Source organism: Tachypleus tridentatus, chromosome 8 (assembly GCF_004210375.1).
Source record: "Tachypleus tridentatus isolate NWPU-2018 chromosome 8, ASM421037v1, whole genome shotgun sequence".
NCBI classification, from domain to species: Eukaryota; Metazoa; Arthropoda; class Merostomata; order Xiphosura; family Limulidae; genus Tachypleus; species Tachypleus tridentatus.
In genome coordinates, this window is record NC_134832.1 from 103,861,480 (window position 1) to 104,149,837 (window position 288,358).

At 33.6% G+C, this 288,358-nt stretch overlaps 2 protein-coding genes across 31 annotated transcripts; one reads left to right on the top strand and one right to left on the bottom strand.

The window, feature by feature from the left end:
- Positions 1–621: 621 nt before the first annotated feature.
- LOC143223107 (uncharacterized) lies at positions 622–59,718 on the top strand. 27 transcript variants are annotated; one of them, XR_013012662.1, is made up of 11 exons: positions 622–1,225; positions 4,184–4,371; positions 15,318–15,460; positions 20,507–21,163; positions 22,031–22,101; positions 36,847–36,907; positions 49,949–50,013; positions 53,056–56,611; positions 57,142–57,263; positions 57,388–57,526; positions 57,684–59,718. XR_013012662.1 is itself a non-coding variant. In XM_076450566.1 (9 exons), exons 7-8 carry the CDS (start codon positions 36,880–36,882, stop codon positions 47,307–47,309), a joined length of 4,158 nt encoding a protein of 1,385 aa, XP_076306681.1. In that variant the 5' UTR covers positions 650–1,225; positions 4,184–4,371; positions 15,318–15,460; positions 20,507–21,163; positions 22,031–22,101; positions 33,522–33,603; positions 36,847–36,879; the 3' UTR covers positions 47,310–48,221; positions 49,949–52,979. The 27 variants fall into 27 exon arrangements, 19 of the variants coding, with proteins under 19 accessions (XP_076306681.1, XP_076306687.1, XP_076306693.1 ...); XM_076450566.1 differs by lacking the exons at positions 53,056–56,611; positions 57,142–57,263; positions 57,388–57,526; positions 57,684–59,718 and adding exons at positions 33,522–33,603; positions 43,180–48,221 and having other exon boundaries at positions 650–1,225; positions 49,949–52,979; XM_076450568.1 differs by lacking the exons at positions 53,056–56,611; positions 57,142–57,263; positions 57,388–57,526; positions 57,684–59,718 and adding exons at positions 43,180–48,221; positions 51,352–52,979 and having other exon boundaries at positions 651–1,225.
- Positions 59,719–67,588: 7,870 nt separating this feature from the next.
- LOC143223109 (ephrin type-A receptor 4-A-like) lies at positions 67,589–202,373 on the bottom strand. Of its 4 annotated transcripts, none has more exons than XM_076450582.1 (17): positions 202,111–202,373; positions 120,126–120,205; positions 101,784–102,444; positions 86,705–86,860; positions 85,639–85,941; positions 83,775–84,010; positions 83,128–83,209; positions 81,287–81,401; positions 80,575–80,651; positions 79,381–79,425; positions 78,902–79,045; positions 77,508–77,755; positions 76,926–77,024; positions 73,844–73,954; positions 73,009–73,203; positions 70,770–70,912; positions 68,874–69,274 (listed from the first exon to the last, which is right to left on the bottom strand). In XM_076450582.1, exons 1-17 carry the CDS (start codon positions 202,196–202,198, stop codon positions 69,019–69,021), a joined length of 3,039 nt encoding a protein of 1,012 aa, XP_076306697.1. In that variant the 5' UTR covers positions 202,199–202,373; the 3' UTR covers positions 68,874–69,018. The 4 variants fall into 4 exon arrangements, with proteins under 4 accessions (XP_076306699.1, XP_076306697.1, XP_076306696.1 ...); XM_076450581.1 differs by having other exon boundaries at positions 68,874–69,292; XM_076450584.1 differs by lacking the exon at positions 79,381–79,425 and having other exon boundaries at positions 67,589–69,274.
- Between the last annotated feature and the right edge of the window lie 85,985 nt (positions 202,374–288,358).

Genomic DNA, 288,358 nt, shown 5'->3' on the forward strand with positions numbered 1-288,358 from the left:
AGGTTTGCTCGTATTGTTAATGTTATCATTCTCACCAAACACTGGTGAGAACAATATGGTTTTACCTCCTTTTTATTAATGCCCACTTCTTAGCGTAAAAGCAGTGTTACAAATAATGTATTTAAAGCTTCCTGTATTATTATTACTTTGCCAAAGTTAAATTAATATAATAAAAAAAACTATTATTACTAGCATTAGGTAATGCCTAGTCAAAATTTTTGATTACCAGAAAGAAATACAATCATAAAAGCCTGTTCCACTTTATTAGCTTGCTATTTTATTACAAAATTAATTTTATGTCAGAATTGCCAAATAATTAATAATCAAATTGATCCAACAATTTCATAAATCATAAAATGTAATTTTTCTTTTCCGATACTTACGTGAGCTATTTCTAATGAATCAAATTATTATCAGAAAATATGTTTAAAATATTTTTCATACGAACTTCAAGGCAGAGAAGAAAAAGTTAGTCATACTTCATAGGCACACTAAGTTTCGTTTTTGTATTTCCAGAAAAAGAGAGGCAGAACGAAGCTTTGATAACTGTCCCCTTTAAGAGTAGGTTTTCCTGTAATACTTCTCGGAACAAAGGAATACGTGTGGGGCTCTTATAGCATATTTCGTGCGTTACGAGTGAAATATTGATCAAAACGAGCTAGTTCAATAAGTGAAAATATATATGTTTAAGTGTATTATAAAACATACTTTAAAAAAACAACTTGAGTAATATATTCTTTAAAAAGTATAGACGTTTTACTCGATTTTTGAATGATTGTATATAATGGCTAAAGTCTCTAATAGTTGCTTTTACTTCAATAGATGGCGTAGAAACAAAATAAGTTTAACTTAATCATTCTTTCAAAGACAACTGCGTAAATACAACGGGTATAAAAGCCATGCTCATAAAATATTTGATAAATAAATCTCGTGACGAATATACGTTAGGATAAGAATAACCCTAATTATTATACTTTTTTAAAAATTTGCCACGTCCCTCTTGGCATTTCACGTTGATCACCGGTCCCTACCCCAAACAGCTGCAAGTGGTATCACCCGCGTCAGGACGAGACGCTTCTGGTTTGAGTGTGTAAGCAACAAGTATAGGATGGTGAAATTAAAGAACTATTTCTACTAGTTCCTGATTTTTTGAAAGTGTAAAACGTACACTCGAAGTTCATAATTTTTTCAATTTGAAGAATATAAAAGAAAGCATTCAAAAGTCGTAAGTACAAAACATATCTATTTAGATTATATTAGGCAGGAAAAGTTCATTTCATTTCACAGACCTGTTTCATTTCTTAGACCAGTTGGTTATAATGTGGGCGAGGACTAAGGCTTAAGCTCCTATGCTCCACTAGGCCTATCCCGTTCAAATGTTAGGCCTAATAACATTATAATAGTTGGCAAACATGGAATTCGCTGTATTGTTGGAATGCCGAACTGTCGAAGGGTTTTAAACACGTCTGTTGTACTAGGTCTGTTAGAATGCGCAGTTGAAAGTAAAATTCGTTCAGTTTTTTATATTATTTTAATGTTTAAGTTTGCTAAATTAAATTTATATATGTAATGTATGTTTTTATTTATTTAAGTTAAACATGTTAAGAAATCAGTGTTTTTATATTTACAGTTTTCAAACTCGGGCATTATTTACTACTAGTTGTATTCATTTTAGAATCAAATTAGTCATATCACACCACAGTGTTCATTGTTTGTAAATTTTGTTTGAAAATATTTATATAAATCATTTATTAAAGTTTACTTGATTTAAGATAAATTTAAAAGCTTGTATGAAGTGTTAAGGTTATAAGATCAAAAAAACAATTTATATCAAGAATTGAAAATAGCTCATTGTAGCAGAATATTTTCTGATTAAATGCTTCATTGGTTTTAAAATTTGCAAAGTTTCCAGAGCAAACATTTTTTACCTAGTTAGATTATATGCTCTCAAGTTCCACTAAATTGAAGAAACAATCATAATCTTTAAAAGTAAGAATTTGAGGAAAAGATTTAATTAACTTTAGTCAAAGCTCATTATTGGGTTAATATATTTTTGATCTAAGGAAAGGGAAGAAGATTGTTTGCAACATCTTGGTAAATTACAGTGCAGTGTAATTAAATTTTGTGTACTGCTTATTGACTAATTCAAGAACTTCAAAATTTATATAGTTGCAATTTCTTGGCAGTATATATTTTTTAACTGTGTTTATGTTGAGCATCTGAAAATACGAATACAAAGAATTAATCTGGCATTCAGTTCAAGATAGAATTCTGGTGAGGAAAAGAGTAGAACAGTGAAGTTACAAACTTGCATTAAAATTTTTTTACTGTTATAATCTTTATTACAGTTAATATCTTAAATGTGTATGACTTTTTTTTTTTTTACTGTATATAATGGCTAAAGTCTCTTTTTTATTTGTTCATTTCTTTGTTGTAAGGAACTTCAATTCAATAGTTGAGAATAGTGTAGGGAGCAGAAATTTAGTTTGCAGTATTACCATACATTATTTTTTGTTTTGAATTTATGTTTTTATATATGAAAATTTCTTTAGTGCCTTTTATTGTTAATTTTGCACGTGGAAAGTGGATATGATTTTTCTGTGGTTTATGAAGTTAAAATCAACATTACATTAAGATTAATATATTTATCTTGATTATATTTCATTATTTTTTGTGATTTTAAATTAGTACAACATTTTAATTTTGTTTCCTTGTGTTATAATGTTATTCACTTACTATGAAATGTGCATTTTAATAAGTAAAATTTTATAATTTCATGTTGTCTTTATGAATTAATGAAGCTACTAATAATGTACATAACCTATTTAATTTATGCTATTAAAGTATTTTGTTAATACTCAGTGTTCAACAAAATTATTATTGTACTGATGTGAAGTCTCAATATGATTCAAATATCATATGGTTTTGCTTTACTCAGTACATTTATTTGCTGGTTGAATAACTTGAGAATTTTAGGACTAATTTGCTTTTACAGATATTTTTGATTTTCGTGTTTTATCTGAACATGTGAAATTTGGTTGGAATTCAGTACGTAATCGATAATTTTCTGTATAAGAAACTTGTCTACTACATATTTCTTAATTGTTTTTTAATAATATTAATAGTTGGGTTGTGTTTTAGTGACTTCCTGATTCCTAGTGTTTCATAGGCACATGAATCATCTATGTTTTGACTGGTGATAAACTACTGGAATGCCTACTGACATTTCATTGTGCTTAGCATGGTGTACTGTGTATTTGGCAGTTGTGATTGAGAACATTTAAACAGATTCATTATGGCAGTGATCTGAAAATAGCTAGATATAATAAACAAAAAAAATGTGCTCTTTATTTTTGGTCAAATCAGATTTTAAGTTTCTCTGGCTTCAGAAAAAATTTTTTTTTGTTAACATTTATTGACAACAAGGACCTGTTGGTCTGTCAAAGCTGTCTCTTCCATAAAAACTAAACATCAAAAAAAAAAAAAACTTAAAAGATAATAATTATAATTGAAATATTTATTACTTTTTTTCATTTGAACTCCTCTAAATTTTTTGCATGTGCCATATACGAATACAACCCATTCTGAGGTTGACCACCTGGTCAGAAAATGTCTTAGTTAGTAATGGCACTTGTCAGGACTGCCAAAATGTATTTTTGTTTCTCATTATTATTGTGTTATCATGTAAAGGATTTTCATTCCTCTCTTTTATGTTTAAATTGTGTACATGAATTCTTCAGTTCATATTGTAATTTCAAACATTTGTAAAATATTCCATGTAATTGCCTTACATTATGAAAATATCTTTAAGTGAGAATCATTTTTAGTTTTCCTTTTGTTGTTTTTGCTGTTCATAGAATTGATTGATTGATTGTTCATTGATTTAATGAATATTTAAATATTAGATTCTTTTATAATACTATAACAAATGTGTTAGATTAATTATTCAATAATGTATAGTTACTTTCCCATTTTTTATAGTTTTTTTTAATCATATTTAAATATTTGGCTGTTTGCAGTGAGGAATGACATGACCAAGTGGTTAACAGAGTGAGGGACTCTCATTAATTAAGTTTACTAATAAAGTTATTTGTATAGTAGAGACATAAGATACAGGACATTATAGAGCATCTTGATAGTTTAGTTACTTGTACCAAGGAACATTGTCCTTTTGTACTTCTAGGAGAAAACAGCATTGAAAATTATAAGTCGTAAAAGCTGCTTAAAAAGGACAACAACTTCAGAAGTTTAGAGACAGAAATATACGTGGCCTTTTTTGGGAGTATTCCCTTGGACTGGATGCCAAAATGAATTACTTAGTATGATTCAAGGCTTAAATGAAAATTATCAAGGACATGCTTAGTACAACAGGTGAACTGTATGAATGTGTGGGATGATATTTTGGATGAGAGAGAATTTTATGGCAAAAGTTTGCACAAGCAGATGTTTGAACAACACTCTTTAAGATAGTTTAAATGAAACTAGCATAGTTTCCTATAACTATAACCATTTCCTATGGTTATAGGAGGTTTAATATAAGCAATGGGGTAAATAGTAGTTATAAAGTTAGTTGCCAGATTTAAAATGGAAGATTCAAGTACAAGTTTAATTGCTATTGTTCTAATGTTTGAAATACTGAGAATAAAATTTATGAGTTCATAGCACTAATTGAAGTGGAAGAGTGTTATATAATGGTGAGAAAAATAATTTCAAAACACCAGATTGTAAATTATATAATGGTGAGGGATGAACTACAACCTGCTACAATTAAAGACAAAAAAAAAAAGATAGTGAAGAGGTGGAATCTATGTGGGTTAGAATTGGAGGTTTCAAGGACAGAAAGTTTAGATTTTAAGTCAGTTAATGAGAGAGAAAAGGTCTGTAAGAAGTTGTAAATTAAATATGGGTTGTTACTTGTGAGAATACTTACAAAATAATGTGAAATGAATTCTGAATGCATCATTTTATGGGACTGTACGGAGTCAAGTAGAAATGGGTAGAGAGAACTCTTGAAGTGAGTGATTTGGGATGGGTTTTTGTTTTGTTTTCCAGTGGACAGAAAAACCAACCCATATGGATGCCATTTTGCATTTGCCATTACTGCAAATATGGTTATAAAAATTGAAGTGGGAGGTCTTTTATGGAGAGAAAACACTGTATAATTAGGTTTAATGAGTTGTTTCATCTTGATATAAGAACAAAAATTCTAGTTCATAATTTTCAGAAAGCCTGTTTTAGGACTGACTTGTATAAGTCAAGTGTTGGTCTGTTACTGCTCAGTTTCTCAGAAATTTCTTAGTTACACAACTCTACTTCCACTTTTTGTTGTATGATACTTCCTCTTTTGATTGCCCATTTCCACTTTAGTTGAATTTGGCCATTAATATAAATGTAAATAGCTCCTAAAGTTCAGCACCTTTTCTGCTATATAAAAGCCTGTCAAAGAAGGAGTTCCAAGGACCAAATCAGGCATGGTATTAAATGTGTGACACAACATTATTATAACATAAAGTTAGATAGGATTTTAATAAGAAACCTGGAAAGACATGGCAGTTCATTTGTACCCTATAAATGCTTGTGAAAACTAAGTCAGAAGTTAGCACAAATCTATGCTTGGGAATTATTAAGAAACATCTGTTGGTAAAACAAAGTGAAGATGCCAGTTATCTGTTGAGAAGAGGATGGACTTTTCTAAGAACGAGCGTTTTAATAATTATCATTTTCAGGGTTACTCTTTATTATCCCCTTTGAAAATAGGATTAATATCAGAAACTCATTATGTTGTAATATGTGATATTTGGTCTTTGCTCACTTTTAAAGCCATGGAGAAGACCTGTCTGTCTCTAATGCTTTATCTACTTTTTGATTTCTGAATATTTCTACTTACCACCAATGGTTTAATATCTACATGATTTGGGTCAATTCCATTGTTTCATATAGAATGGTTGGGATAAGAAATATTGTTAATATATTTAATTGTAATAACAGAATAAAAGGACACAACTTTTAAGTTTTAGAAATGATAGTCTTCACTCCATTTAAAATATATTTTTAAAGGGTAGCTTAAGAATGTCTCTGTATCTGATGTTTTATATCAAAAACATATCAATAGTACTATAATCTTTATTTTCAAGTATCTGTGTGCATGTGTTATGTGTAATGAAAATTAATCTTAGCAAGATCCCTACAGCATCGTTTCAATTGAAAAGTGCTATGTGATAAGGCTATTGTATACAAAGGAAATCACTTTTCTGTACACTTTCCATAATCCATCTACTATACAAAGACAACCATTTCCCAATGACTGTTTGAACAGTCTAATTGTTAGAACTAGACAATTTGTGGAGTTTATTAATTAATTAAATTAAACTAATCATTATTTTTGCATGAGACTAATCTTCCTCATTTAAACTTGGATACTTTCAAAGGCATTTTTTGAACTATCATTTATTTAATGTGACAGACATCTTTAGGTAAAACAGTTTAGGATTAAAGCTATTTTTTAATCCTAGACTGCAGTACATGTAAATGTATTATGTACATGACATAGAATGAAGCCTCAAAACATTAATACCTTAATACCATTCCACAACTTCCCCTCTATTGATTTTTTGAAATCTACTAAAAATTATAGAATTATTGTTTATGGAAATAAACATTACTTTTTGGCATTGGTTGTGAATGAGAAAAATACTAAACATAACAGGGACTAGTAAAATATAAAGTTCAGCTCAACATAAATTACATATAATTTGGTCTGGGGATTAAGTATGGGATTTTATATGAATATAGCTGTAGAGGTGGTGAAGCACAGAATAAATCTGTTTGTAGGTGATCAAGCCTAGATAGTGTTGATCAAACATATGGGTACTTATAGGTGCAATTTCACTGTGCAAAAGAACTAACTTAACAGCATGTGTCATTTCACCTGAAATAGAGGAAAAGAAGATCATCATGGATAGAAAAAAAAAGATCCACAAATTATTATTTTGAATAAGCAAAGTGATTTTTAGTTGCATCACCATCCTAATTGCATGGTTATTTATCATTATGAATGGTGTGTTCTAATTGCAGCCTATTCATATGTGATTAGACTTTTGGTTTTCATTTTTCATTGCTTCTTATCTAACTGGAACTAGGTGTAATTAAACAGGGGTCCTATTCATGTAAGTATTTCTAAAGACTTAACAGTGTTAAACATTCCAAGAAAATACAAGTGAAAACAAAGGAAAATATGTTGTAATATGTCAACAGTGTTATATTTACCACATCCAGAACCAGGAAAGCCTTTTGTCCAATACCATGGTTCATCAAGCCATCTGGGATATGATAAACATAACTGTAGTCTCAGAAACATATATATTTGTCAACAAATTTCATAATTAACTGTTATGGTGTGAACTAGATTTATTTCATATGGAGTTGTGTTTTTGCCAATTTCTCTGTCTAATGCTAACCAGCTTTTAACAATTTGGTTTTGTAATCAGTAAAACACCTTTCTGGGCACATTCACCCTCTTAATTGAGTGCAACACAGGAAAACCTTGTCAGTTGTCATTTCTCAGCTGCTGAAGTAGTGGATGATGAAGAATCTGCACCAAATGAGACCTAACTGCTGGGATCAAAACAAGGTGTTTCTCTGTCTAATGCTAACCAGCTTTTAACAATTTGGTTTTGTAATCAGTAAAATACCTTTCTGGGCACATTCACCCTCTTAATTGAGTGCAACACAGGAAAACCTTGTCAGTTGTCATTTCTCAGCTGCTGAAGTAGTGGATGATGAAGAATCTGCACCAAATGAGACCTAACTGCTGGGATCAAAACAAGGTGCTTCTTTATGGTGAGAAGTAGGGCTGAAGTGACACTTGCGTGTGATGTGGGTCACCTCACATGTAAAACTGTCATACATCACCATCTTTAGGTGGAACAGTGTATGTATGTATGTGTATATATATATATTGTGAGTTGTAAGCAACATTGTTCCACCTAAAGACAAAGCCTGTTCAGTAGTCAAAGGGATCACATACTTTTAAGTTAATTCCACATAATACTGGAAAGAAATAAAAACATCTCACTCCCACAGCTTATGAATAGCCCATAGCAACTAATTTTTTGAGTGAAGGTGTATTTACTATTATGCTCTCTTCTTATAGCTGGCATGTTACCCATAGAAATTGATTGTAGAGTTGAGATGACCATTCTATATACATCAGTGATGTATCACTCTCATACCCTATTCCCACAGCAGGCAAGGGAGCCTGTAGTTACTGATGGCTGAGTAGTGGTGTTTATATATAAACATAAATGCACACAGTATCCTCCTTCCACAGCTAGCATGGGGTCTGTAGTGTCTGACAGTTGAATAGATGAGCATGCATACTCATCACTTACACTGCTTTGAACTCATCAGTTTTATTTCTTCTACTCCTAGCATTACAGTAGTAACAATTAATCATAGATTTGAAATTTTGTTTGTTTTGTGCCTGTTGTACATGTTTTCCTATCAGTTATATTTCCTATGTTATTAATATCATAGCTCTCACCTTTGTCTAGTCCTAGTTTTAAATCTACCATTATAGCAGAATTAGTAGCCCTTGCTACCCTCTGCCTTGTTTAAGTGTAAGCCATCCATTCCAAAAAGATTAATTTTCCCATTAAAATTATCCACAAATTCAACTAGCCTATTTTCTCATCTCTAAATATTGATCAAAGTATGGCATTTAATCCTAGTGATGTTCCTAGTGCCTCATTCCCAGAATTGACTATATTTTTTGTTTTGTTTTTCTAGTAACTAAAACATAAGAATGACAACCTATTGGGTGAGATAAGTTATATTAGGTGAGATAATGAATAATAAGATAAATATGTTTGTGAACAGTTCAGTATGGTAATTTGAATTACATGTTTGCCTGTGGGGTTTTCAGTGGATAATCCTATCTTTATCTTTTTTGTATTGGCACATTCTTCTTCATTGTTTCCCCTTCCAACTTGATTGCTTTATTACTGGGATTTATTGAGAAGGTATGCTGTTATTTCAAAGGTACATTTGCTTCCATCCCATCTGATCTTGGAGATCTTAAGCTTTTTTCTCTTGGCTAAGCTCTCTTTGGTGGAGTACATTATTCTCTGCAGTCACAAGTTGAAGCTGCACAAAAAAATTCTTTCTTGTCTTTCCTTAGATTCTTCTTTTCCAGGAGTCTAATGCTGGTTCTGGACTTTGTTTGAATTTTTTGCACTCATATTAGCAAAGCATCTATTCTTTGAATAGATTGAAATTGATTGAACAATCAGCATAGATGGAATCGACTACACTAGGATGGTGTGTTGCACTCTTATTGGTGGAGGGTTGTCACATGGTAATTTGAATGAAACAGTGCAGTAGTAACACATGGAAACAAGAGTTTAGATGGGAGTCTGGAAACGAGTGGCTAGCAAAAGGTTTCATAGTGGATAGCACTGAAGTTGGAAGCTGTATCTGAATAGACGTGTCTGTCAGAAGTACATTTAAGTATTGAAAAATTTTATCTTTGTGGTGTGTATCTTTTTCTATTTGTGGTAGTATTTTGAATCTAGGATTTAGGGCATTTGCTTCAAGCAAAAAATTGTTAATGCCAGTTTATTCATATCCATTCTTAATATCTTCTAATATGGCATTATTGACATTTTTGACATGTGAAGTATCTGTGTCCTATACTTGCATTAATGACAAAATTTAACATTCCATTGAATAGATAAATGAGATGGTGGAATGCTGTTTGTCACACCAGTGATTATCTATATTAGGTCCAAAACTGCTGTAATATCCTCCATATTATGAACATATTGGTCTGACAAAGTCACAAAATCTTTTGCATGTTTTTTTTTTTTTCATTTTGTTGTCATAAGGTTAATTATTACAATAGTCTGTTGTTCATAGTATTTTTCATCATAACTACTATTCTTATTTGTGACAGCATACAATAATGAAACTCTTACCTGTATGTATGACACTGGAAAAACTTTATTACACAATGTGAAATCCCCAACTTCACAAAATATTTATCATGTGCATGTAGGTTTGCATTAGGGGTCACAATTTTCCTGTTTTGCCTTTATTTTGCATCATGGAGAACTTTATTTTTATCCATTTGAATGTTGCAATTTAAATCTTTGCTAGATGGAAGTGTATATTATTAAGATAGGCCTAAAATACAAAACAAAGTTCTAAAAATGTGATGTAATGTTTTCTTATATAAATATAATATTACTGTCTATTATATGGCCATGTAACTACTTTGGAGGGTTTTGGTGGATCTTCACCCATGTTGGTATGGAGGCTCATTAGAACCATGCGGGGGTTCATACATTTTTCAGTTTTGCATTTTACATTTTGCTTTTTTTGATGCAAGTTTTTTTAACACCAACCCCCCTGTGAATGGATTTTCACCAAATGTGGTATGAATGATCATCGGGTTCAAGACAAGATACATAAAAATTTTAAGTTATGTGTTTTGCTGTTTTTATGGGCAATTTGTTGTTTTTTTCCAATTACATATAATGGAGCAACTTTGTCTTAAGATAACCTTTCGCTAATCATGAATTTACACATCTTCCATCCAAGTGATGGGTACTCCAGCTAGTCTATTAGAAAACAGTATTCAGGAATTTTCAGTAGCTTTTGTTATGATTTGAGCATGTGGATAATAATAGTACTCTTGTGAAAATATGCAATAATGTTATGGACCTTGCCTAATAGTCTATATATCTGGTTTACTTTAAGTCCTGTCTGTATAGTTAAGTTTAATGTATGGGCAAAGCAGCCTACATAACATTACATATAATGTTTAGGGGCAACAAGGGACCTATTGGACCATTTCAACTCTCCCATCCTATAAACTAATTTTAAAAAAAATCTTAATCATCCCTTCTTTCACATAACTATCAAGCTTTCTCTTGAACTCACTTTACTATCTTCACAGCATCTGAAGGCAGTCTATTCCAGAGGCATCTTGTATGTCGTAATCTGTGTTAGCTGAAGATGACTCATAGTTAGTCAAAATTCATATTTGTTTTTATGAGAGAAAATAATTTCAGACATTTTAATCTCTCCTCATATGACAACTTTTCCATATCAGGTATCATTCTAGTTACCCTTCTCTGTACCATTTACAACAATTTAGTGTCCATCCATTGGGAGTTATGGTCATTACTGAAGCTGTACTTAATTCCTTCGGTACATTTGATTTGGTATCAACATAAATGTTTGGTATCAGTGTTTAACTGATAATATTCACATTGATCATCTTTGTAAATTTAAGATTTCAGCAATAGTAACAAATGTCAGACCCTTTAAAATAAAATTTTCATAATTTTTTACAGTTAGCTGAGCTCTGGAAGTGTTCAAGCTAAGAGTCGATTTGAAAGTTGCACATAAATCAGTTTGACTTGCTTTTTGGTTTCTTTCCTTAACATCTTTTAACATTTTGGATACAAAAAAATCCTTCATTTATTCTTCATCTTATGTATTTACTTGCTTCACAGTGTTTCTTGTAAATATGTGTAAGCATGTTTCTCTACTTATGATTCTCACTTGAAAGTGAGATGATGATAAGTGTTCAGAATAGCACAAGAAATCATGGGAAACAAATGTGGATACATTCACATTTAGGTTTTGGACTGCTTTGAACATGTTATTGAAGCTTAAAATGGTGATTTTGTGTGTTTGTGTGTATGTCCATATATATCATATGAAATTGAGTTAATATGCTATTGAATTATAAATCGTACCATAACAAAAAAACAAAACAAAAAACAACTGCTGTGATATACAAAGCATCAGTTAACTGTTTTATCCCAACCATTGAGGTTAGACATCTTGAACAATTTATAAAAACATTCTACCGGACTTTATCATTTGTGGCTTTGTGGTGTTTTTCTCCTAAAATTTTTAAGTAATTGTTCATATTAAAGTCTTATTTAATGGTTAAATAATAATGGTTAATAATAAAATCAATAAATTTTTTATTCTGATGATCTTTTTGACATTTCAAACTACAGTGGAATTATTTTGCTAACAGGAAATTTAATAGATAATCCATATATTCACTTTCCACATCTAAACTGCTATTTTTTATAACAAACATGCATTTTATGTAGACGTGTTATTTAGTAATCTGTAAATCACTTCATGGGTGTCAAGTAGGGTCAGTCAGAATATGAAAAAAGGTAATAATTACTGATCTTGGAACACCACTAACTAGTGGGTATTAGCTTACAACAACTTTTTCTGAGAATGACATTACAGTAGGACTAGACATATAACCTAATATCCAAAGGTCATCAAGACTAATTTATGTTAGTCATGTCAAGTCACAGTGCATTGCAACAAAGACGTGGAAATATAAGCATCATAAAAACACATTATTCGTGTATTCAAGAAAGAAAATTCTGTTGTAATCCTTAACACAACTTGAATAGTACATTGGAATAACAAAGTTTGAACGATGGCTGCAAAGTTTCAGAGGATCTCTTTTAATAAATAAGACAGAGTTGAAAGGCAAAACAGTAAGTACTGACCAAAACATGATTGCTGCAAGTAGCTAGGATGCTATATCAGCTGCTTAATGACTCATAATTGACCCGGCAGAATCAACTGGTTAGTTGTATAATAAGATGCCATATCCATCATGACTGTACAAGGGTGTGTGATGATTTATGACTTCTGACAAGAAAATTGATCCATCAGTCAAGTCAGAAATCTGAATAAAGTACAGATAATGTATTTTTAGGGCTGTAAGTCATTTACAGCTTTAAATGATTAGAAAAACAATACTGTGTGAAGATCTTGATGCAGTATGTTACTTGCTTTGCTGCTGAGAAACTTCACAAGCACACTGTGATTGCATCCTTCATTTAGAAATTGACTTGTACATTTGACCAATACTGTGTATTTTGTATTCTTTATGAAGTCATTGGTTTAAAATATTGATGTTTTATATTGAAGATAATGAAATGCAACTTTGATTAAGCAACTTCTATAGCTACTGAAGATGTTTGAAATAATAAATTGATAAACTTATTGTACTTAGAGCTGTTTTGTGTTTACCAGTTACTTACATACTTTTACTACTTTGCATCATTACATATATTGATAATTCATAATATTAACCTTTATGCTATTGGCTCAGTATAGTATACACAAGTTTGTCCATACATATTAGGTATTTGCACTATAGCTTTTGATACAGCATGTGTATTTTTACAAAATGTGATAGACTATTAGTAAAAATTACAAGTATCATGCATACTAAAAAGATTTTTTAATGAAATATTTTTACTACTAAACATTTGTTTGTGAGAATAGGCTGTTTCATTACTAGTCTAGTAATGCAAATTGATATGTTATTATTAAAAACTATTTTATGTCCCAAACATCTCAAATATTATTTACATAATATCTAAAACCTCCTAAATACATTTCAAATACATTTGTTTTCAGAAAGCTTTTATATTTTATTATTTTCTATACTCTGTTGGGTCTCACTTGACCAACCTTGTAAATATTGTAAAAAATTATGAAATAAATATATATTATGTTTTTTTTCATGCTAGAATGATTACATATTATAACACAATACAATTAGTATAAGCAGCTTAAGTCTCCTAATGCTTTATATTTACACACACACATACATACACGTTTTATTATACTGGCCTTCAAGTCATGCATAGCTAACATATTATAACTAGGATTGATGCAGTGCACATGCACTCATGTTACATATCTAGTAATACAAAACTGATATTTAATCTTTCCTGTCTTGGTTGTATTTTAGTGGACTAGTATTTTGTAATATAGTCATATTTCATATTTAGAAATAAATTATTTAACTTAAAATATAGAACAACAAATCAAGAAGTAAAACAAAGAATTAACTCTGCTCACTATGACCTTTGTACTCTGGACATAGGATGCTAAGGTTTTTAAAAACTTTGCACATAAAGGATATCAAACAAAATTGTTTTTTAGATTTAATATGTACGAGTGAATAACCAAAAAAATCATAAATAACTATACTGATACCATAGAATTCCACTATAATTTGTTATGTTAGTAACTAAGATGTATTTAGATTTTAAAAAGTATGAAACTTTTGAGCAGACTAAAGACAACCTACCACATTGAAATCTTGGATGAAAAGAATATGGTAACCTTTTCAAATATTAAAATGACTGAGAAAACCACTCTAGGAACATTCTAAGCTGTTGTGTTTGGTTATTCGTATGTAATATATTGAAATAAGTGTGTATAAAGAACTGTTTCAAAAAATGGATAGAGGTGAACAGGGCTACTGTGTTTGATTCAGTACACAAGCTATGTCTCAGCAAAATAAAAAGATATGAAGTTCTTATTTTATATTCTAGCTTGATAATGTTAGTAATTTGAGTTCCTGATTTGTAAGAAACTATGCTTAGTATTTTGACATCATTAACATATAATTTTTAAACTGTGCTGCATTCAACATGCCATGTGATTCACTAAAATCCATATTTGGACGTGTTCTTTCAATACTTTTAAATTAAGAAATTAACACATATATAACATTAAACTTTGAATCATAATCTATAATTTGATTTCAGACTTATTTACATGAACTTGTAAGATAGTTCAATAAATTTTGAATGCAAGTCAACAAACAGTGACATAGCCTCTGATCCTGTGACCTGTCATGAAATGGTTAATAGTATCCATTGTATTTAAAATGTCTCAATAATTCAAACAAATTAGTTTGTTACAAATTTGGATCAACAAGGTGTCATTGCATATGTTTGTTAATGTTGTATAGATATTAAAGATAATCATCCCTGACAAATTTCCAATGCTTAACAGAATTAGAGCTGGGCAGGTAGTGGAAGTTGCTAATTGACTAATCATTTGGCTCGTAAGTTGATTATATTCAACTGATCCTTTATGCTGAATAACTTTAAATTAATGGAGAGTATTGATTCATATTGGCAGTGTTTTCACCACTGATTTCATATTGCAGTGATTTTATCATGGCTACGAAGTTCTTAGTTATTCCTGTTGATTATGACTCAGCTGTTCCTGTCTTGATCTCCTTTGTATTTTCTTCTTTGACTAGTGCTTAAACAATAGCCTAACTACAGGTTTGGTGACAATCAGAAATGGTTGTTTGAATGATGAGTTTTGTTACATTATTTTTTTTTTTTTTCTACATGAAATAATAAATTTTTTTACTCATGTTAATTGCCATCCTATATTTTTACTTGCATATAACTTAGTTTTCATATTCTTTTTCATTTGTTTATTTTTTTCAGGTTTGTCTTTGGACAAGATTTCATCCCTTCTCTCAACCTTTCTGAGATGTCTGTTTTGCTTCTCTCTTCTGCTGCTAAATACTTCTGTTATTTGGAAATTCTTTTGTAAAAGAATATTTCTTTCCCCTTAAAAAAATCTTCAGGTACTGATTTTCATTGTGTTATATTTTTCCCTTCAGTGTTTGATAAACTCTAGTTTAAGCAAAATTTTTATCAGCAAAGGCATATATTAAAGTATGGTAGGAATACGTCACACAAACTCATGGTGGGACAGCTCAGTGTGAAATATTATCAAATACTTTTTTTTTCTTGTTTTTGACATATTGCTTTTCATCTTTCTTTGGTTTATTTATTTCTTATGAGTATTTTATATATTATGACTTGGAGTGGGTGGATTACAAATAACTCCAAATTACCTTTTTTTTCTAGATGTTTCATAATAAAAGTTCACTCACCAACTGGCTTTATTGAAAGCTTTTACTCCACTTCTAGATTAAGCTTTTAACTTTTTATTTTGTATCTGACATTCCTGCTCCACTGCAAGATTATATTTCAGTTTCTCATGTGGTTAGTTGTGTTTTGTAGTTTCTAGGATAAGGAGAGTATGACTTGTTTATCAAGAAAATCCATTTCTATTCAAAGGTCCACTATTATATTTGAAATCAACATATTTGGCATAAATGGGAATTTATTTATCTCAAAGCAGATATACACTTATTGTTAGTGATGAGGATTCTGGAGTCAAGTTTGTTTGAGAATTAGGTGTTAACAAAATACATTGTAGGAAGTTACCAAAAAATGACTTTGAATGACAGAAATTTAAAGTATTATCTTACTTGTTCACTGAGATTTTTGCTTAAAAATTTTTATTCCAAAGTGAAATAATTTTATTATTGGATTGCAAGCCTAAATGACAAGCTCAAAAGCTTGGGAGAAAGAAGCAATTATTCACAAATAATAGTTGATTAATTATGTACGAGCATTTTCATACATCTAGCTCTGAGTTTAAGGAGAATTTGAGAAAATTTGCTGGAAGTGAAACATGATGAACTTTAATGACTTGATTATTGAAAAGACCAAATGTTATGTGTAGTAAGGATATAAAATCTATGATGAATGACTTGTACTGAATCTAATTTGACTAAAAGATCTTGGAAGAGATATACATATTGCCACACTCATCAGTGATTTACCTTATGAAAAAGAACTGGGTAATTATTGTATGTGAAACACTGATTTACTAGCTCTTCACATTTACTAGAAAAACATAAATGTCTCGACATGCAAAACATTAAACATCATTACTCTATTTGTAGGATATAAGTATGTTTATAAAATAAGGCTTTAATTGAAGCATTTGTGTCTGAATGCAAGATATTCTATTGGTTTTCTTTAATCAGTTAAACATTAGACATGTTTGATAACTATTATGTCATTAATTAAAAAAGGAATATGGTTTTTATTGCATTTATGTCTTAAAATAGGAAGATCATTTTTAATTAATCTTTATAGGTAGAGAATGTCCTATCATTTAATGTCTTCAGGAGTATGTTGAGTAGTGTTCTAAGCCAAGGATAGTTAAGGAAAAAGCTTCATGTGTTAACTACATGTGAAAAAATTCTTCTAGTGGAATGACTAATCTTTTAATATAACTTTTGGATTAAAGTAAAATGTTTATCAAGACATTTTAACTGTTACATGAAATGGTTTCTCATACATTATTTGAATGACTTTGAATAGAAGAACAAGACTTGTGGATGGTGCATTATTCTAGTGGTTCCAGAATCTTAGTCTGAGGCTCCCTTGGTGAGAATAAAATGTTTGAGGCCTCTCCAACCTGTAGAAATGCCTTAAAATGTGATTTATTAATTCCAAAAAAATAATTACTAATGAACCTTGATGATAACTGTGAGGAACGTTTTGTATTAAATTCTATATTTATAATTTAATGTGATTTTACCTTACCAATTTATATGCACTATAATTAGACAATTTGGAATTTATTATCTTTGTATTAAATTTACAGACTGATGAGCAATGAAATAAACACTTAATTTTATGTACAGTTGTCTTATTCTTATTTTTATTTTAAAATATGAAGCAGTTCTGTGATTTAAGTTTTAAGATTAATAATAAATGATAACAAAAATATGAATTAAACATTTTATTTACAAATTAATATACAGTCTAACTAAAATAAAACATACCAACATCCCCTACCAGATAAAGTTTCATGACTGTCAGGGGATGCTATGACTCCCACTTTGGAAACACACTGCATTAGATGATATGACCAGTGATTCTGAAAATAAAGTGCTTTAATTGACTCCTGTTCCTCTGTTTGTTTAATAAATGTATGCTTGAATTTTTAAGGAATGACTAAAGCATTGTTGTAATTTACTTTTTACCTATTAGGCTTTAGCTTTGTGCAGTAGAAGTATTCTTTAAAAAAAAAGTAGCTTTAGCCTGTGTTGGAGATATTTGAACATATTCTCAACATCTGAGGTAAACTTTCCTCATCTGTCTTTATTGAAGAAAGTAGCTCTTTTTTTTTTCTCTGGGGTCTGAAAGCAAAGTTCTGTGTTGTTATAGCAAGAAATAATTTAAAGAGTCATCTCTTGGAAGCTTCTGCAAGAAGAATGGAATATATTAAAATTTCTGCTCAGTATGTGTCAGAATATTTGTTAAAATTTTCTATATGACTTTGATGGTTTTTAATGTTATTTTATACAACCTTAAATTTCAATTTTTGTGGTTGACTTACATGCTACTAAAAATAGGTTTCTAAGTATTCTTCAGTTACTGGCATCTCTTAATATGATACTTTTACTGTACATTTGCTTTCATGTAATTACCTATTACAGTTTCATTTTTTTGGTCGTATTATTAGCTAACAAGATGTAAACGTTTTATAAATTGCCCTATGCTGCTTGATTGTTTTTAATAGATGCTCTGTTTCTAAGAAGTCTTAATACATATGATAATTTTACATGTTTTAATGTGTTCATTTAGGCCTAGTCATTTTTTTTAAAGGTTGGATTTCTAGAATTTAGTTTTTGCCTAGTGTGTGTGTGTGTAACTGTAATCATTGCAGAGGTGTAGCTCTGCAATTTTAGCTATTTAGTGCTCCAGATAAGCTTTTGGCATAGAGTATTTTAGTCCTTGATGTAATCTGCAATACTGAAAATAAAAACTTAATGTAGAAAATATGCTTGCTTTAGTTTCAATGACTTTTCTTAATCCAGCAACTGATATTTTGCACAGTTTTGCTATGTTTGCTGCATGATTGTTCTTATTTTTGTATTTAATGCCCTCTTAAGGGGTTCTAATGATTAAAGCACTCCAACTTTCAGTCTGAAGATTACTGGTTAGAATTCCCATCACTGAACATGCTTGCCTTTTCAGCAGTGGAGGAATTTTAATGTGATGGTTAATCCCACTATTCATTGGTAAAAGAAAGCCTAAGGATTGGCATGGATGGTGTTGACCAGCTGCCTTCTCTCTAATCTATCACTGCTAAATTAGGGATACCTGGCACAGATAGCCCTTGTGTAACTTTCCATGAAATTCAAAACAAGCCAATCCTATTAAGAGCTATTTAAAGCAATTACTATGTAGATTCAATGTATAATATTAGAACTTTGTTTATTTTAATTGATAATGTCAGACTAGTATGTAATTTTTAGTGCTACAGGTTATTACCAGTTAATAATTGCTGTATGACTCATTTATGAATTTTTATTTCCCCCTGAACTAAAACTTAATTTCAATAAAGAAAGAAAAAAGAATTCATGAATGACACACATTATCTATTTTTCACTTTGTTACTCCTGTAGTGAACTACTGTTTTGCCAAATTAAAGTTTTTAAATACTGATTAGGAAAGCAGTCCAAAGAGATACAGTAGTGGTTGAATACAATTTGTAGAAATTGTTGTAGAAAACTTTACATCAAATCTTACAATGTACAAATTGCTGTTTAATCTTCAGTCAGTTTAAACTGAGAATAATTTCTCGTGTTTATTTTTGTGAGGTTTTTGTTTCTTTTGAAGTAGCAAATACAGACCTATGTGTAAATTTTATGTATATTGACAAATAGTATGCATGTTTATTTCTCAGAATTTATATTTGTAATGTGTTTTTTATGTTACAAAATGCTTATTTTTGTATAATGACTATGTTGTACTCTAGAAATTTCAGTCATTTATTGTGTTTCTCACATATTTTGAAATTTCCAAATGCAAAGAAGATTGTATTTAATGTGAATTGTGGCAGGCCACAAGAAAGGTGATTATATTGATCAAAAATAGTGTAAATATTTCTTTCAACATCATATTAAAGTCTGCATTTTCCTGGCTGTGAGGAGGGATGCTGTTTTTTAACAACATGATTTAGATTATTTGTTGAGTAAATAAATAGCAAATGACTTTTAATTAAGATGAATTATAACCATAATTTTGAGTAACCTTAACAGTATTATGAAAGAAAGGGATCGTAATATTTTTGTTGGTCAATTTCTTAATACGCTCAAGCGCTGTGATGTTGCTTGTGATGGGGAAAATAGAATTTTAGGTTTTATTAATGTAAGTACTGAATATAAAAAAAAAGTCAAGATATCTGATTATTAATGGAATAGATAGTGTTTATGTATCTTATTTCTTGTACTTAATGATGAAAATGGTAGGATTAAGAACACAGATAAAACTTTTTACAGGGTAAAAGTCATTTAGCTAAAGGTTTTCTTTTTTAACCTAGTGCATGACCCCTGGAATGGGTTACATTCTTGTATGGTGGAGATAAATATGAGGTCACTTGAGAGAAATCTTGATAAATATTTGAATGATGAGAGAAAGCTTTTGAAGTTTATGATGTCTAGTGACTGGGATAGCTCAGGGAGACTAATGTGTGATTTGTTGCTTTTGATTATTAAATTTTCTTGTATCTAATAGGCCTAAAATGAGTGATAAATATCACACAAACTGTAATGTATTTTTCTTTTTTGTGTGTTACTCTTAATTTAGCCATTTCCAATTCAAAATCAAGAGGTGTATAAAAATAACATTTCAGATCTATCTTTTGTCCCTTTTAAGTTATGAAATAAATGCTACTTTTATAAAAGATGTGTTGAGGTATCTACTTGAACAGTGTGCTACAAATAACAAGTGTACAGAGATATTTCTATTTTTACAAGTTGTAGAATGAAGTACAACACCTGGAAGCCACTTTTAAAAAACTCTGGATACCCACTAAACATTATTGAACAACAAAGAAACTGCCAATAAAACCTCGCTTCAACTTTGCTCTCCTATGCATACCAAAGCTCACCTACAGTATTCGGAAGATCTGCAAGAAATACAGACTTCATGTTTGCTTCAAATCCACCCAAATTCTTTGCAATGTACTAACAAGAAGGGCATCATTTGTGAAGTAGCATGCACCCATGAAAACAAATGCATAGTGGAGTCAGGCAAACACTTGGGTCAGTGTTAGATGGAATGTAGAGATGTTATGAGACTAATGAAAACAACTCATCCAACATTGTATAATACAACAGTAAGACATATCATAGACTTGAAGGATATGCAAAGTAATCAACAGAGAGAATAATTAGAAAACAATGAAATTAAAAATGCAATATATGTCAGAAAATCAAGAATCAACACTTAACAGACAAAGAAGAGAAATAAACAATTTGTGGATAAGACTAATGAGAAAAAGAATCGTTGTCCACACAAAAGCTCTTGACTGGGAATGTGCCTGCACTTAGCAGATCTGTCTATAAACTACCTCTCCAAACCTGAAAAAGGAACCTGCAACTCTCCTGAAATGTCATAATATAACATTCAAGGCAAGATATTCAGTAATAAAAAATTTTCTAGAATACACTGATATTTCTATCTAATTATATAGTCTTAAAGGATGTGTTTGCACATGGTACCTACCAAAGCAGTCTGTGAAAAGAAATCAGCATGTACACAGTTTTATATGCATACAGCCTAAGGAATAAGTGTTAAAGTTAAGGGTACCTTGAGATCTCTTAAGTAATTCTGTGTTAGAAACAAGTTTATACTGGAATTTCTGTCAAACATGTTACATTTAGTATATGCAACATGTTTAAACTTTCTTTGATATTGAATATAATTACATGAACACAATTTATGAGATGTTTGTTTGTTATTTTATTTTACCTTGACTCAGCAGTTCAGTTTTGACATAAGTTCACAACCTGTTTTAACATGCATGGAATTACTCTATGGTTTTCAAATAATATTAAGGAGAATTTTAGCCTACATTCATGTCAAGTGGAGTTTTAAAATAAATTATCAAACTACTGAATATTGGATAAACTAGATTTGAACCAACATTTGTAATAACTGATCAGCCTCACAAAGCTTATGAATTACTCTGCAGTTGCAAACATTCATTTTAATGCTTATGGTAATAGAGCTTTAAGAAAAGTTTTATCTTGGAATTAGTGTTATCAATGATTAGAAATTATGGAGTTAGGCATTAGAAAATCAAGTGTTAAGAAGATAAAAGTGGCTTTCTAAAATGTAGTAATAAAAATATTTACTTCTGAAATTTTTAAACATGGCAAAGTTTTTTAAAGTAATTTTGTAAATTAAACCTGATAAGAAGTTTGATTTAAGTTGCTAATTTTGGAAATTATGCAATTAGTAATTTGTTCTTAAGTATCTTTTCTTTCTTTCAAAAGATATCAAGAAACATGTAAAGATAGAGGATAATATTCTACTGTTATATCTTCAACTTCTCAGTGTTTCAGAGGTATGGATAAATTTTTTTTTTTATTAGTTTATACATAAATTTCAGCAGTCATATAAGAAATTTATTTTCCTTTTGTGTGTTGATGAAGTGTCACAATGGAAAGAATTTGAGATATTGTTAAAAGATGCTCAAATTTTTAAAGGAAACTGTATACAGAAATGACCAAAACAACAATACTCAAACAGAGGTTTTAAGGGAATGCAGTCCAGTACTTCTCTTTTAATGTGTCTGGCATATTCAAGATTTTTATTATGTACAAGTCTTTTGGAAATTACTTTATGATGTTAAGAAATATAGCTTAGGTAGAAAATAACTGTTAAGTGAAGTTAAGAATTAATTGAAAAATATACATCAAACATCCAGATAATGAACTCCTAAGTTAAAAGCTATCAAAAGTTGTTTTGAGAGCAAACAGTTTAGTGACATAGTCACCTTGAGTTGTGAGATTCAAATTCATAACAAAGTATTGAAAGTTGACACATGAATGTAAAATATTGAGTATGCAGAGATCAAATGCATACTAAGATGTTCATACCAGAATAGTCTAGGATACTAAAATAAATACTTAGAATCCTATAGGATGCTTAAAAAAGTCTGAGAACTAAAAACATCTTGTGGCTGTTTAGTTAAATTGTAAACAAAAGGCCAACTAAAAAATTTGGCATAACAGCTGCTGAGATATTCACTTATCATATCTTGTATTATATGCACTCTGGCTCTTGGCTGTGAGGAAGAGGCTGCTAAGACAAAATTTATCTTAGTTATCTAATTTAGTAAAAGTGTACGAGTGTGGTTATGGTCATTTTCTTTATTCACAAAGCTCACTATTGTGGCACTTAGAATCTGTCAGTGCTGTTATGGATTTGATCAGATAAATTACAATTATTTTGAAAAGTGAATATTCTTTAAAAGTAAGAAATCTAGACTGATTGCAGTTATTAAATTTTGTTTTGTTTTTTATATTTGCTATTTTTTTAAGCTTAAACCTATGAAATATTGCTTCAAAATTTAAAATAACAGCACAACCTTCATATAAAAGTGATAAAGAGATTAGTCATATAAATTCAACACTTTACTGATAATTATAGTTGACTTTTTTTATAAGCTCAGCTTATGTTAGCTTAAGTAAATTGGTAAAGGATACTATTACTAGTTTTGATTATTTTAACTATTCATGTCTTAAGAGAGCAATTGATTAATAGAATGTAAACAAGTAATGAGCCTGATAGTTGATTATCAAATTCCACTTATCACCTAGCTCTTTGAACATTTTCTAGTAAGTCAGTATCTATTCTTATATAAGGTTTAAACTCTACATTATACTCCAGGTAGTGTAGATAGTGATTTACATTGAGTGCCTTAGTGAGATGTAATGTATACAACTTTCTTGACTTGTAATTCTATTAACTGTACTACTAGCAACAGAGCAATTCAATGGCTTGTGTACCTTATCCTCTACTGTGCCAGGCTTCTCTAGTTCTTCTAGTGAGTGGGTTCCTTTCTATGTAAAGCAACCTTCTGCTTTCTTTCTGAGCTTGTAAATCAATTATCAGTTTCTTCTATTCACCCAGTTATAATTTGTCTTCTATTTAATCAGTTTATTGGAAGTACTTTTACACAGATTATTTCTAGTATGCTGTATCAGACAAATGTTTCTTTGCATGCTTTTGTTTGTGTGCTAGTAAAACTGCTTCTTCCAAAGTCATTCATTGTAGTATGTCAAGACGATATTATTACATGATTTTATCACAAAGGTTTTTACAATTTTTTTTTCTGATAACATACATACATACATGTATGGATAAAGTATAAATGAAACTGAATTTCTGTATGGTTCATTTTATGAATTTTTTAATCTTAAATTTAGATTCCTAGTACATTGTTCAACAAGTTAAAACCCACCAAGAGTTTTGCTAGCAATAAATAATGGCAGTGTTAGTTATTTAAAGTGAAAACAAACTTTCCAAAAAATAGCTTGCTACATCTGCACAAGCAACTTCATGTAAAATTTGCCATCATGGTTTTTTTAATCAAAATTTGCTGAATGTGAAAAACCAATGTTGGCATCTTGGTGTTGTGGAATATCAACATCTAAATAATGAAATAGAACAATAAATTTTTTTTATCTCGGAGCATATTTCATTTACAAATTAATGTTTAATCAATTTCAAGTGCCTTTTATATCATGGTATGTATTAAAAATGTCACAAAATGTTTGACTATTAATTTGATTTGTTAGCCATCAGAACTCAAAAGTTTTATCTCGCAAAAGGATATCAGTGCAGTTGATATTCTGTATATTTGCATAGTTGTAGACTGACATTTGATCATTTCTACATAAGATTGATATTCCAAAGAATTTAAGTTTGTATGTGAGGATGTGGTGTAAAAGCTGTAGACAAGTCTGCTTCCAAATCAAAGATTAATTGTGACATCTCAAAATATGAGAGTTTTAAGCACCACTTGGTTAGTGGTAGTGATAATTCTGGTCCTGTAGCTCAAGAAAACAAAATATGGTGAGCCTTGTCTCTTATATAGATGACTTGAATATTTCTGTTGATTATTACTCATCAAAGATAAGTATACTCTTCTCTAAGATCAGATAAGTTGTAATTCTCTTTGAAGTATTAAATGTTGTTTTTTTTAGTATACATATAAAAAATGAAATTTTATCACTTCATGTTAAAGCATAAAATAATAGCAAGACTATCAAAACCTACTGCCAGTTTTGGAAAAATTTCATTTGCTGCTCTCGCCATCATAAAGATCTTTTACTTTATTCTTGGATTATGTGTACATGCAGTAATAATAGAATGTTTGTCTCTCTTTCTAACTGTGTTAACTACTTCACTTTCTCCTCGCTACAAATAGCATAAAATACAATACTTGTATCTTCCCTGTAAAATGCTTTAAGATTTGTTATATATAAGTAAATATTTTGATTGTTACATTTAAGGCCATTCTTTTCTTGTAAACCTGTGTTAATATTGTTTTTATTCTCTAGTGCCTGTTTTATCAGTTCATGTGATAGAAAAGCTAAATCAGCAATGTTTTCTTCAAGTCCTAGAAAATTACTCTGTTTATGAGAAAGAGGAACATTGTTTAGTTTTTATGGCTTTTCAGATTTGTTTATATGTATGATCTTTCAGAAGATTGTTTTAGATTTCCAGCCTTATACAACTTTATAAGTGTTGGAGGATTCTTCTTCTTCTATGGATACCTCATTTTATTTCTTTCCTCTTAAATTATTTGCTAATTTACTAACCACAGATTCCTCAAGTTCTAGTTGTCATTCACTCAAATTATATTCAGTAATGGTTTCTGAATGTGTGCACAAGCAGAGTCTTTGGTTGGTGTATTTGGAAGAAGTATGTTTTGCACTTTTAATAAGATATTAAATCTCTTCAAAACATTTATAAGCTACCATCCTGAAATGTTAATTACTTCTTTACAGCACTTATAAGTTTCTTTGTGCATTTGGCTGTCTTAAACTCTGCAGGATGTGACTTTTTTCTGAAGCACAATGACACCACAAATTATATGAGAGTCTATCTACTTAAAACATTTTAATTATCTACAGAATGCTACCTTTATCTGTTTGGGTAGTCACTCCTAACTTTGGTTTAGATTCACTTAAAAATGTGTTCAGTAAGGTGACAGCTCTCAAAAAAAGTAAGTAAATGCTACTCCATTGTGAACTATTTGTGTGATCATAGTGCATAGATATTACAGAAACCATCTGAAGGAACATAGGTATAATTTCCAAATATTGTTTCACTGGCCCATGAAACATTTGAAGTTGGAATTTCTTTGTCTTTAATACATATTTTAACATGATTTTGAGACCTGAAGTGTTTCAGTCAACAATATCATACTGTATTGTTTTCCAACACCTACATTATTATGGATAGCATACCTTGAAACTAGACATCATTGTAGTTGGAATTTTAGGTTTCAGGTTTAAAATATTTTTAAATTACTAGATGAAACTATACAAAATCCTAAGCCGATGAAATTAGACTAATAATAATCTTATGGTGCAATAGATTTAGATGGGATTTGCTTCTTGGTTTTCATAGTTGTTATTAGCATTTGTATGTTGCTTGCCATCATATGATTTTTGTCAGTTGACTTTGGTATGAAATGTGCTTACCTATGCTGTATTCTATACCAATCAAAATAATTCATTTGAATTTAAATCTTAAATTCTAGGTTAAACCCACATCTAATAAACCTGAAGTGTTCAAGTGATAATCAGTTAATTTCAAGAAGTTCATTGCAATGTGCATTCTCCTCATTTGAGGTATAGCATTCTGTTTATTATGGAATATTCCATGTGATGTCTGTGACCCTGTAATAAAGAGTCTGATCAACTGTACTTACCAGTTGAGATTTGCAGAATCATGCATACATCTGTATTTAAATTGAGTATATGATATGCAGGAACTTGAATAATAGGTATATAGCCAAGCATAGTAACTACAGAATTAACTTCACTATTTTTGCTGGCTGATGACAGTTTAATTGGGTTTATTTTTAGTTTTAGAACACTGTAAATGAAATGCTACATCAGCTGCTTTTGCAATTCTTTACTTAAAAAATTACCTTTATTGTCTTGAAAACAGCCACCTTAACATCAGACAAATTGTATTGAGACAGGAGGAAGCTACATTCAAGTTCTGTTGTTAAGACCATGTACATAACTAAAACAGTGTCTATTTTTATCTCTTTTCAGCTCATAGCTTTTTATTTGACTTGTTTTGTAAAACAGCATGAGTAGTTGCTTTGATATTGTCAAATGAAGTAGTGTGGCTTCAAAAATTGTAGGTTTTGAGGCTACCTTTGTCATTCTACTAACTTTATATACAGTGGCATGTAATAATGAGAACCAGCATTTTTTAAATTGACTCTGATATTTTTTTTAACACAAGCAAATTCTCTTTCTTCCAAACAGTAAAGTCAGAAACATGTACAGACTATTAAATCTGCACTTTAAAGTGTCATTTGCACCTACATTTAATCTTTTATGGCCATCAAAAGCTTGCAAATATTCACATATCTTCAGTTCATCATTGGTATAAAGCAATTTTCATATGGTTCAAGTGTGGGCATTATTAATGTTTCATAATTTTTCTCTTCATTTTAAGAAAACTTTTAAACAGTATACTGGTGAGTGTATTTTGAATGTACAAGTATGTTTTATCTCTTTAATGAAATGTAAAAGAAGTTTAGTAAATAGGTATTCTGCCACAAAGTAACAGTGTTTTTTCTTAAAGTAGATCTGTGTCTTATCAGATTTGCTACTTGTCAAAAGCATTAAATAACTAGTATTTTATCCTTTGCTGCCATACTTGTAAGTTTATTGCATAAAAACTATTGTGATTCATTAAATCACTTTTACTTTTTTCAGTTGCTCATTTGAATGCACTGAAACTAAACTGATACTCTCTGCTACAATAATATCATTAATGTTGGCTAAACAGACTTTCATTGAACTGTTTGACAGCTAAAATTAATGACCTTATTGAATTGAGAATACATTTTTGTTCATTTATTTAACAAGTTTAACAGAGACCAGATGATGAATTCTATACTTTTCTATAAAGTTATACATAGACCCTCAGCACTTTGCAACTGTCAAAGGTTGAGATTTATATTAATACAAGATCTTTCAAATACGATGATGTTTATTTTATTTCTAAAAGCTGAATAAAATTTTCAGTGACAGTAAATTGTTTCTTTCTCTGCAATATTTTCAATTTCCTCCTTTTTTTCTTTTCTATACACTTTGCTGACACCTGTTTGAGGCGGAATAGCCTCATAGATCATTTGTTCTGGGTAGCTGTATTTTCTGTGTTCTCTTGTGTTAGGCAAAATCTGTATTTGTATATGATTACTATTATTATATCAAAAAATTCTGAAAGACATAAATCATTAGACACTTTCTGGTGTATTTGGAATAAAATTACATGATTTTTTTTTATTACAAATTCATGAATTATTTTCTGAAAAGCAAAATATATTTTGATTTTTCTCGCTATCAGTCATGACAAACTAATAATATCCATATGAAATTGTTTTTAGCAATCTCTTTAGTCAAAAATATTAAGTCATTTACTTCTTTAAAAAAATACACATAAAAACCACATTGCCAAAATCCCAAAGCAAATGATGCTATGGTGTACACATCCTACAGCCTAACCCGTACATGATCCTGCTTTAGCTAGTTTTACACATGTATGCATGTAGGAGTTTAGAGGAGTGACTTTTGGAAGAAGTTCATCCTGTCTAATAGTACCAGTAACTATGTTAGGGAACTCTAATTTACATAAAATAACAAAGGCATAATAATACTGTTGTGGATTACTTTTATTTTTGTATAATCTTTTTTTCTTACTTTACTAATCTTTTAAGCAACTATTAAAAAACTAATGATTTAAACAAATAAGATTACTCTCAGGAAGCACTAAATCACTGGCATTTTCTTTAACTGATCTTTCATTCTAACTTATTTCTTTTTCATTATTGTTAGCTGAGCCCTTCATGTTAGTGTTAGTACTCATAGTTACAGTTGCCATATTTCATGCTTCATTCTCAATACACAAGTTGCCTTTTCTCTATTGCCACTATTTATGCCATCATCTTAGAAAAAGTAGAGATTATAATGCACAGTAATAACTTCATATATTTTTATCATTCTTAAGCAGTTTATCATTTTCTATTTTCATATTATTAAACACCTTTCAATTCACAAGCAGCTGTTGTAGTCAATTTCATCACATTAAAAATGAAGTGATGCTCACTTACTATTGTCAAATTTTACTGAGTCATAATTTCTATACAGTTTTGTGTTTAACCAAAATCATTTGAGTTAACCACTGGATTCACTATAGGAATATGCTTGTTTACCCTCATGATCACATACATCTATGGTTTCAGTCTGTGTATCTTCCAGTCTTAGCTTTTATCTTATGGTCCAGGATACTAGTTTCTAGTTGAAATGGGCAAAGGGCCCAGCAACTAAAGCCCTTTCTTCAACTGCTGATAAAGATTGTTACAATAAAGGTATTTTTAGTACTGCCTCAGGTTTTTAAAATGGAGATCTCAAACAGCATTTGCTTATCTTTGAGCTTTATGAAAGCATATGAGATTGAATGTAATATGAGTGCTTTAATCCATTTGGGCATAGTAATAGAGACTTTGAAGGTTTACATAGGTCTCATTGACTTGCTTTGTCATTTATTATATTTTGTCAAAGTTTCATCATTTCTATGGCAATGTTGGCATAAGAATGATTATAAGATGTACAGTTGGAAATCTCTTCAGAAATAACTATTCATCTTTAAACACTGCTAGATCCATTGCAATGGACTGGACATTAGTTTTTTTAGACTATTCAGTAAAACCATATTGCAACAGTAAATGATTGTTTAAAAAATAATAATAATCTGGTATGTATAAATTGATCAGATATTTATATATGCTATAGATTTCTGCATTGAAAAAGTGCCATTTTTCTACATAATTCTCAATCAGTCACTTTCTGAGATATTCTGAAATGTCTATAATGGGTTGGAATAATACCCATTTTCTAGACACTGAACATTCTGTTTTCTGTTTGTTAAAGACAATGTCAAACTCCTTTTCCTGTGTTTGAAACTTCCACAATATATGAAAAACATGATAAATATTTAAAAAATAGCTACAAGTTGTTACAAGATAAAAGTGATTTTAGTTATATTCAGTAGGCTAAGGCATGGTAGTACCTTGGCTATAGTAAATTGAATCTAGAAATCCTCCAGTTTAAGAGTATAGGATTAAGTCTAAATAACAATATGAAACCAAGAAAATTGACTACATTAGACATCTTCATTGTGGAGCCCTATTAAAAATAGCTGTTGAGTAATAAGACATTTTCACTCTTTCATTATTAGGTAATAACAATGTACCAAAAAGGAGTTAATTTTAAACTTGGAGAACCAACACTAATTGGCATAGCATGCCTTGATAAGGCATTTTTACCTTTATAATTTTGAAATTTATCTTCAACCATAATTAGAAATTAGATAAAGCTATTACATATAAATTAAAAGTTATATAATTATTCATACAAAATTAAGGATTTTTGAAAAACACCTATTTTTGTAATTTTGCAAAAGCTTTTCCAACTGAGAAACATAGTTATTTTAGGGATTATATATGTAATTACATTGATTGAGAGAAAGGTGTTAATCATTAAGTATGGTAATGCTTGGTATGTGGGGAATTGGGTCAAGAAATAAATGGCCACTACATTCATTATGTTACTCTATGATACTTACAAATAACTGCTCAAATTGAGTTATTGCCATATTTGAGAACCTAATTCCCATTATCAAGTGTTTAAAAGCTTTTGCAACTTGCAGTATTATTGAAAAGTGTTGTTAAAGTGGAGAAATTAGAATTAGCTAAAAAGACAAAGTGTTCATATTTTTCTTTATTCTCCCACATTAGTCAAAAATTGAATAAGGTTTTTGTTGTTACTTTAGTGTGACAGAAAAGCATATTTATAGTACTTCAGAACAGGCTATCACAAAGCACAATGGTGCTTAGTGTGTAGGGATAGACTGAGAAAATAATGGAAATTGCATTCAGTCAGTTACTTTCTGATGCTTACAAGTAACTGCTAAAGTTGAGTAATAGCATTATTTAAGCACCTAATTACTGTTATAGTGTTTCACAGCTTGTATAACAGTATTATTGTTATTCACACACATATTTGTCAGGAAATAATAAAAAGGAAAACTATTACTTAGCATTGAGCTCAGTTTATATTCATATATAATTATCATATTTCATAAATAAAAGTTTCATTTCTGGTCATTATATTGCAGCACAAATTGTTCTTGTATAACAACCATTTGTGACTTTTTATTGCACATGCATGATATCTGCAAAACAATTTCAGTAAAAACAGGTAAAAAAAAGAATAATTCAAATTAACATTCATGGTATCAAGGAGACCAAATATTTATGCAGTTGACCGATCTGTGCACATTTTATTGATGTCTGAGTTTAAAAACACCTGTTTCTTAATTACTAAAACAATGCATTATATAGCAGTTTAAGTTTTCAGTGTGGCCAAGCCTAACAGTTGTATACATTTGCATTGTTTTCATGGCCTTGGATTTGTATTAAGTTTTCCCTTTTAATTGATACCGCCTAAGCATGTGGGGGAGTTGATTGCATGCACATAAATTGAGTTGGGCTGAAGTTGGAATGTATTGGATATGTAAATATGCCCTAAACATTGGTTTGACAACTGACTGACAGAATATTCAGATAACATATTACCATTGAATTATAAAAATTAAACAAATATCCACTTGTCATCCTACTGAAATGATTTTTAATAAAAAAAATGGGAAACTGATAATAAAAAATATAAAAATTAAGTATGATATAGGGATGGCAATGCCAAAATGTACAAAAACAAAGAAGGGATGAATACACAAAACCATATAAATATCCTTACATAATAGCTAGTAAGTACTGAATCAAGCTTATGCTTATTAGTCACTGTAAGACTGTATAGCACAATTCAGTTTAAAGGCTTTTATTCAAACTGGAATTTAACATTTGGTTTTATATAAAAGGTTTTTTTATAAAGATTTAGCTATTTATAAAGTGATTTTGGTATGGTTTAGTGTATTCATCCATGCCTTCTTTCTGTACTTCTTGACATAGTCATTCCTACATTTCACTTAATTTTTGCAATTGTTTTCTCATTACTTGGAAATTTTACATTGTTGAGAGAAAGTTATTTGATGTAAATGTTTTTTTAACTTCTTCATTTCTGTTGCAATCTTTACAGAGTTCTTCATACCTTGATAAATTTTTCATTTAGAAAGTGGTAGAAATTATTTCACCATTTTACTGCTTGATGCTATAGTGATAGAAGTGAAAGGGATGACAACATCATTGGTTTTTTCTTTATTTTGATTCTTTTCTTGAATTCTTTCACTCATGTTTGTACAGCATAAGTGGTAAATGTCATTTATAGTAACATATGCTACTTTAGTGAACAGTACTTGCACCTTGCTTTGACTGTGTTATCATGTTGATATAAGCAAAATGTCCAAAAAAGGGGGTTTGGGATCTAGTTTTTGAAAATGATATAGCTTTGTTCTGTTTTGTAGGAACCAGTTTTTAATATAAAATGTATGCTTCAAGTGTTTAAAAATTGTTACTAAATTTTTTCTGTTTCAGTGACAATAATGACTTCTGACTTTCCAATACAACAATTTTTCTTTGTCTTGAATAATATTTTAACATGCTCCCAATGAATTTCTATTCTGAAAAACTCTTAGCTATTAGCAACAGTATAAAACAGTTTGAGAATTAATTTAATGTTTTAACAAATAAGCACGCAGTTCAGAATATATCTAATTCATCAAAGTAGAGAAGACAAGTTGAAAATTGGTGTTAAAACAAATACCTGATTCTTGTTATTTGAATATTCAAAGCATCTGTTTGGTTCATACTTGAATATTATTTAGATGCTGTCATTGACATTTTGTTCATGTAAGATACACCTACTGAGAGTAAAGAAACAAAGGTATTATTATTGACATGATTTAATTGGAACATGCTTATTAATAACACTGATTCTCTTAGAATTTGTCCTTGGTGATTTTCAATTTCAAAACATATTCAAAAGACAAATCTGTCACCATGCTTGTTGGATTTTTACTGGACCACCATTATTTCATTTATGTGCATAAGTTATCATTATTCACTCAGTGCAAAACAAAGATCAGAAGCAACATTTGAATTGTCCATCTGAAAATGGAAATTTCTGATCTGAAAAATTCCTAACAGCAGCTTTGCAGCACAGTTCCAAGACTTAATATTTTAACCAACATTGAAATACATCAATCATTCTGTTTCAAGTCCACATGAAAACTGTTAGATTGTGTAGAGTAATAGAACTAGACATTAAAATTTTGCACAAATCTACCATTGTATTAGATGTATTATTACAGTGTAACAAAGTGGTGTACAAATTGTTTTAAATTGGCAGTAAAGTTTCAAGAATGACCTTGTACTAATGTTATATTTAAGTATAATCATAGAATTCTACCTTTAGAGGTTTAAAAATTTTATGACTGTCACTGATTTGTATTCAATAAGGAGTTGATTTAGAAATAATAATATAGATGTTACTGCATGAATACATGTTTGTGATTGTGGTTATACTGAAAACTTGATAGGATGTGATTCATTATTCTTAGATTAATGAGTTGCATTTAGAAAACAGTCAAATCTATTATCTTTTTCTTTCTTTTCATTGTTATGTTATTATTTCTGCTCATTTTTATTTTAGGATTTACAGAGCTTCTGTTTTAAAGTTTAACATATGTTTAACTATATTACTGCAGGTCTTCCTGTTGTTGGGTTCAAAGGACATCTTATCACATTTGTAGACTTACGTTCAAAATTTTATTGGACTATGTTATGAATGTACGTTTGTATATTTGTTATTAAACGGTAGATTATAATTCATTTTGAGATATATATTTGTTAATTTATTAAGCTAAAATAAAATTCCTAAATATCAATTCTTGTGTGTCAGGTGGTGTGGTGTGTTAAAGTTTGTGATGTCCAAATACAAAGCCTATAATTTCTTATAAACTTGCAGTTCAAATCACCAATATTTACAAGCTAGAATATAAAACAAGAACCTCATTTCTTTTCTATTTCCTGAAATATCACTATATTTAGCTAATCAAACACTGTGGCCCCACCAATCTCTTCAATTTTTAGAAATATTTACATGTACCTATTTTGCTTTATATTGTGGGTTTTCTTAGTTTATTTAAGGTTTCTGTTTCTAAAGATTAGTGTTTTTGTTTCAGTCTTCAAGGGAAGGAGAAAGAGAAAATAGTGTTCAAAGAACTTGTTTTTCAAATTCAAATACATTTTAGTTAGTAAGCCTGATAAATTATAGTGAAATTCTGTGGTATTGGTAGAATGATGTATAATTTTGGGTTATTTCACAATGCATGTATAAAAAATTTGAAATTTGGTGAGGCTTAGTATGCAAGGTATGGCAAGTGAGTACAATTCTATACAAACATAAGTTTTGGTTTGGTTTGAATGTCACACAAAACTACTAATTTTATAGTGTAAAACTAGAGGGAAGGTAACTAGTCATCACCACCCATCACCAACTCTTGGGCTACTCTTTTATGAATGAATAGTGGGATTGACCATCATATTATAACACACCCATGGGTGAAAGGGCAAGTATGTTTGGTGTGACAGGGATTCGAACCCCCAACACTCAGATTACGAGTTGAGTGCCTTAATCACATGGCCATGCCAGGCCTACAAACATGAATAGCAGAGATATTGGTTTCTATATTTCTTTATTCAGTATTCTGTGTTGTAAGAAAAGGAACTGAAATTTAAGAATTTATATGTAAATAGTGATAATATATACAAAATGTATTATGACCAAAATGTGTCATTAAAACAGAACCAAGACAGATTACTTTGTAAATGGGAGTTTTTTACTATTAGATATGGTAAGATGAGATGCACATATGATTGCAACTTCTGTAAATGTTAGTTGGACACTGTTGAAAGGTTAGCAAAATAAAAATGATAAATATAAATATATGTATACTTTTACAAGTTTTAAACTATTTAAAATAAACATTCGTAGTTTCACATTTCAATTTGTTGTAATTCTAGAATGAAAAAAGTGTACCTTCAATTGTATTTCCTAATTTTTTTGTGGAAGTTATGAATTTTGTGAAATTGACCATACCTGTACATGGCAAAGATAACAGATAAAATATAAAGTTTTTATAAAAGAACATTTGCTTTTATTTGGATTTTATTAGGAGGTTGTAAAGATTTCACAAATGAAATTTGACAATTTTCTAATGCATAAGGACATTTTTAATTTTAGAATCAAAATTACATTGCATGTAAGATAGTTAAAATTTGAAAAAAAATGCACAAGCAAATCTTTAAAACATCTTGAAACATCTTTAAAAATCTGGTATTTTGTGTACAAAAGTTTTATTATTTTTAATGATAATCTGTCAAATTTTATGAGGTTATGCAAATTATACTAAAAATAATTGTATGAAAACTATAATAAATACAAAATTGTTACGATTGTCAGTCCCTAGGAATGAGACTGTGGTGAAAGGGTTAAAGTAAAGACACAAATGACACTCAAAAATGCTAGAAATTAAATATTTTATTGGGTTTTCCATCTTAACATACATATACGTAATTCAGTGAATAAAGTGAGCATTCTTTCAATACATGAGTGTGTAAATTTTTATAAATATTCTGAATAATGTAGCTTCAGTATCTTTGCACTGCACCAGAATATTCCAGTCTATTGAGTGCTAGTTAATTATTAGATCAGTGTCACTTTATAAGCTCTAAATGTAGAATACATGACCAGCCCTTGCTCATTCAATTGTTAAATGATGAAATACAGATAGATAAGTGAAATAAAACAACTGGATATAAATGCATGTTATAATGTTCTTGACTATTTAACAATACAATGTGAATAAATTGAATCTTTAAAACAATTTTCAGCATATTTTTATGTTTTAATTCTTAGTTTCTTACATTTTAAATAAAATATTCTGATTTTTTTATTTGATTTGATTTGTTTGATTTCATATAACTGAGACAACTTTCAAAATGATTTACTGTATGAGTTACTTAGCTTGTTTTAAGGATGATTCTGATTAGTTTTATTTAAAGTGATTCAACAGGTTTAAAGTTATCTGTTGTATACAAGTAATACCACCTGATTTAATTCTGTTTTTGCCATTGTTGACAAGTTATAGTAACAGTTGTGTTTCTGATGTACTTTAGTAGGTATTTTTTCTGGTAGTTATTTAAGCATAGGTAAAAGAGCAGGACAACTTGATTTATTACATGTTTATTAAATATGTGATATTTTAGCGTGATAGACATGTACACACATGTACACATGCATGAATGTAAACACTGGAATATCATTTTTTTTAACCAATAATTATCTACCAGTTTCATGACTTCAAAGATCACTCTATAACAAAAACGTACAAATGCCACTTTTCAACTAAACGTAAATCATGTACATTGTATAATTTTTGTTACATTCTCAGTGAAACTATTTCCTGAAGAGTAACTTTTGAAGTCAGGGTCATTCTAGTAGAAGAAAGTAATAAAAAAAACAGATCTTATACTTGAGTGTTTTCTTATTTGCATCCACATTTGAGTCTTAGTAATATTTCAGTTTCATATATATTTTCTATTACCTTATTTAGCCAAACCACTCTCCTACGGATAGTGATTATCAATAACTTCCATTCAAAACAAACTTTCTACATAGATTAGAATTAAACATTAACCCAGTAATGTATAAAACTAATTCATTTGACCATTCATTTTAAGAGTTTAGTGTTATGAGACAACTTATTGTTAGAATGTATTAATTCTTCACCAGTACATGTTTTATTAATAATTCAACTGTACCAACTTGTTACTGTCAAATGTACACCCTGTAGAAATAGCTATCCTGCTTAGCTTTACTTTATCTGTATTGTACAAAAGTACCATCTTCAGGGGTTTGGGATTAAAGGGTGATTGAAATTAAAATTATTTTTTGTGCATTTTTTATTTTTGTTGACAAAATACATTTGAGTTTTTTATTTATTTCTTTTATTTTTGTTTATTATTTAGAAAGAAAAAATCGTATCTTCAAAATAAAAAAACATGCAGAATAACACAACAGAAATCCAAGGTTTGTATGAACATTTTTAATATAAATGTAAAGTAGGTACAGTTTGTACAGGTTTTTTTAAAACCTTGAATTTTGAGAATATGTCCTGAATGTAGAAAATATTTTTTGGTTGGATATATACATTTTTATAAGATATTTTATAAATGAAATAGAAAAATGAAACTTCAGCTGGTTTCTTGGTAACAAATAGAAAGTGTTTCAAATCTGCATAGATTTCAGATGTATCCATTTTCATGATTATTATATACTTGAGTCTTTTGATGTATTGACATAGTAGCTGTTACAGTTTAGCTGAGCACAAGCACTGTTGAAATGATAGGTACAAGGTCATCTACTACTGTAGCAACTAAATTACTGTAATTTCCAAGATGGATAAGAGCTCCTTGAAGTTACATACAGAAACAAAAGAGCACAAAGTGACCAAAAAAGTACCTATTACTGAAATTATGCTAACTTCACTTGAACTATAAACATAGGTTTTGAAAAACTTGAAGGGATTGTAATGCTTTGTTGTTGCTGCCATACATTGAAATGTAACTAATGATGGCAAAACATGTGGTCAGTTTGTTTGGAAAACTTATGTCCTTCAGACGGAAATTTTGTCAACATTTGAAAGCAATTTCAGCACATAGCTTATGTATATCAAATTAAACTGTAGGTAAATTGTTCCCTGACAGCAGTATTTCTTCAAGAGTAAAACAGCTTATCTGTGTGGGTTTTGTGTTGCAGAATACTTCAAAGAGCTGCTGACAGATCACATTAATCCTCTCCACACTGGTCAAAGGCCATGTCATCTCATTTGTTGACTTGCATTTAAAATATTATGGAACCACTATTTTATGCATTTATGTCAGTAAATTTCATATCAAACTGTTGATTATAATTCAAATTTCCGATACAGTACTTGCCTTCTATCACAAAATTATCTATTCATGTTCATTGCTCCTTTATATATGCATACTTTTCCTATACACATTATACGCTTTCTCTCTATAGGAACTGAAAGATTCCAATGTATGTCTCATGCATATCATCATGTCACTTCACCGTCAGGAGCGTGACATGCTCACATGACACATGTGACTCTTTATACTATTCTACTAAATTCTCTCTTCTTGTTTGGCAGCACTTGTATTCAGATGTTGTCTTGTTTGTTTCTCGATTCATGTTAGGATTAAGTTTCCTCACTGAGTGATTTTCTTTAACTTATTTAGTTTCTTTATTTTAAAATTTTTATTAGTTAGTTCCAGTTACATTATTCTTTTACACTTTTAAATTTTGATGAATTCTTCTTTTCTATAAATTTTGAAGTTCATGTTACCACTTTGGTGTCACACCAGTGTCTAATGTTATTTCTCAGGTTTCTGGTACCAGCAACTCAATGGTATATTCATCTTTTATTTACCAGGAGATTTGATATTACTTGGACCAGTCTTTGTCTACAGATCTCATTCCAGTTCCACCCAAACAGACTGAGCCTGTTCAGAGTGACGAGTACTTACAATGTCTGTTTCTGTCTCCTGATTTTGCCATCCTTTCCATCCCCCTTGTGAAGAATTAGTTGGACCTAACAAGGTCTTTTTGGATCTTGTTTTTCAGGTGTATGATGTTTTATCCATTTTCTACTATTTCTTATGAGCCTTGCCCTTCCTTACTCCATGACCAGTATTCCCATCCCTTTTTGGTTTTTCTTTCCTCCCCTAATATTTGGATTCATGCTGATCAGTATATGTCACAATTATTAAGTGATGGAGTTAGCATGTCTCGTATCCCTTGTGTTTCTCCTTTCATGCTGTTATGCTGATTGTCCCTTGTTGGTTGTTAAGTTATACATTGTCTGTTTGGAGGATGGCTCCCAAATAACCTGTCAGGCTGTCCCATGCCCAGTATTTTGCCTGTGTCTTACCCTCACATGTATTTAATGGTATCTTTATTTTCTACATCTTCTCTCTAAGGATTTCCACAGAAATTCTGAGTGTTTTCACATACACTTTATCACCTTATGTATCTTCTTTATCTGGAATATTCCTTCCTTCCATTTCTCATCTTTACACTTGACAAGAACCAGGTAAGTTTCTGTGTCCTATAAAGGTTCTTCTGTGTTATATTGCTCATATGGCTTCTTTCTGTAGTACCCATTTCCAACTCTCTTATCTCCTGGCAGTCTTCCTCCCTTTGTGATCTTTCACCTTCGGCACTTACTAATTGGGCATGACCTTTGATCTGATTAGCTTATTTCTCTTTGCATTCTTCTAAGTGTCTTTTTATCAGATTAGACACCTCACCTTTTTTCTTGTTTCTTGCCTTTGTTGTCTACTAGAGGAAATTCTACACTCAGACATGTCAACCACGGCCAGTACTTTTATTTCCATCATATTGCAATTTCTTTTTCATCTAGTTCTCATTTTCCACATTTGGCCATTCTTTAGACTTCATTGTGACTCTAACTGGTTTGTTTCTATTTATACTTTTCTTTTACGGGGTTTTCATCTCATTCATCATTATATGGATCCTGCACTGTAGTGAATAGTGACTGACCAGGTATTCTTTAACATAGTACAACCATGTTGACTTGTGCTTTCTGTTTCATGGCTTTACAATGCTTATCATTGAGATGGAGTGTTCCTCAAAGTTGCTTGTAGGTGAATAACCCTGTGATATTTTGCTTCATAATCATGCATATTTCACACCATAACATCCATGGACTTCACTGATAAAGCAGAAGGAGATTGCTGCCCATCACAGCTGTGCCTGTAGTGAATAGACTTGGTTTGAATAGTCTGCTTTTCAAAATAGTGTTTTATGGTCATCCATTGTCTTAGGGTTTTGAATTTAGAAAAGAATCAGTCAACATAAGTCCTCCTACATGTTTTGAGTTTTATATCTTCTTCCATTAATTTCCTCCATGTGTGTTGTGGGTCACAAACATAGTACATGGGATTGTTACAGGTCTGTCTTTCTGGATGTTCCTCATCATGTCTTAATACAGGGATGTTATTGCCTTTTAGTTAGTTCAGGTAAGTTCTTGGTTGGGAGTTGATTGCATGCAATATACATCCTTTCAGTATTTGATGCCAGGTACCTGATTCAATAACTCCATGCTAATACTTGTGGTATTACTTGGAGACAGTGTGATTCTCAATTCCTCAGTCTCTTTGGCTTAAGGTGAAGACGGTGTGATTCTCAATTTCTCAGTCTCTTTGGCTTAAGGTGAAGACGGTGTGATTCTCAATTCCTCAGTCTCTTTGGCTTAAGGTGAAGACGGTGTGATTCTCATTTCCTCAGTCTCTTTGGTTTAAGGTGAAGACGGTGTGATTCTCATTTCCTCAGTCTCTTTGGTTTAAGGTGAAGACGGTGTGATTCTCATTTCCTCAGTCTCTTTGGTTTAAGGTGAAGACAGTGTGAAAATCATTCCTCCCCTGTGTGAATGTTCATTCCTGGCAGCATGAGTTTTGGACAAAATTGACTTACAAAGTAAGATCCATTGCACTTTAGCCACTTTACACATGTGGACATATTATCCATTGTTTTACCCACTTTTATGTTTGGGATAGTTATGTTAATTTTATATGATTCATAAAACAATCGTGACACAGTTCTCTCTCACCTAGATGTGTTCCTCTTCTTTACTACCCTTTATTATTTCCACATTTCACAGTGAGGCAAAAAGTATACTTGGATAAGAAGTGATGCAATTCCTCTCATCGAATCTTCAGATCTGACTCTCATTTCCAGAGGTATCCTATGGATTATTTTGGGGTGTACATTTTTTTTATTTCCTTGCACTGGTCTCTCCTCTAATCAGTATGGAATTCAAGCTATTTTTGTGAGCAGAAATAAGTGCCATGTTGGAAGCTATAATTTTCCTTTACTGAAAATATATTTTCAATAAATGTTTATCCTCCTCTCCTGCTTCCCATCCTTGCTCCCCACTTTCTTTCAGTGCTTATGTCAACTGTCAAACTTTGAAGTGATAGTTCAGCAAAGGAATATAGAGGGAGACACATGAACCACACGTGCTTGTCTTGCTCCTTCTAGTGAAGTGATGCATGGGGATTTGAATGAGAGACACATAGGGATCATTGAATTCCAGTAGGGGAGAGCAGAAAGCTTGTTTCATGCATATAGAGGGCAGCATTGAGGAAGAATATCTATCTTTGTGAAAGGTGGTAAGTACCTAATGGAAATACATTTTCAGTATAGGAAAATTACAATTTTAAAATTATGATATTTAATTTTTTTAATTAAAAGTATTAAAAAATACCTAAATGTTGATTTTTGTGTGTCATGTGGCATGTTGAATTCAGCACTTGTTCACATTAGAAATTTGTGATGTCAAAATACAAAGTCTATAGTTTAGTACAAATTAGGAACTTAAATAACCAATACTGACAAGTCAGAAAGTAAAATAAGAACCTTTTTTCTTTGATGAAATGTTGCTTATGTACTGAATCAAGCACAGTGACCCTGCTCACCTCTTTCCATTTTTGAAAACATTCTCTTATATCCACTTACTTCTGTCTATGGCATGTGAATAACCAACCAAAAGTTCAGAATGTGTATTTAGTGGCTTCCTCAACCATTTTCAAGTATTGCAACATCATTTTAAGCTTTCAATACAAAATTCCAAGCTGCTAAGTTAGGCCTTCAATCTGCTTGAAGTTTTTTTATTCTTTTTAGACCCAAATACAACTTAGTTAGTAAACATGAAAAATTATAGTGGCAATCTGTGATATTGATGTAGTTTGGTTATTTCAAATGTATATATAAAACCTAAAAGTAATTTCATTTCACATTTTCCATGTGTGAAACTTTATAAGACTTGGCAACCTACATCAAGCAGCAAATTAGTACAAAGGTCATAACTAGAAGAGATAATTGTTTTTTCTTTGTTTACTGTTCTATGTTTTAAGAAAAATGTTTAATAGCTTATTTTTAATTAATAATAATGTATATTCATATATAATGTATAATAATTGATATATGACTGTATTATAGATAGACTGTAAGATAGATAACCTTGTAAAGACTGAAGGTCAATTTTATGTTATTGGATAAGGTAACATGAATGTACGTGTATTGTCATTGTAATCTTCTGTACTGTTAGCTAGACATAACTGAAAGGTCAATATAACAAAAATAATAAATATGTGTAAATGTATAATGTTATTTAATCTAAAGATTTTCGTTTTTGTGTTCCAATTTTTTATGGTGACTGCAAGATTGGTTAAATTGTCCAAACCTGTACAGAGATTCATTAGTGAAAAAAATTGATAAAATATAAATTGTTTTCTTCAGAAATGTTTAATTACTTTGATGCATTTGAAAATTTTCTAATGCATAAAACTATTTGCAATCCTAAAATGAAAATTACTTTGCATGTTGGATAGACAACATGCAGAAAAAAAAAAGGCATAAGAAAAACATTACTTAACAAACCTCGAGACATAACTGAAAACTTTGATATTTTGGATATGAAAGCTTTGTAAGGTTTGTTGATAATCTGCCAGATTTTGTGAACATACACTTTCTAATTTAAAAGTTATGACATAAAAACTATAACAATTACAAAATGGCTACTAAGTCAGTACCAGGACCAAGCCCACACTGAAAGAGTTAAAGGATATTTTATGATTTTGTTTCTCAAAATTTTGAAAAAAAAAAATCAAAGAAAGCATATAGACTTACTTACATTTTAATAATTGTTTATATTGCTTTATATGGTATTTTTAAGTTTTTTTTATTAATTTGCTTAAATTATATCAGTTTTAAGAATTCTGGAAACTTGAGTGTGGATTTTGCAAAAAGTTAAAATTTCTCGTAAAATATGTGAACTGTGCTAATAAAAGTGCAGATGGAACTCTAATATTATTTTAATTATTGTTTCTATAAACCACTCCTTTTTTAAGGTTAAAATAACTTGTATGGGAAAAATCAAAATTTTGCTAAATGAGTTTTTTTTTAAGCTATTACTATAAAATATATGATTAGATATCAATTTTTAAATATGTTTATTCCATATTTGTAAGATTATTGTTATCTGGACCTGCTATTTGTGTTTTTCAGTTTTATATGCTTTCTGGAATATGTCACTGAATGGTTAAACCATAAAATAATTTGCTGTATTTTAAGTAAAATGGTATATATGCAAAGCAGAATCATAACGAACAATGAAATTTATTTGTGTGTGTGTTATTTGTAGATTTATTTATGTTGGATTTTGTTTTGAATCATTAACTTATGAATTGTACTTTTGTTTTTTGTCTTTCTAGAAGTACATGCACTAGATCTTTCCTTAGTAGGCAAGAAAAATCTAAATGAAAATGATTCACTTGCCCTGACCAGTAAGGATCTACTCTCTTCTAAAACTTGTCAACAGAGACCTAAGTCTACTTCTAATAAACTGACTAAAGTAGAGGCATCAGGTGATGATTCCAACTCTGTCTCATTGGATGAATCTGGGGGCTCTGGCTTAGTGACTGATAATAAAACCTGCCCTGTAAAGAATGAGAAAATAGAATCACTTTCAAATATGAGTAAAGAAAGTTTCTCTGGTATCCAGAATACGTTAGACCAGGATTTGAAAAAGAAAACCATACAGGATAAAAAAAGTGAAATTCAACAAATATTTTTATATAATGAGAATGAGTGTTTCAGTATTGATAGAAATGAGACAGGACAGTTTGTTTCAGAAAGTTTAAGTGGTAATAATACCCTCGACAAGCAGATGTTAGACCAGCATGTTTCAGAGTCTTCAAATCAAGAAACTTCTCTAACTAAGAATGAATTTAATCAGTCTGTCCCAAAAATTATAGAAAAGGGTGATTTTGTTCCCCAAAATGAGTTAGAACAGCCTATTCAAGAACACAAAAATGATTCATATCCCAAAAGTGACTCAAGTGAGCCTGTACCAAAAAGTGACCAAGGTATAGTGTTTTCTGCCAAAATTAAACACCATGCTGATGTAAAGAATAAGAAAAATAATGCTTCATTTACTACATCTGGACATTCAGTTCCACAAAGTAAGAAATTATTTGTTACTCCTACTAAGACAAATCATTCTGTCACTAACAATAGCAAAGAAAATCTGACAGTCAACAAGGCAAGTGATGAAACAGCAAAAGAAACAATAGGGAAGAAAAAGGAATATCAATTCCACATGCAGCCAGAACATACAGTAGATGGTAAACAAGGAAAGAAGCAGTACAAGTGTGACATATGTGCAGGAATTTACCGACATGCTTTCAGTCTGAAAAGGCACTTCTTGAGGAACCACATCAATTATAAGTACTTGTCAGATTCAGATATTGCAAACTGTAATATAAATGTTAATTCTTTGAAAGAAGATCAAAAGACATCTGCTGAAAAATTGGTGAATCAGAAAATTGAAATGTTGGGAAGTGAAGAAAACAAGGAGAGTGTGGTTTCAACTTCAGAAGATATGGTTGGATTGTATCGTTGTCACTTATGCCGACAGTTATTCGATACTAGAGGTGACCTTAAAAGTCATGTCACTAACCACCCAGCAGTTCCTAGTCAGAAAAGTTTCTCGTGCCCTGATTGTGATATGACATTCACACACAAGCAGAACTTGGTGCGTCATTCATCTGTTCATGCTGAAGTTAAAGCTTTTGAATGTAGTTTCTGTTTCAAAAAGTTCCGTACAGCTGAAAAGTTGCAGAAACATGAGACCTTACACAAAGGAGGAAAGACAGTAATTTGTAATTATTGTAATGGTTTGTTTGCTTTGGAAAAATCATTAAAAAAACACATCATGAAGTTCCACAAAGAACATATATTTTCATGTGATAAGTGCCCAAGAAATTTCACAACCAAAATCTCACTTGAGAAACATCAAAATGTAAAACATAATGCAAACACTTCATTAGAGCAGTCTCTAAACATTGGTAGTGAAGAGATATCAGAAGGTGGAGAGAACAGAAATGTTAAAATTGATTCTGAACATAATATTGAAAACCTATTAGTGAATACTTCTATGACAGGGATTCAAGTGTCTTGCACCGTTTGTAAAAAACAGTTCAGTTCATATGTAAATATGTGTCGCCATCGACGTCTTGCTCATCAGTATATCCCAAGAGGAAAACAGTGCAAGAATAAGTATGGAAAACCTATTGTGCAGAATTCTAGTGCCTTGCAAGATAGTAATTGTGGGCTTTCTGAAGCAGAGTTTTTCTTGACAATAGCTGAAAAAATTTCAGAGAACCTAATCCATTTTGTAGATGGAAAATCTTCACAAATTCATGATGGTGCTAAGAAGTCTCCCAGCAAATATAAAATGGCTTTGAAAAACAAAGTGTTATGGACAAACTACAATTTTCCTTCGGGTTTTGACTTTAGTAGAAATGAAGAAGTTTCAGAAGAGATTGACAAATCACAACCAAGGAGAACAGAACCAGAAATACTTTCTGAAGAATGCAACATTTTAAAAGCTATTGGATTGAAACAGGAGTGTGATGAATTGGGAGAAGGAAATGAAGTATCTAGAATGGATAACTTCTCAGAAGAATCTGGGCCAATATCAGATGAGGAAGTTGTGTTAAACAAAAGTGAAACACAAGAGATAACTGAATCTTCAGTGAAAAGTAATGTTGTAGAAGGAAATATCATATACATATGTAAAACCTGTGGGGAGAGATTTGCTTCCTTGAAAATAATAGAAGATCATAAGCTAAACAACCATCCAAATGTTTTCTGCACACATATTGAAGTTGAAGGAGAGAAGGAAATTCCTCCTGAAATTTGCTATCACCTATGTAGCCCTGTAGGAAAACTGAGAAGCTGTGTAGTCCCACCCTTAACATCCACAGATAACTCCAAACTTCACTGTACTAAGTGTCAAGAGACATTTGACTCTGTTCCAGATCTTCATCTCCACATCTTAGAGTGTGGTGGAGACAAGAGTTTTATTAAGTATAGTCAAAAAATTAATAAACTATATAAAAACAAAATTAGGAAGAGGAGAAAGTATGGAAAAGGCATCCAGACATATCTTGATGAATATATTTGTACATCAAGTTATCAAAAAAAGCACAAAAAGATTGAAAAGTCCAAGAAACCTATGTGGGAACTAAGATATGCTAAAAAATCATCTCAACAACTGAAAACAATAAGCAGTGACCAGAATGATATATTTACATGTGATGGTTGTGATATAAAGTTTAATTACTTTGCAGCATTCCAGAGACATAAGCGAGGATGTCCATTAAAAATTGCACTAGAAGTAAACAGCACAGATTCAAATTTATCTTTAAGTAATACCAAAACATTAAGCCAAAGGCACAGTTGTCGTCGCTGTGGCAGAAGGTTCACCTATTTAGCTAGACTTAAAAAACATATCAAAAACAAATGTTATGGGAAGAAGAAACAGGAATCTGTTGGTCCTGCTGTTACTGAGGTTAGAACAAAGACTTCAGAAAGTGATATTGTGAACAAAACTGAAACAAGTACAGCAGACGTTTTCTTAGAGGAATGTGACCAGATAGCTTCAGAGGATAAGAACACTGCAGATAAAGAATGCAAAACTAATCAGGAAGTTAATGAACTACAACATAAAGCGAGCGAGTTAAATACAACTAAAGACCCGGGTGTTGAATCGGTAGTTTCTGAAAATGATTCTCACCAAGAAAAATGCCTGGAGTCTGTTCACCCTGAGACAGATATTTTAAAGACATCAATTGCTCTAGCTACTGATTCCTTACCTGTTTTGTCAACTTGTGAAAATATTAGAAAATCTTCACGAAGATGTAAAAAGTCTGTTCCTGTTGAGCAGCCAAAGATATCTCCAAGAAGAATTAAAGCAAAAAAGATAGAACAGGAGCAGTCTGATTCTTCTTCTTTTCAAAATAGTGAAACAAGGGACTTGGAAAGCTTTGATACCTCAAATAAGGACCCTAATCCCAAAAATATACTTGGAAATGTTGATAAATCCCATGAGAAAGAACTTGTTTCAGAGGGTTCAACTATAAATTGTGACACACTCATTTCAGAGAATTTAAATTCCACAGATCATCAAACATTCATTGAAAAATCAGTTGGGGACTCTGTTCTTTCTGTTAATGAGAAACCATATTCTGAGAAGTTGGATAATAACAATACAGCATTAGAGGTGAACTTAAAGACAGAACCTCCATCTTTACCTAGTCTAAATCCTTCACCTCCAGTGACATTGCACTCAACTCCAAAACTTTACCTGCCCATCAAACCAGCATCTGCAACCTCAATAAATCAAACGCACAAATGTTCTGTTTGTCGACACATTTTCCTACTTGGCAAACTACAGGAAACACATCAGAGATGTCTGTCCAGCTGCAAAAGAAATGGAAGAAAAGAAAGATTTGAATCTGTTGAATTTGCAAGGGAAAAAAGAAACAGAATTTGGTAGTGGCGTAAGTTCTTCAACCTTATCTGTGCGTGGGCAGATACAGAATTCTGTCCTAGGAATTCTTAGAGCACAAACAAAGCAACAGGAAATGATGAGTATATCGAAAGAAGAGCAGAAGTCAACAACTTCACCACCGCTTCCATACTTTTTCATGTAATATTTGTCACAAAATATTTTTTTCTTTCCTTAAATTACTCCAACACAGTATGTCACACAAGCTGTCTGTGGAGGCAGAGGAGGATAATAATGGCTTACCTAAAAATATACAAGATAATTTGATCAGCTCTTTGCATGATAGTGACCAAAAATCAGAAGACAGTACTCAATTAGATAGCAGTAAAATTTCCAGTCTCAGCAGTTCTGTTGAAAAAGACAGAAGGTCACAAGTAGAGTCTGTTAATGGTGAGATATCAGCAGGGACAAGTAGTGACAGTATGAGTCAGGAAAATGTTCATGATGTTCAGGATCCAACTGTAGTAGACACAACTACCTCAGAGAATACCAGTTCTCTTTCAACAGTCAGTTGTGAACCTCTTGAAGTCAAGGCACAAAACAGTGGTGAAGGTAGGTTGAGGAGAATCTCACCAGGAAGACCACCAGGGTCCAAGAAGAATAAGGGAAAAACTGTTGTTGCAAGTACTAGTAAAAGAAAACTCTCCTTGAGTAAAGATGACAAACAAGAAGAAACTGCTAGTGTTCAGGAAAGTTCTTTAACAGGACCTTCATCTAAAAGACTAAGAAAATCAGCTAGGAATAAGTAGAGCTATACCTGGTGGCAGCTTCAGTTCCCCCTACCTGGTATCACTTGGTTTCACATATAAAAATAAAAGACCCCACCAAAAGGATGTTAGTAACTAGTCAGTTTCTGATGGCTTGTGTGTGTGTAGATTGCATTCAGAGGATAAATATGTGGTGATTTATAGATTTTTCTTCCAATTTATGTATATAATTATAAATAATATTAACCACTAAACTAGGCACATCCAAGACTAGTTTTAATAGGAAATTACATTATGTGCCTTATTAAAAACTTTTTCCAAGTCTTTACCTCAAGTGTTTTATGTCTGTGGAAGAGCAGTGAAATACAAACTTGCGCTAGTGTAATGAAACATTATATATAGCAGAGTGGTAGTTTGGCACATAATATTTTTTGTCACTTATTAATTGATCTTCATAAATAAAATTCAATAAAATGGTGGGTATCATTTCCTACTCTCTAAGATAAGTACTAGAGTTTTGGAGCCACTGCTAAAATCCTAGTACTCTGGCATAATAAATTTGAAATGAAATTGTGGGCATTTCTTTGAAACTTTTTTTTTAAAAGAAAACTTGGATCTCATCTCAAAGTTCTAGTATTGTGTGTTTCAGTTTATATTGTGAAGTAAGTCACTTGTTAGTTAAATCAACATAGTGAGTCAAACTTAACATATTTAAGCCAAATCTTTAAAGTGTTGCAGAAAGAAAAGCTTAATGCATTGCATAGAAGTCAGTGTGTACACAGGAGTTAAGTTATTGTAAATTTTAGTTGTTTTTTAAATCAAAATCAAGATATTCTGATTCAATGATATATAAGAAAACTAGGTTTATTAGACAGGAACATAATGTAACTTAACTGGATTAATAAATAGACAGAAACACCAAGACAAAGAAAACACAATGGCACTAAGTACTTCAGAGAATAGTAATTTCTCTAAATTGTTCAATACATAATTAAGTGCCAGTAACTTGGATTTTAACTATGCCTTCAGGTTTATAGGGTATGTTTGTTTTCTTTACCATGAAATAATTGATAAATATATTAAAATTATGTTTATATTTTATTAAATAGAAAATCATGATATTTTAAGAAATAGTTACAAGGATGTATAATAGTCACAAGTGAATGATAAATTTAAAATCTTACTATGGTTTTAAGAAGTTGGTCAATTTTAATTTTTTGGTAAGCTAATCCAAATATGAGAATCACTTTTTTTCATTCTAAAAGTCTCAAAGACTTTATTTATTATTGATTAGAAAGATTAGCTTCACATCTCTCTCTCTCTCTCTCTGATATTCAAGTTACTCAGAGTACTAAAGAACTTGTGCTTGGAAAGTTTGCTAGTGATTCTATATACATTCAAAAATATTAACACCTTTGCTTTTGGTGTATGTCATGTTTTATGCAGGCTTTTTTTTTAATATTCATGTTGATTATTGCATCATTTATGACCATGTATTTGCATATGGAATTGGTGGCTTGTGTAGGATTCATTAAGGTGGATGTAGGTGATAGTATGTCTTCTTCATGATAGACACTGTTAGGGCAGACTACCTAAGGTAGATAGTAAGGTAGACGTGGTTTATGTAGGTTTCATAATAGTGTATATATTTATTTGTTTATATTTAATTTAGTTTGAAATGTTACTTTGTGCATAATTTACTGAGTTTAAGGTGCTGCTTTTATACCCTGTTCTAAATATTTTTGTGATTAACAATTTTCAAATAATTGTTACCATTGTAATGTTGTAGAGATGCTGTGTTTATCTGTTTAAGTTAAGCACAAGATAGCACATACATGTAATAATACTTATTGTAAACAATTGTTTAAAATAATGCTCAAGAAACTAATCATCTTAATAAATAAATGTAAATATTAATAGATACGTTTGTTGATGAAATGAGAAGAAATTAATAGGAAAATGCTGTGATGAAGTGAAAGGTAAATGTAAGTATGACAAGTTACATAAGATGTCTGCTTTATGTGTCTTTTGCATAAGATGTCTGCTTTATATCTCTTACAAATGTATCCAACAAGCAATACCAAATTTCTTTTTTCTATTAGTGTTAAATTTTTTTTTACACAGATAGTGAAAGACAATCTGTGATTAAATAACATAAAAGGCTCTTAGTCCATGCCTATAGAACCTGAATTCTTGCTGATGTGTTAAGGAAAATTTTCTAAAGTTGTTTAAAATGATCTGTGTACATATTAAAAAAAAAAAAGATTAGTGTTGGCAGTCCACAAATTAGGCTAACAAGTTGCTTTGGAAGCATTGAAAATGAATGTGGCAGACATTGCACAGTTTCATGTTTAAAAAAAGTTGCAAGTAATTTATTTCAAAACTCAACTGATACTGTTTTGGTATATAGCAAGTATAGAAAATATTATTGATACTATATTGATTTGAAACAGTATTTACAGGTATTGAAGGTCCAATAAGTTCTGTTATGAGAGTTGTAAACTGCACTTGTACTGATATATAACAGGAGTGTGAAAAGTGACAGTTGTACTAATGTAAAGCACAAGCTCCAGGTATTGGGAGATTAATAGGTGCTTTAATGTCTAACAAAATTAGTAACTGTTTATTTAGAGTTTGATTGTTACTGTAGTCTTTATCTAAAACTAATTAACCCATTGTCTTAACTTGTTATATTTTTTTGAAAAGCTATTCATAATCAATTTGAGTATTTATAAATCATTATATAAGCTTACTATCTTATAATGCAAAGATATTTTGTATTATTTACTGAGTTGCTTTCAAAAGTATATATGCAAGTTGAAATTTAAAGAAAACAATAGCAAGCAATGGGTGAGTTTGCTTATGAAAAAAGATGTTTTCACTAAACATCTGTACTCGTTAGTTTATAGAATTCTGTTCATATTTTCTGAATGGACTTCCAGTTTTATTGTGTGTTAAAAAATTTAAAATATTTAAAACAAATTGATATATGTGGAACATGTTAAGTGCATTATTCTGTACTTGTAACACTATACCATCAGAATTGGATTAGGAGTGCTTAGGATTTGAAGTGCTGTTGAAATGGTTTATTTGAACATATATATATATGTTACTAGATTGTAGAAGTACATACACGGTAATAGTAATCTTTTATTTTACAAAGTATATTCTCAAAGTTAAACATTTGTGGTAAAGTTTTAAAATATTATTTGTTTTTAATGTACGTAAATTTGGGATTTTGGTATTGGTAATGTTGCTCTGTGAAGAAAGTGTGATTCAACAGTGCAGCTGTGTTAAAATTTGTACTTTTGTGAATGTGACAGGCAGCCAGTAAAATAAGGAAGAAAATTCTTGTTCCACAGAGAAGTAAATAATAAGACAAAAAAACATTCTCCATATGATAGCCTGTTTACATAAAATGACATTTCAACTTTACCATGTCAGAAAGTTGAAATTAGTACTTTTTCAGGATTTTGGTAGATGCTTTGTAATTGTGAGTTTTTTTTTATATATATATGGATATAAATTTTAAGTTATAAACAAATTATCACATAATTCCTTAAAAATGGTTCTTAGATTAGACATTTTTCACCAGGAAAACCTTAATGTGTGTGATATCCAGATGATTATGTATGTGGATTAAATGGTACTCATCTAATTTATATATGTATTACAAACATGAAAGTTAACTGCACAATATTTAAGTGTATTATGCATAAATTTGTCCACAGTAATTTTCTAGTTAAGAATGCATGAAATCAATACATTTCCAGACATTCTTTCCGTGAAAGCAATTGTATGTCATGTGCCAGATTTTCTGTTAACTTTGCAGAGTTTGTTAAATAATGTTCATAAGTGAAAAGCAATGAAAATAAGTTCATGTTCAAACTGAAAAAACAGTATTACACTACTTTTTAAAATAGGATAGCTCATGCTTTAACTCCAAAACAAAATTTATTCCTGTTTGTAGTACAAAGCAGTAAGACATACTCTCACTTCAGATCTGTAGTTAACAAATTGTGGTTTTTATTTCAAAGCAGTATGATAGATTTCTGTGTAACCTTCAATGATTTTAAAAGCAAATCACTTGGTAACAAGATAATGTTGCTTGTACTACATATAACATGCTACTTAAGCCTCTGACAATTAATTCATTAAGACATGTACTTACAGTTAGTGCCTAACACTTCTTAAATATTCTAAGCAATACAAGTTGACCCATATAGTAACTGCAGAAGAATATATATATTTTGCAAGTTTGGATTTATAATTCATGTAATTGTGTACAACAACATTGTATTATTCAGTGAATGCAAATGAGAAATGTTTTGTACATGATATGAAGATGAATGATTACATGAAGAGTACATTAAAGGTTTGAGTACCTGAGATAGTTTTTTTTTTACCTTTTAGTTAATTTGATGCTTAAAAATTAGACAGTAAACAAGTTGAAAGAAAGCATCCAGGTTTTAAATGTAACTCTTTTATTTTTTTTAAAATATCAACATGTGATTTTTATATTATTTTCTTAAACTTGATGTACTGTGTGTTAGCTTAACTTGCCTTTCTGGTTGTTGTTGTAGACCAGTTCCATTTATATCATTTTTGTGTGTGTGTGTGTGTGTGTGTGTGAGTGTGTGCATGTGCTAACTGTATGGTATAACAAGGAAATATTAAGGGACCTTTTTCTGTATAGTAATCTTGCTTCTATATCGAAGCATATTTTAGAATTCCAGTATTTACAGTAAAGTATGCACAGGTCTGTAAAATAAATAATAAAAAGATTAGGTTTGTTTAAATAAGAATTTGAGTGTTGTAGTTATCCATAAAGAATTGTTTTGAATGTTTTATATATGGAAAAGATGTCATAAATTGTGTGTAGAGTTCTATCTTTGATTCTTTGCCATTTTTGTAATACATGGCAGCAATAAATTGTTTTATGAATTTTGAATTGCGTTTTCTGTTGAGAAGAAAGCATTCATACATAGATAACAGGTTTTTTTATTGTTTTTTTTTCTGTTGAGAAGAAAGCATTCGTACGTAGGTAACAAGATTTCTTTATCCAGAAGTGTGAACAGAAAAGGCTGTAAACAACTTTTCTTCTTGCAATATTTTTTATACTAGATTTTAAGGAACAACTCAAGATCAGTGGTCTCAGTACCTGAAGACATCCGTTGATTAAACTTTAAGGTGTATTAGGAAATAAAATCTTTTAATAAATTAATCCGCAGTAATTTCCAGTGTACCAAGCAAGTTATAATGGTAATCCTACTTGATAGTGTTTTTGTTTTATCTGTGTAAAAATCATTTAAGTTAGACTTACAGTTATTATTTTTAGCATCATAGTACAGTATAGTTATTTTTTACAGTGTTCAGTGTTTCTTGATTATGTTAATTAATAAATATGAACATAATCACAGATATTTATTTGACTAGTTGTTTAAACTGTAAAAAGCTAACTGAGACAGGCTTGCTACTTGAGTAAATTAAAGTAGGGTTTGGTTTCCGTGTGGAAATCTCCACTTGAACCTGACATTAAAAAGTAGGTTATTGTGATTTTAATATATATATTTATATATTACATAATTATTAGTAGGTGCTAGCAGATCGATTGTTTAACTTAGTGATAGAATCTGGTGTACGAGAGGTCTGGGGTTCAATCCTTATCTTAAAAAAATTTCCACAACAGTATTTTTACTCATGAATTAAAGCTTGAACACTTTGTTTTCAACTTTCTTACTAGGCTGATGCTCAGTGGTGGCTTTTATATGAGTGATTCCTTTTGGCACTCGACATGTAATCAGAGTGTTGCGGGTACAAATCCCTGTCACACCAAACATGCTCGACCGTTATAATGTGACGGTCAGCCCACTATTCGTTGGTAAAATAGTAGTTCAAGAGTTGTTGGTGGGTGGTGATAGCTATCCGCCTTCTCTTTAGTCTTATCCTACAAAATTAGGGGCAGCTAGCGCAGATAGCCCGCGAGTAGTTTTGCGCGAAATTCAAAACAAACTAAACATTGTGGAAAGGTGGTGTTTTCCAGAGCCCACCTTCTCGGTCATTACAGTTATGACAACTCAGTCTATAGGTTTGTTAAACGTAATAGATAACTACGTAATTTTTCTACATGTAGTCGAATCTATGCTGAGTTTATAAAGGAATAAATATTGAAAACCTGATTCGTTACACTTGATATTTCAAAATATTCTATCCGTAGTAACGTTCAGTATACATTATTATATCTGCTTAGTGAATACACTTTAAACATAGGAGTGTCCGCGTAAATTAAAGAGTCTGACTGAAATAAATTATTTTTGGACTTATAATTTGCGTAACTTTTTTCATTATTATTCATAAATATATTCACACACAATAATACTTTGTTTTTCATTTAAGGAATAGACTTTTTAATATCTATTTTATTGTTATGTGTAGTACTCTAAGGTAGGCAAAAATAATTTCTATATGTCTGTTATTTAATGCATGATTGTTAAAAATGTTAAAAATAAAACTATACAGATTTTTTGGTAATTAACAGTGATAGAATGGCTTGAATCTTGGGTATGATGATTTAAACTAACAAAGAGGGATATATTTTTAAGCAAAGTCAAACGCTCAAAGAAAAATGTAAAACTAGCAGGAAAGTACTCATAGCTGTTTCTTTCGCTTCTTGTTAATTTTATGTGTAATTATTTTATTACTTGGAAGAATTGCCTTAATACTTGCTTTAATTACGATGAAATCCACATACTATGTTAGTAAAATGTAACATTCCTCTGTAAAAAAAAAAAAACAAAAAAAACGCAGTGAATACGACTCATTTAGGCTGAATTTGATATGTACAACAGCAATGGTGCACTTTAAGTACTGTAGTCTTATACTGTTTCGTATTATTGCACTTCTACTTGTTTGGTGCGACATTAGAAAGTCTTCCATTTTTACTTCATTCACTCTACAATTAATATACTTAACACCAGTCTATGTTTATCTGAGTGACTCAGCATAACGTTTTACTAGACTTGTGTGTCTATTTGACGTAAAGTACTGTTTCCCAGATGCTGTCGTTTTACTGATATGGTGACTAAAGTTGACATACAACATACGTATCACGGGATCGAAACTCGTCGTCAAACATGATTGTCCTTTTAGTCGTGTGAACGTTATACTGTGACAGTTAACTTCAGTATTAGTTGATAGAAAGTTGGCGGTGGTATTGTGCTGATAGCCTTGGTCAGTGGCTCAATATTAAAGACTGCATCAAGTAACTTTGCCACAAACAAAATTTAAGTTAACTCAGTAGTGTTATTTTATTTGATTCGGGTTGAGGTTTCACACAACGTGATGGAAGATTCGTTAAATACGTTTAAGGAAAATGTACAACACAATTATAATTTTCATATAAAATGTATATCTTTTAAAACATTCCTGTGACAGAGTTCGATATGTAATGTATAAAATACCATATTGAATGGTGGTAATTATGTTAACCTTTCTATACAGGTGATGTTACAAAGAGAAAAGGGATATGCTATTTTTTGTGTTCTTTTTTTAACGAAGTATCGTATTGTCAGAAATTAAAGAATGTTGTGACCGTTGAACTGAGTTAACTAAATCTTTAGCCTGAGGAGCCCCTTAGTGACACAGCAAATAGTCTGCATCTTATTACTTTAGAAACCGGGTTTTTTTACCATTGTTAGCCCTATTAGTCATTGTTAGCACTGTTAGCCCGTTGTATAGCTTCAGGCAATTATCATATTTTTCTTTCCAATGGAAATGACTACAAGAATTCAATCATGTAGATTGGTTAGTTCTTATGAGTCACTACAAATGGTTGGGTCTGAGTTTTTAAATGTATATGTATTTAAAGGTGAATTTTCAACAAATTTAATAATTGCCTTAGAAACTGTACTTTGGTTAGGTATAATTCCTGTGTGGTTGCCATATTTTTAAACACTTTAGTTTTTGAGTAAAAAATAACAATATGCGGGTCCTCGAACTCAGGTTCCTCTCGGTCTTTCGGGTGTTTCCGTTACGTTTTACAACTATGACGTAATTGTTGCCAAACACGCTTCGTTGCGCGCCGACCATTTTGTTCCTTTCAGTGCTGGTGTTTTATGTAAATCTATCGGTGCTTTTTCCGGATTACATACTTTGTGAGACTGTTTTTTGTCTTGATATTACTACTTTGTTTGTTTTATGATAACGTGGTTTACTGCGTTGCTTGCGGTTGTAAAAACGGTTCGGCATCGGGCAAAAGCTTCTTTTCGTTTCCGTGTAAGGAGAAGGAACCGGCAAGGTGGCGACAGTGGATGCGGATGTTCAATAGGAAGAACTGGACTCCTTCACACCATGCAAAGCTTTGTCAAGATCACTTTGAACGCTCATGTTTTGTGTCGGATCCCACTGTTTTGGATTTCGTGGGTTTAAGCCAGGCAGGTTGAGACTGGAAAAAACATCGGCAGTAAACAGGATCGTCCCCACCATCTTTCCTCATGTAGAGCTAAGGACTGATCTCAGCCTGCTGCGTACAGGTCCACCCCTCTGAAGCCATCCCTTGCCATCACGAAAAGAACAACCTTAAAGGTATGTGTGCAGTATAAAGTGATAAACAAAACTAGTATAATATAATAATTTAAAAAGTACAAGTTTTTGAAGAATGTAACTAGACATACACATTTCACATTCATGAGAGTGTTTTGCATTTGCGGCACCTGAAAGTCAGTGAAACCTTGATTTCCTAGTCTAGACAGTGGACAAATCTATCCCAAATAGAGTATATTTCAAGTTTAAAAGCTGGTAGATCATTCTGTTGATGTTTTTGTATCATTTTTAAATATGGAAAAGTTTGAAGAATTTCATTTTTGAAATTTAACATTTCAAGATAAATTGAAATAAGACTATGTCTTGAACATGTTGAAGTAATCAAGTACATGGTATGGATTTATAAAAATTGTAGACTTGTAAAAAAATCAAATATAAACTCCATAACATATTTCCATAACTCATCATAATAAAATTAATCTTAACACAGTACTTTGACATTGTCATATTAAATGTAAATCTCATAAACCTCATAAAGCATGCTGTTTTAATATATAATCTTATATCTTCAGCTTTTACAGGAAGGTGCTGCTGATGACACAGTGCCTACTTCTGTAGAGGAAGTTGTGATTCAGCCCACCCCACTGCCAAGTCTCTAGAGCTAACTCATTTGAGAGTGTCTGTTCAGACTCTTGTAAGTAGATCATGATTGTTAGATTAAACATTCATAAGTTGCAATAATTGCTGTATAATTTTATTTATATTAATTTGAAAGAATGTTATTATTTCAGTACCCAAATAAAAACCTATTTTTTTAGCCTATCCCAAGTATTCCAAAAGGGACACAGACTGGATGGTATTCTGTTTCCAGAGGTGTACAGGTATTCCCATCTAGCTTGAAGACTGTAGCTACCCAGACAGAAAATCTTTCAACAATAGATTTTGCTTGTGGTACTGGTAAGTTAGTTTGAATATGACATTTTCATTCATGATTTATCAATATTCAATAGTCAGATTAGTCTTGTTAATATTATTTTGATTATTTATTATAAACTATTGCTGGTAAACAGTACATTGTTCATATCCATGTAATTCTTTCACTGATTTTTTGCAGAATCATTACCTGCTGCTAAGAAGTCCTCTGTATCACAAGTGACAGATGCTGATGATGTTCATATGAGTGATGATGAAGGTGCTGATCCTGACTAGAACTTGTCAGATCTATGTCAAAAGTAATTGTTCTAGGTTCGTTCAGAGTAGGTTCGAATTGATATGGCGCTACTCGACACTGTTCGGAACACAAAGTCAAAACAGACTCCGCCTCTGTTTCTCCGTTTGCACTGGCCATGTTTATTTACATTCAACGCGCTTGCGTTGGCAGTTTGTTTGGCAACTATTATGTCACAGTCACTTTCCTAGCGGCAAACGGAAAAACTAAAACGTTCGGATTGCCGCTCTTATATTAGCACATATTTCTTATAAAAAAAAAAAAAATGTGAACCTGCAAAATTAATCAGTATGAGTAGTTCTTTTGACTGCAAAGTTTTCTTTTTTTGTAAAATTCATCTATAATTTAAAATACTTCACTTTGTTTTTGTTTTCATACCAAAGAGGTTATTGTTGATTTTGACAACAGTTTATGCAGGATGGACATTCTTGCTTGCTTAATATACGTTTGTTTGCCTAGAATTTCGCGCAAAGCTGCACAAGGGCTACCTGTACTAGCCGTACCTTATTTAACAGTGAAAGATTAGAGAGAGAAGACAGCTAGTCATCATCACCTACGGTCAACGGTTGGGCTACTGTTTAATCAACGAATAGTGGGATCGGTCATGAAATTATAACGCCGCCACGTCTGAAAGGGCAAACACATTTGTTGTGACGGTGATTAGAACCCGCAACCCTCAGATTATGAGAAAAACCTAACAGCACAACTAATTTATTCTCTTTATTTCAAGCAACTCCTTAAGGGAGGGTGTTGTGAACAGAAATTTTCAAACTAATATTAATAAGAAATCTATATGTTCTTAGTAAATATACATAAAAATAAACCATTAAGTGTGTGAAACGTACTAACAAAAGAAAGTAGACATCGTTAAACAAAATTACCATTTGAATTGGCTATTTATGGTCAATAAATACTTTCGAAGTTAGACTAACGGAATTAATAACACATATCGATTTTTAAATCGGAAGTTTACGTACGCACATTTCATTGATAACCTATTCTGCGTTCTGACTCGATGGTAAAGCGGAATTGACAAACATACGTTTCTCGTGCAGATTTCGGTAACTTAATTAGCAGTTTCCTCTGCCTGTATGACAACGTTTTATAACCATATATCCATGGGCGTCCGCAATGGGGCATTTACTCCCCTGGATAATTAATTTTTTTGCGTTTCCCTAGTTATAGATTTGATATTATTTTGCTCCCTCTTTAATATATCCTGTGGATGCACATGCGTACATCTTTATTTTAATATATAAATCAAAAATATGAAAATAACATTTATTAAAGTTAATTAGTCTTGCACCTTTTTATACTTAAATAGTTAATGAATAGAATTTTAATGATTAGAGTTTCAAGCATAGTGTATATCATCTCATTACTAAAGCTTCTGCTGAAATTTTTATGTAATGTTATACTTGTTTTATGTTCTTTCTTAATAGCTTTAGTTTTTATACTTAATATTTTTTCTAAAGCTCTTGCGTACATAACATGTATTTTCTGCAAATAAAAAGGAGGATAGTTGGAAGTTATAATATTTTTATTGTAACAAGGGATAACGACTGTCATGAAGAAAGGTCAATCGCCTTTTATCAATCACATTTTAGTATCTGGTGTGTAATCTGAAAAGCAATTAATTTATGAATCAGAACGTTTGATAGAAGTGGTTCTCCAAAGTATTGGAAGATTATTATTTTTTAATTGATAGTGAATGCGCAACGTTTCGTGCACGTATGATTCAGTTTTCTTTATCCTACATTAACATTGCGAGTGAAATGCGCACATGTAAAAACACGTACATATATTAAGTTAATAAATAATATTACAATGTTTCGTGAGTGTATTTAGAAAATGTACAAATGTTTCATACACATTTCTGAATAAGTATTACCACTACAGAATTCCTCTTAAAGATGGTCATTAAATACTGTTACTTCTCTTATGGTGATATCCTGAACTGTTGTTGCAGTAACTCTACGAATACATTCATCGAATCGAAAGCGAGTGAAATGTTTGTTGCAGTTTTTAACTTATCGGAATAAGATTTCTTTTTCTTTTAAAAAAAATGAAGGTCGTCAGATGTCGTTACTATTTCTTTTGTGTAACTTTTCGACATGGAGCACGAAGAGGAAATGACGTCATTGTTCTACTCGCACCAAATCTGACGTTTCACTTGACAGAATGGTAGAACATACTTCTTAAAGGTTTGAAAATCTAAATGGACTGCAACTGCATGTTGATTTATTAAAACGACAATGTTTCGACTTTTATGCAGAGGCTTCTGTATAGAAAAAGAAACGTCAGTCCTTTTAACAGGTAGCTGCAGCCCATTCAAGTTCTGAAGACTATCGCGTCTACTTTGCCCAAGTTCCGCATTAAAAAAAATATAAAAAAATAAATAAATAAACCTCTTGAATCCAGAACACATTTAAGTTAGTACGTGGTCTCAAACTCCTTTTAATTTTGTAGTTGAGGCCATTATATCGGAAATAGGGCATGTCTGGATTATTCATTTGACTTATAGTTCCATGTGGTAATAGTCCAAATTAAAACAACTTTGTTCTTTGTTCATATGCTTGCAAGTGTCTTAACGTTATGGCTTCGCTACAAAATGTGTTTAATCGCATTGTATATATAAACTGAATTTGGCAGAATCAATCTGCAGGCGTTAAAAATTATTTACAGTTTTCAAATTATTTTTATAATTAATTATTTGATTAAATTTAATATTTTTTCATTTTCTAAATGCTTTTCATTCTTTTTTAGCTTAAAAATTTATTTAAGTCTCCTATTCGATCCTCTGGTGTGATAATGGTAATTTACCAACTTACAACTGTGTCCCCCAGTGGACACAGAAGATAGCCCATAATATGGGTTTGCTCTAAAACAAAATCAATAATGTGCGGATCTAATAGGGTAGTTTTTTTTATTGCCGCTTGATTTTTATTTTGTTTCAGTATTTCAATTGGTTTTAAAATATTGATTTTTTTTTTTTATCTAAGTAAATTTTGTTATAGTGGGACTGGGAATCTAAACTTGATTAATCCAACACTGCCAATGGATAATTTAGAAGTGATAGACGAATGGGAAGGCAGTTAGTCAACACCACCCATTACCATCTCTTAAGTTTTTTTTTACCAATAAAAAGCAGGATTGACCATAACTTTATAACGTCCTTACAGCTGAAAGTGCGAGTATGTTTGGTGATGAGATTTGAACACACGACCTGTATTTTGCCAGTCGAGTTATCTTATGTTTCTATTAAAAATGGTACACAGATTCAGTTTTTTTCAAATTTGCAATACATTTAGGGCAATGATTAAGAATTAGATTTTGCACACCTTCCAGTCTTGATTGACAGACTTATATATTGGTAAGAGACCACATTGATTTGCTTTCATACATTCTGACTTAATGGTGTAATAATCAAACTGTAGTAGTTAGAAGTTAATTCATCAATGAATGGTATGCCATCAGCATTTAACATCTGTACAGAATCCATATTAACAATTTTATGTGCAGTTGACATATCTCTACCTAGTGCTAGAAGATTCACCTGATTGCCTACTTTCTTATCCATGAAAGAGGGAAAAGCATACTTTTCATGCTTTTAGTGAGACTTACCACCTGAATATGCAAGGGAGTTTGATACTATCAAAAGCTCATATCTTAAGACCTCTTTAATATTGGTGTCTCTGAACTTTGCATAGATAAGAAGATGGTCAAATAAATCATGGTCAGCATAATAGCATTAAACTTCTTAACTCTTTTTTTTCTTTTTGCCAGTGTGCCAAATGTCTTGATTTTGAGGTTTGGTATAGCATTTAAAAAGTTACCCCCAGATGTCTTCACCTGTGCTATGTGTAAGTTATATGACTGGAATAGGCATTTCACAACATCTGGTGGTATTACTGCTCCAGTGCTCAATGTTTCTAAATAAAACTAATGATATTGCATTTGATCAGGGTTTATAAGTTGTTCAAAGGTTATGCCAGTTCATACCTGACTGCATGATTTACATTCTTGCAGTCATGATAAAATACAGGATATGTCTTAACTAACTCGTTCATGTGCTTCTTATGTGCACTAAGCTCTCGCATGGCCTGGCAACTTCCTTTAGATTTGATAGCTAATTTTCTCTTGGAGTTTCTGCATAGTATGTGGAGTTAGGTGCTGGATCAGATTTATCTCTTTGATAGAGGGCCAATGTAATGGCAGAAGCCATGCTCTTACAATCTAGGGGTCTCTTCATTTATGTCCTTGTTGACCCCAGCAACCAAAACAGACATTGGGTAAGATCTATGATAGCACAATTTTGCCACACAGTTCTCAAATATCTTTTGGAAGGTTTGTGTCAATAGCTCCACTTCCTTCACAAGGAGCACAATAGTCTATTTTCCTCAATATAGTGATGAGTTATTTCAGTTGTGTGAAATAGTGGACTGAAATTGTTAGGTTCACATGCCTAGGCATCTTTCTATGTGAATGAGATGTGCAATGTACAACACCTGCTTCCAACATCAAACCTAAGCTTTAACTTGTCATATTTCTGCATTCTGGATGAGTTCATCATAACCTTACTTCTCAATGTTTGCAGTGATCCAGCATAAGAGCCAATACAGAATTTTTGGTATGATGGACTTTGATTATGCCAGAGTGAGATCATTGGCATTGGTGTGCCAGAAAGATATGCATTGGCATTCATTGATATTTGCTTTGATCAGTTTTGTATGGTACAATAATCCACCTTGATTAGCAGTAAATGTTAGTTTCATTTTGGGCCAAATTTTTTACAGTAGGTGTCTGTGACTTGTTGGTAATACATTTCAACAACATTGAAGCCATATAATGGACAGCACACAAACCAGTTGTTTTAAAATAATACATTCAAAATGTCAAATGTATATACAAAGATTATTTATACTGTTGGTTATCACAGTTGTATCCAGAGCTTTAATTAATTGTCTCCTTTCCATCAAAGTCCACACAGGCGAATTTATTTACTTTAGAAATGCTTTGACAAGATGAATTATCATTCTTCATCTCTGTTGTTACAATATAATTTGAGATATTCACTTTGGAAACCGTCAATTATGGCTTAACCCACATGCAGTCTAATTTCATCTACTCGGTTATCTATATATGGATATATATATGGCACAGCTAAATCCCAGAACTTTCTGTGAAATATGAGACTTTATGATGTAACAATGCTATTTTATTTAATACTTGTCAATTACTGTGCACTACTAATTAACAGCCCTATAAGTAGTATTGTTGGCTTTTTTTAAGGAAATCATTCTTGGAGGAAACATGGTGTTTGTGCCAACTCCATCCTTCTTATCAGCAGAATTTGACAGTGACCCTTAAAAGTCTGTCATCTTTTTGTGAACAAACGAGAAAAACCTCTCACAACCTGCATTCCTGTGTGGTATTACAAGGACAGATTTCATTACAACCTCCATTCCTGTGTGTTGTTACAAGGACAGACTTCATTACAACCTCCATTCCTGTGTGTTGTTACAAGGACAGACTTCATTACAACCTCCATTCCTGTGTGTTGTTACAAGGACAGACTTCATTACAACCTCCATTCCTGTGTGTTGTTACAAGGACAGACTTCATTACAACCTCCATTCCTGTGTGGTATTACAAGGACAGACTTCATTACAACCTCCATTCGTGTGTGTTGTTACAAGGACAGACTTCATTACAACCTCCATTCCTGTGTGTTGTTACAAGGACAGACTTCATTACAACCTCCATTCCTGTGTGTGTTACAAGGACAGACTTCATTTACAAGGACAGACTTCATTACAACCTCCATTCCTGTGTGTTGTTACAAGGACAGACTTCATTACAACCTCCATTCCTGTGTGTTGTTACAAGGACAGACTTCATTACAACCTCCATTCCTGTGTGTTGTTACAAGGACAGACTTCATTACAACCTCCATTCCTGTGTGTTGTTACAAGGACAGACTTCATTACAACCTCCATTCCTGTGTGTTGTTACAAGGACAGACTTCATTACAACCTCCATTCCTGTGTGTTGTTACAAGGACAGACTTCATTACAACCTCCATTCCTGTGTGTTGTTACAAGGACAGACTTCATTACAACCTCCATTCCTGTGTGTTGTTACAAGGACAGACTTCATTACAACCTCCATTCCTGTGTGTTGTTACAAGGACAGACTTCATTACAACCTCCATTCCTGTGTGTTGTTACAAGGACAGACTTCATTACAACCTCCATTCCTGTGTGTTGTTACAAGGACAGACTTCATTACAACCTCCATTCCTGTGTGTTGTTACAAGGACAGACTTCATTACAACCTCCATTCCTGTGTGTTGTTACAAGGACAGACTTCATTACAACCTCCATTCCTGTGTGTTGTTACAAGGACAGACTTCATTACAACCTCCATTCCTGTGTGTTGTTACAAGGACAGACTTCATTACAACCTCCATTCCTGTGTGTTGTTACAAGGACAGACTTCATTACAACCTCCATTCCTGTGTGTTGTTACAAGGACAGACTTCATTACAACCTCCATTCCTGTGTGTTGTTACAAGGACAGACTTCATTACAACCTCCATTCCTGTGTGTTGTTACAAGGACAGACTTCATTACAACCTCCATTCCTGTGTGTTGTTACAAGGACAGACTTCATTACAACCTCCATTCCTGTGTGTTGTTACAAGGACAGACTTCATTACAACCTCCATTCCTGTGTGTTGTTACAAGGACAGACTTCATTACAACCTCCATTCCTGTGTGTTGTTACAAGGACAGACTTCATTACAACCTCCATTCCTGTGTGTTGTTACAAGGACAGACTTCATTACAACCTCCATTCCTGTGTGTTGTTACAAGGACAGACTTCATTACAACCTCCATTCCTGTGTGTTGTTACAAGGACAGACTTCATTACAACCTCCATTCCTGTGTGTTGTTACAAGGACAGACTTCATTACAACCTCCATTCCTGTGTGTTGTTACAAGGACAGACTTCATTACAACCTCCATTCCTGTGTGTTGTTACAAGGACAGACTTCATTACAACCTCCATTCCTGTGTGTTGTTACAAGGACAGACTTCATTACAACCTCCATTCCTGTGTGTTGTTACAAGGACAGACTTCATTACAACCTCCATTCCTGTGTGTTGTTACAAGGACAGACTTCATTACAACCTCCATTCCTGTGTGTTGTTACAAGGACAGACTTCATTACAACCTCCATTCCTGTGTGTTGTTACAAGGACAGACTTCATTACAACCTCCATTCCTGTGTGTTGTTACAAGGACAGACTTCATTACAACCTCCATTCCTGTGTGTTGTTACAAGGACAGACTTCATTACAACCTCCATTCCTGTGTGTTGTTACAAGGACAGACTTCATTACAACCTCCATTCCTGTGTGTTGTTACAAGGACAGACTTCATTACAACCTCCATTCCTGTGTGTTGTTACAAGGACAGACTTCATTACAACCTCCATTCCTGTGTGTTGTTACAAGGACAGACTTCATTACAACCTCCATTCCTGTGTGTTGTTACAAGGACAGACTTCATTACAACCTCCATTCCTGTGTGTTGTTACAAGGACAGACTTCATTACAACCTCCATTCCTGTGTGTTGTTACAAGGACAGACTTCATTACAACCTCCATTCCTGTGTGTTGTTACAAGGACAGACTTCATTACAACCTCCATTCCTGTGTGTTGTTACAAGGACAGACTTCATTACAACCTCCATTCCTGTGTGTTGTTACAAGGACAGACTTCATTACAACCTCCATTCCTGTGTGTTGTTACAAGGACAGACTTCATTACAACCTCCATTCCTGTGTGTTGTTACAAGGACAGACTTCATTACAACCTCCATTCCTGTGTGTTGTTACAAGGACAGATTTCTTTTCTTCTGAGAGTTTATCATGCTTCAAATTGCCCAGCTCATCTTTCATTTATTCAGTACTATATTGACACTTCGCTGCTGACCCAGTAAATTTACATCAGTCAATAGATCACCCTGGTGGGTGAGAAAATTCTACTGAAAATAGTTCATTATACTGGCCTAAGGTGCACCCATTGCAATGAATAGTTTGAACTTTCCAACAAAATACTCTCCCGATTCCAAAACCTTCTTTCTGACAGATACATCCAATAGTTTGAACTTTCCAACAAAATACTCTCCCGATTCCAAAACCTTCTTTCTGACAGATACATCCACTACTTCTGCATGTTTCAAAGTTGTGTCCTGAAATGAGAACTTGGCCTTCATATATTCCATTACAGTTTCATAGTATGATGCAAAACTGCATTTTCCCACCATTCTTTTCTCAAAAAAATGATCAGTGCACCGTGGATACTTACTACTTGCAAATTGTTTTAATTAACTATTTCAAGCATTTGTAAGATTGAGATGCAACTGGGAGAATAATAACGGAAAATTATTAGTAGAAAAAAAGGTTGCTGAAAAGATGCTGGAATTAACCATAAAATTGTAAAATAATACAATTCACATGGGTGTAAAAAAATCTGAACAATTATGCCTATTGTGTGATTATAACTAGACCACCTTTGATGATTCTGAAGAATCAGAGGAACAAGCATTGTTAATGCCAATATACAAATTAGAACCTGTAGCAAGACCTACCATGGCTTTCATAGTCTCACCAGCATCTGTCTAGTAAATGATGCATTTTTCAAAATTGGAACATTTCTTTCTCTTTGAAGGTGTAAGGTACTTACCTTTTTTTCATTAGACTGTTTATGTCCCAATCTCAGAAACACAACAATGATATTCAATTTATTATCATGGATAAGCTGTTAAAAATAAAGAGTTCCTTTTCACTGTACAATCAACCAAAAATAGAATAAACATATACAACTCTTGTAGGTGCATGCTTTTGGATTTCATAATAATAAATGCAACGTGTAAATTTGCTTGTTATGTGGGTACAAACATTTTTTAAAATAATTATTTTTATTTAATATGCTAAAATGTTCTAAAAAATCCACTGACACCAAAATCTTGAATATTGGCAAACATATGAGCATTTAGGTTATTTCTTCACCAGATTGTGAACAGCTCACTTGGTTATATAATTTGTCTATGAAAAAATTACACCACAATTTGAAATCGCATACACACACATGTTGGATGGTATTTTAGAAGGTTTATTCTATCATCCTACCAATTAAAACGTTGTAAATAGTGAATGCTGAAACAAACATGTTTATTTGAAGTCATATAGGGATCAAGTTCTATATTATATGAATTTTTACCACATTAATCCAAAAACTTTTTCAAGTTTCAATATCAAAAATCAGTATTAACCAAATGATCATTGGGGAGCTTTTCTACACTAATGCAACAGACACTGAGCATTTATAAAATATTTTGGTGTTTCTTGTTTGCAATTCACAATTTCTTAAGTGGCCATTTATGTGAAAAAAGTGGTGGAGGGACATTCTTCATTCTAGAAAACTTTCAGTTCTATTTTTGCATGTATTCAGTATGTTACAGTGAAAGTAGTCAAAAGGAATATATAGCAATACTTTAAAATTGGAAATGGTTTCAGCATTTAGATGTTGTAAACATATTTTGAAGTGCAAAATGTGGACACTTTTTTTTATACAACATTGGAAAAAAACAAAAAACAACCATCCCATCCCAGTTCAGGCCTCAGTTTTTTTAATTTATCACTTTTGCTCAAGTTTTGCCTTATTCTTTTATCAATGATGTGTTTTTAGTGATGAATTATCAACACAAATCAAAACAATTTTTTAAAAATTATTTTTTATTTGATTCTCAAAGGTTTGAAACAGAATTAATTAAGAGCCAGAGTAGACACTGCTACTGATACATGTGGTTGGATGGACGACAAACCTGTCACAGTAGGGGTAATTATTTCTCTAATAATTTGGTTTTCTAATAAAAGGTACCATTTAGAAAGTAACACTGATTATTTAGTTACACTCCCAATAATATTACAATCAATATTAGCCAATCTGAAGCACGTGACGTGACTAGTGAGGCTACTACCACATCTGAAGACAAAAACAACCACTTACAAAATACATCTGCCTATGTTGTCACTCATTTTCTCACAATAATGTACAATTTTATTTTACAATGTCACATTGTTTGTGACCATTTTCACAGAAAGCAAATATTAAATAAATAAACTCACAGTGGCAAAAATGTTTGATACTGTGGGAGTGAACAGATATACCTGCCTGGCATTGACACAATGTGAGACAACAACAACAGCAAATTCACGAGCGAAAACATCATATACATTTGCATATTCTCAAGGAGCTCATCTTTAAACTAGCTTGCATACATCAGAGATGCTACTCTATGTCAAGAGTAACCACCTTGCAGATGGAAAATTGTCTGAACATTTTTAAAGGTTTCAATAATTTTTATACAAGTTAAAATCTGACAGAGCACCATCACATTTTTTCCCTCATTCAGAAGTTATGCTTTATTTCTATTCACTAGCACCAGCAAGCTCTAGTCATAACTTTATTCCTGCCTCAGAAGTATCAAGACATATCTTAGTTTTCAGGTGATCAAAATAGTAGAAAGGTGATATGAGGTTCTTCAAAAGAAGGCTTGACTTGAAGACTCAGTAGCCAGTATGTCAACTACTATGTTTATGGCAGTTGTTAAAAGACACCTGTAAAGACTGTTGATGGTAGTCATTAAAAGTGTCTCCAAAACTGTAAATAGGCATGCATTAGTCATCTCTGATGGTGGTTATCAAGAGAGGCTCCAAGGGACTGTAACCAGGCATGTCCTATTCTTCTGCTGATGGTGATTAACCAAGGAAGTCTCCAGATATTCTAAACAGGCACATCCCAATTTCCTAAGACCCCCCTTAGAGAATGTAATCAAGCAGGTCCCAGTCTTCTGTCAATAATGGCCATTAAAAAATAAAGAGGTTCCAGAGACAATAAACAGGCATATCTAAAGTCTTCTTTCTGTTGATCAGTATAGTGTATTAATGCAATAATAGTCACCAAAAAAAACAACATATCTTAAGTCTTATTTTGTTCAACATATCAGAATGGTCATCAATTGGGGCCCTGCAGTCAGTGATATGTTTGATTGAACCAAGTTATTCAAATTCTTGTTGTACACAGTGGTCACAACACTATTAAATAAACCTTGTACAATAAAACAGTGCTTGCACACACATATTCACTACACAAGGAAACCTTCTGACATCTGAGCTCTGAGCATCTGAATACTATTGAGTAATTTTTTCTGATGTCCAGCTAAAGTCACACCCAAGGTTGTTAGATCCTTATGGGTTAACCTGGCCACTGCTTCCATTGTTGTTATACCAGCATGATCAAAATTCTCCAGATATCGAATCATCTTTAGACTGTCCAACCACTCTGCTATTGACTTGAACAGCATCATGTCTGATGTGTGAGGATCCAAAGGATTCTGATTCCTGAAATCAACAAAAGAACTAAAACATTATTCCACTATGTACACAGCTGTAATATATTTATATGAATATCTAAGTTTTGCATTACAAAGATGATGTCTATAAGGAGATCTAAATTTCAAAACAAGCTTATTTATTTCCATCCAAGTATGTTTTAGAAGTGATCATTATCAAGTGGGCACCACATATGTATTTTTGTTGTTGTTTAATTTAATGTGACTTTCAATTAATTAAAAACCAGAGTAATTCTCTCATTGATTTGTATTAATTTTGTACAGCCTTATATTGCACATTTCTTACATTTGCACTTTTCATTTCTTACATTTGCACTTTTGAAAATTGTATACTCCATTATGTTCTATACTTCCCACACTCAGAAGCATTCTTGACGTAGCAGATGTCCCGACTCATTTTCTGGAAGTTTTGTGTTGGCAGAATTTAGTTACTTAGCTGTGCTAGGAAAGAGTTGATATGCCATTCAGCTTTTGTATGATGATAACGAAGAATATTTTTATCATTGCTTCTATAATTCATACAGCAGATACAAAAAACACTGTCCAGGAATATCATTTATTTTTTCCATACCAACTGTCTATACAGCCAATTTAAAGAATCTTTTTTTTGTTTTCACTGTTGTCAACACCATTTATTTTTTTAAGAGATTTATTGAAGAAAACTGTGTCATCTTATGTTTCAAATAAACTGTCATGATGAAACTGTCGTAGTATGTCAAATAATGTCAGTTAAAAAAAGTTGATACATGGGGATTAACAGAAATCATTTTACCATCCACCAGTTGGTACATTATGAAACTACAACAAAAGTTTTATACAGTCTATATGCATAACAATATAAAAAAATGTCCCTCTTAGTTTTATACAGTTCCCAAAAAATTTCTAAGACAGAATATCACCTTGGGACCAAAAATTCCCACTCCTTTGTCAGTTGTAATCTAGAGTATATAGGTGATAAACAAAAGAAATTTGGTGTACAGTGTTCTATTGCTTGCAGTAAAGGTAACACTAAGTAACTCTTTAATACAAATCACAAGTTCAGCCTCGCTTAGAATACTGTGTACAGTTTTAAATATTATCCAAGAAAGGATAATGATTTACTGGAAAGAGTTCAGAGAATGGCTACTGTGATGACTTCATAGATGGATAACCTTATGGGTATAGTTTAAGATCTCTTAACTTGAATTTTCTCTAGGAAATAGAAGAGTACAAGGTGGTATTTTTGAAGTGGGTGTACAGGATTAGTGTTGAAGGACCAATTAGTCCTTTTTTTGTTCATATGTTATATTAATTAGATTAATAAATCAGACTAGCATTCTACCACCTAAACACATGTAACTATGATTATACTTTTTTGAAGCCTGTACATCATCTGTCTTTACAGGGCATTGATTCAGTAATTTTGTTTCTACTGTCATTTTAAACAGAAACCACTAAAATATTCAAGCTTTACACAGTTGTAAGATGTATAACAATGTACTTACTTATTATTAGCTATCTTTCGTAGACTGTCTGGACATCTACTTAACTTATCTAAGGTTGTGACTATGCTGGAGAAACTGGGTCTGTAGGAACGTTCATTTTGCCAGCAATCTAACATTAACTGATGAAGAGCTTCTGAACAGTCCTGAAAGATATTTTAAAAAGTAACATATAATGAAACACTAATTATGTAGTTATAAATGCCATGTGTAATGTATGGATATACTTCAGCTTATATAGTCAGGTGAAAATAAAGACATCTATCTAGTTACTCATGTTGAATTAACAATGAAACTGATTCATATCATTTGTGTACATGACAAGTAACAGTATTTTGTATTTTATTACCAACATCTTCAAGCAACGATGAAAGTGACTGTACTTTGTCTAAATGTGTATGTATGCATATGTATCTGTGTATCCAGCTAAAAAATCCAATAATATTATTTATGTATATCTCCAATAGAAAATCAAGCGATGTTGCTTCACTTATGTATACCTTCAGTTCAAAATCAAGTGATTGTTAGTCAGTTAAGTGATTGTAATTTATAGATACACGTATCTTCAAATGACAATGATGAGATTTTACTTTACTTATGTATATTTTCAGTAACGATTTAATAGACTTATCTTACTGGTGTGAATTTTTATTTAACAATCAGTTAATTTTTGCTTTACTTGTATACATCTCGGCAAGAATATAGTAGTTCTGTTTTAAAATATTAAAAATGAGCATGCACATTGAATTTTTGCACAATAAAATGAGCTTTATTTAAAAAAAAAAAAGAGTACCTTCCCACAAAGACTACATGTTTTGGCAGTGTTATACACTGACAGTTATTAAAGTGTTTTTACTTTTCTCACATGTGCCTTCAAGTGTCATTAAAATTAGTTTTTTCTTATTTATGCACACCTTCAAAAGAAAATAACGTGTTTCTACCTTACTTATCACAACTTAAAGTAGCAATGAAGCACCTTACATTGCAATATTTAACCTTATTTATGTACATCATATGAGGATTATGAAATAGATTACCTTACTAGAATCTATAAGTATCAGGAAAATTTTATTTTACTGTAGGTTTGCATAAGAATATAAATATTAGAAGCATAAATTAAAAACTTTATATCTTTCATTACTAAATGCATGTTTCATCTGTGTAATCAATGACTTTAGAAGCCACAAGATTGTATTAGCAAATCAAAGTCCAATATGTGTTGTAAAGTACATAATTTCACCTATTGTGGATCCTACTAGTTCTTTGTTATAAGTGAACATTGTTTTTATAGTTTATCTAGTATAGATTTTTACAATGAAACAATCAAGGCATGTTTAAATAGAGTGATTTTTCTCTACTATTAGTTTGAAAACCCTGAATCGGTAGGTTTTTGAAGTAGGACATTGCACACTATCCTGATTAAATGAAGTACTGTAGGCTTCTTGTAGAAACATATAAGTTACACTGTTCTCTAAGTTATTACAAAGTCATTACAAAGATAATTTTATTAATTCTAATTTTTAAAGAATAGGATGTTTAATCAGAACTTCTATTGAGTAAACACTTCTTTAGTGAAAATTACTCTCTTGATTAGTGTCAAGTTTTTAAGTCACTTAACATTTAATCATTACACATCCCCAATGCAAAGTAAATCATATTTCTAAATTATAGTTAAGACTGAAGCAATATAAAGTAAGAAGGGTAAAATTTTCCCAGCTAAACATTCCTGGTTTATTCGTGTGTAAGACTTTAGTGTGAATGAGGCTTCTTCAGATTAGTTATAAGATTACTCATTTATCAAAAAGCATAGAAATACCCAAAAGAGAATAACATTCTAAAATTTTCAACTTGTAATATGTCATGATACACAGGTACAAACTTCTTCAAAATTGTTAGTAATAAAGACGGAGAACACACATTAAGAAGAAAGTGGTATTAAACAATAACCATGTAAACTTGACTTCTGAACAGAATATATATTCATTTATGTTTTGCTTCCCAGTGGCACAGTGATACATTTGTGGACTTACAATGCTAGAATCTAGGTTTTGATACCCATAGTGGGCAGAGCACAGGTAACATATTGTGTAACTTTGTGCTTAATTACAAACAACAACATTTATGTTTCTACAACAGTGCAGCCAGACATTAAGTGATTTCATAATATTAATGATACACTTGACACTAATTGTTCAAAACTACTTATTATAGCTTACAGTTAAGTATTACAATACAAACTCACCATTGGTGCTGGAAGCCTGTACCCCTTTTCAATGCTCTTGATGACGTCTTGGTTGGACCAGTTCCAGTATGGTCGTTCTCCGTATGACATCACCTCCCAACAAACAATGCCAAAACTCCACACATCACTGGCTGATGTGAACTTTCGGAAAGCAATGGCTTCTGGTGCTGTCCATCTTACTGGAATTTTTCCTCCCTACATGTATTAAAATTAGCCTTTTCTTGTTATATTCAATACTGAAGTCATTTTTGTTTTTAATATTTAACACCTAATTTAAGGGAAATTACAAAGAATAACTTTTATTTGTGTGCAATGAAAACTTCATTTAAATACCTTTTACTTGGCAGCTTTATCATTATTACGTAAACCCACAATCTTTGCTACAAAGGGAACAAGATAATGTTTCAGTATTTATTCACTAAATAAATAAAAAAACTACTTAAATCTGTGGTATCATAAACAAAAATCTGAGTTTTTAAGTGAAAGTGTAATGGTCAAATTTATATGGAAAATCAACTGTGCTGCTGTTTTTTAAGATAAGTAAAAATTTAGACTGACAAATACAATGTTAGTCATATACTTGTGAAAATTCTATAAGCAGTGTTCTCTATCTCGCTACACACACAAAAGTCAACATTCTTAAATATTAGGTTATTATCTTCTTACTTATCCATGTTTTGTTAGAAGTGCTACCTCTCACCAAAGTCAACAATCATATAGATTAGGTTGTTTTCTTACTTACCCTATCTGTTTCAGCAACACCCTCTCTCAATACATATACATTAAAGTCAGTAATTTTGCTGATAAGATTGTTGTTGTTGTTTTTTTAACTTACCCTGGTTGTGTAAGCTCCTTCAGCAGTGCTCTCTATCTCTCTGGACAGGCCAAAATCAGCAATTTTACAAACTAGACTGTTGTTGACCAGTACATTTCTGGCTGCTAAGTCCTAAGGAAAAATTTACATATTATTCTAAGTAATTCTTTTACTGAAATAAGTTATATTAAATTTGTATTACTTTTATAAATGATTTCATAACCTACATACTACTGAAGAAAAAAGTGAACAATACCAATATTTTCTACATTTTTTTTCACAACAACTAAACAGTTCATTTATAGAATAGCAGAGTTTATTACAAGCTTTCCATTTAGTCATCTTTTATGAACCATTCCATTATTTGTTATTAAACACAGCTTATTAAATGAAACTACTACAGAAAATACAAAATTTAGTTGTATGTATACAGAAGTAATATCTAAAGCATGCATTGTTAAAAACACATGAATATTTCGTATACAGACATAATTCATCACAGGTGTATACTGTCAAGAAGACATTAATAGTCACTATGTGTATGTTGGATATATAAGACTGTTTAGTGTAGGTATTATTATTTAATGTATTTTGTGGGTAATATATAGTGATTGAATATTTTTCATAACAAGAGAGTTAATAATTAATCATTTTAAAGCCAATAATTATGAGAAGTTGGGAAATGTAACTGTACGAGTCATATGTTGTGTTTGTAATTACAATGTTGTTGAGGCTTTACTAATATGTTTGATGTCACATTACTTTAATCTTGGCTATTTTTCAAGGATTCAGTAAATAACTTATACATATATATAAATGGCTCACAAGCACAAGAACTAAAGTAGAGAAAAAGTAAACGGCAGTTCAGTCACAAAATTAGTTAGTGAAAGCAAATGTGAAGTTAGCTAATGTGTGAATCATTAGCCATAACAAGTGATATTTTAATGTGAGTTTCACAACTTAATAGATATAAGTAGAATAATTTGTCTTGTTAAAGAACGTTCTAAAATAATTGAATCCATCTGTGTAGAATTTGATAAAAAGGAGACAGTTATTTGAAGTTTAAGATACAACTATTGTATCCCATGGAGTACCATAAGTGAATTATTCACTGAAAGTATTGTGATAAAAGTAGAGAAAAATAGTTTGTCTTGTCAACTGGATTCTAAAGTAATTAAATAAACCTCAGTGGAAATTCTGACAAGAAAAATGGAACTATTTAGAGTTTGAAATACAACTGTGATGTCCACAGTGTAAAGAGTTATTGTACACAGATTGATTTGTTTGGAATATGTTATTTTAAAACAAGTGGAGTATGTGCTGTCTGTTTATCATCAAATATATCACCAACAAGTCACAGATACCTACTGTAGAAGAATTCTCAACCCACACATATACCTAAAACACAGACAGTGTACATAGTTCATATCAGGTGTGTACTGTCAAGAACACATTAATACTTATGTAAACATAGTTACTCTTACATGTATACCTTGAGTAACATATTAATTTAAGGTTATTAAATTTTTTTTCTTTATTAACAAAGATTTAAGCAATATTCCACATCTTGAACAATTAATAAATGGAAAAGAGATCAAACAAGATGACAGTATTAATTATGAGCTGGTTAAGAAAAGAATTGGGAAGTTTAAAAAATAAGGCACCTAGACCAGATAATGTTTCCCCAATGACTTTGAAGGATATTAGACTGGATATGTGAGCCACTTCCTACTATTTTTTATTAGTCCTTGAATAGTGGACAGATACCAGAGGCTTGAAAATTAGATAATGTATCTCCTCTTCTCAAGGGAGGTTACAAATTGTCCCAGTAATTACAGACCCATTAGTTTTACATAAGTTGTGGGAAAAGGTTTTGAAAGTCTGTTAACAGATGCTTTGCAAAGTTATTTAACAGAATTTAGAATTTTACTAGATAGTCAACGTAGTTTCACTAAGGGAATATCTTGCCTTATAAATCTTTTGACATTCTTTATAAAGGTTACTGCTTATGTAGATCAGGGTAAGAGTGTAGATTTGGTATATCTGGATTTTCAGAAAGCATTTGAAATGTGCCACATAAAAGGCTCATAAAAATAATTATCTCTATAGATGTGGTAGATAAGATTGAAATTGGATTGAAGAGTGACTAGATGGAAGAAAGCAGAGGACTGTTATACATGGAGTTTCATCAAACTAGATGAATGTCATAAGTGGGATACCTCATGACTCAGTCTTAAGATCTTTGCTCTTTTTGATTTACATCAGTAACATGTATGAAGAAATAATAAATACATTACTTAAATTTGCATATGATATTAAGGTCTTGGGTGTTGCTAACTGTGAAAAAGATGCTGCTGGTTTACAAAAGGATTTGAATAATTTAGTGAGTTGGACAAATAAATTCCATACAGGTTTTAATTATATTAAACGAGAGATAATGAAAGGTTATTATAATTCGGATGGGAATAACTTTAATAGTGTCATGAAGAAAAGGGATCTTCAATCAGTCTTGAAAATCATCCAAGCAGCGTGTTGATGCTTGTGGAAAAGCAAATAAGGTTTTAGGTTGTATCTACAGAAATACTGAATATAAATGTAAAGATGTTTTAATTTCATTGTACTGGTTGGGCCACATTTGGAATATCATGTTCAGTCTTGGGCTCCTTATCTCAGAAAAGATATTTAATTATTGGAAAGGGTTCAGAATGGTGCATGTGATGGAGGAGTTGTCATACAAGGAGAGGCTGAAATCTCTCAAATTATTTTCTCTTGAAAAAAGAAGAGTTAGAGAGGATCTGACTGAGGTGTTTAAGATTTTAAAGGGAATTAATAATGTTGATGCATCATATTTTTCAATATTTAACAGTGAGAATAGTAGGACTAGGAGACACATGTATACATTTTGGCAAGGTAGAAGTCATCTTCAGATATTGTAGAGGCAGTAAACTTAAATGAGTTTAATAAAAAAAACTTGATAAGTAGATGAATGATAAGGGCTGGTTTTAAGTATTGTTTTTTTTAAGTTAATTTTGCTTAGAGTGTGTAACAGTTGAGATGGACTAATGCGTCCTATGTTGTCCCTAAATGTTATGTTAATACTTACTCTATGGATGTAGTTCATTTCAGATAGATACTGCATTCCTGCTGCAATACCCCTCAGCATTCCAACCAGCTGGATAACTTGAAATTTTCCATCATTAGCCTGACAGAATAATTGACTTATTTATTTAAAAGTACAACATATGCACAAGTTTTTTTTATAGTTCTTTATAGCAATAAAAACTTTCTAAATAATGTTAACTATTCTTAAAAGGTAACACAAATAGAAGAATCATTTGGATTTGGTCAGTCTACACAGTCATCTTATGGCTTGTGAAATTACTGTTAAACACTATTATATAATGGCCTCAAAATATTCTTTATTAAATTATACTATACATTTGACTCTTAAGTTAGAAACATTTAATAGCTGTGATGAGCAGATGTGTACACAAATGAACCACAAAGAAACATGGTTATTAGTATTTTCTTGCTGAATGATAAACTATTATAGATCTCATTTATGAATGACATATCGAGCTAAGAGTCCAAAAAGTTATTTACTGAACTAGATCCACCTAAAGAAACTACATTGAGAAGCATGTCCATAACTGAACAACTCATACGATCCACATAATAAACGTACCCTGAGGAATGTATCCAGAGAACCATTCCCCATATATTCTGTGATAATCATGACTGGGTAACTTTTTGTGACCACGCCTTGCAAGTAGATGACATTTGGATGATCAAACTGTCCCATGATGCTTGCTTCAGTCAAAAAATCCATGCGGGCTTTATCAGGTGAACCAGGCTTCAATGTTTTAATGGCAACTGTTATTTCTGGCTGAGAGGGAACTTTAAGTTTTCCTTTGCATACATCTCCAAACTCTCCTGTAATAGCCAGAAACTCTACTATAACACTTATAATCTCAGTTTAACCAACACATAACAACTGTTATACATTTTATTAACTTAATTAGTCAACAAAATCAGAAACAAGCAAATACACAATTGGTACCTTTAAAATGTAAAAAAGAAAGCAAAAAAAACCTTTATATTACTACAGAAAAGATTTTGTATTTACTAGTCTTTTAAGTTTCAACAAAGACATGATCTACACAGAGTAATAAATAGGATTAGAACCAGACAAGTTAAATTTTATAAACCTAATTTTAGAAGATCACTAATTTTCATTAATTGCAACAGTAATAATTGTGATAATTTTAATAATTGTACAACTTTTGTACAGTTTCTGAAATTAGGCCTTCTTTATTTTCTAATCTAAAAAAATTGAATTTGCTTGAATTTAGAAGTATTATATTTGCTGCCATCATTTTAATATCTAGTTTTTATATCAACTAAAAAACCCAACACCAACATCACTGTACAGCATTGTTTAAGTAAAAAACAAAAAATGGATTTATTATTAAAATTATTTATTGTATGTAGTTTTATTGTCCATTATTATATCTTTCACTCAAGTACGATGACTTTTATACTTTCAGAGACATATACTTTTCTCATGAACACTTTTGTTTGTTCTTTATAATAGAAAGAATAATACTTATCTAATAGTAGTTGCTTCCCAAATAATAGTTTATAGGAGCATATCAGAATCATTTACCTCCTTAATAAACACTCAAACATTAAAATGGTGTTTTTCACAACAAGAATTTTTATAATAATTAGGAAAGCATCTGTATCATAATAAAATGTATCTCCTATCCTGATAGTTTGTTTTGTGATTTTGTGAGACTATTTGAACCAAATTAAACACTTAAATGAAATAGTATTTTTTAGGGTGATGTACAGAATATCTGTTCCCATATTAAACACTTTTCCACTCCACAGATTGCTCTTGTACTATTTGTACAAGAAAAATGTAGCTTTTAAATCTCCTACATATGGCTTCTAGATAAGTAGAAACTACTGATCTGTCCTGGTAATTATTTCAGTAACAATCTGTGAAACCTAATTTATTTACTTTATTGTGTAGCCCACTAATATACTCTACATAGTAATGCACAAAACCTTCACCTCCTCCAATGATGGCTTCTATGGTGATATGAGAAGCATCTATCTCTTTAGCGAATTCTCTAACTGCCTGGTTGGGATCTTCATAAGTATGTGGATCAATGTAACTTCTTGGACCACCACAATGAGTAAAAAGGAGAGTAGTCACTATGAAAAGTAGAGAGAGAGAGTTATTGAAATACTGATACAACCAAAAAGGTTCATTAACATAAGCAATAAAGTTTTACATAAATTATACACTGTAGTAAACATCTAAGTAATTAAATATGTCTCAATAATCCTTTAACCAATCAACATCAGATACTTTACCATTTCCAGTTGAGTGATAACAATCACTTTGTGGTTTTTGTATGTTAAAATTTCTACACAGGTAACATTATGTGATAAACTACTTTACTTTACGGTTGTAATCAGTTATATTATACTAGCTACAAGCTTAGCTGTGAAGGAGAAAGCCAGAGTTAAGAGAAGTAGATACTTACTTCCAGCAGTAGGAACGATTGGAGGATGTTCTAAACCCGGAACTACTGTCAAAGGAAGGAAAGCATGTTCTATCAGCAGCCATTAATAGAAAAGCTTCAGTTTGAAAGAGCTCAAGAAAAGAGTTTTCACAAGCAACCCTACTGACCTTTCACCTGTGTGAGTGATGCTGATGATAAATTCTGTTTTCAGTTAGGTGACTAAATTTGACTGTTAATAATTTGGATGTTTAAACTTTATTTTACAATATTGCTTTAAAGAAAAAAGAAATCTTTAATATCCAATCTTATACCAAGTCTGTTACAACCCTCAAGTTTTATATATGTATGTGCATTATTCTACTCTTCACCAGTGCCAATAAGTCACAATTTATAGTCCTAACCACCACCATTAGAATAAGCAAGCCTTTCAACTTAGTGCTATAAGAATCACTTTTATTTTATGATATATAAAACATTTCTATAGAATTCAGTTTTGCCACTCCTACTAAATTACTAAAGTACCAGCAATTTTTACAGACTTTGATCAATTTAGAACTCAAAATATTGAACTCGGAAGCCTGACAACACTTTACTAACTCACCTTGCTGTTCATTAAAAGAAATTAGAACTAATTATAATGAATTCATTGTTATTTAGTATTCATTATATATACTTTATTGTTACAGAACATACAATTTGAGGTTCTTCAAAATACACCTAGAATGATAACAACAACATTATTTGTTAACTACTGTTTAAATATAACTGAAAATTTAATTTTTAAATTTTAAACAGGCTGCACAGAGAGCTATTGCAAAAATAAAGATTATTTTATGGGTTCTCCTTCTTAAATATATTGAGTAAAATATACATAAATAATACACATTTGATTAACAATACATGGGAATTTCTATGTCCATCTGTAAAGGTTCCATGAATAAATCCATTACTTTGCATGTGATTACAGAAATTATCATACAAGTTTTAATAATACTGATAAAGAGGTCTAAGTTATTAGTCCATAAAAAGTTTTGCAAGTCTGTTATGTTTCCATGGTTCTGTATTGGATGCTTATGATAATAACAAGAACACAAAATCAAAAATAAGAGAAATAAAGGAGAAGAAAGAAAAACATTGTTTTTATAAATTTTAAAGGTTTTACTGGGAGGCCTGTGTAAATCTGAAAGATGGAAAAAATAAAAATTTAATCCTTACATTTCTTACCCTCGCCAGTACCATAGTCAAGAGTGTCACAATCACTTGGCTGTTTTTTGTTATAGTCATCAGAACTTCTGTCAAAAATAGTTTTATCAAAATTAGTAAAAGTTTACAGTAAGTTTAATGAATATCTTTAAAAACACTAAGCTGTTATCTTCTAAGCTAAACTTATAAAAGAAAACAACTTTTAAACATGTTTCCTAAATAGGAAATGAAGATAATGAAGTAAATAATTCTTTACTTTCATAAATAAAAACAAAACACATTAGCATTTGTTTTACATCTTAATAAGAATTCTTTAGCAACAGAAGAAATAATTATAATTTAATTTCATGCCCTTGTATTTCATTCCTAACACTGTATGGTTATTTTCTTGTACAACTCATTAGTAAATATGTTTCTTTGCTTTGTTTTCCACATGTCTCTCATGCTAGATCATATTTTTTAATTTAACATATAAAGATTATATATTTTAATGTCTACAACAAATATAACAGAAACATATATACTTCTGACACATTTGTCCATTAAAATGAATAATAACTCTACCTATTATAAAACACAAATTTCCTGCTACTTTATAAGGTGATAATGAAGGCTAACACTTGTTATATAAAGGTCTAGTTGTAAAAAAAAAATATTGTGTAGAAAACTACTTTCTAATATGCAATCACTTCATGATAATTAATAAATATATTTATATAAATACCTTCTAATGTACAAGACAATCATAACAACTATCACTACAACCAAGACAACCACAGCAACAGTTGCTCCAGCTATGATGCGCACCTGCACTTCATCTTCATCTTCTTCTATATAAGCTGATGATTAGAAAATATACAAAACTAATTAAGTAAGTTTATATCATACAATAAAATAGTGGTTAATCTTGTGTTGTTTTTTTTCTTCCTTAAATAAACCATAATTTATTCCTATAATGTATAACACAGATGCTAGTTGAAACATTATTCTTGTTAAGATGTAATGTATAATGAAACATATAACTATTACTAAGATTATATCTGAAGGTTAACTAACTGAAAACAGGTTATTATTAATGGCTTTTAAGTACTTAGCTCTACACTTCTTATTGAAACATTTTTTTCTCTAGAAAACAATAAAGAGAAATTTAATTTTATCTGGTAAGTAGAGACATAGATTCAAATCCCACTCTTTCTTAAGTTTTCATTTATTTAAATGATGTTTTTATCACATGACACTCTGTGATATTTCTGACATTAAAAAGAATACATAATAGTTTTTCAAGTACACACTGTCTGTTGCATGCCACACCAGGTCTGTTACAACTCCCAAGTTCTAGTTGAAATGCCTATATTACTAATATATGAGACTACCTTCCACTAATGCTTAACTAATTGCAGCCACATTTCATGCTATTTTAATAGAATATGAGGTTTACTTGATATAAACCTGTGGCAGTGATATTATAAGTGAGAGATAGCAGATCTTATTTAACTCCAATTATAAATCTGTAATAAAAATAACTGAAATTGTATGATGAAAATAACATGATATACACCATGATGCTTCATCACCTGTCTTATACCAAAACAGTCTCGATACTTTGTAAGGCTAGACATTTAGTACTATACTAGTAAATTTTTGTACTGGAAAAAAATGGCACAGTTTATTTCAGAGAAATTTTGACAATGTCATTGTCCAGCCTAACTAATGTGTCTTAGTAATGAACCAAAAATCTTATCTGAAGTAGTGCAGACAAAAGGTAGATTTAAAAATCCATATTAGGCTATCAATGAAGAAATGTAAGATAGAAATGCTCAGGAAAATGCAATGTGTAATTACATTTCTTATAATTAAACAGCTTTTTACTTTTACCAGCTTGGACTGTTCATGTAGCAATATTTCATTTTCACTAATTAAACTATATTCAATGTAATTAAGCTGATGGTAAGTTGGCATTTTAGCTCAGTTGGTAGAGCACATGCTTGTAGTACAAGAAATGTCAAGTTTAAATCCTTCCAAAAGTTGCAAAAATTACTTAAAGAAAAATTAATTCTCAACACAGTGCAATCCTACATTACCGAAAAGAGGCAAAAATATGAGCCTTGTTTTTGGAAGAAAAAACTGTGGTAGTTTTAAATGCTAATAAGGGCCTTACTAGTAAGTATTAGTGAAATAAAGCCCTTAACTTATTTGGTAGAGCACTTCCCTGGAACTGAGATCTTGAAATTGAAATAAAAAAAGTGAAACTGCACAACAACAACAGTAAAGAAATCCATGAGGTCATTATTGAAACTAGTCTTACATAACAACATGGCATTAATGCTCAGTTTCATCACCTTCAAATTACATTAATGTAATATTTTGCTTTGTTAATTATAAGTATAATCTCACAAAATCTACATGTCACAATTAATAGTAATATTTACTATGCTAACTTACTTATAATTACACAATTTCTGTCACTGTGAAATACCACTTGAGTCTTGTTTAAAACTGCATAGTTTGTTGAACTAGTATGATGTTGAAAACTCCGAGTATAAACTTAAATAAATATAAATATACCTGTGCTATCAACTAGTTGACCAGTAGTTGTATAAATAGGCTTGCTGTACTCTCCCCAGCCATGAATAGTTTTGACTCTGACCTGTGCAAGTAAGTGTCAGATAAAAGTTACATAACAAAACAACAAAACTGATGTAACACAGTACAACATGTACAAAAATGTGAAATACAACTTTAAAATGGTCAGTGATATTAAAACATGTAACACAAAACTGACAAAGTAAAAGAAAGAGCACTTTAAGTACAAACAACATATTTTCCAGCTTACTTAAACTATAGTTTTCAAGATTAACATATAAAGAATAATGAAAACATTTAAAGCATTTACAACTATTTCATATTTATAGTTGAGCTATTGTTAGTACCACTTACTGAATTAACTGTCATGCAAAGTATATTTTTATAATATATCAAAAATTAAACCTTAAAAACATTGATGAATTAAGTTAAACAGAGTAGGATAAGCAATACTTTCTAATGAACTGAAGCAAACCTAAGAGACATTTCAAAAGGTACATATATATATACAAATAAATCTTTACAAGTTATATTAATTCTAAATGAACTACAAGCAACATCAATAACATATAAAAAATTTAGAGAATAAAACAACTGATAACCATAAAACTGAACCACAAACCACACACCTGAAAGCCATACTTAGTCTTGTACATCAATCCAGTCAATGAAGACTCTGGTTTCTTAGTTAAAACTGAAGATGAATTATTCTCTTGTCCATGTACAAAGTAACGAACTTCATAAATCTCCGTCTGAATGTATGGATCTTCTGGGGGATCCCAGGCAAGGACAACAACTGCACTTTTTACAGATAACACTCTGACATTATTAACTAATGAGGATGCTTTGATAGACACATGGTAGACTGTGTAAATGAGGAAAACAAGTATTAATATCTCAAGCTTCCAATTACCTTTCAATAACCTTACAAATCAATAAAAAAGAAGAATGAGTAGTTGAAATCTTCCAGCTACTTTTCAAACAAAAACAAAATAAAACGTAATAAACCTGATCTTCCCACTTAGTTTTCACAATGCACTGGATCAAGTAAACATTTGCAAAAAAAACAGTTAATGGATTAAATCTCATAGTTACCTCTCAACATATCATGATAGGGGTAAACAATACAAACAGAAAGACAACAGTCTAAAACTTCCACTTATCTCTAAGTCTGTACTGAACTAGTTCTAGGGGTCAACTTACAAAATTGAATGCAGCTCTGAGACAAATATTGCATCATATAACACATATGTCAAAAATACATGTTAATGCACCTAACACACTTGAATACAGAATTCTACATTTACCTCTAAAGCATGAGGTACTGCATCTACACTAGTACATTAATTATTACGTATAGCAAACCTGTAACACGAGTTACTACACTGCTAGTATACTGATTATTACAAATAACAAACATTTAAAGTATTATTAGGTCCAACTTACAAAAAGATAAATAAAAAGTTGGGAATTTAAAAACCTGTAAATAAGAATCATAAAAAAGTAATGAAGGACTGATACTGTAGATATTATTTACTCAAACTAAAAACACCTATTTTGGCTTCATCCTATTACCTAGAATTACTTGTAGTGGAGTCTAAAGTATCTTACTTTTTTCTACATTATTGACAATCAATATTAAAGGTATTAAAGTGTTGTTTGAACTGAAACTTTACTGTTTAAGGTCTTTTTGCCCCAATATTCTGTCATGGTTTTGTGCACTTCCTTACAATCTCTATCACTGTCATAATAATTAATATATAACACAAATTACACCAAAGACTACAGTGCCAAATACTTTTAGAGCATAAATTACTTATCTGATGCACTTCTTTAACATAATTATTCAATGTCTCATGAAGTTCACTGCAAATGAAAGATAACACTGTATTTCTTAAACTTTATTTTTTTTTTACAGTGTCAATCAAATTATTCTATCTATAAGTTATGGCATGCTCAAGAAGGTTTAAGTGTTCCTATTTTTGTTCTAGCAATAACCTTATAAATGTTTCAACAAGCTCTAGTTTATTTAGTGAAATTTGTGTTATCAGTGTAAAAAAATGCATTTTTTATCTGCTCTGACAAAAATGATTTATAAGAAACATTAACTGTGTTTTATGCATTTTTATAATATAAGCAGAACAAGCTGTTTCTGAGAAACGTGCTAACTGTCACTAAGTGTTTAGTCTTCGTCTAAAAAATGATAACAGTAGTTCAAGCATATATTAACAGGTATACAGAAAATCTGTTGTTACTGGCCTAAAACAGTGTTTTAACACTGTGATATCAAACAAAGCTTATTATAGGTGTACATTGGACAGTTACATACTATTGTGCCTGTACGTTTGACATAGAAGCCATCAGATATATATCGACTACAAAATCACATACATAAACAGAACAAATTTTATTAGTTGGTAAGTGAAAACATGCAAGATTCTTAATTTAAAAACTGAACGAATATAATATTTAAATAATCCTAACAGAACTCACCTGAAGCAGCTGTTGTTACTGTTCTTTCAACAAACTGGCTTTCACTATAGCTAGACACGCCATTTTCAGCATATATCTGAAACCGGTAAGTTGTAACAGGGTTTAGACCTGATATTGTGACTTTAGTTTCACTAAAACCCATTTGGGAAGGTACATATGATACACCATGCCCACATACGTCACAAGTCAACCGATAAGTGGTGTCATTTCGGCCTCCAGATGTTCTGGGTGGCTGCCAAGTTAAAATGACCGTTGATTGGTCAACAAAACTCACCGAAAGATTCTGAGGAACTGATGGCGGTTCTGAGAGAGATATGAATCATATGGTTGATATAAGTTTTAATTTAAAAAATAACAAAAAACACAAGAATTTAGCAAAACTTAGCTGTTAAGCCACATTGTAATCAGATTCTAATAGTTTATCTATTAATACAAAACACGATATGTAGCTAGAGAAACAGACAAGTATATATAAGTCAACATAGCCTTGAATATAATTAGCTCTGCTCCGTGTGTATGTAGCGAAACCAAACAACACACGTCTCACTATCATAATCATAAAATTTAGTGTCGGTCGGTCACGCTCGATTTCTCAAAAGTTCATGCGTTACACGACTCCAATTCTACTTTTTCTTCTATAATACTTTCTTTTTTCATTGCCTGTTACCACTTTAGTTGAATCCAATAGCTAACATAGGCGTAAATAGCTCCTGGGGTGTATAATGTGACGGTCAATCCCACTATTCGTTGGTAAAGAGTAGCCCAAGAGTTGGCGGTGGGTGGTGATGACTAGCTGCCTTCCCTCTAGTCTTACACTGCTAAATTAGGGACGGCTAGCACAGATAGCCCTCGAGTAGCTTTGTGCGAAATTTCCAAACAAACAAACTGTATTAGGTACGTGGCACTGCCAGTTTTAATTATATATGTTAATACCTTAAATATTTTTGTAAAAAAATATTCGACACTATTGCTGTTGTTGACTAGGTCAACTAGGTTGACTCAGAGTAAATAAAAACTGATAATGATATGTGACTTAATTTTTCTTTAATGAAATATAAATACGTACGTGAGCACGGGGCGTCTTTCAAATCCGTGGGAGCTCTGTAATATCTTTCGTCACATGTACATTCGATTGAACCTTTATAGAGGGCAGAGCTGTGAAGAGGGCAGGACCTACACCTGCTGTTTCCAACTGAAGATTTGTACGTTCCAACAGAACAAACTGTAAGAAGAGAAAACATTTCGTTAAAACTAACGAATCAGTCAACGATTACTAAAATTTTAATTTTTTAAAACTACATCAATAAAATATTTATACATACATTTGTTGCTTTTGTTTGGTTGTTACAGATATTCACAAAAGCTACACACAAGGGCTAGCCGTCCCTAACTGTGAATTGATAGACTAGGGGGAATGAATCTAATCAATAGCACCAACTTTTGGGTTACGATAATCGATAAGTGCGATTTGATTGTTACTCTTGTTTCTTTGTTTTGAATTTCGTGCAAAGCCACACAAGGGCTATCTGCGCTAGCCGTCCGTAACTTAGCAGTGTAAGACTAGAGAGAAGGCAGCTAGTCATCACCACCCACCGCCAACTCTTGAGCTACTCTTTTACCAACGAATAGTAGAATTGACCGTCACATTATAAAGCCCCATGGCTGAAAGGGCGAGCATGTTTGATGTGACTGGGATTCGAACCCGTGACCCTCAGATTACGAGTCGAGAGTCTTAACCACCTGGCCATGTCGGGCCTCTTGTAACGCACCATTGGTTCTATATTGCAAGCGTGATTTTGCGTGAGCTGTGGTTTTGTTATACACAGGGTTGCACATTGTCAAGGATGTTGCACATGAATTCTAAGAACCTTTTTGTGTTGTGTTTTCTTATAGCAAAACCATATCGGGCTATCTGCTGTGTCCACCGAGGGGAAACGAACCCCTGATTTTAGCGTTGTAAATCCGAAGAGTTACCGCTATCCCAGCGGGGGACAAGAAAAACTCTTTTAATGAGACATAGTGCATTATATTAGATAATACACTGTACTTTTATATTAAGAGTTAGTTTGAAATAAAAGAAAATATAGAAACACTGATACAAATTTATTTCCAAAGTAATGAATAAGTTGATAATTTAAATAGGCCTACTTAAGCAATTTGAATAAACACTAAAATGCTAACATATATGTGTATTATATCACGGATATAATATAATCTTCATGGAAAGGCAGCTACAGATGGCGCTGTTCACCAAAGTGGGGAGATTATTTTCATTAGATCAGTAAGGTACTTATCGGCTCTTTACTTGGAGAGCAGTTATATCTTTCTTTCAACTGTTAGTCTTAACTGGGATTTTGATCATTGATTCACTTTTATCAAAACTAAACCCAAGGAACATATCTAAAGTTTCGTAGCTTATTTGAATCTTGTCTACAAATCTCATTTAGCTTTGTTTAACAATTTTTGATCACTATGATAAAAGACAATAATCTCCAATAAGCCAACCTTAAAAAGAAATAATCCGCCTTCTTTCTTAACACGATTGATTCAATTAATATTGTCCAGGTCTAATCTTACAATATTACTGAAGAACTTTCGGGTTCAGTGTTTTCATTCTAATGTGTTTAAGAGCTTGTCAACGAAGAGTGTTGATTGGCTAATTTTGTTGTTTAAGAACTTCATGTTCAATTATTTTGTAACTGCAAGTCTGCTCGTATAATCTTCATTTTCGAAAATTCCTTTACCAAAAACTACACACGTCTAGAAAACAACATGTAATCATGTATTTTTCTTTTCTGTTTCTTGTTAAACACAACGTTACACAATGGGTTATCCGTGCTCTGTTGCCCGCGGATATCGAAACCCGATTTACTGATGGGCCACTAGGAGGCGTGGGAATGACTAATAATCATCTACTGTTCATATTGTATTTAATTTGGATTTATTTAGCAAATTTCAAAACGAATTTTAAATTTTAAACTGAATGGGCCACAACATTTCTGGAACAAAATGTAAACAACGTTAAGTTAGAAACGAGGCAGAATTGAGGAATATATTAATAATATTAAAACCTTGAAGGTTTTCATGTGATTTGTTTAAGTTACAAGTGAAAGAAAACAAACAAAAACATGCAATTCACTATTAGAAAAAACAACAACTTAACTTTAGCCTCGATCACAAGTTTGACTACTTTGTAGTGTTTGCTCCATATTGCACGTTTCTAAAAATGGTTTTATATTTTTTATATTTATTTGTTCAAATCACTAAAGAGGTTTCGTGAGATTTGGAAGAAAATAAGAAACACTATGAAAATTTAAACAGACTTTCATTTCACAGAACCCATATAATTTTTTAAAGCTAAAAACGGTATTAAAAATACGCGATTTTTTAAAGAAGTTCTTGACGAGGTAATATTTTGTATTATATGAGTTCGCCATGATTTACTTTAATTACAATTTTAGATCAACAAATTACTATTTATCACCAAGACACTCAATTCTACGTATGGATTTGTACGTCAAAATAGAAAATATTTAGCAGAGTGAACGTGATTACTGTCATAATGCTTCAATAAAGATCCGAGGGTTGCGGGTTCGAATCCCCGTCGCACCAAACATGCTCACCCTTTCAGCCGTGGATGCGTTATAATGTTACAGTCAATCCCACTTTTCGTTGGTAAAACAGTAATCCAAGAGTTGACGGTGGGTGTTGATGACTAGCTGCCTTCCCTCTAGTCTTACACTGTAAAATTAGAGACGGCTAGCGCAGATATCCCTCGCGTAGCTTCGCGCGAAATTCAAAACAAAACAAACCAATCAATAAAGATTATCGAGGGCTAATCACACTTTATAAGAACGATGTTTTAAGTCTCATACTGCCTTTGCAACTACTTCCACTATTGTTAATCGTCCTCAACTTGATGGCTGTGATACTGAAGCCAGACACCGCAATTTTCATTGTAGCAAGCTTCTGCAAAGGACTTCGAGATCAATCTTAAACTACATATCTTGTCAGACTCTCTACAGACACTACACTGTAAGTGGGCGTCTGTTTCCAAGACAACAGGATAAAGGACAGAAAACCTTTGGATCTACATCAGGGGACCTCAATAATATTTTCCGATGAAGACTGCTGTGATTCCTGTTTCTTCGGCCATCTTTTTCATGAAAAATCTGTTCTTTTCGAAGTATTGCTGGAAAGTTTTTCTCATCTTCAGATCTTAATTTGTCATCATGCTTCTAGTACTAGTAGATGCAACAAGTGTCATAACAACGGAATTTTGGATACTAGGTTCATGGCTTTACTTTATTGTTAAACCCATTTCTATGTGAGTTTCTTTTCACTTTCACGCAGAAAACTGAAGGCACTATATTTTGAAATTTTGCGCCATTACCCTATACATCGTTTAACAATCTCTTCGTACGAATGTATTTACTCGGAAAGGGCAATAATATATTCACTAGTCATGAGCTACTCGTGGCGACACTGTACTGTCGAATGGTTAAGGAATTACCGTGAATCAAATATATCGACACTTAACATATCGCCCGTGGTGATCCTTCCTGAATCAGCGCATACTAATCGTTCTTTTAAAGTATGATTAGGCATGTGTATCTTGACCTAGCGGGTCTATTAAACTTGCATATAAAAACTTTATTACATTAAAGTTTGTTAGCGAAATGTGTAATGGAAATTAATTATTGTTGAATTCCAAGTTCTCTTGTTCTGGTTAACAGTAAATTAACAATCACTATAGTGTGTGTGTGTTTGTCTTATGGCAAAGGCACATCGGGCTATTTGTTGGGCTCATCGAGGGGAATAGAACACTTGATTTTAGGATTGTAAATCCGTAAACTTATCCCTGTACCAGCGGGGGACATCCCTGCAGTTCTGCATAATCTGTATGGAAATATAAACTACATAAATAATTCCTGGGTTGTTTCTAGAACTGTTACTAACAAGCAAATTATTATGGAGGGAAAAAAGGAAGAAAAAAAAAGATTAAAGATCAAACGTTTGAGTATCGATAATTTCGTTTCGATTAATCTTAAATAAAACAATCCAGACAATAGCTGGAGATTTTAAAGAGGAAACATAACTATAAAGCTGGATATGATCTGCGAAGTAGGAGAAAAGTCTTTCCAACAGAGGTAGAATGATATCTCAGAGACTAAGAAAATCATGAAAATGGAGTCCAGTCGAAAGCACGCGAGTGTACACACTGCACGGTTCATCTTTCACGATATCCAATATGATTGATTTTGCTTTGAAAGATGGGCGAGACTTAAATATCCTTACGTTCCTCCTGAGGTTACAGTATTGTATAAAGCCTGACAGTTAATGATAGGAAAAGCCAAGATTGCTACTTGTGAATCCAATACTTCATGAAGATTTATAACTTTCTTGCAAAAATTCTTTTTTGAAAAAAAAATGCAAAGAATCCTGAATTATTTTAAACGTTTTAAGAATATTGGAGTTTTACGATAAATAATTAATTATGGAGTTTTATAAACTGGAATATATTGAGCAAAATGGAGTCCGCATAGATGTTTATAAAAACAAAAGAACTATAACAATCTTTCATTTATCTTTCGTTTATTTTTTGTGGAACAGAACCCTATAGCGAGTAGTCCCTCGCTTGTACAGCGATAAGTCTACGGATTTACAACGCTAAAATCAGCGGTTCGATTCTCCTCGGTGAATTCAGCAGATAGCCCGACATGGCTTTGTTATATGAAAACACACACACTCTCTGGCGAGTATGTTTAGAACTAACCTATATTCACATGAGTTTGCGCAAACAAAATTCGTTATGTATGTTTCCATGTGTTTAAAAAAAGAAAAAACAAAATAGTTCCCGTGAATCATCAGGTCAGTAGTTCCGCATTAGTTTTACTTCAAAGGTAAGTAGATACTTCGGTCAAGAATTTGTCTTCGCGCATAACTTTAGGAGTCTGTGTTTATCTTCTTGTAAAAAGTGATAGGCCTGGAATTTTCTCTGTCTGTGAAAATCAATGGCAGCCATGCTGGTTTCTCAACAACTGTATGCTGGTAGCAATAAACGATTTATGTCGGTATTTTTCGGGACTTGAGAAAAATGGATTGCAATCAAGATCATGTTTAGACTGATAGGGTGCTCTTCTCACATGAATTTAAAGAAATAGACCACAACCTTTCAAATTACATTCTACGAAGGTTTCAAGGTCTAACCAGTTAAAAAGATCAAATATTCTGATATCTTATACCACATAAAACCTGTCATTAAGTAAGTGTGATAGGGGGTGTTAATAACATTCTAAATGGAACTGCCTCGACAGCAAAGAGATTTGCGAGAAGAGAAGAACTGTTCACTGACATTGGGGAAGGTTTGTGGGACCTTGCTCGACCACTCAACTTCTGTCATCGACCGGCCCTTGCCAAAAACATGTGTAAAACCGGTTTATAACTTGCTGCCTTTGTCTAGAAGCTACTAAAGTGTACAGAGAACTGCAGACAGGATCATTTTACTTTCTATCTCAACTATTTAATTTAGCAAGTTAATATGTAAAGATATTCAAAATATTTTTCTTCCAAATCTAGCTATGATTCTATTATTCCATTACACTTTTAGAGCTGAATTAATTACATTCGTAGTAATATGACGCATACATTAATCCATAGGAATAGCTTCAATGTAAATTATACAGTAAATACATAATATCTAACTTTAAACAGGTCTTTCAATATAACGTGAAGCATAACACACAACTTTTACTGGTGTAAAGCGACTGTGAAACGTTGAACTGGAGAAATTTTCGAATACAAAAAATAGTAACACGAACATATATTAGCTCGAATTTTGTATTTTAACTTACCGAAAGGTAAAAATAGAAACTGATAAACTGAATAATAGCCTCTTGGTCTTTTCGAAATGAAATAATAAAAGGTATGTGTGCACACACACACACACAATGAATTTATAAACTAAAAATTGTCTCCGTTTCTTTCTCAAAACAAAAGGTTTTTAACCAAAGAAAACTTGTACGAATTGAGTTTTGCCGGAGGAAAAAATGATATAAAGAGTAACAAACGCTGAGGAAACGTTTGTACCAAACTAAAATGTAATATTATCAAGGTTTGTTTCTTTTTTTTAATTTCGTACAAAGCTACTTGGAGGCTATCTACGCTAGCCGTCTCTAATTTAGCAGTGTAAGACAGAGGGAAGGCAGCTAGTCATCACCACCCACCGCCAACTCTTGGGCTACTCTTTTACCAACGAATAGTAGGATTGACCGTCACATTATAACGCCCTCACGACTGAAAGGGCGAGCATGTTTGGCGCGACGGGGATGCGAACCCGCGACCCTCAGATTACGAGTCGCACGCCTTAACACGCTTCGCTATGCTGGGCCCATTATCAAAGTAATTGTACAGTTTGGAATCTGACTGGAAAGGAAAGATAGGTGTTAGAGAGAAATGCGTAAAGGAAATTTTGTATAAACTATAGTCTGATGCTACAAAGTGTAAAGTTTGAACTTTTACAAGGATTGAAAGTTAGAGAATTAGTTGGACAAATTAACTTGGAGTTGCAAAAATGTTTGTACAAAGAAAAATTGAACAAAACTTGAATAACTTTACAAATAATCTGAACTATGGTTATGAAGAAATGCTTATTGAGATCAGTATCCTGTCTGTACAAAATAAGAACTAAAGAAAACTAGGTTTGTCTAACGCTACTAGAGTGATACAAGAGTGATCGTGCAAACGAAACGTCTCGATCAAGTGATCGCACAAACACAAAAGTCTATCAGTTGTAAAGTTATGTCTACAAGATTATATCAGTGAAGAATTGTTTACCGTTCGTATTTGAGGTTACGGAAATAAACTAACGCCAAGGAAACGTTTAACGATAGTGCTTGAAGAAAGCAATTAGTTTTATGTCTTTTTAAGTAAACTATATTCTATTCTTTCTTTAATTTTAGATTCATTAATATTATTTATTAAAATGCTATATATATCTTATATATATAATAAAAATATAAAAATAGTATACATATATATATCTATAAATTATATATATTTTATTATGTATACTTTCGTTACGCGAATTTCTTTGAATTGTTAGTTCAGTATATGGAATTAGGACCAACTTTAATAATCTAAAATGACTGACCCTGGTGAGATATTATTAAGAGAAGATGGGGTACTCTGGGCAGAAGTTATGTGAATTCATGATTAATGAAAAGTTATCTTACGACATGAAAAGTTGTTTCCTTTGTATATAATTTTAAAAACACCACCACCAAATTACCCATTAAAACAGCAAAACACAAAATGTAAAACCGTAATTTTGGATATATCTCCTCATAGACCCAACAAACATTCATGCCAAATTGGTGAAGATCCATCAACAGAGGTGAAGTAGTGGTTTAAAAAAAACACGCAAAAACACTCGTATAAACCGCAAACTGCAAAATTGAAGATTTGTGTGTATTTCTCCATGGACCCAATGAACCTCCATACCAATTTTGGTGGAGGTCTATCCATACCCTGCAAAGTATTTCAATACTGTTATATTTATATAAATGGCGCAAGTGCATTAGATCTGCATGTAAAGTATTTAAGACGTCATATCTGCACCCTGAGGATGGAGAAAAAATTCCTAATGAGAAAAAACGGAGGCGAAACGGGAAAATCATGACCCTTGTTGAGAATCTACATGCACACAGGATAAACATTTTGCGAAATTGGAGGCTCCACATCGCGTAATAAAAACGTTTTTCCAGTATCATTCAAGCAAGAGTTCTATTATTGTATGATTACGGTTGAAAATATTACTAATGTATTCTAGTGATTACAAGTTTTTGTTTTATGACATTAATATACTTAATTACACCGGTTAGTTAAACGACATTTAATATTAATATAATAATACACAAATAAAACTTTTACGAATGGAGTTTTGTCAGAGAAAAAATGCTATCAAGAGTAAAAAACGCTGAGGGAAAGTTTGTACAAACTAAATCATTGATTTCGATGACGTTTAATTGTCCTTAATTTACTTAGTTAGACCGGTTAGTTAAAATAACTATATTAATTAATGATTTAAGTTTTAGTTCTGAAGTTTGAATATAGGTTGATTTTCTTAGAGGTTCGTTGTAATATGTCTTCATTCACGGTCTGTGTAAATTAAAGTGAACGTTACGAGGTTTGGTTGTTTGTTTTTTTTTCTTTGGATAAAGTGCTTATACACATTAAATAACGCTACTCGTATGAAAGTATACAAACTAAAAACCTGCAATATGATAATACTTACCGTTAACACAAATCGATTCACCTAAACAGAGATAACATTTAGTTATTTAGGCTAATATGATAGAATGACGATTTTTCTCGTTGATGAGAAACCCACTTGAAATAAAAATGTATCTCAGAATGGCTGGTATGGGTATTAACACTTTTATTGATAAGAAGATAACAATGTTCTGAGATACAAAATGACGAGTTTTGTATGGAACGTGTCGAGCTTGAACTGATCGACAAACATACGAAAAAAATATGAAGACACAGTTTCGGCGATGTTAATCATTTCTATGTATTTTGAAAGGTAAAATACAACCTGACAACTTTCATCCGTACTTCAGTTAACAAGCGTTGTAGTTGTTTATCGTCTACTCACTTTGGTGTTTCTCCACTTCATACTTTGTGTTTTGGCCTTTACGTATTGCAGAAAACAATTTCTTTCATATTACAGCGCAAAGAGTTATGTATTATTTCATACCTCAATATGTTATCAATATATTGGTGACGTAACAGAAGTTTGGATAGTAGCTGGGCGTTGTTAGAATATAACAGTGCCGTGACATGCATCTAATTAGCGTATCTTGACAGTCACAACACTAGATATTAATTCGTCATAGTTTGATTGTCTTAGTCATCATATAGTAACATTATATCACTGTTAGAGTAAGTTATTTAATTCGTCGTCATAGAAACAATGACCGATTCCTCGATAACACTGTACTGATAAAATAGCTGGTCTCTAAAAAGAGTGATACTATGTCATCAAAAGGTAACAGAACAAGAGATATCTCAGTACCAATATCACTCTTCAACACAATATTTCATAGTACCATTAGTATCACACAGCTTCATAACATACCGCATTTGCACTTGGAAAGTTAAATGACCATAAAAACATGTATTTAAATCGTCGTGTTACCAGTTAATATCTTTAGCTCACGAATCAAAAGAAAAGTGAATAAAAACTATTTACTAAGTAATTTCAAGAAACATAATCGCCACAGTAAACGATATCTTAAACATTACCTTAAAAACCTAAGAGACGAGGTCGTGCTGATACTATTTCTGAAAAGGTGAGTAGCTTGAAATCGATTTTATCTCAACAAAACCTTTTAAACGTTTCAACCTGACTACAAAATAACAGGTTGCTATATATTAGAATTGCATCAAAGAATATCGACCTTCTGTTGCTGTGATATATCTATAAGATCATCCATTGAATGCTGGAGAGATAATTTTTGATCTTTATTCACATATCAGCTTTTGGTGTTTGGTGAGAGAGGTTAGAGATAAAGCAACGTGCTTAGCTCGCTGTTCGAGAAAGAGAACCGTGCCAGAAGTAACAAACGAGTTAGTACGATACATTAACCCGAAGCAAAAGTCAGTATTTGTGGCTGTGCAACTTCCACACTTCGTGTGTTGACACCAGTTGGTGACAGTAATCGCTTTTTACCACCAGGTGTCGCCGGTCTACTGCCTTCTCAGCATACACATGGCTTCATTAGCGCACGCGGCGTTTGTATATGGCACACCATGCTTCAGGATCAGATTGCCTTTTGTTTTACGAAGGTTTACGGGTAAAAAATAATAATAAAGTAAGAAAAAACAACGAGCTATATCAGTAGCTTTATCCAAAACGTATCTAAATAACTTACGAAACGGAAGTCACAAATCATCTGCTGTTGATTACAGAATATTCTGTAATAATTGAGATAATGGCTAATTAGTTACATAAGAAAGTATGTGTTCTTGGACTTAGTCTGTTACTTGACATAAATTTATTATACAAAAGAAAACAGGCAACAGTATTAAAAATTGGATAAATGGACTTCGTTCGAAAGTGTGGTTTGTTTGGTTTGAATTTCGCGCAAAGCTACACGAGGGCTATCTGCAATAGCCGTCCCTAATTTTGCTGTATAAGACTAGAGGGAAGGCAGCTATTCATCACCACCTATCGCTAACTCTTGGGCTACTCTTTTACCAACGAATGGTGGGATTGATCACATTATAACACTCCCACGGTTGAAAGGGCGAGCATATTTGATGTGATGGAGATTCGAATCCGTGACCATAGGATTATGAGTCGAGTGCCTTAACCACCTGGCCATGCCGGGCTTCATTCGAAGGACTCGTTGAACCATTTTTAATAAACCAAACCACAGTTAAAACTATTTGGTAGCTGTAAACTAATTCATGCACAAGAAAACAAGTCTAGCTTTTGTAAAGCGTCTCTGTTATTTAGAGCTATCATGTTTCTTAAAAAAAACACACTTGTTTCACAGTAACATCCTCTTATTTTCCCACTGGAGCCCCCCGCTAGTACAGCGGTATATCTACGGATTTACAACGCTAAAATCAGGGATTCGATTCCCCTCGGTGGGCTCAGCAGATAGCCCAACGTGGCTTTGCTATAAGAAAACACATTTTTCCCGCTGGTTTCTCCAAGTCCGTTCCCTTTACTTTTATAACCATCTTTTTCATTTAGAGCTATCATGCTTGCTTAAAAAGAAACAAAAAACATTTGTTTCACAGTAACAGCCTCTAGATGTGTGTGTTTATGATTTTCTTACCCCTCAAGTGCGTCTAAAGGGGAGAAAATGTTTGCTGTTGGAGTGAATCATCAGAAACCCAGTGATGGAGATTTTGTTACACTTGGATTTTAAATCTTGTTATTTCGCTAGACTCTAGCAACAATAATTCTAGTGGTTATTAAGTTACGATTTTGAACTTAAGGGTTCATAATTCCCATTATCTTGCCACAAAAACACACTCCGCACCTTAAAGGTCGTGAGTTCACAGTGAGTGTGATGGTGACACATACATTTGTTTGTATGATTGGACATCATACAAATAGCATATAGATATTAGGATATCTATATTATCCATATAGAGAATAATCTAATCTTAGTTAGATTAGATTTAATCTAATCAATTAAATAGTAATTGATTAACTGAAGGTAAATCCTCATTTTATATCAAAATTATTTTCCCCATGATATTTCAAGTTAAATATGCACTATTACAAAAAGTATCCCTCCCCGCTATCTTTTGGACAAATTATTACTAGTAAATTTTATAAAATAAATATTTTCCACATTTGCTGTTTCTCCGGTTGCTTCTAACAAAATAAGCGCTTTCAAATTGTGAAGTTGTTCAACACAATTTATTTTTCTGTTATACCTTAAAACAAATAATTTCCAGATATACCTGAACCATTTTTGGTAAATAACTTCTAACAGATCACCCCCCACCCCAACAGCACAGCGATATGTCTGTGGACTTGCAATGTTAGAAACCGATTCTCGATACATATGGTGGGAAGAGTACAGTTAGCCCCTCGTATACCTTCGTGTTTAATATCAAACAAACAATATAACAAATTATTTATCTCAAACAGAATATTGTTGTACTATTGTTTACGATAAATATTTTATAAAAGACGATATTAATAACAGAAAATAACCGTTGATAGATCTTCGAGTATGTTTTAATGGAAAAAGACGTGTCGTAGATCGAATTTTTTATTTTTTTTACAAATACAACGTACAATAGAGTATTTTCAATAATATTTTTGTTTCACCTAAAAATCACTCTACTATTTACAAACATTTTCCGTACTACTTGCAGTATTTTTATTAAAACAATCCAATATACAGAAATGATGTCCATGAATTATTCCGCTTTCTTGTAAATTTGCTTAAGAAAAATCAAAGATAATTTCAAACAACAGCACTGATTTGAATCTGGTAATAAGGTAGTGATAGAATTCAGATGGATACCGGAAAAACACAAGTGGAGCTAGAATGTCAAGCAAAACAAAAAGACGTCGAAAACGTGGCCACTTTCCGTGTTATTTGAAGATGCGTTGAACACAGTAGAATTCAAATTATACAAATAAGGCGCATTCTGGTGGTTTCGTTCATGATTTATTGCTCACAAATACCAAGCTGTCCAGCTGTGTGAACTCTTATATCTGCATTTAACATAACAGTTTATTTCTTATTTTCTTTGTTGTCGCTTTTCAGTAAAATCGATAGTCACAGATGGAAGAAGCAAGGAAACTCACACCTAACACCTTGATGATGTGAAAGATAAATCACACCGTGTGTCACTAATGAAAAACTGTCTAAATGCCTTTAGAGTAGATCCAAAGCATTTATTTATTAACTGTATCATAATATTATGTCTAAGTTGTTTAATTAAAGAGAGAACTCTAGCCCAAGGGCCCAGGAACTATTATCCTTTTTGAATTCGCGAGAAACTATACATTTGAAATAAGTTTGATTCAGCTAACAGAAATAAACATTTTACTCAAATAAAGGATAACCTGTTATCAAAGTGAGCACCTAGAAAGATGTGATGAAGTGAAATATTTTAATCAATTATTAATCAAGTATTAGGAATCAAGCTAAAACTATTATAGTTAAACGTAAATCATTTCAAACTCGAACGTAGGGTCGAATATGGCCTAGTCGTTAGAATGCTTGAATTGTAAATACTAGAGTACATGGTTTGCAGTCCGTGGCCGCGCAGAATATACCCTCTGCACTTTAGAGCCGTTGTTACGCTACTAAAGTGGCGGTCAAATTCCATTATTTGGTAAAACAAAAATAGTTCAAGAGCTGACGGTAGGATTGCTGGTCATGCGCAGAACGTTTGGAATGAGAATTTTTAAACACGCTAAACACCAAATTCTTCTGCCACAACCGTTTGCAAAACACCAGCCTCAAAATTGGTTGCGTTGCAGACTAATTGTATTCCTAATTCCCAATACATTTATTGCCGTTTCTGAAACTGAATAAAAACAACTTTTCTTTGCGTGGTTAAAAAAGTGAAAATACTTGGTTGTTCACATTTTAACAAAAACCTAAAGTTTGTGTGATGAAGCTCTTAATAATAACGTTTTAATCAATTCTTACTGAAGAAATAGTATTGTAATTCGCCGTTTGGCTAGTAATAACCACAAATTACACCGTTCCACTTTAATGAGTAAATATGTTCTATGATCTAATTGTTATGCATCAGGTATATTCTTATTTAATATTAATTACAATTCTATAAAATTCAAACAGTTTTGGGATTATTGTAGTTTACTAGTTTCTCTTTAGTTTTCACTTTTTTCTGTTTCTGTGTTTGAGATGCACACTGGCTATTAATGTGCTATGAGCTGTTTACAAGAAACAGAATAACATCTTCAATGATCTCTGACTGATCACTGAAGAAAAGAAGGGCTTCAACTCCGTTGTACTTAACATTTGTTGCTGTCTTACACACCCACCCGTGCGTAGTTTTCTATGTCATACTAAACGTACTCGCCCTTTCAGCCGTGGGGCCGTTATAATGTTACGGTCAGTTCCATTATTCGTTGGTAAAAGAGTAGCTCAAGAGTTGACGGTGGGTGTTGATAACTAGCTGCCTTCCTTCTGGTCTTACACTGCTAAATTAGGGACGACTAGCGCACATAGCCCTGGTGTAGCTTTGCGCGAAATTCAAAACCAAACTAAACCAAACGTACTTTTCTTTCCTAACCACTTACAGCTAGCAGTTTGTTTGTTTTCCACTATACATTTTATTTCATAGTAATGCAGACTCTTTCTAAAATAGTGTGTATACAAATAGTGGGGTCTAGATAGCTTCTACTGTCATGTCTCCTTACAGCAACATTTAAATCCCTATTAGACCTACTTCCGACTCAGCGGTTACTGACAATGATCGAAATAAACATCGTATTTCCGTTATCAAGATAACACTATTCATTCTGAGGATTTTGCCTCCTCGTTGTCAAAATGTATCTTCTGTGAAACTCAACTGAACGTGATTGTTTTCTAGATAAAAATACTTTTATTTCTAAAGAGGTTTCTGTAAGATAAAGTACAACACCAACAACAAACAGAAGCATTTTTAATGTTTTTTTCAAGTATAGGTTAAAAAAAAGAAAAAAGGTTTACGACCTGATTTCTCAGGTGAGCACTATAAAAGTCTCCATCTAGTTAGTCTGTTTCACAGGTTTAGCCATTCTCAACATTCTATTACGCTCCTACTTTTATTCATCTATTGTTTCTAAATTATGGATAAAAAATTCCAGATTACCTGTGCTAGCCGTCCCTAATTTATCAGTGTAAGACTAGATGGAAAGCAGCTAGTCATCACCACCCATTGCCAACTCTTGGGCTACTCTTTTACCAGCAATTAGTGGGACTGACCGTCACATTATAACGTCCCCAGGGCTGATAGGGTGAGCATGTTTGATGTGACGAGGATTCGAGCCCTCGACCCTTAAATTGCGGGTCGAGTGCCCTAACCACCTGGCGATGCCACGATATACGATTGAACACTTTCATCTGTGCTTGGGTGCGTTATATCCGTGAGAGCAAATCTTGATTTCAGTTAATAACTGTCGCATATAATCCTGGGGTGTTGCTGACTGGTTGCTTTCCCTCTAGTCAACAGTTCTAAATTATGGATCCCTCTGGACAACAGTTCCAAATTATAAATCCCTCTGGTTAACAGTTCTAAATTATGAATGATTATATTTGGATACTATTTAACTGATGTGCCACATAAGATATCCTTGAATTTAAAGAAAACACCAATACCAAAGTATTATAAGTAATGTTCTTCAATAACATTCTTCGCAGTTTATGTTTAAAAAGTCCTTACAACAAGTTATTCTGGTTTAGTTCAAGTGTTTATACTTATTAAGTAGAAAAACAAGAAGGTTCATATTATCATTGAGTCTGATAATTTCTAAACCAATATCCCAGTCAGCTCTTGCCTGTTAATCATCTCACTAATTTGTATGATCCTCGTGTTTATGTAGATGACACAGGTATCAATAAAACAAATATTGAAGTATTACATACCTTGACAACTGTGGTCTCTAAACTCATAACCAGCCTTGCATTTACAGCCACCAGAGGGTAGGGTCCAGTTTCCATCTCCCTTACAGAGCAACTTGGGCGGATCAACAACCTCAGAATTAATAACACACTGACCTTCAACTTCTACGATCTCTGTAACCTCTCGGCCCGTAGGGCTGTCTGGGAAGAAAGCGAGATTAAGCGTGATGTTTGGGCAAGTCATGTAATACACTTTAATTGCAATTATTGACAAGCAAGCACCCTGGTCGCGAAATGCAAAGTACATTCCTTTTTTCGTAACCGGAATGCTACGAACTTCAGTGTTGATGATGACCTCACTCGTTGAAGTGAACCGACCTTCATCTGCTGCAATACGGTCTACAAGCCTGTACGACTCGGGTTCCCAAGGAGGAGGTTCCTTCGTTGCCGCGTCGAATTCGTAGTAAAGGAGAGAGAAAGTCTCCTTACAAGACAGTGCCATTCCAGGAAACAGGTTACAGTCTCGCATACTAAACTTAATCTCAATATAAATTCGGCTAGCATCTCTTCGCTCCACGAACGGTGTCCACAACCAGTTATTTACGTTACTATAGGCCACATCACACACCACGAATGATCTCCAATTGATACCTTGCTCAAAGTTGGTGAAACTTTCCTCCACCCACTAGGAATAAAAAATAAACGATTGATACATTAACGAGGTGAAACAGATATTGTTAAATATAAAACAGATATTGTTGTATCATCACCACTGTTATCTTTCATTCCGAAGGACCAATCGTTATAACGGATAATTTATTATGAAAAACAAAGTATCTATCAAAAACATATAAACTGTGGTTAGTACTCTTGAACTTCGCCTTGAAATATAACCATATAGATAGAACTTGCAATCTTAGGTATGTCATTAATATTTCCTGCACAGTTTTGAAAATAAGACGCACCTTGAATAAAACGAACTGAATGCGCTGATTTCTACAACTTTCACCATGAGAAAAGACTCATTAATGAGATAATAAGAGAAACTAGAGAGCGATTAGATTAGAATAATTGCATCATGCTAGTTTTGTAATCAGTTCTGAAGATGTTATAAGTTAGTTACCTATTAATAATGAAAACTGATGGTATATAAACTACACACATCTAAGATCTTGTCTTGCTATAAATCTGTAAACAGTAGGATCATGCTGGTGTAATAAAAACGAAACTAAAAACACAAACGTGAATAACGATCATTTAAGAGGGGCGGTCACAAAAGTTTATGAAGATACAGCAAAAGGCGATTAATTTTGCTAATCCTAATTTGGTCGTGTATAGTCCTCGTGTGTGATAAAAAGTGTTATTTTTCAAATTATCTTGTAGTTGGTTAGAGAGAGAGATGAATTCATTGCGTTTAACACAGTAAACATATGAGATATTACACCAGCATAAGCTGAAACAAAACTTTTTAAGAACATATATGAAATTGTTATTTTGAATAAATTTGGCTATCGAATGAATAATGAACACCATTAATAGCAATACGATAAATAACTGGTAATATATATATATATATACTAAAAGATGGTTGATGTTACTAAATGATACGAAATCAATGGTGAATACAAACAAACTCAATAAATGAAGGTAAAAGATAGGACCTCACCCGTATGTATTTCGCCTACTGAGTAGAACACATTTTGTTTACGAAATCTTTATTAACAGTTAGAATTTTTCGTAACCGAAGGAACTTTTCTTGTAATTGTTGTTCTTTATCATGCACTGAGTTAAATATTCATAGGTCACGGAATCGCTCCTTCAATACCTCATTTTCACTGGTCATTAAATCTTAAAACACTCTAGACGTTACATGAAATGGACATCAGTGGTAGATTTCCCCTTTTAACTTTTTCAGAACATTGACAATAACAAGAACATGTCACGTGCTTTGCGAGGTAAGTGGTTCAGCACGTGTTAAGACATCTTTACTCTGTTAATGGTTTTGCTCTAAAGACACAGCTGAAAACTAATCAATTTCTGAAGTATATTTATATTGTTCTGAGTCAGTATTCAGTTAAAGCTCATATGGGTGTGTCGAGCATCGATCAAAAAGCGAAAACTCAAGAACTGAGTTGTGACGTGATCAGAGACACGCGCTCTGTCAAGCTTGTTTTAGTTTCCATTGAATGTAGTCGGCTGATGAAGAATAGAAATGTTATGTTAATAGGAATTTACAATACAAGTGACCTCTCTGCAGCTACTATTATGGTAAGATTTAAATTAAACACAAAACAAATGCAAACGCTACTTTCCTTCGCATTTTCGGCACACCATGAGAGCATTCGCTAAAAGTAGTTTGCTTTCATCTGGACTCAGTATAGAATCTCACGTTAAAAATCGAACATAAGACTAAGTTATCAAGTATTAGTTTAAACACTTCTGGATATCTTATAAAATAAACCTTTAGATTTATCACTGGAATTATACGACTTCTGATTGATTCAGTAGCACAGAGCATATTATGTCATCACCAGTGGTTCAAAGTGGAATTAATTATTCTTGTACACAACTTATGGTTGATGTTGTATCATTGCATCTTTACCGAACATGTTACATCCGTGATCCCGAGTACAGTTCCTCGTTTTTGTACACGACTTCTGGTTGGTTTATGTAGTATCACTTCCTTGCAAAGCACGTTACGTCATTACTAATGGCCCCGCCGAGAAATATACCTTTACCTAATTTATTATTGTTTGTCGGCGGCCACTGCCTTCTGTAAGCCCCTAACCTTAGTTGTCTGTGCTTCGAACACAATACATGACTGTATTATTAGAATATGTAAAGCCGTAATGTCCAGCAAACTAACATCTATTAAAGCTCAGGTGTCAGGATGAATTACAGGCTCATTTCGAATATCGGCACTGTCTAGTTTTTGTTGGTTTTTCTCTTTTCTAAGTCTCAAAAATAATGCTATTACCATCAGACTGACATGTGAAGAACTACAAGTTCCAGTGATTGCTCCAGAATTTAAACGAAAGTCTCAGTATTCATTTTAAAATTCCAGAACACTCGAATTCTGTCTTTTGTATTTTATTGGCAAATGTTTTCGTTCATAACACGTGCGTATAGGCAGAAATTGGAAATCTCGGATCTCGCGAGACACGATATTCACAAATGGCTGACATAAATACATACAACTGGTAATAAAATCTTTGGAGCACATTCTTCATGACTCTCCAGGATTTCATGTACCTGTTCGAACCCTGGCTTCATAACAGTCAGAAAAATTGAGACTCAAACATAAAGGACTGAAAGTCAAAGATAACATGATTTCATAGTTTTGTATGAGTCACCATTACTGCTTGTTGTGAGACTGATAAAATGAAGTTATTCATTGTTGTTTTCATTTTCTGACACCTGGTTAGCATTTTACTTTTTTTTTTTCAACGATATTATCAGATGCACCTTATCCAGGACCTGGAGTAATCATACCATACAAAGACATAAGAGCACTGATAACATTTTAGATAACATTATTACTCCAACCAGCGGCACAAGATATAACAAAAACAAACAACAAAATTGATAAATTGTAATATAGTATAGCGGCGGAAAGAATAACAAAATGGACGATCATTTTAAAAGTGTTTTTGATGGAAGTCAAGCGATAATCAAGTGAAATACTTCATCAATTCCTGCACCGACACCAATTACGGCAAGTACGAGAAGTAGCCCCACCTTAATGCATCATAGCCCAAGTCTTATCATATATGTCACGTGGTTTGGTGTTGGTGGTTTTATTAGGTAATGAGATTTGCCATTTATCATTATAAAAGGTATAGAGTTATGAGCTCGTGAAATAATTGAAATTAGGTCTGTAGCGCCAGCAGCAAAAGAAGTCGAGTTAGTAATTGAGTCATTAAAACTGATTGGATAACTAGCTTGCTGATCGATGTTTTTCTATTGGTTGCACCTGAACCAACGGAAAAATGTCTAAAGATGACTATGTACTGTACAGATTGGACATTAATAATAGCATCAAATGTTTAACGTTCCAGGAATCTCTACACCAAAAGAAAAATATTTTTTAGCATAAAGTATAAAATAATAATTTATTTTAAAATAAAAACTCATTCAACTATGATAAATTACAATATGACTTTTTGGATTAAGGATTCTTTTTCTATCAAACTGATTAGACTACACTATGTATGGAGGTTGTACAAGCAGCAATAACTCAGGATAAGAATATACTATGTATGGAGGTTATGGAAACAGCAATAACTCAGGATAAGAATACACCATGTATGGAGGTTATAGAAACAGCAATAACTCAGGATAAGAATATACTATGTATGGAGTTTATAGAAACAGCAATAACTCAGGATAAGAATACACCATGTATGGAGGTTATAGAAACAGCAATAACTCAGGATAAGAATACACCATGTATGGAGGTTGTACAAACAGCAATAACTCAGGATAAGAATACACTGTATGGAGGCTGTACAAACAGCAATAACTCAGGATAATAATACACTGTATGGAGGTTGTACAAACAGCAATAACTCAGGATAAGAATAAACCATGTATGAAGGTTGTACAAACAGCAATAACTCAGGGTAAAAATACAATGTATGGAGGCTGTACAAACAACAATAACTCAGGATAAGAATATACCATGTATGGAGGCTGTACAAACAGCAATAGCTCACGATAAGAATACACTATAGACGAAAATTGCACAAACAGCAACACCTAGGGATAAGACACAGAAAGAGTTATATAAAAATTATAATTTAAACTACAGTAATTCAAAATACGAGCCCACGGAGCATGAAAATAATATCATGAGAAACAAAATTACTATTTCGAAATAATAATTTAAGACACGAAGTAACAATACGAGAAAAACAACAACCGAATAGCAAAAAAAGAGTTTACGAGACAACAATACGAGGGCTGTTCAAAAAATACGCGGACTGTTTGAATTGCGCGGCTCCAGTTGGTTCCAGGGAAATCCGCTTGGTGTCGCTAGGTTCGCACAGATCAGCTGATTACAACGCCATTTCCCGATTGCAGATATCTTCATTTGTGTATTAGCTACGCGGTTTTAAATGAAGTGCGATTTTTTCGTTTGGCGGATTTCAGAATGAATGACCTGAAGGAGCAACGGCTTGCTGTGAAATTTTGTGTTAAACTTGGAAAATCTGCGATTGAAACTTTTGCTATGCTTAATACGGTTTACGGTGATGTTGCTATGAAGCGTACGGCATGTTTCAAGTGGCATGAACGTTTTAAGGATGGTCGACAGTCCATTGAAGATGATGAGCGTCCTGGACGTCCTTTCACGTCAACTGACGACCCACACGTCGACAAAATCAACACCCTGGTGTGGGCAAATCGACGTCTGACTGTCAGGGGAGCTTGCTGAAGAATGTGGGATATTAGTTGGATCTTGTTACGAGATTTTGACCGAAAAATTGAAGATGCACCGCGTTGCTGCGAAATTCAGCCCTCAGAACTCGTGAGTTTTTGGCCAAACACTCGATCACTGTTCTTCCCCACCCCCTCTACTCACCTGACCTTGCTCCTTGCGATTTTTTCTTGTTCCCCAAACTCAAAAAACCCTTGAAAGGAAAAAGATTTGAGACGATTCCCGAGATTAAGGCAAATGCGACGAAGGAGCTGGAGGACATTACAAAAGAAGCGTACCAGGACTGTTTCAACAAGTGGAAACACCGTTGGGATAAGTGTGTGCTTTGGGGAGGAGAGTACTTTGAAGGGGTCCCAGACCTGTAACTTCTAAATAAAGTACATTTTGTTTTATGACGCCAGTCCGCGTATTTTTTTTGAACAGACCTCGTATAATACATTTAACAATGATCACGTGAAGTAACACTATATTATGAGACAACGTTATACAAAAATAAAAGTTTTATTATGATACTGTATTAAGGTAACAATGCAGAAAATGAACACGACCATCACCATGTGATTATGCAACAAGTGGGATGAATACCGAGATCAGAGACCCCACGACTCAGGCATAGCCATTCCTAATTTGGAGTTACTGACCAGAGGGAGGGTAAACAGACATCAACACTTGACACCTAGTTACTCTAAATTGATCAGCAGGACTGACTGTCATTTTTGTAATGCATTCGCAGCTGAAACTGCGGAGTGTATTCACTAGCATATCGGGATTCGAGTCTTAGACCTTTTGACCAACAATCCGGCACACTAATCATTAGGTCAGACCCGATTGTTAAATACTGTTTGAAAATATGTTTTTTATCATACTGTATGCATACTGTATGCTTCAAAATACAGTTATCATAACACAAAAGATATTCTATAGTATTCACCAACAGATTTTCTATTATATAAGACAAGACTCTATCTGATGGTCACAAGTGTGGGAAAAGCACCTTCTATGAGGTGTGAAAAAAACAAAAACAACTAAAGTTGCAAAATAATCCTCTAATGTACTAAAAATAACGTTTTATATAGTCAAAGAGATAGAATGTCAAATAAACCATCTGTAGGTACCCAGGATAAATAGGTTTCTCCCCTAATTTTCGATGCTAAATGTATCGTTTGATATATTGCCATGTTAGTGAGTTCTTATTTTCTTCATACAAAAATGCATACGTGAAAGTAATGTATGTAACGGATTTACTGTTGTACATTTATTTTATACCTACTCTAACACTGTATTATTTTTCTTTTTTTGCCTGTGACGTATATTGTTGACTATGTATTGCGCAAGTCCTACCTGTTCTCGAAACTTGTAGGGAATTCTTGAAGGTGACAATCAACAATATTTGTTTACGAAAGCGCGCCAGAATATGCTTGAAAATCCTACAGTCTCGCATATTGGGTATATATATACAAACCGACGCGCCGAGAGAAGTAATATGTTATTGAACAGCTATAGTCAGTACGCTATAGGCCTAGGAAGCTATAACTGTGATTAACGTCTATCAATTTGTAAACTACAGAATTGAGCCAGGAATGTTATAGATTTTGAACATTACAAACCGTTCAACTTCAGTGAATTACTTCGGATATTATATTATTTTTAGGAAGACATTAAATATCTTCGGTGTAAGAAATCATCCTATTGTTGGTGTAGGGCCAACTGAACTTATTAACTTAAACGAGGTGTAACAATATAAACTCAGAATTAATTTGTTCGTCGTGGGCTTGAATCATTAATAAAATATTCAGTTCTAGACCTGATACAAGACTCAATGTTGTCTGTAAGTTTGTACAACTGTTATATGTAAACCATCATTGTGTGTGTGTGTGTGTGTGTGTTTATAGCAAAGCTACATCGGGCTATATGCTGAGTCCACCGAGGGGAATCGAACCCCCTCATTTTAGCATTGTAAATCCGCAGACTCACCGCTGTACTAGCGGGAGACTCATCATTTGTAATGACTATCAGTAATAACCGCTATTATAATTTGTATTGTTTTTATTTTTGTATGTTAAAATATATATCTGTTAAAAAAGGAAAATGTGTGTACTAATCTTGTTGGCAAATAACATAAAGTTAATGCATATTAACATTTAATTAACTACTAAGCTAAAAAATCAAAATTCTGACTATTTGATGTAATATAATAAATAGGAGATTCGTCCAAAATGAAAATAATAATACGTAAGATGTAATTTTTTTTCCGATTACGTTACGAGGAAGAAAACGGTTCATGTCCTTTCTCTTACACGTGACTAGCCCGATAATGATTAATTATTACCAACAAGTATTACAAATCTGGAGTTAAAAAATAAAATGGTTGAGGCTTTCCTGGAAGACAAACTTACGCAGTTTCAATGAGGAAAAAAAAAAAATAGCATTTCTGTTCTGCTTATGTAAATAATACAGGTATAATGGTAAAAGTGGTAAATTTTGTAAGGTGTGTAATGGAATCATATTTAATTTAGTAAGATAAAATTTACCATCCATTAAACTACCATCGGTTTAACTAGCTGGCTATACACCCATTAAAGTTTATTCTCTATGGTGACAGTGCTTATCACAAGACAACAGTACTATCAGCACATAACTAATTAATCAATGAAGAGGAACATTTCCTTCAAACTGTAATTACCTAATAAAAAGTCCATTTCTCCTGACAGGTTGGTAGGGAGGTGATGGGTTTCCAATTACGTAGATAAGAGTCAAAGTTTGAAAGACGAATTTCGATAAAACCCTTTATTACATCACGAGCATTTTTTTCTCGGTTTGAACTTCCGGTATTCTCTTCTTTTGCGTCTAATGACCAACGCTGTACCATTCTTATCAGCTTTAGTACATATATCAACAAAGTTAGTGGTGTCACCTGAGTGTTGTAGTCTTACGTTATGGATAATTTGTTCTCTGAGCCACTTTCAACCGACACTCAGTTTTTTCCAGTTTATTTCTTCCGGCTGACCACTTCCGACGGAAGGGTGAGCAGAAAAAAGTGTCGTAATCGGGAAATAAGGTTAGGTGTTCCGCGGTAGCAGCACACGACAAAAATCAGAACGCGTGATTTACAGGAATACAGTAAAGGATATCGGATTTGTGTCAGTCCACATGATTTACAGGTTGGAACTAGTTATATGATTTGTTGAAGTCGTAATGAGCGCCACCAAGTGAGGACACGAGAATTCTCTTCCTTCTTAACAAGCAAGCACAACGTAATTTTACTTCCACAGTAGTAGCTTGGACAATCGTACATTGTTGAAAACGAACACACAATACTAAATAAAACTATTAACAACACACACAGAGTTAAGACGTAAAAATAAATTAAAAATCGAACAGGAAGTTGTTTTAGAGATAAATGTACACATAGAAAAAATTAATTCGTGGCTCTTTTAAAACACTTTAGTCCAAATATGTAATTATGAAAGCGATATACATTCGAAGGTAGAATAAATCGTGAAAGAGAATTTTACGAAGAAGAGTTATTTATGCGAAAATAATAGTAACGTTTTGGTGGAGTTTCTGAACAGAAAAAGCTCAGTTTTTGTTTTCTTTTCTCTGGAAGAAACTAGCACGAGAAGAAACATTCGAAAACGTTTAGAATTTGAAGTAAAATTAAGGTGTTACAAGCTAGAGTAGAAAATCAAACACTGAAAAATAAAGAAATCAGTTCCAATGTTATTGTTAAACATTTTAGACAGCTTTCTCACTGCGAGGACATCTTTAAAGGTTTGAATAGGGATTGAGAGAAACTGTGTCAACGCAGTGAATAAGAGTTTATGTTATCCACTTACACATGCTAATTTTCCATTAAACAAATATAGCCCGGAAGTTTGATAACTAACAAACAGTTTAATAAACACATACACCAAACACAATGAAACCAAAGGAAGACACCAAGAATATTGTTTATTTTGGTTTTCACGCAAAGCTACATGAGGGCTGTCTACGTTAGCCGTCCATAATTCAGCAGTGTAATACTGTGTGTTTGTATTTTTCTTATAGCAAAGCCACATAGGGCTATCTGCTCAGCCCACCGAGGGGAATCGAACCCCTGATTTTAGCGTTGTAAATCCGGAGACATACCGCTGTACTAGCGGGGGGCCAGTGTAATACTAAAATGAAGGCAGTTAGTCATGACCACATACCGCCAATTCTTGGGCTACTTTTTAACCAACGAATAGTGGGATTGACCGTCACATTATAACGTTCCCACGGCTGAAAGGGATAGCATGTTTGATGTGACGGGGATTCGAACCCGCGACCCTCACATTACGAGTCGAGTGCCTTAACCACCTGGCCATGCAGGCCCACCGAGAGTAAGACTTCTTTTCTCTCTCTTGTTATCACAAAATCACATATCTACAGTAAATAACACTTGATGAAGAAACTTATGTCCCATCCATCGTTTCACGTAAGATTTAATTTGTTTAGTATGACAAGTCATACTAAAACTGCTCACGCTTCAAGAGAATAAAACAAATTCCATAAATATATCAACAATTTGGTAAAAGCTTGAACATATTTTTTACTTTTTGTATAACCACACGTTACAATGCGTATACTCTTCTTGATGACGAGAAACCCACTTGAAATAAAAATATATCTCAGAACGGCTGATATGGATATTAACACTTTATTGATAAGCAGATAACAAAAAAGTTAACCTGAAGATGGCCTAGGAATGTTGTTCTCTGCTTATCAATAAAAGTGTTAATACCCACACCAGCCGTTCTGAGGCACATGTTTACAGTTTTGTTTCAGACAAGATTCGGTTTTTACCTCCGCCACCGAAAGTGGACGAAAATTATGAAACACCCTAGTGTGTATTTATCAGTAAAATTTCTCAAAAATGGCTGAAAGGATTTGTACAAAAATTGTTATACATTTGAAGCATAATCCATCTTAGAAGTGATTATATTTAAGATTAAGGGTCACATAAATGTCATGAATTTTTTTTAAAATCGTACCTGTTAGCAGGGGGCTGATTTTGAACATTATCTTTTCTATGCAACTCACAAGCTCGGCATTGGCAGGTTGTTAGGGCTCTCAACTCGTAATCTGAGGGTAGCGGGTTCGAATCCACGTCATACCAAACATGCTTGCCCTTTCAGCCGTGAGGACATTATAAAGTGACGGTCAATCCCGCTATTTGTTGGTAAAAGAGTAGCTCAAGAGATGGCAGTGGGTGGTCAGGACTAGTTGCCTTCCCTCTAGTCTTAACTGCCAAATTATGGACGGCTAGCACAGATAGCTCCTGTGTAGGTTTGCGCGAAATTCAAAAACAAACAAACTATACCTCAGTTTAAAATAATCGGATTTTAATTAAACGCGGTGGACTTACGTTATGCCAAAAATGGTCTGCGTCCGTTGAAAATGATTGACACATTTTCGTTTTTTTTTTTTTGTCTGGAATATGATCAAATTGCACAGCAGAGGTATAGGTTATTTTGAGTGCCCCTTCAATTATAAGAAGTAATAATCTGTTGTCATGGTTATCAGCCTATACAATTACCTAAGTGCGATTAGTTAGTCAGTTACTACTTTGTTCAAACCTCTAACTATGACAATGAACAGATAACCATTTGCTACAGTTTCACGGTATACAAATGCTTGTGCCATATATTTTGATAGATGTTGTAAGTTACAAGGAAAAGATAACTAATTTTAATTTTTTTTGGTGTTATCGTATTGTAGTCACGAGAGAAATTTTATACCAAAACTAAAACTTAACTATAGAATACCGAAAATGTCCAATCAAACAGCAAATGAGACAATATTCCAGTGAAAGCCTTAAAAACTAGCTGAAATTTCTGTTTTAAAATTTTTTGACATTTCCCAACGAAACTTGCTGATAAATATTCCAGAAGAACAATAAATTTAAAAACTGTCATAAAATGTATTTTTTAGTATTTTCTAAACATTGAAATGAACTCAAACAAAAAAAAAAAAACAGAATGATAGATTTATCCAGAATTTAATTTGCACATGAAAGGCAAAGTTTCTTCCACGGACTAGTAGACTAAAAGTAAGTAGGGTAGTCTCGCCAGACTTGTTTATCATATATGCAAACATTTGCGTGGTTTGCATTCTAAGTATGTACAGACGCGCATGATTGTATATTCGAATTCTAAGATTTCACTGAAGCTTATAAAACCCCATGCCCGTCTTCGTTAGTACGCAATGAATAACATTGGGCAAATCCGAAGTCAGTTAATGAGCAATCCAACTTAATGTTGGAAAGAGAAATGCGTGTTGAATGAATATTTAAACAGAAATGAGGATTGCGCCAAAGAATGGACCGTGTAACAACATCGTCGTTTAAAAGTACAGAAAATATTTGTCGTCACACTGTCCTACCAACAAACAACTGATGGAACAAGTTCGTAAATTATCCTCTGCAAATGAAAAACAAATAATCTTAATGCGTGTTGAATGAATATTTAAACAGAAATGAGGATTGCGCCAAAGAATGGACCGTGTAACAACATCGTCGTTTAAAAGTACAGAAAATATTTGTCGTCACACTGTCCTACCAACAAACAACTGACGGAACAAGTTCGTAAATTATCCTCTGCAAATGAAAAACAAACAATCTTAAAATGTTACGTGCTGTTATAGTTAAGTCTTAACCTCATCATAAAAAAGAGCAAATACCAATAACTACATCAGACAGGGTACACAAGTCTGACGTGACGATCAAAATAAATATAAACAAATACTTATTGGCTTTGGCAAACGCATGTGAAAGGGGAAAAAACAAAGAACCACAACATGTAAACGAGTTGGTTCGGGTGTAAAAGCAAGGAGAAGGTACCAAAACATGTAAAGAAGTTAGTTCAGGTGTGAAAAAAAAGAGAAGGTACCACATGTAAAGAAGTTAGTTCGGGTGTGAAGAAAAAGAGAAGGTACCACAACATGTAAAGAAGTTAGTTCGGGTGTGAAGAAAAAGAGAAGGTACCACAACATGTAAAGAAGTTAGTTCGGGTGTGAAGAAAAAGAGAAGGCGCCACATCATGTAAAAGAAGTTAGTTCAGGTGTGAAAGCAAAGAGAAGGTACCACAGCATGCAAAGGAATTAGTTCGTGGGTCAGAGACTCGTCTTTGTTTCATAACTGATAGTGTTTAAAGTGGTGACTACAGCTATTCAAAAAATAAGTTATATTATTGACAAATATCGATTTTTCTTTTCTAATTGTTCTATAATATAGAAACATTTCGTAACAACAGTTTTTATCAAAATCAAATAAAATGAACGAACTTAGTGTCTATCGCGAAGGTCGGACAGTACATATTATAGGTTGTATAAATCCTTAACTCTTATTGTCTGATTAAAACAGGACTTTGGGTATAGTGACTGAGTTACACTCTTGACAACGTATAATACTACACATGTCTGAAGAGATTACTTGGGAGCGAGTGGTCCGTGCAAAGGATAGCATTACGTCTGAATAATGTAATTCCTAACTCACGATCCGACAACAGACTTTTTCCTTTTACAAGTATACTTACTATTTTCTCTTCCGACAACTTCTGTAAATAAATATGGATTCTGTTCTTATTCGATGTAAATATTTAGTAGAATAACATGGAATTTTAATTCAATATTTTAATTTTTGTATGTATATACGGTATAATTCCTATAATATCGTTGACAAACTCTTTACTACATCATATATTCTATCTTTTCTCCACAATATAGTTTCTATTTTTTCCTACCCTATGGTATAAATATTCTTTCTGTTTTAAAAATGTGCATCTTTTGTCTAGCATCTGTTACTCTAACATTTGTTTATGGATCTGATCTACCTTTAATTTCCACAGGTTATTTGTTACTACAGGTGTGGTCTTGGAACACGTTTGTTGTTCTAACTATTGGCCCACCCACGTGGAATACAGCTACAACCGGATAACGACCCCCCCGTGATTCCCCACCAATCAATTTTTAATTACGACTCTAATTACATCCACAACTGTATCATTTCCAACCCTATATGGACTTCGTTCTATTCCAAGCAGTCTAGTTAACGGCTCAAGGGTACATTTTCTAATAGATATTCAATTTAGTGCTCGTGATAGGTTTAAACATTTAGCAGACTATGCAAATCTCAAATGCAGCCACAAGTTAGGTTAAAATTGAACGGTTCAGAAAGGTTTGCTTGTCTAGTTAAACCACAGTTTTAGAAACAATCTATGTATCTATTACGCTTAAACATGTATTGTCATCTGTGGTAAAGAAATGAGCTACTGTGTTTTCACCTGCATTATGACATTAAACATATTTTACATATGATATGGTATTAAACGTGCTTTTCATGCTTTCTGTAAAAGTAGGCTCATTTCACATGAAGCACTACACACGTCTTCACCTGTGGTACGACACTGAATAAATATTTTCCGTGATGAAGATTACACACGCTTCAAATGTGTCATTAAACACATTTTTCACATGTAATATTTCATTAAATATTTAGATAGTATCTAACTTTCAATCATTTAATAAATAGTCTGAGACGTAACTAAGTGCAATATGAAATCAGAGAAACGTAAAGTAGCAATGACAAACTTCGCCTGAGGATCGCGGGTTCGAATGCCGGTCACACCAAACATACTCGCCCTTTCAGCCGTGGGGCCTTTATAATGTTACGATCAATCCCACTTTTCGTTGGTAAAGGAATAGCCCAAGAGTTGGCGGTGGGTGGTGATGACTAGCTGCCTTCCCTCTAGTCTTACACTGCTAAATTACGGAAAGCTAGAGCAGATAGCCCTCTTGTAGCTTTGCGCGAAGTTCAAAAACAAACAATCTCGCTATATACTAAGCAAGGAAATGAATATATAATGCTAGAGAGGTTAACAAATTAACAGTTAATGAACTAGTCTCGTAAAAGTTTCTTCAGTGGTTGCTCACCTTAAAGCCACTATTGTAGGAAATATTATGCTAATCACTGATTCGTGTGACAACTGACATCATAGAACGTTCTATAGTTGTAAAGTGCACACGAGAACAAAAACAGCGCACAGAAAATGTCCTGATTAATAATTAGCTAAGACCGTTACATCTCAATAAACAGTAATGCCAAGCCTCTTATTGTCAGGAGTCTTTTGTTTTTCTTAACACAAAAAATGAACAACAATACACCCTAGTTTGTCCAGAGCATATTGGGTTTATTTTCGTTAAGAAACAATTTCTCTGTACCCGCAGTTAGTATTGATTTTGATATGAGAAATCTGCAAACTGTAAGTGTATATCTAACGAATATAAATAAACTCTGAGTTTTCGGTCTTGGAGAGAAGCAATATATATATATATATATATATACTACAAACACCTAGCCTCACGTGCTCACGATTCACGTGCAAACTGTTAAAAGCACTTACATTATGCTCTTGCCAAATAATTATCATTTGAGCTTTATGTGGTCGACTGTTTGGTCAACAAGTTTCGCCCACCATCATTGGGATGTGCCTTGAGCACCGCCTAAACAAGGACAGAGTACTTATAGCGATAATTACTGTTACACCTGCAGTCTCTTAGGAAACAACCTCTAATTATTTTATTATGAGCCTTCAGTTCAACAGAGTTCAAGTTTTCTCTTAATGTATGCACGCAAGCTGAACGACAGACTGGTGATAACGTCTGTAAATTTGAAGTGATATTAAGAAAGCACCACTAAAGTAATCTAGTTGTGAAAATCTCACTTCTCAATATTTTCCCGTAGATAACATTTATCAATGAACCACATATCCGTATAACATTTCCAAGAACCTCTGTCCTGAAACCAAATATCAAAACAGTGAGATCAAATTTATTTTTCTTGATGTTCCATCAGGTCGTCCCTCATACTTTCTTAAGGTACTTTTAAAAATCTTCTTATACACATGTAGATATTGTTTTGTGTGTGTGTTTTCTTATAGTAAAAACACATCGGGCTATCTGCTGAGCCCACCGAGGGGAATCGAAACCTAATTTTAGGGTTGTAAATCCGTAGACTTACCGCTGTACTAGTAGAAGGCAGATATTGTTTTATTTCAATTTTCTTAAAATCACGTCTTCAAGTTTTTGAAAAGTTGTCATTCAAGTCACTAGTTGCGTCCTTTCTGACCATTCTTTTCTACGTGTCTATTAACAAAGGTTTCTATTTACTGTTTATACTACAAGTATTATTTTACATTCTTTCTAACCGTTTTTTTACATTTATTTCTTTATTTTTGATTTTTTTATAATGTAATTCAATCCAGTTTTTCTGGAAGTTCTCTTTCAATTTTCTTTACGATTAATCTTCATGTAAACACTTCTTCATATTATTTCTGATCCCGTCTCTTAAAATTGTTCCTTGAGCACTTCCTTATTACTGTTTCCTTACAGTTATTCCTAATTATTGTTTTGTTACAGCTCTTACTGCCTACTGCATTCTTACAGTTGTTCCTTAAGCTTTATCTTACTAATGTTTTTTTCAGTTGTTCCTTAAGCACTTCCTTATTACTGTTTCTTCACAGTTATTCCTAATTATTGTTTTGTTACAGCTCTTACTGCCTACTGCTTTCTTACAGTTGTTCCTTAAGCTTTATCTTACTAACGTTTTTTTTTCAGTTGTTCCTTAAGCTCTTCCTTACTACTGTATTCTCACAGTTGTTCCTAATTATTGTTTTGTTACAGCTCTTACTGCCTACTGCTTTCTTACAGTTGTTCCTTAAGCTATTCCTTACTATTGTTTTCTTATCTTTATCTTATTCTTCTTCAATTTCCTTCTTATCACCATTTTCTTTAAAAATATTTTTGTTCTTTCTGTATCATTGTTACCCTACTATGATAGCGTTCTCTGCATAAACATTTTCGTAAATTAAACCAGTAAATTAGAAAGTTTCATCGAAAGGTGCGTGGCATTAAAATAAATGAAGTGCCAAATTTGGCGATCAAAGTATACATACCAAGTGGGAAAAATGAGTAACATTTTACCTTACTAGTGTAAGTTTTGCCTCTTGTGGATGAACAATTTGTGTACATTTTTACGTAAGTATCATTCAACACAAAGGCAGTATCTTCGAAGTAAATTAGGAAGCCACCAATGATTAATACAACTCTAGTATAGGTGGTAAGTTATTAGCGAACATAACATGAGTGAAAATGCGAACAATATTCCATGATTAACAGATGTTTATGGCTTGCTTTCATAAAAGCTAATGAAATGAAAACTGATAGTAATGCAAATGACATTCCAATGAAAATAATAATATTTATAAAGAAGGGGTGTGTACACTTGTCTGAAGCTTTTTGAAGGTCGTGCAAATATTTATGACAAGAAATTAAAGGCGTAGATATAAATACACATAGAAATATATAACGTGATTCTTAAATAAATATTCTAGCCTGCTAACAAGAAACGTTAAATGGGAAATAGAGGTTTCTCTCGTATAATATTGGAATTAATCAACGTAAGTTCCTACAAATACAAACAATTTTGTCTCTAATTTTTGTTCTACATACACTATTCGAATATGCAAATCTGTTGCTAAATACAACAATCTGTGTATCAGTCGCTAAACACACCCTTTTGAGCATCTAATGTTAGTACACCAACTTTAAAATCTTTTGTTAAATACATATATCTGCATTCTGTTGTTTAATACATCTTTCTGTAAATCTGTCGCTAAATACATCAATCTGACCACCTGATGTCAAATAATACACCCATTTGAACATCTACTGTTTCATACAACCATCTGCATTCTGCTGCTAAATACACTCATCTGTAAATCTTGTACTAAATACAACCGTCTGAACGTCTATTCCTAAATACACACATATGAACAACTGATATTAAATAAAACGTCCATTTGAATATATATTGTTAAATACATATATCTGAGAAGACTAGCAATCCTTCATGAGGAAAGAAAATATATGTAAGTTACACATAAAATGACATGTCATATACTATCACTTAATGAACGAACAGTACGTGGAGGTCTTCTGCCAAATTTTGTTTAAAAAGAACAAAATATAGTATAATGTACCAAAATCAATCCAAAATCGAGAAATATGAACATATTTTATAAAAAATGAACAAAATCCAATAGAGTATGGGCCTAAATATTTCTTAACGACCAAAGGTAACAGGAAAGGAAGCAAAGGCGTCAGGACCTCCCAGAATCCGTGAAACAGACCCTCAGAATACAAGCAAATGCTTGAATAAATAATGTTCGGAGAATTGCATCGAACAAAACAGTTAAATAATGTTGACGCACGTAATAACTTCAGACACAAATACAGAAAGAAAAACACAAATCTGAGAATTAAAAAAATTGAAATGAGCTAAATTTGGAAAACAGCAACAAACAACGGGAAGAAAAATAGAAATCAGACAATACTGGAGAATCCGGAAAAACGGAAAAAAAATCAAATAAACTCACACAGTTAAATGAAAATTATTTGCTTTTGTAAAGTATTGAATTGAAGTAAGTTCGGAAAACGGCAAAAGACAAATCAGTTAAAGGATTGGCGGACTGGAGTAGCTATAGAAGTGTATACGCTTGACTGGTACATTGAGACCTCTGTGAATCATGATGGGACCTTAGAATCCCGCAGCGGGATATGGATATATTGTGCTAGTTGATAATAAAAGTATTATATCTACTTTTTTGGGGGTAAAGTTAATCTTCAGTTATCAGGTTGGTATATATTGCTATTTAAACAACTCATATGCAGAGTTTAAGCCAGGGCTGAGAAAAAATGTTAACAGAAAGTTCTAGCTAAACTAAAAAAAGAAAACTTAATATGAGATAAAAGTTAATTATAATTCGTATCTTATAACAAACTCATGCATGAGTAACATTATGATATTTCCAATATGTAAAAACAATTAAGCAATATTAAAAACAAGCACTTACTCCTGGGGTTCTAGCCTGTGGTCCATAGGGATATCTAGTCCAGTCCAGGGAACTTTCTGTTGTTGTGTCCAACAATACAACTGAAAAAACAAGACGAACGTGGATAAATACACAGGAGAAGTTAATCAAGTATTTTCATTATTTTCCTATTATATACGCTTACAGAATAAAGAGGCTGGCCAGGTTTATCTAAATAAATAATTGAAATCTATCCACAGATCTCTACGTATAAATTAATATACTGTACAGGAGACTCGCAAGATCTGGAGTCTAGCCATGCGTCTATAAATATAAATTAATATACTCTACAGGAGATTTGAAAGATCTGGAGTTTATCCACGGATATCTAACTACAAATTAATATACTCTACATGAGACTCGAAGGCTTTAAGGCCTAGTTATAGGTCTCCAAAGTATAAATTAATATACTGTACAGAAGACTCGCAAGATCTGGAGTCTAGCCACAGGTCTCTAAGTATAAATCAATACACTGTACAGGCGAATCGCTGGATTTGTAATCAAGCTATTCACTGTTTCCAAAATAGATGAATATACTATAAAGAAAGCTTGTACGATCCAGAAAATAATCACGCAGTTTTTTGAGTAAGTGATGACATACACAGGAGGCCCTCTGATTAAGGATAGTCTAAACACTTACTCAACTTTAAGGTTATTTTAGCCTCAAAATTTTAAAGATAGTTTTCGGACTCTGTAGTAATCCTGCCGACAACGCTGTAAGCCTTATCCATAAGTTTTCATATTTTTTCTCGACGTTTTCTGAAATATAACGTTGGTTTCATCAATAATTCATATAATGTATCCTTTTGTTAATGGCTTGGCTACTAATTTGTACAGTGTATTCCCTGTTTGATATGACTCAGGCAGTCATGAGATCGGCAAAGTTGGTTTAGTGAATATTTTATGAAAAAGACAGGGGCTGTGTTTTCTGTTAGCTGCCACGTTTACTACAAGATATTATTCTAAAAAAAATTCTTAAAATGATTGTTTCTTTCAGACCACTTGTCCTAACTTCAAAGAAAAATAATTTTTACCAAAGGCACTTTGAGAATCACAAGTTGTTTTCAAAACGGTTTTGTATACTTTACGACGCGAATCAAAAACTGTCACAGATGTTCATTGTGGTTTCCGTTGCTTTCCATTATCACATTAAGTCTTCTCTAAACGAAACTACTGCGAGCATCATCTGTTGTGGACAATGATAACTGATCTTCACAATATTCTGCGCAATTACACATTATTTATTTAAATCTTTGATTTCGTATTGTAGAAAAAAGAAATATGAACAATCTTAATTTGTAAGAAAAGTGATCGAAGTAGACAGTATGATTTTGAAATATTTTATAACTCGTCCAAACAATCCTAAATAAAACCCATGATTCTCGACGGGAAATTTGGAATTCGTGGCCACCAGCCTCGATAGTGCAGTAGGCAGCGCGTCAGTCTCATAATCTCAAGGCCATGAGTTCGAGCTTCATCCGGGATATTCATTTAGGCCCGCACAGCCAGGTGGATTAAGGCGTTCGACTCGTAATGTGAGGGTTGCGGGTTCGAATCCCCGTCGCACCAAACATACTTGCAATTTCAGTCGTGGAGGCGTTATAACGTGACGGTCAATCCCACTATTCGTTGGTAAAAGAGTAGCCTAAAAGTTGGCGGTGGGTGGTGATAACTAGCTGCCTTACCTCTGGTCTTACACTGCTAAATTAGGGATGGCTAACGCAGATAGCCCTCGTGTAAGTTTGAGCGAAATTCAAAAAACAAAACAAACCAATCCTGAACACCTATGTAGTTTTAAGACATTAACTTCTTAACTGTGATGTTTTTTAATGCTACATGGCAATGTAGCCAGCTGCTTTTGACGCCCCTGTATAACCTGAAGCTCCATTGTTGCATGGAAAGAGAAAGTACCCCAGATCATGATGGAACCTCCTCCACTGTGTCGTGTAGAAAATGTCTCCGGTGGGATATCCTTATCGTGCCAGTAACGTTGGAAGCCATCTGGACCATCCAGGTTAAATTTTTTCCCATCAGAGAACAAAACTTTCGTCCACTTTTCTACATCCCATGTTTGGTGCTTCTCAGCAAAGTTTAACCGAGCTGTTTCGTGGTGTGGAAGGAGGTGTGACCTTTGAAGACGTTTACGGATTTTAAAGCATTTCTCTCGTTAATGCCATCTTATTGTTCTTGAGCTGCATTCTGCGTCCGTAAGGGCTTTAATCTAGTTAGACGATCGGCTGGTGTCTTGCCGGATAACCCGTCGAATCCTCCTGCTCAACGCCGGCGAAATTTTCTTGGGCCGACCACTTGAAATTCCCGTTCCGTATCCCTCAGGGTCTTTTAAGAAACTTGCAATAGCAAATTACTACGTTTAATCTCACCAGTGATGGCACGTTGAGAAAGACCTTGCTTTTGCAGCTCGACAATTCTGCCAAGTTCAAACTCTGTTAACTTTTTAGCCTTTGCCATTTTTTTACCCAATGTAACACAGGAGATGTCAGTGGAAGATGCTGACAAGGCTAATGCTTGAAAACAAATGACTAAATTTCGTTACGTGTTTACCGATTAACGCTTCGTTTTAGTATGGACTTAAACTTTTCACCAGCTAGTATTTACGATAATTTCATAGTGTTCACATTTTTCCCTGTCAAATGCTAAAAATGTTTTTATTTTTATTTTCCTTTTCTTATTTACATCTTTCGAATCTCTACTCAAATAAGTGGTTGAGTCTAACAACGCAAAATGGATATTTTTCTTTATGTTCATTGGCCTTAAGATTTGGGCCAGTAGTGTATATATTGCATGATAATACATATTTTTGATATCACTTGTGATTATACATAATACATGCAAAATGTTTCTCGACATGAACACAGATAGTTTCTAAAAACTTTTGTTTTTGTTTTTTATAATATATACATATTGACGCTGTACATAAATTACCAGTGAATTTAAGAGTTCGGCTCATATTTTCTTCATAAACCACAACAAAGGAAACATATATGTTCAGAGATGCCAACCATTACGACTTGAGCGTAATCATTACGATTTTGGTGTATGCATTACGACTATACGCTCATACAGACAAATATTACGACTTGTTGCAACTCCCAAATTATTATATATTATATAGGCCTATACAATAAAGTGATAAATTGTTCCCCCGGGGCTTGAAAGGGGTGAAAGGAAAATTTCTAGTGAGATACAAATAAATTTTGATAATAAATAAAAGACATAGTCCAAATGGCTACTTGCGATAATCATGTTTGTGCTTGAAATAATAAAATATATTTGTATCTCCGATGTCAACCAATAGTTTAAGTGCTGTGCTTCTCCATACTGGGTACGTGGGGGAATCCATAATTACGCCATCAGTGCTTGTCAGCCAATCAGCGCTCGCGTAGATAGGTATTTCTCGTTTTCTAAGCGGCATAGAAACACCAATGCGATCGTTCACAAGGTGGAAAAAAAGAGGCCTCGTTCACCAAATTATCATGCTTCTGGCAAATCTAAAAGGACTAAAACTGTGAATCAAAAATTTAGGAAAGAGTATAGTGCAAAATATCCGGTCATTGCATCAAAAGTCAGTGACAGTCATGCGTTTTGTACAATTTGTCGCAAATATTTTTCTGTGACGCATGACGGAATAAAGGATTGTTCCAGACATACAAAATCGGCATCTCATCAACAAAAGGCTAAGGCGAAGACAAAAACGATGCAGGTAACGACATTTATGAGTAAGAATTCAGAATATGAAAAAGAATTTCAAAAGAATCTTTTTAAATTTTTTTATTAAATACACAAAACACAGTCATAAATGAGCAATCTATAGCAGTAATAAATAATAATAGTTATAATAATAATATAATAATAAACAGCTTAGAGACATTGGTCAGGCCTAGTAGCCGCAAAGGATAAAGGGCTCTGTCTACAATCATTACGCTAGTCATTTGAAATAGTTGGCATCTCTGTATATATATATTCAAATAACAGTTTACTGTTTTCAGTTAGTGTTACTACAACAATTTGAATTGTTAGGAATAACGTTATTGTAAAATATAAATTTCAAGATAGTTTAGATCTGACTAGGTATGACGACACTGAGTTGTGGTTTTTAATAATAAACCATATGTTTTGAAAAGTGTAAACACGAAAAATATATAGATATAGCTTAGAAGTGCTTTAATAATATGATTAAAAGCGTATCTACGTATACAGTGTCACATTTGTAGCGAAACATTTGAAATATCGTAAAAAGATTTAAAAACACAAAATGAATACAAGTTACTAGTTGATTATTTTGATTACTATAAACGTAGTATATGTTTTCAGTCAAAAAACCAACCTGAGGCATCTTTATTTTATTATTATATGCGGTTAAACATTATTCAAGTTAACATTATTACGGCATATATATAATATACGTATAGACGTACTCAAAATGTATTGCAATAACATCACGCACTCACGCTAGTTGCACGCAGATCTTATCACATTTCATAAACAGGGCTCGTAATTAACGTTTTAAGTGCCACCTGGCCACAGTTGTTTAAAGCTTTAGGTGCCAGAAAATGGTTCACCCCTCAACGAAATTGTATGTTCATTTATTCCTTACTTTCTTGACACCTTTTCTAAAAGTTCTCGTCAAACGTCCGGCATTGTCACAGCCAACTAGCTATCTGCTATAATCACCACTAGTTTGACAAGCACTGCTGTTACAGTATCTATTGTCACCCTTTTCCCTTACTTACTTTTCTTGGGGCTTTCCTGTATCCATAAACACTGGCATGTGATGGTTGTAACCTAGAGCTTAGTGGGCTTGCCTAGACTTGGGTAGATACAAATTTGAATCCAAACAATGGCAACCGCAAATATATATATGATCGAAGCCACATACGACAACGTTCTGACGTATTTAGACCTAAGTATAAATCTAGGTTTAAACACTAACGAAAAACCGATTCTTCGCTGTAGCTGTCATACTAAACATAAAGCATTATAATACTTATATTAACATCTTCTAAGAATATTTGTAAAGGACGCTGTTTTGTTTTACTGCTACTAATGTCAGTTCAGGTGTAGGCTTAGATATACAATAAGGTGAGTAATAGCAGTAGTAATAATAAACATACTTGTAGAGATTTATCTACATTGGAAAAAGACATGCATAAATTGCTGATTATTTATATTAATAAAAATATATAAATGTTGCTTCCATTTTTATATGTCAATTCATGACTAACAACTAACGCTAGCCAAGGTAGGTTACTCAGTATGTACTGGTCTATAAATTGTAATCACTTTCTGTATATGTCCAGCAAGGATTCGAATCCTGGTCGGACAATGCTTACAACCTTGAAATAATACTCATGGTACGAATACAAATAATCTTAATTTACCTTCAGATTACAGTCAAACCTATACTGACCAGAACAAAGTGCAATCCATCCTTTACTGACCAGATCAGAGTTCAATTCATCCTACATTGACCCTATCAGAGTACAATTCATCCTATAATTGCTCTATCAAAGTACAACTATTTCTACACTGACAGAGCTAAATCCACCCTATAATTGCCGGATTAGCCGGTCGGAAATGACGTTTTGATAATATACATGTCTGAAATGTGAGATGATCGCTGTGACAATTATTTCGGGTCAATCGAGGGTGCATTAATAACGAACAAAAATCGGGCACTCTTTCACATTTCTATATTCCCGACTCACTTTTTTAGGATTTGTTTTTGTTTCTTGTTAATTTCGCGCAAAGATACACGAGGACTATCTGTGCTTGCCGTCCGTAATTTAGTAGTGTTAAACTAGGAGGAAGGCAGTTATTCATCACTACCCATCACCAACACTTGGGCTACTTTTACCAACGAATAGTGGGATTGGTCGTTACATTATAACGCCCCAACAGCTGAAAGGGGCGAGCATGGTTGGTGTGACGGGGATTCAAACCCACGACCTTCAGATTGCGAGTTGAGCACCCCAACCACCTGCCCACTACTTTTTAAGAACATATAGAACTGGATATACACCAGTTTCGCTTCCATCATAACGGCTAATAACCGTACATTGAAAATACGGTTTTCTAATGTAGTTATTAGGTAAGAACAAATGCCAGAGCAATATAACTTGATTAGGTTCAGCAAGTAAGTAGGGTGTGTTGTTGCTTGTTAATGTCACAAGGTACGCTCTCAAATCACACGTACTGTTCTTCAGCGGCGGGAAATTAGTGCATTTTCCAGGCCTAACTGCCTCGAGACTTCATCTTAAAGGACGTTCATAGCTAATTCAGTTTGATATATTCAGTTTTAACTGGGACCAATAAGCACAGTTGTTCATAGGACAACGTTTAGTGAATACACTAGCTGTCTTTCGTGTTTAGCCATTATTACCTCTTTTCCGTTGCATTAAAAGTTACAACCAAGCCACAACTGGCTAGACTCTAAGCGGCTGTTTGAATGTTAGACATTATGTGCTTGCACACCCAAATAACCACACAACTTATATTAACTGCTATTCTCAATTCGTACGTGCAGCCTGCGAACTGCATTTGTTAGCTGATATTCCTACCACGTATGATACTATCAAAACATGTCATTGTAATTACAGTTTCTTCCTAAAGTTTGTATCCTGTTACTCTGTGGTTATTTCTAGTCCATATTTAAAATTATACATATATTTACATTCGTTTCGTTATTTACCTTTATTACACAGTCGCTAAAGAAAAGGATCGAATATATACAATAGGTCAATAACGATGACGAATACGGCTATCCTTTGGTCCTGAGTTATTAATTCAAGCTGTTGGAAGGGGAGCTGATAAACTGCATGCTGTGAGAGACATAAAAAGAGCAATCACATCTTGAAGAATCAATGTGTCAACAGGCAGATACTCTGTCAATAAGCAGACATGTGGCACACTCCCTCACATCCTGCTCGCTCTATCAAAACAATTTATATTCAATTGTCATAAGGTGAGAAAACTATGCGCGAGAACACGTCATTTTGAGGCCAAGTCTGTCACTTACATTCAGCCATGGTGACTGGCTGAGAGTAGCAGTGTGTATATATATACAATACATCAAGGTTTTGTAAGTTCATACCCTTGTCGCTTTCAATCACGGCTTTATAACTTCATTAGCAGGGCTCAGCCCGTTCTTGGCTTTCAATTTTATGTGTGGTTCTCTAGCTATTATCATAAGAAACACACGGGAAAACTGGTGAAAGAAAAAGGCAAGAGAGTCACAGATAGCTGACCTATCAAGTTACAACGAGAAAGAATGAAATTAAAACAAGTAAATAATATTCTGGTGAGTTTGATAATGAGACGCGCTTTATTATTTTCTAAATAAAATAAGTCACACGGTTATGCAGTTTCACCTCGTCAAATACGTCATTTCTTTATCTGTTTGTGTGTCTTTCTCTTTATCCACCAATCTGTCTATCTTTTTCAGTCTGAATACGTACAGCGAAATAAGTTTAAATAAGTATACAAACTCATTACTGAATACACTGTATTGTTTACAAGTGCAAAAGTTGGTTAAACAGGGCGCTTGAACACACTGACAAATACTAAACGTATCAAACATATTTTAATCACAAACTCATTATTGTATACACTGTACTGTTTATAAGGGCAAAAGTTGGTTAAACAATCACTTAAACACTTCCACAAGTATTAAACGTAAATTATCAAACATATCTAAACCACTGATGATTTAAAGTGTACAGTCAATCACGAACGACTACTACAAACTCTTGACCTTGTAGATTAACCTATATACAAAAAGAGACAAGTGGTATATGTGTTGGACTCAGTGTGATAATACTAAGTTTAAACTATCACATCCTTACGGATCAGATAACATCTTCTTCTTTCCTTTATCAATAAACCACTCACCAGCAGCAAACTAGAATAAATACAATCAACAAACCAGCGATATAGGATATTATTTGTTAAACAAACAGTCCCATGTTCCTAGTAGTTATATACTACCTTGGCTTTGGAATATATTTGCTTTGCTACACTGTTTTTTTTTCTGCACTATCATGGTGTATTTAGGTATACATATGTAATGTTTTATTTTACTTATGTCTTTGTTTTTTAATTTAACACAAAGCTGCTCGAGGGCTATCTGCGCTAGCCATCCCTAATTTAGCAGTGTAAGAATAGAGGGAAGGCAGCTAGTCATCACCACCCACCGCCAACTCTTGGGTTACTCTTTTACCAACGAATAGTGGGATTGACCGTCACATTATAACGCCTCCACGGCTGAAAGGGCGAGCATGTTTGGTGCGACCGGGATTCGAACCAATGACCCTCAGATTACGAGTCGAACGCCTTAACCCACCTGACCATGCCGGGCTTTCCTTAGGTCTCCACGCAAACTTGCTTATTTTGTTATGCCTATATTTTATTGTACTTTATCGTATCTATATCATCCTGTATTGCTTATATATATTTATATATTATTTTGATGTAGTTAATTCTATATACAATATTACTTTATTTATGTTAACATATTATTCGGTATACTTCCACTCAGAGGTTCTTATTAATTTAGTTACTGCCTTCTTACTATTTCAGTTTACACATACTCCTACATTATTTACGTCTCAATACATAATTCTAATGTTCTAATTTCTCTGTACGGTAGAGTTAATAATATATAATAGTAACTCTCTCAGTTACGTTTGTAAATATTATTATTTAACATACGTATCTGCCAATTGTTTGTTAATTTGTTTCTATATTAATTCCGTTTTCTTTACGCCACAAACGGCTGAATTATCGTGATTTAGTTATGATTTTAATTTAAACTGCTTTTGCATATTTATGGCCTAGCGCGTAAGGCGTGCGACTCGTAATCCGAGGGTCGCGGGTTCGCGCCCGCGTCGCGCTAAACATGCTCGCCCTCCCAGCCGTGGGGGTGTATAATGTGACGGTTAATCCCACTATTCGTTGGTAAAGAGTAGCCCAAGAGTTGGCGGTGGTGGTGATGACTACTGCCTTTCTAGTCTTACACTGCTAAATTAGGGACGGCTAGCACAGATAGCCCTCGAGTAGCTTTGTGTGAAATTTCTAAACAAACAAATTTGCATATTTACCTTATTTTGATTATGTATACATGTTGTTAATATTCATATTTGATACCTATTACTGCAGTAATAAATTAATGATATTTTGCAACCTCTGCTTCACAAATTACGCTTTTAGAATGAATTTTACATGATTTCATACATCAAAATATAAAAGTAGCCAGCCATTAACCTCCTAACTAGTACTCTCTTAAGCAGAACCCCAACTTTACAAGTACCTTGAACTCCTCGGCTCACTAGAGCTCCCGAATCAGAAGGTGCCTTGGCCACTTAAGGTACCGCCCTTCGGCCCTCCTTCTTTGAATACGTAATTACTTCAAGTATTTCAAACATCGTTTATGGCAGTGATTGGACTGTGAGCCATCAAGTTAAAATTATGTTGTATATAGTATTCAAATATCAAACTTAGCTTTATTTGAATCCATATGTTATAGCTCTGTATTTTTGATAGCTTTGCAACTATACTTTTTTATAGGCAGCTCATAATGCCATTTTTCCTGGAAACACAAACTTAATCTTTTCCGTTAGCAGACAAAAAAATAATTAATTAAATCCATATGTCTAATAATCTACCTGTGTTATCCACGGGAATCAAATGTTGAAGAATCACTTTATTTTAACACACACACATAAATTACTATTTTCCATCAACTCCGAGAAACCTACTTCGCTCAAAACAACTGCTTACAAACAGCTCTTTAAATACACTATCCCCTCCTCACCTCACATCATGAAACAATACCGTCCTTTCAGGTTTTTTGTAACAATGTGATTACTTTCGCTGACCTATAATTATGGAGCCGTTCTTGAATGATGGGCTTTATACTGAAGCTTGCTGAAAACTGTAACTGCTTATTTATAGTTTTGTCAGCTAATGTGCTGATAACATCTGCGCATTCAATGAGTGGTCAGTCTACTTCCTTTGATGGGCTGGTCGTGGCTAGTAGTTGTGGTTCACAAAAAAATGCTCTCCGAAATTTCGGGCTATAGGTGCATTATAAGAGTGACTGTCATATCCAATTATTCGATTAGAACAGCTTTAGAAATGACGGAAAGTGCTTTTGACTAGCTTCCTTCCCTCTAGTTTATGACTTCAAAAATTAGGAACTGTTAATGCAGAAAGCCCTTGTGTAATATTGTTCAAATTTGCGAAGGAAATAAGTGTATGTTTTATTTTATTGGTTGAACGACAAAAACCCTAAGTTCTGGTCTCGGTTCAGGTCAGCCATTTTAACAAAGGTGTCTGAAAGAACACCTGTAATTGCATGAAGATAAATACAGGATATCATTGACTACTCAAACCTCGAAATATCATAAAACAAGAGTGTAATGTATAACATTATTTTTGTGAAAGTTTTATACCTTGCGTATTATTATTATTATTATTTACATTTTAACCTAGTGGCATGTCTTATACGGCTTCCTTCAGCAAATCATGTCCATAGGGGACAGCAGAATAATGAGTTCTTAAAAGATGTATTAATATTGCACACAAAATCACGCATTATCACTTTCTATCATCTTTGAGGCGGTCGTGACCTAGTGCTTATTAGTGTGCCAAGCTACATATCATAAGGTCTAAGGTTCGAGAGGTTGACAGGCACTGTCATCTTAAACCGTCTGAGCATTATACAGTTATAACTCACTGTTAATCGTAGTCATTTGTGTAGAGGGCGAGTATTGCTGGCTGGTTGTCTTCCTCTATTCAACAGTTCTAAATTACGTTGGGTTATGCTTGAACCTTACAGATCTCCGAACTTGTGTTGCATAAAATGACGTACATGTTGATTAAGCTAATTCGTTTATTAATGTCGAACCAACACACGATAAAAACAATTTTTAGAACCAGAATAATACATATTAAAGGTTCGAAGTAGAGCTGAGACTACGAGATACGACATCGTTAAAACTCTACAAGCATTTTATTCATGCTCTTTATTATACTAACTAATCAACATCGTTAGGGGGAGATCAATGTTGTATAGATTAGCATGCGTGTCTAAGCTAGAATTAGACAAGTACTGTCTGAACATCAGTATGTAAAAGGTAAACATTATAGGTATTGTTCGAATTTTCTCGGACCTGACATGGCCAGGGGGTTAGGGCGCTGGACTCCCAATCTTACGGACGCGGGTTCGGATCCCCCCTACACCAAATACGCTCACCCTTTCCCCATTCGTTGGTAAAATGAGTAACCCAAAAGATGGTGGTGAGTGGTGATAACTAACTACCTTCCTTTTAGTCTTTCACTGCTAAATTAGGGACGGCTGATGTTTGTACTAATTACTTTGTTCAGAGTGCAAATCTGAGGATTTCTTATTCGCTTCCCGTTGCAACACAAAACTGTGCCTGCACTATAACTGATAGTCGGACAAGTGTAGTCCAAATATTATCGGTGGCGCTCTTCACTGGAATCCTTTATTATACTCAGTATGTTCAAAATCATGTACATCTAGGTGCAGGTAGCCTTTTGTGTAGTTTTAAGTGAAAATTCGGAAACAAACAATCGAGAATAATAGTGGGAGTATTTTTTCGTCACTTGGTTTATCCAAGTCTTGGATAAGAGCTCAATATACAAGCCAGCGAGTCAGGGTGAAATAACAGATAAAAGACTTACACTGAAATACTAAAAGATGTTAATGTATGCCATATGAAAATGACTTATTCAGTTACTTTCCTACATAAAATATAATCACACATATAAACATCAACAACTACCTGTAACATAATGAGTAATAAACTGAACTATATTTTCTTCCAGTTTAGTGTACAATAATTCTGCTTATCAAGAATACTATATAATGTACAAACCCTCCACCCGGGGTTGTAATATCACAAGACTTGTTTGTTTGTTTTTTGAATTTCGTGCAAAGCTACTCGAGGGCTATCTGTGCTAGCCGTCCCTAATTCAGCAGTGTAAGACTAGAGGGAAGACAGCTCGTCATCACCACCCACCGCCAACTCTTGGGCTACTCTTCTACCAATGAATAGTGGGATTGACCGTCACATTATAACGCCCCCACGGCTGAGAGGGCGAGCATGTTTGGTGCGATCGGGATTCGAACCCGCGACCCTCGGATTACGAGTCGAACGCCTTAACATACTTAGCCATGCCGGGCCCATCACAAGACGATCTTTTACAGTCTACAACAGACGAAACAATACAGCAAAATTCCCAGTAAATCATTGGTACTATTGACTGAGCTGATTTTGTGAAAAAAGATACAAAAAAGGTGTAGTTTATTTGATTAAAAATTAAATAAAAATGCAAAACACAGTCAACATGTGGTAAGTCTTGTAAGAATATAAGGAAAGACAGAACAATGTGTTTATATTATTTGATAGTTATCGAAACCCATAATGTCTCTTTTTTTTTTAACTATGAAATATTCAAGCGTCTTCACATTATTTTAAAGGTATGCGTCTGAAATGTTTACTGTACAACAATATCGTCTCTGCTGGCGATCTTCATTAATATAAAACATAAACGATTATATGTTTAAAAACGGCTGGTATGGACAGAGAAAGCACTAGTAGAGGAGCGAACAACGTTTCGACTTTTTTCGGTCATCATCACGGAGAACACAATCGAGAATTAGGATAGAGGAAAGTTTACGGTGATGAAAAAACAGTGAAACATTATGAAGAAATTCAGAGTGGCCATTCTTTGCATTAAAACCAGCATATAAAATAAATATTTGAAACTCAACCCTTATTCACCATATCGTGTATCTTAAGATGGTTGCTAGTCCACTTTATTTTCCTTAGCTTTCTACACTCAAAGTGTGATGTTTTCGCATTGTACTAAAACTCTTTTTAAATTCTACGTCATACTGATGCAAAATACGGTTCCATACTTTAAAGATATCACATGTAAATGTAAACTCTCACTCTTTAGATTCCACATTTTAGAACCTGATCCTGCTTCTTGTCCATTATAATTGTGAGTTCGGAGCTGTAGATAGCGATAAGGCCATGGCCAGACCACTTTTTCACGACATTTATAGCTCCAACTTATGTATTGAAATTTGTTTATTTTAATTTAGTACATTGCGTTGTATCTTTGCAGTATTTGTAGTTAAAATAGTTTCAGATTCATTCTCATAGCATTAAATTTTTAAAAAAGTTTCTGGGGGGCATGCCCCCAGACCAACTCCTAGAAATGATAATGTGAAAATGGCCTGACCTCTTTTAACAAATTCTTCCTAAGGCAATGGAGTTGGAATTTTTGGAAAAGTCTCATTCCCTGTCAGAGCTACACGTTTCTTTGTCTCATTTTACGAAAACAAAAAAAAATCTATGCGTGAGCTACCACGATTGCCATAGTAACGAGTTGAGAAATTAGGCATAACACTCTATAATGATAGAAAACCACTTCGACAAGAACGAAAAAATAGCAAAAAAAAGCGAAACAGCTCGTCACACGCTACAACAGAAAAGCGAAAAAAAAAGTTGTCAGGGGAAATTCCAAAGTGCACGGAACTCGCAGACTGTACCGACTGCAACATGTTTTTTCGGTATCCGATTTGGTTCAAATGCAGTAAATAATACAACAGTAATGACAGCCAAACTCAACAAATGATAAAGTATTGCAATTCCTCAAAATCAACAGACCAATAATCTTTGATAAACGGTCTATCCAACAGTTCACAACAAAGAGATCTGGAAATTAAGCAACTGTCGCCAACCGCCCCCTCTCCACAGACATAAACACACGACAATATATAAAATCCTTAAACAGTTTTTATTTTCATAGTGGTTTCTTGTATCTCAAACATATAAAAATCCACGAGCCAGAACTATTAACAGATTATTGTGGGAAATTTTAACAATGCTAGATTAATGACCTGATATACTATAGTATTTAAACACTGTAAGAATATATATTAACAAGCTATATTCTAGTGCGCTATTATATATTGAAATGCTACACTGTACGTTCTTATATACAAAGATTCAAACCAGGTTTACCCACAAAATACTAATAAGTTCAGATGCTCCAAGGCTACCGACAGATAACACTGTCACATTAAAATACTCCATAACTGCTGACAGACATATTTATAAGTTAACATACTCCAAGACTACCAGCAGATAACAATGATACATTATAACACTCCAAAGCTACATAATAGTGTTAAATTACGCAATGGTGTAAACCTACTGCAAAAAATTCGTCGTTAGTTAAGCTCTTATAAATTATCGACAGCTAATACCGTTAAACTCTTAAGCACGCATGACAATCGACAAGACCCAATGTTAATATTTAATACTATTAGTCTATGTTCTTAAGGTCAAACATTCTAAGATTATTGATAATTTGCATGTTTGAGTAATAACAATTCATGAGTTTTGACATGGAATCTGCAGGTTTGTGGTCAATAAGTTTTTGGTTAAAACAGTCCTGCTTCACTATAAATTTATATTGTTAACTTCAGAGCTTAGTTGGCTGATATTGATGTTAGGACATGTGTTATATCGTAACGCAACTCGATACAAACTAAAGTACAGCTATCATAACATACGTGTGCAGTGGTTGTAGGACAAGTTTCCTCCAGACAATTGTTCCCCTTCATACTGACAGTACAACAATAAGTTGCAACAAACTTATCAACAAGCTACGGTGTTACGTTTAAATAATATAATAATACTGAAGCATCCCCAGATAATTGTTAAGTATAAACAATCCAAGATTCCCTCGAGTAACTTTGTTAGATTAAATCTAAGTTTATGCAAATAACTCAAATACGTTCCGACATGATGTTACGCACTATCGTTAAGTACAAACAATCGAAGATATCCACAAGCTACATTGTCAAATCGATTGTAACTACGCAAATAGCTATAACACGTTCCAACACATGTTACGCATGACCGTTATTCAGTACAAACAGTCGAAGTCTACCGTAAGTTACTCTGTTAAATCAAATCTAACCCTGCATATAAAATTCAAAGACGTCCCAACTCAGTTACACATTATCGTTGTTAACTACATATAATCGAAGTTAAACCAATTTCAACATTGTACATATACCTCAAAGCCGCTTCTCCGCCCTCTTTACAACGGTAAGTCTGTGAATTTACAAGATTAGAAACCGAGTTTCGATATCTATAGTGGGCACAGCACAGATAGCCCATTGTACAGCTATGTGCTTAACTATAAAAAACAACAACAACAAAGAATTCGGAAACGTTCCAATTTACGTTACACATTGTTGCTGTTAAGACTATTGCACGTTACTCAGTTAAATCAGTTCTAACATTATACAAAGCATTCAGAACTATTTTATGTCATGGTATACATTGTCTTTATGAAAGGCCAAACAAGTCAAAACCACGTATCGACATTTCACAGTGTTAAATAACTTCTCATTAATAATGAGAACTCGGAGTGAAAGTAGAGTGTATGTTAACCACATTATACCTGATATACCCTAAGTAGTCCTATTCGAAATTGTTCTAAATCATGTTATTTCTAAAGTTCAAACAGTTCAAGCTTATTTCCTAACAGCTTCGTCTATTAATTTATAAAACTACAGGCTAAGCATCCCAAGTTACAAATCGGTTTTATACTGTACTTAATTATTATTACATTTCTTTGCTATTTTGAACTACATTTTTATTCAAAGATCCAGGCAGTATTCCAACTCTTGGTTTCAAGTTACTAATTTTGATAACAGGGGCACATGCAAATTAAGCGTGCCAATAAAAACCACAGACACCCTAATTAAAATTTTCATGATCTAAGTTAGACAATAGTGCCGTAATCTTCTCTTCAGTTTTCATGGGTGTAAAGGGGGGACGAAGGTTTTGCTGAGTTAAAAGTATATGCTTCAGGTAAGAAAAAGAAAACATATTTCAGGACGACTTGTCGCACAAGAAAACTGGTTTATGTCACCAATAAATCAGATAAGCTTGTGAAACTTGCCCCAAATGATTGCATTCGTAGCTTCAACGATCGTATACACATTCTAAACATGGCGACCGTGGCTGTGTTCGTTTCTACTTGTAAAGAATTTATAGGTTGTCAGATACCTGGAGGCATTCATCTGTCTAACAAACAAGTTAAAGAAACCTCTTGTTTCACTAACCACACGGTAAACATAAAGAAGCTTTATCTACGTGTAGTTAAAATAAACAAGCCTACGTAGTTTACACAATGTTATTTTCTTTTGTTTTAAGTAACTACACAAAGTATAGATCAAATTAATACTGGGTTTATCTAATCATTTCTTCAAATTTACTAGTTTATCATTGTATACAAATTAGCATTGCGTTACACACTAAAGGATTTTTAAAAGAAATACATTTAAATCTTTAAATAATTCTTAAAGGTCTTCAACACACTGCATTTTTAGTAGCTGTACATTTAGTTTGTGGTAAGTTACTGGTCGTTGGTATGCTTTCTGTATCAACAGTGACTGTACAGTTATTGTTTACATTGTGATTGTACATAACTTCAAATTTTGCCTCACGTAAGATTTCATCTATTTTAATACAACACCAGGATCTACTGAGAGGGCACGTTATCTTCATCATGTTGCAGATACACAGAAGCTGGTTTTCTGCTAATTTGGTTTCTCTAAGTGCAAGTATTAATAATCAAAAGAAATTTGTTTATGAATAATGGATTACAGTCTATGGATATAAAAGTGGTGGTTATGCTCTGTTAGTTAGTCGAAAACTCCAAAGATTAACTGTGGTACAGCACCACTGCTGGTGGTATCGTGGAGTTAATGTAGATGGTACGCGAAACAATTAATACACAAATTACAAATTTTGTGATAAATCCTATTTGAGCTTCCCGCGCACAAATACACACTGCTATCCTTACTTCCAGAATCGCTCTATGCCTGCATAGACTGGCCAATGTTTTTTACCCTTCAAACTGACAACAGTCGTGCCCCATACTCTGTTGCCAGAAACAAAACACACAATCACATCCTTCCATTAATTTGTTATTGTTAAACGTATTAACTTTTTATTAGGCGTTTTTAGTTGTTTTTGTTTTTAAATTAGGCCAGGTTTTGTACCTCAGAAAGAAAAAAAAAGGTGGCACTTGAATCTCAAAAGTTTGAGAACCACTGGTATACTCAACATCAAGACCATAAGAAACATAAGTTGCCCAACTACTGTCCTATTTAAATGCTCAATACAACTATTATTTTGTTAGAATCTACCAACAACCGACACATAAGATTGTTTATAATAAACAACTTGCTTTATCCAGTGATTTTTGTGTATTCGATTGTCAAATGAGAGCACACGGTCAGTAAGTAATATTATATATGTTACGAACAGTGACGTCTGTCCGAGCGTTCGTTTGTCTATTGCTTCAATAGCTGTGCACGCAGGTAAAACTGAATATTCGTTTTTCAAATAAGGGTAGAACAAATGTGAATAATACTGATGTTAAACTGTATTTGGCAAACAGGATATTCTACACTAAAGTATTGAGAATTAATAACACTACCATTCACGTTTCGAATTGTGACGTAAATTAAATAATAAAAAGGTAGATTTTTACTTTATGTCATCGTTGAGTATCTCTTAGCGTGAATGAAACGCTCAGCAATTACTTTTCACGGTGAGTGGTATTAGCAGCTCAGAGATTTGGTTCTAAGTGAAATCAAGAGTGCAACATAATTTTTTAAAGTTGGTCAAATAATTTAAATTGGTAGATTAGCCTAAACTTTTGCGTCGCTGGGGACTGGTACTTTTGCTTGTACCATATGATGCATCTTTAGATGATATCGGGTCTTATGGACGATTTTTAATACAAACTAGGCACACCAGCACGTTTATGTACTGAGCTAATTATAAGATGCTTTCCGATAATCTCTTCCCTTATAATCGACGATAATGAAACAATAACAACAGAGAAGACAAAGAGAAGAACAGTTAACGCTACTCCTTTCCCTTATAATCGACAATGATGATACAATACCAAGAGAGAAGACAAAGAAAAAACAGTTAACACTAGACAGGGCCGTCCAGAGATTTCATACACCCAGAGGAATGACTGGTCTCTTCAGTCATCCTTTCGAATGCCTTCATTGGCGGTAGGGGCGGTAGGGCACGCAGAATATTTCTCTCGTCCCCCCCCCCTCTGCTTTCTTGGTGAGCTTGATACTAGGCCGAGAGTGGCCTAGTGGTTAGCGTATCGAACTAAGTAGCTGACGTTATGTGATTCGTGTTTCTTTACCATGAAACACTAGATAAATACAAAATTGCATTTCTCGTTTTGGGGACGTTGGTGAGTTAGAAGAGCGAAGATCAAATCCTACTGTTTCGTCTGGCAACAGCGGTCTAACAGTTGACGACAGACGGCGTTGACTAGTTGTCTTCCGTCTACTTTATCACTTCAACATTCTGATCGACTAGTGCAGATACCCCTTGCGCAGCTAGTTTTGCGTGAAACGTACGCAACAAACAAGAACACTGCCAACATGAATTTGGCAGCGATATTTGTTTGTTTTTGAAATTCGCGCAAAACTGCACGAGAGTTTTTCCGTTAGCCGTCCCTAATTTAACAGTGGAAGACTTGAGGGACGGCAACTAGTCATCTCCGCCAACTCTTGAGTTTCCTTTTTACCAAGGAATAGTGGGATTGACTGTCATATAATAACGCCCCACAACTGAAAGAACGAGCTTATTTGGTGTGACGGAAATTCAAACCTTCAGATTACGAGACCATGCCGAAATAAGAATAGTTTTTCAAACAACAATTCAAAAACTGCGAAAGCAAAAAACAATAAATAATAAAAATACAATAATTATGAAACAATAAACAACACTATAACAACAAGAAAGATAGCACAAACAATAACGAAGAAGAGTATCAACTATTAATTATTAAAAACAATGTAAGTGAGAAATAGTAATATTTTGTATTACAAATAAGAATGTAGAAATATAATTAATATCAGCAACATAATTCACATAAAAATACTAAAACTACTTTCTCACGAAAAGCGACAATTTGTAATGTTGTTGGTTGTCCATGTTCTGCGAAGCATTTCCATCTAATCTCTAGAACATGTAATTTTGTCACCTCACTCCCCCTATGCAGCTACAAATTGCTTTTACTTTGTCCGTCCTTTTCTGTCCAGTGACTACTAAAATTGTAAGGTTGGTCCCACACTGAGCTCAGATCCTGGCAGCAGCGAAGATTTTTTGTCTTACCTTTATGTTAGGTTTCTTCATGTGTAAATTATCCAGCGACACAGCGTGGCGAAACTACGTTACAGAAAACCAGTTTTTGTTCGAGAATATTCGCAAAACAGGCGAGCAAAAAAATTCTATTCGGCAGCAGTATGGAAGGTGAGTTCTGATACGGAAAGTTTGTTTTTTGTTTGGAAAGGAGTGAAGTGATGTTAGCTCAACTAAAGTAGGAAAAGAGGAACCGAATACATGCGTAACTCTATAAAAATGAGTACACCGAAAGTGGGGATGTGACCACCTACCTCTGCCATTGTAACCAACAATGCCGGTTTGCCACTAGCGGACTCGGGTTACCATAGAAACAGATCGCTCGTAAGTTGGCTACTGCTGATGGTTGCACACAAGTTTGAATGTTTTGTTTCCCATCCGACTCAGATAAACTGTATAACTGGTATTTACGACAGACAAATATCAGTAAATCGTTTCGTGAGCTAGACCAGGAGAAATGAAAGAAAGATGTGACAATAAGAAAAACCAGTAGGTGATCAGACTAATTAACATAAGTATGTCGTGGTTAGAAGTCCGGTGTAAACCAATATTTATTTGTCTTAGCGATTTCCAGACATTTCTGACTTGACTATGAACTAGAGTCACAGCACTGACAAAATAGTTTGCTAACAGCATTTTGTTTATGGTAAATTATCATGTAATTAAAACGGAAGATCTTCTAAGAACTCGCCTGGCCTGTCTCGTGCAGAACTTATACCAGGACGCCCTTCCGTCAAGGCCGATAACCCAGCAATAAAAGACACGCACACCAAATAAGCTTTGGACCTGCAGCGCAGCGAAACACGTCTGGAGGCGGTCGTCGGACGCCCCTGTTGCTTCATTCTAAAGGGGTTTTCTCGTCAGACGCAATGCGATACACGGTCAATTAATTGTCTTCTTTTTTTGAAACTGTGTTTTCCAGGTATGTCAAGCGTGGAAGAAAGGCATCTTGTAACTCGTTTTTGAATGTTTACAGCAATGTTACTCTACACTTTATCCGGTTAATGTTACTCTATACCTTATCCGGTTAATGATTCTATAAATTCCCCTCCTGGGTACTCTTGGTTCAATGAAAGCGTGAAAGCCGGTAAGTTAGCCACTAACTACAAATAACGTTATCATCTTGAAGACTAAAGGAAATGCTTTGTTAAAAAAACAAACAGAGTGAAGCTATGTTTCTGCTGTCGAAAATATCTAACAAAGAGATATCATCTTTTATAGAATAATGTTCATGTTCATGTTAAAACAAACTAGTGTCTGGTCTTTGTAGAATATTATTTTCGTTTTAAAATAAACTAATGTCTGGTATTTATACAATACTTTTATTTTTGTTTTAAAACAAATTAATGTCTGCTCACTTCACTGTAATTTGTAACTAATTGTATTATAAAAAAATGTAAAAATAGTTTAGATATATCAAATTATTTCTGCTACAAATAATAAAACGTATTGAAACACGCAGAAGAAATTCGATGTTTTTCTTGAAGTTGATGTTTAAGATTTTAAAACGTGGCCTCCAACATCTACAACAATGGCGCTCAGATAAAGTATCAGATATTCACGTAACGAGATATTTAAACAATGGATATAACACTTCAAAAAAAAAATCATTTAGTGTTCGTCATAAAACTTGTCAACAAAATGCTCAGGAGCCGAAATCACATCCAGGGCGAATCCAAAACAAATCTTCCGTAAAGGGAAGGTTATGATCACGAAAAGGAATCCTCAAACTTAGAAAACACCTATGATGAAATCTGAAACATTTCTTGGTAGCATTAACAAAGATATGGTGTTCACAAAACTCACAAGTTTACAGTCACATAAGACCACATATATGTTAAGTTCCTTGATACAGTTACAAAGGGCTTTTGTGTCTTAAGTTCGCTCAAACGTAGTCCTAGAAGTCGATTTCCACTTATGAGTAGAGGGTATGTGAAACGTTGAAAACGGTTTTCAATTATGCTTGTTACAATACAAACTGCCATCTCGGACAACGATGATACATAATCATGGTAATCGGAATCTACGCAATCGAAAATGAATAAACAGCACGACACGTCGAACATTTTGCTTATTAAAGTGAGACCAACCTGTAACATTTCCTTATGACAACGTATACTGTATTAGCTGTAAACCAGGTTCAGGATATTTTTATATCTGTATTAGCTTTATATTGTACGAATTATGAACAGTATAAATATTCTGATAACCACCACTAATGTGTCCCAGTGGCACAGAATTATGTCTGCGGGCTTATAACGCTAGAATGCAGGTTTAGATACCCATGGTGGTAGAGCAGAGATAGCACATCGTGTAACTTTGTACTTAATAACAAAAAACGAATGAATAATACATTATTACATCTATATACTAGTCTGTTCTGATAATAATATTCTGATATTTACTTATGCTATAATACTAACAAGCTATGTTCAAGAAGAAACTTTACTTCGTACGTTAGTCACGTGTTTTTAACTCCTTGGCATCTCTCAGAAAAATCAAACTAGCCAATTAAAAATATGAAATCTGTCTTCTTAAAGAATACAGAAAACTCTTGGTCAAATACAATAACAAAAAAGCCACAACCTTAACCTCAGTATCGTATAAATTATCTATTATAATTATATCTATTATAAATTATCTACCGCATTAATTGAGGTAAAAAAAAAAAGACCACTTAGACGTTGATTAGTTGGACAAAGTTGGATATCTTAGTATCTATTGGCAGGGTCTCCTCCAGCCTAACAACCTACCTAATGATGAAATGTCATAGTACAACACTCTAATATCTTCAAGCCCTATCTACCCTGCAATAATCAATATTTGTACGATCTGATAGGTAAACTATGAACCACTGAAATGGACTAGGTACAGCACTTCGTGATTCTAAAGGTTTTCCAGCTGTGTATCCTACGAAAACCCAGAGCTTTCTTAACGTTATTTAAAAGTCTCATTGTTTAGTAACATCAACAAAACCCATTACTCAAGAGAAAAAACTAAAGATAGCACTTTCTTGTGTTACAATGCATACTTCTTTATGATTTGTGGTTCTAACCATGACATTTCAGTGCACTAAATTCTGCGTATTTGACTGAAATAGTCAAGGACATTATCAAGAAACAGATGTTTTCTACAGCACATTAACTTGCTTTATGTCAGGATCTTTGATTGTTTTGAATGTTTAGTCACTAGCCATAACTAGGCTGAAATATGATACGTTATTTACCATTTTATGTTTTATTTTTTACGTCGAGTTTAACACATTATACCAAAGTTGTCCTAAATGTTTTACAGGCTGGTGATAAATGCTAGATTAGAAATTAGAAAACCACACTTTGTTGACCATAATTCACAGAATCCACAAGAGTTAGGGTATACTAAACCACTATCGTGACAGCTAAGTTTACACTTACACGCACACACACACACATACAAAACTTACTAAAATGAATGGAAAAATCAAAAGACTGATGAAAAACGAAACTTTGTGGGCGTATTTCCATTGGTTATCGCCAGAAGATGCTTACTTCACTTTCTCTGAAAATGAACACTTTGTAACTAATAGGTACATAACTCAAGGACTATTCTTACATAATGAGGTAAATTTGCCTAAAGTATTTTTTAAAATACATAATTTATATAACAGGATTATCTTATTCCAATAATTTTGTAATATACGACGTTCTTCTCACAACTTAAAATTTTAAATCTAATTCCGAGCTCTTCAGTATCTTATTCCAACAGTTTTGAACATACCACGCTCTTTTTTGTTTAAAACATATAATTCCTTTGATAGAGTATGTTACTCCTGTAGTAATTCAAGTATAACGCCGTTACGTTCTCTTTCAACAAAAAGAATATCTAATTCCAACACCACTGTAACGAGAAATAGTGAACCTTCACAGCTAAGGCACAATTGGTATTATTAGAATATAATGTGATATTACTTCAACAGTGTTCTATATTGCACACTACATAATCTAGTCTAAATCAAGATTTAGCATACTAACTGATACAGAACAGAAAACTAAGAGATGTGTGTAATGACTTCAGAGACAACTGGTGGCTTTACTAGACCGAACGCTGCTTCTCTTATGAATGTGATCTACCTCAGAACTGACGACAGTGATTAACGTGAATTAACAGCTACGCAGAACGCTACTATAGGACTAATTATAGAGAAACTGCTGTAAGGCCGTGGAATGAATATTATTATTGTCAAACCGGAGTCTCTTACCACTGTATAACATTTCAAGCTTATCCAAGTGGGCATGATGGCTACTCATCTCTGTGTGTAGGTGCCACAAATCTAATTTTAAATTAGACTGCTACAAACATCACATTACACAAAGAATTTTTTTTTTACATTTCGGGTCGGTGCCCTCTGCGGACTTCGCCAATGCACAAGAATCGTGTTTTACGTTGTTTAGATATGGAGAGCACAAACCAAACGCAAACAAGCTGCACCTGGTCATCTCGAGGGAAATCTAAACTTATCAAGGTTCCCTTTATACATGCTCTACTGAAAATGGAAAAGTCCAGTTCTGTCATTTGTTGTAAACTTCACAACCGCGTGTACAAGTGCAATGTTTTAAACGAATAAAAATAACCTTGCAAAACACAGAACATGACGAAAAGATTGTTTATAAAAATCAATGGATTCTGTTAAATATTTCTGTGTTTGTGACATGTTTTTATTCTTAGAAATTATAATCAAGATGTTTTTACATGGTTACTGAAGTATGTCAACTTTTTCTTAAGAAGAGCACACAAAATGAATCCATTATTTTGATGATAAACAAGTTATGATAATTTTGGACTTGTTAGTTTGATATTAACCTAATAGCGGTATTATGCTTTAGATGAGTGTATTAAAAAGCTCTCTTATGATTAACTGAAACCCAATATACCGGCTAAGCTCTATATTGTTCAGAGTGATTTTTTTAATTAACTCAAAGAGTGTTTATAGCCATGCCCTTAAAAAAAAGAGCTGTTAAGATAATCACTCGCAGTACTTAGATAGATGTGCCACGTACGGTCTCACTAATTTCTGAATGGGATATGAACACATTTTCAAGTATGGCGCTTTACGAAGTTCGAAGGAAACCGTTATGTCACGTCTGGATTAAGCGATCTTAAAAAGTTATTGTTAGACCCCTATCATGCCTAGGTAACCTTCCGATTGCGTTTTAGTCTTTTTTGTTAGTGGTACTCTGAATACTTCTATATCTACCTCAAGAAAGTTCTCTACCCGAAAACAAACCTTGTTAAGGCACGTGTTCCTTGTACCTGAGACAAATATTCGGACTTGGAAACCTAGGCCATCACCACGCCTAAGTGACCTTTCGCGTGCGTTTTAGCCCTCTGATATCCGCTTAGTGGGAGGTTCCGCCATATAGTTTCTCGCCCACCTCCCAATTTTCCAGCTCTGAGTTGGCCTATTAGTTTGATCCTACTAGCTCCAAAACTATGGAAATAGTTCGTGTAAGAACAAACAAATTCACAAACACACTAAGTAAATTAATACAGAATATAGTTTTATATTTACTTGACAGTAAGAGGGTGTCATTTAAATTAGCCACATGATATCGATAGGTTATGATACTGCCTAACAACTGGTCATTTAATTCTCAAATGACCAAGTTAATTGTTCCTATACTATTCATGACTGCGAGTATCCACATATAGCATAATATTAATTAACTGCACATTTTTACTTGTTACAACACTCAGTGTAAAAAAAAGCTGACCAAAAATCGCGAAATCACTAATTTTCTTTAGTGAAATACTGAAGGGACCCAGTAGGACTAAATACAGTAATGACTGTATTTCTGTTTGCAATTTTGTTTATGGTTCATATGTTATTACAAACTCTGTAGGCCATAAAGCGCACACAGGCAAGTAAGTTGGTTCACAAATACTTTGAAAAACAATTGTTTAAGAAGTTGATGGGATATGGACCTCATCGGTAATTCTAGGGTTAAGCTAATAAAACATCTTGTTCTTGACAGCACTTTATAGTAAGCGATGTTTCAGGGTACATAAAAACAATTAAAATGAAAGACATTTAACTGCTTAAAAGGTAGAAATTTTTACATCACTCTTGAAACAGTGTTGGGTTACTCTCCAAGGTACAGCGAAGTGTATCTTCATTCTATGGAACACGTTTCTTATCTTTAAGTGTCAAACTGAACAAGACGTCATGCTGTTTACGACTTGTAGGTCCTTAATTAATCCAATTGCAGCGACAGATTTTGTGATGAGCAGATTTTGATCTGTTTAGCTTTACTAACTCAACACATTCAGTCCCCTCACGATATACTAATCCATTCATTACTTAATCACTAAACTGGTGAGGGTTTGCGGTGAACCTGAAAAAGACATTTTAATGAGCTATTTTGGCTCAAGCCAAAGAAATACCCTGCCTGAGTTCTTGTCATTCAGATTACACCGTGTCGTCGTACGTCTTTTTACTCTCATGTGAACAACACTTTCCTTGTCAGTAGCTAATTTTTATAGCACAACACTCTCTCCGCGTGTTTTCAGTAGGTTCGAGACAATATTTCACTCTTCTATTATATATGTAGTATTTGTTTGCTTTTTTTTAATTTCGCGCAAAGTTACACGAGAGATATCTGCGCTAGCTGTCCCTAATTTAGAAGCGTAAGACTAAAGGAAAGGCAACTAGTCATCACCACCCACCGCCAACTCTTGGGCTACTCTTTCACCGACGAATAGTGGTATTGACCGTCTGACCCGCGATCCTCAAATTACGAGTCGAGTGCTGTAACCACCTGCCCATGCCAGGCCTATTATATGTATATGTATATACTGTGTTCATATTTCCAATGTATAACATAATAAGAACATTAATTTATACTATAAATATTTGTTGTTGTTTTTTAATTAATTCACTTAGACTTTTATTCTCTTTTATTATATACATAAAGTGACTACATAATCGACGATTTGGTAAATATACATCACTTACTGGAAAATCCTACCCATTTAGACCAATAAAAATTCACTCGTGTTGTATGCAGTGGCTAAAACTACTTAATCATTTGTAACAAGTACTTGTTACCGAGGATTCACGGTTTACGTCTCCTCACTACAAAAAATGAGTTCCGTACTTTAGAGTCTTCAGTATCCTGTAAGAGTGACTGTCAGATCCCACTTTTGCTTAGATAAGAGTAAGTTTGTTTAGCTTCGGGTCAAATTCTGAAACAAAACAAACCAAGTACCTTGATGTTGAACCTCTGACGTTTAACGTCAGTTTCAAAATTAGTATCAAACTTGACAAGTGAAAAGTCTCGGTTAGATTGTAGTATTGGAGTGAAGAGAAGTTCTTACACGTGTAATTAAAGTAAACGTTTTTTATTACTACGACCTGTCAACTCATGACAGTTACAATCTTGATGCAGTACATGTTGTTAACTCACCAAATAATATGTTTTTATTGTGTGTATGAAAATACATTTGAAACTTTGGAATACATAGATATACTTTATAAACTAACTTTCCTTTAATATCAACATCACGGGTAGCACGAGATAAACTACACACGCGTTATCCCCTGCATCAGCTGTTGTTGGGTGACCAGGTGGTCTTACTGAACGATTTTCAGGAGGTTAGTTTACCCCTCCTCCTCCAGTAATTTTCACATCTGTGTTTTCTGATATTGATCTGCACGTACTATTTCATAAGTGATGAAAGTTTATAGTCTATCGTAGACGACAGGATTTGTAAGAAAATCTTAACTGACCTCTGGTAAGTTAACGATAGCTGCATGAAACCTATAAAGCACTGAGCTTGACAGTTTCTTTCCTCCACCAATGATTACAATATAGAAGGTCCTACAGACTCTAAAAGAAACAAGTGAAATATTTATAACCCCCCTTTTCTTGTTGTTGTTACTTTCTGATTACATTGCTATAGTTTCTGAAACTACAAATATTGTGTTGTCAAGTGTATTCATATTTATTTCTGAACGTGTAAAACATAGTTGGCACTCTAGAAAGACCAAATTATGTTACAATGGTTACCATGACAGTGCAAATCTAAGACGTCTGAACTGTGCTTGAAAAGTTAACATACATTTTCACTTTTATATACGTTATACAACTGGTAAAGACAATGAACCTGAGTAGTAGGGGTTCAAGGTTTTCTATGAAACACAAGAAAACGAGTTCATTAACATAATTTTCGTACACTCTGTACCTAACACTTCAGCAATCAAGGCTTGTGTATAGACTTTTCTGAAACTTCGGATCTTTTAAATTAGGTTGTGTAGTCATAGAAAAAAGTGGAGAAAATAATCAAAACAAGATTATTCCTGGACCACTTACTCCAAAACAGTCGAATCATCGCTAGAAAAGTAAGTAATAAACGAATTCTATATTTCTAATATGTGTTTGTTATTGTAAGTACAGATAAACGTTCAGAAAACATTAATAATATGTGCCACTCTTACCTATAATTATAAACTTTTCTCCTCAGCCACGTGTGAGTCAGGAGAAATTGTTCTCTCAACTAATTGTACGTTTGTTAGACCAACCATGTAGAAGTCAGATGAAGTTCTATTCACAATTAATTGTACGTTTTAAGCTATGTAGGAGGGTGGGTGAGGCTTTATTCTCAACTAATTGTACGTTTGTTACACCAACCATGTAGAAGTCAGATGAAGTTCTATTCACAATTAATTGTACGTTTTGTACACCAACTATGTAGGAGGGTGGGTGAGGCTTTATTCTCAAGTAATTGTACGTTTGTTACACCAACCATGTAGAAGTCAGATGAAATTCTATTCACAATTAATTGTACGTTTTGTACACCAACTATGTAGGAGGGTGGGTGAGGCTTTATTCTCAACTAATTGTACGTTTGTTACACCAAACATGTAGAAGTCACCAAAGTTCTATTCATAATTAATTCTACATTTTGAACACCAACTATGTAGGGAGATAGGTGAAGTTTATTGGACTTTTGCAAAACCAAGCATGTAGAAATTAATGAAATTCTAGTCCCAGTTATTATACACTCATAATCATGTGGAAGTCAAGCAAAATTTTATTCAAAATGAATTAAATATGAAACGTTGCCTACAATTTGAACGATATGTTAAATTAATATGTTTTATTAAAGTAAGTTTGTGTTTTCAAGTTTAAACGTTGAAACGTCGTCTATTTTCTTCTCTTGTTATAGTTATAATATTAGAATGTTGATAATGAAAGCTGTTATCCAAACAATGAGAAGCAGTCAAGGTTTATTATATCAAATTCGTGATGTCAAGAAATACTGCTCCTAATGAAAGGTTACCTTCTAAATACAAACTAGTAGAAAGTATCTTAATTCTATAAATCCATCAACCAGTATTTGAAAAAGTGTATGTTAGAATTAGCCAGATGTTCCAGCATAGTTAGACCACACGAAACTTGAAACATTTTCCAAAAAACTTGGTGTATCATCTTGCTGAACTACCACTCTGCCCCTCCCCTCCACGTGCGTTTGACACACCCTCTTTATCCTTCGGAACCCTAAGAAACGAAGCGAAGAATTCCATGAAAAGTGGAACTAATGGTTTTTGACACCCTACAATTAACTATAATTTGTCAGAGGTCAACTGTTCTGTCAGAGGTCAACTGTTCTGTCAGAGGTCAACTGTTCTGTCAGAGAGGTCAACTGTTCTGTCAGAGAGGTCAACTGTTCTGTCAGAGAGGTCTAATATTTTTTTAGTATCTGAAGTTTATTTTACCTCTAAGCTCATTTTTCATCCATGTAGAATAAACACACACATGAACGATTTGTTTTGGACCTGTAGGAGTAGTGAAGGTTTCAGATTTGACTTTAGTGTAACCCACTGTCATTACTTTTACTTTGAACTGTAATTTTGGAAAGCTTCCCCTCGTAAGAGATAATACACAAAGTTCTGAACAAATTAAATAACCAATCTTAAAACATGAGTGAAAACTGTGCTATTATTATGTCAGTAAACTGTTAGTTTTGTTAATTACACTGGTTTACAAAGAAATTGAGGCAAGCACAAAAATAGCTGTATTAACCTAATTTGGGGTGCTGAATTCAGATTTGAAATCCGTTTTTACTCATCACCTCTAGTTTTTTAGATATGCATACTGTACATTTTGTACACATACTGTACATAAAGGCGTATATGCATTCAGGGTTAATTTCTAATATTGTGTGACTTATGTCTTCTTTTTTAGTTATTATGCAATAAATGTAAGTGATAGCATTACATTATATATATATATATAGCTATATATCAAGACGGATTTTGGCAGTTAAGCGTAGCCAACACGTCTCAATCAACAGCCAGTAGTGCACTGGCAGTCAGCGCAGGAGGTTGGTGTCCCTCGACAATTGTGTTACACAATCTTTTGGGTATATATTTGTATTACAATTTCCAACGACGCACATAATTATTATTGCCTTACATATGATTTAATTTTACTTTGTTTTTTTTCAGATTCTCCAATGGCTTCAAGCTCGTCAAAACACCGAGGATGCCTCAACAAGGCCAATTCTTTCTGCTACGTGTGTGGGGACTTCACGACAGTTGCACAGCGTCGAACCATCATTTCCCTCCTCAGAACTGCCTACTTTCATTATTTTGACTGTAAAATTTGTGATCAGGACAAATCTTGGGCTCCACACATCTGTTGTAAACCCTGCTATAACGGACTAACTGCTTGGTTTAATGGCAAGAAAGCAGCTTTCAATTTTGCAGTCCCGATGGTTTGGAGAGAGCCACGAAGCCATGCAGATGATTGTTATTTTTGTCTAACAAATATAACTGGTTTCAATGCATCTTCTAGAAAAAAGATCAAATATCCCAACCTTCCATCTGCTATGAGACCCGTTCCCCATTCAGATGATCTTCCTGTCCCAACACCTCCAGTAAATAAGGATCTTCTTTCCTCATCAGATGAAGAAATGCCTCCAAGGGAAGACTCTGCCAAGTCAATCTCTTCCGAAGATATTGACTCTTCTTATTCAGGAACAAGTGGCAACGAGTCACACTGGATCACGCAAGAAAACCTGAATGACCTTGCTCGTGATTTGTATCTGTCAAAACAGCAGTCAGAGCTCTTGGCTCCTCGGCTTAAACAGTGGAACCTAGTCCTGGAAGATGTAAGGATCACCAGTTTCAGGAATCGGAACAAAGACCTTGCTTCATTTTTCGACATGGAAAACAAGTTGTGCTACTGCACAAATGTACCTGGCTTGTTCACTTTCCTTGGTTTGCCACATAATCCTTCAGACTGGCGTCTTTTCATAGACTCTTCCAAACGAAGTCTGAAGGCTGTGCTTCTGCACAACGGGAATAAATATCCCAGCATTCCCACTGCACACTCTGTCCATCTAAAGGAGTCCTATGACAATATGGAGCTTCTTTTAGAAGCTGTTAAGTACAACCAGTACCAGTGGAGTCTGTGTGGGGACCTCAAGGTCATTGGTCTTCTTATGGGCATGCAAGCGGGCTTCACAAAGTACTGTTGCTTTCTCTGTCTCTGGGATAGTCGAGCTGTATCCCAGCATTACAAGCAGAAAGACTGGGGGTCTAGAAGCACTTTCGTTCCTAGCAAACACAGCGTCAAGGAGAATCCTCTGGTTGACATGAAGAAGGTGCTTCTTCCTCCTCTTCACATCAAGCTTGGTTTGATGAAGAATTTCGTGAAGGCCATGGACAAAAAATGGTGCTGCCTTCCAACACTTGTCTACTGTGTTCCCAGGTCTCAGTGTTGCTAAGCTCAAAGAGGGCATCTTTGTCGGACCTCAAATCCGAGAAGTGCTGAAGGATACTGATTTTGAGGAGCTTATTACCTTAAAGGAACTGAGAGCATGGGAAGCATTTAAGTCAGTCTGTAGTGGCTTCCTTGGTAACACACGCGTACCAAATTACCAAGCCTGTATTGAGAAGTTGCTAAAGACTTATGAGGATATGGGATGCCGAATGTCACTAAAATTCATTTTCTCCATTCCCACCTCAACTTCTTCCCTCCAAACCTTGGAGCAGTGAGTGATGAGCACGGAGAAAGATCCCACCAAGACATTACGAAGATGGAGAGCAACTACCAAGGCAAGTGGAACCCCAGCATGATGGGAGACTTCTGCTGGATGCTCTTGCGTGACATCCCGGAGGCAAAATACACCAGATCATCTAAGAAAACACACTTCTAACTGTCTGCGGTACTATGAATTGTGTACATTGTGTCATCCAAGTATATTTATTCCGTCAATGTTCTTTATCTATCCTGTTTTATCTGTAATAAGCTGCTGCAACTGTTGAAATAAGCACGTATATACTCTGTATGTACTAAAATGAGACTATTTAAAAGCCAGAAAACTAGAAGTGATAGAGCAAAACTGTTTATAAATTTGAATTCAGCACACCCAAATTAGTAAAAAACACCTATTCACATTCTTGCCTCAGACAAAAAATATTTTTTTGTAAACCAGTGTTATAAATAATGCCAAAATGATATAGTTAGTCAATGAGGCAGGTTCCATCATGAAGTCATCTCAAAATGAAATAGTCAGATTCCATTGTTAAATAACATCAAAATGTTTGTTTGTTTGTTTTGGAATTTCGCACAAAGCTACTCGAGGGCTATCTGTGCTAGCCGTCCCTAATTTAGCAGTGTAAGACTAGAGGGAAGGCAGCTAGTCATCACCACCCACCGCCAACTCTTGGGCTACTCTTTTACCAACGAATAGTGGGATTGACCGTAACATTATACACCCCCACGGCTGGGAGGGCGAGCATGTTTAACGCGATGCGGGCGCGAACCCGCGACCCTCGGATTACGAGTCGCACGCCTTACGCGCTTGGCCATCCTGGGCCAACATCAAAATGAAAAAGTTCATTAGGTTACATCATTAAGTAATGTCAAAATGAAATAGTCACATTCCATTGTTAAATAACATCAAAATGAAAAAGTTCATTAGGTTACATCAGTAAGTAATGTCAAAATGAAATAGTCACATTCCATTGTTAAATAACATCAAAATGAAAAAGTTTATTAGGTTACATCATTAAGTAATGTCAAAATGAAATAGTCACATTCCATTGTTAAATAACATCAAAATGAAAAAGTTCATTAGGTTACATCATTAAGTAATGTCAAAATGAAATAGTCACATTCCATTGTTAAATAACATCAAAATGAAAAAGTTAATTAGGTTACATCATTAAGTAATGTCAAAATGAAATAGTCACATTCCATTGTTAAATAACATCAAAATGAAAAAGTTCATTAGGTTACATCATTAAGTAATGTCACAATGAAATAGTCACATTCCATTGTTAAGTAACGCAAAAATAAATAAGACAGATTACACCGTTAAGTGATGTAAAAATAAAATAGTCGGATTTCATGGTTATGTAGCAACAGTATGTAATCTACCCACCTAGATTTTATCAATGAAAACAACCAAAAATGATCGACCTACTTTATTATGATTCATTCTTCAGTAAGTAACCTATTACAAAACGACACCTAGTCCGCTTAGTTTAATTTCATGATTAACTAAATCTTGTCTGTACCAAAACATATATATATACACATTATCCAGTATGATGTCTCACCTCCATGATTATTGACACTCGCTTTAAAACAAACTATTTTTTGATGTTGTATTCCTATTCATAAATACAGAGTTTTGCAAATATTTGGTGCTTTGTTACAAAAATTTGAAGTCTTGAATGTGGTAATCAAATGAAGTCGTCCACCAAATTTCTCTTATTTTTACAAATATTCAAGCAGTTTTTTGAACGATGTTTTAATCGTGAGAAAGTACTTTAAGTTTTCCTTTACATAAAATTAATCGTCACATATTTTGTTTTGTGTTCAGGCAATGTTTTTGTTTCGTATGTCTTTTGTATTTTCCAATCATTTTTATCATTTTAGTCTCTCGTATTCGACTGAAAAATGTTTGACAATTGTTTTATTAAAATAGAACTATTTCTTTCTTATGAGACGCCAATTTTATGCAAAAAGTGCCTATTTTCTTGCAATAGTGTGTAATTTGTCATCTCGAAAAATACAAGCTATAATTACCAAATTGCCTGCCTAATTAGATTCGCACTTTGAAAGAAACCTGAAATTGCAAACAAAACTTCAAGATCTCTTCAAAAAAGTAATAAAAATATATAAAGGCAGACTATACAAAAAATATTTGTGTGAGACATTGTCCGTATACTATAGAAATATCATAGTTAACCAAAAACAATATAAACAGTAAACTCTGTGAGGTTTTATGGTCAAATAACAACAACAATAAAACCCACACAACTCGATCAGGTTCTATCGTTAAATGATAAAAATAAACCCAGATACAAGAATAGGTACCGTCGTTAAATTATATGAGCAAAATTAAGCATTTACACATTCAGGTTCCGGCGTTAAATAACATAATTAAATTACGTCCCACACGGTCACGTTCTGTCATTAAATGATAGAAATAAAAATAAATTATGATTTCAGGTACCGTCATCAAAAAACAAAAATAGAAAGTTTACCGTCAGGTTTGGTTTGAATTTCGCCCAAAGCTACACAAGGGCTATCTGCGCTAACCGTCCCTATTTAGCAGTGTAAGACTAGAGGGAAGGCAGCTAGTCCTCACCACCCACTGCCAACTCATGGGCTACTTTTTTACCAACAAATAATGGGATTGATTGACACATTATAACGTCCCCACGGCTGAAAGAGCGGGTATGTTTGATGTTACGGGAATTCGAAACACGCGACTCTCAGATTACGAGTCGAGTGCTTTAACCGTATGGCCATAATGGGCCTACGATCACGTTCTGTCGATGAAAAACAGAAATAAAAAAAAACAGTTTATGTGATTATGTTCCGTCGTTATAAAATAAAAAAATATTCTACATGACTATGTTAAGTCTTTTAAAACATAAACAATTTATACGGTGATGTTCCGTTGTCAAAATACAAAAATAATGACAGTATACATGGTTGTGTTACGTCGTTAAAAACAAGATAATGTTGCATCATTAAATGATAAATCCTGTCTACTCGTTCATGTTCCGTCGTTAAAAAACAAAAAGAGTTGACACGGTCACTATCTGTCTCTTTACAAAACCAACAGTTGACACAATATTGTTCCTTCTCAAAAAAACGAAAATAAAAACAGCCTACATGGTTATGTTACGTAGTTAAAAAATGAAAATAGAAAAGTTGACACTATCACGTTCCATCATTAAATGACAAAAGTGAGATCAGGAGACGACGCAGTCAGGTTCCGTTGTTAAAAGGGCCTGGTATGGATGTGTGGTCGAAGTGTTTGACTTACATTCTGCGGGTCGCAGGTTCGAATCCCCGTCACACCAAACGTGCTCGCCCTTTCAGGTGTGAGGGCTTTATAATATGACGGTCAAACCCACTATTCGTTGGTAAAAGAGTAGCTCAAGAGTTGGCGGTGGGTGATGATGACTAGCTGCCTTCCCCCTAGTGTTTCAATGCTAAATTAAAAACAGCTGGCGCAGATAGCCCTTGTGTATTTTTTTTTGCAAAATTCAAAACAAACCAAACCGTTTTTAAAAGACAAAAATAAAATCAGCACAGTTTTTGGTTCTGTCATTAAATGACAAATATACATCCAGTCTATAAGATAATTTTTGTCTTCAAAAAATTCAGTATACCAAATAAAGTCATTGAATAATAAATATAAACCCAGTCTACACAGTAAGACGTCGTTAAATAACTCAAAATAAACCCAGTCTACAGAGGGGGATTCCATCGTTAAGTGACAAAGATATACCCAGTATGCATGTATTAAAAGAATGAAGGCTTAAGTTGATTAGTAAGATAAACAGATATGTAAAGATAGAGTTATGTATTTCGTGATAACGAGAAACCCATTTGAAGTGAAAATGTATCTCAAGATGGCTGTCATGATGAGTATTAAAACTTTTATTAAAATACAGTAGAGAACAACGTCGTTCTCTACTTTATTTTAATAAAAGGTTTAATACCCTTACCAGTCGGCTTGAGATACAGTTATGCATTCATCTATGATTTCGTGCATCATACATTTTATGACTCAGCTACATAATAAACCAGAATGGGTTCATTTTTTTTTGCTACTAACATTTATATTCTTGGCTACATCAGCTCTTTGCCTTTGGTATAATGAGAACAAACAGAATGTCTCTCCCTACTTTAATTGGCTTATACAAACTAACCGACTCGGTGGTTGAAGGTAAAATTCGGTTCCTCAAACATTCAGTAAACCACAAGCATCGAGATCAAGTGTTAAACAAATCGAACTTCTGTGAATGTGACAGCTCAGCAATACGTGAAAGTTTCCCGCCATGTGCCAAATCAGGTTGTGTTTTGGTTTTTGTTCTTGAATTTAAGCTAGTTATTTCACAGATATAAATTATTCAAAGATATGAGAATGGTAAATATGGAAGAGAAAAGAAAAATTAAACAGCGTAAGTGACACTGGATATCTTTCGTGGCTTTCCTTTTTCTTCAATAATAACAATTGATATTATTATTGAAAGATAATCAAGTTAAACACATTACAGCTCCAAGGTGAAATATCGTTAAACTGGTCGCCGAAGTTATAAATGTGAAGAACATTACAGAATTAAATTGCTTGTTGTTTTTTAATTTCGCACATAGCTACACGACAGCTATCTGCATTAGCCGTCCGTAATTTTTAAATGATAGGCTAGTTAATAGGCAGTTGACACCACCTAACGGAAACTCTTGGGCTGTTCTTGTCCAATGGAATAATGGGATTTGACAGTCACTTTTATAACGCACCCATAGTCCCAAAGTACAGAGCTCCAGAGAGGGGCAATAACGAATTACTGAACCACAGCTCCACACAACTGGCTTTCCTCGGCTCTATTACAGAAAGCAAAGAAACTAAATAGCTATGAGTACTAAGATAGATAAAACGCAACGAATGTTTCATGTTCACCTGAAAACACACGACGACTCGAAATTCAAAGTTTCAAGCAACGCGTACTAGTGGAGGTTAAGAAAACTTAAACTGAAGTCTATTTTAAACATTGTAATTATCATCTTGCATCTAAATCATGACAAACACTTCAAGCAATTGAATAGAATAAACCCTGTCAAACTGTGTAACGAAAACTCGTGGTCAGAGTAAACATTCGAAGCAGTCTATAAGTAACATTGTACATAATTGAGAAAAGACAAGAATGGGACTGAACCTAACTTATATAAGAGGTTCATTTGACATTTTTTACAAGTCTTTAGATCTTCTATATAATATTACGCTTCATGTTTTCAGTTGATAGTAAGTACACAAAAATATTCCTTAAGATACAACATATGACACTCTGTAGGAGTCCATACTTGCTGGGGCGAAAGCAAGCCAGCAATCTTAACTTCCAGCTCATCGATTTATTAGCGCTTATAGAATTAGTGAAAAAGAAATTAGAAAATGGGAAAAGCAGCCTGCTCGATTTGAATACTTAGACTGAATTAGAGGTCAGAGCACAAGAAACGATATGTGTAACCGGTAGTTAGTGTTAGGTTTGTTGGGCAGTTAGTTTTTTTTACTCTGAGGACTCAAGAGACTGCTAGTTGTAATAAGCGAATAGGTATATCTATCTAAAGTGGCATGATAGATTATTTAAAAATTGACCAAGAGAGGGCAGTGTGTTTCTTCCAGTTCCCTGAAAATTAAACTAAGCACAACAAAAACAATTGAAACCCAATTCGTGAAACCTGAGACGCTAACAAGCTCTGAAATAAAAAAGCTAAAAACATTTGATATAAGCATTCTGAAATGATCTAAGCATATTATATGAATCTGTCTGGAACTAATTATATGCAGATACTGGGTAAATGTAATTAGGTCTGGTTCAGGTAAAAGAAATTATGAATATCCAAGAAAATTAGAAGAAATCTAACAAGATTAAAATTAGTTGAACACAGATGCATAATTAATATACACGAATACAAGTAATAACAATTTTGGTCAGATGATGTGTAGTTATCCCATTTATTATCAAAAAGCCATCGATAAATGAAAATTAATCCAGATTTTGTACGTTTATAGTTAATGCACCTAAAGGGAGTTTAATGGTTGGAATACATCAGCCAAAACAAAGCTGGCGCTCTAAAATCTTTTATGTTTATCAGTTTCACATTAGAATATTTATCATTCTCTTGTCTTTTTGTCTCAGAAAGTTCGCGTAAAGCTACATAAAAGATCATCTGCGCATTGTCATATTTAATTGTGGACTCTTTGAGAGATCCCGTCTGACCAAATAGCCGGTTGGATTTGACCGTCACTTTTAAAGCACAATTATGGTCCTAAAACATGAAGAGAGTTTTCGCATCATTAACAGCCCAAGTATAATTGTCACTAAGTTAAAATCAGCCTATAAGTTTTATTGGTATTTGTCGAATTATGAAGTTACTCAAGAAGGCAGACTGTACAATGTCATTAATGTAATTGATGCAGACATGGTTTACTTCTTTTTAACCAGACGACTACAAATATATTGTTTAACACACAATCTCTAGACATTTTTTTCTATTGTTGTATTATACTAAGATAGCGCAATTCTGTAACAAAATGTGAGCTATTTATTTTCTGGGAAAATTTAGCTCTCAAAATAATGCTCTGTTAGGTAACAGTTGTATGAGAGAATAAAGTTAATGTGTCTGTTTTTTACATTCAGATTTTAAGGTGTTCTTAACTAGTAAAACAGCCATCATAACAGTTATTTATATAATGATGATTTATGGGAAACAATGTTAAGTTCTTCACCTGGAGGGAATTGGGTCTCGCTAATGGAAGAAGACATGGTTGATAAGGAAAAACTGGAAGCTTTTTGTATTCGGTAGCAAACAGGAGATGTTGCTACACATCATTAAATCTCGATAGAAAGTAATAACAAAATAAAAATTCTCGGTACTATCTCAGAAATAAACCAAGAATAGCTTCTGGTGTCTACAGCCCAAGGACTAACAAGGTTCCCACACTGAAGAATTGGGAAATAATATAGTTTCGCTACGTCGTATGTCGGCAGAATATAAACAGTATTAGGTTTGCAAATAGTCCGTATATACTCCCAAATATACTCTTGACTACAACCGACGATACCGGTATCCGATGAGTTAATTAACTATACACGACAATCATCACTTTGGAACATACTAGCACTTGATGTCCATTAATCTTGGAATTAATCTCAGTGGTAAAAACGTCTATTGTTATGTGCTTTACTACCCGTCCCTGCTATAATGAATTATTGTCTAGGCCTACCTAGTAAAAACATTTGCGAAGGAAAAATCATAACAACCGGTTGTTTCTCTCCTCCTTCGTAGAAGAACCCATAATTTCAAAAGGAAAGTCTGAACAGAGTAAATCATCACTCGAGACAAGACTATGAGTATTACTGAAACCCATAGAAATAATTCAAATGTAAAAGGTTACAAGTTTCTAATATATTATTGCTTAAACGTAAGTATTAAAATATAATTTTTCTTTTATAATTCACCAAAACAGGCTCGCCTAGCAATCAAAATATAATATCTTAAATGAATAAAACTAATCGAAATTTATTGGAGTCCATTTTTAATGTAAAAAAAAAATATAATGAAACAACGTTGTGGCATTAGAGAAATAAATAAATATAAAACATATACGTAAAAGTTAAGTTACTTCAAAAATGAGTTCTGCTTTTCTTACATGCAATGGTGACTGAAAAAGATGATCTAAAAGGCGAGATGGAAAGAAAAGCGCCTTAAGGTTGTTACTGAAAACGAAATAAAACTTGTAAAAAACTTTTATGTTTTAATATACGTGTTTCACTCACGTTACGAGCGTGTATATCATTACGAACAGGAAATATTTCTAATAAAAAGATGAAATGGGAGAGAACTTTTAACAACTATGCTGAACTAAAGTTATAAATTAACCTGCATTAGACTTCTTCCATTTCTTGTACATTAGAACATAACTGTTATAACGTAGAACCAAAGAGGTTGGCAAATTATATAAAAACACATGATAACAACATCTTATCACTTCTGACAAGTGGGTGTGACTTTTTAAACGACAAGAAGAAAAATGATAACACTGTTAAGTTTTTGTTTTATTCGATTAATTAACATTCTATCACTCACATGAATAACAACGAATTTAATCAAATCTGAAATCTTAATAATTTATTGATGAAACACGTACGTAACTGGTAAGTTCCACTTTCAACGACAGGTTCAAAGTAGTCAAGGCACAGGTTTAACCGTGCGACTAAAACCAATGGCCAACACTTAGCTTTATTTAATAATGATACTCAACAGGAACAAGGACTTGCAGTTGTCTCGTTACAGCGATAAACGAAAATGTATTCCGGAACCACGACATGAACCTAAGGACTTTAGGCTAATGGGAACAGTACTCAACTACTATTCAGTTCTTCAGGAATACAAGGCGTTTTCTTTAATGTTGCTTCATAAAGTTTTCACTACGTGTATCACCACCAAACTAAGTTGTGATGGGTGTGAAAATCAAATCATGAGATGTCTATTCCAATACTTACATTTATTTTGAAATTCCGTTAGTAAACAATGAATGCCCCCCATTAGTACAGGCCTTATTTACAACGCTAAAATCAGGGGTTGGATTCCCCTCGGTGGGTTCGGCAGATGGCCCGATGTGGCTTTGCTATAAGAAACCACACAGTAAACAATGAAAGGGTAACAATTCAAAGTTATTTTCACGAAACATTTAATGATAAACACAGTTTTTATCTAAATATCGTAATAATACTTATGAGAAACAAAAACGAGCATTTGTCTCATTGCAATCGTCACCAAGCATGTGGAATTTGTTACTGCTCTGTGCTTTCTTAATAATATTATATTGGTAAAGCACACAAAAGAAAACATAGGTTTGCTTCATGTGACGACAGGCCTCAGCTTATAACGCTTAGTTACCTCCCAGTTAATGTAATTATAAAACATAAAAAAATAATATATGAATACTTGAAAGAAAGAAAACAAGCTACATATCAGTTAGTAGTGCCGCTTTCAAAGCTGATCATACAAAGACGTGCTGAACACCCTGGTTTGGAACAAAGGCCAACAATGACTTGCTGGAGGGAAAGATTTCGTTTTCGAGCACAAGTCATCCAGCACTCCGCGGGACGCCAAATTAATTTCGTGAATTGTGGCCATTCTAAAGGCCCAGGTTATCTCATCTTTTCCTACCAAAGAGCACTTGAAAGTAGAGCTGAAGTGGGCCTTTTGAAGCTCAATCCCAAATCATTAGGCAAAGAAAACCACTTCATTAATCGAAATCCACGTCGACTTAACTCGTGAGCGGTTGTTCTCCTAGTCGTTGGTACTCAGTATCTCTATTGTGTTTTTGAATATTTGTTCTAAGGTCACTGATTCTTGCTGAAGACAGCTGGATGTAAGAATGGCTCCACGCCCACTCAGGTAATATTAAAGGAAAAGTCTACTTCATGATTGCCAGACTGATGCAAAAATCGATGAGAAATCAGACAGCAGACTTCGAGTTGCGTGTGGTAAAACCCACTTTAAATGCTATAAAAAGACCAATTATTGACTGATCTTAAAGCAGTATTGTATACTACCTGAAGTCTACCGGCTAAACAGAGAAACATTTGAGGCAGTGTATATATATATATATATCTGACGGATAAATGTTTTACGTACATGAAGCGATACTACCTGTTTGTTTAGCCTTCGGTAGCTCCAGTATATTACATCAATTTGTGATTACGACAAACCATGTCGCGCTCAGAATGGTTCATGTTGAGTAAATTCCTCAAGACGATGAACACCAATCACTACGTTGAAGTGGGTTAACTAGCAAGCAGTCACAGCTTTACGAAAAACACTATAGAGACTGAACTGTTTTGACCACAGCTCAATGAATGAGATGTAGTGAGCTGCTAATGAGCGTGTAATTGCATGTGTGATCGAGAGCTTATAATCAAGGTAATGGAACTGAAGTGACCAAATACATATACTACTAAGCAACCAGGTGGTTGTGTGTTTTTTAATAGGTAAATAAGATTAAGATGACCTTGTATTGTCAAGCAACCAAATGACTGGTGTTGCCAATCGGCCATATCTAACAAAATGAGATCTGAGCCATTATACACTGTCAAGCAGCCACGAGACTTTGTGTTACCAAATAGTCATACATGACTGAATGAGATTTGGAGAACACGGTATATTTGATAGGAGGACTAAGAGTAAGATGGCCCCTGTTATGATATTGACTGAGTACTAAGGTAGAAAAACAACAACTAAATCTCATAATAAGCCTTTTTGTTTTACCCAAAGCCTGGGGTTACAGCATCAAAGCCTCCGTCTTAATCAGCTCCTCGGTATACTGCCAAGTTACCACACGATTGCAAAGGTACTAAAACCAGAGGTGCTAAAGATTAGCCCCCCCCCTTCATGATTTGAAAAACAGAGATGTTGCTCGTTACTGGTAATACTGTTCAGGTATTGCATGTTTGTCAATAGTTAATGCACAAATGTATAAGTACGAAATAATTCTTTTTAAAGATATACATTATTTACTTTTTTGCTGTTCTTGCTACAGAATATTAGTTGTAGCTTGCTATGGAAACCGGTGGCATCAGTCACTTCGAGAAAAGGTTTGTTTCTAATGTTCAGTTTTAAAAAATTGTAGCACTGTGGCGTAGCTGAATTTATCTTTGATTTGTTTACTCTTAACGCTTCAATGTAAGCCTGTTCGTTCAGTAGTTTTAGCAAGTCAGAGTCGTTATATTTAATGAACTGTGAGATTTAGGTGCCTGTAGGTGAATGGTTTGTTTGTTTGTTTTTTGAATTTCGCGCGTAGCTACTCGAGGGCTATCTGCGCTAGCCGTCCCTAATTTAGCAGTGTAAGACTAAAGGGAAGGCAGCTAGTCATCACTACCCACCGCCAACTCTTGGGCTACTCTTTTACCAACGAATAGTGAGATTGACCGTCACATTATAACGCCCTCACGGCTGAAAGGGCGAGCATGTTTGGTGTGACCGGCATTCGAACCTGCGACCCTCAGATTACGAGTCGAACGCCTTAACAGGCTTGGCCATTCCAGGCCAGGTGAATGGTTACTTGGAAAACATGCTAATATCTTTCACTTCTAAAATCAGTCCGATGGCCGTAACACAAATATCTCAGTCATCTATGGATCATTTAACTTATTACTTAACAGTTAAAAATCAACTGATTTTTATTATGAAGTTAGCTATTGTTATTTGCCTTCTAATATTTCAATAGTCTAAGTAAATAAAAAAAATTATCAGTTTTAAAAATGTTAAGAAACAAAAACTAAATGGAACTTTAACGATATTATTACTTTATTAACTTTATTATAAATATAAATATATAAATATAAATATAATAACTTTATTACTGATATTACATAGTAATCTAACTGGTTCTTGATCATTTGTAATGGTATTGAAGAGAAGCAAAATATTTAGAACAGATAAATTATAAGGGAATGTTCATACAATATCACCAAAATTCATCTGTTCCAAACGTTTTGCTTCTCTCGGTTTCAAACAAATCGGCTTTTAGGGACGTTTCCTCACCAAAGTAAATATCCCTCAGCTAAACAAATGAAATTTAACTATATTTGTGAGTGTTTGCTTATAACGACGAGGAAATTAGCTCTCGGGACATAACCTAAATGTTTGGAACTTGTCACGTATTAAAATCACAAAATTTAGCATAATAACTATTTTAAATGATCTAGGTAAAAGTTTTGATTATTTGTTATCGTCCAGGACAAGAATAACCAAGTACATATCATCTGGTATCTCATCAGTTCTGTGAAATATCAAACCACTACGAAGCAACTAGTATAGCTTTAAACAAAATGTTACAAAAAACTACTCTTGCAACATAATAGTAGTACTTACTACTCTCACTAGTTAAGTAAGTCTTACTTTACGAACTAGGAAATATTCAACACACCAAGATACCACCCACGATGAATATAGCCAAACCAACTTTTTCAAGAAGCGAAATCATAGTTATATCTGGTGACTGATATGGAACCCAGCATGATCAGGTGATTAGGGCGCTCGACTCGTAATCTGTGGGTAGCGGGTTCGAATCCCCGTCACACCAAACATGCTTTTCCTTTCAGCTGTTGGGGTGGCATAATGTGATGGTTAATCCCACTATTCGTTGGTAAAGGAGTAGTCAACAATTTGGCGGCGGGTGGTGATGACTAGGTGTCTTCTCTCTAGTCTTACACTGCTAAATTAGGGACGGCTAGCACAGCTAGCTTTCGTGTAGCTTTGCGTGAAATTCCAAAAACAAACAATCTCAGTTAAAAAAAAAGTGCTCAAAGAAACCTAAATAATGACTCTCAATGGCATTCCCTTAACCTTTCACCTGGCACAGTAAACCTTCCACTTTATGAATGGGAAAATGTTCTTGATCATATCATTTGAACAATGAAAAACGTTCAATAAATGTTCGATCTGACCGATGAAGAAATTTCAGTGATCCTTCGATTTTAATAATTACAGGATAAATTAATATTCCCACGTGAAACAACTACAACTAACTAAGGATCAGTGTAGATTACGGTTTAACCAGTTGCTGGACCAGTGGAATTTACAGTGTTGAAATAACTTTAATTAAAAAAGAAGAAAGATTAAAAATTACATTTTGATAATGAAAACATTTACAGTTAACGTTTTACGTAAGTGATGAAAACAATCACATTTTTTCTAGCTAATTAGAAACAATTAGTAAACCTTCTACCAACCTAGTGAAAAACATGTAACAATGTTTTATGGAAAAAAATAATTTAATTTTCTAATTTTCTGTCCAAAAGCATTTAATACCTTGTTAGGTCACGGTAAAAATTCCTAAAACGTCCCTTTGATGAGTTAATAAAACTATGTACACATAATGTCTGTATATAATGAAACACAGTACACTTGTTAACAAGGAACTTAACAATTAAACTTTCCCTTGAGCTAATGATATACGGTTAACACATTTGACTAAGAACTACATAGAAAGTACAGATTAAAATACTTATCAATAATTTATGAACTTATTTAATGAATAGAATAGATGGTTTATACAAAAATGTTGCCACAAGTTTTTTTAGAAGAAATTAGTACTACTAGCTTCACTAATTATAATACTAATGGAGATTACAATGTTGAAACAACTTCAGGACCAGTTGAGATTAGTGTTAAAACAACTTCAGGACTAGTTGAGATTACAATGTTGAAACAACTTCAGGACTAGTTGAGATTACAATGTTGAAACAACTTCAGGACTAGTTGAGATTACGATGCTGAAACAACTTCAGGACTAGTTAATATTACAATGTTGAAACAACTTCAGGACTAGTTGAGATTGCAATGTTCAAACAACTTCAGGACTAGCTGAGATTACAATGTTGAAACAACTTCAAAACTAGTGGGGATTACAATATTAAAACAACTTCAGGACTAGTTAAGATTACAATGCTGAAACAACTTCAGGACTAGTTGATATTACAATGTTGAAACAACTTCAGGACTAGCTGAGATTGCAATGTTGAAACAACTTCAGGACTAGTGGGGATTACAATATTAAAACAACTTCAGGACTAGTTAAGATTACAATGCTGAAACAACTTCAGGACTAGTTGAGATTGCAATGTTGAAACAACTTCAGGACTAGCTGAGATTGCAATGTTGAAACAACTTCAGGACTAGTGGGGATTACAATATTAAAACAACTTCAGGACTAGTGGGGATTACAATATTAAAACAACTTCAGGACTAGTTGAGATTACAATGTTGGAACAATTTCACGACTGATATGGAATATAGTGTCAAAACCATATTTTGTTTTAATCTTAATTAATCCGAAACAGCTACAGAAATAATGGTGCTAAGACTTTTTGAAATTCGAAATATACAACAATGGAGTATTAACCTGTTTTATCACGACAATTGATTTTGTTTTGTCTGAGAAAATTATTGTAGTAAAAAATTCTCCCATTGCTTGTGAAGAACATGTGCTTGGAAATGAGAATCCTCGTCTTCTTGGTGTTTATTGTTTACGTTTTTACAAATATACGAGTGTAAAAATGTTTTAAAGAAGAATTTATTAAGCTGAAACAGGAACATGAGCAACAGAGATAAATGTTTAACAAGCGTTTACGAAATTTATTAAAGTACTTTACTGGGACTGTGGTTTTATGAGAATCGGAAGAGACAACAAAAAGATGAGCTAATCAGTAAATCCTGGCACACATTCCAGATCTGAGAAAGGGCTGCGTAATGAGCTATTTCTAAATTGTTTCAGTGAAAAAATAAGGAAATATTTTGAAACGTTAGGTTCCACTGTTGTAAATGTGTAGGAGAGGGTGGGGTGGAAACTTCAACCCGACACAAAAATTAATACCTTAACCTGGGGTATGAGTACTCAATAGAAACGCCCAGTACAAAATGGAGAGAAGCGAAACCAAAGGTGCCGCATCACGAACAACCGAGCGTCCTCCCCCCCCCCAGACAGAGAAGTCTAGCTCTATCATTGTACTTTTCTATTTGATTTTGTTTTGTCTGAGAAAAATTATTGTAGTAAAAAAGTCCTTCATCGCTTGTGAGGGACATGTGCTTGGAACTGAGGGTCCTCGTCTTTTTGGTGTTTGTTGTTTACGATTTTACTTCCAGTTTTTTCCTTGTTTACTTACATGAAATCTCACTCTTTGTTACGACGACACCTTAGCAAACAACGTTTTTTTCATTCATAGTTTTGCTACCAATTCATTAGGTAACTTAAGGTGTATTTATCGTAAAAAAAGAAGACGAAAGGTCAAGCTGACATCAAAAGTAACTTAGTTTTCTTAGCATGAACATATCGATGTGAGTATGATTTTCTACGATAAGTGGAAAGTTGTAACTCATAGAAACTACGAATTTTTCTCTTCAAGACAGAAAAAAACAGCAAATTAATTAATCCTAAAACTTTGATCAGCGAAAACCAGCCAGGTCGACACACACACAGCACGTGATGAATGTGCACAGTTCAGTCAAAGTCACACCTATGAAAAAGTGTTCTCTACGATAACTGTGAGATCTTCGGGTTTTAATAGCACTTACGAAAAAGTGTTGCATAAAAATTATTATTAAACGTTAAAAGTCGCTACCCAAAGCAAACACCAGCCGATCCTGGCACAAAATTTGTTAACTACACAAAAGGCTAAAGAAACTTGCACGAAAACTTAATGAATAATGTTGTGTTAGAGAAAAGGGCAAATTATTGTTTTATATATACTAATAAACATAAGGTTCAAACTTAATAAAATAATAAAACAGCAACAAGTCGTCAAAAAGAAAGAAAGATTACAAAGATTTTTCAAGAGAAAAATAATGACATTTACGCAAAACTTATCAAACAAGAGTAACTAAGAGAAAAACACGAAAAAAAAAAAAACCCTGACGGCAAAAACTTCTAAAATAACCACTTTCAACCTTAAGGGGCAAATTTTGTAATTTCCTTGGTAGCATGACAACTAAAGTCTAAATGGGATTAGATGTGGGAAAGCATCATTAACGTCAAAACTTTTATTACCATAATGAGATTTACGTTTTCGTTTGACCCTAAATCTCATCCACTGATCGACCCATATTCGTTTACGCACCCTTTTGATATTAAGGGTTCCAATTCAGAAATGCAACGACACTTCCCTTTCTTTAATTTTCTGAAAATTAACTGCCTAAAACAATAGGAACTATTTTCATAAAATGCCCCCCAGTGGCACAGCGGTGTGTCTGCAGACTTATAATACTAAAAACCGGGTTTCGATTCCCGTGGCGGGCAGAACACAGATAGGCATTTGCGTAGCTTTGTGCTTAATTACAAACAAACAACAACAACAATTTTCATGAAGAACAGACATGGAAAATAGATTTTAAAGCTGTTTGTCAGACTTGTTTACACTACCACAAATGACTAAAAAACATGTTCCTCCCTTGATGAACAGGTTTCTTATCCTCGAGGCTTCTTAGTGGCTCAGCAGTAAGTCTGCAGGCTTACGACTCTAAAATTCAGGTTTTGATATCCGTAGTACACATACAGCCGGTTGTGTAGTGTTTTGCTTTAAAACAGTCAATCGAAATGTCTTCTTCGAAAATATCTACTTTAATTACATTTACTACAGCACCGTATTAGGCGTATTGAATGTTCGCAGACCTAGAAATTAAACTAAAAAATAACTGTTTCTTTACAACAACGTCGTTATATAACAACTACCAGCAAGAGAAACAATGGACAAACTAGATAATCCGGCTTACATTACAAGATTGAACAGCTTATCAGCTCCAGTGTGACTCCATCAAAATAATTGTTTGTTTTTTGTAGTTAAACATAAAGCTACACGAAGAGTTATCTGTGCACTGTCAATCACGGTTATCGAAACCCAGTTTCTAGCGTTGTAAGTTCCCAGACATACTGATGTACCACTGGAATAGCACACCCAGTATATGTTTGCATTTTTTTCTAAGCTTTTTCAGTTTTGTTAATACAATGTTTTAAAATCTAATAACTTTGTTAAGATTTCAGTTATCTATCTATATACGGGTTCTCTGACCTAGGTTTGCCTAATTTATGGACTCATAACTAGAGGGTAGGAAGGTAATCTATAGTACCACCGCCAACTCTTGAGCTACTCTTGTCTGACCGAATAACAGAACTTGACAGTCATTCCTATAACACAGTCACAGCTCCAAAATGTGGGTTTAAATTATTATTTGTGTTTGCAACAACAGAACACGAATCATAAATCTTCAAATCCACAGTCTGGCACGCTAAGCAATAATTAAAGTCTATCGTTGAATAATAATGATTCTCCATCATAATATTAAATTATTACGTGTTGTGATAATACTCCATTGCAATGTTAAACTACTCTGTGCTGTAATAACATTCCGTTACAAAATAGGTATAGCAGATGTAGAGTCGTTAACATATTATAGCATATTCTACTTTACTTTCACACATAAATTTTTAGAATGTCAAACCATTCTATATAGGAATAATACTCGACTACAATGTAAAGCAATCCATGTTGTAGCAATAATCCATTACAACGTCAAACAATTCCACGTAACAATAACACTTCATTACAATGTCAAAGTATTCTGTGTTGTAACAAAACTACATAACAATGTTAAACTAACCTGTATAATACAAATACAGTGTCAAACCATTTCTTGTAGTAATAACACTCCATTAAAAGGTTAAACTGTTACGTGTAGTAACAATGTTCTATTACAGTACCAAACCATTTAGTTTATCTTTCATGATCAGTACCTCATTAATATTACTAAAATATTTATTATCATGTCTTACGAACCTGTTAATGACGAGAAAAATACGGCAAGTCCTCATTGCAAGTTTTAGGTGTTTCAAGCGTAGTTTTTAAAACGAACTTCAGACGTTCATTATAGTTAAAACATTTTGGCGATGAAATGCCTTAGGGCTGTAATATCTCATTATAATAAAAGCACAAAAGTCTTCAGTCCTGGAGCAATATCTTGCTTAAATGTAAAATACACTATTTAAAACATTTTATCAAGTAAAAAAGCTTACAAGGATTAAAAAAACACTCATTATCTGAGACAGAAAGAACAAGGGAATACTTAGCACTATGGATAATTTGTCATTTAACAGTAACATTTATTCAGTATATCAAACGATGATAATTTAGGTGTCTTCTTCAATAATCATATTTATTGAAAACATTAGAAGTCCTTTAAGAATGCTTAAACTTAATGTTGATATATACGTACGCATTATATTTGATAATTAAGTTTTTTAGAAATATAATTAGTTTCTACTTGTTTGTGGAATCACGTTTTTAACCTGTCTTTACTGATCTTTAGTCCATAAAGATTTTATGTGACTTAGAAAACAGGAACACGAACCAGTTACATTAACTAAATGTAAAAAGTTACGTTTTCTTTGGAAGACCTACCACACATCATCATGCTTAATGATACCAGGCTTTGTGATATGTCTACACATATTGAAAGAATCAATGGTTTAGTTTTAGGCTTTCTATATACTTTAAAAACCTCAGCGCACATTAAACCCTCACACTTAATGCCACTAAGCTCTCTGTAAATATCTTCACACGTGTTATAAACACCAATGTTTTTGGTTCGGCTTTACATCCCGCCCCCAAAGAAAAGAAAAACTCTAAATTCAAGGCCAAGAATATTAGTACTTTCAGCATGTATGAACAAAGTATAGCAGTTTGTGTATTCGTTATTTTGTTAAGAGTGGATATAGAGATTTGTTAGAGTCCTTTATTTACAGCTAATCACTAAATACCAGGCATACCGATAACCTCGAGGTGCACGTGCAAGTGTTCTTCCTACTCAGCCCACTTTTCTAACGTTAAAAAACAGCGGGAAAGACGATACAGAGATTAAAGTTTTGTACTATTACTCCTTTAACTTGCCATGTTTTTGGTTCTTGTGTTGTTACTATAGCAGCGTTATGACTAGGTGTACTATAGAATACACTGCATATCTATATAAATGTTAGATACCATTAAGTTTAGTATTGTTACAACAACTTTATAATATAGGTCAATCACGATCGACAGATATGAAAGTAAAGTGACAAACATTAATTAAACAATTGTCAGTAGGTGGTTTATTTTAAAAAGGATATTGTTTAAGATGTCAGGGAGACTAGACCTTATCTAATTAATGCTGCCTTGTTATCGGGCCAAGAACTGAGGTTAACATGTTTTATCTCTGAGAGAAAGTGGTCACACCCTACTTTCACATCATCCTGGTATCGAATGGTTGCTTAAACGTTACGATAGATATACATAATACTCACAGATACTAATTGTTCTAATATGAAAACGTTTTATTGTAACATGTGATTTCCAATATAAAAAATAAAATAAAATCGGTCACTTGTCACACCCGAAGTCATACACGATGAAATAACCTAAAAACCATGGTTACACCCAATAACTTGTAAAGCTGGATTACTCTCTAATCTTGTAGCTTTATAAATACAATGATATTGACACTATGCTTTGTTATTTGGTGCCGTTATTGGTCTGTGTCTTAACCCAATAATCAAACGATAAGGTCAACATGAAACGAATCTGTTTTAAAACACTTTTTCAAACTGTTTATGAACCAAATTATTTAAAATGGCTTTGTTGGTTACAGGGTGCTCAATCATACAAAAACATAGGTAAAAACAATTACTGAATATTCTCTACCTCCCCCACCTTCTATGTACTGACTGTATTTGATGGTTAAGTAGTTTTAAAATCAGTTTACTTTCTAACAGTTTGTCAAAAATATATTTCGTCATGTTTTATTTACAGTTCATAATTGCAATACACATCATGCAGCATCAGTGCACGAAAATTTTCGTTTTCTACCACGATGCAAAAATATAAGAAAATAAAACATTGGAATCGCCAATTTTGAAATGTTAAAAATGTGAAGTTTATATCCCACAAATTAAATTATGAATAGCGTTATAGCGTAATAAAATAAAATTTTCTAGTTTTACATAAGAATGGTAATTAAACGTATTTCAGTATACGGGAGTGATAAAAACTATTCTATGGATATTTGATAACCATAAGTAAATTTGTCTAATAATTAAAGGAGTAATGACTAAATTTTCTTTAGTATTTGAGATTAAAATTAAATGTGCCAATTTATGAGCAAATGATATAGAAACTTGTCTAGATATACGGAAGTAATATCGTAATTCATTATATTTGTCTTGGAAAAATACAACACTCTTGATAAACAATATTGTTAATTAAACTTGTCTAGTATTGTTGGAACGTTTCAATTGTATTGACACATAAAAATGCAGAGATGCCAAATATTACGATTTCAGCGTAATCATTACAATTTTGGTGTATACATTACGACTATACGCTCATACAGATAAATATTACGACTTGTCGAACTCCCAAATTATTATATATTATATAGGCCTATACAATAAAGTGATAAATTGTTCCCCCCGGGGCTTGAAAGGGGTGAAAAGAAATTTCCAGTGAGATACAAATAAAGTTTGATAATAACTAAAAGACATAGTCCAAATGGCTACTTGCGATAATCATGTTTGTGCTTGAAATAATAAAAAAATATTTGTATCTCCGACGTCTATCTACCTATAGGTTCAGTGCGGTGCTTCTCCATACTGGGTACATGGGGAAATCCATAGTTACGTCATCAGTGCTTCTCAACCAACCAGCGCTCGCGTAGATGGGTATTTTTCGTTTTCTAAGCGTCATAGAAACACCAATGCGATCGTTCACCAATTTGTCTTGTTTCTGGCAAATCTAAAAGGACTAAAACTGTGAATCAAAAATTTAGGAAAGAGTATAGTGCAAAGTATCTGGTCATTGCATCAAAAGTCAGTGACAGTCAAGCGTTTTGTACAGTTTGTCACATCGATTTTTCTGTGGCACATGATGGGATAAACGATTGTTCCAGACATACAAAATCGGCATCTCACCAACAAAAGGCTGAGACGAAGACAAAAACGATGCAGATAACGACATTTATGAGTAAGAATTCAGAATATGTAACCAATAATGCAGAAGTGATGTTCACGCAATTCCTCATTGCTCATAATTTACCCTTAGATGTAGCCGATCATGCAGGACATCTGTTCAGAAAAATGTTCCCAGACTCTGATATGGCGAAAAAATATGGCTGAGTTAGAACCAAAACTATAGCCATTGTACAAATGTTGGAATGTGAAGATGACAAAATGATTTCAAGCATACTTATTAACAGTGTTTACAGTTTAGCCACAGATAAATCCACAGACATAGATGACTCAAAACTGTATCCAGTGGTTATACAATATCTGTAAGGGCTCTGTCTACAATCATTACGCTCAGTCATTTGAAATTGATGGCATCTCTGAGAATGGCAACTAATATTGTCTAGTATTGTAAGAACGATTCAGCTGTATTGAAACATAAGAATGGCAACTAAAATTGTCCACTATTGAAGAAACGTTTCAGTTGTATTGACACATAAGAATGACAACTAAACTTCTTTAGTATTGTAAGAATGTTACAGTTGTGTTGACACAGAAGAATGACAACTAAACTTGTCTAGTATTGAAAGAATGTTTCAGTTGCATTCTCATATAAGAATGGCAACTAAACTTGACAAGTATTGAATGAACGTTTCAGTTGTATTCACACATAAGAATGACAACTAAAATTGTCCACTATTGAAGAAACGTTTCAGTTGTATTGACACATAAGAATGAAAAAAAATTGTCAAATATTGTAAGAACGTTTCGGTTGTATTGACACATAAGAATGACAACTAGACTTGTCTAGTATTGTAGCAACGTCTCAGTTGTATTAACACATAAGAATAACAACTAAACTTGTCCACTATTGTAAGAACGTTTCAGTTGTATTGACACATAAGAATGACAAATAGACTTTTCTAATACTGTAAAAACGTTTCAGTTCTATTGGCACAGAAGAATGGGAACTAAATTTGTCTAGTATAGTAGGAACGTTTCAGTTGTATTGAAACATAAGAATGGCAACTAAACTTGTCAAGTATTGTAAGAATGTTTCAGTCGTATTGTCATATAAGAATGGCAACTAAACTTAACTAGTACTGTAGGAACGTTTCAGTTGTAATGACACACAAGAATGGCAACTAAAATTGTCTAGTATTGTAATAACGTTTCAGTTGTATTGTTACATAAAAATGGTAACTAATCTTCTCTAGTATTGTAGAAACGTTTCAGTTGTATTGACACATAAGAATGTCAACTAAATTTGTATACTATTGTAGGAACGTTTCAGTTGTATTGACACATAAGAATGTCAACTAAACTTGTCTAGTATTGTAGGAACGTTTCAGCTGTATTGACACATAACAATGTCAACTAAATTTGTATACTATTGTAGGAACGTTTCAGCTGTATTGACATATAAGAAAGGCAACTAAACTTGTCCACTATTGTAAGAACGTTTCAGTTGTATTCTCATACAAGAATGGCAACTAAACTTGTCTAGCATTGAAGGAACGTTTCAGTTGTATTGTTACATAAAAATGGTAACTAATCTTCTCTAGTATTGTAGAAACGTTTCAGTTGTATTGAAACATAAGAATGTCAACTAAATTTGTATACTATTGTAGGAACGTTTCAGTTGTATTGACATATAAGAATGGCAACTAAACTTGTCCACTATTGTAAGAACGTTTCAGTTGTATTGACACATAAGAATGACAACTAAACTTGTCTAGTATTGTAAGAACGTTTCAGTTGTATTGTCATATAAGAATGGCAACTAAACTTGTTTAGTACTGTAGGAACGTTTCAGTTGTATTGACAAATAAAAATGTGAACTAAACTTGTCTAGTATTCTAGGAACGTTTCAGCTGTATTGACACATAACAATGGCAACTAAATTTGTATACTATTGTAGGAGCGTTTCAGGTGTTTTGACACATAAGGATTGCAACTAAACTTCTTTAGTACTGTAGGAATGTTTCAGTTGTATTGACACATAAGAATGGCAACTAAATTTGTATACTGTTGTATGAACGTTTCAGTTGTGTTGACACATAAGAATGGACACTTAACTTCTCTGGTGTTGTCGGAGCGTTTCAGGTGTTTTGTCACATAAGGATTGCAACAAAATTTCTTTGGTACTGTAGGAACGTTTCAGTTGTATTGACAGATAAGAATGGCAACTAAACTTGTCTAGTACTGTAGGAACGTTTCAGTTGTATTGACACATAAGAAGAGCAACTAAACTTGTCCACTATTGTAAGAACGTTTCAGTTGTATTGACACATAAGAACAGCAACTAAACTTGTCTAGCATTGTAGGAACGTTTCAGCTGTATTGACACATAACAATGGCAACTAAATTTGTATACTATTGTAAGAACGTTTCAGTTGTATTGACATATAAGAATGCCAACCAAACTTGTCTGGTATTGTTGGAACGATTCAGTTGTATTGACACATAAGAATTGCAACTAAACTTGTCTAGTATTGTAGGAACGTTTCAGTTGTATTGACACATAAGAATAACAACTAAACTTGTCTAGTATTGCAGGAACGTTTCAGTTGTATTGACACATAAGAATAACAACTAAACTTGTCCACTATTGTAAGAACGTTTCAGTTGTAATGACACATAAGAAAAACAACTAAACTTGTCCACTATTGTAAGAAAATTTCAGTTGTATTAACACATATAAAAAGCAACTAAGCTTCTCTAGTATTCTAGGAACGTTTCAGTTGTATTGACACATAAGAAAGGGAACTAAAATTGTCTAGTATTGTAATAACGTTTAAGTTGTACTGACATATAACAATGGCAACAAAAATTATCTAGTATTGTAAGAACGTTTCAGCTGTATTGACACATCAGAATGGCAACTAAACTTTTATAATATTGTAGGAACGTTTCAGTTCTATTGGCACAAAAGAATGGCAACTAAATTTGTCGAGAATTGTAGGAACATTTCAATTCCATTGACACATACGAATGGCAACTAAACTTGTCTAGTATTGTAAGAACGTTTCAGTTGTACTGACACATAAGAATGGGAACTAAACTTGTCTGGTATTGTAGGAGCGTTTCAGGTGTTTTGGCACATAAGGATTGCAACTAAACTTGTTTAGTACTGTAGGAATGTTTCAGTTGTATTGACACATAAGAATGGCAACTAAATTTGTATACTGTTGTATGAACGTTTCAGTTGTATTGACACATAAGAATGGACACTTAACTTGTCTGGTATTGTCGGAGCGTTTCAGGTGTTTTGACACATAAGGATTGCAACTAAATATCTTTGGTACTGTAGGAACGTTTCAGTTGTATTGACAAATAAGAATGGGAACTAAACTTGTCTAGTATTGTAATAACGTTTCAGTTGTATTGTCGTATAGGAATAACAACTAAACTTGTCCACTATTGTAAGAACGTTTCAATTGTATTAACACATAAAAAGGCAACTAAGCTTCTCTAGTATTGTAGAAACGTTTCACTTGTATTGACAAATAAGAAAGGGAACTAAACTTCTCTGGTATTGTAAAAACGTTTCAGTTGTATTGACATATAAGAATGCCAACCAAACTTGTCTGGTATTGTTAGAACGATTCAGTTGTATTGACACATAAGAAAGAAAACTAATCTTGTCTAGTATTGCAGGAACGTTTCAGTTGAATTGACACATAAGAACAGCAACTAAACTTGTCTAGCATTGTAGGAACGTTTCAGTTGTATTGACACATAAGAAGAGCAACTAAACTTGTCCACTATTGTAAGAACGTTCAGTTGTATTGACACATAAGAATGGAAACTAAACTTGTCTAGAATTGAAGGAACGTTTCAGTTGTATTATCACATGAAAATGGTAACAAAACTTCTCTAGTATTACAGGAACATTTCAGTTCTATTGACACATAAGAATCGCAACTAAATTTGTATACTATTGTAGGAACGTTTCAGTTGTATTGACACATAAGAAAGGCAACTAAGCTTCTCTAGTATTGTAGGAACGTTTCAGTTGTATTGACACATAAGAATGGCAAGAAATCTTGTTTAGTACTGTAGGAACGTTTCAGTTGTATTGACACATAAGAATTTCAACTAAACTTGTCTAGTATTGTAGGAACGTTTCAGCTGTATTGACACATAACAATAGCAACTAAATTGTATACTATTGTAGGAACGTTTCAGCTGCATTGACATATAACAATGGCAATTAAACTTGTCCACTATTGTTACAACGTTTCAGTTGTATTGTTATATAAGAATGGCAACTAAACTTGTCTAGCATTCAAGGAACGTTTCAGTTGTATTGTTACATAAAAATGGTAACTATTCTTCTCTAGTATTGTAGAAACGTTTCAGTTGTATTGACACATAAGAATGTCAACTAAATTTGTATACTATTGTAGGAACGTTTCAGTTGTAGTGACACATAAGAATGGCAACTAAACTTGTCCACTATTGTAAGAACGTTTCAGTTGTATTGTCACATAAGAATGGCAACTAAACTTGTCTAGCATTGAAGGAACGTTTCAGTTCTATTGTTACATAAAAATGGTAACCAATCTTCTCTAGTATTGTAGAAACGTTTCAGTTGTATTGACACATAAGAATGTCAACTAAATTTGTATACTATTGTAAGAACGTTTCAGTTGTATTGACACATAAGAATGGCAACTAAACTTCTCTAGTATTGTCAGAACGTTTCAGTGGTATTGTCATATAAGAATGGCAACTAAACTTGTCTGGTATTGAAGGAACGTTTCAGTTGTATTAACACATAAGAAAAGCAACTAAACTTGTCCACTATTGTAAGAATGTTTCAGTTGTATTGACACATAAGTATGGCAACAAAACTTGTTTAGTACTGTAGAAACGTTTCAGTTGTATTGACAAATAAAAATGTGAACTAAACTTGTCTGCTATTGTAGGATCGTTTCAGGTGTTTTGACACATAAGGATTGAAACTAAACTTGTTTGGTACTGTAGGAATGTTTCAGTTGTATTGACACATAAGAATGGCAACTAAGCTTGACCACTTTTGTAAGAACGTTTCAGTTGTATTAATACATAAGAATGGAAACTAAACTTGTCTAGTATTATAATAACCTTTAAGTTGTATTGACACATAAGAATGACAACTAAACTTGTCCACTATTGTAAGAATGTTTCAGTTGTATTGACACATAAGTATGGCAACAAAACTTCTTTAGTACTGTAGAAACGTTTCTGTTGTATTGACAAATAAAAATGTGAACTAAACTTGTCTGCTATTGTAGTGTTTTGACACATAACGTTTAAAGTTGTATTGAACAGTTGTATTGACACATTAGAATGGCAACTAAACTTTTATAATATTGTAGGAGCGTTTCAGTTCTATTGGCACAAAAGAATGGCAACTAAATTTGTCGAGAATTTTAGGAACATTTCAATTCCATTGACACATACGAATGGCAACTAAACTTGTCTAGTATTGTAAGAACGTTTCAGCTGTATTGACACATAAGAATGGCAACTAAACTTGTCTAGTATTGTACGAACGTTTCAGTTGTATTGTCATATAAGAATGGCAACTAAACTTGTCTGGTATTGAAGGAACGTTTCAGTTGTATTAACACATAAGAAAAGCAACTAAACTTGTATACTATTGTAGGAGTGTTTCAGGTGTTTTGACACATAAGGATTGCAACTAAACTTGTTTAGTACTGTAGGAATGTTTCAGTTGTATTGACACACAAGAATGGCAACTAAATTTGTATACTGTTGTATGAACGTTTCAGGTGTATTGACACATAAGAATGGACACTTAACTTCTCTGGTGTTGTCGGAGCGTTTCAGGTGTTTTGACACATAAGGATTGTAACAACATTTCTTTGGTACTGTAGGAACGTTTCAGTTGTATTGACAGATAAGAATGGCAACTAAACTTGCCTAGTACTATAGGAACGTTTTAGTTGTATTGACACATAAGAAGAGCAACTATACTTGTCCACTCTTGTAAGAACGTTTCAGTTGTATTGTCATATAAGAATGGCAACTAAACTTGTCTAGCATTGAAGGAACGTTTAAGTGTTTTGACATAAGGATTGAAACTAAACTTGTTTGGTACAGTAGCAACTTTTCATTTGTATTGACACATAAGAATGGCAACTAAGCTTGACCACTATTGTAAGAATATTTCAGTTGTATTGACACATAAGAATGACAACTAAACTTGTCTAGTATTGTAGGAACGTTTCAGTTGTATTGACACATTAGAATGGCAACTAAACTTGTCTTGCATTGTAGGAACGTTTCAGTTGCATTGACATATAAGAATGCCAACTGAACTTGTCTGGTACTGTTGGAACGATTCAGTTGTATTGACACATAAGAATGGCAACTGAACTTGTCTAGTATTGTAGGACCGTTTCAGGTGTTTTGACACATAAGGATTGAAACTAAACTTGTTTGGTAATGTAGGACCTTTTCAGTTGTATTGACACATAAGAATGGCAACTAAGCTTGACAGCTTTTGTAAGAACGTTTCAGTTGTATTAATACATAAGAATGGAAACTAAACTTGTCTAGTATTGTAATAACCTTTAAGTTGTATTGACACATAAGAAGGACAACTAAACTTGTCCACTATTGTAAGAATGTTTCAGTTGTATTGGCACATAAGAAAGACAACTAAACTTGTCTAGTATTGTAGGAACGTTTCAGTTGTATTGACACATTAGAATAGCAACTAAACTTTTATAATATTGTAGGAACGTTTCAGTTCTATTGGCACAAAAGAATGGCAACTGAATTTGTCGAGAATTGTAGGAACATTTCAATTCCATTGACACATACGAATGGCAACTAAACTTGTCTAGTATTGTAAGAACGTTTCAGTTGTACTGACACATAAGAATGGCAACTAAACTTGTCTAGTATTGTAGGAGCGTTTCAGGTGTTTTGGCATATAAGGATTGCAACTAAACTTGTTTAGTACTGTACTGAATGTTTCAGTTGTATTGACACATAAGAATGGCAACTAAATTTGTATACTGTTGTATGAACGTTTCAGTTGTATTGACACATAAGAATGGACACTTAACTTGTCTGGTATTGTCGGAGCGTTTCAGGTGTTTTGACACATAAGGATTGCAACTAAATATCTTTGGTACTGTAGGAACGTTTCAGTTGTATTGACAAATAAGAATGGGAACTAAACTTGTCTAGTATTGTAATAACGTTTCAGTTGTATTGTCGTATAGGAATAACAACTAAACTTGTCCACTATTGTAATAACGTTTCAGTTGAATTGACACACTAAACTTGTAAGAACGTTTCAATTGTATTAACACATAAAAAGGCAACTAAGCTTCTCTAGTATTGTAGAAACGTTTCACTTGTATTGACAAATAAGAAAGGGAACTAAACTTCTCTGGTATTGTAAAAACGTTTCAGTTGTATTGACATATAAGAATGCCAACCAAACTTGTCTGGTATTGTTAGAACGATTCAGTTGTATTGACACATAAGAAAGAAAACTAATCTTGTCTAGTATTGCAGGAACGTTTCAGTTGAATTGACACATAAGAACAGCAACTAAACTTGTCTAGCATTGTAGGAACGTTTCAGTTGTATTGACACATAAGAAGAGAAACTAAACTTGTCCACTATTGTAAGAACGTTCAGTTGTATTGACACATAAGAATGGAAACTAAACTTGTCTAGAATTGAAGGAACGTTTCAGTTGTATTATCACATGAAAATGGTAACAAAACTTCTCTAGTATTACAGGAACATTTCAGTTCTATTGACACATAAGAATCGCAACTAAATTTGTATACTATTGTAGGAACGTTTCAGTTGTATTGACACATAAGAAAGGCAACTAAGCTTCTCTAGTATTGTAGGAACGTTTCAGTTGTATTGACACATAAGAATGGCAAGAAATCTTGTTTAGTACTGTAGGAACGTTTCAGTTGTATTGACACATAAGAATTTCAACTAAACTTGTCTAGTATTGTAGGAACGTTTCAGCTTTATTGACACATAACAATGGCAACTAAATTGTATACTATTGTAGGAACGTTTCAGCTGCATTGACATATAACAATGGCAACTAAACTTGTCCACTATTGTTAGAACGTTTCAGTTGTATTGTCATATAAGAATGGCAACTAAACTTGTCTAGCATTCAAGGAACGTTTCAGTTGTATTGTTACATAAAATGGTAACTAATCTTCTCTAGTATTGTAGAAACGTTTCAGTTGTATTGACACATAAGAATGTCAACTAAATTTGTATACTATTGTAGGAACGTTTCAGTTGTATTGACACATAAGAATGGCAACTAAACTTGTCCACTATTGTAAGAACGTTTCAGTTGTATTGTCACATAAGAATGGCAACTAAACTTGTCTAGCATTGAAGGAACGTTTCAGTTCTATTGTTACATAAAAATGGTAACCAATCTTCTCTAGTATTGTAGAAACGTTTCAGTTGTATTGACACATAAGAATGTCAACTAAATTTGTATACTATTGTAAGAACGTTTCAGTTGTATTGACACATAAGAATGGCAACTAAACTTGTCTAGTATTGTCAGAACGTTTCAGTTGTATTGTCATATAAGAATGGCAACTAAACTTGTCTGGTATTGAAGGAACGTTTCAGTTGTATTAACACATAAGAATGGCAACAAAACTTGTTTAGTATTGTAGAAACGTTTCAGTTGTATTGACAAATAAAAATGTGAACTAAACTTGTCTGCTATTGTAGGAACGTTTCAGGTGTTTTGACACATAAGGATTGAAACTAAACTTGTCTAGTATTATAATAACCTTTAAGTTGTATTGACACATAAGAATGACAACTAAACTTGTCCACTATTGTAAGAATGTTTCAGTTGTATTGACACATAAGAAAGACAACTAAACTTGTCTAGTATTGTAGGAACGTTTCAGTTGTATTGACACATTAGAATGGCAACTAAACTTTTTATAATATTGTAGGAGCGTTTCAGTTCTATTGGCACAAAAGAATGGCAACTAAATTTGTCGAGAATTTTAGGAACATTTCAATTCCATTGACACATACGAATGGCAACTAAACTTGTCTAGTATTGTAAGAACGTTTCAGTTGTATTGACACATAAGAATGGCAACTAAACTTGTCTAGTATTGTAAGAACGTTTCAGTTGTATTGTCATATAAGAATGGCAACTAAACTTGTCTGGTATTGAAGGAACGTTTCAGTTGTATTAACACATAAGAAAAGCAACTAAACTTGTATACTATTGTAGGAGTGTTTCAGGTGTTTTGACACATAAGGATTGCAACTAAACTTGTTTAGTACTGTAGGAATGTTTCAGTTGTATTGACACACAAGAATGGCAACTAAATTTGTATACTGTTGTATGAACGTTTCAGGTGTATTGACACATAAGAATGGACACTTAACTTCTCTGGTGTTGTCGGAGCGTTTCAGGTGTTTTGACACATAAGGATTGTAACAACATTTCTTTGGTACTGTAGGAACGTTTCAGTTGTATTGACAGATAAGAATGGCAACTAAACTTGCCTAGTACTATAGGAACGTTTTAGTTGTATTGACACATAAGAAGAGCAACTATACTTGTCCACTCTTGTAAGAACGTTTCAGTTGTATTGTCATATAAGAATGGCAACTAAACTTGTCTAGCATTGAAGGAACGTTTAAGTGTTTTGACACATAAGGATTGAAACTAAACTTGTTTGGTACAGTAGCAACTTTTCATTTGTATTGACACATAAGAATGACAACTAAACTTGTCAAGTATTGTAGGAACGTTTCAGTTGTATTGACACATAAGAATGGCAACTAAACTTGTCTTGCATTGTAGGAACGTTTCAGTTGCATTGACATATAAGAATGCCAACTGAACTTGTCTGGTACTGTTGGAACGATTCAGTTGTATTGACACATAAGAATGGCAACTGAACTTGTCTAGTATTGTAGGACCGTTTCAGGTGTTTTGACACATAAGGATTGAAACTAAACTTGTTTGGTAATGTAGGACCTTTTCAGTTGTATTGACACATAAGAATGGCAACTAAGCTTGACAGCTTTTGTAAGAACGTTTCAGTTGTATTAATACATAAGAATGGAAACTAAACTTGTCTAGTATTGTAATAACCTTTAAGTTGTATTGACACATAAGAAGGACAACTAAACTTGTCCACTATTGTAAGAATGTTTCAGTTGTATTGGCACATAAGAAAGACAACTAAACTTGTCTAGTATTGTAGGAACGTTTCAGTTGTATTGACACATTAGAATAGCAACTAAACTTTTATAATATTGTAGGAACGTTTCAGTTCTATTGGCACAAAAGAATGGCAACTGAATTTGTCGAGAATTGTAGGAACATTTCAATTCCATTGACACATACGAATGGCAACTAAACTTGTCTAGTATTGTAAGAACGTTTCAGTTGTACTGACACATAAGAATGGCAACTAAACTTGTCTAGTATTGTAGGAGCGTTTCAGGTGTTTTGGCATATAAGGATTGCAACTAAACTTGTTTAGTACTGTAGGAATGTTTCAGTTGTATTGACACATAAGAATGGCAACTAAATTTGTATACTGTTGTATGAACGTTTCAGTTGTATTGACACATAAGAATGGACACTTAACTTGTCTGGTATTGTCGGAGCGTTTCAGGTGTTTTGACACATAAGGATTGCAACTAAATATCTTTGGTACTGTAGGAACGTTTCAGTTGTATTGACAGATAAGAATGGGAACTAAAATTGTCTAGTATTGTAATAACGTTTCAGTTGTATTGTCGTATAGGAATAACAACTAAACTTGTCCACTATTGTAAGAACGTTTCAATTGTATTAACACATAAAAAGGCAACTAAGCTTCTCTAGTATTGTAGAAACGTTTCACTTGTATTGACAAATAAGAAAGGGAACTAAACTTCTCTGGTATTGTAAAACGTTTCAGTTGTATTGACATATAAGAATGCCAACCAAACTTGTCTGGTATTGTTAGAACGATTCAGTTGTATTGACACATAAGAAAGAAAACTAATCTTGTCTAGTATTGCAGGAACGTTTCAGTTGAATTGACACATAAGAACAGCAACTAAACTTGTCTAGCATTGTAGGAACGTTTCAGTTGTATTGACACATAAGAAGAGAAACTAAACTTGTCCACTATTGTAAGAACGTTCAGTTGTATTGACACATAAGAATGGAAACTAAACTTGTCTAGAATTGAAGGAACGTTTCAGTTGTATTATCACATGAAAATGGTAACAAAACTTCTCTAGTATTACAGGAACATTTCAGTTCTATTGACACATAAGAATCGCAACTAAATTTGTATACTATTGTAGGAACGTTTCAGTTGTATTGACACATAAGAAAGGCAACTAAGCTTCTCTAGTATTGTAGGAACGTTTCAGTTGTATTGACACATAAGAATGGCAAGAAATCTTGTTTAGTACTGTAGGAACGTTTCAGTTGTATTGACACATAAGAATTTCAACTAAACTTGTCTAGTATTGTAGGAACGTTTCAGCTTTATTGACACATAACAATAGCAACTAAATTGTATACTATTGTAGGAACGTTTCAGCTGCATTGACATATAACAATGGCAATTAAACTTGTCCACTATTGTTACAACGTTTCAGTTGTATTGTTATATAAGAATGGCAACTAAACTTGTCTAGCATTCAAGGAACGTTTCAGTTGTATTGTTACATAAAAATGGTAACTATTCTTCTCTAGTATTGTAGAAACGTTTCAGTTGTATTGACACATAAGAATGTCAACTAAATTTGTATACTATTGTAGGAACGTTTCAGTTGTAGTGACACATAAGAATGGCAACTAAACTTGTCCACTATTGTAAGAACGTTTCAGTTGTATTGTCACATAAGAATGGCAACTAAACTTGTCTAGCATTGAAGGAACGTTTCAGTTCTATTGTTACATAAAAATGGTAACCAATCTTCTCTAGTATTGTAGAAACGTTTCAGTTGTATTGACACATAAGAATGTCAACTAAATTTGTATACTATTGTAAGAACGTTTCAGTTGTATTGACACATAAGAATGGCAACTAAACTTGTCTAGTATTGTCAGAACGTTTCAGTGGTATTGTCATATAAGAATGGCAACTAAACTTGTCTGGTATTGAAGGAACGTTTCAGTTGTATTAACACATAAGTATGGCAACAAAACTTGTTTAGTACTGTAGAAACGTTTCAGTTGTATTGACAAATAAAAATGTGAACTAAACTTGTCTGCTATTGTAGGATCGTTTCAGGTGTTTTGACACATAAGGATTGAAACTAAACTTGTCTAGTATTATAATAACCTTTAAGTTGTATTGACACATAAGAATGACAACTAAACTTGTCCACTATTGTAAGAATGTTTCAGTTGTATTGACACATAAGAAAGACAACTAAACTTGTCTAGTATTGTAGGAACGTTTCAGTTGTATTGACACATTAGAATGGCAACTAAACTTTTATAATATTGTAGGAGCGTTTCAGTTCTATTGGCACAAAAGAATGGCAACTAAATTTGTCGAGAATTTTAGGAACATTTCAATTCCATTGACACATACGAATGGCAACTAAACTTGTCTAGTATTGTAAGAACGTTTCAGCTGTATTGACACATAAGAATGGCAACTAAACTTGTCTAGTATTGTAAGAACGTTTCAGTTGTATTGTCATATAAGAATGGCAACTAAACTTGTCTGGTATTGAAGGAACGTTTCAGTTGTATTAACACATAAGAAAAGCAACTAAACTTGTATACTATTGTAGGAGTGTTTCAGGTGTTTTGACACATAAGGATTGCAACTAAACTTGTTTAGTACTGTAGGAATGTTTCAGTTGTATTGACACACAAGAATGGCAACTAAATTTGTATACTGTTGTATGAACGTTTCAGGTGTATTGACACATAAGAATGGACACTTAACTTCTCTGGTGTTGTCGGAGCGTTTCAGGTGTTTTGACACATAAGGATTGTAACAACATTTCTTTGGTACTGTAGGAACGTTTCAGTTGTATTGACAGATAAGAATGGCAACTAAACTTGCCTAGTACTATAGGAACGTTTTAGTTGTATTGACACATAAGAAGAGCAACTATACTTGTCCACTCTTGTAAGAACGTTTCAGTTGTATTGTCATATAAGAATGGCAACTAAACTTGTCTAGCATTGAAGGAACGTTTAAGTGTTTTGACACATAAGGATTGAAACTAAACTTGTTTGGTACAGTAGCAACTTTTCATTTGTATTGACACATAAGAATGACAACTAAACTTGTCAAGTATTGTAGGAACGTTTCAGTTGTATTGACACATTAGAATGGCAACTAAACTTGTCTTGCATTGTAGGAACGTTTCAGTTGCATTGACATATAAGAATGCCAACTGAACTTGTCTGGTACTGTTGGAACGATTCAGTTGTATTGACACATAAGAATGGCAACTGAACTTGTCTAGTATTGTAGGACCGTTTCAGGTGTTTTGACACATAAGGATTGAAACTAAACTTGTTTGGTAATGTAGGACCTTTTCAGTTGTATTGACACATAAGAATGGCAACTAAGCTTGACAGCTTTTGTAAGAACGTTTCAGTTGTATTAATACATAAGAATGGAAACTAAACTTGTCTAGTATTGTAATAACCTTTAAGTTGTATTGACACATAAGAAGGACAACTAAACTTGTCCACTATTGTAAGAATGTTTCAGTTGTATTGGCACATAAGAAAGACAACTAAACTTGTCTAGTATTGTAGGAACGTTTCAGTTGTATTGACACATTAGAATAGCAACTAAACTTTTATAATATTGTAGGAACGTTTCAGTTCTATTGGCACAAAAGAATGGCAACTGAATTTGTCGAGAATTGTAGGAACATTTCAATTCCATTGACACATACGAATGGCAACTAAACTTGTCTAGTATTGTAAGAACGTTTCAGTTGTACTGACACATAAGAATGGCAACTAAACTTGTCTAGTATTGTAGGAGCGTTTCAGGTGTTTTGGCATATAAGGATTGCAACTAAACTTGTTTAGTACTGTAGGAATGTTTCAGTTGTATTGACACATAAGAATGGCAACTAAATTTGTATACTGTTGTATGAACGTTTCAGTTGTATTGACACATAAGAATGGACACTTAACTTGTCTGGTATTGTAGGAGCGTTTCAGGAGTTTTGACACATAAGGATTGCAACTAAATATCTTTGGTACTGTAGGAACGTTTCAGTTGTATTGACAGATAAGAATGGGAACTAAAATTGTCTAGTATTGTAATAACGTTTCAGTTGTATTGTCGTATAGGAATAACAACTAAACTTGTCCACTATTGTAAGAACGTTTCAGTTGAATTGACACATAAGAAAAGCAACTAAACTTATCAAATATTGTAAGAAAATTTCAATTGTATTAACACATAAAAAGGCAACTAAGCTTCTCTAGTATTGTAGGAACGTTTCACTTGTATTGACAAATAAGAAAGGGAACTAAACTTCTCTGGTATTGTAAAAACGTTTCAGTTGTATTGACATATAAGAATGCCAACCAAACTTGTCTGGTATTGTTAGAACGATTCAGTTGTATTGACACATAAGAAAGAAAACTAATCATGTCTAGTATTGCAGGAACGTTTCAGTTGAATTGACACATAAGAACAGCAACTAAACTTGTCTAGCATTGTAGGAACGTTTAAGTTGTATTGACACATAAGAAGAGCAACTAAACTTGTCCACTATTGTAAGAACGTTCAGTTGTATTGACACATAAGAATGGAAACTAAACTTGTCTAGAATTGAAGGAACGTTTCAGTTGTATTATCACATGAAAATGGTAACAAAACTTATCTAGTATTACAGGAACATTTCAGTTCTATTGACACATAAGAATCGCAACTAAATTTGTATACTATTGTAGGAACGTTTCAGTTGTATTGACACATAAGAAAGGCAACTAAGCTTCTCTAGTATTGTAGGAACGTTTCAGTTGTATTGACACATAAGAATGGCAACTAAGCTTCTCTAGTACTGTAGGAACGTTTCAGTTGTATTGACAAATAAGAATGTCAACTAAACTTGTCTAGTATTGTAGGAACGTTTCAGCTGTATTGACACATAACAATGGCAACTAAATTGTATACTTCTGTAGGAACGTTTCAGCTGCATTGACATATAAGATAGGCAACTAAACTTGTCCACTATTGTTAGAACGTTTCAGTTGTATTGTCATATAAGAATGGCAACTAAACTTGTCTAGCATTCAAGGAACGTTTCAGTTGTATTGTTACATAAAAATGGTAACTAATCTTCTCTAGTATTGTAGAAACGTTTCAGTTGTATTGACACATAAGAATGTCAACTAAATTTGTATACTATTATAGGAACGTTTCAGTTGTATTGACACATAAGAATGGCAACTAAACTTGTCGACTATTGTAAGAACGTTTCAGTTGTATTGTCATATAAGAATGGCAACTAAACTTTTCTAGCATTCAAGGAACGTTTCATTTGTATTGTTACATAAAAATGGTAACTAATCTTCTCTAGTATTGTAGAAACGTTTCAGTTGTATTGACACATAAGAATGTCAACTAAATTTGTATACTATTGTAGGAACGTTTCAGTTGTATTGACACATAAGAATGGCAACTAAACTTGTCTAGTATTGTAAGAACGTTTCAGTTGTATTGTCATATAAGAATGGCAACTAAACTTGTCTGGTATTGAAGGAACGTTTCAGTTGTATTAACACATAAGAAAAGCAACTAAACTTGTCCACTATTGTAAGAATGTTTCAGTTGTATTGACACATAAGAATGGCAACAAAACTTGTTTAGTACTGTAGGAACGTTTCAGTTGTATTGACAAATAAAAATGTGAAATAAACATGTCTAGTATTCTAGGAACGTTTCAGCTGTATTGACACATAACAATGGCAACTAAATTTGTATACTATTGTAGGAGTGTTTCAGGTGTTTTGACACATAAGAATTGCAACTAAACTTGTTTAGTACTGTAGGAATGTTTCAGTTGTATTGACACATAAGAATGGACACTTAACTTCTCTGGTGTTGTCGGAGCGTTTCAGGTGTTTTGACACATAAGGATTGTAACAACATTTCTTTGGTACTGTAGGAACGTTTCAGTTGTATTGACAGATAAGAATGGCAACTAAACTTGTCTAGTACTGTAGCAACGTTTGAGTTGTATTGACACATAAGAAGAGCAACTAAACTTGTCCACTATTGTAAGAACGTTTCAGTTGTATTGACACATAAGAATGACAACTAAACTTGTCCACTATTGTAAGAACGTTTCAGTTGTATTGACACATAAGAACGGCAACAAAAGTTGTCTAGTATTGTAATAACGTTTCAGTTGTATTGACACATAAGAATGGCAACTAAACTTGTCCTCCATTGTGAGAACGTTTCAGTTGTATTGACACATAAGAAAAGCAACTAAACTTGTCCACTATTGTAAGAAAATTTCAGTTGTATTAATACATAAAAAAGGGAACTAAGCTTCTCTAGTATTGTAGGAACGTTTCAGTTGTATTGACACATAAGAATGGCAACAAAACTTGTTTAGTACTGTAGGAACGTTTCAGATGTGTTGACAAATAAGAATGTGAACTAAACTTGTCTAGTATTATAGGAACGTTTCAGCTGTATTGACACATAACAATGGCAACTAAATTTGTATACTATTGTAGGAACGTTTCAGTTGTATTGACATATGAGAATGGCAACTAAACTTATTTAATATTGTAAGAACGTTTCAGTTGTATTAACACATAAGAATGGGAACTAAACTTGTCTAGTATTGTAAGAACGTTTCAGTTGTATTGTCATATAACAACGGCAACTAAACTTGTCAACCATTGTGAGAACGTTTCAGTTGTATTGTCATATAAGAATGGCAACAAAACTTGTCTAGCATTCAAGGAACGTTTCAGTTGTATTGACACATAAGAATGACAACAAAACTTGTCCACTATTGTAAGAACGTTTCAGTTGTATTGACACATAAGAAAAGCCACTAAACTTGTACGCTATTGTAAGAAATTTTCAGTTGTATTAATACATAAAAAGGCAACTAAGCTTCTCTAGTATTATAGGAACGTGTCAGTTGTATTGACACATAAGAATGGCAACTAAACTTGTCTACTATTGTAAGAACATTTCATTTGTGTTGACACATAAGAATGACAACTAAACTTGTCCACTATTGTAAGAACGTTTCAGTTGTATTGTCATATAAGAATGGCAACTAAACTTGTCTGGTATTGAAGGAACGTTTCAGTTGTATTAAAACATAAGAAAAGCAACTAAACTTGTATACTATTGTAGGAGTGTTTCAGGTGTTTTGACACATAAGGATTGCAACTAAACTTGTTTAGTACTGTAGGAATGTTTCAGTTGTATTGACACACAAGAATGGCAACTAAATTTGTATACTGTTGTATGAACGTTTCAGGTGTATTGACACATAAGAATGGACACTTAACTTCTCTGGTGTTGTCGGAGCGTTTCAGGTGTTTTGACACATAAGGATTGTAACAACATTTCTTTGGTACTGTAGGAACGTTTCAGTTGTATTGACAGATAAGAATGGCAACTAAACTTGCCTAGTACTATAGGAACGTTTTAGTTGTATTGATACATAAGAAAAGTAACTATACTTGTCCACTGTTGTAAGAACGTTTCAGTTGTATTGTCATATAAGAATGGCAACTAAACTTGTCTAGCATTGAAGGAACGTTTAAGTGTTTTGACACATAAGGATTGAAACTAAACTTGTTTGGTACAGTAGCAACTTTTCATTTGTATTGACACATAAGAATGGCAACTAAGCTTGACCACTATTGTAAGAATATTTCAGTTGTATTGACACATAAGAATGACAACTAAACTTGTCTAGTATTGTAGGAACGTTTCAGTTGTATTGACACATTAGAATGGCAACTAAACTTGTCTTGCATTGTAGGAACGTTTCAGTTGCATTGACATATAAGAATGCCAACTGAACTTGTCTGGTACTGTTGGAACGATTCAGTTGTATTGACACATAAGAATGGCAACTGAACTTGTCTAGTATTGTAGGACCGTTTCAGGTGTTTTGACACATAAGGATTGAAACTAAACTTGTTTGGTAATGTAGGACCTTTTCAGTTGTATTGACACATAAGAATGGCAACTAAGCTTGACCACTTTTGTAAGAACGTTTCAGTTGTATTAATACATAAGAATGGAAACTAAACTTGTCTAGTATTGTAATAACCTTTAAGTTGTATTGACACATAAGAAGGACAACTAAACTTGTCCACTATTGTAAGAATGTTTCAGTTGTATTGGCACATAAGAAAGACAACTAAACTTGTCTAGTATTGTAGGAACGTTTCAGTTGTATTGACACATTAGAATAGCAACTAAACTTTTATAATATTGTAGGAACGTTTCAGTTCTATTGGCACAAAAGAATGGCAACTGAATTTGTCGAGAATTGTAGGAACATTTCAATTCCATTGACACATACGAATGGCAACTAAACTTGTCTAGTATTGTAAGAACGTTTCAGTTGTACTGACACATAAGAATGGCAACTAAACTTGTCTAGTATTGTAGGAGCGTTTCAGGTGTTTTGGCATATAAGGATTGCAACTAAACTTGTTTAGTACTGTAGGAATGTTTCAGTTGTATTGACACATAAGAATGGCAACTAAATTTGTATACTGTTGTATGAACGTTTCAGTTGTATTGACACATAAGAATGGACACTTAACTTGTCTGGTATTGTCGGAGCGTTTCAGGAGTTTTGACACATAAGGATTGCAACTAAATATCTTTGGTACTGTAGGAACGTTTCAGTTGTATTGACAGATAAGAATGGGAACTAAAATTGTCTAGTATTGTAATAACGTTTCAGTTGTATTGTCGTATAAGAATAACAACTAAACTTGTCCACTATTGTAAGAACGTTTCAGTTGAATTGACACATAAGAAAAGCAACTAAACTTATCAAATATTGTAAGAAAATTTCAATTGTATTAACACATAAAAGGCAACTAAACTTGTCTAGTATTGTAGGAACGTTTCAGTTGTATTGACAAATAAGAATGGCAACTAAACTTCTCTGGTATTGTAAAACGTTTCAGTTGTATTGACATATAAGAATGCCAACCAAACTTGTCTGGTATTGTTAGAACGTTTCAGTTGTATTGACACATAAGAAAGAAAACTAAATATGTCTAGTATTGCAGGAACGTTTCAGTTGTATTGACACATAAGAATGGCAACTAAACTTGTCTAGCATTGTAGGAACGTTTCAGTTGTATTGACACATAAGAAGAGCAACTAAACTTGTCCACTATTGTAAGAACGTTTCAGTTGTATTGACACATAAGAATGGCAACTAAACTTGTCTAAATTGAAGGAACGTTTCAGTTGTATTAACACATGAAAATGGCAACTAAACTTATCTAGTATTACAGGAACGTTTCAGTTGTATTGACACATAAGAATCGCAACTAAATTTGTATACTATTGTAGGAACGTTTCAGTTGTATTGACACATAAGAAAGGCAACTAAACTTCTCTAGTATTGTAGGAACGTTTCAGTTGTATTGACACATAAGAATGGCAACTATTGTACTGTAGGAACGTTTCAGTTGTATTGACAAATAAGAATGTCAACTAAACTTGTCTAGTATTGTAGGAACGTTTCAGCTGTATTGACACATAACAATGGCAACTAAATTGTATACTTCTGTAGGAACGTTTCAGCTGCATTGACATATAAGATAGGCAACTAAACTTGTCCACTATTGTTAGAACGTTTCAGTTGTATTGTCATATAAGAATGGCAACTAAACTTGTCTAGCATTCAAGGAACGTTTCAGTTGTATTGTTACATAAAAATGGTAACTAATCTTCTCTAGTATTGTAGAAACGTTTCAGTTGTATTGACACATAAGAATGTCAACTAAATTTGTATACTATTATAGGAACGTTTCAGTTGTATTGACACATAAGAATGGCAACTAAACTTGTCGACTATTGTAAGAACGTTTCAGTTGTATTGTCATATAAGAATGGCAACTAAACTTTTCTAGCATTTAAGGAACGTTTCATTTGTATTGTTACATAAAAATGGTAACTAATCTTCTCTAGTATTGTAGAAACGTTTCAGTTGTATTGACACATAAGAATGTCAACTAAATTTGTATACTATTGTAGGAACGTTTCAGTTGTATTGACACATAAGAATGCCAACTAAACTTGTCTAGTATTGTAAGAACGTTTCAGTTGTATTGTCATATAAGAATGGCAACTAAACTTGTCTGGTATTGAAGGAACGTTTCAGTTGTATTAACACATAAGAAAAGCAACTAAACTTGTCCACTATTGTAAGAATGTTTCAGTTGTATTGACACATAAGAATGGCAACAAAACTTGTTTAGTACTGTAGGAACGTTTCAGTTGTATTGACAAATAAAATGTGAAATAAACATGTCTAGTATTCTAGGAACGTTTCAGCTGTATTGACACATAACAATGGCAACTAAATTTGTATACTATTGTAGGAGTGTTTCAGGTGTTTTGACACATAAGAATTGCAACTAAACTTGTTTAGTACTGTAGGAATGTTTCAGTTGTATTGACACATAAGAATGGACACTTAACTTCTCTGGTGTTGTCGGAGCGTTTCAGGTGTTTTGACACATAAGGATTGTAACAACATTTCTTTGGTACTGTAGGAACGTTTCAGTTGTATTGACAGATAAGAATGGCAACTAAACTTGTCTAGTACTGTAGCAACGTTTGAGTTGTATTGACACATAAGAAGAGCAACTAAACTTGTCCACTATTGTAAGAACGTTTCAGTTGTATTGACACATAAGAATGACAACTAAACTTGTCCACTATTGTAAGAACGTTTCAGTTGTATTGACACATAAGAACGGCAACAAAAGTTGTCTAGTATTGTAATAACGTTTCAGTTGTATTGACACATAAGAATGGCAACTAAACTTGTCCTCCATTGTGAGAACGTTTCAGTTGTATTGACACATAAGAAAAGCAACTAAACTTGTCCACTATTGTAAGAAAATTTCAGTTGTATTAATACATAAAAAGGGAACTAAGCTTCTCTAGTATTGTAGGAACGTTTCAGTTGTATTGACACATAAGAATGGCAACAAAACTTGTTTAGTACTGTAGGAACGTTTCAGATGTGTTGACAAATAAGAATGTGAACTAAACTTGTCTAGTATTATAGGAACGTTTCAGCTGTATTGACACATAACAATGGCAACTAAATTTGTATACTATTGTAGGAACGTTTCAGTTGTATTGAAATATGAGAATGGCAACTAAACTTATTTAATATTGTAAGAACGTTTCAGTTGTATTAACACATAAGAATGGGAACTAAACTTGTCTAGTATTGTAAGAACGTTTCAGTTGTATTGTCATATAACAACGGCAACTAAACTTGTCAACCATTGTGAGAACGTTTCAGTTGTATTGTCATATAAGAATGGCAACAAAACTTGTCTAGCATTCAAGGAACGTTTCAGTTGTATTGACACATAAGAATGACAACTAAACTTGTCCACTATTGTAAGAACGTTTCAGTTGTATTGACACATAAGAACGGCAACTAAACTTGTCTAGTATTGTAATAACGTTTCAGTTGTATTGACACATAAGAAAAGCCACTAAACTTGTACGCTATTGTAAGAAATTTTCAGTTGTATTAATACATAAAAAGGCAACTAAGCTTCTCTAGTATTATAGGAACGTGTCAGTTGTATTGACACATAAGAATGGCAACTAAACTTGTCTACTATTGTAAGAACATTTCATTTGTGTTGACACATAAGAATGACAACTAAACTTGTCCACTATTGTAAGAACGTTTCAGTTGTATTGACACATAAGAATAACAACTAAACTTGTCTAGTACTGTAAGAACGTTTCAGTTGTATTGTCATATTAGAATGGCAATTAAACTTGTTAAGTATTGAAGGAACGTTTCAGTTGCATTGACACATAAGAGAGGGAACTAAACTTGTCTAGTATTGTGGGAACGTTTCAGTTGTATTGACACAAAAGAATGGCAACTAAAATTGTCTAGTATTGTAATAACATTTCAGTTGTATTGACACATATGAATGGCAACTAAACTTGTCTAGTATTGTAGGAACGTTTCAGCTGTATTGACACATAAGAATGACAACTAAACTTGTCTAGTATTGTAGGAATGTTTCAGCTGTATTGACACATAAGAATGACAACTAAACTTTCAAGCATTGTTGGAACGTTTCAGTTGTATTGAGATATAAGAATGGCAACTAAACTTGTCTGGTATTGTAATAACGTTTCAGTTGTATTTACACATAAGAATGGCAACTGAACTTGTCCACTATTGTAAGAACTTTCAGTTGTATTGACACATAAGTTGGCAACTAAACTTGTCTAGTATTGTAGGAACGTTTCAGCTTGATTGACACATAACAATGGCAACTAACTTTTTATACTATTTTTGGAACGTTTCAGTTGTATTTACATATAAGAATGCCAACTAAACTTGTCTGGTATTGTTGGAACGATTCAGTTGTATTGACACATAAGAATGGCAACTAAACTTGTCTAGTATTGTAAGAACGTTTAGCTTTACTGACACATAAGAATGGCAACTAAACTTGTATGGTGTTGTAATAACGTTTCAGTTGTATTAACACATAAGAATGGCAACTAAACTTGTCCATTATTGTTAGAAAATTTCAGTTGTATTAAGACATAAAAAAGGCAACTAAGCTTCTCTACTATTGTAGGAACGTTTCAGTTGTATTGACACATAAGAATGACAACTAAACTTTCAAGCATTGTTGGAACGTTTCAGTTGTATTGTCATATAAAAATGGCAACTATACTTGTCTAGTATTGTAATAACGTTTCAGTTGTATTGACACATAAGAATGGCAACTAAACTAGGAACGTTTCTATTGACACATAAGAATGGCAACTAAACTTGTCTAGTATTGTAGGAACGTTTCAGTTGTATTGACACATAAGAATGGCAACTAAACTTGTCCACTATTGTAAGAACGTTTCAGTTGTATTGACACATAAGAAAAGCCACTAAACTTGTACACTATTGTAAGAAATATTCAGTTGTATTAATACATAAAAAGGCAACTAAGCTTCTCTAGTATTATAGGAACGTTTCAGTTGTATTGACACATAAGAATGGCAACTAAACTTGTCTACTATTGTAAGAACATTTCATTTGTGTTGACACATAAGAATAACAACTAAACTTGTCCACTATTGTAAGAACGTTTCAGTTGTATTGACACATAAGAATAACAACTAAACTTGTCTAGTACTGTAAGAACGTTTCAGTTGTATTGTCATATAAGAATGGCAATAAACTTGTTAATTATTGAAGGAACGTTTCAGTTGTATTGACACATAAGAATAACAACTAAACTAGTCCACTATTGTAAGAACGTTTCAGTTGTATTAACACATATAAAAAGGAACTAGGCTTCTCTAGTATTCTAGGAATGTTTCAGTTGTATTGACACATAAGAGAGGGAACTAAACTTGTCTAGTATTGTGGGAACGTTTCAGTTGTATTGACACAAAAGAATGGCAATTAAAATTGTCTAGTATTGTAATAACGTTTCAGTTGTATTGACACATATGAATGGCAACTAAACTTGTCTAGTATTGTAGGAACGTTTCAGCTGTATTGACACATAAGAATGACAACTAAACTTGTCTAGTATTGTAGGAATGTTTCAGCTGTATTGACACATAAGAATGACAACTAAACTTTCAAGCATTGTTGGAACGTTTCAGTTGTATTGAGATATAAGAATGGCAACTAAACTTGTCTGGTATTGTAATAACGTTTCAGTTGTATTTACACATAAGAATGGCAATTAAACTTGTCCACTATTGTAAGAACTTTCAGTTGTATTGACACATAAGTTGGCAACTAAACTTGTCTAGTATTGTAAGAATGTTTAGCTTTACTGACACATAAGAATGGCAACTAAACTTGTATGGTGTTGTAATAACGTTTCAGTTGTATTAACACATAAGAATGGCAACTAAACTTGTCCATTATTGTTAGAAAATTTCAGTTGTATTAAGACATAAAAAAGGCAACTAAGCTTCTCTACTATTGTAGGAACGTTTCAGTTGTATTGACACATAAGAATGACAACTAAACTTTCAAACATTGTTGGAACGTTTCAGTTGTATTGTCATATAAAAATGGCAACTATACTTGTCTAGTATTGTAATAACGTTTTAGTTGTATTGACACATTAGAATGGCAACTAAACTTGTCTTGCATTGTAGGATCGTTTCAGTTGTATTGACACATAAGAATGGCAACTAAACTTTTCTAGTATTGTAGGAACGTTTCAGTTGTATTGACACGTAAGAACGGCAACTAAACTTGTCTAGTATTGTAATAACATTTCAGTTGTATTGACACATAAGAATGGCAACTAAACTTGTCCACTATTGTAAGAACGTTTCAGTTGTATTGACACATAAGAATGGCAATTAAAATTGTCCACTATTGTAAGAACGTTTCAGTTGTATTGTCATATAAGAATAGCAACAAAACTTGTCTAGTATTGCAGGAAAGTTTCAGTTGTATTGACAATCAAGATTGTCTAGCATTATGAGAGTAATAGAAATGCTTGATAACTCAAAATAATTAAAATTGAGTTATCTGGATTGTGATGCGTGGCTATCACGGCTTTCGACAAAGCGTATTTTGTGAAAGAGCTTACATTTTTGGACCGGCAAAAAATAGTTATTCTGACCATAGAGGCTTACAGGCCAGCTGGTTTCCAAGTTCGATTGACCTTGGCTGCCGACAGAGCTGCATGCCAGTGTGAACGTTGAACCCCCCCTCCCTTCCCCCCAGGTTCTGGTGATGTGACAATAGGGTAGGTTTTTCTGACCTAGTACAACTAGTCGATAACAGAAGAATATTCTTTAGTCCGGACTCCGGTTTATGTCTAGTAGTTATATGAATGAGAAGTAATAGAAAGAGGGAGAGTTACTAAATTAAAACGAATACTTTAATAGTCGCACGATTCCAAATCATTTTTAAATTATTTTCACCCCTCTGGGAAAAACAAAATATAAATAGTGGAATAGTAATGTTTTGATAAGTCAGTATATTCTTTCTACATTGCAACCTTTGTGAAATAAAAGTCGCCCGAAGGCATAAGAAAATACAAGGATTTTTGTTGGTAAGCAGAAAGTTATAAAATGGGTTATCTACCCTGTGTCGTCCGTTAAGATCGAACTTAAAATTTTTGCGTTATTAGCCGTTACGTTTATCACTGTACCTTAATTTATTTTATTATCATGGTTACTTAAACAAAAGCCTTTCTTCGACTACACTAGTGAGTCGAAAATAACATTTTAAAATAGAATATGTATTCATTATTTTTAATCAGAGGTCGCTTGGTGCTTAAAATATTCTGGATCAAGATTATTGAAATAAAAATCATAATTATAATTTAATCTTTTCTTAAAAATGTTCTTTGGGAGGGGGACAAGTCCTCCTAACCACAACGCTTTCGCGCAAACTATCAGTGTTGTGTGTGGTCTGGTTACCGTGCTTGTTGGAGCCGGCGATATGTAAGGCAAAACAATCGAAATACATCAAAACCATAAAACAATTTATCCCTCTGAATGACTTGACGTATAAGTGAAAATACATTTTGCACAGTTTTTATTTTACCTTATTCTGTACTTTCTCTATCTCTCGTTATATATGTGAAGACTAAACCATAAACAACAAACTTTGACGAGTCAAATTGGCATGTTTGGGTTTTGTTGCGTTTGCGAAGCTCAACGGTCAGGCTTAACCTTGGAACTCACAAAGCGATGATTGGGTGGGCCGGTTCTAGGGAATGAGCTCCCTACATATAGATTTGCCTTCATAACGCAGGGTAAGGGTTAGAAATACATGTCCTTCATGCTGGAGAAAGAAAGAAAACCATGTTAAAATGTGTTGTTTTTCAGTAAAGCCGATTTGCTTTTAATTCCTCCAAATCAAGCACTACAACATATTCGCAACTCCAAGTAGGATTTGTTTCATAACGACGCTAAAGTAGTTTTGCAATACAACCTGTAAGTAAGCCCGTGAAGCCTAGTTTTCAGCATCAAACACACCCGTTTCTAATTGTGGCTAACTAACTTCTAAACCTACTATATGACCATAAGATTAAACTAAAACCGAGATATTATTACGGTCTACTGTAAATTAGCATTCCCGGCCCGATATGGCCAGGTGGTTAAGGCGCTCGACTAGTAACCTGAGGATCTCGGGTTCGAATTCCCTACTCATCAAACATGGTCGCCCTTTCAGCCGTGGGGGCGTTATAAAGTTACGATCAATCCCACTATTCGTTGGTAAAAGAGTAGCCCAAGAGTAGGCGGTGGATGGTAATGACTAGCTGCCTTCCCTCTAGTCTTATACTGCTAAATTAGGGATGGCTAGCGCAGATAGCCTTCATGTAGCTTTGCGCGAAATTCAAAAACAAACAAATAATTTAGCATTAAAAATTATACTAAACCGTTAGAAAATAGTCAAAAGTTTAGGAGACAAAAACGTTCCAAATCATATAAACCCACAAAAGCAGTTAGCAGTATTGTTATAGATCGTTCACAGAATCACATGCATACAACTAAATAACAGATATCATTAGTAAACGTATGCTTACCAAAAACAAATGGGCAAGGTAAGGTGTTTCCAATTACTGCCGCCACAACAAGTGGTTCAGTTAATGTTAAACAGGATTTGTTTCGTTTCAAAATTTCGCGCATAACCTTCCCTAATATTTAACAAGGAAGGTAATTAGTCAACACCACTAACCACCAACTCTTGGGCTACTCTTGTCTGTCGAATAGTGGGGTTTGACCGTCGCTCTTACAACAGAACCAGCCCCCTAACCCCACAATGCAACAGCGGTATTTCTGCAAAACCAGGTTTCGATACCAATGATGGGCAGAGCACAGATAGCCTACTGTGTAGCTTTGTTCTCAATTACAAACACACAAACTAACAGTAACACTACGGTCCTAAAATGCAGAGACCGAAAAATACTCGCAAACCAGGAATCTTTTGCTTTACAGTATTGGAACGCTAATCATGAGGCCATGCCTAGCTCATAGAATTACTGACTAGTTCCATATTCTATGTACCTAAGAATTATAAACTCGAATGTAAAATGTTATGAGATCTTGAGGCTGTCGGTTTTGAACAACAGTGGATAAGGATCATGTACGAACAACTAACTTCCGAACCACAAATGCCCTAATATCATACATACTTTTACATTTAGGCTTTCAAAATGTACATTCTTTCTTCTGTTAAGCTTTGGCTTCAGTCCTTGGTTCTTCTAATGTCTAAAATAACATCTCTTAAAGATTGGCATTACATCTTTATATTCCGTTAATGGCTGATATCACATCTGTGTTACGATAACGTCGGATATCACATATCCATGTTCCAATAACGTCTTATATATCTCTGTTTAACTAACGTCTGAGATAACATTTTTTTCTTTCTTCCATTTTTCAGTAACGTAGCAATAATTTCATTCTCTTTTCAAATTAAACTGATAGATTATTACGACAGGAGCTTTGAAGATTATACTGAAAAGTTAAACACTATTTAAAACCTTAAAAGCCAAAAATTAACATAATATTTTGTTAAAAGTAATTTAAATTTCAAATTCACTTAATTTACATAAAACATTATTTTAAACAATAAGTGAAGTTTTTGCATTAAAAGTATTACATTTTAACCTCCAAGTAAGCAATTCGGTTTTACGTCATAATAGTAAGAAAGCTTAAAAGTTGGGATAATAGAACCCCAAAGTAAAAACACTTTAAAATATATGAACCTGGGTTTTGAAATATGGAATACAAAATCGTTAAAGATATTTAAAACTCTGAATTTTATGTCTCAAAGTGTGAAATATTACTTTAGTAAAAAATTCTAAAGCCAGGATGCTAAGTCCAAATGTACAAAATAATGCTTTGAAAGAAACACTTTAAAATCTGAAACACTGGTTGTTTAAGTATGATCACCATTTCGTTCAAACAATGAAATCTCAATGAATTTTTCTAACTCTGAGTATGAGATAACACCTTCGTAAAAACGTTTAAGAACTGGAATTATGTAGCTTCAAGAATGAAATATGAAACACTTCCTTAAAAAAAAAAAGTTTAAAATTAATATATTTCTATTTTCCTTTGTATATGTTTTCAACATTTAAAAACAAGGATTCTAAATATTCAGCTATGAAATACGACCTTTGTCGTAAACTGTGATTTAGCAAATATGAGAAACCGCTTTGATATGGACTGCAAAACTGGAATTCAATCTATAACGTAAGTTTTGGTCTCAGTTGACCAATACCGCCTCTTTGTAGACGTTTTGGTGTTCAGGGAGAAATGAACACATGGCAAGGCTCAATATAAGGTATTTGTATTGTGGTTTACCTCAGGACGCTGCGTCCTCTACCAATAATACCGTCTTTTTTTTCATTTACAAAAGAAGTATTAGCCCCATTTCCAACTCCCTGAGTCTTATCAATAACCCAAGAAAAACAAAATAAAAGCTTTTGAGAGACACACACAATGCTTGATAGGTTGCTGTGTTAGATATCCTCCAGTACCAAGGTGTCGAGCCCAGTAATTTGAATCCCTTGTTTGCACAGATGTGGCATGATTGAGGTGAACTTTCCGGTGAGCACGGCAAAGTAACTATATGAGTTTCTGGGTGTCACAAAGCCTGACCGCTGGTTTGCATTTCATGCATTATAATGGCCATCACGCCCTCTTTTGTGCGTTTACAACACCAACTGGTACTCTATATAGTAAGTTCTAGATATAAGCTTCTACTTGGTAAGGTGAAGCTTGAACAGAGATGTAAAGAAAACAAGCGCTCAATAGTTAGTTCTAAAGATAATCTTTAACGTCTCGATAGCTCAGGTTTCCACTGCTCCACTCTAAAGTTAATAATTAAACAAGAACCAGATTCTTTGTTAAATACGAATCTGTGTTAACTGTTAAATACGAATCTCTGTTAGGCGACATAAATAAATATTCACGTAACATTTTTAAAATGACTACAAAGTTTCGATAGCAACATTTACCTTAAGGTTCTCAAGGTGCTTTTAACTTTCAAGAACTTATTCCGAGTAAATGTTAATTTTCAGGAATGTTCTGATTATACTAGAACATTTAATGTGGTTTTCTGACAGTTGATATTGGCTACAGAATACATTTTAAAGAATAATTAAGATCTTAAGACAATTTTCGTTTCCTTTTAAGAATATCGAACTTTGCTAGCGACGGATTGATAAAATTAGGATAACAGAACTAACAAACTTATCTGTATATAAATATGGTTTTAATCATCAGCTATCTGACGGCCTATGATTATTGTAATCTCATCCGTAATTTTATTCAAAGGTTTCTAAGATAAATGTATCAAGTAAGATCAATATTCATTCGATTAATATTCACTGTACATGTACATTTAACGAGTGATTACGATACTAACAGTATAAAGAAATCTCAAACGTTGATAATGGGTTTCTAGCAGCTACCAGCCACGTTTGAACTTTCTAATGGTTTCTACAGCACTGGAGTTACTAATGCTGCCAACAATGATTTCTGTTAGTTAATAAACTAGAGGACGACGTGATTAACTTAAACAAACGGAGCTTTCAAAGAAAGTTTACGATAACGATAGCGCAGTTAGTGACTTTCTGACGGCTCGCGAAAAGCCTGACTTAGGAAACGGTATGCGACGGCGTGTACAACTCACGTGAACTAGCAAGTACTTTTTAAACCTTATGAGAAAACTTTCGTACCAAGAAACTTTAGCCTATCTCAGAAAACCCTTCTAAAACGCAAACAGAGAGGATATTGTCTTACCTTGATTACTGGCAGATGGTTGGTAAAGCCACCAACACAATGTCAGGACAGCCAGCGTTCGCCAGCGTTCCTTTCCTCTAGGCGCCATCACTGCATGTGAACGAACACTATACCGACTGCTTACTCTGATCTCTCACTGATCTTCAGGTCCACCTAGCTGATTTACAATGCGTGATGTCACACCTTATAGCTCTTTGATTGGTTGGAAACTGAACGAAGGAATGAGCACTGTCGGCACGTTACCAGAGAAACTGTTACTGTCCTTGGTGACCTGTTATTGGAAGAAAGTGATGCCATAAGAAACAGATTTAACTGAGGCGTTGGAGGAGGGGTCAGATGATCAAGTCTGTTCACGCTTTCGTCTTGGAGGCAGTTGAAGTATTTTTCTTACTTCTTACTACAGTGTTAACTACATACAGTAATTCTCATCTAATGAATTTCAGTTGTCTTCTCGAATATAGTATATTTAGTAGAGAAATTTGTAATAACACATATATCGTTATTTTCTATACATATATACTTACATGTAGGAAAAACTGGCTAAAAAAATTAAACAAGGTCTCATTAAATTTTATTATGATTCCGTACCTTCTTATCTTGAATTATCACAAATCTTTCAAAAAGAATACTTCAGTAAATTTTACTAAAAACTATTTATTATAATTACTAACTCTAAGTATCAGTACCACAAGCATAATTTGATAACACTGACATAATATATTCAGTACCACAAGCATAATTTGATAACACTGACATGATATATTTAGTACCACAAGCAGAACTTGATAACACTGATATGATATACTTACTGTAAATTGTATTAAAAAGCTACAAAGAGCTGTGTTAATGTTGAAAAATAATCCTTTGTGACCTTTGGTCAAAACTCAACATCCATGACGTCACCTCCTTGATATGACAACAAAGATAACTTGGAATAGCACTGAGATTCTGGAAGTTTGTTGAGTTATATTTGAGTTATTTTCTTTAAAAAGTTAGGCAACTTTTTCTTATTCTGTAATAAATCGTAAGATGTCTAGATACTCAAGGGTAAGTGAGAAAATAATAAGTTCACTACAGATTAACTTGTCAGTATGCATGATATGAAACCAAGGATTACAATTAATTTACGTAAGAATCAAAATTACAACTCCAGTTGAATGTGGAAATTTTCTAAATGGTTAATACTGGTTCATTCTTTGTTCCACATTTAAGTTTTCAGGATTGTTTCAAAGTATGTTTCTCCAGAATTCTACATCGCAATTTTAACAGTATTAGTTAGGCTAGTAGTTTTGACTTTTGACACTGACATAGTGTCACTATTCTGAATAGCTTCGTTCAAATCCAACAATAAAAACGCTTTACAGAAATTATATGAACAATTGAGAATTTAGAAAACAATAAAACAGACAATAATGTTCGTTCTTAAAAACAAAGCAGCCAGCATCGTCTCTAGAGCGAGAGGCCATATCGAACTAAAACTCAAATATTCCAACGATCTACTTCAAGTTTTATTCATAATGGTCCTATCGTAACTTTAAACTTGGTTAGTTTCGTATTTTACAGTTTATATTTTATGGTCGTTTAAAAACTAAAGTTCCGTATATAAAGAAATACATAAAATAATACGCGCTGGAAGTACGAGTTTAATGTCTAAGTAGAAGTTGTTGTTTTTCGTATTTTTTCTTGCGTATGTTAAACTAATAAAGTTGGTCTAATTCATATTCCAGTATACAATGAAATAAATGGATACTTTTAACTAAGCATATATAAATACTTTATTATTTATCGTCTTGATATATTTCTCTTTGGATTTATTAGAAAAGCTTTTTTTAACGTATTGTATGTATTAGATCTTAATCTCTGTTGTTTAGTGAACATTATTTTATTCAATATTACGAACTGCAGGCCCGGCAGGAACACATAGTTAGGGCGCTCCACTCCCAATCTGAGGATCACAGGTTGGAATCCTCCGTCCCACCAAACATACTCGCCCTTTCAGCCCTGGAGGCGTTATAAATTTACGATCAATCCCACTGTTCATTAGCTAAAAAGTAGTCCAAGAGTTGGCGGTAAATGGTCATGACTAACTGCCTTCTCTATAATCTTACACTGTTAATTTATGGATGGTTAGCGCAGATAGCCCTGTAGCTTTGTGCGAAATTCAAACCAAACAAACGAACTGCAGACTTTAAATGCCACTGTTATTTCTACTTTTCTTTGTTTTTACATGTATAAAGGTATAGTAAGTAAATACACCTACAACACTATTGTGTTATTGATATAATTTAAATAAAAGTGAAGAATCGTTCCAAGTATGTCAGTACAACAAAAACAACAAAGAAACAATATAATACAATCATTCTTTTAATAATGTAGCTTTAGGATCACTGCATATTACATCGGTTGCGATTCATACCATAAACGTAGGGTTTAAAATGTGATATTATAAAATAGTACACGGTTTTCGATACTTGAATATGGATGTGTAATATGTTATTGTTTAAAGTTTAGCTCGGATGCTCAAAAACTGGTGGCACTGTTACTCTAAAAGTTTGCATCAATAAGAATCATCATTTTAAATGCTAATAAAGTAATTTTTTCTATACATTTTTGGGACATTTCGTATGTTGCAGTTGCAATATTCTGACTTCTGTGAGATTTTGTTGGTGGTGGTTTCGAGGTTTCAACATAAAAATAACAAAACGGAAAAAGTCTGGCCTGAGAGAGTGTGTGTGTGTGTTTTCTGATAGCAAAGCCACATCAGGTTATCTGCTGAGCCCACCAAGGGCCTGAGAGAAAAGCGTCGCTTATGCTTCTCGAATAAAAATTATTTGTTTTTGTTGCTATACTTGTCTCCGTGGAGAAGAAAGTGTATGTAAAGCGTTAAGCATCGAATTACTGTCCTTTAATTTCGTTTTTATAAACAAATAGTTTCTGGAGGATAAATTAACCCAAGCTCAGCTTTCGGTATAAACAAATCGTTTATGGAGAGGGTGGGGGAATTATATATCCAGCTCAGACCATTGGTAACTTAATTGTCGCGAGTCAAATGAAAATGTTTCAAAAATTAACACCTCTTATAAAACACGACAAAAATGAAACACTGAAAATGTCTCACTGTCTTTGGAACTGAGATATCTACTCTGAAACTTAACTGATTAATGTGTTTTGATATTAGAGACCAAATAAAACACTGTGTCTCAAATAAAGACAGAATCGTGGTTTGGTTTGAGACATCAATGTTGTTTGTCCAGAATGATTAATTTTAGCTCATACAATTTTTTTATATATTTCATTTCTAGAAAATAACTTACAAGTATATATGTTGGTGATAAAGTTCATCACTTTATTGAAATTAAGTATGTATTAGTTTATCGTTTTAGAGATAGCGTACATAAATTATATTTATAGAGTTCGTTGGAGTATCAGAAAATATACGTCTCTAAATTCTGTTTTCAACAAATTTTCTGCACGTGTATAAAATTAAAGCTGGATATGAAAGTCACTTACTGATAACAAATTACCAAAGCATTAACGTTTAACGCCTTACACATTTTTCATGTGTATTAGTTCTTATGTGGTCAGAGTTTTAATCATTTGTAAGTAACACATAATTCCATAGGGTGTTAATTATTGTACTTTCAAATTACTCCACAATAAATGAAACATAACATAATGTTATAATCGGTATTTCTAATTAAGTGAATCAAATATATTCAAAACATAAACATAATTAAACTCATAATAAATTCACACCTTAAATTTTCAGTTTCTTTTTGAAATTGTTAGTATCTCATTTTAAAAGATATAACTGTACAAAAACATCAATCTTACTTTAAAAGTGACATCATCATTCAAAGTATTAGTAAAGATTTAATTTCAGACATAGAATGCATTAGAAAAACATTTATTTGTGAAGAGAAAATATCAATGTTACAACTATAGCTGGTTTTAGGTACTGTATTTTAATGGCCCGGCATGGCCAGGGGTGTTAAGGCGTTCGACTCATAATCCGAGGGTTGCGGGTTCGAATCCCAGTCGCACCAAACATGCTCGCCCTTTCAGCCGTGGGGGCGTTATAATGTTACGGTCAATCCCACTATTCGCTGGTAAAAGAGTAGCCCAAGAGTCGGCGATGGGTGGTGAAGACTAGCTACCTTTCCTCTAGTCTTCCACAGCTAAATTAGGGACGGCTAGCGCAGATAGCCCTCGAGTAGCTTTGCGCGAAATTCAAAACAAACAAAAAAAAACTGTATTCTAATAAAAGCATTTTGATCATCTCAACTCAAAACTTATATTTTTTATAGTAAAACGTCTTTCAAAAAATAAGTTGTTAAAGTGATAGCAAACAACTGTATTTTATTTTGGTTTTCAACTTGAGACATTTCAATTCGCAAGATATTGTTACCAATAAACATTAACAAAGGCAATATTATCATATCTCAGTTGAGTGATAACTTATTTGTTTGTTGAATTCATTATAAAACTATTAACCTGATTCTGTTATATGGTAAATTTATCTGTGTTATATTTGTTAACACTAACAGAAATTCGACAGAAATGTATAATCCCCTTCTCCCAGCTTAGTGTTTATTTATGTTGTCATGTACAGTGTAATATTTGACACGTATTTTTTACCTTTACTATATCTATAGTAACTTATTAGGCCTATGGTTCTGAAACAGAACGAAAGGATTATTATTTCTATTATTAGAATAATATATAAATGAATAAATCCTTTGACGTAGTTATTCTTGACATTGTGTCCAAATCCTTATCGATACGCTAGCCAATCAGAAGCTCTCTAATTATGGTAGATGACTTGACTGGGCCGTTTATTTTCGACCTTTATCGCATTAAGAGTATTAATTAGTGTCGTGGGAAGGTTAACACTTGCTGGTGGCGAGGATATGTACAACTATCTGTGATAACAAAATCAATGTGCAGTAATCCAGAAGTGTTAGTTTCAGTCAGAATTTATATTCCTGGAAGCTCAACCACTTTCGTTTTAAGTTAATATCGCTCAGTGTATAGTATTGTACGGAACGAGAATAGAAATTTAATGTATATTAAGGATGCAATTAAAATGTAACATACGTTTTCATTTTCTTTTATAAAATCCTAACTAATAAATTAGTTATATTGCTGCTGAGGTCCTATAATAAGTAACTTGTATACGTAAAGCAATTTTCATGTCAACAAGGTTTCTGCTTGCGGAAATATCTGTTTAAAAAATTGTGATAACCAAACCATGTCCGTATCCATTAAGAAATTATCTCATTTAATCATACAAAACTAACCTTTAATTTACTGATATCTTAAATGACTTTAAAAAATGTAGACAAAATTGAAAGTTTAGAAATTATGATCTTAAAAATTATATGTTTATTTAATCATAAATTTATCTTATATCTATATTCAAGGATTAACTTTATAACTTAGTCGAAAGTTCAAGCATTTTCGTAATAAACTATTAATAAGAAACACAATCAAAATAAATATGAGATAGTATGTGATAAAATAAACAGAAATAAATTACCAACATTTTCGATCGTCGATCATTGAGGACAAATTGCAATTAAGTCTACAAGAAATCTAGTTTAGACAGACAATACTGTACAACTCCCCAGTCACTACCAGATCCACTGTCGCTTTGGAATTAATAACTGTGTAGAGTAAACAGTGTTATTTTGTCGTTATTATTTTATTAAGAAACGCATATGTGTAGGTTGCCTGTTTTAATAGCCTGTTATTTAATTAATAAGTTTTAAAACATTTATGACTATTAAATTATATATGTAAGAAACTGGAGGTTAATAGTGATAGAATAGAAATTTAAGATTTCCAATTAAGTACAATCAGAGCTTAAAATTGAATAATGTAAAGTATAACATACTAGAGAATATCTGTCAATTACAAGCGCATTGTAGACAATTTCACTGGTATACAATGCATTGTTAGAGGTTGACGTGCTACGTAATGAATAAGAAATGGTTAGCTTATCAATTGCTGCAAAGCAGAGAACGGAGTGCTAAATAATGTATTGTATATATTTGGTTTATTAAACCATACAGCACAGAGATTTATATACTAAAGTATAGTGTAGAGAAGGAGGCTGGCCTATTAAACAATACAAAATAAATACTGAAGTACTACTAGTGTAGAGAAGGAGGCTGGCCTATTAAACAATACAAAATAAAGACTGAAGTACTAATGGTGTAGAGAAGCAGGCTGGCCCATTAAATTATACAAAATAAAGACTGAAGTACTAATGGTGTAGAGAAGGAGGCTGGCCTATTAAACAATACAAAATAAAGACTGAAGTACTAATGGTGTAGAGAAGGAGGCTGGCCTATTAAACAATACAAAATAAAGACTGACGTACTAATGGTGTAGAGAAGGATGTTGGTGTATTAAATAATACAGCGTAGAGACTTACTGCTAATACTGCAGAGAATAAAACTGGCTTATATAATAATAAAAATAAAACTAATAGTGTACGAGTGTTTGGCGTATTAAACAACAGGAAATAAAGACTGATCTACTAATAATGCAGAGAAGGAGGCTAGCCTATTAAACCATACAATATGAAGACTGAAATATTAATAGTGCAGAAGAAGCTGGCCTATTGAAGAATACAACACAATGATTGTACCACTAATAGTGTAAAGAAGGAAACTGTCTTATTAAATATTATAAAACAGAGATGATTCTCTAATAAAAGCATTGTAAAATAAAAAGTTAGGTACTTAAATAATTTTGAATTAAAAGTTGAACATTTTTCTGTTACATAAAGTAGAAATCTACACTATTAAATAATGTAGGGGTTAGGCTACTAACCGATACTTATTGGAAGAATGGACTGTTTAACAAGGTCAAGTAGAATGTTAAGCTTTTGAAGAACATAAAATAGAATGCTGAACTACTAAGCAATCTATAGGTTGAAACTCTGCTATTAAATTACAAATATATAATAGAAAACTAGTATTTAAAAAAATTGAAGAATGAGCTGGCCTTATAAATAATGTAGGATCGACAGTGAGGTTATTAAATAATAAATATTAAGGACGATTATCAAATAATTTATAAACAAGATGGTAGAATAATGTAGACAATGTAGAATAGAGGCTAATATATGAGTTATCATAATAAGTAGAATAAGGGCTAGCTCACTAAGTATAGGATAGTACATGGTACCATATTAAGTAAACTAGTGTTGACATACCAACTTAGATAGAGTAATAGCTAGTTCTACAAGTAATGTAGAGTAGAGGCTAGCTCACTATGTAATGTAAGGTAGGGGGTAAAACACCAAATTAGATAGAGTAAAGGCTAGATAGTTAAGTAATGTAAATTAGATAGCTGGCTTCGGAAAGTAAAAATAAATCAAAATAAGATCCAATGATATTCAACGTGGTGAGCAATACAACCAATGAGTTTGAGTTACAATTGAAATTGTGTAATTGAATAATAACAAGAGCTAAAAACATTAAAAATAACTGCTGAATATAGATAATTAGTTTAAAAACTCAAGAATGAGGTTGGGTTTAAACGTGTCTAACGAAATTAGCTCTCAGAAATTATGCCAAAGTAAGTATACCAGTTGGTAGCCGAAACAGTAATTATCTCAATAAATTTAAAATGTAAATATGTTCCTTGCATTAATTTAGTAATTCTTCTTTAGTACCTTTCAATATAATTCCTTTTCAGTGTGTGATGAAACGGCCTATAAATTCCACGTGTCCATGACTTTTTGTATATAAGCCACATGGCTTTATCTGGTCTGATGCAGCCTAAAAGTTAAGAATTCTATGATGTGTGGTGCAGGAAAACCCCTCTCTCTCAGTTAAGGTAACAGCTTGAATGCTACTAACATTTTGTTGGGGCCTGATGTGGGCGAACTTTGGTAATCACGTGCCCATGGAAGGCAGTTATTTCCATATATATGAATATTGGACACATTATTTTAAACAAGATGTGTGCGTGCCCACGAAATGAATCATGTTTTTCCAGAGATCAGATCGTTCTCGTGTAAAACGTTAGGCCTATAGCGAGTATGGTTTATTTTCTTTCAACTAGATGTGGCTCAGGCTTTCTTAAACAATAAAACGCTTGGCTCAGCAATAAATTTACATGACGTCAACTGTGACTAGTTAACAGTTTTGTTAACTTAGATTTCGCACCAGCAACTTTTGTAAAACTTTTCTTGATGTGTTGTGCCACTAATTTTGATCTCACGTGTTCATTAACGATAAGTTGTGTTATAATATATGTCATTGTTTTTCGCAGATTATTTATTTCTCTCAGGTAATATAAATTTTCACCTTGTTCAGAAGCTATTTTCAAACAAGGCCCACATTTCAGGAACAGAAACGGACCACCGTACAGCATAACCACAGATTAATATATATATAATATTGTGTACGTTTAAATATACTGAAAGATACTTTTTTGTAAACATTTGTTTTTTTCTTTCGTTATTACAATTACATATAAATCATCATGCGAAAGTGTAACGCAGACTGAAAGTGTCCTAACACGGTCAGTTGATGAACACTAATGATCTCACAATAACTGGATCATTAATCAAGGACAGTGTCCAGTCAATAGAGAATTATATCACTGCACTATTAGCATGACTCACCACACACTGACGTCGTCAAATTAAAACCTTGAATCAAGCAATGGATGTTTGACGTCTGAACCGAAAAACGAATGTATTTAGATGTAATTTTCTTATTTCTGTTGTTTAAGGTTAGACACAAAGCTACGCTACGCTATCTGGGCCTTGACCACCACGGATATCGAAACCCTGTTTCTAACGTTGAAAGTTAGCACACATACCGCTGTGCCACTGGGGACTTTCTAATTTCTGAAAAAGCAACTGATAAAATTATACGTCTCATTTCTAGACTTGTGTGTGTGTGTTTTAAGTTCGGATTCGATGGTTTTTATTTATATTTTACTTGTATATTAATAAATACTTTCTTTTTTGTTTTAATGACTACAGTATATTATTGAAATTAGGTAACAGGTCTTCTGTCACATGTTACGGTATTTAAAGTTGGTTACAATACCCTACGTTGTAACAGGCTAGCAACGTATTGCTATATAAACAAAGTACTTATGATATTTATTATCGATACCCTGCGTTGTTTCAGATTAACTAGACTTATGTGAAATAATCAAACATGACATACAAGGATAGTTTCACTCTCCTTCTATAATATGTTCGTTCACCCGTGAAGTTAAAGTTTTATAGCGTCATGAAAAAAGGTTATTCCTTTAAACCTTTGCTAAGTTCATTAGTTTCTTGTTTCAGATATGTACTTATCTATTAAAATATTTGTCTTTTTGTTTTTCATTGTACATAAATACAGGGTGTTCGGAAAGCCACTGTGCACTTATATATTTATTAACAGACAAAACTGCACAGTGACTTTCCGAACACCCTGTATAAATCTTCCACTGGTAGAGGTATTTATGTAAGCATGGTAGTAAAAAAGAAGTTAACGTTCTTTCAGGTGAATAAGATTGGTATAATAGTCAGTCTTTTATTCTATCGCCTTACATTTAACTAGGATACAAGACAGACGTGATATCAAGAACTTAGATATGATATTTAATGACTTTTATCAGGGCACATTGTAAAAGGTTAACCGTTCTTTTGCTAAACAAAGAAAGGTATGTATAATACATACTGTCTCTCAGTTATATTCTACGAAATAAACAAGGTAAATAAAATTTATTTTTCGGTTTGCTGTCTTACAATATAACAGCTTATCTCGCATTCTGCAGTGAATCAGTGACAAATTTTTAATGTAAGTTGGTTGTTGTTTTATAATTTCGCATAAAGCTACACGAGGACTATCTGCGCTATCCATCCCTAATTTAGCAGTAAGACTAGAAGGAAGGCAGCTGGTCATCACCACCCACCGCCCACTCTTGGGCTACTCTTTTACCAATGAATAGTGGGATTGACCGTCACTTTATAATGCCCCAAGGTTGAAAGGGAGAGCAAATTTAACAAATCCAGATAATTTCCGCCCCATCAGTCTGTTAAGCTGCCTTGGCAAACTGATGGAGAGAATTATCTCCAACCGTCTCCTCCATTTTTGCGAATCAAACAACATCCTTCCAGAATCTCAAAATGCCTCCAGAAAAAATAGACAAACAACAGATCACCTCACACGACTCACCGAATCAATATACAAAGCTTACAACAACAATCAAGTAACCATCGGGGTATTCCTAGATGTCAAAAAAGCATTCGACAGCGTTTGGCACAATGCCATCATATACAAACTAAACCACCTACAAATAAATCCTACGATAGTCAAATGGATTTCAAATTTTTTTAACCAATAGAACAGCACAAGTAAAAGTCAATAAAACCATATCCAAATTGTTTAATATAACGGCAGGAGTGCCCCAAGGATCAGTCCTCTCTCCACTTCTTTACATAATTTTCGTCAGTGACATACCTTTTCCAAATCTAACATACACACACAATTGCAATACGCAGATGACATCGCAATCTGGAGCACCTCCAGAAACCCAGTAATGGCCATGTCTCGCGTACAAGAATCACTAAACATCGTCTCAACATGGAGCAACAAGTGGAGGGTCGTGTTAAATCCGACAAAAACACAAGCAATCACCTTCTATAGAAAACTAAAGAAGCAAAGAAAAAATCTAGAAAAAAATAAATCTATCACTTGGAAACACAACCATCAACATGAGCAAAAACATCACATTCCTTGGCGTCACTTTCGACACAAAACTAACATGGAAAAACACATAAACAATATACACTCATCAATAAGAAAAGGATTTCATATCTAAAGACTATAACTGGTAAACAATCAAAATGCGCACCGAACACCATTATACAAATATACAGAAGGCTTACATCCGTCCACTAATAGAGTACGGATGTCAAGTAACATACAACATGTCAAACAACACACTCCAAAAAAATCCAAGTGCAACAAAACAAAATATTAAAATCCGCATTCAGTTTACCATCTTTTACACCAACAAATTATCTACACCAAATTAGTAATTTACCAACTATAAGAGATAGAATAACAGAACTTTCTATGAAATATTATCGAAAAGCAGAAAACAGAAACAAACTAACGGCATCACTACACAAATTATCAAGTGCACCAACAAAATACATATCACCATACAACATATTTCAAGAATCACAATCCACTCAACAAAGAGTCTAAATACATAAAACTATGTTATTAACATGAATTCCTTTTTTCAGGTACAGGGCACACGACAGGCAAAACTTTCGGCGCCTGTCGTGTGAAAGTGGGTTTTCTCAGGGTACTCCCGTTTCCCCACATCAAAATCTTCAGGCATTGGATTTCTAGATCCCAGCCCAGGCAACCTTTTGCCAGACCCAGAATCAGGCCGTTTGATTTGATCTGAACTTGAATGAATTACATTCATGTTCACATCTACCCAACTTTTCTCTTTCGAGACAGGTCCCGACCTTTCCTTCTTTCCACTGCTACCTTTGCCTCCACCCAAAAGACCATTTAGTGAGACATTCCCCACCCAAAAGTCAAGAATAATAACGATAATTAATTTATTAAAATAATAATAATAAAAAAAAACCACCACTTAATCCTAATAACAATTCACGAAAGGGGACGAAGAGGAACTACAAAGTTCCTGAACACCCCAGTTGGAGAGAGAACTCTTCGGATTTCTCTCTCTCTAAACTGAACCCCTGCCACGTTAGTTTAGTTTTTTAGTTAGGGAGAGCATGTTTGGTGCCACGGGGATTCGAAACCGCGACCCTCAGATTACGAGTCGAGTGCCTTAACCACCTAGCCATGACGGGCCACAGTAAATAACGCAAGTGTTTGGGTTCGATTCTCCGCGGTGGACAAAGAGCAGATTACCATTTTTGTAACTTTGCATTAAAATAACTAGACAAGCAGACTGATAAAGTACATATATATACTTTTCTCTCCTAGTTTTCCCCATTAAACATTATATCAGCTCAATTGGTCTTCCTTCCCTGCCCCCTGCAAAATAACCATGGAAAGTATAACATTTTATGTTGATTCCATTACTCTATATTATAAGAACCAGGTAAATTTAGTATTAATGTTGGTTTCGGTTGTCGTGTGTTTTATCTAGTTTTGTACTAAAATAAATGAAGTAGATATGATACCCATTGTTTATTTAACTACTATACTATAAACTGTATAAATTAACTACCTATTTGTCTAAAACGTTAAGGTAAATTTAGCGAAGAAAACTTTTCAAAATTTAAACACGATCTCTCGAGACCCTGTGAAAAATGTTTAATTAACCATATATTGTCTTTAGGTACATTGCGCACAGCAATCAGCAGATGGCTTACCTTTTCTTCTATGTTTTGCGCAGGACTTACACACGTGTTGGCTGAGCACAGCGGTTCTCAAACTTTGGGACGCAGAAAAAGACACAGCAAAACTAAAACATAATTATTTTATCTGAAAATTAATTATAAAATAATAATCCTAAAATACTTTTAACAAAGAAACACAAAAATACAAGACTACTACTAAGCTTTACGGAAATATAAAAAGGTAACAATAATCTCCCTATCCTAAAAACTGAGTCTCGGTTCCAGAAAACTACCTGCCTACTCAGATGAGTCGTGACCTGTAGAAATTGGGAAAACCCTGGCTTAGTCAGTCTCCCTTAGATTGCAATAATTTGATCATTGACGTAAAAACTGGGACATTAAAACATGTTTTAGAGAAATTTACGAATTATTTTTCTTTTGTCTGCGAACTTCGTTAAATGTTCAGAAGCGACCATTGCTTTACCTTAGTAATGCTCTTGTAAGCTATACTTAAAACGTCGCTGTTAACCAATCGTATACATCTTGTCTATGTATGTGCACGTGTTTTGAAATAAATAAGTCTGTTGTTATTTTAGGTAAAACTGTATTCTTGTTTAGATAATTTTGCTGCTTGGAATTTTCTCTTATTATGCTCAGAAACATTTCTTTTCGAATCTCTTGTTATTGCAACTGTCTTTCGACTTCTCTGTCAGCATCGCTGTATCAGCTGTACCTATGAATATTACAGTAAATTTCTTGCCTACTGCACAATAATAATAAAAAACACGTAGTTATGGTATTTAATGTTTATTTCGCTGCGTTATGATTTCTCAAGTTAACTAGTTTTGTGACAAATGAAGAAACTAGAGATTATATCCAGTGTTAGAACAGTTGTGATATACGTAACTGGTTAATAGTTTTCTGCCCAGTGAAGAACACATTCATGAGATGCAACTGTTTAATTAAGAGACCACTGAAGTAATGCAAGACAGTTACATGTAAAATAATTGAATAAAACGTAGTAAAATACTGTTATTGATTTAGGCCTAATGTACTAAGGTTTTGCCTCTATCTTCGATCTAATCATATTTTAGAAATAGAAAAACATTAATATTTTACCAACAAATTAAATCGATTTATTTGTTAAAATCCTTACAGCATTGAGTTTCGGCCCAATAGCGATGCAACTGCCCTTCGATATAACTCATTAACTCTATTTGTCTATAAATTGACTGTAACTATATATATACAGTCATATAAAAAGTTAGGACACCCTATGAAAGCCTGTGTATTTTTGTAACATTTTTGGATATATAGATATTTAATCTCAATTTCAACAATACTGAGAGATTTTAGAAATATAACTAAACAAATAAAACTGAAGAAAAGACTTTTCAAGATCTTTTGTAAATGTCATGCTACAAAAATGCATATTCGAACTGAGGAAAAAGTTAGGACACCCTACCCCCTAATAGCTAGTGTTACCCCTTTTGGCTGAAATAACTGCAGTGAGACGCTTCTTGTAACCATCTATCAGTCTCTGACATCGGTCTGAAGAAAGTTTGCCCCACTCCTCAATGCAGAATTCTGTCAGCTGTGAGATGTTTGAGGGGTTTCTTGCATGTACAGCCCGTTTCAAGTCACCCCACAGCATCTCAATGGAATTAAGATCTGGGCTTTGACTCGGTCATTCCAGAACTCTCCATTTCTTAGTTTTCAGCCAGTCCTTGGTGGATTTACTGGTATGTTTTGGGTCATTGTCGTGTTGCAGAGTCAAGTTCCGCCTCAGCTTTAATTTTCGTACAGATGGTCGCACATGATCTTCAAGCACCCTCTGATACACAGCAGAATTCATGGTGGATTCTATGATTGTGAGCTGTCCAGGTCCTGCTGCAGCAAAGCAGCTCCAAACCATGACACTTCCACCTCCATGCTTCACAATTTGTATAAGGTTCTTTTCCTGGAATGCTGTATTTGGTTTACGCCAAACATATCCTCTGTTCTGGTGTCCAAATAATTCAATTTTGAACTCATCTGCTCAAAGAACATTATTCCAGAAGTCCTGGTCTTTGTCTACATTCTCTCTGGCAAACTTCAGTCTGGCTTTGATGTTTCTCTTAGAGAGCAAAGGTTTCCTCCTTGCACACCTTCCATACAAGTTAGACTTGTGCAGTCTCTTTCTGATTGTAGAGGCACGCACTTTCACATCAACAGTAGCCAGAGCCTGCTGTAGGTCCCGTGATGACATGTTAGGGTTTTTGGAGACCTCTTTTAGCATCTTGCGGTCTGCTCTCGGGGTAAACTTGCTTGAACGACCAGACCTGGGCATGTTGGCAGTTGTTTTGAAAGCCCTTCACTTGTCGACTATTTTCCGGACAGTGGAATTGCTTATTTCAAAATCTTTTGAGATCTTTTTAAATCCCTTATCAGACTAATAAGCTGCTACAATTTTCTTTCTAAAGGCCTCAGACAGCTCTTTTGCTCTCACCATGGTGCTCACTCTCACTTCAACAGTCAGGAGCACACCAAACTAAATGCCTGAGGTTTAAATAGGGCAAGCCTCATTCACAATGCTGAGTAACGATCTTCTAATCATGTTTACCTGGTGTGATACACCTGTGTGTGAGTTGAGCCATTTTATGTGGGTATAAATGTGAGGGTGTCCTAACTATTTCCTCAGTTAGAATATGCATTTTTGTCAAATTACATTTTATACAAGATCTTGAAAAGTCTTTTCTTCAGGTTTAATTGTTTAGTTATATTTCTTTAATCTCTCAGTATTGTTACAATTGAGATTACATATCCATTTATCTAAAATTGTTACATATATACACAGGCTTTTATAGGGTGTCCTATTTTTTTCATATGACTATATATACATCATATTCAATGGTACATAGACCCCTAAAATATCGACTTTATCTGTTCGCCATCTACCCTCGAAACTGTGGGATATTTGAAGAAAAAGTAAATTCGTTCTACATTTGAAAAGTGAAGTTTCTTATATGTTCCTAAAGAAGAAAGTTATAAGTGTTACAAAGTTTCTATAGTGTTTGGTGCTTATAACTAGAACAGTCCTTGCATGAAGCTAAACGATAAACATGGTTCACTTACTACCTGAAATATTCTTCAAGGAATATATTACCTGATTTATGTTATAAAGATATTGATGTTTCGTTCTCCTGCTATATATTGGTGTTAAATGTTCCACTGGTTCTGGGAGTTTTAAAGCTACAGGAATATCCCAGGAAATACTACAAATAGAAACTATAAACCAATGTATATCATTAAACCTCTACCCTACTTCCGGGAAAACTAACCAAAGTTCGGTCGATACTTTCAGACAATGACGCCTGTTTTCACAAATACTGCGTTCAATCACTGGGGAAGACATCACAGCTTTGGCCACGAAATGACCCAACCCACTCAGGCTGAAAATCCCCAAATACCCAGGCCAGCTTACTAAAGTAATCTTGCGACATCTGACAAACCGCTGGAAAGAGAGAGAAACAGAGACACGTGTTACAATCCTGAGACTTGAATAAATAAGTAAATCTATATTTATATTAATCAATTCCAACAGAAATATTTTATGCGGTTTTATGAATCGATAGTAGTGAGAAAACATGAATATAATCCATGGTTATTAGTTTTTATAACACACCATGCAATAATTTTGTCATGAAGCAGTCATATGGTGATTCTCTCGATTATTTCTTTGTAATTGTTTTTTACAAACAATATCTTTAAATAATTATTACTATGGTACTGTTTATACCTATACACGTATGTAAAACTATAAACTTATCTGTTAAAAACTCTTGAATTATCAGGGAAACAACAGGAAATACTGACTCTCCTAGTTCGAGAAACAATGTTTATTTTGTGATAGAGTTTCTCATGCTTTAGTGTTAAGCTTGATTTATAATATGTTCAGAATTCTTGTATTCTTAAAGGCATGCAAGTATCTTGTTCATTATTTAATATATATACCCCGATTTCCTCAGATCTTTGTTTCTTTTAAGATTTTGGTGTCAAATTCCCTTGTTTTCATACACTGTAGTCGAAATTTCGTATTTCCAACAAGTTTGTTTGTTTTTTGAATTTCGCACAAAGTTACTCGAGGGCTATCTACGTTAGCCGTCCCTAATTTAGTAGTGTAAGACCAGAGGGAAGGCACCTAGTCATCACCACCCACCGCCAACTCTTGGGCTACTCTTTTACCGACGAATAGTGAGATTGACCGTAACTTTATAACGCCTCCACGGCTGAAAGGGCGAGCATGTTTGGCGCGACGGGGATGCGAACCCGCGACCCTCAGATTACGAGTCGCACGCCTTAACGCGCTTGGTCATGCCGGGCCATTTCCAACAACATCAAACTTCTTTCTTACAACTCTCATATTTCTGTTATATCCAATCATCTAAAATTTATTTAAGAAAAACGTAATTTCCTCTGTCAGCGAGTTACATACGTTTCATTATAAACATTCTCTCGTGTTTCTATTGCTTCCATTCTTTTTTTTAAATTTAGATTTTTTTTTAATCACGTTTTTCCACTGTGTTTGATATTCTTATGTTAAGATCTATGAAAAATTTAGTATGTAACATTTTGAAGCTTTAATGAAGAAAATGTTTTTAGTCTCCTGCTTGATTTTCATTGAGTCTTTTAAATCAATATTTACGATCACTTTATTTGTATTGGAAATGTAGACTCTGTATAGCTTACGCAGTAAAACTCTATAACCGAGTTTATAAATTTTGTATTCCAACATTCAACTTTCAGGTCTGTAAATGTTCTGTACAAAATGTTTTGCTTTTGTTGTTTTAATTGCTCGGTTACATATAGGAGAGTTGAGAAAGCGCATGTCCAACATGTTTCTCTGTGTGTTTTCCTTATAGCAAAGCCACATCGGGTTATCTGCTGAGCCCACCGAGGGGAATCGAACCCCTGATTTTAGCGTTGTAAATCTGGAGACTTGCTGCTGTACTAGCGGGGGACCAACATGTTTCTAACAAGCAGTTAAGTTAAACTTATGTTTCTATGAGTTCTGAATCCTGTAGAAAGTTTGATTATTAGAAATTGGACAATGGGCATGCGCATATATCAGAGATAAGATTATCTCTACCATCGCTGAGAATCTAGAAGTAATTTATTCAGGTTTCCTACAGAAATAGTACTGATTATACAAGTGAGATGAGCTAGTATACTATTAGACCAATGTCATGTAACAAAAAACTCATCGAGGACAGGAAGGTCACTTAGTCATTGTGACGTATTTAAAGAAGAAGGGCTAATATATGTGTTAGACCAATGACGCGAGTCAATCATGTTACAAAAGAAAACTTGCCGAGAACAATAAAGTCACTTTTATTACGTTGTGACAAGCCTTGCATAAACATGAGTCAACTCTCAATAAATAAGTGTCATAAATAGTTTTACAATAACAATAAAGTGAAAATGATAAAGCAAATAGAAATATTAAAATGATGGAGGATATTTACCAACTTGTTTAGGAGCAATTCATTATCAGTGAGGTTTAGATGGTGGTACAACACTTGAAGTAAGGAATTAAACAAAAACACTCACTTGCAAGTTAATCGGAATAACTGCAAAAGTTTCGGGTTTTTACTCACTCACGTAATTTACATATCATTAATGATTGGGCAACTAGAAAGTGATGGACCTACAAGTAATCTGATGGGTAAATAGTCCAGTGAAATGAGTTTAAAAATCAGATGGTTCGGTCTGTAACTCAAGGTTAAAACTGTTTCCAGTACAGCAGTTTTGACGTTTATACATCTTTCTGGTCAAGTTCAGCACTGTCATATATCACAACTATAGAACACGACAGGTTTTACCTCCAACCTCTCCCACTGGTTCTCAAGAAATTATTTCACTATCAACAGAAGGCTGGCTTAATCAAGAAAAGCCTCCTGAAATGCAAACAGGACGTCTCCTCCTCACGCCCACAGGATTGTCGCCTGTCCAATAAATCACACTAAACCTTGAGCCGTCCAGGTCTCACGAAACAAAACTAAGAATGGTTTGGTTGTGAAATGTGCAAATTTTGTCTCGCTCGAACAAAGTCTTTGTTGTCCTTTTCAGTGGATTTAGGAAAACGTGCTCCACGCACGTGATATTTTGCTTGGGAAATTTTAGAGCCTGATATCTGCTCCATGCAAAACACAAAGTAAAAAAGATTTATCACGTGCAAGTAAATCCTGCGAAAGTTTATGTGTTGACAAAGCCTGGACCACGTGAGCACTGTGTCGCAAACATTGTGACGTTGAAACCCATGTTATAATCATTCGTTTGAGGTTCGTTAAACCGTTTAAATGATATTGAGCGAAAAGTTTGGCATTCCTAATTTCTCTGAAGGTATTTGCACCTTGCTAGCTTGCGTAATAGTTAAACAAGTAAACTTATCAACACAAGCAAGCGAGACTGAAATTCATTTTAGTTAAGAGTATACACTCGCAAATAACATTTCTCCCATTCTATAACTTTTTTGTTTATTTTCAGGCACGAAGGGTTTACAATTTGCAGAAACTAATCAACAATTTATCTATATATATATAATTACTATAGCGTGTGTATATATATGTGTGTGTGTGTGCCCCCCTGTGGCACAGTGGTATGTCTGCGGACTTACATACTAAAAACCGGGTTTCGATACCCGTGGTGGGCAGAGCACAGATAGCCCATTGTGTAGCTTTGTGCTTAATTCTAAACAAACAAACTTGTGGAGAGTTAATGTTGATAATATAAAATATAATGGACCATTTGTTTAAGAGCGTATAATTGTTTGTTTGTTTTTTGAATTTCGCGCAAAGCTACACGAGGGCTATCTGCGCTAGCCATCCCTAATTTTGCAGCGTAAGACTAGAGGGAAGGCAGCTAGTCATCACCACCCATCGCCAACTCTTGGACTACTCTTTTACCAACGAATAGTGGGATTGACCGTAACATTATAACGCTCCCACGGCTGAAAGGGCGAGCATGTTTGGTGTGACGGGAATTCGAACCCGCGACCTTCAGATTATGAATTGAACGCCTTAACCCACCTGGCCATGCCGGGCCCTCGTATAATTCAAATCACTATTTGTGTCATCAAACAGAGACACACACTGACAGTATCAGTGTTCAAAGACGATAGAAACGCTGTGCGAGACGTTTCAAACTCAAGCCTTTCTCTCTCCAAACTGGTCTGCAGCTGGTGGTGGGTGAATCGCTTTCGGAAAACAAGCTAGACTAGCATAGCCGTGGAGGGCGTCCTTCGGTTCTTTAGATGCACCTAATGTCTATACAGTCGTTTGTCATCAGAGAGTAATGCTATTGTTCCAAACAATCTCTTCAGAACAATAAAGAACTAGAGCACAGAGCGGGTTGGAGCTTAATACTCTATTCAGAATGGACGAAGAATAGCAAGGTAATGCGAATTGGTTAACGATCACTTGAACAATTAAAAAGACCCGAAACACAGTAACGGTTTTAAGCCCTAATTTTACTTAGTATTCAAGAGACTAAACTAGTCCTAATTGACGAAGTTTAGTAGTCTCTGGCTGCCAACAGACGTCCTTTTGGTGCCCTATTCCGTCTATACTCGAGGGCAGCGCCAATTAAATTATTATTAGGAACATGCTTATGTGTGCTGTATTGAACGCAGGTGTCGCTGAATTTTTACATTCGGTTTTTGTGTAGGAACTACTAGATTATAGATATTTGTATAAAATATAATGTTTTAGCCCAAACATTTAGGTCCGCTTTATCATACATCATCCAAACATAATGTTTGAATCAAAGCTACAATAATAATAGTGATAATAATTAAATCTTATTACGTTAATTTCTACATTAATTTCGTTTGTGAATTCTCTCTAACGTCTACTGTATCTTGGTACAAAAAAGGCCAGTTTATCACTGATCGCACAAGTGTCCCGTGGAAGCATGCATGCCCACTTCCCTTAATTTGTGCTTACTTTTGAAATACTTAGTTAAATTGAAGCTCGCTACCCACAAACATATGTCAGAAAAACATGTTGGTTCAAGAAGTCTTAATATAAAACGATAAAACCGTATAACCCGAGCGCTTCTTAAAGGTGGACCTTTCTTCTTAAAGGACAAACTGAAAAAGAAGGGTCAGTCCTTCAAAAGCGCTCGTATTATGTTTTTTTTATCATTTTCTATTGCCATACATAAATATATTCATTTCGTTTACGAAACGTATAATGACCATTCTATAAAACATACTGCCCAACGTACAGCTAGTGTTCGTCTATATAACGAGGAAAAATGTATATATATATTAGTTCAACTGTTTTCAGTCATATTAACAATAAATAGCAAATCGTGTTTATCGAATTGCCTATAATTGCCTGTTATATATTCAACATTTCACAAATTTAGTCGGACTGAAATTCATTCAGAAAGTTTGACTGTTACGTCATCTAGGTTAAACATTCATCCAAACATCAAAATTAGATATTTAAGTTGAAGCATGTCTGATATTAGTTAATATTATGCCATTAATAACCAAAGGGAAGCCAGAAAAGGCAATAGATCAATTACCTTTATTTTGGTATTGTGAAACAATATGGCGTCACCTTGACCAGTTTATTCATTTAGACCTATTAATTAAAGAAATAAAATAACTTTTCAGTTCGGGATGCGGATTAAGACGTTAGATCATTAAATGCTATCATATTAAATAGCTGAAAAAGCTATGGTTTTCCATTTATTTTATTTATTATTTATAGCATGTTAATACAATGTTCACATTAGCTAGTTGTGGAGTATATATAAAAAGATATCGGCACGCTAAAAATGGGTAAAAAAATTAATAAATATATAAGTTACTGAACTCGGCGCAAAACGAGCGATAAGAAGAGTTTTGGCGTGGGCAGTCTGCTTTGATGTAAACTTCAGCACCCTGAAATTATACGTTAGGGTTAACAGTGGTCACGTGGTAATTGTAGATCCAGGGAAAGAGCTACGTCCCAGCTCAGCCTATCAGTTTGTTTAGGTACTGATAAAGGAATCATGTTAAATGGGCCGTCATTAGTAGGAGAAATATGGCCAATTAACCCAACATTTTCCTAAGCTAACCATCGTATCTACCAGTGACATCACATTCTCTACAGGTCAATTAAAACACTACTCGGATGAACAGTTCATTTTGTTGGTGAAATGTTTAGGTAATCATGAAATGTAATTACTCGCTGCTATTTGAGTCAAAATTGGAGGTTAAACTCGTATCCTCATAAATAACTGAACAAGAAGATACATAGCTAACCACTATTAATCCATTTCTTGCTGACAACCAAAGTAGAATGGATCGTTATTTGACTTCAAGAAACAAAGTTAAGTTAATAAAAACTGCTCAAAGTAGGATATATATTCCATTCATCAGAAATTATGTACTAAAAGTCTGAGTTCTTATATTAAATAATACGGAAAACTTCATAGTTTGGTGCGAACACTTAAGGTTATGATATTATCAACAATGTTTAATTTCATGTGAATACCGCTGTTAAGACAGTAATTTGTATGATTATTTCAACTATCTGTTACGAATATTGCATAAAATACCATGTTAGCAATGTGCTCAAATGTGAGTCCTACAGTCATTTCTTTTTAATAATAATATATTGTTGTATAAATGTTTATAATAAATAGTTTTGTCTTGTATGCATACGTTCTAATGTTACCCACTAAAGTTTGATATGACTATTGGTGATTAATAGCATTGATGACATTGTGTAGTCACATGTAAATACTTCCATAACATGCACTTATTAGTATTGTAGTTTATTGTAATACTATAATAAGATTAGCTTGCAGGTTTCCAATTTTTCTCAATGATAATAAAATTAATTACAATAAAATAATAAATAAATAATTACTGTTCTAAATAAAATAAATAAATAATATTGTGTTATAAATTGTTGCACTAAAAATTTGATTTGCATGCTTAAAGTAAATTTTGATAATAATTACAATTCACCAACTTAGTTTAGTTCATACCATAATAGTTGTGCTTTTGAAAATATTTCTATCGCAATTCAGTCGAGCTAACATATCCAAGTATTTGGCAAAAGGCCTTGTCGATTCGAGATTTGACAAATGTAGTGTGAGGGACATAATAGAAAGTTTTTTTTTTTGCTTTCACTCGTAAAAAAATTTAAAATAATAAATGTGTATACATAAATAATGATAAATTCTATTTGAAACAGTGGTTTTAGTGTGATTGGTTTGTTATGAATTTCACACACGGCTTTTAGTAGGGAGGGAAAGCAGCTAGTCATCATTGTTTGTTTTGTTTTTAGAACTACTCGAAGGCTATCTGCGTTAGCCGTCCCTAATTTAGCAGTGTAAAACTACATGGAAGGCAGCTAGTCATCACCACCCACCGCGAACTCTTGGGCTACTCTTTTACCAACGAATAGTGGGATTGACCATCACATTATAACGCCCACACGGCTGAAAGGGTGAGCATGTTTGGTGCGACCGGGATTAGAACCTGCGAATAATGAGATTGACCATCACATTATAACGCTCCCACGCCTGAAAAGACAAAATGCTTGAAAAGTTTATACGTGGTAATACTATCATTCATCATAGCTAGTATTGTTCCAATCATTGGATTTATTGGATTTGCTTCCTTGAACCTGTTCTTAATTCTCTTCTGATTCCCACAGCATCCGTCCCATCCATTACACTGCATAAAAACTTTTATTGAAAGGTTTAATGATGCTTTAACGACTTTCGCCGGTAGCTTGTAGTGAAATACCTAACAAAATTGAACAGGCACGAATATAACGTGCAGTCAATTCTTCGGAGATATTTGAAAAAAAGAACGACATGGCCTCGTATTTGGGCAAATACGGGAATATAAATCACCATGACTACTATTTGTCCCCCACTGGCACAGCGGTAAGTCTACGGAGTTGCAACGCTAAAATCAGGGTTTCAATTCCCTTCGGTGGACTCAGCAGATATCCCGAAGTGGCTTTGAAAACATAAACACAGATACTACTATTTTAATCAATACTTTCATTACGAGCATTTGAATTGAGTTCAAATGTTAACAGAGAAGACTGCAATTCAAAACTTAAGTTATTGTTTGTCGTATTGCATGTGGATGAATATTATTATCTATGCACATTGCTAAGACTGAGTTTCTTAAGCACCATTTCAAACTGTTATTTTGTGATTTTGAAGAATCGAATTCTGCATATTTTAAATTATCTGTATACTGAATACTTTTAAATGTTTAACAAACTCTACCTTAATAAACTAGAAGCGTTTAGATATTTAAAACTTACTGCACTTATATATCGACTTCGTCGAAATATTTCTTTGGAAACATATCATACAAAGAAAAGGTAAATAACTTGAAAACGAAAGAGAGACTGTTGAGACACAGACACATAAAAAACGTCTAAAACAAAACTAAGTGGAAAAGACTAAAAAGAGAGGACAAACTGGGACGTCCCCTGATAAGATAGGATCAGACACAAACACTGCCGGAACAAGAAGAGAGTTAAAACTACAGAACATTGAAAGATAACTGAAACTAGAGAGGACTGAAGAAAGACTCAGAGATCTTGTAGTAGAAATTTAATAAAAGCGGCTTAGGTTTAGAAACGGTTTATTAGAAGGTAGCTAGTTTAGAAACAAATAATTAGGGAAGATACTGGAAAAGAAGTTTATAGATAATATACTAAAAGATGATCGTGAAAAGCAAACAACGTTTGAGACTTTAGATCAGTAGACGGATGCCAAAAGTGCGAATAGTTTAGAAATTTACGTTGCCGAGAAATAAAATTATTAGAGGGCGTATGAAAGTGACACACAGGTTAGAAACTGAGTAACAGAAAAGGATTTAGTATGAGAGAGATGACCCCGCTAGTACAGCGGTATGTCTCCGGATTTACAACGCTAAAATCACGGGTTCGATTCCCCTCGGTGGGCTGCGCAGATAGCCCGATGTGGCTTTGCTATAAGAAGAACACAAACACACACACGAGAGAGATTTATAGAGGGAGCATTAGACGGAAACTGGAAACAACTGAAATTTTTAGACATAGAAATACAGATTGACTAAGATTAACAAAGTTTAGATAATGTACGTAGTACAGACGAGATGGTTTTGTGGCAGTGCAGTACAACGTAAGGAGATTTAAAAGCTATGAATCAGGACAATATAGAAGAGAAGGAGTTTAGGCACAAGGTATGGACAAAGAATGTGTGAGATAGAGCTTTAGAGACGTTTTAGTAAAGGAAGACCGCGAAATGAATGGGACTAGAATATAGGCATGTGTGAATGGTGCGATCGCACTTGTAGAGATCACTTTTGTGTAGTGGATTATTTTATCTTAATTATTTTTTTGGGGGTTTGACTCTGGCATTTTTGTTCTTAACTGTTGATTATAGTTACCATTAGCATTAATAAGTTTAATGCTATACTAACCGAACTCAAGTAGCAACTCTTGTCCGTTGACAAGTAACTTACGTATGATTCATTGTCACATCTGACGTGCTTTACGTTTCAGTGGGCTTTTATGTGCGCTGTTTCAATTTTGCTTTTCATCCCGAAGTACCCATGGCAAAAGGTATGGCAAATATTTGTCCAGTCTGTAACTCTTCACAATGCGCCATTACACATGAAATAGCGCCAATAGAACATCAGCTGCTCTCATATAAGTAAAAACCAATAGAAACCGTGTAATCAGTGTTTGGTGTTATAGACTGTGCATGAATCGTATGTGGTATTCTTAGTACCAGTTCCCCTATTCTATAACTTTAATTCTAAAATATTTCAAAATTGTTGTACATCTCTTAGCTCTATTTATCAACTTGTGTTTGAAGTCCTTACTTACTTCTTGAAACGATTATCTAGAGTGTCACACCTCTCGTGTTGCCACCATGTTGTTTCTGTGGTCTCATAGGCCTGTTTAAACATGTTGATCAGATGAGTGACCTTTACAACTTTCATATTGCCACCATGTTGAATTTGTGGTCTCATAGGTCTATTTAGACATAATGACCAGATGGGTGACCTTCACAACTCGATATTTTTCTTGACTGATGCAACTTGGAAATGTTATTGCACTACCTATCGTTCCACCTCAGGTTAAGCTACTGTGTTCTTAAAACAAAGAAGAAATACGCTCTGCTGATTAGTGAACCAACAAAGTTTGTTGAGACTTCAGGGTCATGTCAGTTGCTACAGAAAGCAGCAGGTTAATTAGGTGGAGCCACAAATGAGCTTTAGCCTCTCTTCAAACAAACATGAAAGTTTATTGCTCTTTTTTTTAGAGGTCTGTGTGAAAATTCTCGAAGTACGTATCCTGTGCTAAAAAACACACCAAAATATCAGAGAATTTTTTATTACTAAGTAGAACCTCTAGTAGTCATCGAATGCTCTATTGCAAGTTTATTGGAATCGACGATGATCCAGTTGGTTCAAAATCAACTGAAGAGGCTATAAAGATGTTTCGCTCCAGATATTCATGTACATTGTTTCCTTCTTTCCTATGTATTTTCAAGCATATGTTTGTAGACATATATACATGTTATTTTAATCAACACCTTCCACTTTCCATCATTTTATGTTAGTTCCTGTGAGTAAATCATTTTCAACCACTTATTATTTTATTTGGTATACTGTTAAGAATAATTGTTAAGTAGACACTGCTCAATTCACTTGATTATTATGTTGCTAATTTATTTACACTGTTTTATTTTTTATTTGAAATCATCATAGCCTACACGAAACTTTCATGCATGGATGTTTTATTTCTTTAGCTTTGTATTGCATTTATTTTTAGTTCGTTCAGTTATTCATCTCAAATTTCTGTTTAACTAAACTATTACATTACTAATTATTGTTATTTGTATTTTGTTCTGTCTGTTGTATTTTGTCCCACGCTGGAAAAGCAATATGTCTTTGGATTTACGATGCTAACATGAGGGGTTCAATTCCACTCGGTAGGCACAGCAGATAGTCCTCTGTGGCTTTGCTATAAGAAAAAAAAAAACTCGCATATGTTTGTATTTTATTTTTATTCAAACTTTCAGCTTGACATTAAGTTTAAATTGTCTGTATATTCTCATGGGTATATTAAGCCTCAATGACCAGACAGGGGTTATTTTTAGGTTAAAATGCCCATATTCAAATGAGAATACAGCAATCAATGCTTTTTTTTTCTCTGACTGATGCAACATGGAAGTGTAATTACAAGCGTAATATTTATTTTATGTTAAGCCTAGTTTTAGTGTTGCTTCTGCATAGTTGACCTTTGACTTGAGGTCGGCAAAGTCAAGTTCTGTTTAGTGTCTTGTAAATATACGTATAAATGAAAACATTTTAGTACAAGAAGTTAATGTGAGTACTTTTTTTTTGTAAATTTAAGTTTCAAAGAGTTTTATTTTATGAAGCTCAGTATATTTCGACTCCTGGAGCTCTGAAGACACTTTTCACAAGAGCAAAGTATTTCAAAACTCCAACCTTATGCCCGTTAGCAGTTTTTGAACGTAATGGAATGAGCTCAATATATATCTGGTGAAAAAACGAGATATTAGACTATATAATTTAAACCATCTGTTAGGATCAGGAAAATAAATCTTTATTTATTTAACTTTTCCTCTTATATTTTTGTTGATTTCACTGTACAGACCTGACAATTATTGCGATGATAACTTACCTTCTCTTCCCAATACCACAAAGACATTAGAGGGAAAACGTAATTAAGACAGCTTCTTAGAAACTGCAAAGTGAAGTAGCAAGGAATAATTAGAAATTCAAACACAGCGAAACGGAAGAAATATTAAAGCGAACGAAATTAGAGAAGTAAGAGAGAATGATAATAAGAACGTGTGTTTTATTATAACAAAGCCTCATCAGAGGAATCGAACGTCTAATTTTAGTGTTGTAAATCTGTATACTTTCCGCTGTATTAGCGAGACACGAGAACAAGAGAAGTCCTGACAAAGAGTAGTGCAGGCGGATAAAAGAATGAAGAATATAGGCTTAGTAATTGGAGAAGTCGTAAACAGTTAGTTAGAAAACAGAGTGGAAGCATGAGAAGTTAAAACAAAACATTTTAAGTTAGAAGAATGGAATTGAGAGCAACAGGAGAATTTGGAGCCGAAGATGTGAGAGAGTAAATAAATGAAACTGGAAGTTATGGTGGATTGGAAACAAGCAGCAGGAAAAGCTGATACAGAAGAAGAAGAGATTTTGAAACAGTGAAGAAGCAGAGATTAGTAGAGAAAGTGATGAGAACATGAGAGAATAACTAGTTTACGGGAGTAAAGGACATATTTGTTAACAGAGATTTGATGACGTGTGTACTAAGTGAAGATAAAGACCATCTTTAAATGTCAATTTAACGTTACAATCTTAAATACTTGTTGGGATGTTTTTACAGTTATAGAATGAAACCATGTTTGAAACACGTGCTCGTGAATCATTCCCATTAATGGACTTTATTCACGTTTGCCACCTAGGGCATGCCCTACTGTCTATCCCTCTGTGACACTAGATATCAGGTTCATAAAATACCCCTCAGTGTGAATAAGAGCTTTGCTATATAAACAAACAGCATAGTTCCGCCTCAATCCAGATTCCTGCAAGCCAGTACAGCTCTTGTAACCAAATAAGATGGTTGTAACTCACCCGTCTCCTAGTGATAAATAATTGAATCTGCACCTATCAGTTTAACCACATAAACTGTAGACTAAACAAGTCGGCTAAGTTTACTAGTGATGGACGAAACAAATATGGCATTTTCATATGAATAAACTGAATGTTCATCATATCGATTTCTCAGATATAGAAGTTGACTTACTCCATCTGACCTTGCTTTTCATTTCAAATTTCTGAGATATTATATTGGATTTTTTTATATGCTGCTACTTTTACATTACCAATCTTAGTTTCATTTTGATATCAGGAAATTTAATATTGATCTATACGTAAGTACAAACGAAAAACTATATTTTTACGTTAGGAAAACAAAAGAAAAAAAGATAAGAAATAAGTCGTAAGATAATAAAAAACCGAAAAAGAAATTATCCAGGAAGACAAAATTGCTGGAAATTATGTTATTGTCGTATATCAAGACATTTTGCACTAAGCAGAAAACTGGACTACAGAATTTTGAAAGAAAAAGGGCTTTTTTGAATATGTAGGGAAGTCACGGTAACAAGTATGAACACTGTATATATTTTAGGAGATATAAGAATACAATGTAAGAGCAGTCCGTAAATGTTTGTTTAAAAGTATTTTATGATAAGGCGGTATGATAGTTCATGAATATCTTTTTAAGTTTTAAACATTCAGTAGGCTAAAAAAACAAAACGCTTATTTAGAAATAATATCAATATTAATCTGCCATGATTCGTAATCACTGACAGATTTACCTAGAATTCGGTGTCTGTTCCAATTCATTGAATACAGCTGTTGCCACGTGTTGAATTTTAAAACAGAGAAGTTTTAAGATAAGTTAGAGTTAATAGTAGAGTAAAGCACTGTTAGTCTCGACTCGTTTGTGTAAGATTGGTTTGGTTTGTTTGGGAATTTCGCACAAAGCTACTTGAGGGCTATCTGTGCTAGCCGTCCCTAATTTAGCAGTGCAAGACTAGAGGGAAGGCAGCTAGTCATCACCACCCACCGCCAACTCTTGGGCTACTCTTTTACCAACGAATAGTGGGATTGACCGTCACATTATACACCCCCACGGCTGGGAGGGCAAGCATGTTTAGCGCGACGCGGGCATGAACCCGCGACCCTCGGATTACGAGTCGCACGCCTTGCGCGCTAGGCCATGTTTGTGTAAGAACCAAACGTTTTCAAAATTTATAGAAATCATGAACGAAAGTTAAACCTCCAAACATATTTATTAATTTTAGTAAGCACTTATGTTATGATAACACAAATACTTTCTACATTATATCCTCCAATTGTAGGATGGACCACTGTTCCGGTTTTTATTTTATAAATATTTAAGAAAAATGAAAAAAAAACAACACTGAACGCTTTCAAAACTCATAGTAGACGAATACTGTTGATAAAAGTAACATTTTCAAAGGAACGACATTGAAATAAAAATGAGTTCATATTTAAATAACTTACTACAGTAGATACATAATACTTTCATACATATTGTACAAAAAATTAATTAAAATAAAAGCAGTAAGTTAAATATGTTTCGCATGAACAACACACGTTACTTTTGCAGAGTTACTTAACAAACATGTATCATTAAATTATTACGAATGTTGTACATACCTTCCTATCCTTAATTAATAATACAAACAGACCGCAATTTTTCTTTTTTTATAATTTACTTTGGGCATCAAGAGTAACCTCTCGTTGCCCTTTCTAGATAAACTTAAAAGAGATAGCCAATTATCGCAACACTTAGAAATTCCTGCCACCAATTTTTACTTATATTAAATTACCGCATTAATACAAATAGTATCCCAAATAATTATTAAGCTGTTTCTTAAGTAATAATAAATATTTTACAGTATAATTATAGCAAGAGCAGAAAAATATTTTTTTATTACGTTTTATTTAATTATTTTATAATTTTCTTTCACTATTGTAGCTATAAAAAGGAGCTTTTATTTAAGATTGGTATATATGTGGGCCTTCGTGCAGAAAAGACTGTTGATGACGTAATCTATGCGTCACAGAACGATAGAAACGGAACCTTGTTTACAAGCGTACATTCGCCTGGTAGGTTGTTATTCAATTTATCATACGAGATGTCAGTTTCCCATGTTTCTCACTCCTCGTGGCTTATAATCTAAATAGAAATTATCAGATCCTTGTATCCGTCATTTGCTCAATACTTCTGTTCTGGTTTGAATGCAACCATTAAAGATGACGTAAAGTACAAAACTACGATTTTTATATTAAACCAGTGAAGAAAGTTTTTTGTTCGAGCAGAAAATTAAAAGCTTGAACTTCAACGTAGTTGTTTTTAATTTGGTAAACATACATTCCACAAAAATTAATTGTCACAACTGTCAACAGAGGAGAGGACAATGGACACCGCCAGTGACCTCACATCATCCAAGGCCTAAACTACAGGATATAGTTATCATCCAAGGCCTTAACTACAGGATATAGTTAACGATTTTATTGTCCCCATTTTCCCTTGAAAATCCTCCAGTGTGTCAATTTTGAGTAATTAAAAAACAGGAAATTTCGGGATTTACAAGTTATATCACCAGTGATCGTCAATAGCACAAACCAAGAATACGTTATACAAACAAGTCGGCCCGGCATAGCCAGGTGATTAAAGCACTCGACTCGTAATCTGAGGGTCGCAGTTTTGAATCCCAGTCACACTCCACACGCAAACCCTTTCAGCCGTTGGGGCGTTATAATGTTATGTTTAATCTCAGTATTCGTTGGTAAAAGAGTAGCCCAAAAGTTAGTGGTGGGTGGTGATGACTAGCTGTCTTATCTCTGGTCTTACACTGCTAAATTAGGGATGGCGAATGCAGATAGCCCTCAAGTAGCTTTGCGCTAAATTCAAAACAAACAAGTTAGCATGACGTAAAATTTATATTTGCAAACACAACAAATAAAATCTATATAAAAGCGAACTTTGAAGGATACTGATATTCATGAACGTCTACAATAGAAACTTAATTGAATTTTTTTTATCTTGAGAATAAAGACAGCTGAAAATAATGTCATTGTTCTTTAAGTCTATGGGTTTATTACAAATAGATTAACTTTCTTTGATCAACCGTGTATGGTTTGATTAAGTCCAGGCTAGAACTTCTGTTCAAAGCTCCACGAGTTTATTAAGTCGTGTAAATGCATATGTTTTTATTTCTACACAAATTTAAGTCCGGAATTAATTACTGAAAACTCTTTACGACATTACTTCAGTACAGCGGTAAGTCTAAGGATTGACAGTGCTAATATCAGGGTTCAATCTCCCTCGGTGGGCTCAGCAGATAGCCTAATGTGGCTTTGCTATAAGAAAAGAACACACACTCTATAGATGTATCTCAGTGTTTCCTACTGAACTTTAGTTTTCATAGGAAGATAGTGTGTTTCCATAACAACAGATAAATATAGGTTCTGTTTTGAGAAACATTAAAGTGGAAATTTCTGATCAGTCATCTGTTTGCTTAACGCAAAACTGCACAAGAATTATCTGAGCTAGCCGGACCTAAATTTGAACTGACAAACCAGATGGAAGTCAGCTAGTCAAAAACACACACCAGCAATGGATTGTGTGACCGAATAGTGGAACTTCAATGTCAGTCACTCTTATACTTTCATTTATAGCAAGTATGTACACAGAAAGATAAGTTTCACCAATCAAACGTAATATTCTACATATGTACTTGCCTAAAGTTTCATAAATTTTAAAATATTACTTATTGGATCATAATCCACTTTCATTATTTTGATACATTTTGCCAGACTGGTTGTAATGGTATTTGGATTTTTTAAAACCATTTGGCAAAGCTTAATCATCCTGAAGAGTAAAGCTCGCGCGCACGTTAAGTTCTTGAAAGTCCTTGCAAGGGTAACAGAGGGATTTCAACGTGAATCACTCTTCAACGCACTTGTGGCGCTAAAGAGCAGACGACTTTGCGGCAGTGTCAAATGAGCTTTGATCCTCGGACTGAAATCAGAGAAAGAAAACTGATAATAAATATAATTCCAGCCCTAAACAACAATTCCGTTTGTTTTTATAACTGTCTTTTAGTATAAATTAAGAAAACATTGTTTTCCAGTTTTGTGTTTTAGTTCCTTTGGTGTATTTTTCATGTCTGTAACCAGCGTTAGTCACATGTTGGAATCAAAATAACTTTTATAATAATTCCTTACAGGTGACCGATTAATTTGAGACAGCTATAACATATATGCAAACTTGTATATATATATACAATACAACGTTATGTTCTTAAGTAAGTGTATTTATTGAACATCTAGCTGAGTTGTATAAAAGGAATTAATTCAAACAGGATTATTCGATTCAAGCTTTATTGCATTGTATGGTGCATTAGTTGCCATAGTAACTGATACGTTTCCAAGTGATTGTTTTTCTGACAGTGTGTTGATTTTTTGTTTGTTTTGGAAATTCGCACAAAGCTACTCGAGGGCTATCTGTGCTAGCCGTCCCTAATTTAGCAGTGTAAGACTAGAGGGAAGGCAGCTAGTCATCACCACCCACCGCCAACTCTTGGGCTACACTTTTACCAACGAATAGTGGGATTGACCGTCACATTATAACGCCCCCACGGCTAGGAGGGCGAGCATGTTTTGGCACGACTCGGGCGCGAACTCGCGACCCTCAGATTACGAAGCGCACGCCTTAACGCGCTAGGCCATGCCAGGCCTCCACAGTGTGTTGAATGAAGCACATGATGCACGTGTATTACTTGCTTGAAAAGTGTTAAATATTTTCTTATTTCCATGAATTAACAGTTCTCGTTTTCGACTTTTATTTTTGTCTTATTTGGCGAAAGTTTACAAGAACGCGCAGCTGTGTGTGAGTTTTTTGGATAGTATGGCCCCAGTAATTAAAGTTTTAACATATAAATAAACTAGCGCACAAGTGCTATTTTTAAGTATCTAGAGATCTTTTCCACACTACGTCAGAATACGTCAAGATCAACAGTTCACGTACATTCAAAGTTGCTCCAAGAACAAACAAAAACCACAAACAAAAGCAAATAGTACGCAGAAAGTTAAGTTTCACCAATCAAACGTAAACTTCTCCATACATATTCGTTTAAAGATTCATAATTTTGAGGGCCACTTTTCACTTCTGTAAAAAAAAAAAATCAAAATATGTCTCACAGGATTATATCACTTTCATTATTTCGTGGCACTCTGCTAGACTGGATGTATGAGATCTGAACTTTTAAAAACTGTTTGGCACAGCTTAATTGTCCTGAAAAATCATCTTTGCGCACACGTTAAGTCTTAGAAAACACTCGCACTCATATTTCAAGTCCTCCTAACTTCACTTATCTTTCACAAAAAAAAAATCACAAGTAAGAATAATGCCAGTATCACAAGCCAGCAATGAAAATAATCAAATGCAGTATAACCAATCATAAATGCAATGAAATCGCACCGAACAAAAACAAAATAGAAATTGTGTATCAGTTGAAGAACAGTTGGAAAAGGTATAATCTATAAAAAATAAGGATAGCTGTAGAAGTAACATTAGGGATATTTCGTTTATTCAATTTATTTTAAATTACAGGTGAAAACAATGTTATGGAAACAATAAATAACAAAAGGGGTAAGTTCTGAGTAATTAAACGTGCTACTTCCCAAGCCACCTTAACTTTCACCATCTTGAGTTGGTTGTGAATCAATTAAAAACAAATAATGCAAAAAGTACAGATATCTAGAAAAAAATATATATATATATTTTAAACCTTATCAACCATTATGACCTAAAACAGATAATAATACAGTCGCCACTCATTGGCTGAATACAAGTATAAATGTTGCAATAACATAACGGAATTATAACTCCCATTCTTTATAATACAAAAACAATCATTATAACCTATATCTCTACCCACAAGCCTAAGTAAACATGGTTTTGAAACAGTAACATGAAATTAAGTTACTCTTTATGTTCATTTGCAATGATTCTGCCTAGTAGAAGTGAAGATTGAAGTGAATTTTGCAATATTTAAGATCAAGTAAATTATTTAGTGACCAACCCTACAAATGAAAGAACTAGCTGTATTCACTTAGATCACCAACCCTAAAAAAAAGGTGAATTATTTTAAGCTTGAATACCAGCCCTGCGAGTGGGTGAACTATTTTAAATTAGATCACCAGGCCTACAAATGAGTCAATTATATTAAGTTAGATCACAAGACGTACAATTAGGTGAACTACATTAAATTATATCATTACACCCACAACTGGCTAAATTATATTAAGTTAGATCACCAGACATACAAGTGGGTGAACAGTATTAAGTTAGATCTCTAATCCTACAAATGGGTGAACAATATGAAGTTAGATCACTAGGCCTGCAAGTGGGTGAACTATATTAAGTAAGATAATTAATCTTATAAATGGGTGAACTATATATTATGTTAGGTTACTAGACCTACAAACGGGTGAGTTATATTAAGTTAGAATATTAGACTAGAAGTGGGTGAAATATATTGAGTTAGATCAGCAGCCTCAACCTATTAGTTCTCTATACCTATGATTCTAGACGCATGCCCTCAATTCTGATGAAAGTGTAGAAACACTGTTGCTTTTCACATGGCAAAGATAGGTTCAGTAACGATGTTAATAACTGTCGTATTATTGAATGTTTGTTATCCAAATATGAGCTCTTCAATTTGATATAAACGGTTTCTTCGATCCTTAAAGTTCATTTATTATAATTTAGCTCTGGTGATAAACCATGTTGCCACGAGCTTTATATAGTTTAAAAAGCCGTATGTATATACTAGCGTTTTAAACGTCTCTTTTTTGTTTTTTATGAATATTGTTCCTGTTGAACGTGATTTAACATACGGTATTATGAAACGCGTACTATATATTCACGTGTTAACAAGAACCTCACAAAGTCTACTTATAATAAGTCCGGCGTGTTAGAACAGGAATTAGAAGGTTACATGAAACCATTTAGCAGAAAACAGCTACTGAACAACAAATTTGAGACCTCATTTTCTGCGGACAAGGAACTATTGGAGGGCGGGGAAATGAAAGGGTCAGAGAAGGATGGGATGATAAGGAGGTTATAGTTATAAGTGATTCCTTGACAAGGTATGCGGGTAGTTTTAGTGTATGGGATAAATAGAGGGAAAACTTTTAGTATGCTATCCAAGGGCACAGGGGGAGATATAACTGACAGAGCAGGATATATAATAAAAGGAGCTAGAGGAGATGCAGTGTTTGTGGTACATGTAGGAGCTAGTGATGTGGGCAAAGCTAGGTCATAGGCGCTAATTAATAAGTACAAACGGTTAATAAAGGCATTTAAAGAAAAAGGCCATAACTTACTTTTGTTAGGGATATTAACTGTGAAGATGAAGTTATAAGTAGGCCACTAGGGCTAAATGCTAAGCTTAGGTTTATAGGTAAAGATGAGCAGATTGGCTTGTCGAACTTGTGGAATCGGTTCAGTGGAAGAAAGGAGATTTTTGAAATGGATGGTTTACGTTTAAATAGGATAGGGACTGACTTGTTTGCTACGGCTATTAACTTAGTTGTAAGGAAAGTTTTAAATTAGGATGAGTCAGTGGTGACTGCCATGAAACTAAATTACATGAAGAATAAGAGGCAGAGGAAAGTTCAGCTTTGGAAATGAGTATAAAATTAATTATAATGATAGGCTTAATCGTTACTATTGTAATGCTAGAAGTACAAGAAATAAAATAGATAATTTTAGGGTGTTGTTAAACATTGTTAAACGTAGGGGGTTTTATGACAGAAATTCCTTTGACATATAGGGTTACAGACTATTTAATATAGATAGAGTGTATTAAAGAGAGGAGAAGTGGCTTTATACATAAAATGTGATATACATCTTGTTGAAGTTGAAAATATCATAGATAACAGCAAGGAGATTGAATCAATTTGGGTTTATGTTAATGAACATTGAGGGAAAGGGCTTTTAGTGGGAATTTGTTACAGACTATTAAATATTATTGACAAAATTAGTGAGAAACTTTAAAATGAGGTTAAAATCCCGTCTGTTGATGAAGTCATAATTATGGGTGATTTTAATTTCAGTCATAACTTGGGGTATGCTAGAGTCAAACTATGAGAAAGAAATGTTTTTGGAACCTGTTTAGAATGGCTTTCTTCATCAGTTAGCCAAGAAACCTGCTGAAACAACGCTAGTTCACATTTTTTATTAACTTCAAATACAGAAATGATCAAGAGGGTGGAGATTGAGAAAAGACTGTGTACAAGAGATTATTGTTTCATTAGGTTCAATGTTTTGTTGCATATGGAAATAAGGAATAATTATATTTTGGTTATAAATTTCAAAAAGCAAATTTTGAACGGATGCGACAAGAATTATCTGTTGTGAATTGCACAATTGAATTATTTGGAAACGTTGATCAGATGTGGAAAAATTTTAATGATAAATTTTTAAATATTCAATGCAAATATATTCCTTACAGAAAGAAAATGGTAGCTGAAAGTAAAAAAAAAAAAAAAAATGGGTCACAAAGAATGTAATAAATAAAAATGAAGAAAAGTATAATAAAGTTAGATTGATTGGTATGACAGGAAACTTAGAAGATTAAGAAACAAGAAATTAGGACATATGAGAAGAGGTTGGCTGAAAATGTAAAACTTAAAAGTAAAGTTTTCTTTAAATACATTAATGGTACAAAAATGTCAGGACTGGGGTAGAACCCTTGAGGGATGATCAATAGTCTTGTATCCGATGATTTTGTTTGAATTTCGTGCAAAGCTACTGGAAGGCTATCTGCGTTAGCCGTCCCTAATTTTGCAGCGTAATACTAGAGGGAAGACAGCTAGTCATCACCACCCACCTCTTGGGCTACTCTTTTACCAACAAATAGTGGGATTGACCGTCACATTATAACGCCTCCACGACTGAAAGGGCGGGTATGTTTGGTGCGACTGGGATTTGAACCCGCGGCCCTCGGATTAGGAGTCAAACGCCCTAACACGCTTGGCCATGCCGGGCCTGTTTTGAGATTGTTTGGTTATTTAATTTTGTTTGTCTTCAGTTCTTATTGACGAAAATTTAAACAGTATTCCACATCTTGAACAGTTAATAGATCAAAACGAGATTTAACAATATGACTGCTTTAATTCTGAGCTGGTTAAGAAAAACATTGGGAGGTTTAAAGAACGATTGGTAAAATATTTTGACATCCTTTGAAAAAGGTTACTGCTTATGTAGATGAGAGTAAGTATGTATATTTGGTGTATTTGAATTTTCAGAAATCATTTGACAAGATGCCACATATAAGGCTTGTAAAAAACAACTTGTCTTTATAGGTGTTGGGGATAAGTTAGCAAACTGGATAGCAGAGTGGTTGGATGTGAGAAATCATAGAGTTGTTACAAAAGGAGTTCAGTCAAAGTGGATTAATGTCACAAGTGGGGCACCTTAGGGTTCTGTCTTATGACGTTTGCTCTTTTTGATTTACATCAATGATATAGATGAAATAATGGTCAATAAATTACTTAACTTTAGAAATGATATTAAGGCTTTGAGTGTTGCTAGCTGCGAAAAGGATGCTGCTTATTTACAAAAAGATTTGAATAATTTAGTGAGCTTGGCAGATAAATGACAGACAGGTTTTAATTATAATAAATGAGAAATATTGCATGTGCATTATCAAAAATTGAATTATAAGCATAATTTGGATGGGAATAACTTTAACAGTGTCATGAAAGAAGGGATCTTGGTGAAACAGTTAATCAGCCTCTAAAGCCATCCAAGCAGCGTACTAATGCTAGTGGTAGGGCAAATAGTATTATAGGTTGTATCTACAGAAATACTGAACACAAGTTTAAAAAGGTTATAATTTCATTGTTTTTAAAAGATTAAAGGAATTCATTATAGTATTATTCAGTCTCGACTATTTTGTGACTAAACTACCAATGCTTTATTTCCAAGTAATAAAATACAGATGTTGCTGTAACTGTTCGTGAATTATCCATGGATTTGCACCTGTTAGGCGTTCAAAGTTAATGACGTGTAATTATCATATTTTCAAAGACGTCTACTAGTACTTTTAATTTAATTGTGTTAACTTGTTACTAGCGCAGTTGATGAAAGGTTTGTAAAAGTTTGTCCATGTAGATACGTACACGAAAGAGTTGTTCCATAAATGCTGAGTTATTTATTTTTAATACATAGATTTATCGCACATGTCAAGCCGATAAAGAACTACATAGTCGAAGCTGTTTAATGGGTTTACATTGATCATAAGACATTGCTAGGGGATACTGTGTAAAGTTTAGTGTATATTCATGTTACATTCCTCAGAGAAAATTAGATCTACGACATTACGTAAAGTAAACTACTAGTGTTTATTTGTTCTAAGTGAATTGTACTCTTTAAACATATGTATACATACTGCACTAGTAGAAAAAACGTGTTAAGTTGTATAGTTCTGTGGTTCATTTTACTTTCCAAACGTAGAAGATAGGAGCGCCACTTAGTGCTTGGCTCTTGTAACTTCTGATAAAAAGTACCATAATATATGTATAGTTGACCAACAAACTAGTTTAAATATTTTAATATAATTCTCTGAAATGTTTTGTACTTATTAAAAAAGAGTAGATGTATTTGTATTTTCTTTTCACAGCATAGCTACTAATACTATCAGTCACAACTACTAGTTTTCAAACTACTGACTAGGCCCAGTATGGCCAGGTCGTTAGGGTGTTTTACTCGCAATCTCAAAGTCGGGGGTTCGAATTCCCGTCCCAAAAAACATGCTCGCCCTTTCAGCCTTAGGGGCATTATTATGTTTTGGTCAATCCCCTATTCGTTGGTAAAAGAGTAGCTTACGAGTGGGCGGTGGGTGGTGGTGACTTGCTACCTTCCCTAGTCTGTCACTGCTAAGCTAGGGACAGCTAGCGCAGATAACCCTCGTGTTGTTTTTCACAAAATTCAAACAAACTACTGACTAGAGGGAAGGCAGCCAGTCAATAATACTATCATAACTTATCCACGCTAAGTGATTGATTGTTATTATCATAACACTTCCACAATTTGAATTTCGAGGAATAATTTGTGGTATCGCACATTTTCGGACTAGGCCTCAGCAGGTCTAAAATAGAGAGCTCTACCACAGGGCCGCGCCCAAAGAGTAGATGAATACCACCCGTGAAGGTACTAAAAATTCCTGTTTATTCCAGAGCACTATTTCACTGATCCCGTAGAGAAGCTGAAAATGTGAAACGCATTAAACTGAACAAACTAAAATACTACACGGTACTCACCGCTAATCCAGCCTAATTAACTGCCACTATTGTAGATTCATGAATTATACATTAAATTAATAAACTGGCTCAAGAAATCAGATGACAGCTGAATTATATAGATGTAGTCTTTATTCCTCTGCCATAATTTAAAGATGCGAATAAGGGGTCGGTCAGTGTTACTAATTCAAATTCCCACAGAACCACCTTACTCATCCCCCCCCCCATCCCCTTGTAGTTGCTAAGAAAGTGTTTGATTAATGGTGACTGCCACCTATCATGGCATTTCGGTAATTTCCGTTTATAAGTAAAAAATAATATAGGTAGCTTTGGTTCTATGTTTCAGATCGCGTCATCACAGTATCTATGTTCACAAGGAAATAGCGCGTATATGCTGTTAGGTCAAGAGCTTATAAATACACCTGCGGCTGACCGACCACACAGAGAGACTTCATCCCACGCAAGCGCACTCTTTCAAGATTAATTTAATGCTCTTATAGAAGCACGAGGGTATTTCATGACGTAAAACAGTTACTTCTTGGGGGTAGTTTGTGTTATTCCCTCTTGTCTTGAAAGTTGGGTCATGTGTTAAAGTTTGAAGTAATTACGTCCTTGTAGTAATTTCTCTGTTTTGAAAATTTCTGGTTTTAAAAGACTCCCCCAATTGAAAGTTAAATAGGAATATTATTCTAAAAATTTGCTTTTATGCTTATATTAAAAGGTTTTTTCGCTTTTCTGTAAAAACGTAGTTATGCAAGTTACGGTCAATATTCAAAGGATCTAAACGTATTTAATTTTGGGAACAACGACTATTGAACACAACTGAAGTTTTAAATAATTATTTGTAAACAAATTATTGTTGGATTTAGTTTAAATGGGTTGACTATTACTATTATAACGCACCAATAGCTTAAAGTGTGCGTAATGTTTTGTGTTAATGCAAGCGTTCGAATTCGGGTTGTCAACTTTGAAGACTAAAAATCTACCACAGTGCAAACTCGAGCCTCCTATACAATTTTTAAAGTGGCTCATAAAAGGTGCTGGTATAAAATTTGTTTTTTTCTTTTAATTGGGGGAGGGAGTTTTATGTGGTTGCCGATGGTAAACGTATTTCCTTTGAATTTTAGGTGTGAGAGGAGACCCGGCATGGCCAAGCGTGTTAAGGCGTTCGACTCTCGGTCGCACCAAACATGATCGCCATTTCAGTCGTGGGGGCGTTATAATGTGACAGTTAATCCCACTATTCGTTGGTAAAAGAGTAGCCCAAGAGTTGGCGGTGAGGGGTGATGACTAGCTAGCTGCCTTCCCTCTGCCTTACACTGCTAAATTAGGGACGGCTAGCGCAGATAGCCCTCGAGTAGGTTTGCGCGAAATCCAAAACAAACCAAAGTTGTGAAAGGTCGAGGCCATTTTTTTCTTTTGTTCTTACCAAAGAATACATCTTGAATGGGAACATCAGGTACCTTCGTAGGTCTTGTTTTTTTACCAACATGTTATACTGTCAGTTTACTTGTTTTTTACCGGTATTCATACCGGCGAATATTGCTCCACTTTATTCACTGCTAGTATAGCAATAAAAATATAGCAATAAATATATAGCAATAAAAGTTTTCTTTTTATTCGAGACAAAAATATATAGTGTACTCGCGTTACTCTTTACACTGTTGCATTTCGAAATCTTAACGGGTTGAACTTTTTTGACACCTAAGGAATTACTTTAATGCAATGGTTGTCTACAGTTGTTTATATTTGTAATGTACTTGACATATATTACGTCGTAAATTTTGTTTCGCCGTGTTGTTATTAGCCCCTTTATATTATGATTACTGCATTACATGTACTTACGAGTTCAAATAACACGTCAGAGGACCTCTAGGGTTCAGGTACAGCCGTGCCTAACTATGAGTTACTGGCCAGAAGAAAGGCAGCCAATGATCAACATTCTCCGCCACGAGGGCTTTGTCCAGCTCTTTGAACCAACTAATGGGATTGACTGTTACAATCGTAACGCGCCTGATGCTGTAAGTTCAGCAGTATTATGCCTCGAATGCTTGACTCTTCGATACGCTGCTCTACACGTTTACAACTAAACCTTGCCAAGCTCACTTTGTATATGAGTATCACGGTTTGGTTCTGTCATGCCTTCTTGCATTTATAAACTTTCACATAAGTTGTACAGTTTTTTTTGGTAAAAGTAAGTGTTATTACACGTTTTAGCTAGACAACTTATTTATCACCTAGTCCTAAAAAAGTCCATGTTAAACCTGTGTTTTTTTTAATTATTGGATCAAAGACAATATAGTAAAAACATAGAAAACGAATAAATCACGTAACTCCTTAAATTAACTCTTACATAACATGTAACACTTGTATTTGAGAGAGAAAGCGAAGAGCAGAACGCGACCTAGTTGGCCATTAGTGTATTTCAGCTGTCAATCTGGAGATTCATGATTCTAATTATGTTGCCTGAAAAACACTTTCCTACTAGTTATTGTGTAACGTTGCGCAAACTTATGAAAACAAACAAACAGAAAGCGAATCACTTATGCATGCAGGTACAAACATTGATTATTTTTGTTGGTATTCTATATACATGTTTTGACCATTTCATGTGATAACTAGGTTTAACCTAATATTTACCTGGAACTATGATGAAAACATTTTACTTCCTTCTTTGATTTTTCTATAAATTCAAACACCAAATTTTAATAATTTGGTGTCCAAATATAACGATCATAAACCACGTGATTGTATTTATTTACAAATAAAATAATTCGTTTTTGTTTTCTTTTTTAAGCAAATTAACACGAAGCCAAATAGTTTTGAATCTCAAAGTTTCATTTATGTCTCAGTTAGTACATGAAAACCCATCCTACTCAGCGTCACCCTTCATTTGTCTTGCACGGAACAGAAACATGAATCCGCAGACTGACACTATGAAATTTTAAAATATCGTTTGTTCGATTAAGAGTAATGCACTCGCTGGGCTATGTGTGTTGTGAAGAGAGAGGGTCGAATCCCTAAATCCACTGTTATAAGTCCTCGTGGTTACTGTTGAGGCACCGTCCAGCATCTTAAGGAAAGATCGCTGATTGGTAATTTGTAAAAGTGCAAACAAGAATACACACATACACATACGTGTACCTTTTTAAAGACCTTATCCGTAAAAAACACACTCTTTACTTTGAAGGTCGTGGGTGAACTATAAAACAACAGTTACATCCTGCTAGCCGTCATTCAAAGGGAGCCTAAGAGTTACCATTGAGTGATGTGGACTTCCCTGTGGACTAGCTACATTCCATTTGGTTTATTTTCTCAAAATTATAGACAACTACGCGCAAAACTCTCAACCAAAACCTTTCAGTAAAGCTCTAGTGAGGGGGTTTATATTAGTGGTGTGGCCCTCAAAGTCCTCGGAAAGAACAGTAATAAATATAGTTAGTTAAGCTTATATTTGTGGTGTGGTCCTCGGAAAAAACAGTGATAACGTGAGGTAACTTACGTTTATTTTTCTTTCCTCTATGATCACGAGAACCACAGTACAGAATATAAGCCAAATAATCTCAAGTTATCACCGTTTTTTCAGAGGACATTGAAGACCACACCACAAATATAAACTTAACTAACTATAGTTATTACTGTTATTCCGAGGACTTTGAGGGCCACACCACTGATATAAACCTAATAAACGATACTTACTACTGTTTTCTTCGAGGACTTTGAGAACTACACATAGATATACGAATTTAACAAATTATTGTTGTTGCTATTCTCTTCCATTAACCTGGAGAACTACACCACGGACTGTAAACCTAATAAACTCATCTTATTATTGTTCCCTTTCAAGGACCTTAAAATCTACATCCAGAGGCATAAATTTCAGAACCCAACGTCGTTACTATACCTTCCCGAGGACTTTAAAGCTACACCGCGTAATAAATAAACATCTCGTGTTTCTTTGTTTATTTTGTCTTCGTCGGGTTTGCAGTCGTCTCTTGATCACTTTACCAACTTTCCGAGCGTTGGGTTGCTGTCACGTGCTTTTCTCGTTATTTTCATGCCTGAAGGGTAGATCACAGGTCGCCGATTTCCGTACTCTACAACAAACAATCTGTCAATGGTCAGCATTAGGGTTATTGATTTTTTCTGATGATCCACAAAACACAATTTTTGTTAAGAATTAACGTAAACGATTATGATTTTTTGTTACTTTTGGAATTAATAGTGTATTTTAACAATTAGCATCAAATATTGTGATTTATTCTGCTACTTTGTAGAACATTGTCCATGTTAAAAATTAACATTGTGTTTTATTGTGTTTTCCTAAGTTAATAATGAACATTAATTAAAGATTGCTGGCTTCCCTTTATAATTTTATAAAATACTGTCATCAATAATTGGTAGAAACTACCTTGCTCTACTTTTCAAACAACTGTAGGAAAATAGCGTTAATCATATAGCCAGTGAACGAATCTTGGGAGAAATGTGCTAGCTATTGATAAAAACGTGTTCTATTAGAACAAAGAGAAAGTTAAATTATGCCTTACATGTGACATGTAACAACAGAAAATACACGGGAGAAGTACGTTAGATATGTATACTTACTTATAACAAATATATTTTACAATATTTGTTCACGTATTTGAACGTTTTTAGAGCGTGCTTATATGAATGAGCTCAATAAATATTTAACGTCGCGAAATTGATTTATTGTTCTTCAATCTACATTTTTATGAAACAACAAGAGTTGAAATAAGACCTTATTAAAAAAAACAAAGTTAAACAAATACGTAATGTTATAATACAACTCTTTGATCAGTTTCAAATGTTTTCCTTAGGGTATTTCATTACGGAAAGGGCAAAACTCGAAAAGAAAAGAAATAAAACCGTTGATTAAAAGCCGTTTTTGAGCCCAGTTAAATTTATGACATTCCATGTCAACCTATTCTCATTAAGAACCGAGGTAATAAAAATAAATGACTTGACAACAGATGGTGATATCACTGTAAAACAACAACAACAACAACACATGAAAACATCTTATGTCGTTGGTTTCTAAATCAAGAATGACTCTACTTTTCATTTCTTTGTGCAGTTAAAAGTTAGTTCTCGCGTGTAATATTTTATAATGATGATTAATAAGTAATTTCAGCTTTTATCAGGTATTTACATATTTTGTATGTTGTAGTAGTTTCACTTACTATTTTATCTTCTTGTACGATACACCAGGAGTAATACTGTTGTTTTAAGTCTTCACATACTATTGTCTCTAACCAGTAGTTAAATTTTACTGCTTTAAGTTTCTGTATGATATTGTATATAATCAGGGATAATCAGTTTGTTTTTGAATTTCGCTCAAAGCTACACGAGGGCTATTTGCGCTAGTCGTCTCTAATTTCGCAGTATAAAACTAGAGAGAAGGTAGCTAGTCATCACTCTCCATCGTCAACTCTTGGGCTACCTTTTTACCAACGAATAGTGGGATTGACCGTAACATTAAAACGCCCCCACGGCTAAGAGGGCGAGCATGTTTGGTGCGACGGGGATTCAAACACGCGACCCTCAAAGTCGAGAGCCTTAACCACCTAGCAATGTCGGGCAACATATTACTGTATATAACAAAGGGTAGCTCTGCTATTTTTAAGTCTACACATATTTCTGCATATAGTCAGGGAAAGCTCTACTACTATAAGTCTACACATATTTCTGTATATAGTCAGGGAAAGCTCTGCTACTTCAACTCTTCACATATTTCTGTATATAGTCAGGGAAAGATCTGCTATTTCAAGTCTTCACATATTACTGTATATAATCAGGGGTAGCTCTGCTACTTTAAGTCTTCACATATTACTGTATATAATCAGGGGTAGCTCTGCTACTTCAAGTCTTCACATATTACTGTATATAATCAGGGGTAGCTCTGTTACTTTAAGTCTTCATACATTACTGTGTGTAATCATTTGTAGCTCTGCTACTTCAAGTCTTCACATATTACTGTATATAATCAGGGGTAGCTCTGCTACTTCATGTCTTCACATATTACTGTATATAATCAGGGGTAACTCTGCTACTACAAGTCTTCACATATTACTGTATATAATCAGGGGTAGCTCTGCTACTTTAAGTCTTCACATATTACTGTGTGTAATCATTTGTAGCTCTGAAACTTTTAGTCTTCACATATTACTGTATATAATCAGGAATAGCTCTACTACTTTAAGTCTACACATATTACTGTATATAATCAGGGGTAGCTCTGCTACTTTAAGTCTACACATATTACTGTATATAATCATGGGTAGCTCTACTACTTTAAGTCTACACATATTACTGTATATAATCAGGGGTAGCTCTACTACTTTAAGTCTACACATATTACTGTATATAATCAGGGGTAGCTCTGTTACTTCAAGTCTTCACATATTACTGTATATAATCAGGGGTAGCTCTGCTACTTTAAGTCTTCACATATTACTGTGTGTAATCATTTGTAGCTCTGCTACTTTAAGTCTTCACATATCACTGTATATAATCAGGGGTAGCTTTACTACTTTAAGTCTACACATATTACTGTATATAATCAGGGGTAGCTCTGCTACTTAAAGTTTTACATATTACTGTATATAATCAGGGGTAGCTCTACTACTTTAAGTCTTCACATATTACTGTGTGTAATCATTTGTAGCTCTGCTACTTTAAGTCTTCACATATTACTGTGTGTAATCATTTGTAGCTCTGAAACTTTTAGTCTTCACATATTACTGTATATAATCAGGGGTAGCTCTGCTACTTTAAGTCTTTACATATTACTGTATATAATCAGGGGTAGCTCTACTACTTTAAGTCTACACATATTACTGTATATAATCAGGGGTAGCTCTACTACTTTAAGTCTTCACATATTACTGTATATAATCAGGGGTAGCTCTACTACTTTAAGTCTACACATATTACTGTATATAATCAGGGGTAGCTCTGTTACTTCAAGTCTTCACATATTACTGTATATAATCAGGGGTAGCTCTGCTACTTTAAGTCTTCACATATTACTGTGTGTAATCATTTGTAGCTCTGCTACTTTAAGTCTTCACATATTACTGTATATAATCAGGGGTAGCTTTACTACTTTAAGTCTACACATATTACTGTATATAATCAGGGGTAGCTCTGCTACTTAAAGTTTTACATATTACTGTATATAATCAGGGGTAGCTCTACTACTTTAAGTCTTCACATATTACTGTGTGTAATCATTTGTAGCTCTGCTACTTTAAGTCTTCACATATTACTGTGTGTAATCATTTGTAGCTCTGAAACTTTTAGTCTTCACATATTACTGTATATAATCAGGGGTAGCTCTGCTACTTTAAGTTTATACATATTGCTGTATATAATCAGGGATAGCTCTGCTACTTTAAGTTTTTACATATTACTGTATATAATCAGGGGTAGCTCTACTACTTTAAGTCTACACATATTACTGTATATAATCAGGGGTAGCTCTACTACTTCAAGTCTTCACATATTACTGTATATAATCAGGGGTAGCTCTACTACTTTAAGTCTACACATATTACTGTATATAATCAGGGGTAGCTCTGTTACTTCAAGTCTTCACATATTACTGTATATAATCAGGGGTAGCTCTGCTACTTTAAGTCTTCACATATTACTGTGTGTAATCATTTGTAGCTCTGCTACTTTAAGTCTTCACATATTACTGTGTGTAATCATTTGTAGCTCTGAAACTTTTAGTCTTCACATATTACTGTATATAATCAGGGGTAGCTCTACTACTTTAAGTCTACACATATTACTGTATATAATCAGGGGTAGCTCTGCTACTTAAAGTTTTACATATTACTGTATATAATCAGGGGTAGCTCTGCTACTTTAAGTCTACACATATTACTGTATATAATCATGGGTAGCTCTACTACTTTAAGTCTACACATATTACTGTATATAATCAGGGGTAGCTCTACTACTTCAAGTCTTCACATATTACTGTGTGTAATCATTTGTAGCTCTGCTACTTTAAGTCTTCACATATTACTGTGTGTAATCATTTGTAGCTCTGAAACTTTTAGTCTTCACATATTACTGTATATAATCAGGAATAGCTCTACTACTTTAAGTCTACACATATTACTGTATATAATCAGGGGTAGCTCTGATACTTAAAGTTTTACATATTACTGTATATAATCAGGGGTAGCTCTGCTACTTTAAGTCTACACATATTACTGTATATAATCATGGGTAGCTCTACTACTTTAAGTCTACACATATTACTGTATATAATCAGGGGTAGCTCTACTACTTCAAGTCTTCACATATTACTGTATATAATCAGGGGTAGCTCTGCTACTTCAAGTCTTCACATATTACTGTATATAATCAGGGGTAGCTCTCCTACTTTAAGTCTTCACATATTACTGCATATAATCAGGGGTAGCTTTGCTACTTTAAGTCTTCACATATTACTGTATATAATCAGGGGTAGCTCTGCTACTTCATGTCTTCACATATTACTGTATATAATCAGGGGTAGCTCTGTAACTTCAAGTCTTCATATATTACTGTATATAATCAGGGGTAGCTCTGCTACTTCAAGTCTTCACATATTACTGTATATAATCAGGGGTAGCTCTGCTACTTTAAGTCTTCACATATTACTGTATGTAATCATTTGTACCTCTGCAACTTTAAGTCTTCACATATTACTGTATATAATCAGGGGTAGCTCTACTACTTTAAGTCTACACATATTACTGTATATAATCAGGGGTAGCTCTACTACTTCAAGTCTTCACATATTACTGTATATAATCAGGGGTAGCTCTGCTACTTCAAGTCTACACATATTACTGTATATAATCAGGGGTAGCTCTGCTACTTTAAGTCTTCACATATTACTGTATATAATCAGGGGTAGCTCTGCTACTTTAAGTCTACACATATTACTGTATATAATCAGGGGTAGCTCTAATACCTTAAGTCTACACATATTACTGTATATAATCAGGTGTAGCTCTACTAATTTAAGTCTACACATATTACTGTATATAATCAGGGGTAGCTCTACTACTTTAAGTCTACACATATTACTGTATATAATCAGGGGTAGCTCTACTACTTTAAGTCTACACATATTACTGTATATAATCAGGGGTAGCTCTGCTACTTCAAGTCTTCACATATTACTGTGTGTAATCATTTGTAGCTCTGCTACTTTAAGTCTTCACATATTACTGTATATAATCAGGGGTAGCTCTGCTACTTTAAGTCTTCACATATTACTGTATATAATCAGGGGTAGCTCTACTACTTTAAGTCTACACATATTACTGTATATAATCAGGGGTAGCTCTGCTACTTAAAGTTTTACATATTACTGTATATAATTAGGGGTAGCTCTGCTACTTTAAGTCTTCACATATTACTGTGTGTAATCATTTGTACCTCTGCAACTTTAAGTCTTCACATATTACTGTATATAATCAGGGGTAGCTCTACTACTTTAAGTCTACACATATTACTGTATATAATCAGGGGTAGCTCTACTACTTCAAGTCTTCACATATTACTGTATATAATCAATGGTAGCTCTGCTACTTCAAGTCTACACATATTACTGTATATAATCAGGGGTAGCTCTGCTACTTTAAGTCTTCACATATTACTGTATATAATCAGGGGTAGCTCTGCTACTTTAAGTCTACACATATTACTGTATATAATCAGGGGTAGCTCTAATACCTTAAGTCTTCACATATTACTGTATATAATCAGGGGTAGCTCTACTACTTCAAGTCTTCACATATTACTGTATATAATCAGGAGTAGCTCTGCTACTTCAAGTCTACACATATTACTGTATATAATCAGGGGTAGCTCTGCTACTTTAAGTCTTCACATATTACTGTATATAATCAGGGGTAGCTCTGCTACTTTAAGTCTACACATATTACTGTATATAATCAGGGGTAGCTCTAATACCTTAAGTCTACACATATTACTGTATATAATCAGGTGTAGCTCTACTAATTTAAGTCTTCACATATTACTGTATATAATCAGGGGTAGCTCTACTACTTTAAGTCTACACATATTACTGTATATAATCAGGGGTAGCTCTACTACTTTAAGTCTACACATATTACTGTATATAATCAGGGGTAGCTCTGCTACTTCAAGTCTTCACATATTACTGTGTGTAATCATTTGTAGCTCTGCTACTTTAAGTCTTCACATATTACTGTATATAATCAGGGGTAGCTCTACTACTTTAAGTCTACACATATTACTGTATATAATCAGGGGTAGCTCTGCTACTTAAAGTTTTACATATTACTGTATATAATCAGGGTAGCTCTGCTACTTTAAGTCTACACATATTACTGTATATAATCAGGGGTAGCTCTACTACTTTAAGTCTACACATATTACTGTATATAATCAGGTGTAGCTCTACTACTTTAAGTCTACACATATTACTGTATATAATCAGGGTAGCTCTACTACTTTAAGTCTACACATATTACTGTATATAATCAGGGTAGCTCTACTACTTTAAGTCTACACATATTACTGTATATAATCAGGGGTAGCTCTGCTACTTCAAGTCTTCACATATTACTGTGTGTAATCATTTGTAGCTCTACTACTTTAAGTCTACACATATTACTGTATATAATCAGGGGTAGCTCTGCTACTTAAAGTTTTACATATTACTGTATATAATCAGGGGTAGCTCTGCTACTTTAAGTCTACACATATTACTGTATATAATCAGGGGTAGCTCTGCTACTTCATGTTTTCACATATTACTGTATATAATCAGGGGTAGCTCTGCTACTTTAAGTCTTCACATATTACTGTGTGTAATCATTTGTACCTCTGCAACTTTAAGTCTTCACATATTACTGTATATAATCAGGGGTAGCTCTACTACTTTAAGTCTACACATATTACTGTATATAATCAGGGGTAGCTCTACTACTTCAAGTCTTCACATATTACTGTATATAATCAGGGGTAGCTCTGCTACTTTAAGTCTTCACATATTACTGTGTGTAATCATTTGTAGCTCTGCTACTTTAAGTCTTCACATATTACTGTGTGTAATCATTTGTAGCTCTGAAACTTTTAGTCTTCACATATTACTGTATATAATCAGGGGTAGCTCTGCTACTTTAAGTCTACACATATTACTGTATATAATCAGGGGTAGCTCTACTACTTTAAGTCTACACATATTACTGTATATAATCAGGGGTAGCTCTACTACTTTAAGTCTTCACATATTACTGTATATAATCAGGGGTAGCTCTGCTACTTCAAGTCTTCACATATTACTGTATATAATCAGGGGTAGCTCTGCTACTTTAAGTCTTCACATATTACTGTATATAATCAGGGTAGCTCTGCTACTTTAAGTCTTACTGTATATAACATATTACTGTATATAATCAGGGGTAGCTCTGTTACTTCAAGTCTTCACATATTACTGTGTGTAATCATTTGTAGCTCTGCTACTTTAAGTCTTCACATATTACTGTATATAATCAGGGGTAGCTCTACTACTTTAAATCTACACATATTACTGTATATAATCAGGTGTAGCTCTGCTACTTAAAGTTTTACATATTACTGTATATAATCAGGGGTAGCTCTACTACTTTAAGTCTACACATATTACTGTATATAATCAGGGGTAGCTCTGCTACTTTAAGTCTTCATACATTACTGTGTGTAATCATTTGTAGCTCTGCTACTTCAAGTCTTCACATATTACTGTATATAATCAGGGGTAGCTCTGCTACTTCATGTCTTCACATATTACTGTATATAATCAGGGGTAGCTCTGCTACTTCAAGTCTTCACATATTACTGTATATAAACAGGGGTAGCTCTTCTACTTCAAGTCTTCACATATTACTGTATATAATCAGGAGTAGCTCTGCTACTTTAAGTCTTCACATATTACTGTGTGTAATCATTTGTAGTTCTGCTACTTTGAGTCTTCACATATTACTGTGTGTAATCATTTGTAGCTCTGCAACTTTAAGTCTTAACATATTACTGTATATAATCAGGGGTAGCTCTACTACTTTAAGTCTATACATATTACTGTATATAATCAGGGGTAGCTCTACTACTTCAAGTCTTCACATATTACTTATATAATCAGGGGTAGCTCTGCTACTTCAAGTCTACACATATTACTGTATATAATCAGGGGTAGCTCTGCTACTTTAAATCTTCACATATTACTGTATATAATCAGGGGTAGCTCTACTACTTTAAGTCTACACATATTACTGTATATAATCAGGGGTAGCTCTGCTACTTAAAGTTTTACATATTACTGTATATAATCAGGGGTAGCTCTGCTACTTTAAGTCTACACATATTACTGTATATAATCAGGGGTAGCTCTAATACCTTAAGTCTACACATATTACTGTATATAATCAGGTGTAGCTCTACTAATTTAAGTCTACACATATTACTGTATATAATCAGGGGTAGCTCTACTACTTTAAGTCTACACATATTACTGTATATAATCAGGGGTAGCTCTACTACTTTAAGTCTACACATATTACTGTATATAATCAGGGGTAGCTCTGCTACTTCAAGTCTTCACATATTACTGTGTGTAATCATTTGTAGCTCTACTACTTTAAGTCTACACATATTACTGTATATAATCAGGGGTAGCTCTGCTACTTAAAGTTTTACATATTACTGTATATAATCAGGGGTAGCTCTGCTACTTTAAGTCTACACATATTACTGTATATAATCAGGGGTAGCTCTGCTACTTCATGTTTTCACATATTACTGTATATAATCAGGGGTAGCTCTGCTACTTTAAGTCTTCACATATTACTGTGTGTAATCATTTGTACCTCTGCAACTTTAAGTCTTCACATATTACTGTATATAATCAGGGGTAGCTCTACTACTTTAAGTCTACACATATTACTGTATATAATCAGGGGTAGCTCTACTACTTCAAGTCTTCACATATTACTGTATATAATCAGGGGTAGCTCTGCTACTTTAAGTCTTCACATATTACTGTGTGTAATCATTTGTAGCTCTGCTACTTTAAGTCTTCACATATTACTGTGTGTAATCATTTGTAGCTCTGAAACTTTTAGTCTTCACATATTACTGTATATAATCAGGGGTAGCTCTGCTACTTTAAGTCTTCACATATTACTGTATATAATCAGGGGTAGCTCTACTACTTTAAGTCTACACATATTACTGTATATAATCAGGGGTAGCTCTGTTACTTCAAGTCTTCACATATTACTGTGTGTAATCATTTGTAGCTCTGCTACTTTAAGTCTTCACATATTACTGTATATAATCAGGGGTAGCTCTACTACTTTAAGTCTACACATATTACTGTATATAATCAGGTGTAGCTCTGCTACTTAAAGTTTTACATATTACTGTATATAATCAGGGGTAGCTCTGCTACTTTAAGTCTACACATATTACTGTATATAATCAGGGGTAGCTCTACTACTTTAAGTCTACACATATTACTGTATATAATCAGGGGTAGCTCTACTACTTTAAGTCTACACATATTACTGTATATAATCAGGGGTAGCTTTGCTACTTCAAGTCTTCACATATTACTGTATATAATCAGGGGTAGCTCTGCTACTTCAAGTCTTCACATATTACTGTGTGTAATCATTTGTAGCTCTGCTACTTTAAGTCTTCACATATTACTGTATATAATCAGGGGTAGCTCTGCTACTTTAAGTCTTCACATATTACTGTATATAATCAGGGGTAGCTCTGCTATTTCAAGTCTTCACATATTACTGTATATAATCAGGGGTAGCTCTGCTACTTTAAGTCTTCATATATTACTGTGTGTAATCATTTGTAGCTCTGCTACTTTAAGTCTTCACATATTACTGTATATAATCAGGGGTAGCTCTGCTACTTTAAGTCTACACATATTACTGTATATAATCAGGGGTAGCTCTGCTACTTCAAGTCTTCACATATTACTGTATATAAACAGGGGTAGCTCTTCTACTTCAAGTCTTCACATATTACTGTATATAATCAGGGGTAGCTCTGCTACTTTAAGTCTTCACATATTACTGTGTGTAATCATTTGTAGTTCTGCTACTTTGAGTCTTCACATATTACTGTGTGTAATCATTTGTAGCTCTGCAACTTTAAGTCTTAACATATTACTGTATATAATCAGGGGTAGCTCTACTACTTTAAGTCTATACATATTACTGTATATAATCAGGGGTAGCTCTACTACTTCAAGTCTTCACATATTACTTATATAATCAGGGGTAGCTCTGCTAGTCTCAAGTCTACACATATTACTGTATATAATCAGGGTAGCTCTGCTACTTTAAGTCTTCACATATTACTGTATATAATCAGGGGTAGCTCTACTACTTTAAGTCTACACATATTACTGTATATAATCAGGGGTAGCTCTGCTACTTAAAGGTTTTACATATTACTGTATATAATCAGGGGTAGCTCTGCTACTTAAAGTTTATACATATTGCTGTATATAATCAGGGATAGCTCTGCTACTTCAAGTCTTCACATATTACTTATATAATCAGGGGTAGCTCTGCTACTTCAAGTCTACACATATTACTGTATATAATCAGGGGTAGCTCTGCTACTTTAAGTCTTCACATATTACTGTATATAATCAGGGGTAGCTCTGCTACTTTAAGTCTACACATATTACTGTATATAATCAGGGGTAGCTCTAATACTTTAAGTCTACAGATATTACTGTATATAATCAGGGGTAGCTCTGCTACTTTAAATCTTCACATATTACTGTATATAATCAGGGGTAGCTCTACTACTTTAAGTCTACACATATTACTGTATATAATCAGGGGTAGCTCTGCTACTTAAAGGTTTTACATATTACTGTATATAATCAGGGGTAGCTCTGCTACTTAAAGTTTATACATATTGCTGTATATAATCAGGGATAGCTCTGCTACTTTAAGTTTTACATATTACTGTATATAATCAGGGGTAGCTCTGCTACTTTAAGTCTACACATATTACTGTATATAATCAGGGATAGCTCTGCTACTTTAAGTTTTTACATATTACTGTATATAATCAGGGGTAGCTCTGCTATTTCAAGTCTTCACATATTACTGTATATAATCAGGGGTAGCTCTGCTACTTTAAGTCTTCATACATTACTGTGTGTAATCATTTGTAGCTCTGCTACTTCAAGTCTTCACATATTACTGTATATAATCAGGGGTAGCTCTGCTACTTCATGTCTTCACATATTACTGTATATAATCAGGGGTAGCTCTGCTACTTTAAGTCTTCACATATTACTGTATATAATCAGGGGTAGCTCTGCTACTTCAAGTCTTCACATATTACTGTATATAATCAGGGGTAGCTCTGCTACTTTAAGTCTTCACATATTACTGTGTGTAATCATTTGTAGCTCTGCTACTTTAAGTCTTCACATATTACTGTGTGTAATCATTTGTAGCTCTGCAACTTTAAGTCTTCACATATTACTGTATATAATCAGGGGTAGCTCTGCTACTTTAAGTCTTCACATATATTACTGTATATAATCACTGTGGGTAGCTCTGCTACTTTAAGTCTTCACATATTACTGTATATAATCAGGGGTAGCTCTGCTACTTTAAGTCTACACATATTACTGTATATAATCAGGGGTAGCTCTGCTACTTTAAGTCTTCACATATTACTGTATATAATCAGGGGTAGCTCTGCTACTTTAAGTCTACACATATTACTGTATATAATCAGGGGTAGCTCTGCTACTTTAAGTCTTCACATATTACTGTATATAATCAGGGGTAGCTCTGCTACTTTAAGTCTACACATATTACTGTATATAATCAGGGTAGCTCTGCTACTTAAAGTCTACACATATTACTGTATATAATCAGGGGTAGCTCTTCTACTTTAAGTCTACACATATTACTGTATATAATCAGGGGTAGCTCTGCTACTTAAAGTTTTACATATTACTGTATATAGTCAGGGGTAGCTCTGCTACTTTAAGTCTACACATATTACTGTATATAATCAGGGGTAGCTCTACTACTTTAAATCTTCACATATTACTGTATATAATCAGGGGTAGCTCTACTACTTTAAGTCTACACATATTACTGTATATAATCAGGGGTAGCTCTGCTACTTTAAGGTTTTACATATTACTGTATATAATCAGGGGTAGCTCTGCTACTTAAAGTTTATACATATTGCTGTATATAATCAGGGGTAGTTCTGCTACTTTAAGTCTACACATATTACTGTATATAATCAGGGATAGCTCTGCTACTTTAAGTTTTTACATATTACTGTATATAATCAGGGATAGCTCTGCTACTTTAAGTTTTTACATATTACTGTATATAATCAGGGGTAGCTCTGCTACTTAAAGTTTATACATATTGCTGTATATAATCAGGGATAGCTCTGCTACTTTAAGTTTTTACATATTACTGTATATAATCAGGGGTAGCTCTGCTACTTTAAGTTTTCATGTACTAATCAATATTAATCAATTTTTAAAGTCTTTGCGTAAAACTTTACAGGAGTTAATTCCTTCGTTTTCAAGTCTCCATAATTTTTTTTTTTTTTAGAATCAAGAGAATAGATATTAATTGTTAACTTTTCAAAGGTTTTTATTCACAAACGTGCTCTGTTTGTCTACATGAAGTACCTTTATTTGTTGTTAAAAATTCACACCACACTGTTTCAATCGTGATAATTTTTTATTTTTATTCTTTTACATTTTAACGTGAGCAAACGTTATTAGGCTTAAGTTGAAATGAATGTACTGTTAAGTTTTCCTTCTTTACTGTAGTAAACAGTTCATACGTGCTCCCTCTCTTATATTAACGTGAAGAACTTAAAATAAAATTCATTATCACTTTTCTTCAACAGATAACAAGGTTAACCGGACCAGGAACTTTAGTAACACCCAACGTGTAAAGAGAAAATGGAAAGTGTTATAGGTAAAACAACTGTAATCATGTCTCGTGCGGTTATATGCAATGATTAAAACGTTACGTGAGGTAATTGTTTGTTTGTTTGTTTTGGAATTTCGCACAAAGCTACTCGATGGCGATCTGTGCTAGCCGTCCCTAATTTAGCAGTGTAAGACTAGAGGGAAGGCAGCTAGTCATCACCACCCACCGCCAACTCTTGGGTTACTCTTTTACCAACAAATAGTGGGATTGACCGTCACATTATACGCCCCCACGGCTGGGAGGGCGAGCATGTTTAGGGCGACTCGGGCGCGAACCCGCGACCCTCGGATTACGAGTCGCACGCCTTACGCGCTTGGCCATGTTTGAGGTAAACCAGAATATTCGGACTCACCCATATTACGTCATTCTGTTGTTGTATGAACAGGACCTGGGATGTCAGTAAAATGTTGATATACGTGGAGACTGTGAAATTATTAGCTCAAATTTTTGCAGTTTTATCAGTTTTGTGTAGTGTTTTAAGATAAAAGTTGTATTTATGACTGTCTCAAAAATTCGTGATAGGAAAAGAAGTAAAAACTCAAGAAAATGCAGTAAATCGTACGCGAAAAATATTTTGTTTAAATGTCTTACATTTAAAATTTACAGACGAAAAATAAATAATTAAATAATGCCCATTTGTACAGTTTCCCTATGTTTCGCTTGTTTGCGTAGGCGGCAGTACGTTGATAGGTGCTAAATGTGTACTTGTGATTGTTTCCTGAGCTATTGTGGTTGAAAGACAATGGAACAATGATTCATCTTGATTTAAAACTGTGTCAAACAGTTACAATGTAGCAACTTTTTGCACGAGTCAACTTTAAGAATGATTCCGCATACAGATACGGCGATTGCGACTTGAAAGATTGGGCGTTTACACAATTACTGATGGTGCCACAAGCGTTGTGGCCGTATGAATGTGGTAAGACTACTTATAAAGTGGAAAGAGGTCAGAGTTAACGGAATGGTAGTTTGGATTCTATTCCTTTCAAATATTCTATCTTAAAGGAAGTGTTAAGTGTGTGCTGAAGAATCAGTATCTGTTATTTAATCCTATTAAGACGGACATAAGGCGTATGATAACTTCATTAGACTAATGTGTTAGAGACAGTGAAAGTTAGACATGATTCACAGGTCAAACACTTATCAGAGATTAAAATAAATAGATAAAAATGTGTTTTTGCGAGCACATCAGCCAACCGCGTTTTCAAAGTGTTTAAAGATATAAATTACACAATGAAGCTTTTGAGATGAAAATGTCACATATAGTGACCAGACTAAAGAAAATGTTAGGTTTTGTGTACAGATATTACTGGGGATGGATCAAGTCTTTATACGAGGTCTGTTCAAAAATACGCGGACTGTTTGAATTGCGCGGCTCCAGTTGGTTCCAGGGGAATCCGCTTGATGTCGCTAGGTTTGCACAGATCAGCTGATTACGACGCCATTTCCCGATTGCAGATATCTTCATTTGTGTATTAGCTACGCGGTTTTAAGTAAAGTGCGATTTTTTCGTTTGGCGGATTTCAGAATGAATGACCTAAAGGAGCAACGACTTGCTGTGAAATTTTGTGTTAAACTTGGAAAATCTGCGACTGAAACTTTTGCTATGCTTAAGACGGTTTACGGTGGTGTTGCTATGAAGCGTACGGCATGTTTCAAGTAGCATGACCGTTTTAAGGATGGTCGACAGTCCATTGAAGATGATGAGCGTCCTGGACGTCCTTCCACGTCAACTGACGACCCACACGTCGACAAAATCAACACCTTGGTGCGGGCAAATCGACGTCTGACTGTCAAGGAGCTTGCTGAAGAGTGTGGGATATCAGTTGGATCTTGTTACGAGATTTTGACCGAAAAATTGAAGATGCACCGCGTTGATGCGAAATTTGTGCCTCAAAACTCGTGAGTTTTTGGTCAAACACTCGATCACTGTTCTTCCCCACCCCTCCTACTCACCTGACCTTGCTCATTGCGATTTTTTCTTGTTCCCCGAACTCAAAAGACCCTTGAAAGGAAGAAGATTTGAGACGATTCTCGAGATTAAGGCAAATGCGACGAAGGAGCTGGAGGACATTACAAAAAAAGCGTACCAGGACTGTTTCAACAAGTGGAAACACCGTTGGGATAAGTGTGTGCGTTGAGGAGGAGAGTACTTTGAATGGGTCCCAGACCTGTAACTTCTAAATAAAGTACATTTTGTTTTATGACGTCAGTCCGCGTATTTTTTGAACAGCCCTCGTATATATAGCTAGGAGTAAAGTCGGCGTTGTTAGTGTTTTATAGTTAGGAATAAAGCTGGAGTTGTTATATCTCAGACTAGAAATTATTGTCACAAAGTTTAGTTTATCAGTTTGTTGACGATATAATAAACATGATTTTAAATCAACTCAACACGTAGCATTGTTGCAGATTCTCAGACAGGAACAAAACCAAGAAAATAAAAATTAAACAAAAACAATATCGCAGCAACATTTCACGGTTTACAAACTCCGTCATCACTGAGCTATAAGAGACAGAAACAAGAATTGGGATATATAATACAGAAATAAAAGTGTATATCAAATATTAAGTTAATATTATGTAACACAATGTAATTTAGGAAATTAATTGTATGGACAATTTTCAACTTTGATAGAGACAATATAAAGAAATTTATAAGCTAATATTTAATTTTGGAAGGTAATTTGTAAGTGATAAATTTTCCTCGATTAAAGTTCACTTTTGAACAGTTCTGAGGCATATTTTCTGAAACGAAGATATGGAGTAGTTATTGTCTTTATGGCGTCTGCGTATAACCTGGAAGATTAAAAAAAAAAGAATTATCACCTTTTCCTGTTTGGTAATCTTTCATATTTATGACATTGTACAATTAATTAGCGAAGTGTTTTGAGATTTTATTCTAAACATATTCGAAAAGTATTTGTAGTATATCTTGTGTTTATCATATTTAAGGTTTGGGATATAATAAAAGTGCTCTATTTGCCAAAGAAAGCAGTGACCAGTATTAGCCGATATTTTGAAGCACCATGTGATTTTCTAGCAGGTTCGATATTATTCATCGTATTATGGTTTGAAGAAAATGAAAAGGCCCGACATGGCCAGGTGGGTTAAGGCGTGCGACTCGTAATCTAAGGGTCGCGGGTTCGCATCTCCGTCGCACCAAACATGTTTGCCTTTTCAGCCGTGGGGGCGTTATAATGTTACGGTCAATCCCACTATTTGTTTGTAAAAGAATAGCCCAAGAGTTGGCGGTGGGTGGTGATGACTAGCTACCTTCCCTCTAGTCTTACACTGCTAAATTAGGGACGGCTAGCGCAGATAGCCCTCGAGTAGCTTTGCGCGAAATTCAAAAACAAAACAAACAACAACAGAAAATGTAAAAGATAATTATTATTTTACGGAATGGTTAAACAGATACTCCGAACAAGTGTTGTACAATCTGTTGAGAAAGTTTAACATGAAATTACGTTAAAAACAGGTCGGAAAAATTAAAACGAATGTGTAAGGTAGAACATGATTTCTCACGACAGACAGATGTAAATCGGTGATATAGTCTAGTGACCTAACCATTTACAGAAATAATAATTTACATTTTTCTTTAATTCTACAGTTAAAGTCAATACATTTCTTAAAAATATGTTTGATCTTGAGAATAAGTAAGGAATTGTCATGAATGTACCTTCTGCATAAAGTTGGTCTGTATTTCCTAGGGCACTTGTCCTCGTGGCAGGAAGAACGTGTATAATAGCGTCGATTTTAATGGCGACACCATTGTCACGCCATCTATTTCGTCATAGAGTTGAAACTATTGTTCTTAAGTGTAAGTTTAATTAGCTATTCAAATTGGTGATGGTTAACTAATTTTCATTAAGAAAACTTTGTTAAAAATTATTTGACGTGTTTCCTCAAGTTGAATATTAATGAATAGGGGTTCATTGTCAAAGCTTGAGGTCACATATTACGGATTTTTTAAATTTCTTAGGCCAAAGGAAAAAATATTTAACTCCTAAAGGAATTGAACGTAGGTAAACTTAAGATGGAAACTAGAAACTCGGTTATAGTTTGTATGCGTGAGATCCAATGTTAGGTAAAACATGCCTTCAATAATTTTTTTTTTTTTCAAGTTTGGGGAAGATGTATACGAGACCGGGGTGAGAACCAGAGGGAAGTTACATTTGTTAAATTTATTAAAACAGGCAGAATCTTTTATTTGCATTTAATGGCAACTTTCAAATTTCATCCAGTAGGTTTTATATACTTTAGGTTTTGTTGTTCGATGTTTTTATCAGTTAGTTAATTTGTTGTTAAGCGCAATGCTATACAATAGGCTTATCTGTACTCTTCCCATTATGGCTATCGAAACCCGATTCTTATCATTGTAAGCCACCAGTCTTACCGCTGAACCACCGGGAACGTTTTTTTTTGTTTTTTTTTCATTGGAAATGTATTATTTTGTATTAACAGAAACACCTTTGTTTAAATGTGCCTTTATCATGTTGAATAACAACGACGTTTTTATTATTTACGAGGTCTTTTAAAGCAGTAAATCCTTCATGAGGGATGGCGGGAGACGTTTTATGAGTTATAAAACGAAAACAGAGCAAAGCTTCTAAATCTTTTTTTTTTTATACAAAGTTATCCATGTTTTGATGGTAGTTCGTGTTGAAAATGCGTAGATATTAATAGGTTTACAGATGCTTTTAAAAGGGAATACACATGTGTTAACTGTAAAAATACTCATATAAACAAAACAATACACCATGGGACTATCTAAGAAAACTTACACAAACACTCGTAAATTCTGAAGACCACCTAATACTATTGGAACACCCAATAAAAACGATAAAATTCCCATCAATTCAGTGTCCATAACAAGCTTAAAATTATTACATCGGGATTTTCAAGAAATTAATGCTTGTGATCTACAAATGAAATTCAAATTCTAAAGAGCAATTTATGTCCAGCTTTCTTTTTTGGTTTCTGTTCCGTGAAATTATAATTACAAGTAGTTGATTCTATATACATTTTTATCACTGTAATTAATACCACAATTAATAATTAATATCAGGCATTCCTATTATTGATCGTCGATGATAAAATTTGTAAGTTTTGAAGTGTCCTACTCAAGAAATATTTGTTACAGTGGTGTTTTTGTTTGCTATTAATTAATGAAGGGAAGTTTGGCATAGTCCTGGAGATAAAATCGCTTTGTCGTTTCCTAATATTCATTTATTTGAAATTAATATGCAATTTCTAGATCTCATTTATCATAATCCACGATAAATTCCTGAAAAATAGATACTGTAGGTCTTGTAAGTGAATCTCTTGAAGTAACAGAAGGTGTCCACTCTCTGGGGACTGGAACTGCCCTCTTGATGTTACCATTATTATGTTTCTTTGATGAGCTTTTCAGTGGGTGGTTAAACGAGATGTTAAATGCAAATGGATTTCGTAGAATCCTGTCTAGGCCCCCTATTCAAATTACTCAGTGCATTATAGTCCAAAGTATTAAAGACGAACTCGATCCCCTGTTCGGTAATTATACAGCCCCCACCAGGTTCAAAAAAAAGACAAAAGTATTCGTGCCTACTGTTAACATTTTCGCGCATTAAACAGTTCAACAATACAATTCTTCTGCTGAAGGAGTAAGAAAGTACACGTGCCACCGATAATGGACCATTGCGTAAATCCATTTTTACGACAGTTTTTATCCATAGCTGTTTGGAGGATACATCCTAGAACGAAGTAAAACAGTTGTTTATTTTATCCTATAACGAATTCTTTTCTACTGAAATGATTTTTCTCTTAAGTAGTATTTTTCGTTTCTCTCTCTCTAGCGTATTTGTAAGCCCGTTTTCATTACAACGCTTGAAAACTGGGCAACAGTTATACCATGCGTCACTTACTCATGTTCTGTCTCATTTTATCGGCCTGGCATGGCCAAGTGCGTAAGGCGTGCGACTCGTAATCCGCGGGTTCGCGCCCGCGTCGCGCCAAACATACTCGTCCTCCCAGCCGTGGGGGCGTTATAATGTGACGGTCAATCCCACTATTCGTTGGTAAAAGAGTAGCCCAAGAGTTGGCGGTGGGTGGTGATGACTAGCTGCCTTTCCTCTAGTCTTACACTGCAAAATTAGGGACGGCTAGCACAGATAGCCCTCGAGTAGCTTTGTGCGAAATTCCAAAAACCAAACCAAACCTCATTTTATCAAGTAAAAGCGCAGAATAAAATCAATCCCAAAATATGGCCCTTCAATACGTTCGCAGTAAGTCTGAGAACTTACATCGCTAAAGGCCAAGCGTGTTAAGGCGTGCGACTCGTAATCTAAGGGTCGCGGGTTCGCATCCCGGTCGCACCAAACTTGCTCTCCCTTTCAGCTGTGGGGGCGTTATAATGTGACGATCAATCCCACTATTCGTTGGTAAAAGAGTAGCCCAAGAGTTGGCGGTGGGTGGTGATGACTAGCTGCCTTCCCTCTAGTCTTACACTGCTAAATTAGGGACGGCTAGCACAGATAGCCCTCGAGTAGCTTTGTGCGAAATTCAAAAACAATCAAAACAAACAACATACATCGCTAAAAAGTGGGTTTCGGCACTCCTGATGGGCAAAGCAAAGATAGCCAATGTAGCTATGCTTAACGAAAACAAACACAAACATCAAACATTTGTGTCAAAAAAAAATTCCCCCTTAAAATTTACGAGAAACTAGGTTATTGCGAACTCAGTAGAAATACAGTTTTGCTAATATTTTCATGTTTGTAAAACACAAGGTATCTGAAACAAGTAGCAATCATAACAGTAGTAACTCAAACAAATGATAACAATAATAGCAAGAACTATAGCAGTGATAATTAAAGAAGTGACAACTATTAGAGTAATACGTAAAACAAGTGACAACTATAACGGTGATAACTAAATCAAGTGACAACTATAACGGTGGTAACTCAAACATGTGATAACTAAAATAAGTGACAACTATAACGGTTATAACTGACACAAGTGACAATTTTTAAGTTATATCTAAAACAAGTGACAACTATAGCAGTGATAATTAAAATAAATGACTACTATAACAGTGATAACTAAAACAAGTGACAACTATAGCAGTGATAAGTCAAAAAAGCAACAACTGTAACAGTGATAATTGACACAAGTGACAATTTTGAGAGTGATAACCCAAAGAAGTGACAACTATAACAGTGATAACTAAAACAAGAAACAAGTGACAATTTTAAGAGTTAAAGCTTAAAAATAGCTAAACAGTGATCAATATCTGAAAAAGAAAGTAGAGAATGAGGCAGATTTGGACAAAAGAACAGTATTCTCACATTGTTGCAACGTGACACATTTTAAAAGAAAGTAGAGAATGAGGCAGATTTGGACAAAAGAACAGTATTCTCACATTGTTGCAACGTGACACATTTTAAAAGAAAGTAAACGGATTAACTCTAGAATGAGACAAGGAACTAACTACTTATGCTCAACTAAGTGAAAAGACCAGTGTTATAGCTACCTTCTAAAGTGTCTCAGATATTGAAAAAACCCCAGTTTTTCATGATGAAAATAATTCCAAAGAGGGAAAATCAGGCAGGTAGCGCAAATACATTTGTATTTGATCTCGATGATCTCGAGAAATGGTAAAAAAATCTAATAAACAATTTAACTGTTGTTGTGATTAAAATCAGCCTAGTACAGCTGCACATGTTTACACAGGTTTGGTGTTTTGTTCTGCTGCAAATGTTTTGGTACATCTAACTTTTTATTGTCGTCAAACGTGGAAAATCGTCAGCACTTTTCAGTTGTCTCCAAAAGTCAGCAAATAATCTAGAGGCATTAGAACATGGTAGAAATTTGAATTTAAATGGTTTGTTTGTTTTTGAAATTTGCACAAAGCTACTCGAAGGCTATCTGTGCTTGCCGTCCCTAATTTAGCAGTGTAAGACTAGAGGGAAGGCAGCTAGTCATCACCACCCACCGCCAACTCTTGGGCTAACCTTTTACCAACGAATAGTGGGATTGACCGTAACTTTATAACGCCCCCACGGCTGAAAGGGCGAGCATGTTTGGGATGCGAACCCGCGACCCTCAGAATACGAGTCGCACGCCTTAACACGCTTGGCTATGCCGAGCCAAAATCTAAACAGAAGATGAACAAAAAATCCATGTAAAAAGGAACCTATGTTTGACCGTACAAAAAACAGGTCATGTTTAAGCCACGTTGAAAGAGTTATTGAGTTAATAAAGAAAGTTAGTAATCCAAATATTATTCTTCGTGGAAGTAAGGAAAAACTCTTCATACCAGGAAATGGATGTTTTACAAGATGTGTTAAATACTGATGTAATATTAACTTCTACTCAAAACAATGAGTAGAGAACAATGAGAACTGACATATAAACCTAGTAATGAGCATACCTAGTTAAATATAATGTTAAAAGTATATTACATTTAACGGTTAGGTTAAATTGTTTCATGAATTGGGTACCTCCGCTTTTAACGATATTTTCTGTTATCAACTAAATAACATTTCATGTTTTTAACATCGCCGTGTAAGAAAACTAACTACAGAAGAAATCAATAAGCACTGTGTTGTGACAGGACATCCAGGAGGCGCTGATTTAGTTACTGTCGAACAAGTTCCAGAATCACGACTTCATCGCTACTGGACATGTAAGTACAAGTTTGCTCAACTCTATTCCAAACGTAACAAGCCACATGTACGATCAAAGTGACAATTTGTTTTGTCGTAGTTACATAGACATCTGTGGTCGAAGTTGATGAAACCTCTGTGAAAGAAACTTTCTTCGGAGATTTGTTACGAAAGCACATAGGTTGGACTAGTATGACAAAAGTTGCTCTTAGCGAAGGTAAAGAAATAAATGGTCGCTCCCCCAGGAAGATTTAAAAAGTCAAGGGTGTGACAATGAATACAGCATGAAAGGCATGAATAATGGTCTTTAAAACGTAAGGGACTTAAATCTTTTTATTCGTCTTACAATGTTCATAGGTACGCTGACAACTGTGACACTAATACATTGCCTCCACTCAAAGCATGATTATGTACTTGTCTGCTTCCGGTTATTCTTGAGAACTATTGCTTCAATATGTTTTAGTAATAAAAAACGGGAAAGCAGAATTGATGCTGCCCATGCAGTCTGATACCAGCTGTGAGAGGCACCAGTGCTGTGCGTACAGTCTGGTACCAGTTGTAACAGGCATTAGTACTGTTCGTACAGTTTAGTACCAGTTGTGAGAGGCATTGATATTTGCGTACAGTCTGATACCAGCTGTTAGAAGCACTAGCGCTGTTCTTACATTCCTGTACCAGCTGTGAAAGGCACTAGTGCTGTTCTTACACTCTGGTAATAGTTGTGAGAGGTACTAATACTGTTCTTACAGTCTGATTCCAGCTGTGGGAAGCACTAGTTCTGTTCTTACACTCTGGTACTAATTGTGAGAGGCACAATTGCTGTTCATACAGTCTGATTCCAGCTGGAAAAGATACTAATGCTGTTTGTACAGTGTTGTACCAGCTGCGAAAGGTTCTGGTAGTGTTCTTGAGTCTGATACCAGCGGGGAGAGGCAATAGTGCTGTTCATGCAGTCTGATGTCAGCTGAGAGAGGCACCAGTGCTGTTCGTGCAGTCTGACACCAGCTGGGCACACTTTCAAAAGAGATAGCAGAACAAAACTATCTTTAACATTAGTTGTCAAGACGGGGATTAAATTTATAGAAGGTAGGTTTCAGCAACTACAGAAACACAGTTCATTGTTTAGTTTCCTGAGCTGGACTGCTGACTGTGAAAATGAATTTAAGAAAGTTACTGAAAGAGTACGTGTGGTGAAGCAACTAGTATTAGTGCAACAGAACTGTATAATGAATCGCAAGCCCTCTCATGCTGAGTAACCAAAATGGCTCTCAATGAGTACTGGAACGCATGTTCAGAACAGATAAATGTCTTCGTTTCCCAACACCTTTGTCATACTGAGAATTCTGCCGCATTTGCCCATCAGTGTCACTGGTGGAGAAAATAGATCAATCACGACTCGAACGAGACTCGTTGAACCAACAAACGAGACTGGTTGGACCAACAAAATTTCGTTGAAACGCGAACTTACATAAAACTGTGCGATTTTGTTCCATAAAGTCAAGAAAAGTGATATTTCCGTGACTGTAAAATGTTATTCACGTGTTAACTGTTAGTATAACATTTCCATAAACATATATAAAAACCATAAATAAACAAATGTGACTTAATATGCAATCCAACAATTTTCATATACTGTTGAGAGGATAGACAGATTTAAAACTTATTTAAGGCGGTAAAATAGCCAATTACAACGTATGCTTGAAAAGAAACCCACGTCGATAATTTATTCTTTTGATAAACACCTTTTGATAAAAAAGATTTCGAGTTAAGAACATTTGTTATAACACAACATGAAATTCAGTTATCAAGTTAGATACCTATTAAGATGTACACACCACCATTATTCAGCGAAAATGAACAGAGAGAAATAATAATAGATAAAAACTAAAAACTTCTTAAGACAGCAGCCGCCATCCACAAAAATATAGTGACCCGTAGTCTATCGTGGACTAGCTTATTATCAGTAGAGGGCACGAGATCGGATCACCTTAATACCTGAATTAAGTGGTAAAGATAATTTATGTAGTAACTCACTGCAGTGGAACTTACGATCAGATAACATATTTCACTTGTACAAAATAAGGAACACTTTAGTAGTACTTGCAACATGACTCTCACTGTAATTAAACCAACGCTAGTGCACAACATTTGGAGTTTATAAAAGAATGTTCGTATGCTCATGTCACGTTTCGCTATAATTCGGTTAAATGTTAGTCAGCAATATTTTATAATTGAAATTTAAACTGGAACTGATATAAAAGTGTATAAATAAAAGGGATAATTGTGTTTATATGATATCCTACACTAAACAAAGATGTTGTAATTGACTCAAACTACGCGTTTTTATCTATACGAAATTATAGTTTTGTCACCTACCTTATTCTAGTAGTTAACACAACCATTAATGTAATGTTAACTTATAGACAAATAAAGCACAACCTTTAAAGTAGTTCTAACTTACAGATAAATATAACATAACCTTTAAAGTAGTACGAACTTACAGAAAAACATAACACAACCTTTAAATTCGTGCTAACTTACAAGTAAACATAATACAACCTTTAAAGTAGTGCTAACTTACAAATAAACATAACCTTTAAAGTAGTGCTAACTTACAGGTAAACATAACATTTGAAGTAGCGCTAAGTTACAGATAAAAATAACACAACCTTTAAAGTAGTTCGAACTTACAGATAAATATAACATAACCTATAAATTAGCGACAACTTACAGATAAAAATAACACAACCTTTAAAGTAGTTCGAACTTACAGATAAATATAACACAACCTTTAAAGTAGTTCGAACTTACAGATAAATATAACATAACCTATAAATTAGCGATAACTTACAGATAAACATAACCTTTAAAGTAGTGCTAACTTACAGATAAAAATAACACAACCTTTAAAGTAGTGCTAACTTACAGATAAAGAAAACATAACCTTTAAAGTAGTGCTAACTTACAAATAAAAATAACATAACATTTAAAGTAGTGCTAATTTACAGATAAAAATAACACAACCTTTAAAGTAACGCTAACTTACAGATAATTATAACACAACCTTTAAAGTAATGCTAACTTACAGATAAAATAACACAACATTTAAAGTAATGTTAACTTACAGATAAACAAAACACAACCTTTTATGTAATGTTAACTTACAGATAAGCGTTGTGCAATGACAAATGCCGTCTACAGAGATATTTGTACTGTTTGTAGACATCATGTTCTTTTTAGATAGAGTAATAAAAAGGAAAGATGTAGAATTACATGTAAACGCATCATAACTTTTTACCTTTCTCTGTAAACAATAATTAAATACCCAGAATAACCGCGTTTCTTCTCAGATATTTCCATAATTTTAATCGATCTAGCTATTTACGCTAATTGACTTTCAATGATTTATTTTTAGAGAAACGATATATCTACATCTAGTAACCTTATTAAAAGGGACTCATCAATTTGAAATTTGCAGTGCATTCTGGAATATTAAATTTTGTTCAGAGAAACTATACGAACTCCCAGAAAGTTAGTTTATTTTATATCGATTCCAAATAATCGATTTATTACTTGTATTTCTGGATGCTTTACGAAGCTTATTGTCATAAACAACTTCATGTAGAAGTCTGATCTGCTGTTGATTATATGCGTAAGTATGGGAAGGTGTTCTTCGAAAAGACGTAATTAGCTCATTAATGGAGAACTTCTGTTATGAGATGTGTAGTTTAAACAACATTTCACTTTTAAACAAATACCTTTTCCTTACCTAAATTCATGTATGTACGAAAAAATAATAGAATATTCATTTCGAGGCTGATAATTAGGATAATTTATTTGTATTTAAAAGCTACTTAGAGTTATCAAAAGAGTAAGTGCTCAAAGTAGGTGTACTCTATAGAAATCTTATAAAATTCTACGTGACGAACGATAAGTTTGCAACAGATAATGACACTTTGGTAAAAGATTAAAGTTGATAAATGGAGTGCTAATTCACAAAAATAATTTCATAAAGAGAACAGTCAGTGCACCACGAACCACAGTTTCGTAAACAACAGCGCTCGGATGAACGAAATTCGGGTTCTTGTGCGAAGCAGTATTTCAGGAAGACCATTTTTTAAATAAACAACAGAGCTATGTATAATGAGTACCAATTTCAAACGAACTTCAGACATCTTTGTACTGGACAAGGATGTTGCAAACATTAGAGCTTTCCGTATTAGTATCAATTTTATAAATAAACAATCGAGTTTATTTTAATGACTGAAAGGTTTGGAAACAAACAACACTGTTAATTATAAAGAAAGTTCTGAAAGCTTTGGAATCAAATAACATTGTTTAATTATTAAGAAAGTTAGTAGGAAACATGAGAGCTAAATGCTTAACCATAATAATTGTTAGAAACAAACAACTGAGCTGTATGCTTAAAATATTCGCTTTTGAAAACAAACAACACAACTATATGTTTATGAATATTTACTTTTAAAAACAAACAAGTGTTATATGTTTAAAACTTTCACTTTTAAAAACAAACAACAAATCTATATGTTTAAACATATTCATTTTTAAAAACAAACAATATAGCTATATGTTTAAACATATTCACTTTTAAAAATAAACAACAGAATTATATGTTTAAACATATTCACTTTTAAAAACAAACAACAGAGCTATGTGTTTAAACATTCACTTTTAAAAACAAACAACAGAGCCATATGTTTAAAAATATTTACTTTTATCAACCTAAGAGAACTTGTTGACTCACAAGAAAACGTTATAAAACAACAAACCTGTATATAATTAACAACAATGAATTTCGTGAGTAACAATAAGATTTTTTTTGTGAATGTTAACTTTATAAACAGAGCTCGTTTAATAAACAAAATCTTTGTAAATTAGCAATATTGTTATATAGATAACTAGTGTGATTTATTTTTAAATAAAGGAGCTCTGCTTGATGAATAGGGATTTCATAAGACAAGACTAAAGGAAACTCCTCCTTATCGACTGGAATCTTTAGAACAGAGAAAAGTTTTTTTGAGAAGTGTGAAGTTTATAACTACACAGCAGATGAACATATCTAACAAGGAATAATTGTATCGAAACGTAGACTCTACACATCTCACGGAACGAGTATACTTTTTACAAATAACCGCAAATACTTTTCGAAAGCAGTACGAATTTTATAAGCATATAAAAAAGTTCCACATGATAAAAAAACTTTGAAAAAACAACGGAACTCAGTTTAATGACCAGAGATTTTACAAGTAAACAATAGACCTTTATGCTTAACAATTAAGAAACTTGTGAATAAACAATAGAGCTGTGGGAGTAACAACAACAACAAAACTTGTGAATAAACAATAGAGCTGTGGGAGTAACAACAAAACTTGTGAATAAACAACAGAGCTGTGGGAGTAACAACAACAAAAAACTTGTGAATAAACAATAGAGCTGTGGGAGTAACAACAACAACAAAAACTTGTGAATAAACAACAGAGCTGTGGGAGTAACAACAACAACAAAACTTGTGAATAAACAACAGAGCTGTGGGAGTAACAACAAAAAACTTGTGAATAAACAATAGAGCTGTGGGAGTAACAACAACAACAAAATTGTGAATAAACAAAAAACTTGTGAATAAACAACAGAGCTGTGGGGTAACAACGACAAAAAAACTTGTGAATAAACAACAGAGCTGTGGGATAACAACAACAAAAAAACTTGTGAATAAACAATAGAGTAACAACAACAACAAAACTTGTGAATAAACAACAGAGCTGTGGGAGTAACAACAACAACAAAAATTGTGAATAAACAACAGAGCTGTGGGAGTAACAACAACAACAAAAACTTGTGAATAAACAATAGAGCTGTGGGAGTAACAACAACAACATAAACTTGTGAATAAACAATAGAGCTGTGGGAGTAACAACAACAACAAAAACTTGTGAATAAACAACAGAGCTGTGGGAGTAAACAACAACAACAAACAAAAACTTGTGAATAAACAAGCAGTAACAACAACAACAAAAATAGAGCTGTGGAGAACAACAACAAAAACAACAACAACAAAAAAACTTTAAACAACAGAGCTGTGGGAGTAACAGCAACAACAAAAACTTGTGAATAAACAATAGAGCTGTGGGAGTAACAACAACAACAAAAACTTGTGAATAAACAATAGAGCTGTGGGAGTAACAACAACAACAAAAACTTGTGAATAAACAACAGAGCTGTGGGAGTAACAACAACAACAAAAACTTGTGAATAAACAACAGAGCTGTGGGGTAACAACAACAAAAACTTGTGAATAAACAACAGAGCTGTGGGAGTAACAACAACAGCAAAAACTTGTGAATAAACAACAGAGCTGTGGAAGTAACAACAACAAAAAAATACTTGTGAATAAACACAAAACAGTGTGAGTAACAAATAAAAGGATAAATTACAGAACTGTGTGCTTAAGAAAGAAACTTATAAAAAACATCAGTGGTGTTTGTAAGAAGCATTATCGATGTAAACATAATAATAAAGTTCTGTGTAACTTGTACTGCACTGAATATACAACACTACATCACATAGTTTGAACCACGCATTCTGAGCTCGTTCTGCGTTTCTTTTAAAGCGTGAAGAATCACTTTATCGTATGTAAGAGTGGAATGTTATTACACTGGAAATGATTATGATGTACAAATAAACCACTGCTTAGAAGTGAAGGAAGAATAGATGTTGCGAATGGTAAAGAATGTTAAATTATGATTCAAAGAAAGAACAATAATATATAATTGCAAAAGTCCACTTTTTTTTTTCGGATATCCAGTTCATCCCGCGTTATGAATCCTAAAAAATGTTTTAAGAAGACAAGCTAGCAACAAGGTGCACCTGGCGATATAATTTGTCTAAGTTAGAGGTAAGGCCAGATAAATGGTTCATTTCTACAAGCTAATAAGATATTAAGATACAGGTTGAATTACCTCTTTCATTAAACTAATGGAGAATCCGTGACTGTCTGTCTTCGTGATTGGACAGCTGATTCTGACAGGCTTCGTCTTCTACTAAAGAAGATAGGAAGAGAGATACATCAAGATTATTATACCAGCTTCAAGGTATTTCTAAAACAACCTTGAAGCAAAATCACCTTGATAAGTCTCTTTTGTAACGTCACCTGAAATGCACGTTTGTAACTTTTCGTGGTGTAGTCTCTGACGTCACTACCAAGGGATGTAATGAAATTATTCCCGATTTTCACGAGCACAATGCTGCTCATGAAAACGGCATTGTTTAGAGAATAAAGAAATTTGATAATCAATAACAATTAAAGATCATAATCATATAAGTGAAGACAGCCCCAAACATTAAGTCTTGATTCTTTTTTTTGGCGTAGTCACACTTTGTTATTGTTCGTGATTACATATAACCGAAAGCTAAAGATGTTTCTACTATGTTGTTTTCTTACTATTTACGAAAACCTGTTTTACACACAAATAAATACTACAGATTGAGTCTTCTATTCTGAAAAAAAACTTATGGCATGAAAAAATTAGCAAAATGATTGAGCGAGCAACCTTTTTATTTATGTTTTGTTTATAATTTATGCACAAAACTACACAATAAGTTATCTGCCCACTGCTGGTATCGACACCCTGTTCCCAGCGTTGGAAGACAGACATGCCACTGCACGACTGATGGGAGAGCTTCAATTTGGAAATAACGTTCCATAAAATATATGAGAGAAACATCAAAGCTACAATACATTTAAACTATACCAACACGAGTTATGAATACCTTTAAAAGTGTCACATGTTACCAGTTTTCGTTTGGTGTATTTTCTGAGAAAAAATACAAAAATAATAAATGAAGTATTCGAGACCGTATGTCAATACTTCTACGTTTGCCGCAACCGATAAAATTACAGCTGTTTTGCTTTTTTGCTAAAAGAGTGTTGAATTAACGGATTAATAAATACCAGTAAATTTACTAGCGACTAAGAAAACTAATTGTTGAATAGTAATGGCAGTATGACAACAAGCGATGCCCATGGTTGACCTACATATCTTAAGATTAACACAGTATATAAACGTGTATTATCCCAACTAATAAGTTTTCACATTATTGTTTTTACTCTTCTTCACGAAAGAGTACTAATCTTCTGGTTCAGTTCCTAAGTTGCCTATACCCCTCTCACACACACAGACATTAACAGAAATAACCATAGATTACGTCCATGTAAATATAACCACGTTTTATGCGCTATTACTTCTATAGTTCGCCATGGCCAGGTGGTTAAGGCGCTTGACTCCTAATCTGAGGGTCGCGGGTTCAAATTCACGTCCCACCAAATATGCTCGCCCTTTCAGGCGTGGGGTGTTATAGTGGTACGATCTATCCCACCATTCGTTGGTAAAAGAGGAGTCCACGATTTGGCGATGGGTGGTGATGACTAGCTGCCTTATCTCTAGTCTTACACTACTAAATTAGGGACTTCCAGTGCAAATAGCCCTCGTGCAGCTTTGCGCGAAATTCAAAATAAACCATTACTTCTATCACGGTTTATTTTCCACTCGAATAAACTGTTTTAACACCTAAAACTAATGAGTTTATTGCAACGTTTAATATTAAATAAATTACGTATCGAATATATATAATATAAATAAACAAGTTTAGGAGATAAAATATTTGTTTAACTAGTTTGTTTTTGCACTGTATAATTTTCACAATATTTTTTTCAAGTTAATCTAATAAAAATACATTAACTTGAGAAATAATTTAAAAAATCAGTTTCTTTCGCCTTTTCTCCGAAAAGTGAAAGATAAAACCCTTAAACATGAATCAAATTATGTTTGAGGAAAATGGTTGGAGAGAGCATAATAGAGAAAGGTTTTACTTCAGGACATCTTGCCTTGAGCGTGGTGTCAGACACTAAAACTCCTTTATTGCACACGTCTGTCTTTGTTACTATGACAACTTTCTTGTGCCTCTTCTGATCGTTAATCGTGTGTGGTATTCTTAATTAAGGATCACTGTCTAACACGAAAAGATTTCAAAAATATATTCAACAGATATGGAAACAAAGGCATTTGTGAGGAAAACGAAGAGATAAGATACACGCGTGAAACAAGAGAAATAAACAGCTGTTGATGATCTTAAACGAATAAAATAAAAAGCGACACACAGTGACAAAAGATAAGTATAGAATAAAATGGTAGAAACTGAAATGTAAATTGGCAACAACTGAGATTAGAAATAAAAATCTTAAGAATTTAACGCTGGTAGACAACAATAGAGACAATTTAATAAAAGTAGTGAGGTCACAATAATTGTAATTGGTTAAAGATCAAAACAAAACTGAACTTAGCCAAACAGCCAGCAAAACTATCGATTCACGACTTAACCGTTCATCTGACAATTACAGTACTTTTTTCACAGTCATAAAATTTACAGCCCTATTACAGCTTTCTACGTAAAACAGGTTTCTTGGTTTGCATGATACTAACATAAACTAAAAAATTAGGAACTTCGAATGTATGCCTATTAATCATGATAAACTTTTACAAGAGTTCCCCCTTCAACTTAGGATAGTTCCTCCACCTAATTTATCCTCAAAAACTAAATTACAATCAAATTATTAAAATGGTACCCTGTTATTTCAATTCAAGCATTGATTTTACACAGGTATCATAACCCAAAACTTTCTATCCACTGTTGGCGTGTGAAAATATATCAAGGTAAAGTATTAGAGGGTAAAAATATTTACCTGTACTTAGCTTTACGTGAATTAGAACAACAGAATAAAGTGATATGAAACAACATTTAGTAAGATACAAGAAAGTCAAAACAATTAATTTTAATAGATCAAAACTTGAAGACAAAAGCAAATCAAGGGGGCAAAACAAAGTAAACCATATTAAAACTGAAATAGTAACATGACATAAACAGGTTAAGGAGTATTTTCTGTAATCATAATGTATACAATAACATACTACATTATTTCAATTGGTCAGTTGCAAAACAGGTTGAAACCATATTTAAAAATAAACAAAAGCTGAAAGGTAATTATATGGTAAGATAATTGAGATATTTGTGTTATTTTTTAGAGAGATAACACAGACAATATATCCTGAACATACAACGAAATAACATATTCAGTTGTTCAATACCTATAACATGATAACATAGTTGAGGCAAAGAAGCTTGTTTTTAAAGAAATGGAAAGTAACACTACAGTAAACAGAAATAATATTAAAATATGCTTCCCTCCCAGTGGAAAGCGGTATGTCTGCGGACTCACACCGTTCGAAGCCGGATTTCGATACATAAATAGCCCATTGTGTAGCATTGATCTTGATTCCAAACAAATAAAATATTAAAATAAAAACATAGCTTCGAATAAATTCAAATTAATATGCATCAGTTAAATACAGAACAAAGAACACAATTAATTTGAAACTCATAAATAAAACAAAGGAACCATAAGGAACAAGTCAATACTAGTGCAATAAATGTGAATTAATTATAAGATATATTTTTAAGTAGTGTATATGTGTATATATAGATGTGTTTTTCAGACACTATTGAAGAAAAACACGAAAATACAGACGTACGAAACTATAATATTGACACATGCATAATTAGACCCACCAAAATCCTCACTTGATGGGTGAGAGGAGATCCTTAGGACAGCTTATTTTTTCTCAGCTGCTTTTACCAGCTCCTCTTACTTCTTATGAAGTTTGGCTTGAATTGTACTTTTATATTTCGCTACAACGTTTTTTTTTTTCTTTTTGGGAGAATTTCCAAGTTTCTGTCTCTGTCCAATGGACAAACTGGGTCTGACAGCGAGTGATCTAGTGTGTGACGGTTTGAAGTTTCATTGTCAAACACTCTTGTTGGCAACAAATAGGATGGATCCCACTTACTCAATGCTGATATCCTGATTGATAGAGAATGCTGTTGATCATTACAGTTGTTGGCACTGGACTTTGTAGTGATAATTTAATTTTTGTATTTCACTGTTTCTCCTCCAAGTGGATGGTTTTGATTTATTCCCAGTGATTTTGGGCAACTCATTTGCTTAGGTAAATAGCTTTTTGTGTGATACACCCACTTGAAGGTTGGACATTAAAATACACGACTCTTCTGGAGAAGCTCCCATACCTCACTTCAACATTTTCTTTACGTGAAATATCCTATTAGATGTTGTTTGAGGATATGACTTTTGTTTTTCAATGGTTTCCCTTAAGGCTACTTTATGAGATTAAAGCAACAGGGACCTTAGTTGTCAGCTTTTCAGTAGGTAGTGGTAGTGCCAGATTTATGTGGCTCAGCTACTGAACTGAGGACGTCATTTTCAGATGACTGGCCAAGCAGATTATCCTCATTTTTGTCATCTGTTCGTAAAGTAATCTTGGAAAATACTAAAGCAAATTGAGATATAAGAACCTCAATGTAGACTAGAGCTGCGAGTTTCAACGTATTAATGTTCTAAGCTGTAGTACCTGATATGAGAAACAGACCTTCTGGTTCCATCTTGACACAAAAGCAACACTTTCCATCTTTCAAACTTAAAGTTATCTTTTGTGGCATACAGTTTAGTACTAGCATCACAACTTGGATAATCGTTAGTGAAATTACTATAATTCGGACTTTTAGAGCTCAAATAGAGGATTGGTCAATGCTGCTCAACTGTGGCTGTGGTAGACAGGTCATGAGTTCACGGTGTTATATATGGTGGTAAGTAGTTAATACAGTTCATCTTAAATCAGCCATTTCTGAAAACCAAATTCTAGTACTTGTAAAATAAAATTTTGGAAAGATATACTACAACCTTCGGCAGCTTGTATTCTGTTCAAGTATAAGATGAGTTTCAGAGAACAAACTATCTACAGAATATTCTGTGATGAATACTCGTTGGCCAGTGACACATGCTAATACTATTAGCAGGCTTTTTGTGCAAATTAGCGACCAGAGCTATCTCTAGCCTATTTTAAGCAGCTAGCCATGTTTAACAATCATGACATGGGAAATTATAGCTCATTGTCTAAAACTTATATTACCACTTAATGCTACACTTCAGTATTGCAAAAGAAAATCAAAATTATCCTAAATAATTTAACATATTAAAATTATTGCTTTTATTTTTTCATTATCAGAAACCTGAAATATCTGCTACTGAAAAAGGCAGTTGTTTTACATACAAGTCGTGTTTTATATCATTTCTGGGTGAATATAAAACTACTAATAAAACAAGTCTAATGCAAATTCTGTTTCTAATTAAATATCTAAATTACACATTTAATGTTTTATGGAAAACATTGAAGCAGTGATTGAGAACTTGCATAGACACACTGTTGGAATATCAACCCTCACTCGCTTACTGAAGTATAACTGTAGCAGACTGCAATAATGTCCTTGTTTATAATTTTTTAAGATTTTTGAACTGAGACTCCATGACATAAGAAATATTCTTTCTATGACAGAAATGCCTCAGATGAGAAAGCTGATACTTTTTGATTTTGCAGTTTCTCAATGCCTTCCCTCTACTTCTCACGAAGCTTAGTAAAAGTCAAGAGATATTTTGGTTACAAGAATTATCAAGTGTTAGAGTTAAACAATGAGTCGGGTTCCACCAATGAGACTGAGTTATTCATATTTTGTCAAAGAAACATCTGATAAATGATCGTGGCTAGTCTTCATGTCCGACTTCTGTCTTCCATCAGGAATGGAATCAGCAGTTTTTTTTATTTGAATGTCCACTAGTAGTAGGAGGCTGGCATTGAAAACTGTATTACCAGCTAATTACAATATTTGATCTCAGGTTGGTTTGGACATTGACTTAGAACGGTGCTGCAATTTGCTTGTGTCAAAAGATATGGTTGTCTGTTCAGAATGATCATGGTATGGTGTGTTTCTATACTACTACATGAGCATATGGTTGAGTTTTCATTGGATGTAGAAAGATTTCAGGACTTTGCCCAGTTGGTGTAGCATATTTTGGTTTTGGAAGAGATCTTCGAATGTGAATTACTAATTGTTTCTTTGTAGTTAAACTCAAAGATATACAAATGTACGTTCTGCCCACCACGAGTATCGATACGGTTTCTAACGTTGTAAGTCTGCAGACAAACCGCTGTGCCATTGCAGTTATAAATTATTAAATGGGTCTTTGAAAAGCATGTTCTGAACAGCAACTATACTGAAGTTTTGTAAAATGGTTAGTAAGTAAATTCAACGAGTAGTGAACTACAACAAAACACTTATGGTGTAACATAAATATTTGTCATTGTAAATTGTGGAAAATTATGAACACATTTCAATGCATTAAGACATACTGACTGACATAATTGGAAAGAATTCAGTAAACTACTTGATGAGTAAGCCAGTGTCCTTATCAGACTTTTCCACTATAAAAATGCAGTGACTCATGTCCCACAAAAGCAAAAACTTCACAGAATTCACTGGAATACTAGGAACGTACTCAGCATGAAAGTAGGTTAGATGGTGAGGAATGGTAAAATACAACCATGGGAAAGTGCTTGATAGTCACCACAGTTGAATGTAAAGAGAAATAAATAATATCAAACCATTTTGTTGACTATAGGTGTCTGAATATAATGATGTGAGTTTACACGTTTCCGTTCTCTACCAGAAATCAATGTTTGGATCTCTTACACAACTCCCGCTAACAAAGCACTATAGACCTTGCATCTGACCATTATAATACAAGTAAAACTAGGGAGACAAAAACAGTCATAAAACAGCTTTCAGCACTCAGGATGGACCCTAGGACCTTGTCTCATTCCATTTGCCCTGTGTAATGTGTCAACTGCTTTTGAGCGTAACTTATAATGGGAAAGGTGTCTAATATATAACAATGATTATACTTTTGTTAGGTAACGCATTTCAGACAATTGCTAAGAGTTTGAGAGGGTATTTCAGAGTACAAAAAAAAAAGAAAACTGCTGATGAATTGAAAACAAATGAACAGGATAATGTTTGAAAATGCCGATAAATATTCTCATTAGTTGGTGAAACTTTGTTTATTTGTAGAATATCCTGATCCAGACATCGAAACTATTGTGAAAGTTAAAGTTACATAGTGGTACAAAAATGAATAAAATAATTAAAATATGGTACCAATAAAGACAAAAAGATTTAGAAGGGGGAAGCCACATGATAAATAATTAGAAAGTATTGGTTCAAGAGAGCCTACTGTATTATTAGAACACCAAGGAACAAATCGCACATACAGGCTTTAAGGCAGAGCATCAAAATAATGTGTTATACATTATAAGTTCCAGTTCATTTAAAGGCCGATTAACAGTTAACCATATGTGTAGGATATGCAGATATGGATTTCATTTGTAAAAAATTATCACAGTTCATTATTTACCAAAAAAACAGTATACGATTTGTCTGAGCAGAGGAAACAAATATAACCTAGGAGATACTAAACGTTTATGTCAATGGCTGATTATAGAAGACATTTAATGAAAGCCACTAGTGTCTCATCGCTATTGTGAAAATATACCACTTTGCGAATAACAAGTAGTTTTCCTACGTGTAAAAATATATAAATGAAATAGAATGAAGCCAAGAAAGACAGTCTATGTTCAGTCAGAATCTAATAACATACGTTAACTGTCACAGTTACATGTTGAGCTTTGCATTCTTCAAAGCTTGACACATTTAACTTTTAAAAAGCATGTTTAATGTGATTTATGATGTGTGATATTTTTGAGAAAGAGACTGAAAAATATCCCTGTCTTTGAAAAAGATAATTTTAGTGAAACAAGGATAAAATAACTTAACATAACTGAAATTACTCTATGAACCGGTTAGCAGAATTGTCTTTCACAAAACATTCACAGCTGTTATGCCATTCTTTGCATATCTTCATTCAAACGTACATCAACAAAAGTAAAGAAACCTTTCTTCTCAATATAAATATTTGGATTTATTATTATTATGTCACTAGAAATGAATATTTCAGTTGTATACTTAAAAAAGAGATGTGCTTGCGCAGAGTCCCCGAAAGTGTTTTGTTTCAAGAGCAAATCAAACCGAAACATTAATAGTAACAAATATTTTTCTTTCTTTGCTTTTGAACTTCATGATGTTGGAGCCTACAGGGTACATAACTCATTTAGTTATTTATTACATGCACACGATTTACTGGTGTCACGACAGTACACGTCGTGACGTCATTTTAGCATCTACTGACTGCCGTGTTTTGAATTTCGCATAAAGCTACACGAGGGCTATTTGCTCTAGCCGTCCCTAATTTAGCAGTGTAAGGCTAGAGGTAAGGCAGCTAGTCATCACCACCCACCGCCAACTCTTGGGCTATTCTTTTACCAACGAATAGTGAGATTGAGTGACACATTATAACCCCCCCACGGCTGAAAGGGTGAGCATGTTTGGTGCGACGGAGAGTCAAACCCGCGACCCTGAGATTAAAGTCGAGTGCTTTAACCACCTGGCCATGCCAAGGCCCTGTTACAAGAACAAGATTTGTTTCTTTTATGGTTCTTTTACATATATTCAATCACCCAACAAAGGTTCATGAACTATATTATTAAACGTTCAACGCAGAAAATTGTTGAAAATTATGTGTTTCTTCCTACACAAAATAGCGGCCCTCCGCTAGTACAGCAGTAAGTCTATAGATTTTCAACGCTATAATCAGGGGTTCGATTCTCCTCGGTGGGCTCAGCAGATAGCTTGATGTGGCTTTGCTATAAGAAACCACACACACACAAAATAGTAAAAAACATCTTTACAAACTCCTTGATGACGTTCCCTGTACAACTCTTGTGAATCTTCCAATCATGTGGTGTATCTGATTACAATTACATGATATAAAAAAATTACTTTATGAGATTCTGGATCCCTGACACCAAATTACGAATATTCCGTGAAGTTCTCGAGAGAATTAGGCATGAGAATTTCAGCCATGTTGGACCAAAAATATTCAAAAGTGACATTGTGTGTAGTAATTAAAAAAAATACAAGTCTATGAAACAGTAAATAAAAACAACAACAAAGATATTTAAGTGAAACCAGTCCACTTCAATATAGAACCACATCAGCATCTCAAATGTTATCTCAATAAGATTGTTCAGTTATACAATGTGATTCATGGCCTTTCAATGAGATCAACTTGGAAGATGTCAATTTTTCCCACATTACTATCGAAAGTGATGTATAACTGAAGCCATAAATGAGCCATAAATAGTAAATTAGTAAGAACTGTAAGTAAAGACAAGTACATAGATAAGCTGTGTAGTTTTACTGAATTGTTTGCGTTTGAAATTAAGCTTGACGTCAATAAATGGCAAATGGTTATTGAGATGTTTTATTTATAAACTTTTAAAGTTGTTTTGTATATTATATGTAGATATTTCTCTATGGTGTACAGTCTCTTGTTGAAGGTTTGACTACAGGAGCTGAATGGTGGCAATAAACAAAAGTGTGGACCTGTTAGAAAAATCCTGTAAGCATGATTTTAAACCAATATTACAAGTCTTTCTTTAACTACAATTAACCGTTATTGTTTAAATACTGATTCAGTGAATGTCGTATTTGAACAAAAATATCCTTAAGTCTCAGTGTTTCCAGTTAGGACATACTTCAAAAACGTATTTTAAAACCATTATGTTTTGGTGTTGTTTAAATGGTTTTAACCAAGTATAAGTTAAAAACAGCACAGCAGTTGTGGACTAATAAAACAGAACAAAGGTACTGACTGATAAAGAATGTTTCTGCTAAACTTTATACAATGTACGTAAGATTCTATATAGAATGATAACAATTTGACTTCACATTAGAACAATTTGTTTAAATAAGCACTATTTTGAATTGAAAATCGCACGTCACTTGTGTTGTGAGAAAAACAACAACACATGACCCATGCACAGTAATTGCATGTGTTGTTTTGAAACGATAAATTGTTTGTGTTAATCTAAAACTAAGTGTTTCAAAGGTCTGCAGTTTCTTTCACAATGTTTCTACAGTGAACTATAAAAGAAACAGAAGCGTTTCTGTTGTTTTGTCTGCCGTGTCTACTATTAAAGTTGCATAAGCTTGACGATCAAAATTTTCATTCAAGTAACATTCTAGTAAGATAACCATGTTCATATAAACGTGTTTTATTATTTAAAGTCATGTTTGTTTCAAGTTACTGACTTATATTAAGTAACGTTTGAAGCTTATCCCTGACTTCACCATGTCCATGGTTGGTCAGTCATTTATAAACTTATAATGCTAACATTTGAGACAAACAGACCATTGTGTAGCTTTGCACTAAAAACAAACAAACACCTTCACTATGGCAGGGAGGAGTACTTTTAGAAATTAGAAAATGCGACCTGAATTTTTCAATAGTCAGAAATGGATGTTACGAGGATTATAAAAATAAAACAACAGATGAACGTTCTTAAGAAATTATTTTGGTTGTGTAATTATCAGCTATGTATTGAGGTAATACATAAGTGTGGAAATGAATTCGAGTATTTAGAACAGAGCTGAAAGTCAGAAATATTTCCACATTTATTGTGTTAAGCCTTTGACGTTTGTAAATTATCTTATAATAAAATCATAGCGTACTTATACATCACTTCAGGCTGCTGTTGATCTTAAAGTTACTTGTTTCTCATATTTTGTTGTAATCTTTACGCAGTGTTTAAGAATTAAGGCACTGACTAAACGCCTTTTTTATATTAGACACACTATTTTAACATTAGCTTAATATTTAAATTCAATTTTGTATAACGTAACCTGTATAAGAAAAAGTTATCTGGTATGTCCAGATGGGTAAGGCACTCTACTCGTAATCTGAGGTTCGAGGGTTCTCACCCTTTCAGCTGTGGGGCATTATAAAGTTACGGTCAATCCCACTATTTGTTGGTAAAAAGGTAGCCCAAGAGTTGGCGATGAAGAGTGATGACTAGATACCTTCCCTCTAGTCTTACACTACTAAATTAGGGACGGCTAGCGCAGATAGCCCTCGTGTAGCTTTGCGTGAAATTCAAAAATAAACAAACAAACAAGAAAAGGTTTTTATTGGTGCTGAAAGTTTAGATGAAAAAATTGATCAAAATAATCTAGACAATATTGATAATAAAAAATAAACTAAATATCTTTTTACCTATTATTCTGTAATTCAGTCTTTGGCCCAATTACATAGGTATTTAGTTTCCCAAAGCCTGAAAAGTTGTAGAAGATTCTCGATTGTGAGAATCAACAATATGCGTGTGTACGTAAACAGTAGTGTATTGACAGTATTATTGTGTTGTTTGATATTTCTAGAAAATCTCCTCACGCTTATAAATGTCAACAATGTGATGCGCCAAGAGACAGTATATATACATATTTTTTTTGCTATAGTTGGTATATTATAAACCTCGGAAGCTATACTTGTAATTAACGCTTATTCGAAAAAAAATCAGATATTTGACCAGGAAAGTTTATAGATTTCGAACATTACAAACCATTTAACTACCCGTTAAGTGAATTGTACCTATATCAACTCGAAACTAACTCGCTCACCGTGAACCTTTGATAACACATAGGACAGAAAGAAGACTCGATATTGTTCATAAGTTTGTAAACCTTTTGTAAATAGACAATTATTTGAAATAATCGTTATGATAAATTGCTTTATTGTTTGGATATTAAAATATATTTGTATCAAAAAAGAAAACTGTGTGTATAAATCTTCTTGGCAAGTGTCATGAATTAGATACATATTGACATTTAAGTTCTAAATCCAAATTACAGTTTAATTCAATTTCAGGCTACTTCACTAGTAATACGTAATAGCATAAACTGGAAACTCATTTGAGGTAAATTGTAATTCGTAACACAATAAATAGTTCCTCAATTAAATTAGAATTATTGACATAGACAGTTGTCCCTTTATGAAATTGGCATTATTGTGATAGACATTAACCCTTCTATAAAAGTAGCATTATTGTGGCAGCCAATAGTTCCTCTGTTAAATTAATATTATTAACATAGGCAGTTGTCGTTCTAGTAAAATGGCAGATAAGAGTTTATCTACGCAAGTAGTTTTACTGTGGAAGTCAATAGCTCCTCTATTGAAGTTACGAATTTCACAAGATAAAATAAAAAAGTTTTAACATCATTTTAACTTCATTCATTAGGGCTATATGAATATAAGTATTATATTCAACTATATTTGAAGGAAAGAGAACTTAAACTTTCTACTGCTTATATAATAGTCTATTTAATTCAAACAGTTTGAATTGCCGTGACGACTTGCAAGTAATTCATTCATATAGTTCGTTCAATCTTCGTTTTACCTTGTGACACGTGTACACTGTAGCTACTACAGAAGAAGCAGAGGTTTTGGTTTTTTTTTGGCGACGATGAGATAGAAGCTACAGATACAATGCTTTGCGCTTAAAATATATGTATAGTCAAAAGTTCAAAAATAACAGCTGAAGTCTGAGACTCTGGTGTATTAATCTATTCGTATGGTGACGTGTAGAATGTTTTGCTTTTATTATTCCGTTTTGTGCAGAACAAATTATGTAATAAAAAGTCATATATATACGATACGTGATTTTCATAATGCGTGATTAAGCCGCATAAAACACAACCTTAGAACCAGCAATGAGGACGTCTGGCTCGACCTGACTTCTTTTGAGGAGGTGTTTTGAGCGAAACGCTGCTCTAAGAAGTAAAGCTGGCTAAAAATCTTTTACGAGTTACGCTCTGTTGTTGACAAGTTAGGCTCTAATGAGAGAGGAGGGATTTTTTATTAAGTACGTGTGAAAGATTTTGCTCAAACGATTATTATGTGTTATATTAGAAAAGAATAATTTATTCTTACACGTGTTCGAAATGAGAGTGAATATAACATTTAAACAGTGTTTGTAATAATTCTTGTTAATGTTTTAAGTGTGAAGGAATAGTTTTTGTGATCGGTGTTTCAAAATCATAGCATTTTAAATGCTTCATACCGGCAAAACGTGATAGAGCAATCGTTTTTTTCATTAGCTACAGGGTCCCCCGATATACAGTGGTAAGTCTACTGACTTACAACGCTAAAATCAGCGGTTGTCTAAGCATCATGGATATAAGCACATACTGGTAGTTGAAGATAATCTCACGTTTTATAAAATAAATTACTTAATGTATAAGTAAAAAATACATTTGCAATCTTGGGAAACATGTCTTTGAAAAATATACATCTTAACCTACCCTACGTAACAAATCTGTGCATATATTTCAAATGCTATTACAGTATTTGATAAAAAATATTTATACATATGTTCACATACGTTAAAATTAAGAAAACGTGTACGAGGTTCTTCTTTACGATCCTTCTATCGGTGTTTTGCCCACACTATAATCATTAAAACGTAATGCATCAAAGGGATGCTTAACGTGGTTTAATCTTAAGGTACTTAGAAGATACGAGAGCTTACGTCTTTCTACTCTTATTATTTACTAACTCTTAAGAAGGCTGATTGCCTTATATGTATTAAAATGTGTGTATGTGTCTAATTTCTAGCACCATGATCAAAGAACCGGTCAGATGATGTACTGACTGTGCACACACACACAGACACACTGAATAACTAGGCTTAAGAGGGCAATCAACTGTTAGAAAAGAGAAAAGTCTTTTCTATGTCCTCTGGGCAATAATCTTTTCTTTGACGACGGATACTTTTTTCAATACTGGGGCTACATTACTGACATCTCTTTCTCTTCCCACAGAATCCTCTAACTCCTTTACCTAACGCCGACACAACTCCCCACTACATCCCGCCAGGCCTAATTAGATCTAAAGACAAACTCAGATTCGGGAAAAGTAAACGCAACTTCTAATATGATCATAGCAGCTTTTGAAAGAGGACACAGCGCTCGCCGGTAACCATTTTCTACATAAAGAGGGTCTTGCTAACCCAATATTGAGAAAACGCTGTAGTTGCCGATGACTTTGTCTAAGAATAAATTTGTTGGATTCACCACAGGACAAATGGTTATCAAACGAAACCAGCAACTTGAACTAGCAGCGCGACGGCCCTAGAGACCCGTTGATTAAGTTAGAGCTACGTTAATTTGGTAAGGACTCTTCTTTATTGTTACAATAACAAGTTGTAATGGCTCTCATCAGCAAACCTTTTTCTCTATTATCTTCACCAAACCTTATCTTTATCTATTATCTTCA

Bases quoted from the DNA above. Each gene is read 5' to 3' on its own strand.
- LOC143223109 (XM_076450581.1), bottom strand. From the start codon at position 202,198: ATGGCGCCTAGAGGAAAGGAACGCTGGCGAACGCTGGCTGTCCTGACA. The intron at 73,204-73,843 runs GTAAGTTAAAAA...TAATACATGTAG, and splicing joins AAGGAGCTTACACAACCAGG to GGAGGAAAAATTCCAGTAAG. The intron at 69,293-70,769 runs GTAAGTACATTG...ATAATGTTTTAG, and splicing joins CGAAAGATAGCTAATAATAA to TTCTTTTGTTGATTTCAGGA.
- LOC143223107 (XM_076450566.1), top strand. From the start codon at position 36,880: ATGCAGAATAACACAACAGAAATCCAAG. The intron at 36,908-43,179 runs GTTTGTATGAAC...TTGTCTTTCTAG, and splicing joins TAACACAACAGAAATCCAAG to AAGTACATGCACTAGATCTT.